This window comes from Phyllobates terribilis, unplaced genomic scaffold (assembly GCF_046119375.1).
Source record: "Phyllobates terribilis strain yellow unplaced genomic scaffold, ASM4611937v1 Scaffold_13__5_contigs__length_258822181, whole genome shotgun sequence".
In the NCBI taxonomy this organism is placed as follows: domain Eukaryota; kingdom Metazoa; phylum Chordata; class Amphibia; order Anura; family Dendrobatidae; genus Phyllobates; species Phyllobates terribilis.
The window spans coordinates 99528964-99817321 of record NW_027362773.1 but is presented as its reverse complement, the minus strand read 5'-3'; the positions used below and the strand labels follow the sequence as shown (position 1 = coordinate 99817321).

General features: G+C 45.6%; 1 protein-coding gene across 1 annotated transcript; it reads right to left on the bottom strand.

The window, feature by feature from the left end:
- Positions 1-48870: 48870 nt before the first annotated feature.
- GALNT18 (polypeptide N-acetylgalactosaminyltransferase 18) lies at positions 48871-239465 on the bottom strand. Its single transcript, XM_073658296.1, has 11 exons — positions 239061-239465; positions 126122-126314; positions 109564-109730; positions 92531-92714; positions 84866-85063; positions 83707-83821; positions 72760-72945; positions 69775-69912; positions 66750-66845; positions 60609-60773; positions 48871-49357 (listed from the first exon to the last, which is right to left on the bottom strand). The coding sequence occupies exons 1-11, from the start codon at positions 239302-239304 to the stop codon at positions 49211-49213; spliced, it is 1833 nt and encodes a 610-aa protein (XP_073514397.1). The 5' UTR covers positions 239305-239465; the 3' UTR covers positions 48871-49210.
- Positions 239466-288358: the final 48893 nt, after the last annotated feature.

Sequence of the window (288358 nt, the reverse complement as noted above, 5' to 3'; positions counted from 1 at the left end):
TTTGAGGGTAAGACGGTGTAAGGCTCAAACTCCCACTGGTCATCTAATTTGTGGACTCGTCTTTACCTCTTGAGTACCTGTTCTCCAGGTGACAAGGGAACTGCAGGTGCGTGCTGATTGTAAGTTTTCTCCTGCCTCTGTCTCGCTTGGGACAAACTTCTCTCAACACATTCTTGCACCTTGCGGTATTGTTGCTGCCGCTCGGTATCCCAATCTGCATCTGGTGATGTCGTCTCAGGTGTTAAGACTTCCATGTCTAAGTCAATGGTTAGCTTACCAGGTCTTGCTCTCATCAGGTAGGCGGGTGTACAGTTGGTGGAGTTCACTAGGATGTGGTTATTATTGGTCCACCAAATCTGGTAACGTCTCTGGCCACAGGCCACGTTCTTCAAGGGACAACGTCTTCAACAGGTCTATTACCACCTGGTTCATTTTCTCGCACAACCCGTTTGTCTGGGGATGATACGGAGTTGTCCTTATTTTATTGCAGCCGTACAAGTTACAGAATTCTTGAAACCCTTCTGCTTCAAAGCCAGGACCTTGGTCGGTGAGCACTCGTTCAGGGTAACCGTGCAGGCGACAAAAGTGTTGTTGAAACGCTTTGGCTGCCGTCTGATCTTTCACTGGCACTATTACCAAGAACCTGAAGTAGTGGTCTACTATGGTGAGAGCGTAGACATAGCCTGACTGGCTTGGGGCTAGCTTCACGTGGTCCAAGGCTACCAGTCGAAGTGGTTGTTTGGTGATTATGGGCTGCAGGGGAGCCCTCTGGCTACCACGGTCTTTCCTTCTCAGGTTGCATGGTCCACATTCTCGACACCATCTCTCGATTGCTTTTCTCATGCCAACCCAGTAGAATCGCTCACGTAGCAGGACTTCCAACTTCTTCCACCCGAAGTGTCCTCCATTGTGGTACGCTTCTAAGACCATTGGCGCATCCCGCCTCGGGACTATCACCTGCCAGACCAGTTTGTGTGTCCGGGAGTTGAATCTTCTTTGACATAGCTTTCCCTTGTAGATGAAGTTTGCCCTTCTCCTTCCACAACTGTTGGGTCTCCTGTGGAGCATCTGGATCAGGGTGCGAGTCAGCTTGTGTCAGCAAATCCTTTACCAGGTGGACAGCCGGGTCGCTATCCTGCGTCTCTGCCCATCCATGGTGGGGCAATGGGTTGAACGTGGCCTCTCTATTGGCGGAGCGCTTGTCCCTCACACAGTGGGAGCACTGGGTCACCCCGTGACGATGGAAAGCGGGTAGCTCTATCTCCTCCAGCTCTTCCGGGTTTTCTCCCCCATCTAGCAAGTTGGGCATCCTGGACAGCGCATCAGCATTTGTGTTTTTATGCCCCGCCCGATAATTGATGGTAAACTCGTAGTTAGACAGTCGGACATCCATCGCTGCTCTAGGGCACCAAGCTTCGCAGTCTCCGGGTGCATCAGCGGTTTGTTGTCTGTGAAAACTGTAAATCTGGAGGAGGCGAGGTAGTGTTTGAAGCGCTCTGTTACAGCCCAGACTATGGCTAAAAACTCAAACTTGAAGGAACTATAGTTGTCGGGGTTCCTTTCCGTAGGACAGAGCTTCCTGCTGGCGTAGGCAATCACTCTCTCTCTGCCCTGCTGTACCTGGGACAGCACTGCTCCCAATCCTACGTTGCTGGCATCCGTATGAAGTATAAAGGGTTGGCCCATAGTCGGGGTAGGCCAGGACTTCGTCTCCAGTAAGGGCCATTTTCAGTCAAGTGAAAGATTCGTCTTCTGGTTTACCCCATTTGAACGGAGGTTTCGGGTTCTTGGCCTTCTTGGACTGGCCCACTAAGAGGTCCTGCATGGGTGCCGCTATCTTGGTGAAACCCTTGATGAATCTCCTGTAGTAGCCTACCAGCCCGAGGAAGTGCCGCACTTCCTTGATAGTGGAGGGTCTTGGTCAGTCCTTGATCACGGTGACTTTTTCAGGGTCTGGTGCTACACCTTCTGTGCTTACCACATGACCTAGGTACTGCACCTTGGGCTTCAACAGGTGGCACTTGAATGGCTTTACTTTCAGGCCATAGCCAGATAGGGCTTCGAACACCTCGGCCAGGTGCTCCAGGTGGTCTTCATATGTCTTCGAGTAGACAATTACATCGTCTAGGTACAGCAGGACGGTTTCGAAGTTTTTGTGTCCTAGGCAACACTCCATTAACCGCTGGAAGGTTCCTGGGGCATTGCAGAGTCCGAATGGCATGCAGTTGAACTTGCTGAGGCCCATTGGTGTTGTAAACGCAGTCTTTTCTCTGTCCGCCTCTGCCACAAGAACCTGCCAGTTCCCACTGGTGAAATCCAAAGTGGAGAAATAGTTAGCTGATCTCAATGCTGCTAATGATTCCTCAATTCTGGGTAATGGGTAGGCGTCCTTATGTGTAATGCAGTTAATCTACCTGTAATCAACACACATCCTCATTGTACCATCCTTCTTTCTCACGAGAACTTATGGAGCTGTCCAGGGGCTACAACTATCTCTTATCACCCCAGCCTCCTTCATCTCCCGTAACATTCCTTTGGCACATTGATAGTGAGCTGGGGGTACAGGCCGGTACCTCTCTTTAATGGGCGGATGATCTCCTGTGGGGATATGATGTTGGACCCCTTTTACCTGCCCAAAGTCTAGTGGGTGTTTGCTGAAGAATCGCTCATATTCTTGGACCACCCGGTATACTCCATGCTTTTGGTGCAAAGGAGTGGAGTCAGTGCCCACTTGTAGCTTCTGACACCAACCCTCCATCTGCCCCTTGGGGCCATTATCCTCCGCCGGTTTGGATGGAGGCAAGGGTTCCACTGCCTTTATTGCGTTGTTACTGACAGTGAATAGCTTAGCAAGGGTAGCATACCAGGGTAAATGGACCTCTTTCTCCCCACAATTCAGGATGCGCATCGGTACCCTCCCCTTGCCGACATCGACTACCCCCCTGGCTGTCAAGATGGTGGGCCTACTATCAGAGTACATGGGTTCTACCAGGGCCTGATAATCTTGACCCCTGAGACCGATTGCTGCCCGACACCATATTAACATTTCACTCCCAGGGGGCATTGCACTGGAGAATGTATCACTCATTCTGACACTGCCAACTTCTCCACCAGACAGCTCTACCTGTTGTCTTTTCATCAGGGCTCTGATCTCCTTCTGCAGAACTCGCTGCTGACTGGAACTGGCAGTCTCTGCGACCAGTTGCAACAAAACAATAATTTCTCCAAGACAATTTTCTATCACATTGGTGCCTATAGTTATCATAGGATGACTTTCTCGGAGATCAATATCAACAATAATCATTCCTTGTGGTAGCAATTCTACTCGGCCAACTTTTATGGTCACCTCTTTATACCCCACCTGAGGCAAGGTCTGACCATTGCTAGCATAGATGTTAAGATGTTCATCTGGACGGCGGGTAATGTCTGAATCAGTCCAGTATTGTTTATAAAGGATATATGGTATCGTTGTCACCTGGGAACCAGTGTCCAGCAATGCTTTCATTGGGATGCCATCAAGCACGACAGGTAGGACTGGTCGTCCTCCCACGTACTTGCCTCGCCAGCTTTGTGGGCCCGGTTGTCTTACTCCTGGGGGGTTTACCCTCTGCCCCAGGGGTTGCTCGTTTAAATTGCAGAATCTTGCGTAGTGTCCTACCTTTTGACAGCGGCGGCAGATGGGTTGTCCGTTCTGGTCGTAGCGAGCGCAGTTTCTCCCTCTGGTCGGTGGAATCTTTCTCTGCCGTCGCCACGGGACATCATCTGGACTGGAAGCCAGCTGGATCCTTTCCTTTGGAGACTCTTGCATGGCCTGCACAGTGTTGGTTAGTGTAGCCATACTTTTGGTCAGCTCCTGGACCTGAAGGCGTAGGTCTGCAGACAGGTCATTATCTAGGGTCTGCGCGTCAGCCTCTACAGGTGCTGGAGAAAAGGAAGTCACCTCCTGGTGGTTTGTGATAGCTGGACGCCGGAGGGATGCAGTGGCATCTGAGGTTGGTTCTCGTAGCACCCGGATGGCTCTGTCTTTAAATTGCGCAAAGTCCAGATCAGGGTTTTGCAGAGCCATAATGCGCAGCTGTGTCCTGTGTGCGCCGGACAGGAGCCTCTCAATAAACTGCTCAGTTAGCAATCTGTCCTCGTCTCGCACACTGTCGGGGTCTACCTGTTTAATAGCCCGCTGTTCCTCCTGTAGATTTAGAGCATAGTCCCGTACACTGTCCTGCACCCTTTGTTTGCACCCGTAAAACTTCATTTTAATCTCTGCTGCTGTGCGGGTGTCAAAGGTATCCTTTAATCGGGCCAGTATTTCTTTTACAGTGCCTTTGTCTCTGCTCGGCCAGGACTTCACCTCTCTCTGGGCTGCACCGATTAGCTGTCCTATGAGGATGCTAACTTTTTGCTCCTCAGACAGGGGGTACACTTTAAACAAACTGCGCAGTCTCTCCTCAAAGTTGCTCAGGGTGTGCGACTCCCCTGAGTACTGGGGCAACCACGTCGCCCCTGGTATATATGGCATTGACAACGGCATCACAGTGGTGGCGGCCGCACCCGCAGCTAAATCCTCTCCCAGGTTGGGCATCTTCCTCCCCACTAGTGAACCTCAGTCAGGTCCTGGGTTTCTGCTGGCGTACCAGTCTGCTGCTCTGCAGGTCACTGTACAGCTGCACTCTTGCTGCACAGCTTCTCACACTTGTATTCACAGAGCTTCAGCAGCAGGGATGGATGGATGGGATCACACAGCCCTCTGCAGGGGGAGGCGACAATCTCACCCCTCAGTCTGATGCAAAGGGGAAGGCTGGCACCTTTCAGCCTGAGTGACAGACAACTCTGGTACAGTCTATGCAAGTGGGAGGGGCCTATTTTGGCGCCGATTCCGAGGCTCTGCCCACGATGGGACACCCCGCATATCACTAACTAGGCATGTGCTACAGTAATGGCTGCAGTTTATACACAGTCTTTGGCACACAGGACCCGGTTTTACCGGGCTTCGTGAATCCTGTTCGTGACGCCAAGTTGATGCGCCCCCTGGGCCGTGGGGTACTCGGTAGCTGGGCCGGTCGGTGCTGGGGGTGTCACGGTAGCAGTGACCCGGTCCGTGACCCAGGGCGGTCAATAAAAGGGGAAAAGTGAAAAGGGGATTATAGTTTTATATATATAATATTCGTGACGCCACCTGTGGTGTGTGGCTATATGAAGCCGCCGTTGTGGTGCTGATCCTCCGGAGCTGATGATGATGCAGCAGAGTTGGTTCAGCTCTCTACGGGCAGAGCTTAGCTCCAATGCAGGAAATGGTGATGTGATAGATGTTGCTGTGCAGTGTAGTGCAGGGGATGGCGCAGTTAATAATCAGTCCACAACTTAATGGCGGTTTCCTCTTATCTTTACTTGCGGTGGTTAGGCAGACCGGGGCACGGGTACTAGCTGGTAGTAGAGGTCCGGGCGGCCTGGAAGCCTCTTTGGCCCTGCTGCTTATAGCTGTGCTGCGGCCCTCGGCCCTGAGTAAAACGTCTTTGTGCTCACCCGTATGGCAGGCAGCTCGGGCCTTCCTGGAGTGTCGCTCCCACGTGGCGGTGCTGGGCCCTATGGTGCTGCTGAGCCTCCGGGTGTCTGGTGGGGCCGGGAGACCTGCAGTCTCCTGCCCTCCGGTTTCTGCTGCTGGGCCTTCAGTGCCCCACAACCTCGGACTCCCGTGTCCGGTTCTTCTCCGCTTCTCTCCTCTGGGGTGAACTGCCGCGCAGCTCCACTCCCCAGGTCTTTCCTCTTCGCTCTCCTGTATTCAACTCCTCTCACTAAGTCTAACCCCGCCTCCAGATCCCAGTTGCTAAGGGGAGGAGCTCCCCTTGCTGATCTGGAGCCAGGAAGTGTTGCATGCTAGTATACCTGATTAGGGGACCCCTCCTTGCTTCCAGGCATGGCATCACCCCTGTGAGGGAGGCAATGCCACTGTGGCAACCGAACTCCTGGGGTGCCACACAAGAGTAAAAGAATGTTATGCCTGTCTATTAATACAATATATATTTTTAGGGGTTTCCCTTCTCCGGTCACTACTCACGGAGGTTCTCTAATTAGTCCAGTACTTTAATTTCGTCTTTTCCTTCCCCGCACTTTTCTTCTTATGCACCTGAACTGAGGTTAAAACTGAGATGAAAGAATTCTTAATAACCCTTGGAAAGATGATTGTCAGTTACCATAACGACGGTCGCACATCTTCCAAAATACGAATCTAAAGTCTGTGTAATCTCCATTTGAGGGGAAAGTTCTTGAGATTGTATCAAAAAGAATTATCAGACTTTATTTTGTTTGTTTCCTTGTAAAATCAGATTTCTCGTCACTGAAGTATTTAATGGCGCCGCTGCTGCCGCGTTTCCTGGTCTCCGGTTTTCGGGAATGTAAAGGATGAAAAAGAATATCCAGAAATGAAAGGATGTGGATGGATTAATGTAGGGGGACGAGCGCACCGGTCTGATTCAGCAATCATAAAAATCCTATATTTGGAATTTTTTGATGTGGTATTCGCCACGGCTTCTGCACCAAAATATACAAAAAAAACCTCTTCAGATTTGCGTGCAACAAGCTTCACATTTTTTTTTACCAGGTAATGGTCCAATAGGGTACATGTCGCATCTTTTTTCAACATATTAGAAGAAACTTTATTTTTGCCTTGGTTTTTATCATGATTTTTGACTTATTTTTCAAGGTATGTTCAGTCGAAATGTTAGAAAATAAAAGCAAAAAACAAAAAAAACACTAATGCTATGATTGAAGATACATCAAATACCTCGGTGAAATGGAATCAGAATAAGGGTTTGTGCAGACCACCATATTTTTGGTCCAAGTGTAATCCGACAAAACATCAGATCACACTTGGATCAATGTAGAGTATGTCTAAGCAAAAAATCACAGCATGAATCATAGAATCATAGAATGGTAGAGTTGGAGGGGACCTCCTGGGTCATCTGGTCCAACCCCCTGCTCAAAGCAGGATTCACTAGATCATGTCAGACAGATGTCTGTCCAGCCTCTGTGTGAAGACGTCCATTGAAGGAGAACTCACCACCTCTCGTGGCAGCCTGTTCCACTCATTGATCACCCTAACTGTCAAAAAGTTTTTTCTCATATCTAATCTGTCTCCTCCCATTCAGTTTCATCCCATTGCTTCTAGTCTTTCCTTGTGCAAATGAGAATAAAGATGATCCTTCTACAATGTGACAGCCCTTGAGATATTTGTAGACAGCTATTAAGTCTCCTCTCAGTCTTCTTTTTTGCAAGCTAAACATTCCCAAATCCTGTAACCGTTCCTCATAGGACATGGTTTGCAGATCGGTCACCATTCTGGTCGCTCTTCTCTGAACTTGCTCCAGTTTGTCGATGTCTTTTTTTTAAAATGTGGCGCCCAAAACTGGACGCAGTATTCCAGATGAGGTCTGACCAAAGAGGAGTAAAGTGCGATAATGATTTCACGTGATATAGACTGTATGCTTCTGTTAATACATCCCAGAATTGTATTTGCCTTTTTTGCTGCTGCATCACACTGTTGACTGATGTTCAGTCTATGATCTATTAGTATACCTAAGTTTATTTCACATGTACTGTTGCTTAGCTCTATTCCTCCCATTTTGTACAGTGGTGGCGAAAAGTATTGGCACCCCTGTAATTCTGTCAGATAATACTCAGTTTCTTCCTGAAAATGATTGCAATCACAAATTCTTTGGTATTATTATCTTCATTTAATTTGTCTTCAATGAAAAAACACAAAAAGAATTGTCCTAAAGCCAAATTGGATACAATTCCTCACCAAACCTAAAAAAGGGGGTGGACAAAAGTATTGGCACTGTTTGAAAAATCATGTGATGCTTCTCTAATTCGTGTAATTAACAGCACCTGTAACTTACCTGTGGCACCTAACAGGTGTTGGCAATAACTATATCACACTTGCAGCCAGTTAACATGGATTAAAGTTGACTCAACCTCTGTCCTGTGTCCTTGTGTGTACCACATTGAGCATGGAGAAAAGAAAGAAGACCAAAGAACTGTCTGAGGACTTGAGAAACCAAATTGTGAGGAAGCATGAGCAATCTCAAGGCTACAAGTCCATCTCCAAAGACCTGAATGTTCCTGTGTCTTCCGTGCGCAGTGTCATCAAGAAGTTTAAAGCCCATGGCACTGTGGCTAACCTCCCTAGATGTGGACGGAAAAGAAAAATTGACGAGAGATTTCAACGCAAGATTGTGCGGATGGTGGATAAAGAACCTCGACTAACATCCAAACAAGTTCAAGCTGCCCTGCAGTCCGAGGGTACAACAGTGTCAACACGTACTATCCGTCGGCGTCTGAATGAAAAGGGACTGTATGGTAGGATACTCAGGAAGACCCCACTTCTTACCCCGAGACATAAAAAAGCCAGGCTGGAGTTTGCCAAAACTTACCTGAGAAAGCCTAAAACGTTTTGGAAGAATGTTCTCTGGTCAGATGAGACAAAAGTAGAGCTTTTTGGCAAAAAGCATCAACATAGAGTGTACAGGAAAAAAAAGAGGCATTCAAAGAAAAGAACACGGTCCCTACAGTCAAACATGGCGGAGGTTCCCTGATGTTTTGGGGTTGCTTTGCTGCCTCTGGCACTGGACTGCTTGACCGTATGCATGGCATTATGAAGTCTGAAGACTACCAACAAATTTTGCAGCATAATGTAGGGCCCAGTGTGAGAAAGCTGGGTCTCCCTCACAGGTCATGGGTCTTCCAGCAGGACAATGACCCAAAACACACTTCCAAAAGCACTATAAAATGGTTTGAGAGAAATCACTGGAGACTTCTAAGGTGGCCAGCAATGAGTCCAGACCTGAATCCCATAGAACACCTGTGGAGAGATCTCAAAATGGCAGTTTGGAGAAGGCACCCTTCAAATATCAGGGACCTGGAGCAGTTTGCTAAAGAAGAATGGTCTACAATTCCAGCAGAGCATTGTAAGAAACTTATTGATGGTTACCGGAAGCTGTTGTTCGCAGTTATTTTGGCTAAAGGTTGTGCAACCAAGTATTAGGCTGAGGGTGCTAATACTTTTGTCTGGCCCATTTTTGGAGTTTTGTGTGAAGTGATCAATGATTTGATTTTTGCTTCATTCTCTTTTGTGTTTTTTCCTTGCAAGCAAATTAAATGAAGATAATAATACCAAAGAATTTGTGATTGCAATCATTTTCAGGAAGAAACTGAGTGTTATCTGACAGAATTGCAGGGGTGCCAATACTTTTGGCCACCACTGTATATGCTTTTTTCATTTTTATTGCCCAGATGTAGTACTTTGCATTTTTCCCTGTTAAAAACCATTCTGTTAGTTACTGCCCACTGCTCCAGTTTATTTAGGTCTTTTTGAATCCTCTCTCTCTCTTCTCTAGTATTAGCTATCCCTCCTAGCTTTGTGTCATTAACAAATTTAATCGGTTTACCCTCAATTCCTTCATCTAAATCATTGATAAAGATGTTGAACAATACAGGTCCCAGGACAGAGCCCTGTGGTACCCCACTTGAGACATTCATCCAACTGGATGTGAAGCCATTTACGACCACTCTTTGAGTCCGATCACTAAGCCAGTTATGAATCCACCTAACAGTTGCCTTGTCCATTCCATACTTGGTAATTTTTTCTATAAGGATGGTGTGAGATACTTTGTCAAATGCTTTGCTGAAGTCAAGATATACTATATCTACAGCAATTCCCTGATCCACCCAGTCAGTGATTCTGTCATAGAAGGAAATTAAGTTAGTCTGACATGACTTGTTAGTTACAAACCCATGCTGACTCTGGTTAATCACTTCATTCTTATCCATGTACTTACATACATGTTGTTTAATAATTTGTTCAAAGATCTTTCCTGGTATAGAAGTCAGACTCACCGGCCTATAGTTCCCTGGGTCCACCTTCTTCCCCTTTTTGAAGATAGGAACAACATTTGCTCTTCTCCAGTCTTCTGGGACTTCTCCTGTTCTCCAAGAATTTTCAAAGATTATGGAGAGTGGTTCTAAAATTTGTTCTATGATCTCCTTCAGTACTCTGGGGTGTAATTCATCTGGACCTGGAGACTTGAACTCATTTATGTTAGCTAAATATTCCCTCACAATTTCTCTGTTTACAGATAACTTGGATTCTTCTATTCCTTTAATAGGACAGTGAAGATCAGTTGATGTTACATTTTCTTTCTGAGCGAAAACAGATGCAAAATAGGAATTAAAAAGTTCAGCCTTCTCATCATTCTTTCTTACCATTTCACCATTTTCATCCTGTAAAAATCCTATAGCATCTTTGACTTTTTTCTTTTACTTTTTACATACCCCCAAAATCCTTTTTTATTTCTTTTGACATCTCTTGCAAGCCTTAATTCATTGTCAGCTTTAGCTAACCTGATACGTGCCCTACAGGTTCTGCACACTGCTTTATAATCTTCTTTAGATATGCCTCCCTCTTTCCATTTGATAAACATTTCTTTATTTCTTTTTAGCATGTGTTTAAAGTTCTGTGTTCATCCATCCTGGTTTCCTTAAAGGCTTCCCATTCTTCCTACTTTTCGGGATTGTTAACGATTGTGCTTTGAGAATCTCATTTTTAAACATTTGCCATCCTTCCTGGACATTTTTGTCCTTAAGGACATCCAGCCATTGGATCCCTCCTATTCTCTTTCTGAGTCGCTTAAACTCTACCTTTCTGAAATCTAACCTTGCAGTTTGAGTCTTCAGATGTCTTCCTCCTCTAGTTATCCAAAATTCTATAATAGCATGATCGCTGCCTCCTAGGGTTCCAGCCACTTATACCTCCTCAACCATTTCCTCCCTGTTTATAAGGATTAGATCCAAAGTAGCAGATCCCATTGTTTTCTCCACTACTTTTTGGAAGATAAAGTTGTCAGCAAGAGAGGATAAGAATTTGCTTGACCTGTTAGCTTTACTTGAGAGAGATTCCCAACAAATGTCTGGATAGTTGAAATCTCCCATGACCACTACATCATATTTTTTAGAGAACTTGGTCATTTGATACATAAAGAGTTCATCCATATCTTCAGCTTGCCCAGGTGGCCTGTAGTAAATGCCTACAATGGTGTCCTTTCCGTTGTTCTCTCCTTTTATTCTTACCCAAACAGTTTCCACAGAACTCCCAGTCTCTGAAGCTTCAATCTCTGTGCAGATATACGCTTTTCTAACATACAATGCGACACCTCCTCCTCGTTTATCAAGTCTGTTTCTTGCAAATAAGTTATATCCTTTTAGCCTTGTATTCCAATCATGTGTATCGTCCCACCAAGTTTCAGTGATTCCAATGACATCATATTCCTTTTCCTGCATTAGTAGTTCCAATTCTCCTTGTTTGTTGCCCATGCTTTGTGCATTTGTATAAAAACATTTTAGTTTGTGATTGGTTTCTCTTCCTCCCATATTTTTATTATTTAAATTGTTTTGTCTTTGTTCTTACTTTCCACTTCCAGTAGCAGAGATCTCAATAGTATTTGTCAGCTGTATGGCTTTTTCTGGCCTTTTGCTTCCCTTCCCACATTGTTCTAGTTTAAAGCTCTCCTGATGAGTGTAGCAAGGCGACTTCCAAATACATGTTTTCCAGTCTTTGTAAGGTGCACCGCATCTCTAGCAAGTAGTCCATCATATAGGTAATTCATTCCGTGATCCAGAAATCCAAATCCTTGTTGACGGCACCATCGACGTAGCCAGTTGTTCACCTGTAGAATCTTATTCCACCTCATTGTTCCATGGCCATCCACTGGGAGGATGGATGAGAAGACCACCTGCGCTCCCAATTCTTTCACTTTCTTGCCTAAGGCTGCGTGCCCACATTGTGTATTACAAGCGTATATGCTGCGGAATTTCCGCAGCATAAACGCTTGTAAAACGCATGTATATCCGCACCCCATGGTCCCCAGTGGCATTCCGCAATGTCAATGCCCATGCTGCGGACTTTTCCACAGCGTATATGCTGCGGTCAAAAATCCGCAGCATGTTCATTAATTTTGCGTTTCCGCATGCGGAATCAATGTGCGGATGGTACCCAAGTCTGGAGGAGAAGAGACTCTCATCCAGACCTGGGTACCAAAGAACCTGTAAAAAAAAGAAAAAAGAAAGTTTATACTTATCTTCTGATGTTTTCCCTCCGTCGCGCTGTTGTCTGAAGGACCTGCCACGTCATTGAGTCATGTGACCCATCACATGACTCAATGACTTCACCGCAGGTCCTGCACACAACAGCGTGAGCCGTTCAAGACTCCGGATGTGGCAGAGAATGCATCGGAAAGTGAGTATAAACTTTATTTTTTTATTTTTTACCATTCTAATTCTTTTTTTTTAACTATTACTTGGTCACACTATATAAATCCATGCCGGTTGCATGGATTTATATAGTGTGAATAAGTTGTCAAGCACTTTTCCAAGTGATGCTTAAATCACTTGGAGAAGTGCTTGATAACCCGCATGCGGAAATGCATGCAAAGACGCCTCACAAACGCTTCTACCTGGCGGGAAAACCGCATGTAAAATCCGCATGCGATTTTCCCGCCAGGGAGAAGCGTAAAAAATATGCTTCAGTTCCGCAACGTGGGCACATAGCCTAAGTCTTCAAAGTCACTGCAGATGGTTTCCAGGTCCATTCTTGAGGTGTCATTTGTCCCCACATGTATTAGCAGGAATGGGTAGTGATCTGTAGGTCTGAAGAGTCTTGATATCCTGTCAGACACATCTTTAATTTTTTGCACCTGGAAAACAGCACATTTCTCTTGAGGTTATGTCTGGTCTGCAGATAGCGGCCTCTGTTCCTCTCAACAGGGAATCCCCCATGACCACCACTCTCCGTTTTTTCTTTCTCCATCCAGGAGGATTCTGAGGGCTTACAAGGTTATTCATTGTGGGTAAAGTCTTATCTTGCTGTATTTCTTCATGGTTCTCCTGCGAGAGAGCCTGGTACTGGTTCGTGAGCAGTATAGGTGCTGACTGCCTCTCGATCCTCCTGCTTCGGTGGGTCACATGCTTCCATTCCTCTGTTTCGTCAGGTGCAGTTCGAATTTCTTCTCCTTCTGTATCATGAAGAGATAATTCTGCTCTGTCTAAGAACTCTTCACCTTCCTTAATGATTTTCAAGGTAGTTAACCTCTCTTCTAGATTTCGCAACTTTTCCTCCAACAGGGACACAAGCTTGCATTTCTGACATGTGAAGTTTGGCTTTTCCACTGGCAAGTCTGAACATGTAGCAGGATATGCAGCTCACCAAATGGCTCCTGGACTCTTCCATGTTCTTATTGTTGATATGTTATGAAAAAAGTGAAAAACGCTCCAAAATTCACACGCCAGTAGGGGCGCGGTTCACCGATGTCCTCTTTTCAGCTCCAACGGCCAAATTCCAGTGTTCTTTGAGCTCGCAGAGACTCTTCACTTATCCCAAAATGCAGTGAGAATATGCAAATTGTCTCCTCAGGACTCCTCCCCTCTTTCAGATGCACGATTTGCATCTGATATTCGGATTGCACTCAGCTATGCAAGCCAATGAGTCTGTGTGAGAAATCGGACTGCACTTGGATGTCATGTGAGTGAATTTTCGCAGACTGACAGAATGGAGAAGATGGAGAATTTTTTTTTTTTTCTATCGTCTCATTCAATAAAATTGGGCCGGAGAGTGTGTGTGTGTGTGTGTGTGTGTGTGTGGCGAGAGTGTGCGTGGCCCTCTAGCATAAGACCTACTGAGTGACACAGATCTCAGCCTCGGCTGTGGGAATACATCCATTCTACCCTATGGGTCAGAGTGTTTTCCACTGAAAAATCGGACAGCACTCGCATATTTCACATGGCTGTGTGAATGCAGCCTAAGGGAAAGGGTAAAAAATCCCAACTCTCTATATGCCAAAAATGCATTTAGACGATATTAGTTTTTACAGTCTATAAAATGTTAGCTTGTCTCCAACGAGAGCGCCATTAAAAATACCTTCAAGTATAATGGTATACAGCACAACAAGCTAACGATGCACAAGACTGGAAAAAAAAACCCATCAAAATCGCCTAATAATAAAGCATCTATATACCAAAATAAAAACAGCATCACATTATGATAAAACACTTCATTATACATTTACTCCACTAAAATATTGCTCCTCCAGTTGGATGGTCATTAAATGGAGCAGCGATGTTATTTTAGTGCGAGTAGATGTAAGATGAACTGTTTTATTATATGTGCTGCTATTTTTATTGGAGTGTATGGGCGTTTTATGAGGTGACTTTGGTTTATTCGTATTGTGCATCATTAGTTTATTGTGCAGTATACAATTATCCTTTATGGTATTTTCATAGAAATCATCTCGGGGACAAACTCACATTTTACAGATATATTTAATATTTTTTAGCAGTAATACATGTGTTTGGATTCTAGACGGCCGGTGTTTATCACTGATTTTCTTATAGGAGAAAAAAATCTATTGAAGTTTGCAGGTACCTGCAGAATAGTGAGTGCAGCTCTGGGGTATAATACAGGATGTAACTCAGGATCAGTAATGTAATGTATGTACACAGTGACTACACCAGCAGAATAGTGAGTGCAGCTCTGGAGTAGAATGCAGGATGTAACTCAGGATCAGTACAGGATAAGTAATGTAATGTATGTACACAGTGACTGCACCAGCAGAATAGTGAGTGCAGCTCTGGAGTATAATACAGGATGTAACTCAGGATCAGTAATGTAATGTATGTACACCGTGACTGCACCAGCAGAATAGTGAGTGCAGCTCTGGAATATAATACAGGATGTAACTCAGGATCAGTAATGTAATGTATGTACACCGTGACTGCACCAGCAGAATAGTGAGTGCAGCTCTGGAGTATAATACAGGAGGTAACTCAGGATCAGTACAGGATAAGTAATGTAATACAGTCATATGAAAAAGTTTGGGCACCCCTATTAATCTTAAGCTTAGTGTTTTATAAAAATTGGTGTTTTTGCAACAGCTATTTCAGTTTGATATATGTAATAACTGTTGGACACAGTAATGTTTCTGCCTTGAAATGAGGTTTATTGTACTAACAGAAAATGTGCAATCTGCATTCAAACAAAATTTGACAGGTGCATAAGTATGGGCACCTCACCAGAAAAGTGACATTAATAGTTAGTAGATCCTCCTTTTGCAAAAATAACAGCCTCTAGTCGCTTCCTGTAGCTTTTAATGAGTTCCTGGATCCTGGATGAAGGTATTTTTGACCATTCCTCTTTACAAAACAATTCCAGTTCAGTTAAGTTTGATGGTCGCCGAGCATGGACAGCCCTCTTCAAATGATCCCACAGATGTTCAATGATATTCAGGTCTGGGGACTGGGAAGGCCATTCCAGAACATTGTAGTTGTTCCTCTGCATGAATGCCTGAGTAGATTTGGAGCAGTGTTTTGGATCATTGTCTTGCTGAAAGATCCATCCTCTGCATAACTTCATATTTATCACTGATTCTTGAACACTATTGTCAAGAATCTGCTGATACTGAGTGGAATCCATGCGTCCCTCAACTTTAACAAGATTCCCAGTGCCAGCATTGACCACACAGCCCCAAAGCATGATGGAACCTCCACCAAATTTTACTGTGGGTAGCAAGTGTTTTTCTTGGAATGCTGTGTTTTTTTGCCACCATGCATAACGCCTTTTTGTATGACCAAATAACTCAATCTTGATTTCATCAGTCCACAGGACCTTCTTCCAAAAAGAAATTGGCTTCTCCAAATGTGCTTTTGCATACCTCAGCCAACTCTGTTTGTGGCGTGCTTGCAGAAACGGCTTCTTTCGCATCACTCTCCCATACAGCTTCTCCTTGTGCAAAGTGCCTTGTATAGTTGACCGATGCACAGTGACACCATCTGCAGCAAGTTGATGCTGCAGCTCTCTGGAGGTGGTCTGAGGATTGTCCTTGACTGATCTCACCATTCTTCTTCTCTGCCTTTCTGATGTTTTTCTTGGCCTGCCACTTCTGGCCTTAACAAGAACTGTCCCTGTGTTCTTCCATTTCCTTACTATGTTCCTCACAGTGGAAACTGACATGTTAAATCTCTGAGACAGCTTTTTGTATCCTTCCCCTGAACAACTATGTTGAATAATCTTTGTTTTCAGATCATTTGACAGTTGTTTTGAGGAGCCCATGATGCCACTCTTCAGAGGAGATTCAAACAGGAGAACAACTTGCAAGTGGCCACTTTAAGTAGCTTTTCTCATGATTGCATACACCTGGCTATAAAGTTCAAAGCTCCATGAGGTTACAAAACCAAAAAAAGTGCTTTAGTAAGTCAGTAATAAGTAGGTAGGAGTATTTAAAACAAGAAAATGATAAGGGTGCCCATACTTATGCACCTTTCAAATTTTGTTTGAATGCAGATTGCACATTTTCTGTTAGTACAATAAACCTCATTTCAAGGCAGAAACATTACTGTGTCCAACAGTTATTACATATATCAAACTGAAATAGCTGTTGCAAAAACACCAATTTTTATAAAACATTAAGCTTAAGATTAATAGGGGTGCCCAAACTTTTTCATATGACTGTATATGTGCACAGTGACTGCACCAGCAGAATAGTGAGTGCAGCTCTGGAGTATAATACAGGATGTAACTCAGGATCAGTACAGGATAAGTAATGTATGTGCACAGTGACTACACCAGCAGAATAGTGAGTGCAGCTCTGGAGTAGAATACAGGATGTAACTCAGGATCAGTACAGGATAAGTAATGTAATGTATGTACACAGTGACTGCACCAGCAGAATAGTGAGTGCAGCTCTGGAATATAATACAGGATGTAACTCAGGATCAGTAATGTAATGTATGTACACAGTGACTGCACCAGCAGAATAGTGAGTGCAGCTCTGGGGTATAATACAGGATGTAACTCAGGATCAGTACAGGATAAGTAATGTAATGTATGTACACAGTGACTGCACCAGCAGAATAGTGAGTGCAGCTCTGGAGTAGAATACAGGATGTAACTCGGGATCAGTACAGGATAAGTAATGTAATGTATGTACACAGTGACTGCACCAGCAGAATAGTGAGTGCAGCTCTGGAGTAGAATACAGGATGTAACTCGGGATCAGTACAGGATAAGTAATGTAATGTATGTACACAGTGACTGCACCAGCAGAATAGTGAGTGCAGCTCTGGAATATAATACAGGATGTAACTCAGGATCAGTAATGTAATGTATGTACACAGTGACTGCACCAGCAGAATAGTGAGTGCAGCTCTGGGGTATAATACAGGATGTAACTCAGGATCAGTACAGGATAAGGAATGTATGTACACAGTGACTACACCAGCAGAATAGTGAGTGCAGCTCTGGAGTAGAATACAGGATGTAACTCAGGATCAGTACAGGATAAGTAATGTAATGTATGTACACAGTGACTGCACCAGCAGAATAGTGAGTGCAGCTCTGGAGTAGAATACAGGATGTAACTCGGGATCAGTACAGGATAAGTAATGTAATGTATGTACACAGTGACTGCACCAGCAGAATAGTGAGTGCAGCTCTGGGGTATAATACAGGATGTAACTCAGGATCAGTACAGGATAAGGAATGTATGTACACAGTGACTACACCAGCAGAATAGTGAGTGCAGCTCTGGAGTAGAATACAGGATGTAACTCAGGATCAGTACAGGATAAGTAATGTAATGTATGTACACAGTGACTGCACCAGCAGAATAGTGAGTGCAGCTCTGGAGTAGAATACAGGATGTAACTCGGGATCAGTACAGGATAAGTAATGTATGTAGTAGAAGATAAGTAATTTAGTGTATTCTATAGAATGACAATTATATTCTATTAAATTAGAGTACCTTATTGGTGTTTGTAAAATTTGACAATCAAGGGTGAGGCAGCCCCCTTTTTGATTTTGAGGCTCATGCAACAGTGATTTTGGTCAGTAATATATTTTTATGTACGGTTCGTGCCGGATCTCTAATGCGTCACAATCCTCCAAATAGATAAGAGATGAGAATAGTTTCCAGGATAACAATATTTAATCTGACACGTTGAAGCAGGAAGATTTCGGTTCAGGCAGCGGTGACACAAGGGGCCTGTCATATATCTAGGACTGTGGTGCTATAATCCTCCAAATGTACAGAAGCTTCTCTATCTCACTAAAAAGATGTAAAATTGCACTATTATTGCTAATATTTTGGATTAATTTAGGTTGTGTGGGGAATAGAGCAAATTATTTTCTTTTTCTTTTCTAAAGACATATGTAAACTGGTTTAGGTGGAAGCTGCTGATCGGTATAAAGGTGTGAGTGGGTCTATGTACTAATTATAGTAGTATGATCACCATACTAGTAGGTTATAGCATTGCCTACCTGCAGCCGCCTTTAGGGGGAGCGTGCTTTTATAGTGATTATACATTGATTTTAATAATAAATTAGTATACAATGGGCTCCCCCTAGTGGCGGCTGCAGATAATGGTACATTTTACTTTTGTCTATGAAGGGAATTTAGAGCTCTGTATTAATGTGAAGACATATTAGAAAATGTGATCAGAGCCGATTTGCACTGAAGACAAAATTGTCTATTTGTGGACATACCTGTTATGCTTTAGTCCAGAGATAATTGTTAGAATTAATTGAGAAAATATATTGTTGACTATATGTCTGGTCGCTAATGTTTGGGATATGGAGGTCATATCATTGCTGGTAGACATAGATGTATATTCTTCTTACTGTTTCTTAAATTGTTTTCCGGATGGTGCCAAGATCCATTCTTCTCCTCTACTTCACTTTCTTCTTGTCGTTCGGGTGATTATTTCAGATAACTGGAGTTCTCAACTAATTCATGTCCAATTCGAGTAGGTAATTTTGGATTTGACGTGTTCCCTGAGCCTGGTGTCACCAAGTCGCCGCGAGCCGCCAGGCACAACGACTTTTATTGATTGTTCTAAAATCTTTTTAGGAAATGTCTCTTCAAAAATGAATTTCGGGAGCTTTGTGGAGGTAATTGTCAGCCGCGCTCCAGCACTCTGGTACCTCTCGATGTTAACCTGTTCATTGCTGACTCTAAAAGTTCTTTATAGGTGGGTGAAAATGTCAAAAATTGTACTTAATAAAAACTTCATTCAAAGAATTCCTTTCACCAGGTCAATACTGGCTATTTATTTGCTCTTATTTTATTCCCACTGCTCCAATGGATATTTTGATTTTTCTAAAATATGTACCTTTTTTTATCTAGTGCTCATTTTTATGGTCTTCATCTCTTTACGCTGCTCTGCATATTTACCTTGTGAACTACTATCCTAGGTAAACAGCATACATTTTTATCTAGTGCTAATTTTTATCACAATTTCTGTGTTTTTGTTTGTCCTCCCACTTTTTGAGGACTTGCCACAGGTTCTCAACAGGATTAAGAACTGTGGGTGGGTTTCCTGGCCATGGACCTAAAATGTAAATGTTTTGTTTACAGAGCCACTTAGCTATCACCTTTGCCTTGTGTCATGGTCTCGATGTGCATCACCACATTGCTCCTGGATCATTGGGAGGCATAGCTGTTTGAGAATGTTTTCTGTTACACGCACGCCGCTAGGTTCAGATAGGGGCGAGACAGGTTACATGAATTCTTTGGAGTCCTGGGGGAACCGTTACTCAGGGCGACCATAGACCATGTGCCGCAGCTTCTCTCAGGCACACAGGGGTATTGACCCTCAGGCACAGACACGTAGGTTGTTTCAATAGCTGATCAGACACACTTGACAAGAGTCCTCATAAACGGTAGAACAGTAGCATTTAATAAGAAGCCGCACAGCCAGTGCAAGTTAAGTCTTATGAGCAACATGCTCCAGAGACAAACAGTACAGTTTCCTTAGCAGCAGTTCACAGTCTACCCAGTAGTACAGTACAGCACAGTTCTAATGCAAAGACACATTAATGAACACAGCATTCTTTACAGCACAGTGAGATGGAGGAGGGGGGAGGGTTTGCTGAGGGAGATAATCCCTGTGACACCATTTCTTCCAGTCCTTATCTTTCTGTCTGACAATACTCTGCACTGCTAGTTCAGGAACTCTACCTGACCTGTGCTTAGCTTCACTCCTGACTTGAATCCTTTTCACTTGGAGGTGCACTTCTGTGAGATACAGAACACACACACCACCTTTCTCTTTGGCTCCAGACAGACAGTAAACAACTTCCCCACAATCCTCCTGGGGCTCTGCTAAATCCCTCCCTGTCTCCTGTGACACTGTTAACCCCTCTAGTTGCTGGATACTTTTAAAGCAACAGTGCTACTTCTGCATGTCACATTTAGATCCCATTCTTTATTCATGGCAGTGTTCTTAGGTAAAATTATGAGTAAGCCACCACACATGAATGGTCTCAGGATGCTTTACTATTGGCAGACATAGGACTCATGGTAGCAAACACCATTTCTTCTCCAGACAATAATTCTTCCGGATGTCCCAAATGGTTTGGAGGGGGCTTCTTCAGAGAAAATAAGTTTACCCCAGTCATCTGCAGTCCAATCCCTGATTTCTGCAGAATGTCAGTCTGTTCTTGAGGGATTTCTTGGAGAGAAGTGTTTTCTTTGCTGCCATTCTTGACATCAGGCCAGCCAAAAGCTTTCGCCTCACTGTGCGTACAGATGCAGACATCTGCCTGCTGCCTTTTCTGAGCAAGTTCTGCACTGGTGTTGAGACTCTTGTAGCTGAATCATTTTTAGGAGACAGTCCTGGCAATTTCTGAACTTTCTTGGACACCCTGAAGCCTTCTTAACAGCAATTAAAGCTCTCTCTTTGAAGTTATTGATGATCTGATAAATAGTTGATATACGGGCGCTCATACAAGCAGCAATATCCTTGTCTGTAAAGCCCTCTTGATGCAAAACAATGACTGTACGTGTTTTCTTGGAGGTAACACTGAAGGTAATGATTTCAAGCACTATCCCCTTTTTAAAGCAACCAATCTGCTCTAATAATTAAAAAAACATTACATCTCTAATTATAACATGATATATCAAGAAAACAGAAAAATCATTCTTTACAGGTGGCTCCTGAGGACTCTAGTGATGATTACAATGCCTGGCATTATCAGAAAACAGCAGACAATGCTGGTGATGGATCTCCTAGTCACTCGCTGTCCATGGTCCTGAAGGCAGCCAGAGTTACTACAGGATCTTCATTTGAACCCTGCACCAGATGCATTGTATCTACAGAATACAACTACAGTTGTTTGTAAAACTTCCTTTTATGTGACAGTCTCAAGAATAATGTGCTAATATTGAATAGAAGATCTTTGCAGGAGCAGCTTACAGTCACATTTCTATTGCTGTGAAAGGTAAATCGTGTCACTCTCTCTTCCCAGACTTCTGAATGCTAGTCTATAATCGATATCTTGTTCTTGTATTGCTGCAAAGTTGTTGGTCAGGTTTTAAAGGGAAACTGCCTTCAGGATTGTGCTAAGTAAACTACATACACTGTCAGGTGGGCGCCGTTACACTGATTTAAAATGATACCTGGGTTGATGAAATCCATCCTGTGGTTCTTGTGTAATCTTTATTTGCAGCGTGGAGATAATGATATGCTCCTGCTCCAGGGCGGCCTGTGGGGGTGGGGGCGGTCTATCTGGTGATCTGTTATTATATTCATCATTGTGGCTTAAATGGCAGGTCACTGATCCTTCTGTAACCTGCCTCCTAGTTTAAATACTGCACTTATGGTCTTGTAAAAAAATGTTTTAACTCCAGCAAAATGGAGTAGTTATATGTACATGAATATAACTAGGGGACAGTATTATAGTAGTTATATTCTTGTACATAGGGGGCAGTATTATAGTAGTTATATTCTTGTACATGGGGACAGTATTATAGTAGTTATATTCTTGTACATAGGGGCAGTATTATAGTAGTTATATTCTTGTACATAGGGGCAGTATTATTGTAGTTATATTCTTGTACATAGGAGCAGTATTATAGTAGTTATATTCTTGTACATAGGGGCAGTATTATAGTAGTTATATTCTTGTACATAGGGAGCAGTATTATAGTAGTTATATTCTTGTACATAGGGGCAGTATTATTGTAGTCATATTCTTGTACATAGGGGGCAGTATTATTGTAGTTATTTTTCCAGTAGATTAGATTATTTTCGGTTTATTGTAGACTTTTGATGATGAATTTGCTCTTTTCTCGCTTTGAATAGTGTATACTATGGAGAGATCTTGAGCTGTGTTGTTTCAGTGTTTGAATCGTTCTTATTGTTTTATGATTTGCATTTTTTTAATGTGGGAATTCGTTTACCAGCAAGGAAAAAAGAACCTGCAACAGATGAGAATTAGGAGGGTAAATGTGTCTTAGACTTGTCCTTTCTGGGGTCATGTGTATGCAGCGGATCCAGAACAACGAGGATGTTATCGAGAATAGATGATCATCTAGAGTAGTATATGTGTATGATTTTATAAGTGGCGGACTCTGCTTCTTCACCGGTCTTTATAGTCGTAGTCTATAGGTTCTTGCAGATGGGGGTGAGGATTTGACCTCAGACTAAAATATCAGCAATGTGTAGAATAATGGATTTATTGACTGCAATACGCATCTTCTGTTCTTTGGGTTATTTTATGTCATAATGGTCTAGGCAGCTGTTATGAATCCACAGATGAAGCAGTGATCATTGCAGAGAACAGAACACTTTAGTAAAAATTTATGAATTGCAGGCCATATTTATTGTCATTTTACAAGATTTCTATAAGGTCATTAATGAGGGTCCAAATATTACGACAAAACTGTCATCAGTAGTACAAATCTTCCATTTTTACACTGGCTACTGAGGCTTTTTTTAGATTCATACTTCCCGTCCTTTCAGGAACAGTTTTCAGCAGTCTCGTTATCATGAGAGGCAGGATTACAATGACGGGTAACACCTCTATAGATGACTGATAACACAGGATCCACCAATCACAATAGGTGATGTCCCAGCTGACCTTCCTTTTAGTTTCATAGTTTATAAGAATAGTTTCATAGTTTATAAGGCCGAAAAAAGACAAGCGTCCATCCAGTTCAGCCTATTTCTTGTGCACTGCAGCTATTCCGCAGCGTTGATCCAGGGGAAGGCAACAAAAAACCATGCGGTATAGGCCAATTTACATCATTGAGGAAAAATTCACTTCCCGACACCAATCTGGCAGTCAGATTAAATCCCTGGATTAATTAACTAAGCATAAGATGTAATTTTATTGTTCTCAAGAAAGGCGTCCAGGCCTCTCTTGAACTCATTAAGTGAGTTGGACATCACCACTTCCTCTCCCAGAGAGTTGCAGAGTCTCACGGCTCTGACCGTAAAGAATCCCCTTCTATGCTGGTGCAGGAACCTCCTTTCCTCCAGACGCATAGTGTGCCCCCTCGTCTTTGTCACCATCCTTGGTATAAACAGGTCATGGGAGAGATCTCTGTACTGCCCCTGATGTATTTATACATGTTTATGAGGTCTCCCCTAAGCCTTCTCTTTTCCAACGTAAATAGGCCTAATTTTGACAACCTCTCTGGGTATTCTAGTCCCTCCATTCCCTTTATTACCTTAGTTGCCCTCCTTTGTACCCTCTCTAGCTCCAATATGTCTTTCCTGAGCACCGGAGCCCAGAACTGTGCACAATATTCTAAGTGCGGCCTTACCAGCGCTTTATACAGAGGAAGAACAATGTTCTCATCATATGCCCCTATTCCTCTTCTGATGCATGCCATGACTCTATTTGCCTTCGCAGCTGCTGCCTGACACTGGGCACTCCAATTTAATTTGCTATTAACCAAGACGCCCAGGTCCTTCTCCATGTCAGATTTCCCCAACGGTTTCCCATTTAATATGTATGGGTGACTGCTGTTTTTCTTTCCCATGTGCATGACCTTACATTTATCGGCATTGAACCCCATTTGCCATTTTTTGGCCCAACTCCCCAATTTATCTAAATCCTCCTGTAGCTGTGCCCTATCCTCATCTGTATTAACTACTTTACAAAGTTTAGTATCATCTGCAAATATTGCTATTTTACTATGCAACCCTTCCACTAGATCATTAATAAATATATTAAATAATATAGGGCCCAAGACAGACCCTTGAGGCACCCCGCTAATAACCCTGACACACCCTGAGCTTACTCCATTGATAACCACCCTCTGCTTTCTATCACTCAGCCAGCTATTTACCCACTTGCACACATTATCCCCCAGACCAAGCATTCTCATTTTATATACCAACCTTTTGTGTGGCACGGTATCAAACGCTTTGGAGAAGTCAAGGTATACAACATCCACTGACTCTCCCCGGTCCAGCTGTGAGCTAACCTCCTCGTAGAAGGCCATCAGGTTTGTTTGGCAGGAGCGATCCCTCATGAATCCATGTTGATATGGAGTTAGACAGTTATTATCATTAAGATATTCTACAATAGCATCTCTAAGAAATCCTTCAAACAATTTACCCACAACAGACGTTAAGCTGACTGGTCTATAGTTCCCAGGGTCACTTTTAGACCCCTTTTTGAATATTGGTACCACATTTGCTTGGCGCCAGTCTAGTGGGACAGTCCCTGTCCATAAAGAGTGCTTGAATATAAGATACAGCGGTCTGTCTATCACATTACTTAATTCTTTTAGTACCCGGGGGTGTATGTCATCTGGGCCTGGTGACTTGTCTATTTTGTTATTATTTAGGCGTTTCTGAACTTCCTCCTGGGTTAGGTGGGTGATATTTAGCGGAGGGTTTACTTTATCACTCTGCATTTCCTCCGATAAATTGTTTTCTTTTGTGAAAACAGTGGAGAAGAAGCTATTGAGTAGGTTTGCTTTACCCTCATCGCCCTCTATGATTTTACCCAGGTTATTTTTCAATGGGCCAACTCCATCAGTTTTAATCCTTTTACTGTTTATATAGTTAAAGAACAGTTTGGGATTCATTTTACTTTCCTTGGCAATTAGTCTCTCTGTCTCCTCTTTTGCTATTCTTATTTGTTTCTTACAGATTTTGTTTTTTTCCCTATAAGATATTAGCGCTTCCTTGCTGCCTTCTTGTTTAAGTTTACCGAAAGCCCTTTTTTTGTTTTCCATTGCCCTCTTGACTTCCTTATTTAGCCACATTGGATTCCTCCTATTCCTCGCCCTTTTATTCCCATAAGGTATGTACCTTCTACAGTGACTATGTAGGACTGTTTTGAAAATTTCCCATTTTCTATCCGTGCTCCTATTACTAAAGATACTCTCCCAGTCTATAAGGTGAAGGGCATCTCTTAGCTGAAGTTCAGTGTTTTTGTGACTCCCTTGCTGGGCACCCTACTGAAGCGCATGTGGAATTGTATAATGTTGTGGTCACTATTTCCCAGGTGCCCCCCGACCTGCACCTCAGTTATTCTGTCTGGCCTGTTAGTTAATATTAAGTCTAAAAGGGCCGTCCCTCTAGTTGGTTCCTGCACAAGTTGTGACAAATAATTGTCTTTGATAATTGACAGAAACCTGTTTCCTTTCTGAGATCTACAGCTTTCGGTTTCCCAGTCTATATCGGCGTAGTTGAAGTCCCCCATAATAATCACCTCGTTATTTTTTGCTACTTCGTCTATTTGTCTCATTAATAGACTTTCCGTGGCTTCTGCTATATTTGGTGGTTTATAACAGACTCCTATGATAATTTTATTATTGTTTTTTGCCCCATGTATCTCCACCCATAAGGACTCGACCTCCTCATTTCCCTCCCATACATCCTCCCGTATTGTAGGCTTTAGACACGTCTTTACATATAGACCGACTCCACCCCCTTTCCGATTTCTTCGATCCCTTCTAAACAGACTGTAACCCTGTAAGTTAACTGCCCAGTCATAGCTTTCATCTAACCATGTCTCGGTTATTCCCACTATGTCATAGTTACCTGTAGATATTTCTGCTTCCAGTTCATCCATCTTGTTTCTCAGGCTTCTGGCATTTGCTAGCACGCAGTTTACACGATTTTGTTTTGTTCCAATCTTCTCCCTGTGGATTGTATTAGAAATTTTCTTACCTCCCTTCCAAGTATCTTGTCTTGGACCTTCTTTGTCGCACTTCATATCTTTCATTAGTATGTTCTCTGGTTGCATGTTCGTGTCCGGCGTTTTTCTTCCCATCCCCTCTTCTTCTAGTTTAACGCCCTCCTGATGAGTGTTGCGAGTCTCCTGGCAAATGTGTGTTTCCCGGGTTTGTTGAGGTGTAGTCCGTCTCTGGCAAGGAGTCCGTCATAGAGGTAATTCACACCGTGGTCCAGGAATCCAAATCCTTGTTGTCTGCACCATCGTGTCAGCCAGTTGTTCACATCAAGGATCCTGTTCCATCTCTTGACGCCATGCCCATCTACTGGAAGGATAGAAGAAAAAACTACCTGCGCATCCAGTTCTTTTACTTTCTTCCTCAATGCTTCAAAGTCCTTGTAGATTGTCGGTAGGTCCTTCTTTGCCGTGTCATTGGTGCCAACATGTATCAAAAGAAATGGGTGGACATCCTTGGAACTGATGAGCTTCGGTATCCTATCGGTAACATCCTTGATCTTCGCCCCTGGGAGGCAGCATACTTCTCTTGCGGTTATGTCCGGTCTGCAGATAGCTGCTTCTGTTCCTCTCAGTAGTGAGTCTCCAACCACCACCACTCTTCTTCCCTTCTTGGCTGTCCTTTTTCTTGTCGCTTCTGGGTGTTTCTGGGTGCTCTTTTCTTTTTTGCTTGCTGGTAGTTCCTCATCCTTAGGTGTGCCATCTTCGTCCTCCACAAGTCCTTGGAATCTGTTTCTCAGTTGTGTGGTTGGTGGTGTCTCCATGGTCTTCTTGCTTCTTTTGGTCACAAATTTCCAAGCAGCTGGTCCCGGCTGTACCCAACGATCTTCTAGCTGAAGGAGACTCTTCGCTTTTCCCAGAAGGCACCTGGAATATGCAAATTGTCCTCTTCAAGCCTCAATCCCTGGTTTGGCGATGCTTTCCAAGCAGCTGGTCCCGGCTGTACCCAACGATCTTCTAGCTGAAGGAGACTCTTCGCTTTTCCCAGAAGGCACCTGGAATATGCAAATTGTCCTCTTCAAGCCTCAATCCCTGGTTTGGCGATGCTTTCCAAGCAGCTGGTCCCGGCTGTACCCAACGATCTTCTAGCTGAAGGAGACTCTTCGCTTTTCCCAGAAGGCACCTGGAATATGCAAATTGTCCTCTTCAAGCCTCAATCCCTGGTTTGGCGATGCTTTCCAAGCAGCTGGTCCCGGCTGTACCCAACGATCTTCTAGCTGAAGGAGACTCTTCGCTTTTCCCAGAAGGCACCTGGAATATGCAAATTGTCCTCTTCAAGCCTCAATCCCTGGTTTGGCGATGCTTTCCAAGCAGCTGGTCCCGGCTGTACCCAACGATCTTCTAGCTGAAGGAGACTCTTCGCTTTTCCCAGAAGGCACCTGGAATATGCAAATTGTCCTCTTCAAGCCTCAATCCCTGGTTTGGCGATGCTTTCCAAGCAGCTGGTCCCGGCTGTACCCAACGATCTTCTAGCTGAAGGAGACTCTTCGCTTTTCCCAGAAGGCACCTGGAATATGCAAATTGTCCTCTTCAAGCCTCAATCCCTGGTTTGGCGATGCTTTCCAAGCAGCTGGTCCCGGCTGTACCCAACGATCTTCTAGCTGAAGGAGACTCTTCGCTTTTCCCAGAAGGCACCTGGAATATGCAAATTGTCCTCTTCAAGCCTCAATCCCTGGTTTAACCTTTGCACTCGCTCATTAAAGGGGGTATTCCCATCTCCAAGATCCTATCCCAATATGTAGTAGGTGTAATAATAATAATAATAATAATAATAATATTATTATTATTATTAGCAAATACCTACAATTTAAAAATGTAGTATAGTTTTTCTGATTTGCTATGTCTCTTTCCTCATGTGCAGACATTGCAGGACCTTAGGTATCCATGGTTACGTCCATTGATATAGTGACAGTTAGCTAGTTGCTAGTGGTGGTAACCATGGATACCTAAAGGTCCTGCAATGCCTTCACATGAGGAAAAAGACATAGCGAATCAGAAAAACTCCTACTACATTTCTAATCGGAAGGATTTGCTAATATTATTATTATACCTACTACATATTGGGAGAGGATCTAAGAGATGGGAATACCCCTTTAAATGCTTCAATGCAAAAGATGGGGTCAGAGTCTGTTCATTGTAGTTAAATGTATTTTTTTTTTATTTTAGCAATGATATATTAACAGAACCAGATTTAAACAATAGATAATTTTCTGATGACAAATTCCCTTTAAGGGATAATTTACTGAAGCAATTGTTTCTTCTGGTTGAGTTTTGTTAGTGGTTGGTAGTGAAGGCTTTTGGAGAGGAAATGTGTCACGGGTGTATCAGAGGTGACGGACAGTCGCCCTGCAGTTGGTTGCAGATCTCTACGTTTGGCATTACAGGCATCTTCTTAGAGGCTGGCTGTCTAGGACCCAGCGGCTACCTCCCTCTGGTAATTAGCTCCCTGGCCTGGGTGTATAAATACCTGGTGTGTCTGAGAGGGAGGTGCCGGCGACATTCATTACTACTTGTGAAGGCTTAGCAGGAGCAGTACTTTGTCCTCTTTGGAGCTTGAGGCCGAGTTCGCATTTGTCTGGAGTCGTCTAAAGCTAAGTATTCTCCCCCTGTTTGTCCACCCCTGTTGTATATAATGTTTAGTGGAGATCGACTAGTGCTCATCTCCTCCCTTCCCTAGCCTAGGCCATGCGCCAGGGAAAGTCTGGGCGAGGCACGCGTGCGGCGACTGGTGAAAAGCCAATCTAGGGACTTTAGGGGAGACAAGGGGACGCTAGACCAAACTAGGAGGTCTCCACTTCCCCCTTCCCCTAGTGTCTGGGCTCCCTTTTCCTCTTCCCTCTGTGTTGCACTAAGTCTTTCCCACACCTGGCGTGACAAAATGTAATCTCTATTCCCCTCACCTTATACCAGCACTATATAACCCCCGATCTATCCTTATGTGTCTTAGCATGGAAGCTGAATGACAAAACATTCACTATTTTTCATGTTAATTCTGTAGCTGATCTAAAATAACTGCACTTTCCTTTTTTCCATCATTGCACTTTATTGTTACATACCATAAAATTTGTAACTCGTTTCATTAGGAAACTTTGTGCTGTGTGAATCCAGCCTGGAGTTGTGCGTGGGCGGTGTATTCACAGCAAGCGGGATTTCCAATACTCTGTTAGGGTATGTGCGCACGTTCAGGATTTGCTTGCAAAAATTTTGCAGCGTTTCTGCACCTCTTGGCAGCAAAAAAAAACGCTGTGGAAAATCCATGCATTTTTGATGCGTTTTTATGTGCATTTTTGCCTGCGGATTTTCCATGCAGTTTATCCAATGCATTGTATAAGAAAAACGCACAAAGAATGGACATGCTGCTTCTTTTTCCGCACATGAAATTCTGTAAGGAAAAATCCTGATCATGTGCACAGATCTTGCAAAAACTTGTAGGAAATGCTGGGATAAGGTTTGCAATGCGTTTTTGGGGCCAATTCAGTGCAGATTTACCACATCAAAAACGCACATAGCCTAAGGATGCATTTACTCTGGCCAATTGGCAGCCTGTTTAAACAGGTCGACTATTGGCCAGAGTAAATGCATCCTTATTGAGAGTCTTGGAAATCCCGCTTACAGTGAATACACATGTATAATAATTATTATTATGCGATTTATTCCATGGCGCTTTACATGTGAAAAAGGGGGTATATGTAGCAAAAACACAATAATCTTAACAGAACGAGTCAGCGACTGGTACAGGAGGAGAGAACCCGGCCCGTGGGAGCTCACAATCTACAAGGGATGGGTGAGAATACAGTAGGTGAGGGTAGAGCTGGTCGTGCAGCGGTATGGTGGAGAGGTGGTTACTGCAGGTTGTAGGCTTGTTGGAAGAGGTAGGTCTTCAGGTTCCTTTTGAAGGTTTCCACGGTCGGCGAGTGTCTGATGTGTTGGGGTAGAGAGTTCCAGAGTAGGGGGGATGCACGGGAGAAATCTTGTATGTGATTGTGGGAAGAGGAGATAAGAGGGGAGTAGAGAAGGAGATCTTGTGAGGATCGGAGGTTGCGTGCAGGTAAGTACCGGGAAACTAGGTCACAGATGTATGGAGGAGACAGGTTGTGGATGGCTTTGTATGCCAGGGTTAGGGTCTTGAATTAGTTCTATAGATTATATTTGTCAGGTGATTGGCAGCCTGTTTAAACTGGTTGACTAATCACCTGACGAATATAATATATAGAACTAATTATACATGTGTATTCACTTAAAGCGGGATTTCCAAGACTCTCAGTAAGGATGCATTTACTTCAGCTGATTGGCAGCCTGTTTAAACAGGTCGACTATCACCTGATGAATTTAATATATAGAACTAATTATACATGCAACAGGGGTGTCCCAGGGGGAAACTACATGTGGTATCTTTTTTTTTTGTCTGCTCTCTTATGTCTGAGGTGTAAAGGGTTTGTAGGATGAGCTGATTCCCAATTGAGCATCAAGGGTCCTCTAGGGGGGAGGAGACAGGAGGACGGGAGGTCTGCGGTCACTGCCTTGGCTTACATAGGCACTGAGCACTATACTCTCACTAAGAGTCTTGGGAACGCTCTTGCAGTAAACACGCTGCTCACGCTCAGCTCCAAGCCATCTTCCCACAGATTATGCTTCATTAGCCGATTTAACAATTTTCTGTGTGAAATTTAGCGAGTTGCAAATGTTTTCGCATTTAACGGTACAGTGCAATAGCGAAAAAGTAAATGTGAAAGAGCAGTTACTCTGCAGTCACAGGCCTTTAAAAACATGTGCAAATTTGTTTTTGCTGATTAATTTCCTAATATATCTATATGAGAAAAATAGAACTTTAACCAATCTAAAAATCTCCTAATCCACTGCATGAATATAAGATTAAAGGGAATCTGTCACCAGGTTTTTCCTTCATCTGAGAGCAGCATAATATAGAGAAAGTGACCCTGATTCCAGGGATGTATCACTTGGTTTACTAGGGTGCAGTAGTTGTCATACAATCTGAGTTTTTAGATTTTGCAGAGCTCAAAAGCTGCCCCTGCCCACACCACATCTTTCTGTGTACATTGTATATTGATAATAAACTGTTAATCAGTGCTGGGGTCAGGGTTTGACTAGGAGGCACAGGGCAGCTAGTCCAGGCAGTGATAATCTCCTGCTGATAAAAGGCTCATTATACTGAAAGAACAGCACACTGCCTAATAAATGACACATCGCTGAAATCAGTGTCTCAGCCCCTACATCATGCTGTCCTTGGATTACATGGCAAAAAACCTGGTGACATATTTCCATTAAAAGACATTTTCTGTCCTTGCAGTCACCACTAAGGGGAGCTTAGTGTATATGGTGCTATTATTAAGCTCTATAGTGCAGCTCACCATTATTGGCACCCTTTCATTTTTTCCATAGACTGTACAATATCTTCAGAAATAAATGGAAATGTACCAACATTATATCTTCAGGGTCTTTTAATTAGTAGTCCAAAGTAATAACAATAAAACATTGAAATTGCAACATGGAAGTAGAAAAACAAAGAAAAACTAGAATAACCAGCATGTGCAGCAATAAAGGCACCCCTAATTAATACTTGGTTGCACACCCTTTGACATTGCTGACAGCCTCCAAACGTTTCTTGTAGCCATCTATAAGCTTCTTACACTTCTCAGCTGGAATTTTCTCCCACTCTTCCTTTGCAGTTTGTTCGAGCTTTTGAATGTTTGCAGGGTTCTTTTTTCCCAATGGCAGATTTCAGCTCACCCCAAAGATTTTCAATGGGATTGAGGTCAGGACTCATTGCTGGCCATTCTAAAATAGTCCATTTTTTTCCAACCATTCCTGTGTACTTTTGGATGTGTGCTTAGAGTCACTGTCTTGCTGGAGGACCCATGATCTTTTACTCAAACCAAGTTTTCTTACGCTGGGTAGGACATTTCGCTCTAAAATCTCCTGATAATTCTCTGATTTCATAATACTGTGATACAGTCAAGGCCTTCAGTACCAGACGCAGCAAAGAAACCCCACAGCATTATGGATCCTCCACCACACTTAACTTTTGGTAAGGTGTTCTTGTCCTTATAAGCTTCATTGCGCTATCTGTAAACAAACTGTTGCTTTGCATTGCCAAAAAGCTCTATTTTTGTTTTATTTGTCCACAGAACATTTTCCCAGAAGGATTGTGGTTTGTCGAGGTACTCTTTGCCAAAAATCAGTCGTTCCTTTTTATTTCTTTTTTTCAGCAATGGTTTCATCCTTGGCTTTCGCCCCCATAAAGCTCTGCTTGGTTTAGTATGCAGCGTATGGTACTTGTTGAAATGATGACCCCAGACTGTTCTAGGTTGGCCTTCAGGTCTTTGGATGTTTGACATGGTGTTTTTTCCACCATTCGCACCAACCTTCGAAGACATCTCTTGTAAATTTTCCTCTTTCCCTCACGTCCATGGAGGTTCTTGACTGTTGCATGCTTGGCAAACTTCTTAATAACACTATGCACTGTTGAAACTGGGATACCAAGGTCTTTGGAGATGGCCTTATACCCTCTGGAAGTCTTGTGTTTGCTAATAATAGCTGTTCTGATGTCCTCAGACAGCTCCTTTGTCTTCACCATTGTGACAAAGGAACAGGGCCTACCATGTGGCTTTTTAAAACACTGAAGTCATCAATCACTGGCTAATTCATGTCACATGGGCACCGACAATTAATCACAGGAGAATCTCTTTTGTGATTTACCACAGGCGAATTAAAATGTGTTTCCATACTAAATTAATGTAAAGGGTGTCAATACCAGTGTCACAGCAAGCTTTAGATTTTTCCCCTTCTCCCATGACAGCACCACCTGAGAGAGGGTATCCGCCCACCAAGGACAGGAACCTACTGAATAAAAAGGCAGTACCTCTCATCCGCATCAGTTTTTGGTTCCTGTCCTTGATGGGAGCCTCTCTACGTGGTACCTCGTACCTCTCGTGGGATCTGGAGTGGATCCCGGGATCGATGCGGCCTGGAGGCCGTGAAGAGACAGCAGATGGCCTTCTGTTCCCAGCCCCATCTTGCTGTGCCTGGGTCTGCGTGCGGGGGGGCGCCTTCTGGGGTCCTTTCCCGCGTGCGCCGGGTCCTGCAGCCGGGTCTGCGCACGCACTATGGTTGTGGCTGGGCGTGCCGGCAGGCAGGCCTTCCGGGCTGCGCACATGCGGGGTCGTGTCGCGCCCTGTGACGTAGCGCACCGGAAGTCCGGGCTGCGCATGCGCAGGGTCGTGTCGCACCCTGGCGCGAGTGCGCCGGAAGGCCGGGTCTGCGCTTGCGCGGGGTACGATCTCCAGGTCATCCCCGTGCAAGCGCGCCGGGAGCCGCTGGGCTGCGCACGCGCAGGAGGGATCCTGCGGCATAGCGCGCCAGCCAGCAAAGAAAAAAAGAAAAGGAATAATATGCATTTTATTATGAATTAAAAAAAAAAAATGGGATGCTCCAGTGGCTTACTGGGTTAATGCGTTTCTCTTGTAAACAGGAGTTAAAAAAAATAAAATAATTAGAAAAGAGAGAGCACACCGCTGCCGGAAGGGGTGGAGCCCCGTATGCTTTTAAAGAGTGGGAAGCTGTCAAGATGGCAGTGTCTGCATCCCCGTCATCATGAGTGAGGAGCCGCAGTCACCTGGGCAGCAGCTGTCAGGAACAGCAGCAGCCACAAGCGCCTAAACAGCGTAAACAGGTCAAGCAAAATGTGAGACAACTGGACCAACGGGAGTCTTCCCATCACCAGAGCCACAGCAGTGGGGGTCGTACGAGTGACGGCAGAACTGGTCAGAAAAAATCTCATGAAACCACCTCCGCCAGATGGGAGCGTTCATGTGAACGGCTACCACCGCCTCCGGTACCCTAGTCTGAACGGCAGTGTGGTGAGTGATCTTCGTGAAAGTTCACCTTAGTAATGTGCTCTTCTCTGTTTTTTCTCTTTTCTCTCCTTTCATTTCCTTCTGGTTGTTAGGAACCTAAAATGAGTAGTTCCAAAAATAAATATAAGGAGGGTGCATTATGTAAAGATAGCCTTCCCAGCTCCTACACGAAGAACCTTTGCTCTGATTGTATACAGAAAACTATAGCAGAGGAGTCCCCTAGTTTTTCTATGGACTTAAAAACTTTAATTCAGACAGAGGTCAGGGATTCCTTAAAGAACTTAACCTCTCGTAAGAGGAAGAAGCAGAAACGGGTTTCCTCGGACTCAGAGGAATCAGTAGAGTCCCGTTTCACGAGGGAATATCTTTCCCCCTCTGACCTCTCTTCATAGTCTCCATCAGAATCTTCGGATGATGATGGAGGGGGTAGGTCTTGTTTTTCGGTGGACAATACGGAGAAATTGGTCAAGGTTATCAGAGTGACTATGGGTATTGCCGATGCCAAAACTCCCAGAACAGTTCAGGACTTCATGTTCAGGGGGCTTAGATCAGAAGAGGAGACGCACATTCCCAGTTAACGAGAGGATCAAGACTCTTATAGATAGATAGGGAATGGAAAAAAACAGAGCGGAAAGGCCAGCTGCCTTCTTCTTCTAAGCGGAGATACCCCTTTGAAGAGGACGCGGCTACGTGGGACAAAAACCCTAAAATTGATGTGGCCATCGCGAAGTCCTCAAAAAGATCCACACTACCCTTTGAGGATTTGGGAGCCCTAAAAGATCCGCTTGATAAAAAGGCGGAGTCTTTGTTTAAAGCAGGCCTGGGAGTCCTCAGCAGGGGCTCTGAAACCGGCAGTGGCAGCCACCTGCACCGCCAGGTCTATGATGATCTGGCTTCCACAGTTAGAGGACCAGATCAAAGGCAATGTCTCTAGAGAGAAAATTCTGTCGGGTCTTCCTTTTTTGCAGGGGACAGCTGCTTTCCTTGGAGATGAATCAGCTGATTCAGTTAGGCTGGCTGCCAGGTCAGCAAATATTTCTAATGCAGCCCTCAGGGCATTATGGCTCAAGAGCTGGCCAGGGGATGTGCAGTCAAAATCTAAACTCTGCTCAATCCCTTGCGAAGGGGACTTTCTTTTCGGGAAGGCCTTAGATGACATCCTGGATAAGGCCGCGGACAAGAAACATGGGTTTCCCACTGTGTCTGTTCCCCGTTATAAGAGCTCCTTTCAGAAAAGGAAATACAATCGGAGCAAGTTTCCTAGAGACCAAAGTGGTTGGAGAGACAGGAAGCCGAATAACAGAGGCTTCATGTTTGGGGGTCCATCCTCCGAGAGTAAGAAAACCCCTAAGTGACGGATCTCCCCAGGTGGGAGGAAGGTTGTCCCACTTCCTTCCCGCCTGGGAAAAAATATCGTCCAATGCTTGGATTCTAGGGATAATCAGGAGGGGGCTGAAGTTGGAGTTCAAAAACATTCCCAGGAACACCGTCAGGATTTCAGCCCCCAGTGGCCTAAGGGAGCAGATGACCCTGCAGCAGGAAGTACTCACTCTGGTTGTGAAGGGGGTTCTAGTAGAAACACCTGTACCCGAGCAGGGGAGAGCGTTTTACTCAACTCTCTTCCTAATAAAGAAACCGGATGGCTCCTTCAGAACCACTGTCAACTTGAAGAAGCTGAACGGCTATTTGATTTACAGGCCGTTCAAGATGGAATCAAAAAAATCGGCCATAAAAATGTTGTTTCCAGAATGCTATATGTGCGTCCTCGATTTGAAGGACGCCTACTACCACGTCCCAATCTTTCTTGCACACCAACAGTTTCTGAGGGTAGCTGTACGGTTCGGCAAGCACATAAGGCATTTTCAGTTTGCCGCTCTTCCCTTTGGCATCTCCATGGCCCCAAGGGTTTTCACAAAAATTATCCTGGAAGTCACAGCGCATCTAAGGGAGAAAGACATTCTAGACATCCCTTACCTGGACGATTTTTTTAGTGGTGGGCAGATCAAAACAGCTCTGCGCACTGGCTCTGGCAGAAGTCATGGCCAGTCTAAATGGCCTGGGGTGGATGTTAAACTTAGAAAAATCGAGACTAGAACCAAAAAAGGTTGTCATTCCTGGGTCTCATTTTGGACTCGGAAAACCAGACCTGTTTTCTGCCAGAGAAAAGAAACTGAAGATCAGCTCCCTCATATCATGCGTAAATCAATAATCCATCCATGACATTGAGGGATGCAATGTCTCTATTGGGTACAATGACATCTTGTATCCCAGCAGCTCAGTGGGCCCAGTTCCATTCCAGACATTTTCAGCAGGAGATCCTGACAGCAGACAGACAGCTCAGAGGTCGCCTGGATGTAAGAATATCCCTTTCGAGTTTAGTAATCAACTCGCTGGAGTGGTGGATGAATCCGGAAAATCTATCTCTGGGGGTTCCTTGGTCTTTCCAGGTGTCGGATACCATTACGACAGACGCAAGCGCAGATGGCTGGGGAGCTCACCTGAGAGATCATTCAATACAAGGCCTCTGGTCGGACAGCGAGACTGGTCTCTCCTCCAACATGAGGGAGCTGTTGGCAGTCAGAAATGCGCTAGTAGAGTTCAGTTCTCTTCTTCGGTTGTCCGACATTATTTGGATGTGATGACCCTGAACGACAGTCGCCTACATCAATCGCCAGGGGGGTACCAGAGCCCTCCCTCTGATGTTAGTAGCGGACCAGATCCTTCGCTTTGTGGAGAGTCATCTATTTACGCTCTCGGCGCTGCATATAAGAGGAGAACGTAAAAGCCGATTTTTCTAAGTCGACACATCTTGAGACAAGGAGAATGGGAATTGAATCCAGCGGTATTCCAGCAGATTGTCGGCAGATGGGGACAAACTCAGATAGATCTGTTTGCGAACAAACACAATCGGAAGACCAAAATCTTTTGCTCCCTGAATCCAAAGGAGATGCCGTTTGCGGTAGACGCGCTGCAAATTCCTTGGGACTTTAACCTGGCCTATGCCTTTCCACCTCTAATGCTGATCCATACTATCCTGAGGAAGATCCAAGAAGAACAGGCGAGGGTTATATTGATCGCCCTGTTTTGGCCCAAGAGACCATGGTTCACTTGGATGATGAGAATGTCCCAGGTGGATCCATGGGTTCTTCCGGACACCCCAGATCTCCTCAGGCAGGGCCCAGTCTTCCATCACCAAAGATCGGGCCTGCATTTGACGGCCTGGATTTTGAAAGGTCACTACTAACGCAGGAGGGGTTCTTTCCAGGTCTAGTTACTACTCTATTGGCGAGTAGGAAGCCGGTGACTACTAGGATCTATGGCAGAACCTGGGCTAAGTTTCTGTCTACCTCGGGTCAGTCCGCCAAAGGGAGGGTTCCTATTGGGGCCATCCTGGAATTCCTTCAGAAAGGCTTAAGCATGGGGTTAGCCACCAGTACCCTTAAGGTACAAGTATCAGCTCTGGGGGCACTATATAATTATGACTTAGCAGCGAATAGGTGGATCATTAGATTCATTAAAGCTTGCTGTAGATCTAGACCTATTCCTACTCCAAGGAGGCCTCCTTGGGACCTTAATCTGGTTCTAGAAGCACTAACCAAGCCCCCCTTTGAGCCCTTAGAGGAAGCTTCAGAGAAAATTCTCACCTTAAAAACAGCTGTGCTGGTAGCTCTAACGTCAGCTCGTAGGGTTAGTGATCTGCATGCGCTGTCAGTTAACCATCCGTTCACACAAGTGTGTATGGATTGAGTAATCTTAAGACCAGACCCGGCCTATCTTCCGAAAGTGGCCTCCAAATTCCATAGGACACAAGTAATTACTCTCTCTTCCTTCTAGAGATTCGGAGGAACAAAAGCTTCACACTTTAGATGTTAAGAGGGTATTAGTCCAGTATTTGGAGGTAACGAAGGGCTGGAGAAAAAGTGACGCCTTATTCATTTCATTTCAGGGGGCTAGGAAAGGGCTTAAGGTTACAAGGGGGACCATAGCTAGGTGGGTCAGGGACACCATTGGCTTAGCATACTCTTCTAGCAATCTGCCAGTTCCCGAGAACCTGAAGACCCACTCCACCAGAGCTGTGGCTGCTTCCTAGGTGGAGAAAGCGGATGTGCCCATCGGCATCATATGTAGGGTGGCAACTTGGTCATCCCCCGCTACATTTTACAAGCATTACCGTCTTGACCTTTCCTCTTCTACTGATCTGTCCTTTGGTAGGAAGGTGTTGCAAGCGGTGATCCCTCCCTCTGGTGTCTGATCTCTATAAATCTCTCAGGTGGTGCTGTCATGGGAGAAGGGTAAAAGATCCTAGTTACTTACCGGTAACGGGGTTTTACAGAGCCCATGACAGCACCCTATTAATTCCCTCCCCTTTATCACTTATGGTGTGCACTTCTTAAGGTGTTTTATTAAGAAATGTTTAGGTGGCAGTTATGTACTAACCTATTTTTTCGGAGGCCCTCTCATGCTCTGAAACAAAAACTTATGCGGAAGAGAGGTACCGGCTTTTTATTCAGTAGGTTCCTGTCCTTGGTGGGCGGATACCTTCTCTCAGGTGGTGCTGTCATGGGCTCTGTAAAATCCCATTACCGATAAGTAACTAGGATCTTTTCTATTTTTCCCTCCCATTGTTTTTTGTTTTAAATTATCATTTGCTCTTTTGTATTTAACACGAGTGCTCTATACAAAAAAAACTTTCACTTGATTCATTTTTTTCATGAGATATTCCGCATTAAGTACTTAAACGTCATGGGTGCCAATAACGATGAACAGGACTGTATGTATACATAGTATGCAGTGAGCTAATGAACTCCCTCTAGTGGTGGCTGCGGACAGCTAAAATATTATCACAAAAACTGTTACTATGTAAGTGATCTGGAGCTCTGGCAAAATTAAAGATCTAAGAAGAAATTTATAGACACATATTGTAATCTACTATTAAAATTTAACAAAAAAAAAGTAACTGGTGTTCACATCCGGACGCTCACTTTCAAGCCTTTTTATACAGCAATTTTTTTTATTGCTCCAGTTCATTTAGAAATAAAGTAACTTTCCAAATAGTCTTGATTCATACTTTCCCTCTTGTATAATTCTCTTATGCTGAACTATTCCTTTCCATGGTAACTGTCTATAAATCAACAAACCCTGCGTCGTTTGATCCTGCAGCCCTGCAAGACTATTTGCAAGAAAGGGCAGAAGGGAAAGACGTAGCTGCTGGATCTGACTACACAGGGTTTGTTTGTAGTCTGTAACCATGGAGACAAATCGATTTGTGTAGGAGCTGTATACACAAAATGGTAGAAAGTTTAAAACTGAGACTACTTGAAAAATTATTTTAGCATTTTCTTCTTGGCGGAATTTCCTTTTTGTTTTAGACTTCCTTCTGTTTGGCTCGAAGCCATAAAATGCTCCTGAGCTCAATCTCTAACGAAGAAGAATGGAAACTTCTAAACATTGATCATTTTGTAATTTATTTAGCCACTACAAGGAAATCCCCCGGAAACTTGACGGTTGTAAGGATCGCGGCTGCTGCGCCGGAACTCTGAGCCATTTATGAAATCATTCAGAAATGCATAAGTACAATACATCAAGGGAAGCTAAACACATCTGCTTTACAATTACTGCTGATTCGTACGCAGCGGGAGACGGCGCTGGCACACGCCCCAGTACATGCGCCTTTCATTTTAATTTTTTTTTTTTTAATGAGTCTCATCCATACATAATCAAAAAAGGCAAAAAAAATAATGATTTTGTAAGAAGTAAAAACGCTGAAGGGTTCACTTTGCTGCTAATGTCTGTTTTGTGTTAGGAAAGGAAAATATAAAGCGATTATCTGTAAGACGACAAGAAGGATCCCGTTAATGTGTCAATTAAATTTCCATTTTGATTCCTCAATTAAATTGCAGGGGTGTTAAGTGTAAACCTGCTGCACATCATTTCTATTTCATGGGGGAAGCGCCACAAACTTCTAATGAGATTTGTTTGGAAGTTGGTGGCAGTTTACGTAGGGGAGGAATAGCGATCGGAATGGAAAGAACCGGAGTTTACGCCGATCAGGGCGTCACAAGACAAAGACTGTACAACTTTCCGGCGAAACACATTGTATTATTCAATGCAAATAATAGGCTAGCAAAACGATCATTATTAGTTTTGTTCATGATAAAGTTGTAAAATTACATTTTACCTTCAGCCACCACTAGGGGGAGCTCACTGCATACACATGTATACAGCTCTCACTGAACTGCTTCATGAAGCCTTCTGCAGTGAGCTCCCTCTAGTGGCTACTGTAGAAAACAGATTTTTATTTCTGGCTGACCAGTCTCGCATAAAAACTTCTTTCAACAGCTCAGATACTTCCATTTTACCATTACCCACCAGGGCAGCAGTTTTACTGATGACACAGAGGTGTAGTGCTCATTTGGAGATGCCTATGCAGCTAGACATTACATTTTGTAGTATTTTTTGATCAGGCTGCCCATAAATCCCCGGGTATTGCTAAGTACAGATTCCAGCGAAGACTTCCATCATGGGGGGGTAAGGACAGGAGCTTGTGGGAACACGTAGTCTGGAGACTCTCGTAGTTCAGTGCAGTTGGAAACAAGGAATCAATGAGGAGGTGAATGAGAAGTGACGAAGCTGCCAGATGTCAATGGCTTAATCAGGCCAAGCGCTCGCCTTCCTCTGTAACCCTGCGACGCTCTCCCTGAACGCCACATGTTTGGACAGCAGCACATTAATGGTATTTGACGTGACGCCTACGATGTATCTGCCGCAATTGCGGAGACCGCTGCGATCAATGTCCCATTTTCCTGTTAATGAGATGCTCGCTCTTTGCAGACGAGATAATGAGTATTGATTCCAATTTCTCGTTAAGAGACGTCGACGACTTCTTTACTGCAAATAGGAAAACATACGACGTGTTCTGTTCAGGTGACAATTCCACCTCCCCCTCCACACACATACATACCACCCCCTGGACGTGAATACTGCAGGGTGTATAGACTGTTAGTCAGTAGTCAGGCATGGTCACATGCATAATAAATACATTTACTCTGAAAATTATATTATCAAGCATGAATGATAGGAATTGTGACCTACTTATACCAATAAATCTGTTATATATTCGACTGTGACTGCTATAGAAATTTGGCTAGGTTGTCCAGGATTATACAAAAGGTTGAGGCCCTCCTGGCCCCTCAAAAATTGACTAATTCTATATTTGCACCTGAAATTATAAGTAACTTAGCCCCATTCACTTGAATACCTTGCATAAACCTAGAGGTACTTGATTAAAGTCTATGTTCCTGCAGTCACCACTAGGGGGGGCTCGGCTGCAGTAAGCTCCCCCTAGTGGTGACGGCAGGCAGACATACAGTACAGACCAAAAGTTTGGACACAACTTCTCATTTAAAGATTATTCTGTATTTTCATGACTAGGAAAATTGTACATTCACACTGAAGGCATCAAAACTATGAATTAACACATGTGGAATTATATACTTAACAAAAAAGTGTGAAACAACTGAAAATATGTCTTATATTCTAGGTTCTTCAAAGTAGCCACCTTTTGCATTGATGACTGCTTTGCACACTCTTGGCATTCTCTTGATGAGCTTCAAGAGGTAGTCACCGGAAATGGTTTTCACTTCACAAGTGTGCCCTGTCAGGTTTAATAAGTGGGATTTCTTGCCTTATAAATGGGGTTGGGACCATCAGTTGTGTTGTGCAGAAGTCTGGTGGATACACAGCTGATAGTCCTACTGAATAGACTGTTAGAATTTGTATTATGGCAAGAAAAAAGCAGCTAAGTAAAGAAAAATGAGTGGCCATAATTACTTTAAGAAATGAAGGTCAGTCAGTCCGAAAAATTGGGCAAACTTTGAATGTGTCCCCAAGTGCAGTTGCAAAAACCATCAAGCGCTACAAAGAAACTTTCTCACATGAAGACCGCCCCAGGAAAGGAAGACCAAGAGTCACCTCTGCTTCTGAGGATAAGTTTATCCGAGTCACCAGCCTCAGAAATCGCAGGTTAACAGCAGCTCAGATTAGAGACCAGGTCAATGCCACACAGAGTTCTAGCAGTAGACACATCTCTACAACAACTGTTAAGAGGAGACTTTGTGCAGCTGGCCTTCATGGTAAAATAGCTGCTAGGAAACCACTGCTAAGGACAGGCAACAAGCAGAAGAGACTTGTTTGGGCTAAAGAACACAAGGAATGGACATTAGACCAGTGGAAATCTGTGCTTTGGTCTGATGAGTCCAAATTTGAGATCTTTGGTTCCAACCACCGTGTCTTAGTGCGACGCAGAGAAGGTGAACGGATGGACTCTACATGCCTGGTTCCCACCGTGAAGCATGGAGGAGGAGGTGTGATGGTGTGGGGGTGCTTTGCTGGTGACACTGTTTGGGATTTATTCAAAATTGAAGGCATACTGAACTAGCATGGCTACCACAGCATCTTGCAGCAGCATGCTATTCCATCTGGTTTGTGTTTAGTCGGACCATCATTTATTTTTCAACAGGACAGTGACCCCAAACACACCTCCAGGCTGTGTAAGGGCTATTTGACCAAGAAGGAGAGTGATGGGGTGCTACGCCAGATGACCTGGCCTCCACAGTCACCAGACCTGAACCCAATCGAGATGGTTTGGGGTGAGCTGGACCTCAGAGTGAAGGCAAAAGGGCCAACAAGTGCTAAGCATCTCTGGGAACTCCTTCAAGATTGTTGGAAGACCATTTCCGGTGACTACCTCTTGAACCTCATCAAGAGAATGCCAAGAGTGTGCAAAGCAGCCATCAAAGCAAAAGGTGGCTACTTTGAAGAACCTAGAATATAAGACATATTTTCCGTTGTTTCACACTTTTTTGTTAAGTATATAATTCCACATGTGTTAATTCATAGTTTTGATGCCTTCAGTGTGAATGTACAATTTTCATAGTCATGAAAATACAGAAATTTCTTTAAATGAGAAGGTGTGTCCAAACTTTTGGTCTGTACTGTAGTTCAGTAATTTAAAGAGGAACGGTCACCGGGTCAGGTTTTTGCTCTTATTTTATTACTACTCTTCTCCTTTTAGTATTCAGTTTTGCCATGTGGTTCTAGATATATTGGCCTTAGCGCAAATCTTTACGGCCTTTTTAAGAAGGTGTGGCCCACAGACTCCTCCTGGGGCGTGACTTCGGCAGCTTTGTATTATGTTGTTGAGCAACACCCCTTTGTAAAGACAATAAAAATCAACACTAAATATGGGTATTTTTTATCTCTGGAGCCAAATGGCAGATTGTTTTGTTTTTTTCAAACAGACACAGCAGGAATAAAATAAAAGCAAAAATTGAAAAATTAGCCACTTTTGACCTGGTGTTAGTTCCTATTAAATGTAGGACATAGTGTTAAAATGGTCTGTGAATGTCTAAAAAAAAAACCCCACAACAGATGTGGTTTTAAAATAATAAAATGAGACCTACCAGCACTAACCCCCCTGGATCTAGCACCGGCCACTCTTGTGGTCTCCACTTGGACAGGAAGTGATTGTCACTGGATGATGCGCTGTCCCTGTCCCCTGATCGCTGTGGCCAATCACAGGCATCATCGGTTGGTGATGTGAAATATGGAATGTCAGCACTTTCTGTCCTGGTGGAGACAACCGGAGCAGCCAGTGCTGCTGCCCAGAGGATTAGATACAGCCATAAATATACTTCATTTTTCATTTTTTTAAAACCATCTCTGCCATTTGTCAGATCTCTGCTTTAGGACTGATAATTCATAGGCCTTTTAAAAAAGGGCATTGTATTAAAGGACGCATCTGTTGTGAGTAGGTATAATAATTTGCCATTTTCAGGCTTTAGTATTAATCTGCCGCTTCCACTAAGTCATAACAGTTTTTCTTGCCACTTTTCAAAACTAGTAGGTTCCAAGAAATGCCAGTTCTTTCACAAAACTGAGATGGAGCGATACAATGTAACAACACAAATAATACAAAACACGTTCCAATTGTTACATTTCCCCAAGAGAGGCCTCTGCGCTGAACCAGTGATTGGGTGGAAATGTCCTGCTACATCGGTCACTTATTAATATTCTATCCACGGTTCTGCATGGATTGTTCCTTTATGAGAAATTACTGGGAGAACCTCTGGGTCCTGCTTCATGTCATACAACGTATCAGCACAGCCCCCACCCTTCCGCCTTCATAGAAGGACATGGGTAAAAAATTTAAAAAGCCCCTTCCCATCAATTTTATGAAGACTTTTTGGTCCATCCTAAGTGTCTGTTATCCGTCTGCTATGTACAGTTACCCAAATGTGACTGATCTGAATCCCTCTGGGTGACGGCTCTGCTCCTGTGATCCGTGGTCCAGTCTGCTGTGGACATTTTATACATCTCCACGCCGCACTGTCATTTCCTCTAACAATGAGGCTCAGACTGTAATAGATTTCCTCTTCTGATCTATGAAGCCACCAGGGGAACATAAAATCGTCTTCAAACATTTTATCTCCAATCATAAAGAATAATTATCTGCCGGATTATTGCTTCTGCCGTTTTCCGCCTCCGAATTGAAAAGTTCTCGCTGGAGATTTGCGGCGTGCGCAGTGTAACGGCTCCGGGTCCATCGCTGCGGCTGCTCCGTCCTCTGCAATCGCTTTGTTGGTTAATATTACAGGATGTCGCATGCAGATCGTGAACTCTTAAAACAGTTTTTACATTTAGAGAAAATAATGCACCAAATAATGCTGCGGCCTCAGAGCTGAAATCTCCCCAAACCTTCCAGAGCTTGATCTGCTGATTTGCAGTTTGGGAAATATTTAGTCGCCTGACTTTCATTCTAGTAGCTTCGATCAGCTGTTAGCAAGCATGTCAACAGGCACACAACTGACAGTTTCCAATGACAACTACACATTTAAATTTAAAGAGATATTCTTAGAATCAAAAGATTGGGGATAACTTACTGATCACTGGGGATCCAACCGCTGTGATCCTCAGCAATCCTGAGAACCTGGCTCTGCAGTACCCCATCTTGAATGGACCAGAAGTGTGCATGCTCAACCTCCGCTCCATTCATTGTCTATGGGACTGCCGGAAATGGGAGAATACAGTGCTCCACCATTCCCAGCAGTCCCATAGACAATGAATCAAGCATGCACACTTAATGTCACGCAAGAAAAGAAGATCTGTCCAGCAATGACATTGTTAATAAAAATCAATGTCTCTTTATTGAATAAAATTTAAAAGCTAATCCAGTGGATACAATCAAGAGCAACTACCATGCACCCTCCATGGGGATCCAGATCGACGCGGTTCAACTTGTTAGGTCATTATCATGACTAGAAACTAACGAGTCGAAAAGCTTCAATCTGGATCCCCATGGAGGGTGCATGGTAGTTGTTCTTGATTGTATCCACTGGATTATCTTTTAAATTTTATTAAATAAAGAGAAATGGATTTTTATTAACAATATAATCGCTGGACAGATCTTCTTTTCCTGCTGTGCATATGCTCGACCTGAACCAGGGCGGTTCCATGCGATAACTCCAAGGGAGATCTACTCACCGGTGAGCTGACTCTCCCTACCCCTATTTTTCCTTAAGGCCCTGTCACACTAAGCGATGCTACAGCGATCCCGACAACGATACGACCTGGCAGGGATCGTTGCTGTGTCGCTATGTGGTCGCTGGTGAGATGTCAAACAGTCAGATCTTCCCAACGACGCAGCAGCGATACGGCGACCCGTAGCGACCTGTATAACGATGCACGCCTATGTGTTTCTGTGTCTGAGTCGTCAACAAGGTAATTGGTAAGGTGTCAAACACAGCGATGCATGCTACCCAGCGGGGCCTCAACGATCAAAGAAATGTCCAGACCATTCCAACACGACCAGCGATCTCACAGCAGAGGCCTGGTCACTGCTAAGTATCAAACGTAGCGAGATCGCTACTGAGGTCGCTGTTGCGTCACAAAACTTGAGATCGCTGCTGAGTCACGCTTAGTGTGACGGGTGCTTTAGTCTTAGTCAACACGAAGGGAAGAGGGGGAGGAAGCCCAAACTCTAGGGAAAGGGGGAGTGGAGACCACTAGGCAGATGTAATATCACCCTGCCTACCCTACCGTCCCTATATAGGCTCCACACCTATCGCCGAGCAGGAACCTAAGCCCTGAATGTCCCTAGAGCTTGGCTCTAGATAGGGAGGGGACGGGGTGAGCACTAGTCGAGCCCCACTACAAACTAAAGACAACAAGGTAGACAAAGGGTTATACACTTAGCTGGAGCAGACACCAGAGAGATGACGTCAACTTTCCTCCAAGGGCACCAGGGAAGAAACTAGCAGACTGCTAGTGCTCCAAGCCTACACAGAGGTACATAGAACTATCACCGGTGACTCTCTGGAGAAACTGAGAGTATTTAACTACACAGCAAGGGAGTGTCAATCAGCAGCAGAAGGTGGAGGTCGCTGCTGGGTCCTAAAGGAATAAGGATATAACTATACTACAGAGATGAAGGAATCAATAAGGCATCTGCAATGCCAAGCGCAGTGACCTTCTACAGGCGTAGCCAGAGCAACTGTCTCACACCTGACATGCCTACTTTCCATTCAAGATGGGGTTGTTCAAATTCCAGTTCTCAGGATCCAGACCCCCTTTTCCGAGCAGTCTGATCCTTAGTGATCAGTAAGTTCTCTCTAGTCTATGGATAAGAGATGGCTTTTGATTCTCTGAACATCCCTTTAAGTTCTGAACTTCTTGCAACCTGTAAATTGATCTTTAAAGGGAATCTGTCATCATGCTTTTGCTGTGCCATCTGAGAGCAGCATAAACTAGGGCCACAGCAGATGCTGATTCCAGTATTGTCCCTTAATTGGCTTCTTGCTGTAGTTTTGATAAAATGACTGTTTATACTGCAGCTCTGCTAGTTCACGATATTCAAAAGCTCTGGCTATCTCCGCTCCCCACCTCTGACTGTCAGCTTTCTGAGGGTGCTGTTAGACAGAGCTCGTCATGGAGAGGACTAGCAGAGCTGCAACAGATAAAATAATTTATATCAAAACAACAGCAATAATCCACTGAGAGACCCAGCACTGGATTCAAGGGTTGCTATCCTGATTTTATGCTGCTCTCAGGTCGGGAAGCGCATACACTGGTGAGCGATTCCCAATAATTGCTTAGCCACTAAAGGCATCTCTTGTAAGGTCAATGTGAACAGACACCATTTTTTTATAAAGATAATGTAATCATTTCTATGAAGATTATCCCCCCATCCCCCAAACTAGTGTATAGGGGACACGTTCAGTGAAAGGAACAAACCCAATTCATTGCCTTTTGTACAGTTTATCTCCATGGAGGTTGTCAGTTCTTTCTTATCTATGTGAATGGCTAATAGCAGATGTTGTCGCTCCTTGGCCTGGCTTCTTGCTGGCGGACATAGCTTAGTTTATGGTCTTATCTGTTTTGCCAGTCTCTGGGACTTCTCCTGTGCTGCACCTTTTATCCTGGACATCTTTTACCCTTCCCGATCTAGATATATTCCCACGTTGCTCAGGGCTTGTTACAATGCTGCTGCTACTCTTCTACACTGGAAGACGCCCACAGTTCTGGGGTCTGGATGGCTTTTGTACTTTGGGTACTGATGACATTCATATCGGTGGTGGTGGTGGGCGTTTTGGTCTCTTGAACAAAGTGGCTGCGTTGCTAGGAAAGAGTTTGACTATAAAGTGGCGTCTGTGCAGCCGCAATGACCAAGTGGAGCGGACACAAGGCTTTCCTAGATACGTCAATGACTTCACAACTCCTGGAAGATTTGGTTTCCGGAGTCTTGTAACATCTCACTGTGAGACTTCTCATTGCTGCTCCAGATTTTCTGATTCCCCAGAGAAATTCTAGTTCAGTTTTATCCTCAGAGTCTGAGAACCTGACAGCAGCCACCGGGGGGTCGAGCTCCTCAGGGAATGGGGGAAGCGCTAAGGATTAGGTTTTACTGGTAAAATATGAAAACTATATAGAGAATGTTACATTGTATCTGCTGCGAGGAGCATCAATTACAGGAGAGATGGCGGAGATCACATGATCAATTAACCCCTAAATGTATCAGGCTACCACGCTGCACTAAGGTCACATGACTAATGGGAAAAATCTAATGTCACATGAATCAGGGGGAAATGTTACTTAGCTCATTATGGCAGCTGGATCGTGCTCTCCACCCACAGGACAGTGAGCTTGTATATCACACTGCATTGCATGGACGACAGTCTATATACCGGGTCTCGCCAACTTTTGCAAAACTACAACAGGATTTATTGACAGTCACTGAGCTCTACTCTACAGAAATATAACCCTTCTAATCCTAGCATCATCTAATGGCCACGCTCGATCTTCCCAATACATTCAGCATCCAATCATAACCCTCCCTTCTCCCGGCACACTCTACTTCCAATCATAACCCTCTCTTCTCCTGCTACACTTCACATCCAATCAAAACCTTCCCTTCTCCTCCCGCCACACTTCACATCCAATCACAATTCTTCCTTTTCCTCCTGCCACCTCCACATCCAATCACAACCCTTCCTTCTCCTCCCACTACACTGCACATCCAATCGCAACCCTTCCTTCTTCCCCCGCTGCACTGCACATCCAATCGCAACCCTTCCTTCTCCCCCGCTGCACTCCACATCCAATCGCATCCCTTCTTTCTCCCCCCCGCTGCACTCCACATCCAATCGCAACCCTTCCTTCTCCCCCCCCCCCGCTGCAATCCACATCCAATCGCAACCCTTCCTTCTCCCCCCGCTGCACTCCATATCCAATAGCAACCCCTCCTTCTCCCCCCGCTGCACTCCACATCCAATCGCAACCCTTTCTTCTCCTCCGCTGCACTCCACATCCAATCACAACCCTGCCTTCTCCTTCCAACACCCTACATAAAATCACAATCCTTCCTTCTGCTCCCTATCCAACCTAGTCACATAATGTAACACATAGAAAGTGATCTTTGTATCCATAAAATTTATTGTCCATTATAAATATTTAGAATTTTTTGTAACTTATTTACACTTGGATGTAAAATTTTCCCGCGTTCTCCGTCGTCCCCTCCACCATTCAGCAGCTTTCTAAAAACCATAAAAATATTCCTAAATAAAAAGCCTACATCCCAGTCCACATACTCACCCCATAAAAAAAAAACAAAATAACAACCAAAACAGCAGGCAAAGTTCTATCATTTGCTACACGGTAGCAAAGGAATCAAGTAGTGTAAGGAGAACCTGTGCTGAGATTCGCTGTGAAGCCCCCCATGCTGGACAAGGCAGGTTTACAGCATCCGCTTCTTGCATTAGGTTGAGATGTTCTTGTGAAAGTTTGTTATACTCCACTTCTGTCCGCTGCACTTCTGAAGCACCAGCTGATAGCCAAACTCATTGTCACTGTTTTCCTGCAGCTCCAGGCAGCGCTTGGATTTCTTGTTTTGTATTGCGCCTCCCTGCGAGAAAAGAAAAAGTCGGGTTAACGCACTTGAAGGAGGCAAAGATTAATCTAATTTACCCGAGGTCCAGACACAGACATAGGCCTCAATCAGAAGACCATATTTTTGATCTTTGTGCTATCCATGTGTGCCGACCAATATTTAACCTATGTGCAAATACATATGTGCAATTTTCCACATGAACTAGAATAATGCATGTACTGTCAACCAGCTCCTGCATCTGTACTTAATGAGGATCCATCAAAAAGGATTCCATATTAGGTTTCCCCAATTCTTCCTCTTCATGGGAGGTGTACATTACAAGGCTCTGCCCAGCACAAGCCCCATCTTCATCATGGGAGGTGTACATTACAAGGCTCTGCCCCCGCACAAGCCCCATCTTCATCATGGGAGGTGCACATTACAAGGCTCTGCCCCCGCACAAGCCCCATCTTCATCATGGGAGGTGTACATTACAAGGCTCTGCCCCCGCACAAGCCCCATCTTCATCATGGGAGGTGTACATTACAAGGTTCTGCCCCCGCACAAGCCCCATCTTCATCATGGGAGGTGCACATTACAAGGCTCTCCCCCAGCACAAGCCCCATCTTCCTCATGGGAGGTGCACATTACAAGGCTCTGCCCCCGCACAAGCCCCATCTTCCTCATGGGAGGTGTACATTACAAGGCTCTGCCCCCGCACAAGCCCCATCTTCATCATGGGAGGTGCACGTTACAAGGCTCTGCCCCCGCACAAGCCCCATCTTCCTCATGGGAGGTGTACATTACAAGGCTCTGCCCCCGCACAAGCCCCATCTTCCTCATGGGAGGTGCACGTTACAAGGCTTTGCCCCCGCACAAGCCCCATCTTCATCATGGGAGGTGTACGTTACAAGGCTTTGCCCCCGCACAAGCCCCATCTTCATCATGGGAGGTGCACGTTACAAGGCTCTGCCCCCGCACAAGCCCCATCTTCCTCATGGGAGGTGTACGCTACAAGGCTCTGCCCCCGCACAAGCCCCATCTTCCTCATGGGAGGTGCACGTTACAAGGCTTTGCCCCCGCACAAGCCCCATCTTCCTCATGGGAGGTGCACATTACAAGGCTTTGCCCCCGCACAAGCCCCATCTTCCTCATGGGAGGTGCACATTACAAGGCTTTGCCCCCGCACAAGCCCCATCTTCATCATGGGAGGTGTACATTACAAGGCTCTGCCCCCGCACAAGCCCCATCTTCCTCATGGGAGGTGTACGTTACAAGGCTCTGCCCCCGCACAAGCCCCATCTTCATCATGGGAGGTGCACGTTACAAGGCTCTGCCCCCGCACAAGCCCCATCTTCCTCATGGGAGGTGCACATTACAAGGCTCTGCCCCCGCACAAGCTCCATCTTCCTCATGGGAGGTGTACATTACAAGGCTTTGCCCCCGCACAAGCCCCATCTTCCTCATGGGAGGTGTACATTACAAGGCTTTGCCCCCGCACAAGCCCCATCTTCATCATGGGAGGTGTACATTACAAGGCTCTGCCCCCGCACAAGCCCCATCTACATCATGGGAGGTGTACATTACAAAGCTCTGCCCCAGCACAAGCCCCATCTTCATCATGGGAGGTGTACATTACAAGGCTCTGCCCCAGCACAAGCCCCATCTTCATCATGGGAGGTGTACATTACAAGGCTCTGCCCAGCACAAGCCCCATCTTCCTCATGGGAGGAGTACATTACAAGGCTCTGCCCAGCACAAGCCCCATCTTCCTCATGGGAGGTGTACATTACAAGGCTCTGCCCCCTCACAAGCCCCATCTTCATCATGGGAGGTGTACATTACAAGGCTCTGCCCAGCACAAGCCCCATCTTCCTCATGGGAGGAGTACATTACAAGGCTCTGCCCCCGCACAAGTCCCATCTTCATCATGGGAGGTGCACATTACAAAGCTCTGCCCCAGCACAAGCCCCATCTTCCTCATGGGAGGTGCACATTACAAGGCTCTGCCCCCGCACAAGCCCCATCTTCCTCATGGGAGGTGCACATTACAAGGCTTTGCCCCCGCACAAGCCCCATCTTCATCATGGGAGGTGCACATTACAAGGCTCTGCCCCCGCACAAGCCCCATCTACATCATGGGAGGTGTACATTACAAAGCTCTGCCCCAGCACAAGCCCCATCTTCATCATGGGAGGTGTACATTACAAGGCTCTGCCCCCTCACAAGCCCCATCTTCATCATGGGAGGTGTACATTACAAGGCTCTGCCCCCGCACAAGCCCCATCTTCATCATGGGAGGTGTACATTACAAGGCTCTGCCCAGCACAAGCCCCATCTTCCTCATGGGAGGAGTACATTACAAGGCTCTGCCCAGCACAAGCCCCATCTTCCTCATGGGAGGTGTACATTACAAGGCTCTGCCCCCTCACAAGCCCCATCTTCATCATGGGAGGTGTACATTACAAGGCTCTGCCCAGCACAAGCCCCATCTTCCTCATGGGAGGAGTACATTACAAGGCTCTGCCCCCGCACAAGTCCCATCTTCATCATGGGAGGTGCACATTACAAAGCTCTGCCCCAGCACAAGCCCCATCTTCCTCATGGGAGGTGCACATTACAAGGCTCTGCCCCCGCACAAGCCCCATCTTCTTCATGGGAGGTGCACATTACAAGGCTTTGCCCCCGCACAAGCCCCATCTTCATCATGGGAGGTGTACATTACAAGGCTCTGCCCCCGCACAAGCCCCATCTTCATCATGGGAGGTGCACATTACAAAGCTCTGCCCCAGCACAAGCCCCATCTTCATCATGGGAGGTGTACATTACAAGGCTCTGCCCAGCACAAGCCCCATCTTCCTTATGGGAGGTGTACATTACAAGGCTTTGCCCCCGCACAAGCCCCATCTTCCTCATGGGAGGTGTACATTACAAGGCTTTGCCCCCGCACAAGCCCCATCTTCATCATGGGAGGTGTACATTACAAGGCTCTGCCCCCGCACAAGCCCCATCTTCATCATGGGAGGTGCACATTACAAAGCTCTGCCCCAGCACAAGCCCCATCTTCATCATGGGAGGTGTACATTACAAGGCTCTGCCCAGCACAAGCCCCATCTTCCTTATGGGAGGTGTACATTACAAGGCTCTGCCCCCTCACAAGCCCCATCTTCATCATGGGAGGTGTACATTACAAGACTCTGCCCCTGCACAAGCCCCATCTTAATCATGGGAAGTGTACATTTGTCACGGGTGTGTCAGAGGTGACAGGCAGTCGCCCTGCAGTGGGTTGCAGGAGATCTCCACGTTTGGCATTGGAGACAGCTGCTTAGAGAGGAGGCTGTCTTTAGGACCGAGCGACTACCTCTCTCTTGCTAATTTGCTCTCTGGCTTGGGTGTATATATACCTGGTGTGTCTGAGAGGGAGTCGCTGGTTATTTTAATTTCTACTTGTGAAGCTTAGCAGGAGCTGTACCTCGTCCTCTCTGGAGCTTAAGGCCGTGTGCACATTTGGAGTTCATCTAAAGCAAAGTCATTTTCCCCTGTTTTGTCTACCCTTGTTGTCTTTAGAGTTTTAGTGGAGGTTGACTAGTGTTCATCTCCTTCCATTCCTAGCCGTAGCCTTACGCCAGAGAAAGTAGGGCACGCGATCGGCGATAGCTGAGGAGGCTATATAGGGACGTTAGTTGAGATTGGGTGATGCTAGACCAAACTGGGAGGTCTCCACTTCCCCCTTTCCCTAGTGTCTGGGCTCCCTTTCCATTTTCCCTCTGTGTTGCACTTACACCTGGCGTGACAACATTACAAGGCTCTGCCCCAGCACGAGACCCATCTTCCTCATGGGAGGTGTAACTTACAAGTTCTCCACCCCTGCACTTCTTTTTATACCTCACATGCCACCATTTGTCAGTGTCAGTCTTCACAGCAGTCCTGGCATTCTACTTATGCACCAAGAACTCATATCCTGATATGTGAATGGTTGTAGATTATGTATATAAATATGCCTAGTATAGATATACAGGCTGAAGGTTAAATAGTCTGTTACCAGGCAGATTAGAGCAGATTGAGCGCCCCTCCTCCAGGACTCTCTCGGGGCAGGGGTGTAAGAGTAGGTATGACTTCTAATCATCACCACTGGGCTGAACTATGTACATCATTTGCATATGTAACTGGGACAACATTTTGAGAACATGCGAAGTAGCAAGAAAAAACAACTCTCATCTTGTTTGATTCTTGAAGGGCTGTTCACACACAGCAGCAATATCCCCGAGATAGAACTGCTCATCCTAAGCTTCCTGGCTCATGAATACCATACCATGATACAGTGAAGACTGACACTGTCCGCAGGAGGCAGCAAGAATAGAAAAGATTATTAGGAGTCCAACCAAGAGGATGTGAGTTGTGTATCATAGCTGTGTTCAGTCACCCACAGAAGTTCACTACAGTTGGGGCCCCCGAGATCTCTGCTCACGGACTGAGCTAGAACATGGGGAATATTTATGCACTGGTTAGATAAAATAGCACTATCACAATGGTGCAGGCAGGAGATTACACACATCTCTTCCCTATGTCATCACACAGCCGGCGTACATTTACACCAAGATCGTGGGAATAAAAATGCTGCAGCTCGTTAATGGATTTGGCAAATTTTACATTAAGTCATAACTACATCTCATAAATCCTGTATTATACTCCAGAGCTGCACTCACTATTCTGCTGGTGCAGTCACGGTGTACATACATTACATTACTGATCTTGAGTTACATCCTGTATTATACTCCAGAGCTGCACTCACTATTCTGCTGGTGCAGTCACTATGTACATACATTACATTACTGATCTTGAGTTATATCCTGTATTATACTCCAGAGCTGCACTCACTATTCTGCTGGTGCAGTCACTGTGTACATACATTACATTACTGATCTTGAGTTACATCCTGTATTATACTCCAGAGCTGCACTCACTATTCTGCTGGTGCAGTCACTATGTACATACATTACATTACTGATCTTGAGTTATATCATCCTGTATTATACTCCAGAGCTGCACTCACTATTCTGCTGGTGCAGTCACTGTGTACATACATTACATTACTGATCCTGAGTTACATCCTGTATTATACTCCAGAGCTGCACTCACTATTCTGCTGGTGCAGTCACTGTGTACATACATTACATTACTGATCCTGAGTTACATCCTGTATTATACTCCAGAGCTGCACTCACTATTCTGCTGGTGCAGTCACTGTGTACATACATTACATTACTGATCCTGTACAGATCCTGAGTTACATCCTGTATTATACCCCAGAGCTGCACTCACTATTCTGCTAGATGCACCCAGGGCCCCTAGTGATTACCCTTCTCACTTAGATGTGTTCAGGGTTGTGTCACAATGGGGCCATCATTAGGATCAGTAGACGACACCCTGGTCCCATGTGGGAAGATCACTCTTTCCTAGGACCACTTTTTGGGTTATGTTGCATACAGCCTTCCATGGGGTCGGCTTACAATTAAAGGGGACACGCACGTGTTCTGTGCTGCTGGGGGATGGGCGCCAGGTTATGTATGATATGACAGTGGGGTATTCCTGGCCGCGGCAGAATATCTGACAGCGCAGATGATAAATAATGAGGCTGCGCTGCCAGGAATTACGCAGATGTCAGAGAAATGTCAATTATCAGCCGCATGTAACAGCAGAAACTGCAGTGCAGCTATAAGGGGTTAACACGTCATCTATTGTACAGTGCAGAATATGGGGACTGAACTGTCAGAACATAGATCCCAAGAAGGACCCCCCATAGCTGCATGTTCAGTGCCCACACACAGCAGACATGGCGGCCCTGGCGCTGCACTTCTTGCCTGCGCTCCTGTATCTATAATCCTACGAAGCTTCAAATAAAAAAACTAAATTCGGAAATGTGGAAAATTCCCATCCTGAATTAGAGGAGGGATCGGGGCTTTATAAAACTCTGCAGAAAAGTGAGGAAAGTCGCCCCAGATCCCAGCCGGTGTAATGCAGACGCTCACATCTTGTCCGCTCCGGGCAGAATTAGGCGGATTTCACACTGATAAATGATTAAAATTTCATTGTGCCAATCTGTACCGAAATTTCCAGCCTTTTAATGTCAGGAGTGGAGAGTAAAGCCACATAAAATATGTATGTGAGCCGTCTGCGGGGGAGAGCGCGGGCGGCATTCTCGTGGATCATGTGAGCAGATTGCTGGACGCTCGCTGTGACATTTTGTATCCTGGTGTATCGCGGTAGCAGTTGTATGAACCTGCAGTGCTGCGCTCCTGTGATCCAACAGATGCGTTATTCATAGATCTCATGCCGGAGTAACATGAATTCACCGGATAGACACTTGCTTGATGGTGGAGCGCGTGCACATTGACATTCACGCCGAACTTAGGATTAGTGGGGTCTTCAGCGTCTGGCTGTGATTCCTGCAGTCATCTCCATCCATCTTATCTCCGGTCGTCTTTTCCAAGCAAGAGCATCTCTGTTTGACAGTTATCGAATTCTTCATCATGGACGTTCCCAAAAACAGCGTCTCCCTTACCTATAAGGTGCGTCTGGTAGTGCAACGTATCCTCCTTTATTATCTGACGGCTCCTTTTAATGCAGCAGCTTGATACAGACAGGACAGGGGTCAGTTTATTGCTGGATGTAATATCCGAGGACTGAGCTCCAATCTGATGCGAGGAGATCGCGGTCTATAATGAGCTTCTAGCGCGCGTCGGTGGGCCGCAGTTTAATTAAGACAAGAAAGGTCAATGGATTCTTAATAGGGAACTTAGATTAAGCTGAAATGCTCATTATACAGCCAGTCATTGCTTTATAGCCGCAGAGCTAAGGCTGAGTGACAATTAGTATGGCCACCATTACCGCTCCAGCCACAGGGGTTTGTCACAATCTTGGTGACTTGTGCATTTCAGTGCGACCCCATTAATTTGCATTGTAGTAGCGGCATATAGCGATGTTTGTGTCTCACTAATGCAAATCTACCCTACCGGAGTTCTGCAATGGGGCACTGACCTATACCACCAGGACTTCTCCCTCCCATACCCAAGACTTCTCCTGTGCTGCACCTGTACTCTGGAATGGGCTCTCTACCGGAAAATAAAAATCCACAGATATTTAAATCCACCCAGCTTTCCCAGAAGCAGGTAAGATGTTCTTCATTACAGCAGCTATAGAAATTTTTCACCGTGCTTTCCAAACACCGTACGCCTGTATCTGCTTTATGCCCGCTGAGCTTATAGAGCAGCTTCACACATCCAGGAGTGGCACAGGCCCGGCTGCACAGCAGAGCTGGGTCAGTGGAGCCGCCTCGGTGCATAGCCTACCTTAATGGATGAATTAATTAGGAGCAGGTAATTACCAGCTCCAGAGTCCACAGCACAGGACCTGCTCACATGATGAACTTACCGAGTCATTAATCAAATTACACATATCTGAGAATTCTGCATAAAGAGCCGAGAGGCCATGACATCAGGGGATAATGGCAAGAGCAGGAAAATAAAGGAGCATTTACTAGCAATGAGGTTATCCAGAGATGGAAAAATATGGCTGATTTCTTGAAGAAACAGTGCCACACCAGCCATGGGTTGTATCTGGTATTGCAGCCCAGCTCTATAGCAATAGATGAGACAGATCTGCAATACCACATACATCCTGTGGATAGTAGTGGCGCTGTTCATGGTCAGCAAAGTTTGCTCCTTAGAACAGAAATTTTTATGAGCTGCACAGCAGATGAGCACAAGACACCGCTGAATTATACTATCACAGCCCTGCGACCAGCCGCCGGGCCACGGCCCTGCCGACCCTCCGCTGGCCGCCGGGCCACAGCCCCGCGAACCTCCTCTGATTCATAAGACTGGGGCTCTGATGTTAAAGTTAGAAACAAAAATTCCTATGAAGACTTCTTCCCCGATTATTGCCTCATCGAAATGGGCCATAAAGCAACATCCAGTCGGAAAAAAGAATAGCCACATAGGGGACGTGCTGGGTCATAAACAGAATATCTCCTCCTCTTCCTCCATGATGCAAAAAAACTTTATCCTGTTACTTAATTACATTTCACCAGCCCAGATACAAAGTATCAATTTGGTCTTTGGCTCTGTTCATACTACTATTGGGTTTTCATTTGGATGCCTAAAACCATAGCATAGCCTACCATGGAAAATGCGATCTGTCATAACAGAGATATTCAGCCCTCAGCCTCTGGTTGTAAACCGGATTCATTGACACCAAGCCGTGATCTTGAAAATGGTGCTGAATTGAGGCCAATTCTCGAGATTGACATTGGCGCTGGAGTAAAATATGCCGAATTAATCAAGGGGCGTGCAGCTCTCAATGAATTTGACACATCTTTCCCCTGCAAGAAATTGACTCCAGAGACTATAGTTCATTCCCATCATACGCTGCAGAATTACTGTGGCGTAAATTATGAATTTGTCGATCAGGCCCCTCCAGTTAAGCTGCGCCCGCTTAAAATATAAAATGGTCAGAACTGGCCAGTTAAGGTGAAAAGTTTTGCGCAAAAATGTTGTGACATTTCACACAATTTTACGGCACAAAACTATTTGCTGCATCGGGGGCCAAAGTGTATAAGAAAGTGTCAAAACTTCTCAAAACATTGTGATCAAAGGATACACACATCATTTAGGGGAAAAAAATTAAGGTTAATAACTTTTGCAATGTTTTTTTTTAAAAAAAATCTAGAACTGTTTGACTTCTACAGCCTTTGTGTATCATAGTACCCTGCAAAATGTAACCCATACGTTTCCTCGCAGCTGCTGAAAGACAGGCCGACTGCACTTCATGTGCACAGACCAAAAAGGTGATATGACTGTTCTGTGCACGTAGAATATCATTCTTCTCGGCAGCACATCTGTTCACACATGACCATGTGCTGCTGAGACTAATTTTTAAGCTCGCTCCAAAATCATTTCACCTGCCAGATGAGCGTTTTGCAACTACGTCGGGTGATCGTCCGTCTGTTTATAGATAGTCTGATAAATCAGGAAAATAATTCCTAGGAACGCTCGTTAACGATAATCAGCCGGTGTAAGTGTCGCCCTATTCTGAATGCACGGTGATGCATAAAGGCTGTAGAAACCAAATGATCGAACATTTTTAATGAAACCCTATAGGAAAAAATATAATTTTTTAGCTAAAAATAAAATGCTCAGAATGTGTCTAACTTTTTAACCTTGATTTACAGACCTTATAAGACCAGACTAGACCTTTTCAAGAAAACTTTATAGGACCGTGAATGATGTAAAGATGATCTGATGAGAGACGTGTATACATACCGTATAGGATAACATATTCGCGTGCTTATTGCTTTCCTGCGTGCTCCCAGGACTCCGCAGCATTACCCTACTCCATCTCGATTACATCATAACGTCAAATAAATGAGGTTATTTTATACAATATAAAACTCCCAAATCTTATAACGCCCCCCCCTCCCTGTGGCGATTTCCCCACGTCTTACATATGTATTTTCTGCCTAGAAGTCGAGATTTCTAAGTGCAAAATGATTCTGTTGAAGCAGAAAATGACAGCGGATAACAAGGCGCCAAGTGGTTTGTGGCTTCACAGTTGAAAGCCGATTGTTTCCCTGGATGCGGACAGAATAGAAAATCATCTGCCACAATTTCTCTCTTGTTTGGTCTCTTAAGCCGAGATATTGTGATGCGCTGACCTCCCGCAAACAGACGGTCCGGACCGCAGCCGCCAGATGAGCCCAGATCGGGCAATTTGTCACTTTCAATATCTCCAGTCAGACGACGATCCGCAAAGTACTCCGTCTGATGAGACTCGGGGAGATTTGTCCGCTTCTATTTTCAGGAGACAGGAAATGGCTTCCTGCATGTGACAAGCTGTGAAATATAGAGGAGTCTGTGGAGAGATGACCTGAAAACGCCAGCGAGGGGCCGACCGCCGCCACCCAGGCTCAATAACAGCACAGTTATCAGGATATTGCATCGGTTAGGTCAGATAATGCAATCGTCTGTCAGGCGGAAAATCAGGAGCCGCGCAAGAAAGGCACAAAAGAGGCAGGTAGATCATCAATGGACGGTGTGTATATAATGAATGAACATAAAAAGCAGAGTCACTGTGTACAAAAGCTGATCCTGACTTACATACCGTTATACTCCAGAGCTGCACTCACTATTCTGCTGGTGCAGTCACTGTGTACATAAATTACATTACTTATCCCGTACTGATCCTGAGTTACATCCTGTATTATACTCCAGAGCTGCACTCACTATTCTGCTGGTGCAGTCACTGTGTACATACATTACATTACGTATCCTGTACTGATCCTGAATTACATCCTGTATTATACTCCAGAGCAGCACTCACTATTCTGTTTATACTCCAGAGCTGCACTCACTATTCTGCCGGAGCAGTCACTGTGTACATGCGTTACATTACTGATCCTGAGTTACATCCTGCATTATACTCCAGAGCTGCACTCACTATTCTGTTTATACGCCAGAGCTGCAATCACTATTCTGTTTATACGTCAGAGCTGCAATCACTATTCTGTTTATACGTCAGAGCTGCACTCACTATTCTGCTGGCGCAGGCACTGTGTATATACAGAACGTAACTGAGGATCGTAATGTATGTACACAGTGACTGCACCAGCAGAATACTGATCCCGAGTTACATCCTGTATTATACTCCAGAGCTGCACTCACTAATGTAATGTATGTACACAGTGACTGCACCAGCAGAATAGTGAGTGCAGCTCTGGGGTATAATACAGAGAGTAAATCAGGATCAGTAATGTAATGTATGTACACAGTGACTGCACCAGCAGAATAGTGAGTGCAGCTCTGGAGTATAATACAGGATGTAACTCAGGACCAGTAATGTAATGTATGTACACAGTGACTGCACCAGCAGACTAGAGAGTGCAGCTCTGGAGTAAAATACAGGATGCAACTCAGGATCAGTACAGGATCAGTAATGTAATGTATGTACACAGTGACTGCACCAGCAGAATACTGATCCCGAGTTACATCCTGTATTATACTCCAGAGCTGCACTCACTAATGTAATGTATGTACACAGTGACTGCACCAGCAGAATAGTGATTGCAGCTCTGGGGTATAATACAGGGTGTAAATCAGGATCAGGACATAACTGTGCACATAGGACACACCGTTTTGTTTGAGTGACATGTGATGGTCAGACTTTAGGTGTTTAGATCTCTTCTGCCCTGAAGGCTGTTCTTTACATATTATAATGTATGATTGGCAATTACCTGATTAAATTGCCAGTACAGTTTCATCCTCTTGGCTCTGGCGTAGTTGCATTCGATCAGTCTCGGCCGGCTGTTCACATCCACCAGGCAGCGGTTGTCGTCGTCGTCCATTGTTGGGCTCAGGACGCCGACGTGCAGCTGCTGGGAGCTGGAGTAGTAAACGTTCTGCAGATGGGAGAAGAAGGATTTCAGTATCGCGAGGATCTAATGCTGATCACATTCTAATCACGTTTTGATCTTTTTGTAATCCACCGGGTCAGTCAATTCCTCGGTGTTTCTAAGATCTCTACTTGCCAGCAGTGAATTGGAGATTTCTCGATAACAGGCAGAGAGCTTGTCTTGTGTTGCTTACACATCTGAAGATCTGATAGAGAATCCTCTGGTTTAAATGGAGTCTGTCAGCACAAAATGACTGTTCAAACCAAGCACAGGAGCTCATGCACCCTTGGTGAGACAGAGCAGATTGGAGTCAGATAGGTGGGAATATGTACCAATCTCCTCTGGATTCTGTATAAATCAAGGAATAAGAGGGCAGAGATGGATGGAAAACAAGCAGGAGAGAAGATGCACTGAACTGTTTGGCCACACCAAGGGTGCACTGATTGCCTGTGCTTGGTTTGAACAGTCATTTTCATTTTCAGTCTCTGGATGTTTACATTCACTGACAGCAAGCAGATCTTGAAAATGTTCAGTAACTGAAACACGTGGTGTATTAAAAAGCTGCAGAATTCTTCACGGCACAATCTTTACATAACCCATAAAAGAGAGGAGAAGAAACTTTTTCATCAGTTTGAACTTTCTAGATAATCTCATTTTCTTGATTCTTCCGCTCATACCCAGTTTTTCCCTTCATGTCTCTCCTGATTTAAGTGATCTGACGCCCGGCACTTGTGTTATTCATATTTATCAGGCAGCGGATGTCGGGTTTGTCACCTAAACCGTGCGCCTGGCGCCCCGGCCCCCTCCGCGAACCTCCATCAACATAGTAACCGATAGAATACAATTTCCGAACAGTCACCTTTGATTCGCAGGGCTCATTAGGCAGGAGTCGGTGAGCGTCTGCACCGCGAATATTAATGATCGCTATGTGTTTGGTTATTGTTATCATTCTACAAAAAATGGAGGCTGATTACGGCACTCTATCACTGTCGGCGGGTTGTTTTTTTTTCTCTTAAAGGGTCCACGCAAGCTTTTAAGCACAGAAGCTTAGATTGCTCTTCTACATAGTCTCTGGGATTTCTGTCAGGGATTTGCTTACTGCAGCACCTTCCCCGGCTCCCAGCTGATCCTGAAGATGAATGTCCTCCTTTTGACACCTCCTGATTTAGATGCCTCTCGTCTGAGCCGTGTGACCCAATTAAAGCGACTTCTTTCCTGGCAAAGCTCTGGGGGATTTATATAGCAAGGCTTTTATGAACAACGGGGTCCCTTTAAGAGCGTGCATTGATCGCACTGACAGGTAGGTGCACAAATAGACATGCGATGTGCTGCCGTCTAGCTGCCTTGGCAAAAATTGTACCGGATTAAAAAGTGTTACATCCAATAGCTAATTAAGAAAAAAAAAAATAATCCTAATTAAAAAATAATAAAATTATTGCACATGAACGTTATGGACTTGCGCCAGTGTCTGACTGCAGGTCATCAGCGCTCATATGCACATACGACATTTCCGCAGCAGTAAATAAAGCTGCGGATTTCGCTGCCGGTACGTTGCGGTCCCGCTGCACATCTCACAGGGACTGAAATCTGCAATGACAACTGCAGCATAAATCGCCGCGCGGTAGATTTCTAATATTCCACACTGTCCGCAGTCTGCACAAGAGAGTTCTTAAAACCTCATACAAAGTGCTGCTAATGTTCTATCTAATAAATCAGGATGGAAAATCCGCTGTATATGCACTTTATATTAAATCCTGGGGGGGAAAAGCGACTCACAGCAGATTAGTTACAAGGATTGTTCCCGTCATCTGAGCAGGGCGCAAAAAAAAATCCATGCACTTACAGAAGAAACAGGGATAATGGTTTTTGTTCTTTTTTTATATTTAATAAACAAAACAAAATATAAACTTTTCTAGATTCATTTATGGTCCATAGAGATGAACGAACCCAAACTGTAAAGTTAAGGGTTCGTAAGGAGAATTAGAGCTGTTCACGCTGACAACATGGATGAATCCGTTCGGTGATTGGAAACCAGTCGGGGCCGAACCTGCTGGTGATTGCAGCTGACAGAGAAAAACGAGGGGAGTTTCCGGCACAAACGACCGGAGAAAAAATATATAAAAGTTTATTGAATCAAGTTAAAAGTCCATCAAAAGTTAAAAACCTCAACACGCGACACGTTTGTGGTGTCCGGTGCTGAACTTCTGAACTTCTCCTGGAAGTCCGTTTTACAGTTCGGGAGTCCTGAGAGAGCATTTCAGCTCCAAACTTCGGATCCTCATTTATTTCAATGTGGTTCGGGTAGAGTTCTGGTTCCCGAAAGGAACTTTAGTTCAAAGTTCAGTAGGGTACCAGTACCCGAACTTCCATGGGTCCGATCATCATGGAGAAAATCTGCAGCAGAAATTGAGTGGCGGTTCAGATACTTTATGCACGTGCTGTTAACCCATTATCTACCAATGTCCTTATTTTGGGACGCCTAATTTTTTGCTTCTAGCAACTAAGATTTTCTAATTAGGTCCAAAAAAAATGAAAATTGCTAATTTGGCAAGTAATGGGTTAAAAAGCAAAGAACCATTTTATCATGTAATGTAAACTTTGCATGATTTTTTTTTGTGCAGAAAATTTGCTGAATTTAACAGTTTAAGGAAAGTTCATGTGTTTTCAAGAAACTTGTGACCTCTGTGTGTTTTAAAGGGTGACCGTAATTCCAAGCAACTTTTTCAGAATGTTTACATGAGGAATAAGTCATTAGATGATTTGATTCCAGCATTTTCAGCAGTTTTCCCCTCAGTAGGTTCTCTTAATTTGCAACTGACTGAGCTGCTGGGAGGAGACAAGCTGCTATGATGTCTCCCATGCACAGGACGCAGAGACATGACGGATTCCTCCTCTTCATTCCATTGTCAGACAGAGAAACAGCAGCAATATGGAGGACATTATAAAGCAGTAGGGATCTGAGTAGATATGAATCCAGCTCTGGGGTGAGGTAAAAGACTTGTTTGAAAGCTCAGTATGCTCTTTGTTTCTCCCTCTGCCCGTTTCCTCCTGCGGCTCCTTTCTTCTCCATAAAGTATAATAAATACAAGGTGTGACCTGACCTGACAGTGTGCTGGCCATCCTTCTTGTCTCGGCCAGCACCGAGTTGAGCTGTTTTTTTGAGAGTGGATGGTGAGTGCAGGAGGCAGGGGGGAGAAAAAAAAGCATATTTTTCTGATAAAATGTATTAAAGTTTCTTATATTTGTTTTGACTTTACGCAAAGTTTGTTTAAAGACGCTGCTAAACTGTAGTGTTTGTTTTACCCTTCAGACTTCTTGGGGGGAGTCTGAAGAATGAAACATAAGTAAATTTAACTTTGAAGTGCATAAAAAAAGGAAAAAAAAGCCTAAAAAGCAACAACAATGCAAGATTGGGTGATAACATTTTATCCAGCCTCCTCTATTCCTGTAGGACTGCAGTTTTATAGGAGATGAAGCAATAATCCAGTCTTGATGTATATAGGAGGAAAATATTGGAGAAAGACGGCACAAGAGAATAAAACAAGAAATCCATATTCTCTACAACCCTCCGTGGCTATTATGTAACACTTCCCCCTTAAGACATTTTTTCCCCCTTTCCTATTTAGCAGATTCATTCTACATAACGAGAGCGGAGCGGATGTAGGAGCCAATCAAGTCGTCCTCGGCCCACATTACTGGGCTCTTTCACCTCGCCGGTGGCTGCTATCGATCGGCCCCTGTTTTATCACATCAGTTACATCTGTATTAAAAATTGATGGATGCTTCAAAGTAGAGGATGAGATGGCAGCGGGTGGGAGAGTCGCCTGCTATTTGTGTCTGCAGCCTGCAACATGTGCACATCACATAATGGTGTATTTAAAGGGACAGCGGCAACTGTATCCGATTGTGAATATACTCACAGACTGCAATCTCCGTGGGTATCAAACCCCAAAAAACAGTCATATAGGAATGGAAACTCCTCCTCTAATAAATGTGTATTATAAGGAAACCTTTGAAATAATTATTGCATTGTTGACTGCAGTACCGCTTTTCGCCACTGTGGCAGCGGTAAACCCTTTCTATAGAAACCAATGCAATAGCACCACCTGTGATGGAGAAACTTGCAATATTTGCAGTAGGGAGGTTCATCCAGTAATGGGACATGCCTTGCTTTAATTATGGAGAATAACTCTATAACATGGGTATAGTTTTAGGAGCTAAAATACTTTCCCTTTAAGAAGTATATTCTATGTATGGATTGTTATATAGGCAAAGTTGAATAAGTGTCAGTCTCCTCATTCCTGCGGGATTGAAATGTCGCCGGGAGTTTTTCGATACAAAGGCAACGTTAGGTTTTACCCCCCAATGACGGAGACTGAAAGGCTTCAAAGTCTGATTGTTCTCGATTGACTTTTCGCTCCGTATGACTAATCCCTATGAATGAAAAGCGCGGCTATTTTCGCTGGGCTGCAATTATTCAGTTACTTCCATCCTGCGTGCTCCTGGTCTTGAATGGCGTCTCAGCGGGGGCTGGGCTTTCACTCAATCTTCTGCTTAAAAGTTCATCAACCTTCTTAAGACTGTTATTGTTCAGAGGCCTTCACACGGAGACGCCGACCCTTGTCCATAAGGAGACCCAGCGGCAGAAGGAGAGTCTTAATAAATGCAAGGGAGGGGAGGATATTTGGTGGCAGGGGTATTACTTGGATAAGACCCTGTGTTATATGTGATGCTATACTGTACAATGCAATGATGGAAGTGACGAACCTGCAAGCCGATCGGCACTAATTGTGAAATTATAGAAAGAGGATATTCCCATCTCCAAGATCCTATCCCAATATGTAGTAGGTGTAATAATAATATGTAGTAGGTGTAATAATAATAATATTAACACATACCTCCAATAAGAAATGTAGCATAGTTCTTCTGATTCGCTATGTTGCTTACTCCATGGTTACGACCACTCATATAGTGAGTTAGTTGCTAGTGGTCGTAACTATGGATACCCAAGGTACTGCAATGCCCTGTACATGGGGTAAGCGACGTGGCTAATCAGAAGAACTATACTACATTTCTAATTGGAAGTATATTCTAATATTATTATTACACTTACTACATATTGGGATAGGAACTTGGAGATGGGAATACCCCCTTTAAGGCTAGGTTCACATGTCGAGTATTTGGTGCCTTTTAAGTGCACAGGATTTATGTACATAACATATTTTAGAGCTCACAAAGTGGAACAATTTAAATTTCATCTTTTTTGGGGGCACGGAGATCAGTTTTTTTGCAAATCCACAGTATGTCAATTCTTTGTGACAGCTCAAAATCCAAACGGATTCTGCACAAAGAAAAGGGTCAAATCTGCAGCAAAATCTGTCTGTGACAAGTGCAAAAATCAGCGCTAAATATGTCACGTGTGAACCCAGCCTTAAGGGGCTCTCCACAGCCTGCCTGAGGCCGGCAATGGCTGGAGGTAACTAGGGGATGCACTTAGCTTACATGTCCTTTCACAGAATGCAATCCCTGGACTGACCAAGGGTCTCCAGACCCCAACTAATAGCCATACTGGCTGACACAAGCCTGGCAGTTCGGGTCAGGAGACCAATGGTCATTGTGAGGTTCGTGGTCCTTTCATGAACCGTGAAAAACGGACTTGTGAATGAGGCCTCTGGAAACGTTCTCGTGTGCAAAAACACCTTTTTTTTTCCATCCCACATATCCTGTGTGCACAGAGCCTTACGCTGCTTTATTTCTATCCTGTAACTATGGGGACACGAGGGTCTGCAGCGGAGATCTTTAGGTGTCCCACCAGTCTGGATTGTGTGCATTGGCAGGACGGGCACGTGATGATGGCATCGATCTCGGCTACGTTCTATACCCTGGCCAGCTGTAAAAAGAAATGACAGAAGGACTACTGCCCCTGCAGGGCATCCAGCGGTATTACAAATTAACACTGCATTTACAAAAAGCCTAACAAACCTGTGGGGTGAGCCCATGGCAGATGTACAGGATGGGGATGTTGTCCGTGTCCGGCCCTTGGTCAAGGCACAGGTCTGTCTTCAGGGAGTTCTGAAGCTGGAAAAAAAACATGAGACAATAATGACGTTCCTAAAAACCAAACGCTGACCGCATCTACCGATCCATCCTGCCAAATGTCTCCACCATGGGGATAGGTAAATTACATAAAGTCCGACTTGTGGTTACAAGCGATTTCCCTCCATTGGTGTCAGAAAAAATGGTGCACAGATGGAGGCACATTAACGTTTTTACGCTTATGCAATAAAGCGCCAGCGGTGAGCGCGGCCTCCGTCTATCAGGCCGTCATTGGTGGAGCAATAGATGAGTACTCTGCACAATTTCCCTAGGGTCGGCCCAGATGGGTCTGCGCTGCACCATCAGCACCAGGGTCACGTAGACGCCGGATTACAGGGTCTGCCCGGCCACCGCCTTTCACATTGGTATGAAATGACATATTAATCAAAGACAAAGTGGACTGAGAAATTGGATCTGCTCCTTCAAGCAAAGAAAAGATATTTATTGTCCCATCTGATTAACAAACTCATTGTGACTTTAATGTGAAACACGATTGCCGCGCGCCCGGCGAGGAGGGAGATTTACCGGCTGCGGCCGGTCTGGAATGACATTGTAACCTTGTCCTGTGACTGTGGGCAAAGTGAATGAGGAGCAGAAACTGTGTGAAGATCATCTACGGGGCGGAAGGTCGGTCGCCTCCGTACTGTTTAGCTTTCATGCATAAATCCGCCATGTCCGGGGACTAATGAGCGACTGGATAATGGGGCATTCAGAGCGCCCCCATTTACCATTGTACAGGCTCAATTACATAAAGGACCAGTGGAGGTGATTCATTCTGAAAATGATGGGAACCTCGGAGCCGCAGCTAAAGGCGTCCGTACAAACTTCTATGTAATGCAAGGTCAGGAAAGCTTCGTAATCCGCCTGCGGGGGCCATAAGACAACATAAGATGACTTTAAAGACTCCTTCCATCTCAAGGATGTAACGTGTTGTAGGGAGAGTGCAGCATCATACAGCAGAATTCGCAGTATACAGATTGGGTGCTGGCTGTGTTCTACAGCCAGCACCTGTATCTAACAGAAGCGACCGGAACGAGCTCTGATCGCTGCTTATTAATCAGTCAGTCAATCTCTGACAGCGGCATTTAAGTTCAGTGACCCCAGTGGAGTTTCAGTGCCCATCGGCCTCAAAACAGTTGTCGAAGAGCCCTGCCGCTGCCATCTAGGGGTTCACCATAAAGCTCAGAGACACGTTGGGGTTCATAGGAGAGTGTTATTTCTACTATATACTGTAATAATAAAGTATTGCAGTATATAGAACAAGTGATCAAACGAGGAGGTTCAAGATCCAGAGGAGTGCTAAAAAAGACCGAGACAAGTAACAAAAGTAACGTTTCTTTTTGCTTTAATTTCCAATGGGGGAGAAGAGTGGAGTGATATATCATAAAAAGATTAGGTTTCAATCTCTACTCTTCTCCCCCATTGGAAAATAAACCAAAAGAAAAAACGACTCTTGGAATCAGGGGAGAGAAAAGAACGAAAAAGCGAAAACTGTGTGGGCCATTAAGGGGTTAAAAATGGCCCCCCAAGTAGATGCCCTTCTCTGGTATTTCCATGGTGATCCGGTGTATATCGGCTTGTTTAAAGTTCAGGTGACTTTAAAATATTGTGGTGTATTAATAGAAGTGAGGGCTGAACGCAGAGCATTAAAGCTGCCCCTCCGGCTGGGAGCGGATTACACAGAAACCTTCAGCTTGTCGGCCACGCGTTTCCAGCCACAGTCATGTGACCAGCCACATACGCACCTTCTCACATATCCACGCTATCGGGTCATGTGACCGATCATTAAAGGGGAATTGCACCTTATTTTCTGACACGTCCCAGGGTTAGAGGAGATGGCGTTGTTGTGGAGCAGCTTTGACATTTGTCATTATTCCACTTGTGCCCGGATTTTGTTGCGTTTTTAGTCTTTTGCGCCTGTCGTTTTTGATTATACAATATTTATATTTCCCTTTTGGCCTTTTTTTTAGTGCATTTTATGCGTCCCTGTGTTATGTTCGCCAATGTCAGCGGATTTTTAGGGTTTTTAGACGTTTTCGCCTGATTCATCATTTCATGATGAAAGTTGTAAAATTTGTTGCAAAGGAACAGCAGCCCCCCTCACCCTCCTCCAAAAGAGATTTCATGTATATCAAAATTTTTTTATATTTTTGCTACTTTTTAAAGCAAAAAGGCACAAAGATGGGTAAAATAAAGCGCTTTTGACTTTTGCGTCAAACCATGAACCGCAAGCGCCGTTGTGATGAATTTGATTGAAAAAAAACAAAAAAACAGCAAATACAAGAGAAAAGAAAAACTTTAATAAAGAAAATGATATATTGGGGTTTAAATAATTCACTGGTTTCAAGATCTCTGCTTGTGGTCAGTGAACTGGGAGAAAGGAAAAAAAAACCCATCTGTGGCTAGAAGTCTAACACTTCTCTCAGCTGGGGCTTTGTCACAACTGTGTGCAATCTCCACAATCCTTTATTACTGAGTTTGCAGACTGCGGTGGCATTCCCAGCATCGGACTGGCCCACTGGAGGACTGGAAGATCCTCTGGTGGGCCGTGGCAGGCAGTGCATTGCAGCAGTTCTCTTACTGTGTACACAAAACGATACGCTGCCGAGAATGATGATTTTAAAGCAAACTTAAAAATCATTGCACCCGACAAATTTGTCAAGGCATTACTGGATTTTTTGGACAAGTTGATAGTTGGGAACGATTATCTCTGGTGGGCCCAAACTGCTCCAGTCAGACGCTGGGCGTACGGGATGGCAAAAACTCACGTATTTTAACTTAATGCAAAGTTTTTACAGTCAAACATAATAAAATTTTTACTGTAAAAAAATAATAAAACAAAACGAGAGCGTGGAGAGGAGAGCGGTGTTCGATCTTCTACTGATAGTGGCAGGAGGAGGGCGCCACTCACCACGCCGTAGGCGATGTTGTCAGAGTAGGTTCTCATTTCCGGATACACTGTGACGAGGTACCACCGAAAGGTCTTACACTGCAGCCGCTTCCTCAGGGCTTTCCTCTCTGAAATGTCACCTATGTCAATGCCGGGGTCCTGCAGGAGAGAGAAAGCAGAGAAAGGAGTCAGTCCCTCGCTCGGCGGCTGTGATGGTCGTCAGCGAGGAGATGAATGGATGTGACAGCGACGCAATAAGCGCAAAGTCAGCAAGAGAGAAGCGGCAACCCACGGGGACTAACGCGCAGCGTTCTGCAGTCACCGGGGCGGCGGATTATTGTGCAGAACCGCAGCAAACCTTCCATCTGAACAAATATATATAACTTTTTTAAACCATCTTTGTAAAGAAATAGTCAGTCAGGACTCCACAAAAGCTGAATCGTGATCCCCTCTGGCCTGGAGGACCCCTCTCTCTGCTGGCTTGGTGGAACCCCCCCCCTCCCCTCAGCTGGCCTGGTGGAACCCCGCCCCCTCTCAGCTGGCCTGGTGTGGAACCCTCCCCGCTCCTCTCTCAGCTGGCCTGGTGGAACCCCCTCTCTCAGCTGGACTGGTGGAACCCCCACTCTCAGCTGGACTGGTGGAACCCCCACTCTCAGCTGGACTGGTGGAACCTCCACTCTCAGCTGGACTGGTGGAACCCCCCTCTCTCAGCTGGACTGGTGGAACCTCCACTCTCAGCTGGCCTGGTGGAACCCCCCTCTCTCAGCTGGCCTGGTGGAACCCCCACTCTCAGCTGGCCTGGTGGAACCCCCACTCTCAGCTGGACTGGTGGAACCCCCTCTCTCAGCTGGACTGGTGGAACCCCCTCTCTCAGCTGGACTGGTGGAACCCCCACTCTCAGCTGGACTGGTGGAACCCCCACTCTCAGCTGGACTGGTGGAACCCCCACTCTCAGCTGGACTGGTGGAACCCCCTCTCTCAGCTGGACTGGTGGAACCCCCACTCTCAGCTGGACTGGTGGAACCCCCACTCTCAGCTGGACTGGTGGAACCCCCACTCTCAGCTGGACTGGTGGAACCCCCACTCTCAGCTGGACTGGTGGAACCCCCACTCTCAGCTGGCCTGCTAAGCTGGCCAGGGGACCCCTCTGTCGTTACTCAAATTTGCTAAAAACTGACTATAATTTGATCAGTCATTTCTTTGCTATTCCAAAAAGGAGAAGTGTCGTCCTTCCACCGCTGAAGAAATTCCACCAGAAACCTTAAAAAATGCCATGAATGGGGAAGACCACTGGGGTCAGAGGAGCCCAATCACTTTTCACATCCTAAGGGTCTCACGTCTGTGATTTGAGCTTTCTTAGCGGCTGCTGCAGCCTCTCTCCTGCGGGTGACGCTGTCTGCGCCTGGTACTAAAGCTCAGCGCGCAGAGCCGCACAGTTCTGGTGGTCCTGCAGTGCATTGTGGGATGTTGTGCCGTTCACGCTGTATATGGCAAGCTGTGTGGAATTTGCTTCCCTTTCTAAGAACCCAAGTTTGGCAAATAACGACACTGTTCCTTTAAAAATTACCAAAACCATAAAGTGGGGAGGACGGCGTCCATTATACTCACCCCTCTGATGTGGCGCAGTTCATCTCCATTATTAGTCTTGTGGGGGAGGCAGACGCATGCTCCGGTGGGGGAAGGTGCAATATGTTGATGTCCTCATTAATGCACATTTGTTATATGTATTGGATACATAGGGAAGCACGAAATTCTTAAAGGGACCTGGCCATCTGACACCCTAATAACTGCAAAGGGAATGGCAAAACTGGAAAATGTCTCCCTTTCAGTCACCAGCACAGTCGTAGTGAAGGACATGATGTCTGCTCGCCTTTAAAGGATGTGAAATGCGTTGAATGGCACAAATCTGCTCGTTTTCTGCAGCCCCTCAATTCCCACTGGGGCCAAGTAATCAGCACCTCAGAGTGGAGAAAACTCCGGGTCGGACATCAGACACGGCTGCATCATCAGAAGTGACGCGTTTTGAGCCTGGCTGATCAGCTCTGTCTCATACAGCAATGAGAGATCACAAACTAAGAATCTTTCATAGACTCCTCCATCACTTTCCAGGTCTTTGGGACTGATGCCGGTTGATGTAGCAGTACCCGCCGCACCAACTGGACAGTCTCATCTCCAGACATTATATATTCATACAAGGGAGCAATGGCTGAGCCTTAAAGGGGAAGTCCGGGGAAAACGAGTCCTCACCAGTCCACACAGCAAAGGTGATAACTTGCTGATCGGTGGGGGTCCGACCTCTGTGAACTGCACCAATCTGCAGAACAGGGCACTTTTATCCCCATCAGAATGAAGCTGCAGTTTGCACGCCTGACCGACCGCCACTCCACTCATTCCCTATGAGGCTACCAAGCGCTGCACTTGGCTACTTCTGGCAGCCTCAAAGGAAATGAATGGAGCGGCGGTCAGGAATCTGCACAGCTGCTCCATTCTAACGGGGATCAAAGTTCCCCATTCTGCAGGGGGGGCAGGCCTAGCGGGATAATATAGGGGGGCAGGCTTAGCGGGATAATACAGGGGGGGCAGGCCTAGCGGGATAATATAGGGGGGCAGGCTTAGCGGGATAATACAGGGGGGGCAGGCCTAGCGGGATAATATAGGGGGGCAGGCCTAGCGGGATAATATAGGGGGGCAGGCTTAGCGGGATAATACAGGGGGGCAGGCTTAGCGGGATAATACAGGGGGGCAGGCTTACGGGAAGTGGGAAGGGTTTCCTCAGACCTATGAAATTTACACCACTAACCTGCCGCCGGGTACGCCCACACCATCATCACAGTCTTGCCACCCTCTTCTCTCTATGTAGAATTTGCAACAAGTCCCTGTCCAGGGTGGGGGCTTTCATGACCTGTGCCAGTGTACTTTTTGTATGGACCCCCCCCCCTGGACACCCCCCCTCCTCCCCCTGTACCTGCCTGGTAATAGTCTCCATTTTGGCTGGTGGGCACTTACCTCTTGCGGTATGTTCCAAGCCATGTACACGTGACTCTTAAACTCGTCCATCCAGACCTCCGCCACCCGCAGGGCGTTCCTCCGGACGTGGGCCGTCAGGTCCTCTGTGTACGGCTTGTGCGCCCTTTCTATGTGGGCTATCCTGGAGCATGGTAAGACCTCCACGCTGCCCCCACACTGCCAAACCTAGGAGGTGCACGAAATAGAACGGTCATCAGATTTGTCCAAAATCTACACCCAGTACCAAACTAATGGTACGGCAAGACCAGCAGAAAATCAGCCACTTATCCCGCCATTGTTATACAAATAAGTTTAATCTTCTATATTATTTGCGGAGCATATAGTGCACAAACCATAGTAATGTTATCAGCCACTACTTGATGGTTTCCAGGTAGCTCCAGACTTTCCTCTTGTTCTATCCCTGCTCGTTACTTTCATAGTTGACGCTAATTAGTTCAAATTCTGCAACTAACCTGGGACAAAAAAAAAATCCTCACAAGCAACAGCAGCTTACTGACTGTTTCCAGGTAATAACCACTTTGCCCAACTCATTAAGACATGCAAATCCAATGTAAGAGTGTGTGATCAACTTGGATACTGTCAGTTTCCCTCGTGCTTAGCTGCAGGGTGTCCCGAGCAGTAACAATCTGTTTGCAGCCGCTACCCTGCTTGTTGATGGTTTCCAGATTGTTAAATATTTTTTTTACATTGCAAAGTGACTTAAAAATCACTGAAATGTCAATAAAGCTATATTAGGTTTTCTGGCTACTGTGGACCCATGATTTTAAATAGCTGGAAAACCCAATCTATAGAGGAACGCAGATCGTCCTGATACAGGAAAACACAATCTGTCAGAAGAAATGGAACAATCTGTTTCTAGAAATAATGACATCCCGAGCCGGGAATTCATCTCTGTCTGTGCCGGATCCTCGCTGTGCGGACTCGGCTGGCAATAGTGCGCCTGTGCGGTCACCCCGGCGCGGCAGACGCGACTTATCCCAGAATTTAATGACAATATTGATCACTGGCAGAGATGGAAATCCTATTAATGCAGTCACCCGCGCGGCCGAATCCACATTACAATACAAAGAAAACAAATTATACCTTCATTACCATCTGTTACGTCAATTATTTACGCTCTACCCCAGCACTGGCGAGGGGGCGGCTCACAGACTGGCACACGCCATTGTGCCGGAACCGGTTATTACAGTGTTCAGAGCAAGTAATTGGGTATATTACAGCGGAAAATAAGGATCTATTCAAAGTATGTATAAAAGGGGTACAAATGGGTGCAGATTTAAAGGAGACAGACTCCAACAATGCAAAAGTGTCATGTCCTTTGCATAACTTCTCTTATGTTGATACATTCCAGTATTATACTCCAGAGCTGCACTCACTATTCTGCTGGTGGAGTCACTACGTACATACATTACTGATCCTGAGTTACATCCTGTATTATACTCCAGAGCTGCACTCACTATTCTGCTGGTGGAGTCACTACGTACATACATTACTGATCCCGAGTTACATACTGTATTATACTCCAGAGCTGCACTCACTATTCTGCTGGTGCAGTCACTGTGTACATACATTACTGATCCTGTACTGATCCTGAGTTACATCTTGTATTATACTCCAGAGCTGCAATCACTATTCTGCTGGTGTAGTCACTGTGTACATACATTACTGATCCTGTACTGATCCTGAGTTACATCCTGTATTATACTCCAGAGCTGCACTCACTATTCTGCTGGCGCAGTCACTGCGTACATACATTACATTACTTATCCTGTACTGATCCGGAGTTACATCCTGTATTATACTCCAGAGCTGCACTCACTATTCTGCTGGTACAGTCACTGCGTACATACATTACATTACTGATCCTGTACTGATCCCGAGTTACATCCTGTATTACACTCCAGAGCTGCATTCACTATTCTGCTGGTGCAGTCACTGTACATACATTACATTACTGATCCTGTACTGATCCTGAGTTACATCCTGTATTATACTCCAGAGCTGCAGTCACTATTCTGCTGGTGCAGTCACGGTGTACATACATTACATTACTGATCCGGAGCTACATCCTGTATTATACTCCAGAGCAGCACTCACTATTCTGCTGGTGCAGTCACTGTGTACATACATTATAGTACTGATCCTGAGCTACATCCTGTATTATACTCCAGAGCTGCACTCACTATTCTGCTGGTGGAGTCACTGTGTACCTACATTACATTACTGATCCTGTACTGATCCTGAGTTACATCCTGTATTATACTCCAGAGCTGCACTCACTATTCTGCTGATGCAGTCACTGTGTACATACATTATTGATCCTGTACTGATCCTGAGTTACATCCTGTATTATACTCCAGAGCTGCACTCACTATTCTGCTGGTGCAGTCACTGTGTACATACATTACTGATCCTGAGTTACATCCTGTAATATACTCCAGAGCTGCACTCACTATTCTGCTGGTGCAGTCACTGTGTACATACATTACATTACTGATCCTGAGTTACCTCCTGTATTATACTCCAGAGCTGCACTCACTATTCTGCTGGAGAAGTCACTGGGTACATACATTGCTTACGCTGTATTATACTTCAGGGCTGCACTCACTATTTTGCTGTACATTTATCTGTGCTATCTCCAGCTGTTCTACAACTACAACTCCCAGCAGGACATACACGCTGCATAGTATTCGTGCATGCAGAGAAGTTTTGCAGCAGCTGGAAAGTCACAGATCGGAGACCAGTGATGTAAATGTCGAGCAATCAATGGTTAATCTGTACATGGCAGATTAATAACGCTGAAGGGTGCACAGGACTGGGGGGGGGGGGGCTGCAGACGCTGAGTGTAAGACCCCCGCTCTTTTTTGCAAATGTAAGTGACGCAGTCCCATAAAGTGGCCAGCTGTGAGCTCCAGGCTGGAGCTGTGGGGTCAGTGTGGGATTTGGGTCCTTTCCAGGGTTCCCGATGTTCTGCAGCAGCTTACAGCGCAGTCATGGACACTTTACAAGCTGTCGAGCAGCCATTGGCCTCCAGTCTGAAGGGCTCCTGTTCCAGAACAAGCCGGGAGCCATCTGCACGGTGGGACGGCTGCCATGTCCATGGATAACACGGGGAGCGGGCAGAGCGTGGAGACGAGTACACATACTAATGTGGTCCGAGGAGACAGTCCCTTTAACATACTGCCAGCTACTGTGTTCTGCCCTCAAGAGCTGCGCTCTGCCCTCAAGAGCTGCGCTCTGCCCTCAAGAGCTGACGATCTAATAATCGGAAAACAGAATGTCGATCAGCTGTAACCTCTCCTGCGGAATACACTGACAAACCCATGTATCTAAGCTTATCATGGGTGATACAGGCACCTGAGCCACTGTATCTAATCTTATGTGATACTGTCAGCTTTTAGATGCACTGACTTGACACACATCTTACAGGAGAAGCTGACCGTATACGACAGGACTAGATACAGTGGCTCAGGAGACAACAACACATGATGGGTTTAGATACACTGACTTGTCACACGCCTTCATGTGAGATCTCTTCTGAGTATGCATCTAAGACAATCATGTGCGGTACTGACTGCTGCATCTAATCCTATATCACATGTAATAGTCTGAGTGACCATTTACAGTGAGTGCTACATGAACTGAGCCAGCAGGGGGCAGCAACTAACACGAGCGAACAGGAAAAGTGGCAGAATAGGGATTACAGCTCTTGCTGGACTGGAGTATAGGATTTGTAACATTCATTAGCCCTCATTCAGACGTCAGTGATTTTTGCAAAAAAAAGAGACTATTATTAATCAGTGATTTTGCACTGGTGGAGAAAAAAAAAAGTAAAGCTTCCATTTTTGATTAGTAAGGTTTCTCCTTGTGGAGAGTGACATGCCAGGTCTGGCATGCCAGTATGAGGAGACTTAAATGCCATGCATGCTCCTCTGGGAAATTAAATATGCAAATTGTCTCTTCAGAGAAGAAGCGGACTAGAACTCTAGTGCCACCTACAGGAAGCAGCGATCCTAAAAGTCAATATCGACACTTTAACAAGCCGTGTAATATGACTTCGGATAAAAACCAAGTCAGAATCTCAATTTGTAGACTTCTGACTTGTAAGATCGCTACTTCCTATAGGTGGCACTAGAGTTCAAGTCCTCTTCCCCTCTGAAAAGACAATTTGCATATTTAATTTCAAAGAGGAGCATGCAAGGCATTTAAGTCTCCTCATACTGGCATGTCACTCTCCATAGGGAGGAACCTTACCCCTTAGACCTCAGTCCAGAGCCTCTCACCTAGCCAAATCAATTCTCATACTTCGCACTGATGAGGGGCAGTACCCCGAAACACTGTCTACAAATTGAGATTCTGATTTGGCTTTTATCCCAAGTCATATTACAAGGCTCGTTAAAGGGTCGATAGGGACTTGTAATATTGCTATTTCCTACAGGTGACACTATAATGTTCAAGTCCTCGTCCTCTGACGAGACAATTTTGCATATAATCATTTTTGATAGGACACAGAGTCATATGAAAAGCCCCATTAGTGATAATGGGTACATGTGAAAAAAGTGGATAGAGTGTGTACATGAAAACTGGAGGTGTGAATGAGGCCTTAAGCTGCAGAACCAGTGAAGCTGAACGTTGTCGGTTACACAGTGAGAAGTATCGTATTTGGGCTCTCCACATTTCTGGTCCATTTCTGAAAATTTGCGTTTGTCTGTCCCCTGTACAATGAGTCTGTGTAATGCAATAAAAAAATAATAAAAAAGTGATAAAAATTCTCAGGACAAAGGCTGGCTGGTCATCTGCACAGAGCCTTGTTGTGGCAGCGCCGTCCAGGACTCTGCGTTCGTTGCGCTCGCTTGTGTTTTCTGGTTTTACAGCTCAATCATTACATGAGAAAACAAAGAGCATTTCCATTATGGCATAAAATGATAAACCCGTCCGGCAGAGCGAGGCAGATTAACAGCCACGACGTATACGGTATACGCCAGTAATTCCTCCTGTACGGTAACTGTTTCCAGCAGCATCTGCCAGACGCTCTGTTTCCTGGCAAAGTTCCCCCGAGGGGCAGCCATGTCTGTAAGGGGACAACTACATGGACAGAGGAGCGGGTACTTACAGTCGTGATTTGTAGCTGTGCAGCTGCTGTAATCCCGTGCACTTCAGCAGGTTACAACAGCTGGATGGATAACCCCTGCTAATCTTAATATTCCTGATTCTTGAATCGAATGCAAAATTGCAGCATACGATAATGCAATCTTTTCTGTTTAATACGATGTAGCAGCAGCTTTTTGTAAAAGTGCTGTACCCTCCATAACACAGGCCACTGTAGGGAGCGCCCCCCCAGTGTGTTGGATGTGAGGTTGCTGCACTTTGATGATTTGCTGAGGGATTCAGAAATGTGTCCAACACTGGGAAAGCCACGAAGGATGATTGATGGACGAGTCCCCCGGGCAGAGTGCACCGTACGTCCATCCAGACTGACCTTAAGCCTCACCACCGGGACCGGATGAAGGTAAAATCTGATCACAGGTGAAGACTCTCAACATCCTCAATTATTTATAGCCAGAAATCGGACGAATTTTACTGTAAAAAGTTGAATTTTTCTTTTAAAAAGTCATTGGTATTAAAAGGATTTTTTTTAAACTTTAATGCACGGTTTTTGGGGCTAAAAATCATTTTTGCAATTTTGTTTCATTAAAAATTCTGTACTTGTGTGTCAGGATGTGTTTTTTTTTACCCCCATCCAGATGATTTAGGCCAGGGGTCTCAAACATGCGGCCCCTCCGGCTGCTTCTTGCGGCCCACAGTCACAGACCCCGTAATGATCGCGGCTCTCTCCAGCAGCCGCCGACATCTGCACTGTAATGCAGTGTATTGCCGCGCAGAGACCGGCTCTCTGCACAGCAATACCAGTGTCAGCCGCCGGCCTATCAGAGGCCAGCAGCTGACATCTGCGTCCCAGCGCAGCGGCGTATGACATCACTGCCATGCGCAGATGTCAGCGGCTGGCCTCTGATAGGCCGGCGGCTGACACTGGTATTGCTGTGCAGAGAGCCGGTCTCTGCGCGGCAATACACTGCATTACAGCGCTGATGTCGGCGGCTGCTGGAGAGAGCCGCGATCGTTAAGGGGTCTGTGCCTGCGGGCCACAGGTGCAGAAAGGACGCCGAAGGAACGGAGGACAGGTGAGAATCTTTTTTTTCTTTCTGTCATGTGAAACACAGCACAGGGGACCCTGTGCGCAGTATGGGGGGACGGGGGACCCTGTGCGCAGTATGGGTGGGACGGGGGACCCTGTGCGCAGTATGGGTGGGACGGGGGACCCTGTGCGCAGTATGGGTGGGACGGGGGACACCCTGTGCGCAGTATGGGGGGGGGGACCCTATGCGCAGTATGGGGGGGGGGGGACGACCCTATGCGCAGTATGGGGGGGGGGGACCCTGTGCGCAGTATGGGGGGGGGACAGGGGACCCTGTGCGCAGTATGGGGGGGGGACAGGGGACCCTGTGCGCAGTATGGGGGGGACGGGGGACCCTGTGCGCAGTATGGTGGGGGGACGGGGGACCCTGTGCGCAGTATGGTGGGGGACGGGGGACCCTGTGCGCAGTATGGGGGGGGACCTGGATGGGGGACCATGTCTGCAATATGGGGGACCATGTCTGCAATATGGGGGACCTGGATGGGAGACCATGTCTGCAATATGGGGAACCTGGATGGGAGACCATGTCTGCAATATGGGGAACCTGGATGGGAGACCATGTCTGCAATATGGGGAACCTGGATGGGAGACCATGTCTGCAATATGGGGAACCTGGATGGGAGACCATGTCTGCAATATGGGGAACCTGGATGGGAGACCATGTCTGCAATATGGGGAACCTGGATGGGAGACCATGTCTGCAATATGGGGAACCTGGATGGGAGACCATGTCTGCAATATGGGGAACCTGGATGGGAGACCATGTCTGCAATATGGGGAACCTGGATGGGAGACCATGTCTGCAATATGGGGAACCTGGATGGGAGACCATGTCTGCAATATGGGGAACCTGGATGGGAGACCATGTCTGCAATATGGGGAACCTGGATGGGAGACCATGTCTGCAATATGGGGAACCTGGATGGGAGACCATGTCTGCAATATGGGGAACCTGGATGGGAGACCATGTCTGCAATATGGGGAACCTGGATGGGAGACCATGTCCGCAATATGGGGAACCTGGATGGGAGACCATGTCCGCAATATGGGGAACCTGGATGGGAGACCATGTCCGCAATATGGGGAACCTGGATGGGAGACCATGTCTCCAATATGGGGGACCTGGATGGGAGACCATGTCTGCAATATGAGGACCAGTTCAAAAGGTGTATAGAAAATAAAATGGTATCACTAAAAGTGTCACTTTGTCATGCAAATAATGCGGCCCCCCAAATTAAATGTTTTTCCGTGTGCGACCCATATGCCCAGCCCATATGCCTCTTCTGATTAATAGGCCCTACAGAATGTCATGCTGCAACAATGATCTTGAGCCTGACTAACTAATTCGAAGCGGCACCTGGGATCTCAACAGATCGGAGGAGGTTCACAGGGGTCAGATGCCGCAGCCATGGACTAACTATGTGGCTGCTAGACCGGACCGAGGTCCTGCAAATCAACCTATCCAGATCCATAACTGAAGGACAAGAAACTTGGGGCCCAGGGTTGATCATATACAGATGGAGCAGACCGTAGTGTCCTCTATGACAACGGCCCGGAGCGGTTACTGTTTGGAGCTTTTATACATTAAGTTGAGAAACTTTTCTGTTTGTTACTTTGTGTCATGTTCAGATTTGTGAATAATTTAAAAGGCTGTAACTTAACAGATGGTCCAATGCAAGACAAGCGGAGAGCCGCGCTCGCTGTGTGCACCGAATATTTAATCAACGCCAAAAGAAAGCAGTCGTGCGATCTAAATGTGAGAAGCCATGTTAACTAGCAGTAAATCAGCAGCACGGGCGAGGGCTGAGCAGGTGTTACTATCAGTAATCCCAACGCACGCGCCATCGCTGCCGACAGATAAGTACAATCCCGCCGCGTGACAGGCAAAGCGCGGCCGAGTCCCCGAACTGCAGCATATGTGCAGCTAAAAGATGACAGCTGCTGATAACGTCGTTAGAGGGCGAATGAATCAGACGCGGCTCCGGTAACCGCCGGATTTTAATTTTCTCTTACAAGTCCCGGGAGGACGATGGGGATTGTCATTAGGAACATGTAATCATACAGGGAAATCATACTGTGTGCTTAACGCTAAGTAACGGTTCCTATTGATCGGCGCTGTCAAGTTTTAAAACGCATCGTGGATTATGTCATAAAGTAATGAACGCCGGTGGTTGGAAAGGAACGGGCTGCCGGAAAATAGAGCATTTCTCTCTTAAAGGGAAAGGTGACTTTAGCGCTACTGCTATTCGAAAAGAGCGATCCAGCTCTGCTAACGGTAATTCCGAAAAAGCTCTGTCTATAGTGAATTATACACCCGTTAGTATCAAAGGTGTTGCCCACTACTCGGACGACCCTCTCTCAATCAGCATGAATCCCTCCAGTAAAACAATACCTATACTTGCTTCCGTTGCTGGCGATGTACCAGTGATGCCAGAACTAGTTCTCCTGGGGATAAGTCTTCAGTCAACATGCGAAATCGCATGCGCAAAACGCGTGACAAACGCTTGTCCCTGGCTGAAAAAACACATGTACAATCCGCATGCGTTTTTTCTGCCAGGGAGATGCAGAAACGCTCAGGAAAAAATCCGGAGCATTTCTGCATCGTGGGCACATAACATTGTTAGGCTATGTCATATAATCCCTGAGCCCAGTCAGCACTGGCTTCACTCTCCCTGCTGACAATATGACAGTGAGAGCTGCGGCTGCTCTTCACTTCCTCTCGATGTCTGATTCGTCCAAAGACGGGGGAGTGAAGTTAGTGCTGATTGGGCTCAGTGATTGCATGACATAATGTTACGCAATCCCCGGGAGAGCTAGTGCCGACATCACTGGAAAGACACTGGCAAAGGAGAGGAGTACAGGTATTATTTTATTGGAGGCAAACATGCTGATTGAGACGGAGGTGTCCGAGTAGTGGACCACCTCTTTAAGCAATTTAAAGTGGACAAGTTAGGCCAATGAATCTGCCCTGAAGAACTACACTATATGATTAAAAATGTATAGTTTATGGGACTGCCGGAGAAACCAAAGTACAGCACTCCGCTATTTCCAGCAGTCCCAGGGACAATGAATGAATGAATGAATGAATGAAGCGGAGGTCGAGCGTGCTCACTTTTCCGATCCACCCAAGATGGAGCTCTGCAGAGTGACGTTCCTGAGATCACTCCTAATAGTCAAACCTCCTGGGAAAATTTGTAATTGTGAAAAAGTAATCCCTTGCATAAGAGGCCAGTGGACAAGTGCTGACGATCCGGTGCCAATGTACCAAGTGCTGCCAAGTAAGCAACCACAAGAGGTCCTGCTGCCAGGGCTTGTTACAATTGTATCCAACCTGGACTGATACATTGTAACAAGCTATTAACAAACCATCAGGGCAGGAGGGTAACTTGTGCTGCTGATTTATTTACCTCACTGTAACAAACCTCCTGCTGTGAGAAGTATATGAAAAAAAAAAATCTTAAAATGGTAAAACCTTAGAAGGTGACTAATACTTGGGGTCACCCACGTCATGCCCCAGAATCTGACCTTGAGTCTTGGCTCTGCCTCCCGCACTCCAGCATCTTGTAGCAGTGATTTACATTCGCCGTCGCTCCAGAACGGTGATTATATCTGGTAATTAATAAGATAAGAGCAATGTGGGGCGAGCGAGATGATGCATGTGCGCTCCGCTCGTATATTATCAGACAAGCACCAGGGAATGCCGAAGACTGTTTTTAGATTTGTGGATGAAGCAGAACTTGTCCCTGAAGAATGAAGGAAGGGAACGTGCAATCGGTTTTAGATGTTAAAGATATTTCACGGCAGAGAGAAGATCCCAATTCACACATTGCAGCAGAGAACAGCACACCCCTGTCCCTGCAGTGCAGGGTGGTGTCCCAAGCTGCGGCCACAGGAGAAGTTAGCTACTCCCTCCCTCGCTCTTGCCACTTTTTACCTACATTCCCCATCAACATTGTAAAGAAAAGTACAAAAAACAGCCTTGTGCCCCCATGACTGGTAGGTGTGCGAGTGGTTATCAGTATTTTGCACCTGCGCTGCCTCCATCTTTATCATGGGGGCTCGCTGCAGCACACAGTGCATCAGTAACGTGACCAGGTACTGGGAAATATGGCGGCTTTTACTTCTGTGATGTTTATTGGGGGCGCAGCTCTATCTTGCACATCTCTGATGAGCACTGGGCAAAGAGACCCGGAGATACTAAAATCAACTTTAGCAACCAGTGCCAGGCAGCTGCTGCCAAGGCAAAATCACAGGATGCCTTTAAAAAAAAAAGGATTTTTTCATACCTGGGTCTGTATCTGACTAAAGAACATCCTCTACATCCAGAGGAGAAAAATTTCACCAATCATCAGACTGGATTCTTTTCTGTAAGAGCATTGAGACTATACAGCAGTTGTAATGGTTGGTCTATTGAGTGTAATGATACAAGTTCTAGGTACTAGATTTCTGGAGAAGACAGGTTTATTCAGGGATGTACATTTTTCCCCCGCCTCATAGTAATTTTTGCCTTCCCTGATTCAAAATGGTAAAGTATAGGTTGGACTTGACGGACCAAGGACTGACTGCCAGGAAGAGTTAATAGAGGGAGAATGAGGAGCCTATGGGTAACCACGTGACCGGGCAAAGCAAATATGGCTGCCACAACTAGATGTCAGATAGCTACTTCCTGAAGACAGAAGTCCGGAGCACCAGCACACGAGCGGTTACAATGGATCGGACGCGTTTCTTACCCGGACTCCCAGCTCCACGTTCTCCCCTCCGTAGACTTCCATCCCTTCATCCAGGAGACCAATCTCTTCAAAGTACAGTCTGTCTACGATGAAACAGCCAATCAGTGCGGGGCTTCTAAAGCAAACAGAACAATGGACACTTAACCTCGGGCAGCTCCATCGCCACGTCACGCTCTACATCTATACATATGAACACGACTTTCTCCCATTCAGAACATTTCAGTCTGCAGCCTCACACCCCCACTCTGCTGCGTTGCGGTTATGAACGTATTCACACTCACACGCCCTAGCTGCACAACAAAAAACACCACCTCGGATATGGCTCCCTAAAAGGCCGTTGAGGGGTTTCTCGTAACTCCTGAGGAACAGAGGGGAGACAGCAACACCATATCAACAAGGGGAAAGGAATAAGTGAGCAGAGATAGCAGAACCCAACGTGACAACTTAAGACACATTCAAATAAGGTGAAGGTTAAGAAGTACTAAAAATAAAAGGAACAAGTAAGACCTCCCATGAACCTAACAGTGATGAAAGGAAAAGGCGCTGGTAGGGAAAGCAAATCAACTCACTGCAAGAATACAACTTGAGTTCTCCCAGCAAGGTAAACCACTAAGATAAAAAGCTGGAACTCCTAAACGTAAATCCACTAGGAAATATAGCCAGCAAGGAAGTGCAGAGAAGGGTGAACATATAAAGCACCACCCAGGACGTGATGGGGAAAACCAAAATGGGAGAATGGAAAAGACCTGGAAAGAAGCAAACCAAGAATGGAGAATAAGGACAAAAGAACAATCAGCATTTGGAGAGTGAAGGAACAGAGTAATAGCTTAACAGGCAGAAAAACCGACAACGAAGCAGCAGGTCACCGGAACAAACCCCTAAACCGAGTCATGACTGTTGCATTTTCGGAGTGGTAGGGTTGTGGTCATTGAGAAAAAAATACATCTCTCACAATGCAACACAGCGAGTTACTGAATTTAAACCGGTAGGTCCCGCATCCTGAGAGCCAACAGAAAAACACCCGAATTCTAAATCTGATCTCGTTGCAAGAAGAGTAGAATATACAATGAAAGTTTGAGAAGCCCTGAGGTGCAGACCTATTGTACCCACTACCCACAGGAGCAGACAGACCGCACCCAGAGGAGCGGATATATCGTACCTGATGGGTGCAGTTGCATTCTCCATCTTCCACCAAGATTTTGGAGGGTTCAGATATCTGCACCATAATTCCCAGTCGAATCCCTGAGCGGACAGAGGATATTCTTCAATTTCAAAGTTGTCGTATTTGATGTTGTCAAAAGATGGAGATATAATGACCTTCCGGTTTTCCTGGATCCTGCTCAGCACCGGCTCCGCCCTGGAGGGGAAAGGAGGAGATTCAGGGTCCAAACTGGACACTACATGCCTCAAAATCACAAGAAGGCGGCTTCTACAGGAGAACACCTGGCTGCATGCTGATTCTGAGATACTTTGTACATTTTTACCTACTCACAACCAAAGCTGCATTCACATACCTGTTGGCTCCCACATGGTAATATTGCGCTTAGAGAAATACCTCCGGGTGGCCAAGATCTCATAGCACCCCACTTCCTGGTGCAGTGCATCATGGGAGTTTTATAAACTCCACTGCAAAACTACTGTGGATACACCACACCTTCTATAAGCCTGAGAGCTAACAGGAAAACAGCAGAATTATGAATGCAGCTCTGGGTGGAACTGGAGTTTACAATAAATGACTCACTATTGTAAAATAAAAATGAAACATAAAATAAACACAGGGAATATCTATTTTCATCTCTATCACAGCTTATCATGGGCTCCCGGGCCCCCAGAAAGGCAAGATGCCTACTGCGGAGACCTCTTATCAAGCATTAATAAAATATCCAGCTCTAAATGGGCATTCGATAAGACCGAGCCCCAGCCTCATGGGAGTGGAGAAGATGTTGCACTAAAGTTCTCCTCCAGCCTCTTTTTTGCTCCCTTTCGACTGCTGCCTCACGCTTCCCTCGAGGAGCTCCGCCGTTGTCTCATGGATATTTTGTTGCATTTTATACATCTTCGTTTTGTAAATTGGTTTAGAAAGGATTAAAAAGCAGAGGAATTCGTGGGAGCTCGTCCTCCGATCACCAGAATATTCACAGTAAACTCTGAGCGGAATCTGAGGCTTTAACAGAGTCGGACACAGTTTACACTGAACTATGTTGTCAGTGCAGTCCCGTGTAAAACAGTTTTAATAATATAATGAATAGTGTTGAGCGATACCTTCCGATATCAGGAAATATCAGATCGGATTGGATCGGGCCGATACTCAAAAAGTATCGGATATCGCTGATTCCGATACCGGAAACCAATGCAAGTCAATGGGACACAAATATCGGAATGAAAATAAACCCTTTCTTTCCTTGTAGGTTAATTCTACATGAAGGAAAACAACTAAGAATAATGTAGAATGTATTGGGGGAGGTGGGGGAGACAATAAAGGCATAGAGGTTTAGCCCAAATCGATGGGAACAGTGCTCACAGTGAAACATGAAAAGCCGGCAATTCAGCAGCGGCATACACCGGTACCGACAATTTATAACAGAAAGAATAGAGCATCACACATAGATTAGATAGATAAAAACATGTCAGTCACATATATAAGAAGTACAGTGGCATTGTTGGTTACTGTACTTGTCAATTAGTGTTAAAATAAAGGATTTATTAAAAAAAAAATTGGCGTGGGGTTCCCCATAATTTTAGTCTCTAGCGGAGGTTAAGCAGACGGCTGGGGCAGATGTTTGAAGCCTGGGAAGGGGGTAATACCCACGGAGCTTCCCAGGCTACTAATATCAGCCCCCAGCTGAATACCTAGCCTTTACTAGCTATTAAAATGGGGGACCCCCCAAAAAAATGACGTGGGGTCCCCCCTATTTTAATAGCTAGCAAAGGCTAGGCAGACAGCTGGGGGCTGATATTAATAGCCCAGGAAGGGTGCCATGAATATTGGCCCCCTCCCAGGCTAGAAACACCAGCCGTCAGCCGCCCCAGAAATGGCGCATCTATAGGATGCGCCAATTCTGGCACTTAGCCTCGCTCTTCCCACTGCCCTGTACCGGTGGCAGTGGGGTAATAGGGCTGGGGTTGATGTCAGCTTATAATGCCAGCTGACATGAAGCCCAGGTTAGTAATGGAGAGGCGTCTATAAGACACCCCCATTACTAACCCCATAGTGAAAGTTAAAAAAAACACAAACACCCAGAATAAAGTCCTTTAATTGAAATAAACACACAATTCTTTATTGTTCTAAATTAAACTATACTTACCATCACGCCCATTCCAGCTGAAGCCAACGATCTCCTGCAATAAAAATAAAATAATAAAGCAACATCATCCTTACCTTTCCATGGTTCCCAGGACAGCTCCAGCTCTGCTACATTCACATGACAGGCTGGACCGCAGCAGAACGCTGCCATCCAGCTTGCCATGCCGCAGACACTGAGAAGCGCAGGCATGCTTGCGCTCCTCAGTGTCTGGCTGTGACGGCATCCAGATGAGCCGACAATGAACTCAGCTCACCTCATGCACATCACTGACAGCGTGGGAGAATTCTCCTGCACATGCGGTGAGCGTGAGAGAATTGTCCTGCTGAAGCGCTGAGCGCAGGAGAATTTTCCCACGCTGTCAGTGATGTGCATGAGGTGAGCTGAGTTCATTGGACATGACCTCGGCTCATCTGCATGCCGTCACAGCCAGACACTGAGGAGCTCAAGCATGCCTGCGCTTCTCAGTCTCTGCGGCATGGCAAGCTGGATTTGTGCTTTCGGCTGCGATCCAGCCTGTCATCTCGATATAGCAGAGCTGGAGCTGTCCTAGGAACCATTGAAAGGTAAGGATGATGTTGCTTTTTTTATTTTTGTTTTATTGCAGGAGATCGTTGGCTTCAGCTGGAATGGGCGTGATGGTAAGTATGGTTTAATTTAGAACAATAAAGAATTGTGTGTTTATTTCAATTAAAGGACTTTTTTCTGGGTCTTGTGTTTTTTTTAAATACTTTACTAGAAATTCATGGCGGTCATGTCTAATATTGGCGTGACCCCATGAATTTCGGGCTTAGGGCCAGCTGATAATGCCAAGCTGGCCTTAACCCCTTTATTACCCAGTGAGCCACCGCACCAGGGCCCTGGATGAGTTGGGTACAGCGCCAGAAGATGGCGCTTCTATGAACGCGCTTATTTTAATAGCTAGCAAAGGCTAGGCAGACAGCTGGGGGCTGATATTAATAGCCCAGGAAGGGTGCCATGAATATTGGCCCCCTCCCAGGCTAGAATCACCAGCCGTTAGCCGCCCCAGAAATGGCGCATCCATAGGATGTGCCAATTCTGGCACTTAGCCTCGCTCTTCCACGCTGCCCTGTAGCGGTGGCAGTGGGGTAATAGGGCTGGGGTTGATGTCAGCTTATAATGCCAGCTGACATCAAGCCCAGGTTAGTAATGGAGAGGCGTCTATAAGACACCCCCATTACTAACCCCATAGTCAAAGTTAAAAAAAAAACACAAACACCCAGAATAAAGTCCTTTAATTGAAATAAAGACACAATTCTTTATTGTTCTAAATTAAACCATACTTACCATCACGCCCATTCCAGCTGAAGCCAACGATCTCCTGCAATAAAAGAAAAATAATAAAGCATCATCCTCATTACCTTTCCATGGTTCCCACGACAGCTTCAGCTCTGCTACATTCACATGACAGGCTGGACCGCAGCAGAACGCTGCCATCCAGCCTGTCATCCCGCGGACACTGAGAAGCGCAGGCATACTTGCGCTCCTCAGTGTCTGGCTGTGACGGCATCCAGATGAGCCGAGTTCATGTCCAATGAACTCAGCTCACCTCATGCACGTCACTGACAGCGTGGGAAAATTCTCCTGCGCATGCGGTGAGCGTGAGAGAATTCTCACGCTGAGCGCAGGAGAATTCTCCCACGCTGTCAGTGACGTGCATGAGGTGAGCTGAGTTCATTGGACATGACCTCGGCTCATCTGGATGCCGTCACAGAGAGACACTGAGGAGCGCAAGCAAGCCTGCTCTTCTCAGTGTCTGCGGGATGACAGGCTGGATGGCAGCGTTCTGCTGCGCTCCAGCCTGTCATGTGAATGTAGCAGAGCTGAAGCTGTCATGGGAACCATGGAAAGGTAAGGATGAGGTTGCTTTATTATTTTACTTTTATTGCAGGAGATCGTTGGCTTCAGCTGGAATGGGCGTGATGGTAAGTATGGTTTAATTTAGAACAATAAAGGATTGTGTGTTTATTTCAATTAAAGGACTTTTTTTCTGGGTGTTGTGTTTTTTTTTAAATACTTTACTAGAAATTCATGGCGGTCATGTCTAATATTGGCGTGACCCCATGAATTTCGGGCATAGGGCCAGCTGATAATGCCAAGCTGGCCCTAACCCTTTTATTACCCAGTGAGCCACCGCACCAGGGCCCTGGATGAGTTGGGTACAGCGCCAGAAGATGGCGCTTCTATGAACGCGCCATTTTCCGGGGTGGCTGCGGACTGCAATTTGCAGCGGGGGGGGGGGGGCCCAGAAAGCTTGGGCCTCCCTGCGCTGCGGATTCCAGCCCCCAGCTGCCTAGTTGTACCTGGCTGGACACAAAAATAGGGCGAAGCCCCACGTATTTTTTTTTTTTTTTTTTAATTATTTCATGACATTCATGAAATAATTAAGAATAAAAGGGCTTCCCTATATTGTTGTGTCCGGCCAGGTACAAATAGGCAGCTGGTGGTTGGGCGCAGCCCGTTCCTGCCTGCTGTACCTGGCTGGACACAAATATAGTGCGAAGCCCCACGTCAATTTTTTTTTTAATTATTTCATGAATTTCCTGAAATAATTAAAAAAAAAAAAACGTGGGGCTTCGCCCTATTTTTGTGTCCAGCCAGGTACAAACTAGGCAGCTGGGGGCTGGAATCCGCAGCGCAGGGAGGCCCAAGCTTTCTGGGCCCCCCACCCCCCGCTGCAAATTGCAGTCCGCAGCCGCCCCGGAAAATGGCGCGTTCATAGAAGCGCCATCTTCTGGCGCTGTACCCAACTCATCCAGGGCCCTGGTGCGGTGGCTCACTGGGTAATAAAGGGGTTAAGGCCAGCTTGGCATTATCAGCTGGCCCTAAGCCCGAAATTCATGGGGTCACGCCAATATTAGACATGACCGCCATGAATTTCTAGTAAAGTATTTAAAAAAAACACAAGACCCAGAAAAAAGTCCTTTAATTGAAATAAACACACAATTCTTTATTGTTCTAAATTAAACCATACTTACCATCACGCCCATTCCAGCTGAAGCCAACGATCTCCTGCAATAAAACAAAAATAAAAAAAGCAACATCATCCTTACCTTTCAATGGTTCCTAGGACAGCTCCAGCTCTGCTATATCGAGATGACAGGCTGGATCGCAGCCGAAAGCACAAATCCAGCTTGCCATGCCGCAGACACTGAGAAGCGCAGGCATGCTTGAGCTCCTCAGTGTCTGGCTGTGACGGCATGCAGATGAGCCGAGGTCATGTCCAATGAACTCAACTCACCTCATGCACGTCACTGACAGCGTGGGAAAATTCTCCTGCGCTCAGCGCTTCAGCAGGACAATTCTCTCACGCTCACCGCATGTGCAGGAGAATTCTCCCACGCTGTTAGTGATGTGCATGAGGTGAGCTGAGTTCATTGTCGGCTCATCTGGATGCCGTCACAGCCAGACACTGAGGAGCGCAAGCATGCCTGCGCTTCTCAGTGTCTGCGGCATGGCAAGCTGGATGGCAGCGTTCTGCTGCGGTCCAGCCTGTCATGTGAATGTAGCAGAGCTGGAGCCGTCGTTGGAACCATGGAAAGGTAAGGATGATGTTGCTTTATTATTTTATTTTTATTGCAGGAGATCGTTGGCTTCAGCTGGAATGGGCGTGATGGTAAGTATGGTTTAATTTAGAACAATAAAGAATTGTGTGTTTATTTCAATTAAAGGACTTTATTCTGGGTGTTTGTGTTTCTTTTAACTTTGACTATGGGGTTAGTAATGGGGGTGTCTTATAGACGCCTCTCCATTACTAACCTGGGCTTGATGTCAGCTGGCATTATAAGCGGACATCAACCCCAGCCCTATTACCCCACTGCCACCGCTACAGGGCAGTGGGAAGAGCGAGGCTAAGTGTCAGAATTGGCACATCCTATGGATGCGCCATTTCTGGGGCGGCTGACGGCTGGTGATTCTAGCCTGGGAGGGGGCCAATATTCATGGCACCCTTCCTGGGCTATTAATATCAGCCCCCAGCTGTCTGCCTAGCCTGTGCTAGCTATTAAATTAGGGGGGACCCCACGTCATTTTTTTGGGGGGTCCCCCATTTTAATAGCTAGTAAAGGCTAGGTATTCAGCTGGGGGCTGATACTAGTAGCCTGGGAAGCTCCGTGGGTATTACCCCCTTCCAAGGCTTCAAACATCTGCCCCAGCCGTCTGCTTAACCTCCGCTAGAGTCTAAAATTATGGGGAACCCCACGCCAATTTTTTTTTTTTTAATAAATCCTTTATTTTAACACTAAATGACAAGTACAGTAACCAACACTGTCACTGTACTTCATATATATGTGACTGACATGTTTCTATCTATCTAATCTATGTGTGATGCTCTATCTTTCTGTTCTAAATTGTCGGGTAACGCTGCTGAATTGCCGGCCGGCTTTTTTAAAGAGACGGTGCACGAAAACACTAATATTTTTTTAAATAAATCCTTTACACTAAATGACAAGTACAGTAAGCAACATTATCACTGTACTTATTATATATGTGACTGACATGTTTCTATCTATCTAATCTATGTGTAATGCTCTATTCTTTCTGTTCTAAATTGTCGGGTACCGGTGTATGCCGCTGCTGAATTGGCTTTTCATGTTTCACTGTGAGCACTGTTCCCATCGATTTGGGCAACCACTGTAATGCCACAACCACCATGGCTGTGTCATTAACGTCTTAAAAAATATTAATTCCTGCTATTCCATTTAATTGTAATGTAAGGGAGATAATGTAATGTCAGCGCTTGAGCAGGAGAATTCTCCCACGCTGGGATGGCATTCTGATGACAGGCTGGATCGCAGCTGAGCGCTGCCATCCAGTTTGTCATCCTTCAGAGACACTGCAGAGCGCAGGCATTATGTGAACTTCCGATTCCGGTATTCGATATTGTAAAAGTATCGTAACTCCGATACTGAAATATCGGGTATAGACCGATATTCGCTGTATCGGAATGCTCAACACTAATAATGAAATGTTATGTAATATTTTAATTCACTTGTGGCCTGATTCATTATCACATTTGCGCTTTTTTGAGCTTTTGGTGTTTTGCGCTTTTTCTTGGATGAAATTCATCTTTACATTTGAGCTTTTTTTATGTTTATTTTATATGATCGCCTGGTTTGTTTGTTTTTCTTTTAGCTCGCCACTGGGGGTGGGGGGTTTATGGTTTCCAAATGTTTCCGCCTCATTCATAATGTATTCCCACCCTTGACATCCCCGGAGTGATTTTGTGTACACCAGAAAGTTTTGAGAAACTTTTGCAACATGTGCAACTTTTTTACTCTAATAAGTTTAAAAAATGGTTAAAGACAGAAAAAAGGTCATTTCTGACTTTGCGAAAAATATACGCACCGTAGTAATGAATGTGGCCCAAAAAGATAAAAGAAAAGGGACTTAATACCCTGCAAACAATGAAGCCTGTCCTTTATCAGGATCTCTGCTGCCCATCAATGAATGCAAACTGGTGCCAATGACAGGTGATGGCGGGTGTGACATCCGGCACTCACCATCCCACGCTGAACTCAACATGAGCATCGAATAAAGCCACAACCGGAGCCGTCGCCGCTCGCCACCCGCTGACTCTCGACCGGATGAGCCCCTCCTGTTTGCTGTGGCGGACCACCTTAATAAATCCCGATTTGTGAGCGTTCACATCATCCACGTACTGAGCCAATTTCTCCTTCAGCTCCTCTGTAATAGAAACAGAAAGATGGTTACTCGATGGCTCATCCATCGCACTGACACACATCATCGCCTTCCCACGCCACAGCATATGTAGCCATCACAGAGCCCCATCTGCTGTTTATGTGGCACATCTATAAATAAGTTTTTCTCCGGCCGTTTATCAGTAAAAACCACAAACACCGCACGATATTTACACATTGGGATAAGCGCGGCCGAGGCGCGGGGTACACTCCTGAGCTGCGGACATCGATACAATGTCGCATCATCCTGGGGGAACACAACGGGACGAGATGCATCTTATACCATGAATGTGAATGTAATTGCTGCGCAAAATGTTCCTGACAGCGAGACGCCATTATCATGCAAGATCGTCTCAATGTGGAGCTTTTCCTGTTATGACTGAGATTCAGTACTGATCCGGAGTTACATCCTGTATTATACTCCAGAGCTGCACTCACTATTCTGCTGGTGCAGTCACTGTGTACATACATTACATTACTGATCCGGAGTTACATCCTGTATTATACTCCAGAGCTGCACTCACTATTCTGCTGGTGCAGTCACTGTGTACATACATTACATTACTGATCCCGAGTTACATCCTGTATTATACTCCAGAGCTGCACTCACTATTCTGCCCGTGCAGTCACTGTGTACATACATTACATTACTGATCCTGAGGTACATCCTGTATAATACCCCAGAGCTGCACTCACTATTCTGCTGGTGCAGTCACTGTGTACATACATTACTGATCCTGTACTGATCCTGAGTTACATCCTGTATTATACTCCAGAGCTGCACTCACTATTCTGCTGGTGCAGTCACTGTGTACATACATTACATTACTGATCCGGAGTTACATCCTGTATTATACTCCAGAGCTGCACTCACTATTCTGCTGGTGCAGTCACTGTGTACATACATTACATTACTGATCCCGAGTTACATCCTGTATTATACTCCAGAGCTGCACTCACTATTCTGCCCGTGCAGTCACTGTGTACATACATTACATTACTGATCCTGAGGTACATCCTGTATAATACCCCAGAGCTGCACTCACTATTCTGCTGGTGCAGTCACTGTGTACATACATTACATTACTGATCCTGTACCGATCCTGAGTTACATCCAGTATTATACTCCAGAGCTGCACTCACTATTCTGCTGGTGCAGTCACTGTGTACATACATTACATTACTGATCCGGAGTTACATCCTGTATTATACTCCAGAGCTGCACTCACTATTCTGCTGGTGCAGTCACTGTGTACATATATTACATTACTGATCCGGAGTTATATCCTGTGTTATACTCCAGACCTGCACTCACTATTCTGCTGGTGCAGGCACTGTATACATACATTACATTACTGATCCTGTACTGATCCCGAGTTACATCCTGTATTATACTCCAGAGCTGCACTCACTATTCTGCTGGTGCAGTCACTGTGTACATACATTACATTACTGATCCTGTACTGATCCTGAGTTACATCCTGTATTATACCCCAGAGCTGCACTCACTATTCTGCTGGTGCAGTCACTGTGTACATACATTACTGATCCTGTACTGATCCTGAGTTACATCCTGTATTATACTCCAGAGCTGCACTCACTATTCTGCTGGTGCAGTCACTGTGTACATACATTACATTACTGATCCTGTACTGATCCTGAGTTACATCCTGTATAACACTCCAGAGCTGCACTCACTATTCTGCTGGTGCAGTCACTGTGTACATACATTACTGATCCTGTACTGATCCTGAGTTACATCCAGTATTATACTGCAGAGCTGCACTCACTATTCTGCTGGTGCAGTCACTGTGTACATACATTACATTACGGATCCTGAGTTACATCCTCTATTATACCCCAGAGCTGCACTCACTATTCTGCTGGTGCAGTCACTGTGTACATACATTACATTACTGATCCTGTACTGATCCTGAGTTACATCCAGTATTATACTGCAGAGCTGCACTCACTATTCTGCTGGTGCAGTCACTGTGTACATACATTACATTACGGATCCTGAGTTACATCCTCTATTATACCCCAGAGCTGCACTCACTATTCTGCTGGCGCAGTCACTGTGTACATACATTACATTACTTATCCTGTACTGATCCTGAGTTACATCCTGTATTATACTCCAGAGCTGCACTCACTATTCTGCTGGTGCAGTCACTGTGTACATACATTACATTACTGATCCTGTACTGATCCTGAGTTACATCCAGTATTATACTGCAGAGCTGCACTCACTATTCTGCTGGTGCAGTCACTGTGTACATACATTACATTACTGATCCGGAGTTACATCCTGTATTATACCCCAGAGCTGCACTCACTATTCTGCTGGTTATTATTTGTAACAGCCAACACATTTGTGGACAGACACCCCCTATGGCTTAGTTGAGTGCATATAATGTAGGGGGTGGGAAGACCTTTCTTTCCCTGCTGTATACAGGACACTGCCCAGAATGCTAATGACTGAAGCACACTCTTTGCAGATGCCATACGAAAAAGGAATGCTGGGGGATTTCTGCTCTGAAGCCAGTATTATTGAGACTGCAGGTCTGGAATATAGACTATCAATTGGGATCAGAAAGATCACAATGGATCATATAAACAGGATACAATAGTAACCATATAAGTTTTCCAGACAAACTTTAGCACATCGCCAACAGCAACCAGTGAAATTCTGAATGCAGCTTTAGAGGTGACTAGAGTACAGGACATGATATAATGCAAGAGCAGTACACTACAGAACAGTGTATGTAGATTGAGACTATGGACTTAAGAATGTTGTTACAAGATGGCATCCCCCTTTGTTACGAGTGAAGTTCTGTGAGTCCGCGGCTTCCTATAATCTACGCTCGGCACATTAGTAATAATTTCCTTTCTGTGCCGTTTGCTCATTTACATAGAACAGAGACAATAACCCGGAAAAAGTCATCTAAATGCAAAGTTTCCGCCCGCCCGTGCAATCAGCGCATTCGCCGCAGTGAAAATAAAGTGTTTTATCTTCTAGATTTTTTGTTAGAAAGTAATAGAACGAAGTAGAAGACGCAGAAACCTCATCTGCGCTCGTCTCATTAACGGCTCCTGAGATCGCGGCTGCAAAATCCACAGAAAATGAACCTTTCCCCTGTGCAGATGATTTACGCCAGAGAATGTGATAATGACGCAGAAAATATTATATGGCTGATTCTGCTCCTCGCTGATGCGGGAAATTTCTCCCTGGTCTTCCGGGGCTCTGGTGCTATGACACATTTGTCTTTTCCTCCATAATTAGTAAAACTCGGATAATCCAGCATGGCGGAGGAGCGGACGTCCGGAGCATCAGACGCACACGTGGATTCCTCCTCGGGCAGATCACTCTGAAATACATGGAGGTCCCATCTTTTGGACATGTCAGTAAGAGTTTCTCCCTCCACCATGGACGTCCCAAGGATCTACTCGATAATGTAACGAGCTCTTAGATGTGCGATGTGTTAAATTTGTGCAGAATGGAAATTAGCAGAAAGCAGAGATCAGGAAAATCTTAGGGAAATGGAAGACAAAGGACTGTGATTGGCCGCACTATTGTACCGGCACCATTTATTATCCTGTAGAGCGCCACAGGTGGTAACTCTTGTACCAGCACCATGAGGAGCCTTCATTAGTTCTTTCCTTTTGTCATTCTGGTCGGTCTTGATGTTTTTTCCTTTTTATTCTACATTCTTCTCTCATCACTCTTTCTTTTCATTCCTCTGTCCTTCAATCTTGCTTCCTGCCATCCATCCATCCCCATTTTTATCCTTCATTGCTGCTATTTTCATTCATTCCTTACTTTGTTTCCTTGGTCTTCATTCTTTCAGTTCTTCGTTTATAATTCCTTGCTTTCTTTCATTCTAAAATCTTTTCTTCGTCCTTTTATCCTTCATTTTTTGTTTCCTTCCATTCTTTATTCTTTTCTATTTTCCATCTGTCCTTCCTTCATTCTTCCCCTATGCCATTCCTCCTTTCTTAATTAATTTCATTATTCTGTCCTTCCTTTCTCCATTCTTTCTTCCATCATCCATTCATGCCTTAGTTTCCTTTCTTTTGCATCTTTTCATTCATTACATGGTTTCCTTCCATACTTCATTCATTCATTGTTTCCTTTACATTCTGGTTCTTTCCTTTATCCATTCAATCTTTCCTTCATTCTTCATTGCTAAATTTGTCGTTATCGCTTCTTCTGTTCTTCATTCTTTCCCTCCATCCATCCTCATTTCTTACTTCATTTCATTATTCTGTATTTCCTTTCTCCATTCTTCCATCTTTCCTTCATCCATCCATCCTTAATTCAATACTTTCATGTGATTTTCATCCATTCTTCATTCATTTTTTCATCGTCCATTTATTCCTTCATAGTTTTCTTACATTCTCATTCTTTCCTTCCTCCAATCAACCTTTTTCTTCATTGTTCCATTAATCTTTATCATTCGATTCTGTTAATCATTCAATCTTTCATTCATTCTTTATTTCCTTCATAGTTTCATTCCAATCTTTATCCTTTCCTTGCCGCCTTTCTTCATTCCCTCCTTCCTTCCTTCCTTCCCCTACAATGCCTGTACGTCGTGGCAGCATTAATTCTGTGTACAGAACGTTCTGTGAGGAGAATACGGCGTCTGATTTATAATTGTTTTTGCTCCTAGAGAAGTTCCTTCATTCACTTTGAACAAAGCCGATCAGATACGAACCTGCAGCAATAAAAGCGGCCGCGATCCTCCGCGTTAATTAGGATGCAGAACTTGATTGTTCTCCTGTCACCGGCACAGAGAGGAGAACAAACTTCCAGGAGATGAAAGTTGTGCAGATCACTCCCTCCCCCCACCTGCAAATTAAAATCCTCATCAGAGACAAGTTCTAAAGTAAAATCTATACCTGGAAAAGCTGGATGACGGGCAACGTGGCCAGTGACAGCCATGATGAGCGCTGCCCCTCTGAATGATTAGTAGGATTTAACATTCAGGACTCTGGGTAAGCTGAGCCTGGGACATTCATCTAGATCCCCAACACATCTACCCCCTGCTGCAGCCCCGCGTTCCCAGCACCCCCCGCCCTCCGTGCCGCGGCAGCAGAGGGTATGACTGTCAGGTCTTCAGATTGTTCTGATCAAACGGTTTGAGGTTTCTTCTGCCAGGAGACGAGAAGACATCACAGCGATCGCCGGCTGCCTCTGACATCTGCTCCGGCTCTGCTCCCTCAGAGTATGTCCAGCTTTAATCAGGACGTCACGATTGGGACAGGGAGCAGCGGGAAGCAGATGGCGACACAAACGCAATTCACATAACAGCACTCGACGGAAACCATCACAAGAAGCCAAAGCTCCAGACCCTCAGCGAGACACAGACGTAAAGCAGCTGCAGGTGTCCAGGGTATATAAAGAAGCACTTCACTGCATAGAAACAATCAGATCTGACTAATGGGAAACTTATCTTGCATCTAATTATTGTCCCCTATGCGCAAGAATATAACTACTATAATACTGCTCCCTATGCGCAAGAATATAACTACTATAATACTGCCCCTAAGTACAAGAATATAACTACTATAATACTGCCCCTATATACAAAAATATAGGTACTATAATACTGCCCCTATGTACAAGAATATAACTACTATAATACTGCCCTCTACGTACAAGAATATAATTACTATAATACTGCCCCCTATGTACAAGAATATAACTACTATAATACTGCTCCCTATGCGCAAGAATATAACTACTATAATACTGCCCCTATGTACAAGAATATAACTACTATAATACTGCCACTATGTACAAGAATATAACTACTATAATACTGCTCCCTATGTACAAGAATATAACTACTATAATACTGCTCCCTATGTACAAGAATATAACTACTATAATACAGCCCCTTATGTATAAGAATATAACTACTATAATACTGCCCCTATGTACAAGAATATAACTACTATAATACTGCCCTCTACGTACAAGAATATAATTACTATAATACTGCCCCCTATGTACAAGAATATAACTACTATAATACTGCCCCTATGTACAAGAATATAATTACTATAATACTGCCCCTATGTACAAGAATATAATTACTATAATACTGCCCCCTATGTACAAGAATATATCTACTATAATACTGCTCCTATGTACAAGAATATAATTACTATAATACTGCCCCTATGTACAAGAATATATCTACTATAATACTGCTCCTATGTACAAGAATATAATTACTATAATACTGCCCCCTATGTACAAGAATATAATTACTATAATACTGCCCCCTATGTACAAGAATATAACTACTATAATACTGCCCCTATGTACAAGAATATAACTACTATAATACTGCCCTCTACGTACAAGAATATAATTACTATAATACTGCCCCCTATGTACAAGAATATATCTACTATAATACTGCTCCTATGTACAAGAATATAACTACTATAATACTGCCCCTATGTACAAGAATATAATTACTATAATACTGCCCCTATGTACAAGAATATAATTACTATAATACTGCCCCCTATGTACAAGAATATATCTACTATAATACTGCTCCTATGTACAAGAATATAATTACTATAATACTGCCCCCTATGTACAAGAATAAATCTACTATAATACTGCTCCTATGTACAAGAATATAATTACTATAATACTGCCCCTATGTACAAGAATATAACTACTATAATACTGCCCCTATGTAATATGGTAAAGAATTTTAATGCCTGAGAGAAGTAATTTCTCCTTATTGTGTCCATATTCTTAAAGGAGCGAAGGAAGGGTAGTAACAACTCTATTAGGACGTTTCTCTGTGTGAATACAGGCCTACATGCTACACTTATACCAACATATGCTCTGGCTCAATTTTTGGGGTTTTGGTTTAGTTTTTTGTACTAACATAACAATTTTCCCCTTTTTTGGGTGTTAATTTTGTCTAGCTTTTCACAGACAGGTGTCTGAACAGTCGGGACCCAGTTCCTACTCTACCCTTATCTATTGATACATCTGCTAACACATAGTGAGGTGAACTTCAAGAGTTAGGTACCGTCCTGAGTAGGGTCACCTTGTCGTGGTGGAGTGACTTACGTTGATCAAACCAAATGTTAACTAAGCTCCCTATGTTATTTACATGTACTATTACTATTTATTTATTTACTTACGAGGTATTTGCTCATTTTCTTTTTATCATCTGGGATGATGGATGGCGGTAACAGAAGAGGAGGGCCCTTTAATACCGTAGCACAGCCGCGCTGCAGTTTCTCACCGTAGTTGTAACATTTGGATGTGACGGTCGTTCGTCACGTACTTTCACCGCCACAATTTACAACCTCCTCACTTCATAGGAGTAGTCAGTGCTGTTAGTAGAGCGCACGGAGCGGTAATCTCCCCCAGCTCCGCCATCATCACAGAACACGGCGCTCTCCTCTTCAGCGCCGCGCTCGCTCTGACACTCGCAGACAGATCTGTGTTGGTTTTCTAAAGAAACAAACAATTTTACTCAGGAGCTGAAAATTCAATTTTCTGGCAGATTAGCTTGTCAATTTATTCCTGGTGTTTGGCGAGCGGCGCGCTGCCATGTTCATGCATCGTGTAAAAATGCCGCAAGGACGATCTACAGGGAAGACTTCATACATCGCTCCTGATGACGAGGAGGCGATGGGCCGTGAGAGCATCAAACCGCAGCCCCTGTAATCCTCCGTATGAGGCCTGCGAGTAGTGTAGCGGAATTATCTGCACCGCGGGCGGCACGACAGCCGGTGGCGGCATCTACGCGTCTTACAGGTGGCATTGTGCGCTGCCGCTTTATGAAAATAAAGAGTCTACAACTTTCCTAAATAATTATTTTGCCTTTTTTTGTCTAGTCTTTGGTGTTTTTTATCTGTCTTTTTTTTTTTTTTTAAGTCTATTTTAGTTGTGTTCACCTGTTTTTTTTAAGGTTTGTGATGGTGGGCATGGTTTGGGGGGGGGGGGGTGTTTCCAGATGTTTTTTTGGCAGATTCATCAATTGCAACATTTTAAAGAAGCCGTAAAGTTTTTGCACAAACATACTCCCAATTCCTCCCCACCCGTCACCATCCCCAGAGTGATATTATTTACGGCTGTAATTTTTGTACATATTTTGCAGCATTTTAAAAAGGAACACATGTAACTTTTTTTTGCAGTAAAAAGTCACACAAAAAAAAAAAGTTAAAAACGAGAAGCATTTTTTTGATTCTGTGAAAAATTCTTAAGAATTTGGCGCAAAAAGTCAACACATTCCTGAAAAAAAAAGAAAAAAGTGCCTTATATAAAAATGCAAATGATAAATCGGACCCTCTGTGCTCGCAGCTGAGGATTTGCTGCAATTGATCACAACCTAGAGCAGCCCTGTAAGGACTCATTCAGACATCCGTAATAGTCTTGAAATCGGTTCGAGATCGGACCTCAATAGATGTACATGAAGCGGTCACACTCGGGTCAGGAGAGCCGCGGACAGTCCGTGGATTAGCGGCCCGATCTCGGACCAATGTGCACATGTCTGAATGAAGCCTAATGCTGCAAGCTCCTTTCTCTGTCCAGATAATTTGTTACATTTTACCTACACTGACACATTGTATCAAGCTGCAGAAGACAGCAAACTGTATATAACTGCAGCAAACCCTCAGCTGTGAGAAGTATTGGCTGTTGGGATGGATTTTTTGGCCACTGTCCATTACAAGCGAGTGGCAAATGATCATCATCAGTCACTTTGTGTAAGCCCACTGGAATTGGTTGTTCTTGAAGGGACAAGGTTAAGTGGCCACCAAACAACTCTGATGCCGCTTGTTTCCATCTTCGGGAGCACTCAGCTTTCCCGGGCTCCTGAACTCAGACTACATAGTTTTATCTACTGGGAAACCTCATGTCAGCGAGGAGCCCGGCCGGACCAGACAGATCTGCTGCTCAGAAGTTTGGGAAAGTTGGGTGATCAGCTTCCTGCAAAGGGTTAATGTTTCCACTGTTCACATTCCAGACCTTGTGCCGCTCTTGCTCTTGTTTTAGCTCGTTATGTAAATCTGTCAGATGGCGGAAGACGAGAACTGGATTAATTTTAAGCCGTTACCTGGCAGAGACATCTCCTAAAATCTCTGTGCAGACGCCAGGGAAAGCTGGGTGGCGGATCTGGACTGAGATTAATTGATTAATTCACAGCATCTCCGAACGGTGAGAATTATCTACCCACTCCCCCGTTCGGACCGGACCCTCCGCGCGCTGTAATGATGGCGGCTCGGCTCGTTCCTGTCATTGTTGATTAGTCCGGATGAAGCCGCTTGTTCCCATCGGCGCGTCTGCCAGCAGCGGTTTATAATTAACGTAAAGACCTAGAACTATCTAGAAAGAAAACTGACCGGACGGTGGAATTTATTAGCGCTCGCGCCGTTTTATTTGCCGCAACGATTGGACTTTTTAATGGAATCTTGCATGAAAATGTGAAGATGAGATTCCGGTGCTTTTTCAGGACTCTCACGACAGATTGGTATTACTAATATAATAATTCCAATACTCCGGCACGCTTGGATGTTTTTGTATTTGAAGGAAGTTTTTGCATCAGGAACTTCATGATGATTTCAGACGCCTTCTCTTTCTACGGCATTCACAATCACAGCCCAGCGACACATTATCAAGATTTTTTGGATCCTAACATTCCAGATTAACGGACTGTAATATTTCACAAAGAGGAGGCCGGCGCCAGTAATTGGTCTGCAATAGATTGTTCTTCCGAGCTGCCCTCGCCGCGTCTGAGCCTTCTCTGTGCACATCTTATTCCAGAAGGTCCAGCGGAAAATAAAAGGCAATTTATCAATGACAAAGAATATTGTTATCATCAGCCATATTGTATCCACCGAGACGAGCGAAGACGACGGCGCGGCTGCAACCCGGCCAAGACTCCGCGCATGGAAGTAAACTTTCTCCTCTAGTTTGTATTCAATATTATTCATCACCTGTTTAGCTAGAAGAACAAACCTCCATGCTTTACACTGCATGCTGCAGATGGGGTGTATACAAGCTTCATTAATAAATCCAATAATCCGACTCATTTTCTAAGCAGCTGTTCTGGTAATCTGGGATATTGTCTCCGCCTATCTCCATTCTCTGCAGTAAATCCAGCTGCGCCCCCCGCTGCGGCTGCTGTGACTGGCATCACATAGGCGGACATTTAATTTACCCAGCAGTGAATGGGGACGGTAAATCCTACGCTTTCTCCCCCTCCTACAATGGGGAGGTAATGGCAGCAGCACAATAGTCCCAGCCCTGAGTGGAGGAAGATAGAAGACTGCAATTCTCCTCTTATCGGATAACGAGGTGTCGCTCTCCAGATATAAAGATGGAGGTTACAGCGGAATTACCAGGTGATTGTCACATCAGTCTCCAGATGGCACCACACTGACCCCAAACCGCGGACAAGGGTGTTCTGCGGTTACTACACCAGTAACATCGGTAATTACCACATCTATAACTACAGCAACAGGAGGAAGGAGGCACAAAGCTTAAAGGGAACAGAGGAAGGAGGAGGAGGAAGATGGGCACAAGAAGTTTAAAGGGAACAGAGGACGGAGGAGGAGGAAGGTGGGCACAAGAAGCTTAAAGGATGTAGGAGGACATGAGGGCACAAGAAGCTTAAAGGGCATAGGAGGAAGGAGGGCATAAGAAACTTAAAGGGCACACAGGACGGAGGAGGAAGGCGGCACGAAGCTTAAAGGACACAGGACGGAGGAGGTAGGAGGCACGAAGCTTTATAAGGCACAGAGGAGGAAGGAGGCACAAGAAGCTTAAAGGACACAGAGGACGGAGGAGGAAGGAGGCACAAGAAGCTTAAAAGGCACAGGACAGAGGAGGAAGGAGACACGAAGCTTAAAGGACACAGAGGACAGAGGAGGAAGGAGGCACGAAGCTTAAAGGACACAGAGGACGGAGGAGGAAGGAGACAAGAAGCTTAAAGGACACAGAGGACAGAGGAGGAAGGCGGGCACAAGAAGCTTAAAGGGGCGTAGGAGGAAGGAGGGCACAAGAAGCATAAAGGGCACAGAGGAAGGAGGCACAAAGCTTAAAGGACACAGAAGGAAGGTGGGCATAAGAAACTTAAAGGACACAGGAGGAAGGAGGCACGAAGCTTAAATGACACAGAGGACGGAGGAAGTAGGCACAAGAAGCTTAAAGGGCAAAGAGGATGGAGGAGGAAGGAGGCACAAAAAGCTTAAAGGGCAAAGAGGACGGAGGAGGAAGGAGAGCACAAGAAGCTTGAAGGGCACAGAAGGCGTAGGAGGGGACGAAGGAAGAAGGGAGGGCACAAGAAGCTCAGAGGGGATGGAGGAAGACAGAAGGCACAAGAAGCTCAGAGGGCACAGAGGGCTTAGGAGAAAGGAAGGCACACATTGCAGGAGGGAGCAAAAAGCACAGAAGGTGCAGGTGGAAGAATGGCACAAGACGCTTGTGAGGAAAGCACAGATGGTGTAGGAGGAAGGAAGGCACATAAGGCAGGAGAGAGCAAAAAGTACAGATTGTGCAGGTGGAAAAGCAGCACAAGAAGCACATAAGGTGCAAGAGAAAGGAGGGCACAGGAGGGAGCAAAAAGCACAGACTGCGCAGGAAGAAGCATGGCAACAAGCACGGAGGGCAGAGGAGGAAAGAGGCCACAGCAGGCATCAAGGAGCAAAGAGCAATGATGGTACAGGAGGAAGGACAGTACAGAGCAAACATTAGAAAGAAGAGCACAAGAAGCACAGAGGGTGCAGGAACGATGGTGCAAGGAGCACGTAGGTCACTGGAGAAAAGCGGGTACAAAATGCATGAAAGATGCAGAAGAATGGAGGGAGCTAAAAGCACAAAAGGCATAAAAAAGCACGGAGGGCACAGGGGAAAGGAGGGCACTGAGGCAGGACGTTCATTCATCTGACCGCAATCTCTCCTGACTTCCCCATACACATGCGCGTTCTGTTTTCAACAAGGAGAGATGAGAAAAAACCTCTCCCCCGAAAACAAAAGGATCAGTATTGAAATTCCTTCTGCCCAACCGGGTTCGGCCCCATCATCATCTAGAGCGAATAGCCAGCCCGGCGTGGATCTTTCTGCCCGGACCCTCTGCCATACGCGGATGAGATGCTGGCTCAGGTCAGGATCCTGCAGTCAGACTGGGATTTGTGGCTTTAGGACGGATTGTCGTGTGCAAAAGGCAATTTGTACGGAGTTTAGAACATCCAGACAGGATAATCAGATTCCTTAGAAACATGCTGAAATCCGTCCCCTATGAGCACCATTATTTAATATGCTTATTACTGGAAACAGTCAGCAAGTTATTGACAGACACAAATAACATTCATGTTTCATGGTCTGATGTCGGGTCCGTTCGTGGATCTCCAGCCCGTACATCAAGGTCTGTACTTGACGAATGTGTGAAAACCAGCAAGCTCTCTGCGAACACTGAAATTAAGGGTTAGTGTCCCTTTAAGGTGTATAAGATCTCAATGTGAAGTGATTGTGGAGCAGATCTGGCAATGGCGGGGTTAAACCTGGCTCCGGCGCTCTCACATAAGAGATGATCTGCCCCACCGCCGAGAACCCAATCATATAAATCCATCTCATTCAGCTTCACACGCGGCTCCGCACCTGCCGCTGCTCCCGGCCCTGATTGATAATCTAATTAACTTCTCAATCATGGCCCCAGATTGGAGAACAGAACCCCAGCGGGAAGGGGAGAAGGCGCGAGAGACAACGAGTGTGGCGGGCTGCCCCAAGAAGGGCACTTACCACAGGACCAGGAGTTTGTGATTAACCTTACAAGTGCAAAGCCTTAAAGACGCACCGTCATTGTATTATTTTATTTAATAAGTCAATAATACACAAGAAAAATAAGAAAATTTGTAATTTAATCAGAGAAGTCTTTGACCTCCTGGACTCATTCATTCTCAATTCATAGGTAAAATCTGTGTTCACATATTTCCCCTTTAGTGAGAGAGATGACAGTTTGTGCTTGTAAGATTCTATGGAGGAGAGAGGAGCCGGAGGCAGACAGTTGGTGCTTATATAATTCTATGGAGAAGGGAGGAACTGGACATATATAGTTGGTGCGCATAAGATTCTATGGAGGAGGGAGGAGCTGGAGACATACAGTTGGTGCGCATAAGATACTATGGAGAAGGGAGGAACTGGACATATATAGTTGCTGCGCATAAGATTCTATGGAGGAGGGAGGAGTTGGAGACATACAGTTGGTGCGCATAAGATTCTATGGAGGAGGGAGGAGCTGGAGACATACAGTTGGTGCGCATAAGATTCTATGGAGGAGGGAGGAGCTGGAGACATACAGTTGGTGCGCATAAGATTCTATGGAGGAGGGAGGAGCTGGACACAGACATTCTGCTGCAAGTTCTCCTGAAACTACAGGTGGTGCGCATAATATTCTATGGAGGAGGGAGGAGCAGGAGACATACAGTTGGTGCGCATAAGATTCTATGGAGGAGGGAGGAGTTGGAGACATACAGTTGGTGCACATAAGATTCTATGGAGGAGGGAGGAGCTGGACACAGACATTCTGCTGCAAGTTCTCCTGAAGCTACAGGTGGTGCACATAAAGTTCTATGGAGAACTGGAATTGTCATCTCCTATCTCAGTAATGAGAAAATCTGTGTTCACTGAAGCCCGATGTTACCCAAAAATTCAGAATTTTGACAAAGTTTAGAAAGTTTCTTTCCGTGTGTATTACGGAGTTATGAAAAAAAACAACATAAAATGACGGTGACTCTTTAAAGGGCTGAACCGATCTTGTATAAAGAGCAGAGTATTTTAATGTACTCAGCGTTTGCATTCAGCATTTTCTAGATCTCTGCTTGCTGTCAGTGCAGGAACATACACGGCTTACACGCAGTGATCTGTCCACACAGTATGGAGATCCACACTGCAGTAACAGAAGGTGCAGGTCAAAGAAAAAGACGAGAAAGGCAGGTGCTCGGCCTCTGCTTGCTGGGAGCGAGGTGAAACATTCACTGCTTACATCCAAAGTAATGCGTTATGTGACCAAAGACAGCAAAGACCTATAGCTGGTATGACTCACCCCAGACCTGGGCAAAGTGCGGCCCAAGGGCCACACCAAGGGACGCCCTCCCTGCCCCGATATGACAGCTATCTGTATCCTCAGGATAGTGGTGAATATAATGGGGGAGGAGGGGGCCGCCGGCTCCTTCTTCCACCATTCAGCGTGTGCGACTGAGACCGCAGACACAGACAACACTACATCACCTCTGCTGTGCGGAGCGTCTGTGCACAGCGCAGAAAGCAGAGCAGAGCGCCGGGGGAACGGGAGCAAGGGGAGTATTTATTTTTAACATGTGTGGGGCTGTGTGTGGGGGCTTATACTGTATATACACTGCTCAAAAATAATAAAGGGAACACAAACAACAGACTATAACTCCAAGTAAATCAAACTTCTGTGAAATCAAACTGTCCACTTAGGAAGCAACACTGATTGACAATCAATTTCACATGCTGTTGTGCAAATGGAATAGTCAATAGATGGAAATTATTGGCAATTATCAAGACACCCTCAATAAAAGGAGTGGTTCTGCAGGTGGGGACCACAGACCACATCTCAGTACCAATGCTTTCTGGCTGATGTTTTGGTCACTTTTGAATGTTGGTTGTGCTTTCACACTCGTGGTAGCATGAGACAGACTCTACAACCCACAGAAGTTGCTCAGGTAGTGCAGCTCATCCAGGATGGCACATCAATGCAAGCTGTGGCAAGAAGGTTTGCCGTGTCTGTCAGCGCAGTGTCCAGAGGCTGGAGGCGCTACCAGGAGACAGGCCAGTACACCAGGAGATGTGGAGAGGGCCGTAGGAGGGCAACAACCCAGCAGCAGGACCGCTACCTCCGCCTTTGTGCAAGGAGGAACAGGAGGAGCACTACCAGAGCCCTGCAAAATGACCTCCAGCAGGCCACAAGTGTGCATGTGTCTGCACAAACGGTTAGAAACAGACTCCATGAGGGTGGTATGAGGGCCCGACGTCCACAGATGAGGGTTGTGCTCACAGCCCAACATCGTGCAGGACGCTTGGCATTTGCTACCGAACACCAGGATTGGCAAAGTCGCCATTGGCGCCCTGTGCTCTTCACAGATGAAAGCAGGTTCACACTGAGAACATGTGACAGACGTGACAGAGTCTGGAGACGCCGTGGAGAGCGATCTGCTGCCTGCAACATCCTTCAGCATGACCGGTTTGGCAGTAGGTCAGTAATGGTGTGGGGTGGCATTTCTTTGGAGGACCGCATAGCCCTCCATGTGCTCGCCAGAGGTAGCCTGACTTCCATTAGGTACCGACATGAGATCCTCAGACCCCTTGTGAGACCATATGCTGGTGCGGTTGGCCCTGGGTTCCTCCTAATGCAGGACAATGCCAGACCTCATGTGGCTGGAGTGTGTCAGCAGTTCCTGTAAGATGAGGCATTGAGGCTATGGACTGGCCGCCCGTTCCCCAGACCTGAATCCGATTGAGCACATCTGGGACATCATGTCTCGCTCCATCCACCAACGTCACGTTGCACCACAGACTGTCCAGGAGTTGGCGGATGCTTTAGTTCTGGTCTGGGAGGAGATCCCACAGGAGACCATCCGCAACCTCATGAGGAGCATGCCCAGACGTTGTAGGGAGGTCACACAGGCACGTGGAGGCCACACACAATACCGAGCCTCATTTTGACTTGTTTTAAGGACATTACATCAAAGTTGGATCAGCCTGTAGTGTATTTTTCCACTTTAATTTTGGGGGGGACTCCAAATCCAGGCTTCCATTGGTTAATAAATTTGATTTGCATTGATGATTTTTATGTGATTTTGTTGTCAGCACATTCAACTTTGTACAGAACAAAGTATTCAATGAGAATATTTCATTCATTCAGATCTAGGATGTGTTATTTCAGTGTTCCCTTTATTTTCTTGAGCAGTGTAGTTACATAGGTTGTAAAAAGACCTAGGTCCATCAAGTTCAACCTTTCATGTTGTATATAGCGGCTGTGTGTTGGGGATCATACTCCATATGGGGGGCTGTGCGGTGGTTTATACTGTATATAGGGGTGCTCATGCTGCATATATGGAGTCTGTGTGTGGGCACGTACTGTATATAGGGGCCTGTGAGGGCTCTTACTGTATATATGGGCCTGTGTCGGGGGTCATACTGTATATGGGGGCTGTGTGGTGGCTCATACTGTATATAGAGTGTTGCTCATGCTGTATATAGGGACCTGTGTGTGGGCTCATGCTGTATATAGGGGGACTGTGTTTGGGCTCACACTGTGTTTATATACTTAATTCTGCTTAATATTAAGTGATAAAATATTAATTATAATTTATATTATTGTAACATTAACATTGAACAGAATTTATTTCAGCCTATTGGTTCGGCGGTCTCTCATGTGGCCCCTTGGGAAAACTGATTGCCCACCCCTGGTTTAACCAGTTTTCTATAATTTTAGGCTTGAGTATGAATTCAGACGTCTGTGAAACATAGTCTGATTATAGACTACGATGTCTGATCGGGCCTCAATGGCTTCATATAGGCCTCTGAGGCTGTCGAGTTTGGGTCAGGAGACCCCCGGCCAGTCATCAGGGTCCGTACTTGGATCATGTTTCCCAGATGTCTGAATTCAGCCTTAGAGTATGTAAAGTCAAGAGATTAGATTGTCAGCTCCTGAACGCTTACCTATAGACCCCGAGTGAGATCAGACCCCCAGTCCCACAATGCTTCCACCTCTGAAGACGTCATCATATGGACCCCAAAACTTCCAAGCCCCCCGATAACCCACCATTATTGCTGTTGTCGTCCACCAGGATGATCTCCTTCAGCAGTTTTGTGGGCGTCCTGTCGATGGCGGAATGGATGGAGCGCAGGATGACGGACAGAGCCTCATTCACAAAGATGAAGACGATGCTGACCTGGGGCAGATGTTCTGGATACGTCAGGTTCTTGCATCTAAGGAGGAAATAACACAGAACCGTAACGTTATCAATGATCTAATTGCTTCTTTCCAGGCAGTGTTGTCATGGGGTCTCCTCTCCAGACATATTACAAGTGACATTCCTATATCCAGAATTACAGAAGCCGGATATGAAATGTTTTGCAGCACAGAATGGTCATATAACTGTATATACAATGTAACGAAATTCTAGATTGTTACCTCTAAGCCAGGTTATCAAAATGGGCCTCCCAGCAGCACAGAGTATTTCAGGAACGGACTACAACACATGACACTCCAGTGATTATTAGGGTAGATTTACACAATGCATTTTTTTCTGCAGCAGTTTTGAGATGATTCCGGGAAAGAACAAGCACCAGGGTCGGTCACGACGATTGAACCCGACCCCAGGCAGTGTTCACATGCGGCAGATTTCTTGCAGAAACTTCTGGCCCTTTAAATCTGCCCCATCATGTGAATGCCGCTGTGTCTGCAGCAGATGCCTGGACTTCTGCAGTATATCTGCATGTGATTATACTCTCCAAGTTCTGCCCTTACCGTGGCATGCTGGTACTTGTAGTTCCTGGACAAGTTGCAGAATATAAGACCGGAAATCTGCATTAACTCCTTTGCTGCCAGAGTGAACGTGAGTGACCTCTATCGTTAGTTTTCATTGTGCCTCTTTGCTGGGACTGATGAATGATAATGGAGCAGGTGCCTCCACCTCCGCACGCTCCGGTGGCTCGCCATCACGTGCAGGTGCTCTGAAATAGGAATAATAGGAGCTGGGGGCTGTTTAAGTGACGGCGACGTGTGCGGCATTCAGACACCTGGACCACTACATTTTGGGTTTATCCAAAAGAAAATTTAATTCAAAGTACAAAGAAAAGCCTATACGGTAATCATCAAAATGCCCACAGCAGCACAGAGCATTTCAGGGGAGGAAAGTCTAGATCTTGAGTGAGGTTCCAGAAAAGAGTCGTCTCATGAAGAGAACCCCGATCTATGTGCCCTATTAGTGGAAGGAGAAGTATCTCTTAACAGCACAGAGTATTTCAGGAGAAGAGTTTTCTACTCTTGTGGTAGGTCGCAGTCTGGAAATTATATAGTGGATGCTGCAATTTAACCAGTAGCACAAAGTATTTAAGGAGAGGAGTGAGCTATAATACCATAAGGTCACAATATGGGAATTACATAGTGGGAAGGAGTAAGTGGTTATAGCAGCACAGAGCATTTCAGTAATGTACTTGACGCGCCCCCTGGGCCGTGGGGTACTCTGTGCCGGGCCGGTTGTTGCTAGGGGAGATGTCACAGTGGCGGTGACCCGGTCCCTGACCCAGGGCGGTCAGTAAAAAGGTGATATTTACAGGGGATTTATAGTTTTATATACAGTTCGTGACGCCACCTGTGGTATGTGGCTATATGGAGCCGCCGCTGCGGAGCAGGTCCCCTGGAGCTGGTGTAAATGCAGCAGAGTTGGTTTAGCTCTCCACAGGTAGAGCTTAGCTCTAGGGCAGTGTAGATGTTGTAGGTGTTGCTGGGCGTTGTAGTGCAGGGGGTGATGGCGCAGCAGTAATTCACAGAGACAGTGGGGTGCAGTCTTCAGAGTTTACTCACAGCTGTTCAGTTCCTCAGGTTGCACTGTACAGGTGACAGCCTCCCACGTCACGCTGCGTTCACCAGGCAGGGGCTCAGCAATCCCTCAGATAACTCAGGAGTACTTAACGAGACCCCTTTCTATGTGCCTTTCTCAGTCGTCTTCCTGCGCTGGTTCTCACCCTCCTGCCCTGCGCCTCACAATCAGTGTCCCAATCCGGTAGCCTCGGGTCTTGTCGGGCGACCTGCAGTCCCCTGGACCCTCTGTGGCCACCTTTTCGGCGATGCAATTGTGGCTGTGGCAACTGCACCCTAAAAGTACAGAAGCCTCCGGTTCCTAGCTGAGCCTTGTAGTTCTCCACTAGTTTAGGGGCCGGTCCCCTCTGCGGCTTGATCCTTCCACACCTGGTAGATTCGGGCGTACGGGTGGCCTCCAGCACTGCACGTACCCCTAGGATCCCCTCGTTCCTCCTGGAGCCTTCCTTCCTGCTCCTCTCCTTCTCAGTCTTGGGCCTCTCACTAGGCCCTCCTCCTGAGCAGAGCTCTTGCTGAGCTCCAGCTCCTCTCAGACTCCACTGACTGACCTGACTTTTCAAGATGGTTCCCTCTTTTATATCACTCCCTTTCCTGTGCCCCCCTGAACTACGTCCTCCACCCACACCCACTACATAGTTCCACCCTCCAGCTAGGGACCAGGGACTGTGCTCTCCCTCTGCCCTACTGAAGTGGATGTGTTGGATGCAGGTGTTAGGGTCCCGGGCAGCACTCTATCCTTAACTGAGAGTGAGATACCACACCTCTGGGTGAGATGCAGTACCCCTGTGGCGACTGAACTCGCAGGGACGCCACATACTGATCTTGTGGGAGGTTATAGACAGATTCATCATTTATGGAGTAGGGTCCCCAGTGACACAGAGTATTTAAGAAATACAGGAGCTCAGTAGCAAAGGGAGCACATATAGCCCCCGGACCTGCAGGAGACGGATCACTGATTATTCGGCAGCTGCTTGTCTCTCAGGACCCCTTCACATGTCCGTTTTTTAAGAACCGCAAATACGTATGTACGCACACCCACTGTATTCAATGGGTGTGCGCATGTCAGGTTTTTCACACTGACCATGTGTTGGTCAGCATGGACAAAATTGATGTCATCAGTGTGCAGCACGAATGTGTCATCAGCATGACCCGTACTGGTGCCTGGAGAAAGCAGTACAGTTCGTGCTGATCCCAGGCACTGGCTGCTGAAGGCAACTCTCATCATTGTTGCCCAGTCGCGTTGAGATTAGCGTGATCAGGAAACAATGATGAGAGGTGTATTCAGCACCCGCTGAGTACATCCTGTGTAAAATTAAGAATTAAATTTAAAAAATGGCGTAGGTTCTCGCCAATTATTCTTAACCAACAGAGGGAAAGAAGCCCGCTGGGGGCTGATATTACTAGCCAGGGAAAGGGGCCATTAGCCATGTTCACTGGCTATTAATAACAGCTCACAGCTGTTTGATTAGCGTTTACTGGCTAGATTACAGGGGAACCCAGAAAAAAATTGATGTAGGGTCCCCCTATAAATTCTTACCAACAAAGGGTAAACAGACAGCTGTGGGCTGATATTACTAGCCATGGAAGGGGCCATGTATATTGGCCCCCTCTGAGGCTAATAAGATCAGCCCTCAGCGGCCCCAGAAATGTCACATCAATAAGATGAACCAATTCTGGCGCTTAGCCTCCGCTCTTCACACTTGCCCTGGTGCAGTGCAAGTGGGGTAATAGGGTTGGGGTTGATATCAGTTTTGTATTGCCAGCTGGCATCAAGCCCAGGGGTTAGTAATGTAGAGGTTACTATAAGACACCCCCATTACTAACCCAATAGTAAGTTTTGAAATAAAAACACACAGCAACAGTAAAATCCTTTATTTGAAAGAAAAGTCCACAGAGTTTTACACATTTATTTAAAAATAAACATAGTTATACACCTTAACCATTGAAGTCATTGTCCCCTCTAAAAAAAAAACCACAAAAATAATAAACAACCATATCACAACCTGACAGATGTGGAAATCATCCATAACGCTCCACATTATAATCCAATCGGTGTGACATGTGGTTTTCAAAATGAACGGTGGCACAATGCAACCGTTCATGCTAAAAACCAGGGGAGAATGAGCAGCAATGGGCGCGCCTATGAACTGAGGTGACCTCAGTGCGGCCACCGTAGTTCACCGTGAGAAATTTCTCACGGTGCTTGCACTGAGCTCAGTAAGATTACCGCTAGCACTGTGACAATTTTTCTCACGGTGCTAGCGGTGATCTCATTGAAGTCACCGCAGTTTATAGGCGCGCCCATTGCAGCTCATTCTCACCTGGTTTTCAGAATAAATGGTCACATCATGCCAGTATTCATCTACGTCACACAGATGGATTACGGCGTGGGACAGTATGGATTATGGCGTGGGACAGTATGGATTATCTTCACTTCGGACAGATGAGGGATATGGTTGTTTATTATTTTTGCTTTTTTACAGGGGACATTGGCTTCAATGGATTAGGTGTTAAGGTAAGTATAACTATGTTTTTTAATAAATGTGTAAAACAGGGATTTGACTTTTCTTTCAAATGAAGGATTTTATTCTTGCCGTGTGTTTATTTCAAAACTTTCTATGGGGTTAGTAATGGGGATGTGTTATAGACGCCTCTCCATTACTAACCCCTGGGCTTGATGTCAGCTGGTATTACAAAGCTTACAACCCCAACCTTATTACCCCACTTGCCACCACACTACGGCAAGTGGGATAAGCCAAGGCCAAGTGCCAGATTTGGAGCATCTTATTGATGCGCCATTTCTGGGGCCGCTGAGGGCTCATCTTATTAGCCTTGGAGGGGGGCCAATATCTCTGGCCCCTTTTCTGGCTATTAATATCCGCAAATGACTGTCTGTTTAGCATTTGCTGGTCAGAATTTATAGGTGGACCCTACATCAATTTTTTTCTGGGGCCCCCCAGTAATCTAGCCGGTAAACGCTAATCAAACAGCTGTGAGCTGTTATTAATAGCCAGGTAACATTTGTGGCTAATGGCCCCTTTCCCTGGCTAGTAACATCAGCCCCCAGTGGGTGGCTTTCCCTCTGCTAGTTACGAATAATCAGCAGGAGCCCACACTTTTTTTTAATTTAATTCTTCATTTTACATAGGATGTACACAGCAGGAGCTGAATGCAACTCCCATCATTGTCTCCGGGTTGCGCTGATCTTAATGCAACCAGGCGACAATGGTGAGAGATGCCTTCAACAACCGGCACCTGGGATCAGCGAGAATTGTACTGCTTTTTCCAGGCGGCAGTACGTTTCACACGGACGGCACACTGATGTGTTTCCTGTTAGCTCTCAGGATCTGCACATATAGTCAATGTGTTCTTCTGAGCGCAGACATCGGTCAGCGACTAATGCAGCTTTTATAGGTAACACGTTGGCGCTCACTTCACAATTTTCTCACCCCCATTAGCGATTCAGCACCACAATGGTGATGCGGGGACAGACGACGTCTCCGGCGGTCCCTGCCCCCAGGCGCTGGTTTCCGTACGTGACGTGTAACTTGCGGGTACAACAGCTGGATGTTTGGAACATTGTGTGCGCGGCTTTGTTCTCCAGCTCGTACAGTAAATCTGCAGATGTATTTACCACAAATATTTCCGCTGGCAGAGTAATGGCGGAACGTCACCCCCGGGGCCAGGAGTGACAGGCGCTAATGTACGACGTCCCCGGCAGCCGCTACATTGTGTGACTATAACACCGAGCGGCCGCATTGTTCGCTTTAGAAAATGAAAAACAACCTTGAGAAGACGAACGTCTGCGCAAAAGTGCTGGTAACCATGGCGACGGACACCGCCGCTCCATTAGTCCTAAGTGTTCGCGGGAAAGTGCTCGTGTGAGGTTCAAGGAACAGAGGGCGCAGTCACCATTACAGGTCGCATTAAAGGGGCAGCGCGGCCGGTGGGGGTCCCCATGTCAGACACAGGAAGAGGAAAGTTCTGCAAAATCATCAGCCAAGAGCTGTGTATCTAATCTTATGTGTGTTACTGTCTGCTAAGCAGGTGTATCTAATCTCATGTGCAATACAGTGAGGTGAGCTGTGTATCTAATCTTAGGTGTGATACACTGTGCTGAGCTGTGTAACTAATCGTATGTGCGATACCGTCTGCCGTGCTGTATCTAATTTCTGGTATGATACTGTATGTTGAGCGGGTGTATCTAATCTTATGTGATACAATGTGCTGAGAGTGTGTATCTAATCTGTGTGATACTGTCTGCTAAACTCTGTATCTAATCTTATACACACGTGGTCAAAATTGTTGGTGCCCCTCGTTTAATGAAAGAAGAACCCACAATGGTCACAGAAATAACTTGAATCTGACAAAAGTAATAATAAATTAAAAATCTGTGAAAATGAACAAATGAAAGTCAGACATTGCTTTTCTGCTTCCACAAAATTTAAAAAAAATTAAACTCATGAGATAGGCCTGGACAGAAATGATGGTACGTGTTAAATCAAGTTGTGTCCGCTAATTAGCATCACAGGTGTGTGCAATCTTGTAATCAGTCAGTGGGCCTGTATATAGGGCTAAAGATACTCACTGTGCTGTTTGGTGACATGGTGTGTACCACACTCAACATGGACCAGAGGAAGCAAAGGAAAGAGGTGTCTCAGGAGATTAGAGAGAAAATTATAGACAAGCATGTTAAAGGTAAAGGTTATAAGACCATCTCCAGGCAGCTTGATGTTCCTGTGACTACAGTTGCACATATTATTCAGAAATGTAAGATCCATGGGACTGTAGCCAACCTCCCTGGACGTGGCCACAGGAGGAAAACTGATGACAAATCAAAGAGACGGATAATACGAATGGTAACAAAAGAGCCCAGGAAAACTTCTAAAGAGATTAAAGGTGAACTTCAAGCTCAAGGAACATCAGTGTCAGATCGCACCATCCGTCGTTGTTTGATCCAAAGTGGACTTCATGGGAGACAACCAAGGAGAACACCATTGTTGAAAAAAAAATCATAAAAAAGCTAGACTGGAATTTGCCAAACTACATGTTGACAAGCCACAAAGCTTCTGGGAGAATGTCCTACGGACAGATGAGACAGAAATGGAAGTTTTTGGCAAGGCACATCAGATCTATGTTCACAGACGGAAAAATGAAGCATATCAAGAAAAGAACACTGTCCCTACTGTGAAACATGGGGGAGGCTCTGTTATGTTCTGGGGCTGCTTTGCTGCATCTGGCACAGGGTGTCTTGAATCTGTGCAGGGTACAATGAAATCTCAACACTATCAAGGGATTCTAGAGAGAACTGTACTGCCCAGTGTCAGAAAGCTTGGTCTCAGTCGCAGGTCATGGGTCTTACAACAGAATAATGACCCAAAACACACAGCTAAAAACACCCAAGAATGGCTAAGAGGAAAACATTGGACTATTCTGAAGTGGCCTTCTATGAGCCCTGACCTAAATCCTATTGAGCATCTTTGGAAAGAGCTGAAACATGGCGTCTGGAAAAGGCAACTTCAAACACGAGACAACTGGAACAGGTTCCTCATGAGGAGTCGGCCAAAATACCTGTCGAGAGGTGCAGAAGTCTCATTGACAGTTACAGGAATCGTTTGATTGCAATGATTGCCTCAAAAGGTTGTTCAACAAAATATTAAGTTAAGAAGAACCATCATTTCTGTCCAGGCCGATTTCATGAGGTTAATTTTTTTTTAATTCTGTGGAAGCAGAAAAGCAATGTCTGACTTTCATTTGTTCATTTTCATAGATTTTTAATTTATTATTACTTTTGTCAGATTCAAGTCATTTCTGTGACCATTGTGGGTTTTTCTTTCATTAAACGAGGGGTACCAACAATTTTGACCACGTGTGTATATGATAGTGTGATGAGCTGTGTATCTAATTTTATGTGCAATACAATGTGCTGAGAGAGTATCTATCTAATCTGTGTGATACAGTCTGTTAAGTGGGTCTATTTAATCTCATGTATAATGCTATCTGCCAAGCTGTGTATCTAATTTGTGTGATACTGTCTGCTGAGTGAGTGTATCTAATCTTATGTGTGGACAGTGTGCCGAGTTGTGCATCTAATCCCATTATATGTGATACTGTCTGTGGAGGTTCTGCATCAAATCTTATGCAGGGTGATACGGTCTGCTGAGCTGCTGCATCTAATCTTATGCAGGGTGATACGGTCTGCTGAGCTGCTGCATCTAATCTTATGCAGGGTGATACGGTCTGCTGAGCTGCTGCATCTAATCTTATGCTGGGTGATACGGTCTGCTAAGCTGCTGCATCTAATCTTATGCTGGGTGCTACGGTCTGCTGAGCTGCTGCATCTAATCTTATGCTGGGTGCTACGGTCTGCTGAGCTGCTGCATCTAATCTTATGCAGGGTGATAATGTCTGCTGAGCTGCTGCATCTAATCTTATGCTGGGTGCTACGGTCTGCTGAGCTGCTGCATCTAATCTTATGTTGGGTGATACGGTCTGCTGAGCTGCTGCATCTAATCTTATGCAGGGTGATACGGTCTGCTGAGCTGCTGCATCTAATTTTATGCAGGGTGATACGGTCTGCTGAGCTGCTGTATCTAATCTTATGCAGGGTGATACGGTCTGCTGAGCTGCTGCATCTAATCTTATGTTGGGTGATACGGTCTGCTGAGCTGCTGCATCTAATATTATACTGGGTGATACGGTCTGCTGAGCTGCTGCATCTAATCTTATGCAGGGTGATACGGTCTGCTGAGCTGCTGCATCTAATCTTATGCTGGGTGATACGGTCTGCTGAGCTGCTGCATCTAATCTTATATTGGGTGATACGGTCTGCTGAGCTGCTGCATCTAATCTTATGCTGGGTGATAGGGTCTGCTGAGCTGCTGCATCTAATCTTATGCTGGGTGATAGGGTCTGCTGAGCTGCTGCATCTAATCTTATGCTGGGTGATACGGTCTGCTGAGCTGCTGCATCTAATCTTATGTTGGGTGATACGGTCTGCTGAGCTGCTGCATCTAATCTTATGCTGGGTGATAGGGTCTGCTGAGCTGCTGCATCTAATCTTATGCTGGGTGATACGGTCTGCTGAGCTGCTGCATCTAATCTTATGTTGGGTGATACGGTCTGCTGAGCTGCTGCATCTAATCTTATGCTGGGTGCTACGGTCTGCTGAGCTGCTGCATCTAATCTTATGCTGGGTGCTACGGTCTGCTGAGCTGCTGCATCTAATCTTATGCTGGGTGCTACGGTCTGCTGAGCTGCTGCATCTAATCTTATGCTGGGTGCTACGGTCTGCTGAGCTGCTGCATCTAATCTTATGCTGGGTGCTACGGTCTGCTGAGCTGCTGCATCTAATCTTATGCTGGGTGCTACGGTCTGCTGAGCTGCTGCATCTAATCTTATGCAGGGTGATAATGTCTGCTGAGCTGCTGCATCTAATCTTATGCTGGGTGCTACGGTCTGCTGAGCTGCTGCATCTAATCTTATGTTGGGTGATACGGTCTGCTGAGCTGCTGCATCTAATCTTATGCAGGGTGATACGGTCTGCTGAGCTGCTGCATCTAATTTTATGCAGGGTGATACGGTCTGCTGAGCTGCTGTATCTAATCTTATGCAGGGTGATACGGTCTGCTGAGCTGCTGCATCTAATCTTATGTTGGGTGATACGGTCTGCTGAGCTGCTGCATCTAATATTATACTGGGTGATACGGTCTGCTGAGCTGCTGCATCTAATCTTATGCAGGGTGATACGGTCTGCTGAGCTGCTGCATCTAATCTTATGCTGGGTGATACGGTCTGCTGAGCTGCTGCATCTAATCTTATATTGGGTGATACGGTCTGCTGAGCTGCTGCATCTAATCTTATGCTGGGTGATAGGGTCTGCTGAGCTGCTGCATCTAATCTTATGCTGGGTGATAGGGTCTGCTGAGCTGCTGCATCTAATCTTATGCTGGGTGATAGGGTCTGCTGAGCTGCTGCATCTAATCTTATGTTGGGTGATACGGTCTGCTGAGCTGCTGCATCTAATCTTATGCTGGGTGATACGGTCTGCTGAGCTGCTGCATCTAATCTTATGTTGGGTGATACGGTCTGCTGAGCTGCTGTATCTAATCTTATGCTGGGTGCTACGGTCTGCTGAGCTGCTGCATCTAATCTTATGTTGGGTGATACGGTCTGCTGAGCTGCTGCATCTAATCTTATGCTGGGTGATAGGGTCTGCTGAGCTGCTGCATCTAATCTTATGCTGGGTGATACGGTCTGCTGAGCTGCTGCATCTAATCTTATGTTGGGTGATACGGTCTGCTGAGCTGCTGCATCTAATCTTATGCTGGGTGCTACGGTCTGCTGAGCTGCTGCATCTAATCTTATGTTGGGTGATACGGTCTGCTGAGCTGCTGCATCTAATCTTATGTTGGGTGATACGGTCTGCTGAGCTGCTGCATCTAATCTTATGTTGGGTGATACGGTCTGCTGAGCTGCTGCATTTAATCTTATGCTTCTGAATCTCCTTGTGGAGACTTACAGGCCATGCAATGCTCCTTGAAGGGGAATGATTGCAAATTTAAATTCCCAGAGAGGAAGCGGACAGGACCTCTAGTGCCACCATATGGAGCTAGCAATTCCTAAAAGTCAATTAAAAGATGGCCTGACCGTGACTTTGCAAATGGAGTGTCTGGTTCGGCTTCTTACCCAGACACGTGTTTCAGGCTGTTTGCCCCTCATCAGAGCAAAGCAGGAGATCTGGCTGGGTGAGAAGCCTCTGACAGGGGGTACAGTTTCTTCTTGTGGAGGGTGCTATCCTGGTCTAGGTTGATTTATAGGTTCTGAATGTCGCCTCCAGCTCATAATATCAGTATTTCAGCGCACCTGCACGCCTCACCGAGCCGCCAGAGCGTGCGGAAGTGGAAACACCTGCTCGATTTATTACTGGCAAGCATAACACATTCAGCGGCAAAGACGGTACAACTCAGACCTGGCAATCCAGGAGTTAATGCAGATTTCCCATAACACTCTTGTACAATTTGTATTATTAATTTCTTCTTTATATTTTTCATATTTAACGATAATCACAAAAAATGTAACCCCATCCCCCATGCTTTACACTGCAGCTCTGCTTTTTCAAATTGCTGTAAGTGTATGGAGAGTGGACTGATGTGATCACTACACCTCCCGCAATGCAAAACAGCAGCACGCTCATCACAGAATGAACCAGTAGGGGGCAGAAGTAACACATCAGGTTTTACAGCTGTCCAGCAGAACTATGAATGCAGCTCTGGATGTGATTGTAGCAGAAGACATGATACCATTCCAGAAGAACGGATAAAGCAGAGGAGGTGTATAAAGCACCCAGTGATGGAGAGAGCACCGCAGCTCCCAGCAGAGAGGGAGGGAAGGAGATGAGCGTCGCCCCGCATTAAATCCTATTTCTCCTTTCTAAGCATTTCTCTGCCATAAACCTAAATCAAAGTGAGTGAGCGCGGCAGAGTGACAGGCGGCCATCATGTAGGGACGTGCTGCGCACAGCGCGGAGAGAGCGGCCGGCAGCTAAATGGGGATAATGAGGACATTTCCTCTAAGAGGTAATTAAAGCGACAACATTTCCTCAAGAAAGAAGAGAAGGATCCAAATGTGGAAAGTTCTGAGACTTCCTATAATTAATCTGATGTGGAAACATCAACATCGATGTGTAGCCGCAGGGATCCTGGTGCTGGGCGCAAAGGGGAGGCATCCTGGGGCCGGGCGCCGAGGGGAGGGAGCCGGGCGCAGGAGGAGGAGAGGGAGCCGGGCGCAGGAGGAGGAGGAGGAGGAGAGGGAGCCGGGAGGAGGAGGAGAGGGAGCCGGGCGCAGGAGGAGGAGGAGGAGAGGGAGCCGGGCGCAGGAGGAGGAGGAGGAGGAGAGGGAGCCGGGCGCAGGAGGAGGAGGAGGAGGAGGAGAGGGAGCCGGGCGCAGGAGGAGGAGGAGGAGGAGGAGAGGGAGCCGGGCGCAGGAGGAGGAGGAGGAGGAGGAGAGGGAGCCGGGCGCAGGAGGAGGAGAGGGAGCCGGGCGCAGGAGGAGGAGAGGGAGCCGGGCGCAGGAGGAGGAGGAGGAGAGGGAGCCGGGCGCAGGAGGAGGAGGAGGAGAGGGAGCCGGGCGCAGGAGGAGGAGGAGGAGGAGGAGGAGAGGGAGCCGGGCGCAGGAGGAGGAGGAGGAGGAGAGGGAGCCGGGCGCAGGAGGAGGAGGAGGAGGAGGAGGAGGAGGAGGAGGAGGAGGAGGAGGAGAGGGAGCCGGGCGCAGGAGGAGGAGGAGGAGGAGGAGGAGGAGGAGGAGGAGGAGGAGGAGGAGAGGGAGCCGGGCGCAGGAGGAGGAGGAGGAGGAGGAGGAGGAGGAGGAGGAGAGGGAGCCGGGCGCAGGAGGAGGAGGAGGAGGAGGAGGAGGAGAGGGAGCCGGGCGCAGGAGGAGGAGGAGGAGGAGAGGGAGCCGGGCGCAGGAGGAGGAGGAGAGGGAGCCGGGCGCAGGAGGAGGAGGAGGAGGAGGAGGAGAGGGAGCCGGGCGCAGGAGGAGGAGGAGGAGGAGAGGGAGCCGGGCGCAGGAGGAGGAGGAGAGGGAGCCGGGCGCAGGAGGAGGAGGAGGAGGAGGAGAGGGAGCCGGGCGCAGGAGGAGGAGGAGGAGGAGGAGGAGGAGAGGGAGCCGGGCGCAGGAGGAGGAGGAGGAGGAGGAGGAGGAGAGGGAGCCGGGACGCAGGAGGAGGAGGAGGAGGAGGAGAGGGAGCCGGGACGCAGGAGGAGGAGGAGGAGGAGGAGGAGGAGGAGGAGGAGGAGGAGAGGGAGCCGGGACGCAGGAGGAGGAGGAGGAGGAGGAGGAGGAGGAGGAGGAGAGGGAGCCGGGACGCAGGAGGAGGAGGAGGAGGAGAGGGAGCCGGGCGCAGGAGGAGGAGGAGGAGGAGGAGGAGGAGAGGGAGCCAGGACGCAGGAGGAGGAGGAGGAGAGGGAGCCGGGACGCAGGAGGAGGAGGAGGAGGAGGAGAGGGAGCCGGGCGCAGGAGGAGGAGGAGGAGGAGAGGGAGCCGGGCGCAGGAGGAGGAGGAGAGGGAGCCGGGCGCAGGAGGAGGAGGAGAGGGAGCCGGGCGCAGGAGGAGGAGGAGGAGGAGGAGAGGGAGCCGGGCGCAGGAGGAGGAGGAGGAGGAGGAGGAGGAGAGGGAGCCGGGCGCAGGAGGAGGAGGAGGAGGAGGAGGAGGAGAGGGAGCCGGGACGCAGGAGGAGGAGGAGGAGGAGGAGGAGAGGGAGCCGGGACGCAGGAGGAGGAGGAGGAGGAGGAGGAGAGGGAGCCGGGACGCAGGAGGAGGAGGAGGAGGAGGAGGAGGAGGAGGAGGAGAGGGAGCCGGGACGCAGGAGGAGGAGGAGGAGGAGAGGGAGCCGGGACGCAGGAGGAGGAGGAGGAGGAGGAGGAGGAGGAGAGGGAGCCGGGACGCAGGAGGAGGAGGAGGAGGAGGAGGAGAGGGAGCCGGGACGCAGGAGGAGGAGGAGGAGGAGAGGGAGCCGGGACGCAGGAGGAGGAGGAGGAGGAGGAGGAGAGGGAGCCGGGACGCAGGAGGAGGAGGAGGAGGAGAGGGAGCCGGGACGCAGGAGGAGGAGGAGGAGGAGAGGGAGCCGGGACGCAGGAGGAGGAGGAGGAGGAGGAGAGGGAGCCGGGACGCAGGAGGAGGAGGAGGAGAGGGAGCCGGGACGCAGGAGGAGGAGGAGGAGGAGGAGGAGGAGGAGGAGAGGGAGCCGGGCGCAGGAGGAGGAGGAGGAGGAGGAGGAGAGGGAGCCGGGCGCAGGAGGAGGAGGAGGAGAGGGAGCCAGGACGCAGGAGGAGGAGGAGGAGGAGGAGGAGAGGGAGCCGGGACGCAGGAGGAGGAGGAGGAGAGGGAGCCGGGCGCAGGAGGAGGAGAGGGAGCCGGGCGCAGGAGGAGAGGGAGCCGAGCGCAGGAGGAGGAGGAGGAGGAGGAGGAGAGGGAGCCGGGCGCAGGAGGAGGAGGAGGAGGAGGAGGAGAGGGAGCCGGGCGCAGGAGGAGGAGGAGGAGGAGAGGGAGCCGGGCGCAGGAGGAGGAGGAGGAGGAGGAGAGGGAGCCGGGCGCAGGAGGAGGAGGAGGAGGAGGAGGAGGAGAGGGAGCCGGGCGCAGGAGGAGGAGGAGGAGGAGGAGGAGGAGAGGGAGCCGGGCGCAGGAGGAGGAGGAGGAGGAGAGGGAGCCGGGCGCAGGAGGAGGAGGAGAGGGAGCCGGGCGCAGGAGGAGGAGGAGGAGGAGGAGAGGGAGCCGGGCGCAGGAGGAGGAGGAGGAGGAGAGGGAGCCGGGCGCAGGAGGAGGAGGAGAGGGAGCCGGGCGCAGGAGGAGGAGGAGGAGGAGGAGAGGGAGCCGGGCGCAGGAGGAGGAGGAGGAGGAGGAGGAGGAGGAGGAGAGGGAGCCGGGCGCAGGAGGAGGAGGAGGAGGAGGAGGAGGAGGAGAGGGAGCCGGGACGCAGGAGGAGGAGGAGGAGGAGGAGGAGAGGGAGCCGGGACGCAGGAGGAGGAGGAGGAGGAGGAGGAGGAGGAGGAGGAGGAGGAGGAGGAGGAGGAGGAGAGGGAGCCGGGACGCAGGAGGAGGAGGAGGAGGAGGAGGAGGAGGAGGAGGAGAGGGAGCCGGGACGCAGGAGGAGGAGGAGGAGGAGAGGGAGCCGGGCGCAGGAGGAGGAGGAGGAGGAGGAGGAGGAGAGGGAGCCAGGACGCAGGAGGAGGAGGAGGAGAGGGAGCCGGGACGCAGGAGGAGGAGGAGGAGGAGGAGAGGGAGCCGGGCGCAGGAGGAGGAGGAGGAGGAGGAGAGGGAGCCGGGCGCAGGAGGAGGAGGAGAGGGAGCCGGGCGCAGGAGGAGGAGGAGAGGGAGCCGGGCGCAGGAGGAGGAGGAGGAGGAGGAGAGGGAGCCGGGCGCAGGAGGAGGAGGAGGAGGAGGAGGAGGAGAGGGAGCCGGGCGCAGGAGGAGGAGGAGGAGGAGGAGGAGGAGAGGGAGCCGGGCGCAGGAGGAGGAGGAGGAGGAGGAGGAGGAGAGGGAGCCGGGCGCAGGAGGAGGAGGAGGAGGAGGAGGAGGAGAGGGAGCCGGGACGCAGGAGGAGGAGGAGGAGGAGGAGGAGGAGAGGGAGCCGGGACGCAGGAGGAGGAGGAGGAGGAGGAGGAGAGGGAGCCGGGACGCAGGAGGAGGAGGAGGAGGAGGAGGAGGAGGAGGAGGAGGAGGAGGAGGAGGAGGAGGAGAGGGAGCCGGGACGCAGGAGGAGGAGGAGGAGGAGAGGGAGCCGGGACGCAGGAGGAGGAGGAGGAGGAGGAGGAGGAGGAGGAGAGGGAGCCGGGACGCAGGAGGAGGAGGAGGAGGAGGAGGAGAGGGAGCCGGGACGCAGGAGGAGGAGGAGGAGGAGGAGGAGAGGGAGCCGGGACGCAGGAGGAGGAGGAGGAGAGGGAGCCGGGACGCAGGAGGAGGAGGAGGAGGAGAGGGAGCCGGGACGCAGGAGGAGGAGGAGGAGGAGGAGAGGGAGCCGGGACGCAGGAGGAGGAGGAGGAGAGGGAGCCGGGACGCAGGAGGAGGAGGAGGAGGAGGAGGAGAGGGAGCCGGGCGCAGGAGGAGGAGGAGAGGGAGCCAGGACGCAGGAGGAGGAGGAGGAGGAGAGGGAGCCGGGACGCAGGAGGAGGAGGAGGAGGAGAGGGAGCCGGGACGCAGGAGGAGGAGGAGGAGGAGGAGGAGAGGGAGCCGGGCGCAGGAGGAGGAGGAGGAGGAGGAGGAGAGGGAGCCAGGACGCAGGAGGAGGAGGAGGAGAGGGAGCCGGGACGCAGGAGGAGGAGGAGGAGAGGGAGCCGGGCGCAGGAGGAGGAGGAGGAGGAGGAGGAGAGGGAGCCGGGCGCAGGAGGAGGAGGAGGAGGAGAGGGAGCCGAGCGCAGGAGGGAAGGGAGCCGAGCGCAGGAGGGAAGGGAGCCGAGCGCAGGAGGATGAGGAGAGGGAGCCGGGCGCAGGAGGAGGAGGAGAGGGAGCCGGGCGCAGGAGGAGGAGGAGAGGGAGCCGGGCGCAGGAGGAGGAGGAGAGGGAGCCGGGCGCAGGAGGAGGAGGAGAGGGAGCCGGGAGGAGGAGGAGAGGGAGCCGGGAGGAGGAGGAGAGGGAGCCGGGAGGAGGAGGAGAGGGAGCCGGGCGCAGGAGGAGAGGGAGAAGGGCGCAGGAGGAGAGGGAGAAGGGCGCAGGAGGAGAGGGAGAAGGGCGCAGGAGGAGAGGGAGAAGGGCGCAGGAGGAGAGGGAGCCGGGCGCAGGAGGAGGGGGAGAAGGGCGCAGGAGGAGGAGGAGAGGGAGCCGGGCGCAGGAGGAGGAGGAGAGGGAGCCGGGCGCAGGAGGAGGAGGAGGAGGAGGAGAGGGAGCCGGGCGCAGGAGGAGGAGGAGGAGGAGGAGGAGAGGGAGCCGGGCGCAGGAGGAGGAGGAGGAGAGGGAGCCGGGCGCAGGAGGAGGAGAGGGAGCCGGGCGCAGGAGGAGAGGGAGCCGAGCGCAGGAGGAGAGGGAGCCGGGCGCAGGAGGAGAGGGAGCCGGGCGCAGGAGGGAAGGGAGCCAGGCGCAGGAGGGAAGGGAGCCAGGCGCAGGAGGGAAGGGAGCCAGGCGCAGGAAGGAAGGGAGCTGGGCGCAGGAGGGAAGGGAGCTGGGCGCAGGAAGCAGTGTAAAGAATTGAGATTTTTATATTGGTGTCCATGGCTTTATGGGACTGTATATACACATCGGTGAGTTGGGTTTACAAGGGAATGAAGACTTGTATGCAGCTACTCACCCGGCGGGTCTCAGGTCCGGCAGGTGTCTGTCCAGTGGTAATCGGTCACTCAGATAAGCGTTATAGCCGTAATATTGGAACTGCTTCAGGGCGACCCTCCTGTGCTCCGGGCTGAGGTCCTGACCCCAATGTGTGAACAGGGACGAGTCCGTGAACGGCTCCACTGCAGCCTCCTCGGCCTTCTGCGGAGTCTCTGCAAGAAAGAGGACAGAATGACATAGTGACCCTGATGACTCGCTGCGTTACTACCTCTGATAGCAGTGGAGGAGATGCTGACATATACCGCAGCGCTGTACACAGCATGCACTAATTCACATCTTGCCCTCTCCTCAATGCAAACAATGGATCACCTTAATTAACATTTTATCCCATTTACTTTGGTTGAACTGACTCTGCTATCAGCTCTCTCTTAAAGGTACGGCGCCTACAATATAATGAATATTGGATAAAGGGAGGCAGCGCTATAGTTTTAGCTCCTCGGTAAGAACCCTTTAATTATGTAGCAGCTCGTGCACGTGCTTTGTGCTGATTCTTCAAGAATCTGGACTCGAACTTTAGAAAAAATAACTTATGTGAAGTGCTTCCAGAAAATCACATGCTGCAAATCCTGCACTCCCGGAGTTCTGCTTTTCTGCTAAGGTCTGGGAGCTACGAACTGCATCAATTATTAACCAGACTGGAAGAGAAACTATGAACACCATTTTATAGGTTAAAACTATGTATTATGGTGAATAGATTTGCTGGTCTCCACTTGAACTAACACTACAGTCACATCCAGAGCTGCATTCATAATTCTGCTGGCAAAACTGTGCTGACACAGTCCTAACATATCATGCACTGCACAATGCCATGTTGTTAGTGCATTCATGGTCATCCTAAGCATACAAGGAAAACTCCTCACATTCAGCCAAACAACTGGACAGCAGAGCTCTTCTTTAGAGCACATATTGTTAAAAAGGAACCCAACTTTTTTTTTTTTAAATTATTGATCAGCCTTTGCAAAGCTATTAATCTTCGTAATATACTCCATTACCTTACTTTGCTTCCATCTCTGTCAAATACCAGGCTGAAAGAGCTTTTGTAACTGCATAGTTCATGCTCTTTTAGATTCTGCTTTGATCCGCTGCTCTAGCAAAAATCTCCTCCAAGTGCCATTTACGCTCCTTTCACTGTCTGAGGGTGGGGGAAGGGAGCAGAGAAGCTCAAACAGAAAGAGAGAGTGTGCAAAAAGTGTTTGAGGACAGATCTTTTCAAGAGCAGCAGTTCAAAGCAGCTTCTAAAAGGATCAGGAACTAAACCATGAAGACAGCACTTTCATGGCCTTTTGTGGAGAGAATCAAAACGTTTGGTTACTCTTTAAAAGGATATAGACATCTCTGGGGTGGAATGGAAAAAAAAAATGATATACATAATTTTTATTTATTTAAAAAAAAAAAAAAAAAAAAAAATTAATTATATCTATATCTATATCTATATCTATATCTATATATATATATCTCTATCTATCTATCTATCTATCTATATATATATATATATATATATATATATTTTTATTTCTATTTGCCTTCTACAACATGAGTTCCCAACCAAAGAATGAGGTAACCGAGAATCCATCAGTGAGTTAGTACTGAGAGAATTGAATCCCTTATTTTCCTTGCTTATGACCACATCAAAGTAGTGATTAGCTTTGAGATCATAAATCAGCTGAGAGAGGGTCAGAAGAATGAAGATAAGTTAGAAATGCCAGCCAAAACAGGCTCACTGACAGATTCTCAGTTAACTCTGAGCCTACAGAAGGCAAACTGTGCAAAATTTTTAAAGAAACCCAAATTGCCAAAAATATAGATGATTTAAGTGTCCATATCCTTATAGCTATTGTATTTGCCTTTCCTTGGGGCTCGCACGTATGTCCAGTTATCTGGTGCCTGATGGAAACGCTGCGCTCACATGATGTAACACAGCAGAGCGGGCTCTGAAGCAGCAGGGGCCCATCTTGCAGAATGAAAAAGCGGAAAACAAAAATTGTGAATGCAGCTTTGGCTGTGACTACAGTAAACACCGTGATATGATTGACACATTTCATAGCGGCATAGCTGGGTTCAGGCAGACACTGATGTCCCCGGACTTTTGCAAACGTGTTAAAGGGGCACTGAATTATTAAAGGAATGTTATAAATAGCGGCCACGTCGGACTATTATATGGCTGAACGCCTCCTGCCTATTGCCCCAGCACTAACGGCTTGTTCTTAAATAGGGCTACACCTTTAAAACTCATCGGCAGCAATTACCAAGCAGCAGCAAACATCTAAAAGTGATTACCCTTTTACTGAAATTGCATATTTGCATTATACAGCTGAACTGGTATCAATTCCCTGATGTGATTAGAGCCGAAGCAAGGGCAGATTAGCAGAGGTAATTTTCTGGGAGGAAAATGAGAGCAAAAAATGGGTAAACACATCGGCTCCCGGACCGGAGTCCATAGAAAAGAGCAGGAAAACATACAGCACATCAAGGGGGCTTCTGATCCTGGCGGGGGGCACTAGCGGGATTCATCAGGAGATGGTAGAAGTGTGACCACTGCCAGTGCTGCGCCCTCTGCTGTGTACAGTGCTAGGCAGCTCACTGTGGGCAGCGCTGTATGATGATTGACAGCTCTGTTCTTAAAGTGGTACACCAGTCCAAATTTTTTTTTTTTTTTCATTTCTTTACAAATTCACTTGAAAGGTGAAAAATGCTAGATTAGTAGGTGGAGGCGGGAGTAGGTGATATCCAGAATGAAAACATGGCCGACATTATACCAAACCAACGCCGCATCGGTCCAAAGGTTGGGTGTGGTACCGTAGCTCAGCTCCATTTGCTTTAAGAAAGCAGAGCTTTAACACCAAGATACAAACCCCAGGAAGATTAAAGCAACGCTTTCCAAATCTGTACAATCCCTTTAAATCTGCATTCACTGGATATTTAACACCCATCTCCCTCCCCACTATGCCGAGGAATGTCCGAAAATGCCCACTTGGAGGATTGTGGACAATCTACATAAACGCTGCCCCCTCCAACAAGTGCACTTGGGTACAATACAAAACAAAAATTGCTTAAAAAGCAATTCCATTAAAAAAAAATTGCGTTATCTGCAGGAGCTCTGAAGGGGTTAATCATCCATCCGAGCGATGATCCCATAATGTAAACCGCACGGCAGCGTCACGTGACATAACACGAGAGTATTGCTCAGATATCAACTACGTAAAAATAACCTTCAAAAATCAAATTACTTGTAAAGGAGCCTCAGTGTTCAGATACAAAGCTCCATCACCATCTGCAGCCACTAGAGGGAGCTCACTGCAGACTGTGCGGTCATAGAATTTAATGCAGGAACTGTATGCAGTGAGCTCCCTCTAGTGGTGGCTGCAGGTGGACAGAATTTGGTCATCTAACCATCTCTGTGCGGGGGATCTAGAGCTTTGTATCAGATATATATAAAGATACAATGGTAAATGAACCGGCGCAGAATTCGGGGACAAGGTGTTAAAGGAAGACAATCACTTTAAGCTGAATATAAAGAGTCCGGGGAGGAGGAGAAGAGTTACTGAGCATAATTCACACTCAGGCCGGTCACTGACGATGCGATGGGAGCCGGGAGGACCATGAAATTGAATTAGGAATTGGTGTTACGATCCATAATCTCCTCTAGTCCAGCGCGGCTCAGATATGCGAGGTGACCCCATTTATAGTGATGGGGTCACCGTCTCTCCTCGCAATCCCCAACCTCATTCAGATGTGTAAATTAATGTCCGACACAAGGGAAAAGCACCCGGTGTGCTGAGCACGGAGGGAGGAGAACGGAGCGCCATTGTCAGAGGTAAACGCTGCCTAATTCCTGCACGTTGCCGTATATAAAGCGAGAATTGTGCTAATTTCCCCACAGTCCTCGGCGTACGGAGCGCAGTCCCCGGCCGAGCAAAGCAAGAAATACAGATTGTACAAGGAGGTGATGGATGTCGATATTACGCTCCATCAGCTTTTCATTAGCAGACATCTCTGGGCTGCAGATTTTATAGACGATTCTGACAAATGTGAAGCCGCGGTCAGCAGGGGACGGCAAAGTCAATGTTTGGGAACGTCAGGAAGAATCTGTATTTATATAGCAGGGAGGACAAGTAACAGTTTAATCTGCGGCTGCGGCCCGGAGCGTCAGAGTCTGCGGTGATTACTACAAAGCTGTCAGTGCCGACCGGAGGCGCGGACCGTCACATTACCACCAGAAATATGCTCCACACCAGCAGCACATACATCCGCTCCAATACACGGGACACTGCCAAAATAACAATGCCGCAATATAAGGTGCAGTAGTTATATTCTTGTACATAGGGGGCAGTATTATAGTAGTTATATTCTTGTACATAGGGGCAGTATTATAGTAGTTATATTCTTGTACATAGGAGCAGTATTATAGTAGTTATATTCTTGTACATAGGGGGCAGTATTATAGTAGTTATATTCTTGTACATAGGGGGCAGTATTATAGTAGTTATATTCTTGTACATAGGGGGCAGTATTATAGTAGTTATATTCTTGTACATAGGAGTAGTATTATAGTAGTTATATTCTTGTACATAGGGAGCAGTATAATAATAGTTATAATCTTGTACATAGGAGGCAGTATTATAGCAGTTATATTCTTGTACATAGGGGCAGTATTATAGAAACTTGTACATAGGGAGCAGTATTATAGTAGTTATATTCTTGTACATAGGGGAAGTATTATACTAGTTATATTCTTGTACATAGGGGAAGTATTATACTAGTTATATTCTTGTACATAGGGAGCAGTATTATAGTAGTTATATTCTTATACATAGGGGGCAGTATTATAGTAGTTATATTCTTATACATAGGGGGCAGTATTATAGTAGTTATATTCTTGTACATAGGGGGCAGTATTATAGTAGTTATATTCTTGTACATAGGGGGCAGTATTATAGTAGTTATATTCTTGTACATAGGGGGCAGTATTATAGTAGTTATATTCTTGTACATAGGAGTAGTATTATAGTAGTTATATTCTTGTACATAGGAGGCAGTATTATAGTAGTTATATTCTTGTACATAGGAGGCAGTATTATAGTAGTTATATTCTTATACATAGGGGGCAGTATTATAGTAGTTATATTCTTATACATAGGAGGCAGTATTATAATAGTTATATTCTTGTACATAGGGGGCAGTATTATAATAGTTATATTCTTGTACATAGGGAGCAGTATTATAGTAGTTATATTCTTGTACATAGGGGGCAGTATTATAGTAGTTATATTCTTGTACATAGGGGGCAGTATTATAGTAGTTATATTCTTGTACATAGGGGGCAGTATTATAGTAGTTATATTCTTGTACATAGGAGTAGTATTATAGTAGTTATATTCTTGTACATAGGAGTAGTATTATAGTAGTTATATTCTTGTACATAGGGGGCAGTATTATAGTAGTTATATTCTTGTACATAGGAGTAGTATTATAGTAGTTATATTCTTGTACATAGGGAGTAGTATTATAGTAGTTATATTCTTGTACATAGGGGGCAGTATTATAGTAGTTATATTCTTGTACATAGGGGGCAGTATTATAGTAGTTATATTCTTGTACATAGGAGTAGTATTATAGTAGTTATATTGTTGTACATAGGGAGTAGTATTATAGTAGTTATATTCTTGTACATAGGGGGCAGTATTATAGTAGTTATATTCTTGTACATAGGGGGCAGTATTATAGTAGTTATATTCTTGTACATAGGGGGCAGTATTATAGTAGTTATATTCTTGTACATAGGGGGCAGTATTATAGTAGTTATATTCTTGTACATAGGGGGCAGTATTATAGTAGTTATATTCTTGTACATAGGGAGTAGTATTATAGTAGTTATATTCTTGTACATAGGAGCAGTATTATAATAGTTATATTCTTGTACATAGGGGGCAGTATTATAATAGTTATATTCTTGTACATAGGGAGCAGTATTATAGTAGTTATATTCTTGTACATAGGCAGCAGTATTATAGTAGTTATATTCTTGTACATAGGCAGCAGTATTATAGTAGTTATATTCTTGTACATAGGAGCAGTATTATAGTACTTATATTCTTGTACATAGGAGCAGTATTATAGTACTTATATTCTTGTACATAGGAGCAGTATTATAGTAGTTATATTCTTGTACATAGGGGCAGTATTATAGTAGTTATATTCTTGTACATAGAGGCAGTATTATAGTAGTTATATTCCTGTACATAGGGGCAGTATTATAGTAGTTATATTCTTGTACATAGGAGGCAGTATTATAGCAGTTATATTCTTGTACATAGAGGCAGTATTATAGTAGTTATATTCCTGTACATAGAGGCAGTATTATAGTAGTTATATTTTTGTACATAGGGGGCAGTATTATAGTAGTTATATTCTTGTACATAGAAGCAGTATTATAGTAGTTATATTCTTGTACATAGGGGGCAGTATTATAGCAGTTATATTCTTGTACATAGGAGCAGTATTATAGTAGTTATATTCTTGTACATAGGGGGCAGTATTATAGCAGTTATATTACAGTACTATTCCAGTATAGTAGGTATTTGCAGTTAATTCTTGTAGACATATGTTCTGCACTATGAAACGTTATTTATGACTGGTTTTGCCCTTTATAAAAACCTTCTTCTAAAAGAATCCAACAATAACTAAATTTATTCCCTGCAATAAAAGAAACGACTCACCCAAAGACTAAAATATCCAAGTCGCTGCCCAAACCTTCCAGACCGCAAATGTCAGGCAGGAGACGCAATGGTTGGAACCTTCAGAGACGGGATGGACGTATGAAACATTGGCTCGGTTACACATCAGCCCGGTCTGATCTTAAATAGACGGTTTATTTAGTGACATTTAGGTAAAGTGTTTATCGACTGTTTGCCGCTGTCAGGTGACTCCACGGAGCATCTCCGAGCAGAGACAGGCAGTCAATGAGGGGTCTGCTCTGTTCGTGTAGCAACCCAACTATCTGACTAGCATGGCAGTCGTTATGCCCCCTATGGTACTAAAGCCCATGTGAGATCTTATTATTGCAATTTTACAAAAAAAAATAAAATTTGTAATTTGTGAAATTAACAAAATTACGGAAAAAAAAAAATGTAATTTTTGCGCAACGCACAGTTGTGACTTTGCATTGTTACGAGAGTTTGAATCAATTGTATATGGCTGGGTAGGGGCAGGGTATTTTGCATGGCAGAAATGCTACTCCAGTCCTTGACAGAAGCTGAGGCCACTCCGAAGAAGTGAAATTTCGCAAAGTGGCGAGAATTTGGAGCACCAAATCAAAATTGTGGTAGCGTGAGCATGCACAACGCCAGTCTTGAGGAATCGGCCCATTCGTCTTCGCTGTCAAATAAACCCCATAAATGAAAAGGACTTAAAAAAAACATAAGTATAAAAATGGCATCAAAAGTTATAATGAATTTGGTGCAAAAACAAAATTGCCTAAAATGAAATTTTTTAATGAAAAAAAAAAAGCATAAAAAGAAATATGAATCGGGATATTCCTTACTAATAGGTGCAGCATTTTGATACAATATACAGGTGCATCTCACTAAATTAGAATATCATCAAAAAGTTAATTTATTTCAGTTCTTCAATACAAAAAGTGAAACTCATATATTATATAGAGTCATTACACACAGAGTGATCTATTTCAGGTGTTTATTTCTGTTAATGTTGATGATTATGGCTTACAGCCAATAAAAACACAAAAGTCATTATCTCAGTAAATTAAAATAATTAACAAAAAACACCGGCAAAGGCTTCCTAAGCTTTTAAAAAGGTCCCTTAGTCTGTTTCAGTAGGCTCCACAATCATGGGGAAGACTGCTGACTTGACAGATGTCCAGAAGGCAGTCATTGACACATTCCAGAGTCTGGAGGAAGAGTGGAGAGGCCACAATCCAAGCTGCTGGAGGTCTAGTGTGAAGTTTCCACAATCTGTGATGTTTTGGGGAGCCAGGACATTTTACAGCACTTCATGCTTCCCTCTGCTTTTTGGAGATGGAAATGTCATTCTCCAGCAGGACTTGGCCCCTGTCCACACTGCCAAAAGTACCAATACCTGGTTTACACACAACAGTATCACTGTGCTTGATTGGCAGCAAACTCACATGACCTTAACCCCATAGAGAATCTATTATAGAGAATCTATGGGGTATTGTCAAGAGGAAGATGAGAGACACCAGACCCAACAATGCAGACGAGCTGAAGGCTGCTATCAAAGGAACCTGGGCTTCCATAACCCCTCAGCAGTGCCACAGGCTGATCGCCTCCATGCCATGCCACGCCACATTGATGCAGTAATTGATGCAAAAGGAGCCCGGCCAAGTATTGAGGGCATTTACTGAACATACATTTCAGATTTTAAAATCATTTTTCAAGCCGTTGTTATAAAGTATTCTAATTTACTGAGATAATGACTTTTGTGTTTTCATTGGCTGTAAGCCATATTCAGCAGCATTAACAGAAATAAACACGTGAAATAGATAACTCTGTGTGTAATGACTCTATATAATATAGGAGTTTCACTTTTTGTATTGAAGATCTGAAGTAAATTAACTTTTTGATGATATTCTAATTTAGTGAGATGCACTTGTATCTGTGTTTACACCCAGCCAAAATGTCGCAAATGTTTTATTCCATTTAATCTTTTTTTTTTGTTTTTATGCAAAAACTTAAAGATTCTGAGAAAATGAGGCATGGCATTGGTGCAAAGTGTGACTTTTACAAATATAGGTCTATAAAAAAAGTTTCAAAAAAGTTGAGGGGTCGTCACAACTAAACCTTTTTTTTTTAAAACAAAAGTCAGCACTGACGTTTGACGTTGTTCTCCTGCTCTTCTCTAACTTTTGAATGTGCAGTAAAAATGCCTAGAAGATGCTTAAAATTTTGCATAAATTGCGCCAAATCCATTGTAAAGTGGCAGAGTTGACAGATTCGGGGCACGCTGCGCCATCTTTGATACATGTGGCCTCCGTTGCCTCCTCGGAGCCGCGGATCCTCGTCGGTCCCCATGCAGTAATGTCTCCTGACGTCCGCCGGTGACAGCACATTCTCCGCTATAACAGACACCTATTATTAGGCCCCGTACACTGTGCCCCCGGGAGCCATTATGTCCCATTCAGGGGTTTTATTACAGAATTTAACTTTTAATGTGATCCTTTCCACAAGGTAACGGAGCGGGACGGCAGCGCAACGTTATCACTGAACAAAGGTAAACAGATTCTGCGGGAGCTAATGGCCGCCATTATCATTTCTAATTACAATAAGTGCATTAAGTAATTAACTGTCAAACGGTAAAGTAAAGAAGCGCTCACAGAGTAATTACCCGAGCTGCGGCCCCCCGAGCCATGCATCTAGTGGGATCGTAATAGGGCCCGAGAACTGGATTATGTAGGATTTCCGTCCACATGTGAAGATCCAGGTGCTCAGTCACAAGACCCCAATTTCCAGTCCATACTATGACCCTAATTCTTGACCAGAACTCACATATATAACACTTAGTTCGACAGGAGACCCCCATGTGACCTTAACAATGAGTGGAGAAAACGGCGTTATATGGTCGTGTGAATAAGCCCTAAGCGCTATGGCCGCCCTGTAAAGAGGAGGAGTCGTTAAGCATCAGAATTTATCTTAATCTAGATATTGAATACAGCAGCACAGAGTATTTCAGGTGCAGGGTGCTGATGTTTTCGGAGGTTTCAGACTTCAATTTTATAATGTAACCAGTAGGGACGAGCCATACACTTTAGGAAAGTGTTGGCCAAGTGACTCCCCCATACAAAATGATGCTTGCCCGTGTTGTGAATAGGGAGAGAGTGGTAAACTGCGGTCAGACACTTATCTACCCTAAGAACAGATGGATCAAACATATGGAAATCCCTCTGCCCAATCCTACTTTCCCCAAAAATCTGCCGGCCCTTATAGACATTAGACGATCGGCCGCTCCTGCCAAAATCAGGAGGTTTAGCCAATCATCATCTAATGGGTACAGACACCCTTACATCTTGTCTGGTGGGCAAAATAACAGAATCTCAGCAGCACAGAGTATTTTAGCAAGGTTATGAGAAGATATGGCTGAGTTCACAAGTGTCCGATTTATAATCTTAAGTCGACATGGTGGTCTCTGCCCCGGACGCGCAGTTCGCAGCCCCATCGTCACTCCATAGGACGGATCCTCGGCTTTTCTGCGCACAAACCGCAGCGATTCTCTGTTGCACCAAACTGCAAATTGTGCTATAGAACGTGAAACTTACTGAGGAATCCTGGCAGAAATCCTTCCTATAAACAGGGCCTGAGGGCACCACAGATCCCAGCAACACCTTACAATTTACCAAACCTTGCTTTGTATAATGTACCACAGTACAGCCGTCCGTTCAGCCTGCACCGGTGCCCGCGTCTATGGCCGAAATGCAACAAAGCAGACAGCAGCGCAGGAACAGATCGCCCGAAACAGCTGCCTGCAAATGGCTAATTGCACATTTTATTTCCCAGGGAGCATTGCACCGCCTGTAAGTCTCTCTATGCCGACTTGGTGGTCTTTACCCCCTAGACCAGAGCTGGGCAAACTGCTGCCCGCGGGCCACATCCGGCCCTCTGGCTGTTCCAGTCAGGCCCTCGGACCAAGACAGCCGAAGGGCTGAACAGCGGCCCATGGGCCGCACCGTGCCCTCCCCCGCCCACCATCCATCTGCCGCCACTCGCTGTCACCGCTAGAAAGCGGTGAATACATTGGTTGAGGATGGGGCCGCCGGATCCATCTTCCACCAATTGGCGTGTGCTACAGACAGCAGTCTCGAAGACGTAATTTCATTGTGCTGCTGCTGAGAGATTCAGTAGTGTACAAGAGTCAGGAGCAGAGCGCCGAGGGAATGAGAGCGAGGTGAGTGTTTTTTCTTGTATATGGAATATTTGTATGTATACATGGTGGCTATGAGGGGCCCACACTGTTTATTGGAGATTATGTAGTGTCCACTCTGTATAGATGGGGGCTATGTGGTGCTCACACTGTACATATGGAGGCTATGTGGTGCTCAAACTGTATAGATGGGGGCTATGTGGTTCTTACACTGTATATATGGAGGCTATGTGGGGCTCACACTGTGTATATGGAGGCTATGTGGGGCTCACACTGTGTATATGGAGGCTATGTGGGGCTCACACTGTGTATATGGAGGCTATGTGGGGCTCACACTGTGCATATGATGGCTATGTGGGGCTCATACTGTGTATATGGAGGCTATGTGGGGCTCACACTGTATATATGGAGACTATGTGGGGCACACACTGTATATATGGAGACTATGTGGGGCTCACACTGTATATATGGAGACTATGTGGGGGTCACACTGTATATATGGAGACTATGTGGGGGTCACACTGTATATATGGAGACTATGTGGGGGTCACACTGTATATATGGAGACTATGTGGGGGTCACACTGTATATATGGAGACTATGTGGGGCTCACACTGTATATATGGAGACTATGTGGGGCTCACACTGTATATATGGAGACTATGTGGGGCTCACACTGTATATATGAAGGCTATGTGGGGCTCACACTGTATATATATGGAGACTATGTGGGAGCGCACGCTGTATATAGGGAGGCTATGTGGGGGCTCACACTGTATATAGGAGGCTATGTGGGGCTCAGTGTGTATATGGAGGCTATGTGGGGGCTCACACTGTATATATGGAGACTATGTGGGGCTCACACTGTATATATGAAGGCTATGTGGGGCTCACACTGTATATATATGGAGACTATGTGGGAGCGCACGCTGTATATAGGGAGGCTATCATAGAATCATAGAATGGTAGAGTTGAAAGGGACCTCCTGGGTCATCTGGTCCAACCCCCTGCTCAAAGCAGGATTCACTAGATCATCTCAGACAGATGTCTGTCCAGCCTCTGTTTGAAGACGTCCATTGAAGGGGAACTCACCACCTCTCGTGGCAGCCTGTTCCACTCATTAATCACCCTAACTGTCAAAAAGTTTTTTCTAATATCTAATCTGTGTCTCCTCCCATTTAGTTTCATCCCATTGCTTCTAGTCTTTCCTTGTGCAAATGAGAATAAAGATGATCCTTCTACAATGTGACAGCCCTTGACATATTTGTAGACAGCTATTAAGTCTCCTCTCAGTCTTCTTTTTTGCAAGCTAAACATTCCCAAATCCTGTAACCGTTCCTCATAGGACATGGTTTGCAGACCAGTCACCATTCTGGTCGCTCTTCTATGTGGGGGCTCACACAGTATATTGGAGGCTATGTAGGTGGCTCACACGGTATATAGGGAGGCTATGTGGGGCACATGCTGTATATAAGAGGCTGTGTGGGGAAAATACTGTATATCAAAGGCTATGCGGGGCACATGCTGTATGTTGGGAGGCTATGTGGGGGCTCACACTGTATGTAGGGAGGCTATTTGGGGCTCACGTATATTTGGAGGCTATGTGGTGACTCACGCTGTATATTTGGAGGATATGTGGGGGCTCACTCTGTATATAGGAGGCTATGTGGGGGCTCATGTTGTATATAGGAGGCTATGTGGGGGTTCATACTCTATATAAGGGGATGTCAGCATACTTAATTCAATTAATACAATTAATATTAATATAAATAACTATAATTAATATGTTAATAATATTGAGCAAAATTCATTTCAGCCTATTGGTTCGGCCACAGCAGTCACAGTCTCTAATGTGGCCCCTCAGGAAAATTAATTGCCCACCCCTGCCCTAGACTCTCTATTGAAGGCCTCTCACCTGTCCTCTACTTTGCATTAATGATGGGAAGGAGCAAGCATTCAGTTTTGGCTTTATACCCCATGTGATGTGGGGTCAGAATTGGACTACTACTTCCAGTAGGGGGCACTAGAGACTGTTTCCTTTTTTCTCTCTAAAGAGCCTATTTGCCGACTTTTGTCTTCCTATCCCAGCATGGCGGCCTCCTTAAATAGAGACTATACTCCTTAGATATGGAATAGAAGGCCAGAACCAAAGTGAAGACTGACACAGATAAAAGCGATCGGAGAGGAGGAGGGATATTACAGGACGATTCTGACTTCTCAGCCCTCGGGGCGCTGGTAATAGCCGCCATCAGCCCTTAGATAGCTCCGAGTTGATTACTTTTCTTATTTTTCCCGCACACTGGAGGAATTTCCCCAGCGGTTATCGATTCCTGGGACTTTCCACTTCCCCGTCATCTATTAGCGGAGTCTCTGGGCCGTGACCGCCCGGCTATAGGTTACTCCGTGTGATCGGACCGGTGAGGCGCCAGTCGTCATCTCCAAGGCCGCTGAGCCAGAAATGGTTTTCTGATGAGAAGGATCGGACGGGGGATTATGTTCAGGAATTGACTTATCAGGATGGCGACGGCTGATGGCACCGGGGTCCTTTCATCTCCCCGGCTGTCAATCATCGGACACCTCCGGACCCCGGATTACCAGGCTGTAAGGGTCCCGGAGAGATTTATAGAAAAGCAAAAAGTAATTCGGAGGTGAGACAGATCTGTGAATAATCTCTGGCTGCAGATGTAGGATTGCGGACCCCGCGACGGAGACCCCAGATGTGACGAACACTAGAAAGACGACCAGAAGAAATAAGTGACCCTCCACATTACCAGGTCGTTGCAGATTACTCCTAGTCCGAGCCATCAGTGCCCGACGTTTCCAGCTGCTGCCATGATCTCATGACAACCCTTCCTGCCTAGTCGTTCAGTGTTGTCACAGGGACAAATGCAAATCACCGATCACATCAGTATTTCGGCAGCTCTTATTTTCTATGGATCTGGACGGTGACATTGATCCTCCCAAAAGAAAAACTTTTCCAAAGTGACCAATCAGGATCCAGAGCTCATTTTTCAGCAGCGATTAATTGCTCATTCATAATAAAAGTCAGGAGGTACCTGCACTGACACATTGTAACGATTCATCAGCATTTACATCCCTCTGCCACAGCTGCAGGGCTCAGAGAGGGCTCTGCTACACGGTAACAAGCTGCCGCAGCAGGACTAGGTACCAATAGGTAATGGCTATGGCAAAGAATAAAAGTTTCCATTTATTCACAGAAAGCAGAGCACTTAAAGGGACCGGGCGCGTTGTACATTCAGTCTGATCTGAGGACAGCACGGAATAGAGGAGGAGACGCTGAGCAGAATGATATATAGGAAAGTGGAAAAAGGTTCAGTAGAACACTGAAATCCCTGTTATTTGTAGGAGTCCTGTGGGCGGTCCTAACAGTGATTGACAGCTATCTCTGTAGGCACAATCATACAGAAAACGCTGATTCCAGTGGGCTTTCCTAACAGTGATTGACAGCTGTCTCTACAAGCACAGTCATACAGAAAAGGCTGTCAATCACTGTTAGGACCGCCCACTGGACTCGGCCTTTTCTGCATGACTGCCTGTGGAGACAGCTGTCAATCACTGTTAGGCCCGCCCACTTAACTAAACCTTTTCTGTATGACTGTGCTTGTAGAGACAGCTAAGTTAAGTGGGCGGGCCTAAGTGATTGACAGCTATCTACACAGGCAGTCATGCAGAAAAGGCTAAGTCCAGTGGGCGGGCCTAACAGTGATTGACAGCTGTCTCTACAGGCAGTCATACAGAAAAGGCTGAGTCCAGTGGGCGGGCCTAACAGTGATTGACAGCAGTCTCTACAGGAAGTCATACAGAAAAGGCCGAGTCCAGTGGGCGGGCCTAACAGTGATTGACAGCTGTCTCTACAGGCAGTCATACAGAAAAGGCCGAGTCCAGTGGGCGGTCCTAACCGTGATTGACAGCTGTCTCTACAGGAAGTCATACAGAAAAGGCCGAGTCCAGTGGGCGGGCCTAACAGTGATTGACAGCTGTCTCTACAGGCAGTCATACAGAAAAGGCCGAGTCCAGTGGGCGGTCCTAACCGTGATTGACAGCTGTCTCTACAGGCAGTCATACAGAAAAGGCTGAGTCCAGTGGGCTGGCCTAACAGTGATTGACAGCTATCTCTGTAGGCACAGTCATACAGAAATGGCCGAGTCCAGTGGGCGGGACTGAGTAGTCCCACCCATTGGACTTCTATAAATACCAGGGATTTCAATGAATAAAATGCAAGTGCCAGTGAAGCTTTTCCCATAAAGACATCCGTCAGTCAGGTCGGCTCCTCCTGTCGTAGATCAGATACCATCACCAACATGACGGGATCCCTTTAATAACAGTAATGAATTGAGACGAAGTCTATTAGAAAGCTGTCGACCTTTTCATTAGATCGTTCTTCAGCTTCGCAGAGATAAAAGCAGAAGCCCTCCTAATAAGTAGTCCGCGGCGGCGCCCCCCTGATCCGGACCCTGGACGTGCACTTATTTTTCTGATTAGGAATGCTGCCAAAAGAAGAAGACGTGAGAAGTGTCGGTGCGAGGAGGACGCAGGAGCTCGGCTTGTGTCATTGACGATACGGATAACACACAAGGACGACTCCTGAAATAACAGGAACGTGGAGCGATCGATACGCAGAGCGGCAGCGGCCCGCGACACCTCCGTGACTGGCGGCAGAGTACACCGCTCATCTAGGACAAAGGGTCAAATGCCCAACCTGAGGGCTCTGATTTCAGCAGGACGCGCCATCATTGTCTGATCGGCCGGGGTCTCACCTCCAGACCAGTCTTTTCACCATGTCCAGCGTGGCCCCTGTGCTTGGAGCCACTGTAAAGTCAAGGGGCCAAAAAACTGGGAAGAACTAATGCAGAAAGTAACTTTTCATTATACAAAGACTAGTCTTCATCTTCTGGAACCTGGTATCTGTGTATTAAGACCCCATAAAGACCTCCAAGCCACAGATATGGGCCCGCAATCTAATGTGTAAGGGCCTTAAAGGGTATCTGCCACCAAGTTGTCCCTACAACACGCTGCTCTTAGATGGGGGAAGAACAGAGACCCTGATTCCAGCGATGTGTCACTTACTGGGCTGCTTGCTGTAGTTTTGATAAAAATCACAGTTTTCTCTCCCGCAGATCAAGCAGTTCTCTGAAAGCGGAGCTCTGTATAACTCCGTCCACACCACTGATTGGCTGCTTTCTGTGTACACTGTGCATAGGCAGAAAGCTGCCAATCAGTGGTAAATATGGAGGATTTACTAGTCCTGTAGTGATCATCTCCTCCTGTAAAACAGTGATTTTATATAAAAAAAAAAAAAAAAAAAAACAACTACAGCAAGCAGCCCAATAAGCGACACATCGCTGGAACCAAAGTCTCTAATTGCCCTAATTATTCATATTTAGAGCATAAACTATGCACTTTTATTAACACAAATTTCAGAAAGAAAAACAAAAGACACCGTGCGATTGAATCGTGGTAATATATTCTACAACTGGTAATCCATAAAAATCTGGTATTTAGGAGCCGGAGCAAAACAAGATGTGAGCTAGTATAGAAATATTCCTAAAAACGACTGATAATCCAGAAAAATGAATGATCCCCAATACCTGATAATCCGCTATAACATCCCACTGATTGGAATTCTGCTGGACCTCCACTGAATAATCCCATTGCCTGACAAGGAGGCTAATCCTTCTGGGATTACAGACGAGCCAAAAGAAATGGGGAACGGGGCAGAAAGCGGATCTGCAGAGAACAGCACAGCATTCAGCTCCTCAGCTGGACCTGCACATTGCTATACACTTTGCACACCAGGTGGCGCCATACTAAGTGAGAAGACGTCCTTGCTCTTCACTGGATCGCTCTACATTATCCAACCATCCAAACTGCAAATAGTATTCATGTTTAGGATCTATACGGTGCATGTGATATGTAATCAGTCTCTGATTTCAAAATAAATACTGAATAGATCAAACGGATCATTTAGACCTGACAAGGCTGGTGTATTTATTCTGATAATCCATATATCAATATGGCGGTATAATCCTCAGATTAAAAAGAGCACCGAGCCACACCAAAACGCTCATTTTAATAATAGGCAAGGAAACTGATTGTACAGTCAGTCATTCTTATATGGATTTCAAAGTAAGTACACCAGCCTCATCAGGTCTATGATTTATGCAATAATGTAAATAGTTTGTATAGTTCAGTCTGGTGACAGATGATATCGGTACGAAGATGTCATCCCCTGTCCAAGCGACAGCAGATGCAGTCTAGATCAGGGATCACCAGAAGGGGGCAGTCTTCCTGTAAGTATGAAGGGAGGTGCGCATATACTCATTTCATATGGGACAGAGCTCCGACAGTCCCATAAAGGATGAACGGACGTCTGTTAAGCTCACGCATCATCATCAGCCATGACATCAGAGGGCAGTGTCATCCTCGGCAGAACTGGGGCTAGGAGTAGAGACCACCATGACACAGACCCTCACCCACCGCCAGCGAGGAGCCGCTCATTACATAGAAGAGGGATATTTTCAATTAATGCGTCAATTACTTGTAAACATTTCACACTTGAGAAATTGAATTTGTCTCATTAAATCACCTTTATAAAAAGCAATTTAAAATTACAGTCGCTCCACGGCTCTGGGAACGAAACGACAGCGCTCCGCCACGTCCCGACCAATCCCACGAGACCGCCAGGATAAAAGGTAAGAGCGCGTACAAGGCAGGAGTGGTACTGTGCAGTGTATAGATACAGGACAGGAGGAGTGGTACTGTGCAGTGTATATATACAGGACAGGAGAAGTGGTACTGTGCAGTGTATAGATACAGGACAGGAGGAGTGGTACTGTGCAGTGTATATATACAGGACAGGAGGAGTGGTACTGTGCAGTGTATATATACAGGACAGGAGGAGTGGTACTGTGCAGTGTATATATACAGGACAGGAGGAGTGGTACTGTGCAGTGTATATATACAGGACAGGAGGAGTGGTACTGTGCAGTGTATATATACAGGACAGGAGGAGTGGTACTGTGCAGTGTATAGATACAGGACAGGAGAAGTGGTACTGTGCAGTGTATATATACAGGACAGGAGAAGTGGTACTGTGCAGTGTATAGATACAGGACAGGAGGAGTGGTACTGTGCAGTGTATATATACAGGGTAGGAGGAGTGGTACTGTGCAGTGTATATATACAGGACAGGAGGAGTGGTAATGTGCAGTGTATAGATACAGGACAGGAGGAGTGGTACTGTGCAGTGTATATATACAGGACAGGAGAAGTGGTACTGTGCAGTGTATAGATACAGGACAGGAGGAGTGGTACTGTGCAGTGTATATATACAGGACAGGAGGAGTGGTACTGTGCAGTGTATATATACAGGACAGGAGGAGTGGTACTGTGCAGTGTATATATACAGGACAGGAGGAGTGGTACTGTGCAGTGTATATATACAGGACAGGAGGAGTGGTACTGTGCAGTGTATATATACAGGACAGGAGGAGTGGTACTGTGCAGTGTATAGATACAGGACAGGAGAAGTGGTACTGTGCAGTGTATATATACAGGACAGGAGAAGTGGTACTGTGCAGTGTATAGATACAGGACAGGAGGAGTGGTACTGTGCAGTGTATATATACAGGGTAGGAGGAGTGGTACTGTGCAGTGTATATATACAGGACAGGAGGAGTGGTAATGTGCAGTGTATAGATACAGGACAGGAGGAGTGGTACTGTGCAGTGTATATATACAGGACAGAAGGAGTGGTAATGTGCAGTGTATATATACAGGACAGGAGGAGTGGTAATGTGCAGTGTATATATACAGGACAGGAGGAGTGGTACTGTGCAGTGTATATATACAGGACAGGAGGAGTGGTACTGTGCAGTGTATATATACAGGACAGGAGAAGTGGTACTGTGTAGTATATATACAGGACAGGAGGAGTGGTAATGTGCAGTGTATATATACAGGACAGGAGGAGTGGTACTGTGCAGTGTATATATACAGGACAGAAGGAGTGGTAATGTGCAGTGTATATATACAGGACAGGAGGAGTGGTACTGTGCAGTGTATATATACAGGACAGGAGGAGTGGTACTGTGCAGTGTATATATACAGGACAGGAGAAGTGGTACTGTGCAGTGTATAGATACAGGACAGAAGGAGTGGTACTGTGCAGTGTATATATACAGGACAGAAGGAGTGGTACTGTGCAGTGTATAGATACAGGACAGAAGGAGTGGTAATGTGCAGTGTATAGATACAGGACAGAAGGAGTGGTAATGTGCAGTGTATATATACAGGACAGGAGGAGTGGTACTGTGCAGTGTATATACACAGGACAGGAGGAGTGGTACTGTGCAGTGTATATATACAGGACAGGAGGAGTGGTACTGTGCAGTGTATATATACAGGACAGGAGGAGTGGTACTGTGCAGTGTATATATACAGGACAGGAGGAGTGGTACTGTGCAGTGTATAGATACAGGACAGAAGGAGTGGTAATGTGCAGTGTATATATACAGGACAGGAGGAGTGGTACTGTGCAGTGTATAGATACAGGACAGAAGGAGTGGTAATGTGCAGTGTATATATACAGGACAGGAGAAGTGGTAATGTGCAGTGTATATATACAGGACAGGAGGAGTGGTACTGTGCAGTGTATATATACAGGACAGGAGAAGTGGTACTGTGCAGTGTATATATACAGGACAGGAGGAGTGGTACTGTGCAGTGTATATATACAGGACAGGAGAAGTGGTACTGTGCAGTGTATAGATACAGGACAGAAGGAGTGGTAATGTGCAGTGTATATATACAGGACAGGAGGAGTGGTACTGTGCAGTGTATATACACAGGACAGGAGGAGTGGTACTGTGCAGTGTATATATACAGGACAGGAGGAGTGGTACTGTGCAGTGTATAGATACAGGACAGGAGGAGTGGTACTGTGCAGTGTATAGATACAGGACAGGAGAAGTGGTACTGTGCAGTGTATAGATACAGGACAGAAGGAGTGGTAATGTGCAGTGTATAGATACAGGACAGAAGGAGTGGTAATGTGCAGTGTATAGATACAGGACAGGAGGAGTGGTACTGTGCAGTGTATAGATACAGGACAGAAGGAGTGGTACTGTGCAGTGTATATATACAGGACAGGAGGAGTGGTACTGTGCAGTGTATAGATACAGGACAGGAGAAGTGGTAATGTGCAGTGTATATATACAGGACAGGAGGAGTGGTACTGTGCAGTGTATATATACAGGACAGGAGAAGTGGTAATGTGCAGTGTATATATACAGGACAGGAGAAGCGGTACTGTGCAGTGTGTATATACAGGACAGGAGGAGCGGTACTGTGCAGTGTATATATACAGGACAGGAGGAGCGGTACTGTGCAGTGTATATATACAGGACAGGAGGAGTGGTACTGCGCAGTGTATATATACAGGACAGGAGGAGTGGTACTGTGCAGTGTATATATACAGGGTAGGAGGAGTGGTACTGTGCAGTGTATATATACAGGACAGGAGGAGTGGTACTGTGCAGTGTATATATACAGGGTAGGAGGAGTGGTACTGTGCAGTGTATATATACAGGACAGGAGGAGTGGTACTGTGCAGTGTATATATACAGGGTAGGAGGAGTGGTACTGTGCAGTGTATATATACAGGACAGGAGGAGTGGTACTGTGCAGTGTATATATACAGGACAGGAGAAGTGGTACTGTGCAGTGTATATATACAGGACAGGAGGAGTGGTACTGTGCAGTGTATATATACAGGACAGGAGAAGTGGTACTGTGCAGTGTATAGATACAGGACAGAAGGAGTGGTAATGTGCAGTGTATATATACAGGACAGGAGGAGTGGTACTGTGCAGTGTATATACACAGGACAGGAGGAGTGGTACTGTGCAGTGTATATATACAGGACAGGAGGAGTGGTACTGTGCAGTGTATAGATACAGGACAGGAGGAGTGGTACTGTGCAGTGTATAGATACAGGACAGGAGAAGTGGTACTGTGCAGTGTATAGATACAGGACAGAAGGAGTGGTAATGTGCAGTGTATAGATACAGGACAGAAGGAGTGGTAATGTGCAGTGTATAGATACAGGACAGGAGGAGTGGTACTGTGCAGTGTATAGATACAGGACAGAAGGAGTGGTACTGTGCAGTGTATATATACAGGACAGGAGGAGTGGTACTGTGCAGTGTATAGATACAGGACAGGAGAAGTGGTAATGTGCAGTGTATATATACAGGACAGGAGGAGTGGTACTGTGCAGTGTATATATACAGGACAGGAGAAGTGGTAATGTGCAGTGTATATATACAGGACAGGAGAAGCGGTACTGTGCAGTGTGTATATACAGGACAGGAGGAGCGGTACTGTGCAGTGTATATATACAGGACAGGAGGAGCGGTACTGTGCAGTGTATATATACAGGACAGGAGGAGTGGTACTGCGCAGTGTATATATACAGGACAGGAGGAGTGGTACTGTGCAGTGTATATATACAGGGTAGGAGGAGTGGTACTGTGCAGTGTATATATACAGGACAGGAGGAGTGGTACTGTGCAGTGTATATATACAGGGTAGGAGGAGTGGTACTGTGCAGTGTATATATACAGGACAGGAGGAGTGGTACTGTGCAGTGTATACACACAGGACAGGAGGAGTGGTGCCGAGAGTAGCACCTGCCTCCTGAGCCCAAGCACTTCCAGGAGGAGGGTCGTCGTCTGCCTCTCTTCTCCCCAGGGAGAGGCAGGCCTACTGGGAGGCCGGCATGGCTTCCCAGCCTCCTATCCCCCGGTCTATCCCGGCTGGGGAGAAGGAGCCTCAACAACCGGCCCAGGAGGGAGTGAGGAGATCGGAAAGGGTGAGGAAGAGCAAATCCACCTGCTCCAACCCAGAGACTGTTCACCGCCAGCCCAGAGAGGGAGACCGGGGCACCCCAGGCCCCAGGAACAAGAGCCCAGCAAGATCCTGGGGGGAGATGAGCTCCAGCGAGTCCACAAGTTCCTTCTCCTCCCGAGTGGTCGCCACATTGCGAGAGTACGAGGACGCTGGCAAAGCACTAACCCAGTTGAAAGAGGAGCTGAGGGAGGCTCGGGTCCTGAACACCCGGGCGTCCAACAAGGAAAGTCCCGCGACCTCCCAGAGGTTTAAAGCCATCAGAGACTAGGGGGTCAGGTTAGTGCTCCTCCGGGAGGGGATTGAGAAAAGCGCAGGTCCCTTCCTGGAGAGGTTTAAGAACCAGCGGCGGTTCTCAGAAATGAAGGGGTTAAACACCTCAGGAGAACCGCCAGCCGGCGTCCTTAGTGAAGAGGAGGAGGAGGATGAAGAGGTGACTGGAGTCTCAGTTGCTGGAGCCAGTGAGGGGCAGAGCCGGAGCTCAAGCGGTCTCCCTGCAGGGCAGAGGACTCCCACAGCAGAGGCTGGAGTGTCGGGGGAGGAGGAGGAAGGAGGACTGCTGAGGGAGATCCTACTGCTGGAGTCTCCAGTGGACCTGACGCGGTTTTCCTTCGGTGAGGACAAACCAGTGGAGGAGACCAAGAGGAGGAAGAGGAAGACCGGAGGAGCTGCACAGGAGGTGGCGAGTTACAAGTATGTACCAATGTCTGATGTTGCGCCTGCCACCTTCTGTTTAAACCCCTCCAAACCTAAAGGCACGGGCTCTGCAGTGGGCTCGAGGCAGAGGCAAGGTGGGGAGAGGAGGACGACGTCCGGCGATGCTGCCATCTGTGCGGGGAACAGTGCAGGGGGCGAGGCTGTGGAGGTACTCACAGCGCCGGACATAGGAAGTTCTGTGGAGTTTCCCACCCTGCCCTCTGCGGCTAAGCCGGTTATCACCGGGGCTGGGGGGGCAGGGAAGGATGTGAAAAACACATCTGCAAAGAACACTGGGCACACTGCTGCGACAGGGGGGGCAGTGTGCCCCAGCGCCCAAAAAGGACACTAAGACCCCAAAGTCTGTGGGTGCAGGGCGGGCAGAGGTGCCGAGAAAACAGTCTGCCCAGAACAAGGACCAAAATGCTGCAGTAGGGGGGCGGGGCGCTCCAGCAGACGACCTGCAGAAAGCCAGCAGCAACCAAAAGAAAACGGGTGTGGTGCTGAAGGGAAAGGAGTCTCTGGGAGTGCTCCCCTCCCCTGGCCCAGCAGGTGTGAGTGCAGACACCAGACACAAGGGAGGAAGGAATGGAGGTGACTGTGGAAGGTGCAGAGAACAGCAGAGGTAATGGGGTTACAAGTAAAGGGAATGGAAATAGTGGTGCAGTGAATGATGGGAGTAATGGTGGAGCAGATGGTGAGAGTAATGGTGGAGCAGATGATGAGAGTAGTAGGAATGGTGGAATTAGTGGTACAGTGAATGATGATGCAGCAAATGGTGGGGGTAGTGGTGCAGTGAATGATGATGTAGCAAATGGTGGGGGTAGTGGTGCAGTGAATGATGATGGAGCAAATGGTGGGGGTAGTGGTGGAATGAATGCTGGGAGTTGTGGGAATGGTGGGAGTTGTGGTGTAGCAAATGTTGGGGGTAGTGGTGTAATGAATGGTGGGAGTAATGGTCCTGCGAATGGTGTGAATAGTACTGGAGTGAATGGTGGGAGCAGCACTGGTGTTGGTGGGGGGGAAGTAGGCGCTGGTCCCGCTGCCCCCCCAGCATTGGCGGGGGCTTCAGCCCAAAGCTATTCAGGAGCTGTCAGTGCTGGGGGTAGTAGTGCGCCCTCGTCTGGTGGCCCTGGGGATGGTGACTTGCAACAGCAGCTCCTGGACGCCCTGAGGAGAGGGGAGAGCTCCATCACTGTAGAGGGGAGGGAGGTTGATCTGTCTTTCTGGATAGAGAGACATGGTCTTTCAGCCTTCCGAGATAGAGGGGTAGAGACTGTCTGGTCTCTGCCGACAACGGGGCAGAGGAGTAACCATAGGAACGTGGTCCGTCTCCAGTGGGTAAGCAAGGATGCCTGTCCTGATAGGTCGAAGGTGGTTGAGCTCCTGCTGGGGATGGGCTTTGCGGCATATGACATCTTTGCCTTGATCCATCCCTACGGGACCTCCTACTTCGATGTCAGCTTCGTGAGACCGGAGGGCCTTGAGCTTTTCTGGTCTCGCCATGAGCTGGCTCGGAGTCGCCCCGAATGGCATGGTCTCTTTCCCCTGGCAATAACCCGCCAAGATTCAGTCAGGAAAGTGACCGTTTTGACTAGTAACGAGTCGCTTTCCTGTATGGACATTACCACCTGGGTGAGTCGATACGGAGAGGTCACCAATATTCCCGAAAAGAATCTGGATGACCATGTTATCTGGTCAGGGGCCTGGACCTTCATGGTGAGATTGAAGGTTTCGGGAAACACTGTTACCCATATCCCCTCCTCAACCTTTTTGGGGAGGGATAGGATCTTGATTTTCTACCGGGGGCAGCCTAAGGTCTGTCACAGGTGTGGTAGTCCCACACACTTCAGTGCGCAGTGTACCACCCAGAAATGCGCACTGTGTGGGGACCTCGGTCATCTTGCTGCTGCCTGTCGCAGGATTAGGTGTAACTTGTGTGGTGACCTCGGTCACCCGTTCAGTCGCTGTCCGCGTTCCTTCACCAATGCGGTCCTGAAAGCGGCGAGTGCAGGACAGGCGAAAGCTGGAACTAATCTTGCCGGTGAAGGGACCAGTAGGGGCGGGGGAGGCAGGGAACCGGTGAGGAGCAAGCTGCCGCCATCCACCATCAGGCGGCAGGAGAAGCGCCGTGGGGACAGGGGGCAGGGAGTAATGTCCCTAAACTCTGACCCAGGTACTTCACTTGCAGCTGAGGATCCTAAAGACAGTGAATTGAGCGAGGAAGTCAAGAGACTTGAAAGGGAAGAGCGAGAGGACGCCACGTCTTCCCAGGAACCCTCTTCTGGTGACAGTCTAGATGAGGGAGAGGGGGAGTGGTCACAGAAAAAGAAAAAGGGTAACAGAAAAACGGCCAGAGGTAGGAGGGGGACCAGGTCTCGAGCTGCCTCTTTAGAGTGCGACCCCTCTGACTCTCTGGCCGTGATCCAAGCGCCATTGGAGGGTTCAGCCGCCCCCCCTCTGGTGGATCTCTCCAACCGGTTCGGGGCTCTCCAGGACCTCCCTCTGGAGGGGGGAAGTGGGGACCCGGGGCCGGAGGTTGCGGACAAGGTGGTTGGGGCTCAGGAGATGGCTGGGTCTTCCTCTTGGGGGGCAAATACAAAGCCCTCTGGGGGGGGGGGGGGACTAACCCAGGACCACCAGACGAGGGCAAGAATGTATGTAAGGAGAGAATGGACGAGTCTGTTTGTCTTAAGCGCACAAAAAACCCGTCATTATCGGAGGAAGAGGTTGGGACTGTCAGTGGTGGGAAGAAAAAGGCTATCTAATTCAATCAATCATGATGGCGGCACCCACCCCATTGACACTGGCAACTATTAATGTTTGCAGCATAAAGTCAGATGCGGCAAGGTACACGGCCTTTCATTTTCTCGGCCAACTTGACGCCGACATTTTGTTTTTGCAGGAGACCAGGTTGACCGATATATCAACCTTGCATAAAGCAAGGCGGGAGTGGAGGCATGGGCCCTCCTACTGGTCTCTTGCGGCCGAGCCGTATAGCGGGGTGGCGGTCCTTTTTAAGACCGCAGCGGTTGAATGCAGACGAGTGATCGAATTAGAAATGGGGAGATGCTTGATCCTAGATGTCTCCATGGGGGGACAAGAGCTTCGGCTCATTAACATCTATGGTTCCCAGTCCAAGTGGGACCGCAAATGTCTCTTCCTGAAGATCAAACCTTTTTTATTTTCGAGTCGGCAGGTGGTCTTCGGAGGGGATTTCAACAATGTCACGAGATCCTGTGATAGAGGAGGTTCCGGAGACCGGCTGGCTTATGACTGCGTCGCGTTAAACAGGATAGTGAGTGAGGCTCGCCTGGTGGATGTCCACATCAGGCACAACCTGGGCGACACGGGATTCACCTTTTTTAGAGGTAGTCAGTGCAGGTCTAGGCTAGACAGGTTTTATTTGAAGGAGGAGGCCGTCTCTTCACCGTTGTCTGTTGTGGAGGTGGAGTTCTCCGATCACTGTTTGATTATGTTTTCTCTGAACGTTACAGAGACTCCTCGGATGGGAAGAGGCTATTGGAAGCTGAATTCGTCACTCCTTGAGGAAGAAGCTGTGAGACGGTCTTTTGAGGAATTCTTTCAGAGCCAGGTACCATTGCTGGGCCTAAGTAACACTAAGTCAGAGTGGTGGGAGATGTTCAAACATCGGGTGGCGAGATTCTTCCGGCAGCTCTCGAACCTCAGAAGCCTGAACAGGGATCGCCTGTATCAGAGCCTGAAGAGGAAACTCGAGCATCTTGTCTCGACTGGAGGTAGCCGCGAGGAGATCTCCAGAGTGAAGTCCTTGCTGAAGAGGTGTCAGTACGATAGGCACGCATCTTTGGTTTTCGAGAGGGACTACGGGAAGTACTGCTCGCCCGACCCTTACAGAAATTGTAAGATGTCAGTAAATAGTAAGATAGTGACGGGGCTGGTGGACTGTACGGGGTCCCTGAGAAGGTCCAGATCAGGGATCTTGGAGGTCGTCAGTTCCTACTACTCGCACCTCTTGGGAAGGAGGGAGCTTGATCGTGACGGGATGTCGGCTTTCCTGGCTGAATCCGTTCCTGAGCCAGGGGCTGACCTCTCGCTGGGCGATTTGGCAGAAGCGATCAAAGAAGAGGAAGTGAGACTGGCGATCGATGGGCTTAGGCCCAAAAAGTCGCCAGGTCCGGATGGCTTAACATCCGAGTTCTTTAGGACCTTTAGGGACTCTTTGGTCCCCCTCTTGACTCAGGTGTTTAACGAGTGTCTCTCCTCGGGCACTCTGCCGAGATCATTAAGGAGGTCAGCTTTGATCACTTTGTCAAAGGGTAAGGATCCGTCACGCATTGAGAACTGGCGTCCCATAGCACTTCTCAATGTGGACAGGAAGATTTTGGCTAAGATACTTTTCAACAGGCTGGTGAAGTTTGCACCCCGGCTCCTTTCGGAGGTTCAGCACTGTTGCGTTCCTGGCCGTAGCACTTTTAGTGCTGTTCTAGGTGTCCGAGAGGCCGTGGAGCAAGGCAGGGCGGGCCTCTGGAAGGGGTTCTTGCTGACCCTGGATCAGGCAAAAGCCTTTGATCGGGTTAACCACGAGTACCTCTGGTCCACTCTTTTGAGGTATGGTCTGCCTGGAGGGTTTGTGGACTGGCTTAAGACCTTGTATGCAGGGGCTGAGACTTTCCCTCTGGTGAATGGGTGGATTGGACGACCTTTCGGGGTAGGATCCGGTGTCCGTCAGGGCTGTCCTCTTAGCCCTTTGCTTTACGCGTTTGCGATCGATCCCTTCCTCAGAAGGATCGATTGTGGACCGTTGGCGGGGGTGCGGATGGGCGGGGCGGCGCCGGAGGCTATCCTGAGGGTGGTGGCCTACGCAGACGATGTCACCGTCTTTGTTTCTTCGCAAGAGGAGGCAGTGGTGGTGATGTCAGAAGTGGAATGCTACTCGGAGGCATCCGGGTCCAAGGTCAACCAGGATAAGTGTGAGAGTCTCTGTCTGGGAGGCGGAGATCCCGGGTTTGATCTTCCTGACACCCTCCCTGAACCCCAAGAACATGCCAAAGTCCTGGGCATCGAATTCGGCCAGGGTGATTACCCCACGAAAAACTGGGAAGGCAGAACCAAAGGTGTCACCCAAAGAGTGGACCAATGGAGGGGTTGGTCTTTGACCCTGAGGGAAAGGGTTGGCCTGTGCAAAGCTTTCCTGCTCCCCTTGCTAATCTACCTGGGCAGCATCTGTGTCTTGCCAGAGCCTCTCTGGACACGGGTCTACAGTCTGTTCTTCCAGATGTTATGGGGGAACAGACTGAACCTAGTCAAGCGGGAGGTCACTTACCGCACGAGGAGACTAGGGGGTTTGAATATGGTGAACCCCGTGGTGTTCCTAGTGAACACCTTCTTGAAAGTGAACGTGGCAAACCTCTGGAAAGAGAGGGCTCCTCCGTGGGTATTCTCCTGCAAGGGATGGTTTCAGCCTTTCTTCCAGGAATGGGAGACAGGGGGAAGATTGAAGGATCTTCGCACACCACACGGGCATCTCCCGGCTTATGTTACCCCGGTTCTGAAAATGATCTGCCGGTGGGGTCTGGGAATGTGGGAGGTGAGGTCCCTCCCGAGGAAACTCCTCGATATGAGGGTCTTGCTTTCTCATTTTCAGAGTCCATTGGCCCTCAAAGACTGCCCAAGTCGGGATCTGGAGGTTGGGTTGAGTTTGTTAAATTCTAGCAGGATCCCAGAGAAGTACTGGGACTTGACTTGGCGCTGCTTCCATGGTAAGCTGTATGTGAGGGACAATTTGAAGTTCAGGAGCTCCGAGGACAGGAATTGCCCCCGTGAGGCTTGTGCTAACGTGCTGGAAAGCATGGAGCACTTCCTGCTTCATTGTCCCTTTAATACAGAGGTGTACAACAGGGTGGGGGCTTCCATTGGTTGGCCGCGGCTGGCTACTCTGTCCTACGCCGGGTGGGCCTATGGAGCGTTCGGAGACCTTGGGAGAAGGGACCGAGACACTTTATTCATAGTCAGCGCAGTGGTGAGGTATTCTTCATCAGCGGTGATAAGAGGACTGATCTGGCCTGGTCCAGGCCCCGCCTGGGGAAAAACTTTGGGGCCTGATCCTAGCTCGGAGCAATCCTGAACTTTGTGGCCAGAGCTGGATCAGGGGTGGCGGGATAGTTAGTGTAGGTCTGTGTTTTATATATATACAAAAAAAAAAAAAAAAAAAGGTTTAAAATTGTTCATGTCACTATTGTATATATTGTTATTTTTGGTTTTCTGTGGTGTGAATGAGGTGCGGTAAGGGTGTGACTGTAAGGTCAGGCAGTGGGACCAGTAGGTTAGTGTTAGTTTCCGGTTGTATATACGTTATATTAGGTTTAGTGTTTTATTGTATATAATCTTGTATATAGGACGGTGTTTTATGTGTATATAGGACGGTGCGAGCGTTGTTTGGGATTGTATATAGTAGTATGAATGAAGCTGGGCCGGGGGTTTTATAGGTTTTATAATAGTTATTTCTTGTATATGTATATATTCCTGCGGTGATTTATTTTGTTTCTATTTTCTGTGATTTGTCGTCTTGTTTTGTTCTTATGTTTGGTGTCCTGTAATGTATTATTGTTCTGTCATGTATTGTACTTATTCTATCAATAAAAAAAAAAGACCTGCAGTGTATATATACAGGACAGGAGGAGTGGTGCTGTGCAGTGTATATATACAGGACAGGAGGAGTGGTGCTGTGCAGTGTATATATACAGGACAGGAGGAGTGGTACTGTGCAGTGTATATATACAGGACAGGAGGAGTGGTTGTGCAGTGTATATATACAGGACAGGAGGAGGGGTACTGTGCAGTGTATATACAGGACAGGAGGAGTGGTACTGTGCAGTGTATATATACAGGACAGGAGGAGTGGTACTGTGCAGTGTATATACAGGACAGGAGGAGTGGTACTGTGCAGTGTATATATACACAGGACAGGAGGAGCGGTACTGTGCAGTGTATATATACACAGGACAGGAGGAGTGGTACTGTGCAGTGTATATATACAAGACAGGAGGAGTGGTACTGTGCAGTGTATATATACAGGACAGGAGGAGTGGTACTGTGCAGTGTATAAATACAGGACAGGAGGAGTGGTACTGTGCAGTGTATATATACAGAACAACACAGATACTGAGGATTACACTCAGTATATAGGACAGAAGTGGCACTGTGCAATGGGCCAAAAGACCCCAGAGATATACTTCTCTCAAGGACCCTCATCCTGCGCTCACATGAGGGGAAATCGGCCTCCTCCACTGGTAAATAAACCACTCAGACGTCATTACAAACTTCAGTTTCCCGGCAGCCGTCTCCCCGCAGTATAAATAGCGCCTTTCTAGGACCCTCCACTCCCAAGTGTTCCAAGAGGAAATCACGAATGAAAAGTGGACATTATGAGACACATGGAAAAATACATTCGATGCAGCTCACTGACCTCTAATGCAGAGCGGCCTGTGTATTTTATGTCTGCAGCTGAAGATTAACTTTATACTCTCCAGTCACAGCCAAAGCTGCACTCACAATTCTGAAGCTTTTGTTACCAGAATACAGAACTTCGTCCATGATCACTGGCTTAAAAAGTGTAAAATTAACATGTTTGAACAGGCAGCAAAGAAAAACACCTCTCAGCATTCCCTGCTTAATCAGCAACTGCACAGAGCCTGAGATTATCATTCTGGGAAGGGTCAGTGTACAGCTGTACAGTCATCTGCCCTGCACCCCCTTCATTACAGGAGCTCAGATAAGCTAAATAGTGAGCGCAGCTCTGGAGTATAATACAGGATGTAACTCAGGATCAGTAATGTAATGTATGTACACAGTGACTGTACCAGCAGAATAGTGAGTGCAGCTCTGGAGTATAATACAGGATGTAACTCAGGATCAGTACAGGATCAGTAATGTAATGTATGTACACTGTGACTGCACCAGCAGAATAGTGAGTGCAGCTCTGGAGTATAATACAGGATGTAACTCCGGATCAGTAATGTAATGTATGTACACGGTGACTGCACCAGCAGAATAGTGAGTGCAGCTCTGGAGTATAATACAGGATGTAACTCCGGATCAGTAATGTAATGTATGTACACAGTGACTGTACCAGCAGAATAGTGAGTGCAGCTCTAGGGTATAATACAGGATGTAACGCAGTATCAGTACAGGATCAGTAATGTAATGTATGTACACTGTGACTGCACCAGCAGAATAGTGAGTGCAGCTCTGGAGTATAATACAGGATGTAACTCCGGATCAGTAATGTAATGTATGTACACGGTGACTGCACCAGCAGAATAGTGAGTGCAGCTCTGGAGTATAATACAGGATGTAACTCCGGATCAGTAATGTAATGTATGTACACAGTGACTGTACCAGCAGAATAGTGAGTGCAGCTCTAGGGTATAATACAGGATGTAACGCAGTATCAGTACAGGATCAGTAATGTAATGTATGTACACAGTGACTGCACCAGCAGAATAGGGAGTGCAGCTCTGGAGTATAATACAGGATGTAACTCAGGATCAGTACAGGATCAGTAATGTAATGTATGTACACAGTGACTGCACCAGCAGAATAGTGAGTGCAGCTCTGGAGTATAATACAGGATGTAACTCAGGATCAGTACAGGATCAGTAATGTAATGTATGTACACAGTGACTGCACCAACAGAATAGGGAGTGCAGCTCTGGAGTATAATACAGGATGTAACTCAGGATCAGTACAGGATCAGTAATGTAATGTATGTACACAGTGACTGCACCAACAGAATAGGGAGTGCAGCTCTGGAGTATAATACAGGATGTAACTCAGGATCAGTACAGGATCAGTAATGTAATGTATGTACACAGTGACTGCACCAACAGAATAGGGAGTGCAGCTCTGGAGTATGTATACGCACTATGATTTCTCGGATTATGCAGATTGTACACATATAATTACTGTATGTAATCTGTGAATTCGACCTTCACATAAAGTTCTAGAGCAGTCGGGTCTGGAAATCAACTAAAACCATGATTAGAATAGATCAGCGCTGTGCTTTTCTGGTTGCTTTCTTCCCTGGGTCATCACATACGTTGTGTCGTCTGCAGCATCGATCTCCGTCTCCTCGCGGATCTCACGAGCTGATGCTTTTGATTGACAACAAGTAAATTTTTAGCCAATTCAGTGCGGCCGGGTGAGAGGACAGGAGCAGAGGGAGATCTCGTCTTGTGAGGGACAGCATTTTATTTTCTGCTTTTCCAGATATGTCATTATCTTCAATCGATCACATAATATTTCCTTTAATGTTGTTGGAAAGTTCCCCCTTAAATAAGATGATCATAAGTGTCGCGCTATAGAAACTGTTACTGCCCCAGGATGGAAAAAAGCAGCGTCAAATGTGAACAGGGCTGTATTCAAGTTTTGGATTTATTCCATTCTTCTCATAAAACTCTTCCAATCAGGGTATATGACACTCCGTCCATAAATGCGGGCTGCGCCTCGACCGTTACCGAGAAGCTAATCGCCTGGTCACCGGGTATATGGACTGGATCAATAGCAATTATACGGCAATGATAAAATTAAGGGCAGGTAACGCAGTAAAGCCGCGCCATATTTCATCTGTCTAACAAGGAAGTCAAAAAGCGAAAATCAGCAGCAGACGTCAGGATTATCATTCGAGGACGCCCCAAGATCAGAGAGGCAGCAATATCTCTGCCGTCCATTCATGACCAGCAGCAGAGGCGCTGAGTAATCAAAAGAGCGCCCCCCGGCCTCCGAACACCGGCGACTCTGTGCTAAACATGGAGGAGATTATAAAGAGCGTCCACAAGGGTCTTTCTGTGCAGGGTTGTTGACACCTTTTAGGTCCGAGAGGCCGAGGCCTGAAAACGGAGAAATTGAATCGGAAATTAATTTGATGGCAAAGCATTAAACTCTTTAGAAAAAAAATTACATAAAAAGGGAGAATATCTCTGCTTGATGTCAGGGACAGGAAAAAAAATCTTCTCAACTTTCAGAAGCCGATTACATTTTTCCCTCCAAGTTACAACAGAGAATCCATCTGTGAGATAAATCCATCAGCAGGAAAGATGAGCGAACCCAAACTTAAAAGTAAGTGGTTCGTACCAGACATTTAATGTCAGGCGCTAAACGACAGAGAGAGAAAAAAAAAGAAAAAGAGAAAAAAAAAAAGAGCGAAAGAGAAAATAAGAAAAAGAGAAAGTGAGAATGAAAGTGTGAAAAAAGTGAGAGAGAGAGAGAGAGAGAGAGAGAGAGAGAGAGAGAGAGAGAGAGAGAGAGAGAGAGAGAGAGAGAGAGAGAGAGAGAGAGAGAGAGAGAGAGAGAGAAAGAGAGAGAGAGAGAAAGAGGGAGAAATTGAGAAAGAAAGAGAAAAAGTGAGAAAGAAAAAGGAGAGAGAAAGTGTAAAAAGAGTGAGAGAGAAAAGGAGAGAGAGAGAGAGAAAAAGAGAAAAGAAAAATTTCCAGAGCCAAAAGTCTGGGTCTCCATTGTTTTCAATGGGGTTCAGGTACAGTTCTGGTACTCGAACCTAACTTTGGACTAAAGTTCGGGTCGGGTACCAAAACCCGAACTTCCACAGGTCCGCTCATCCCTAATCAGCAGCACAGATCCCATCTCATCCTGATAATGATACAATTTATCAGTGCGAGTAAAATGCATCAAGGCTGTTTACAAAACACAGGATTCTTTACACTGATACAGTAACAACATTTTCAGTCAGTCTAGACCTTTTCCAGTCTGAACCCAAGGGCTCTATTCATCACTTGGGGTGTAATTTTTTTAAGTCCCTTTTCTTTTTTAATCTTGTGGTTTGTTTTTTGTTTTTTTAAAAAATGTTTTTGTTCCAAATCCTTTCAGTGACACACGAGTTTCAGGAATTTTGTGCAATATTAAAAATGTTCTTTATATTTTTCATCTTTTCTTGTGACGCTTTAGTGCTTAAAAGTTGCATGTTCTAAAACAATTCAGACGTACATAAAATTCCTCCGGTTGGGACCAGAGTAAAATTTGCTCAAAAATTTTGCAACTTTTTAAAAAGACGCAACTGATCAATCATCCGAAAATGTCTGGACAACTAAAAACCCTGTTCTCAATTTTTTTTTCCCCCAGCGTTTTTTTTTTCATTGCGAATTTTCGAGATACAATGCGAAACCCACAACAGAACCCGGACAGCGTTAGATCACAGTAATGTCAGAGGCGTCTCCTCGTTCCGCCACCTGCTATGAGCCGGCGCTGAGTAAACAGAAAGGATACCCACAGCGCAACACAACTGTAGAAAACCCATGTACCCCGGGGAGCGCGCCGTGCGTCCTGGCATACAAATGCTCTGCTCAGGATGCAGATTTTTCTCACTCAGACACTTAAAAATAAACCTAAAAAGTGCAACAAATACCCTTCAAGAAATAAATCCGCATGCAGCGGCACGGCTGACAACATCTATTTCACACGCACCAAGCGTCCCCTGAGGCCATTGTTACCTGCACGCAAATTAATTAATAGCTTTACTGTCAGATAAGTATGATAACATGCAAACGAGAACAAATATAGATGCTCCTCTAACATACACAAAGAATAATTAATTGAGCAAATTAGATTTTCCTATGAACTCATCCTAATGACATATAAGAGTCACAAACTGGGCACTTTATATTACGATATATTCTACCCATATAACTGCAGGACTGCGCAAGATAACCATTATAATGACATTTCGGATTGAAAAAAACCCAATCTAAAATACACTCAGGAATGAAAAGAAATACAAAGGAAATTACAGATTATGTACTATATTCTTGTACATAGGAGCAGTATTATAGTAGTTATATTCTTGTACATGGGAGCAGTATTATAGTAGTTATATTCTTGTACATAGAGGGCAGTATTATAGTAGTTATATTCTTGTACATGGGAACAGTATTATAGTAGTTATATTCTTGTACATAGAGGGCAGTATTATAGTAGTTATATTCTTGTACATAGGGGGCAGTATTATAGTAGTTATATTCTTGTACATAGGGGCAGTATTATAGTAGTTATATTCTTGTACATCGGAGCAGTATTATAGTAGTTATATTCTTGTACATAGGGGCAGTATTATAGTAGTTATATTCTTGTACATAGGAGCAGTATTATAGTAGTTATATTCTTGTACATAGGGGCAGTATTATAGTAGTTATATTCTTATACATAGGGGGCAGTATTATAGTAGTTATATTCTTGTACATAGGGGCAGTATTATAGTAGTTATATTCTTATACATAGGGGGCAGTATTATAGTAGTTATATTCTTGTACATAGGAGCAGTATTATAGTGGTTATATTCTTGTACATAGGAGCAGTATTATAGTAGTTATATTCTTGTACATAGGAGGCAGTATTATAGTAATTATATTATTGTAAGTAGGGGCAGTATTATAGTAATTATATTCTTGTACGTAGGGGCAGTATTATCATAGTTATATTCTTGTACGTAGGGGCAGTATTATCATAGTTATATTCTTGTACATAGGAGGCAGTATTATAGTAATTATATTATTGTAAGTAGGGGCAGTATTATAGTAATTATATTCTTGTACGTAGGGGCAGTATTATCATAGTTATATTCTTGTACGTAGGGGCAGTATTATCATAGTTATATTCTTGTACGTAGGGGCAGTATTATCATAGTTATATTCTTGTACATAGGGGGCAGTATTATAGTAGTTATATTCTTGTACATAGAGGGCAGTATTATAGTAGTTATATTCTTGTACATAGGGGCAGTATTATAGTAGTTATATTCTTGTACATAGGGGCAGTATTATAGTAGTTATATTCTTGTACATAGGAGCAGTATTATAGTAGTTATATTCTTGTACATAGGAGGCAGTATTATAGTAATTATATTATTGTAAGTAGGGGCAGTATTATAGTAATTATATTCTTGTACGTAGGGGCAGTATTATCATAGTTATATTCTTGTACGTAGGGGCAGTATTATCATAGTTATATTCTTGTACATAGGGGCAGTATTATAGTAATTATATTCTTGTACGTAGGGGCAGTATTATAGTAGTTATATTCTTGCATATAGGGTGCAGTATTATAGAAGCTACTAGATGGTGGCCCGATTCTAACGCATCGGGTATTCTAGAATATGTATGCGGCCGACCGGGCACGACTAATCAGCGAAGCAGTGTTTAAATGGGTTGTGCACTACTTTAAATTACCCCCCCAATGTATCCCCCCGGGGGCAGTATTATAGTAATTATATTCTTGTACATAGGAGCAGTATTATAGTAGTTATATTCTTGTACATAGGGGCAGTATTATAGTAGTTATATTCTTGTACATAGGGGCAGTATTATAGTAGTTATATTCTTGTACATAGGGGCAGTATTATAGTAGTTATATTCTTGTATATAGGAACAGTATTATAGTAGTTATATTCTTGTATATAGGAACAATATTATAGTAGTTATATTCTTGTACATGGGAGCAGTATTATAGTAGTTATATTCTTGTACATAGGGGCAGTATTATAGTAGTTATATTCTTGTACATAGGGGGCAGTATTATAGTAGTTATATTCTTGTACATAGGGGCAGTATTATAGTAGTTATATTCCTGTACATGGGAGCAGTATTATAGTAGTTATATTCTTGTACATAGGGGCAGTATTATAGTAGTTATATTCTTGTACATAGGGGCAGTATTATAGTAGTTATATTCTTGTACATAGGGGCAGTATTATAGTAGTTATATTCTTGTATATAGGAACAGTATTATAGTAGTTATATTCTTGTACATGGGAGCAGTATTATAGTAGTTATATTCTTGTACATAGGGGCAGTATTATAGTAGTTATATTCTTGTACATAGGGGCAGTATTATAGTAGTTATATTCTTGTACATAGGGGCAGTATTATAGTAGTTATATTCTTGTATATAGGAACAGTATTATAGTAGTTATATTCTTGTATATAGGAACAGTATTATAGTAGTTATATTCTTGTACATGGGAGCAGTATTATAGTAGTTATATTCTTGTACATAGGGGCAGTATTATAGTAGTTATATTCCTGTACATAGGGGCAGTATTATAGTAGTTATATTCTTGTACATAGGGGCAGTATTATAGTAGTTATATTCTTGTACATAGGGGGCAGTATTATAGTAGTTATATTCTTGTACATAGGGGGCAGTATTATAGTCGTTATATTCTTGTACATAGGGGGCAGTATTATAGTCGTTATATTCTTGTACATAGGGGCAGTATTATAGTAGTTATATTCTTGTATATAGGAGCAGTATTATAGTAGTTATATTCTTGTATATAGGAACAGTATTATAGTAGTTATATTCTTGTACATGGGAGCAGTATTATAGTAGTTATATTCTTGTACATAGGGGCAGTATATAGTGGTTATACACCTGGTTATGGGGGTTATGGGCCCCGTCAGCACCATAGGCATGTTCATATCTATTTTCCATTAGACACATGTAATCCAGGTATGAGGATGATCAGTGTCCCCTCAGCGCCTTCCCCAGTCCCGGGGGACATTGTGTATTTTCTTCTATCACCTCTTACTGATCTTTTATCGGCAGAACATTTTAGCAGAAATTGCAGCACAGATCAATATTAATGTGAACATGAAGATAAGAGCACAGGATTATACAGTAATGTGCTCGGCGTCCACATGTTGTGCTGATATTAGCAGTAAAGTAGTAAATGTAATTGCGAGAACTTCTCCGGTGGAGACGCGAGGTCTCTCCATGGTCCTGATGTATTACACATTAATGCTCCATTAAGCTGCGGTTCTCATGGGATTTGTTGGGATGAGATAACACAGAAGCTTTTGTGACCCAACATTAGTGGAGCTCGCTGTTTGTGGATTGTGGTACTGCCATATTATGACGAGATTTCACTACCGCCTTAACCTAATGTGGGGGTAGTGACCGGTTGGATATCAGGCCAGTTACTACTACCACAACGGGACTGTGCTCATGGGCTTTGGGTAATACTCTAATATACGGACCCATTTTGTCATGCTGAAAAATAATATCCTCAGGGGCAAAAACCACTGCAGATTTTCTTGTGCAAATGCTGTGGATTGGCGGCAGGTTTCATCCTTTGCACTGTGAAAAGTTAATCCACAGAAAAAAAATGAGATGGGCTGCCCATCAGTCCCATGGGTTGTGCATCAGTCCCATGGGCTGCGATAAAAGTCCCATGGGCTGCGCAACAATCCCATGGGCTGCGCAACAATCCCATGGGCTGCGCAACAATCCCATGGGCTGCGCAACAATCCCATGGGCTGCGCTACAATCCCATGGGCTGCGCTACAATCCCATGGGCTGCGCTACAATCCCATGGGCTGCGCTACAATCCCATGGGCTGCGCTACAATCCCATATAGACCTACCCCATACAGAAAGTCAGAGATAAAACCAGTGTTGTGTTCTCACCTCCCAGATCTGCTGACCATATCATAAGGGATAATTTAATGATCCCAAAAATTAAGCTCTGGAACCTGGGGCTGTAGAGCACAGTCTTACATGGAGCAGAGGTGCATAATTGTTCATGAGGTCTCTCAACCTCCATGTCCCTGCTAGTTTCATGGTGCAAGAAGTGAGAGGAGCAGCAGAAAGTTATCTTACTTTTCAGAGTAAACAGAGGCTTCCCTCCCCCAGAGTAAGTCCAGAGGCAGCCTCTTTGGTATCTACAAGCAACAGTTCAGCTGAAACGTGCAGGATGTTTCCAGCTCAAAGCGAGCAAACAATGTAAGAAAAAGAAGATCTCACTGCTGGCACAATGGAAACAATGTAACAAGTTAGAAAACCCAGAGGTTTTGGTCCCTCTGACCTGGGGGCACTGGATGCCCAATGGCACAACATGAATGGCAAGGACACGATAACATGAGCTGGCGGAATAGAGAAGAGAACAGGACCGGTGACAGATAAGGAATGAAAAGCCGACTGCTCCGCGCTCTGCTCGCCTGATATCTTCAATTAAGCTTGAAAGAATCTCAGCTTTTCCACGTTTTTATAAAGTCGTCTGTAGATGCAATGACTGAAGCCAGGAAACCACCGCAGAGTCGTATGCGTCTCTGGGAAAGCTGGGTGATGACTATGACCGACAATACAGCTACAGTATAACCAAAATAATCCAGCATTAGAAGAAAACTTGTTGTGCTTCTTTATCTCTGCACCCCCTCCCTCATTCTTATATACAGTGCACTTATTTCCATGTACTTCAGACTCCAATCTTGATTACCATCTTTCATCCTGCATGTTATTCCTCCATGCTCTGCTATCCTTCCCTGCTGCATCAGCACATCACCACATGGGCAGCTACGATCAGTACCATCTCTGCCTGCTATGGTACCAGTGTGACTATCCCCCTAAATAAGCTAATATATTATATATATACAGTACAGACACACCTTCTCATTTAAAGATTTTTCTGCATTTTCATGACTATGAAAATTGTACATTCACACTGAAGGCATCAAAACTATGAATTAACACATGTGGAATTATATACTTAACAAAAAAGTGTAAAACAACTGAAAATATGTCTTATATTCTAGGTTCTTCAAAGTAGATACCTTTTGCTTTGATGACTGCTTTGCACACTCTTGGCATTCTCTTGATGAGCTTCAAGAGGTAGTCACCGGAAATGGTTTTCACTTTACATGTGTGCCCTGTCAGGTCTAGTAAGTGGGATTTCTTGCCTTATAAATGGGGTTGGGACCATCAGTTGTGTTGTGCAGAAGTCAGGTGGATACACAGCTGATAGTCCTACTGAATAGACTGTTCGAATTTGTATTATGGCAAGAAAAAAGCAGCTAAGTAAAGAAAAACAAGTGGCCATCATTAATTTAAGAAATGAAGGTCAGTCAGTCTGAAAAATTGGGAAAACATTGAAAGTGTCCCCAAGTGCAGTTGCAAAAACCATCAAGCGCTACAAAGAAACTGGCTCACATGAGGACCGCCCCAGGAAAGGAAGACCAAGAGTCACCTCTGCTTCTGAGGATAAGTTTATCCGAGTCACCAGCCTCAGAAATCGCAGGTTAACAGCAGCTCAGATTAGAGACCAGGTCAATGCCACACAGAGTTCTAGCAGCAGACACATCTCTTCAACAACTGTTAAGAGGAGACTTTGTGCAGCAGGCCTTCATGGTAAAATAGCTGCTAGGAAACCACTGCTAAGGACAGGCAACAAGCAGAAGAGACTTGTTTGGGCTAAAGAACACAAGGAATGGACATTTGACCAGTGGAAATCTGTGCTTTGGTCTGAGGAGTCCAAATTTGAGATTTTTGGTTCCAACCACCGTGTCTTTGTGCGACGCAGAAAAGGTGAACGGATGGACTCTACATGCCTGGTTCCCACCGTGAAGCATGGAGGAGGAGGTGTGATGGTGTGGGGGTGCTTTGCTGGTGACACTGTTGGGGATTTATTCAAAACTGAAGGCATACTGAACCAGCATGGCTACCACAGCATCTTGCAGCGGCATGCTATTCCATCCGGTTTGCATTTAGTTGCAAAAATCTTTAAATGAGAAGGTGTGTCCAAACTTTTAGTCTGTACTGTATATATATATATATATATATATATATATATATATATATATATATATATATATATATATATATATATATATATATATATATATATACACATATATACATACATACACACACACTGCTCAAAAAAATAAAGGGAGCACTTAAACAACAGAATAAAACTTCTGTGACATCAAACTGTCCACTTAGGAAGCAACACTGATTGACAATCAATGTCACATGCTGTTGTGCAAATGGAATAGACAATAGCTGGAAATTATTGGCAATTATCAAGACACCCTCAATAAAGGAGTGGTTCTGCAGGTGGGGACCACAGACCACATCTCAGTACCGATGCTTTCTGGCTGATGTTTTGGTCACTTTAGAATGTTGGTTGTGCTTTCACACTCGTGGTAGCATGAGACGGACTCTACAACCCACAGAAGTTGCTCAGGTAGTGCAGCTCATCCAGGATGGCACATCAATGCCAGCTGTCGCAAGAAGGTTTGCTGTGTCTGTCAGCGTAGTGTCCAGAGTCTGGAGGTGCTACCAGGAGACAGGCCAGTACACCAGGAAACGTGGAGGGGGCCGTAGAAGGGCAACAACCCAGCAGCAGGACCGTTGCCTCTGCCTTTGTGCAAGGAGGAACAGGAGGAACAGGAGGAGCACTGCCAGAGCCCTTCAAAATGACCTCCAGCAGGCCACAAATGTGCATGTGTCTGCACAAACGGTTAGAAAAAGACTCCATGAGGGTGGTATGAGGGCCTGATGTCCACAGATGGGGGTTGTGCTCACAGCCCAACACCGTGCAGGACGCTTGGCATTTGCCACAGAACACCAGGATTGGTAAAGTTGCCACTGGCACCCTGTGCTCTTCACAGATGAAAGCAGGTTCACACTGAGCACATGTGACAGACGTGACAGAGTCTGGAGACGCCGTGGAGAGCGATCTGCTGCCTGCAACATCCTTCAGCATGACCGGTTCGGCAGTGGGTCAGTAATGGTGTGGGGTGGCATTTCTTTGGAGGGCCGCACAGCCCTCCATGTGCTCGCCAGAGGTAGCCTGACTGCCATTAGGTACCGACATGAGATCCTCAGACCCCTTGTGAGACCATATGCTGGTGCGGTTGGCCCTGGGTTCCTCCTAATGCAGGACAATGCCAGACCTCATGTGGCTGGAGTGTGTCAGCAGTTCCTGGAAGGTGAAGGCATTGAAGCTATGGACTGGCCCGCCCGTTCCCCAGACCTGAATCCGATTGAGCACATCTGGAACATCATGTCTCGCTCCATCCACCAACGTCACGTTGCACCCCAGACTGTCCAGGAGTTGGCGGATGCTTTAGTCCAGGTCTGGGAGGAGATCCCACAGGAGACCATCCGCAACCTCATCAGGAGCATGCCCAGGCGTTGTAGGGAGGTCATACAGGCACGTGGAGGCCACACACAATACTGAGCCTCATTTTGACTTATTTTAAGGACATTACATGAAAGTTGGATCAGCCTGTAGTGTGTTTTTCCACTTTAATTTTGGGGGTGACTCCAAATCCAGGCCCCCATTGGTTAATAAATGTGATTTCCATTGATGATTTTTGTGTGATTTTGTTGTCAGCACATTCAACTTTGTACAGAACAAAGTATTCAATGAGAATATTTCATTCATTCAGATCTAGGATGTGTTATTTCAGTGTTCCCTTTATTTTTTTGAGCAGTGTATATACATGAAACAAGGATAGAGGAACGCCGCATCCAGCCAGCTCAGTACGGTGAGAAATGATTGATCGTCTGTCGCCGGCTTTTCCTGGCGTTGTCATATAGCGGAGGGGCACGTCCAACCTGACTGCAGCTTCCAACCAATCGCTGTTGTCACACGTGCACTTACATCCCTCGCTATCAGCCATGTTGGCAGATGACAATGTCTGGTATCAGGTTTATTGCTGATAAAATCCATCACCCCGGGCAGATAGGATTGTGTGGCTTCTGCCAAGAGAGAGACAAGAGGAGAAAGTCACCTGTATCCAGTTACTGATCCTACAACCTGCTCAGAATCTGCGGCAGACACACAGGACTTTCTCCATGCTTTACCGTCTCTCGGTGCTGTAATCCGAATTCTGCTTTACAGCATCTGAATATATCGGTTCCAATACACTTACAGCAAGCAGAGATCTTGGAAAAGGAGAGGAATGTGGTTATAGGTATGAATATACTCTGACTGCCGTCATGCAGCCACATGTGCCCACCTGCAGCCCCCTTCACATACTAATCTCTAAAACTCCCATTAAAGTCAATACATAATTTGTCTTCGGAGAGCTCCCTCCAGTGGTGGCCGGAGGTAGCGTTTTACCATATAACTTTTTATCTGAGTTAATGACGGAGGATTTGGAGTTCTGGATCAGAAAAACTAGAAACTATAAAGTTATATTAAATTTAAGTGCAAAGATGGAAGTTTACATTAAAAAAAGATCAACAATATCTACATTTATTCTGCCACCACCCAAACAGAATCGCTCACCCGCCGTCCCCTTTGACGCTCGTCCTCATGTGTCCACAGCCAAAGCAGCACCGATCAATACAACAATCTAACCAAGAAAACAGAAGATGAATATTCCACGGTACAAGCAGCTAATGACTGGCAGATATTGGCTCGGACCCCCATGACATCGAGCACAGAGAACCATAAATAATTAAGTTGGAGAGTCGCTCCTCAGATACAACGGAGAAGGCTGGAAGCCATCAATATATTTACTGGAGACCGGAGTCAGAACCGCAAAAATGCAATTAGAATGGAGAGAGCGACGCTCGGGCTAATTAGCCATTCCTCAAGGATCACCGCGTCCGAGCGGCCATATTCCCACTACATAAATTCATAACCGGCCTGGAAAAAAGTTCTGTGATGTGTCTGTCAGAAAGGTTTACTGTCAAGTGTGTTTACAGGCAGAAAAAGGGAAAAATCAATACGAGCAGAGGAGGAAAATCTGCAGAATTCAACAAGATAAACTGAGCAAAAATCAACCACATTGTAAATATGACAACTCCAGATTATACAGGGAGCAAAACAACAGGGCTAATAATATACACGTTATATACTTGTATGTAAGGGCAGTATTATAATAGTTATATACTTGTATGTAAGGGCAGTATTATAGTAGTTATATTCTTGTATATAGGGGCAGTATTATAGCAGTTATATTCTTGTACATAGAGGCAGTATTATAGTAGTTATATTCTTGTACATAGGGGGCAGTATTATAGTAGTTATATTCTTGTACATAGGAGCAGTATTATAGTAGTTATATTCTTGCACATAGGGGGCAGTATTATAGTAGTTATATTGTTGTACATAGGAGCAGTATTATAGCAGTTATATTCTTGTACATAGGAGCAGTATTATAGTAGTTATATACTTGTATGTAAGGGCAGTATTATAGTAGTTATATTCTTGTATATAGGGGCAGTATTATAGCAGTTATATTCTTGCACATAGGAGCAGTATTATAGTAGTTATATTCTTGTACATAGGAGCAGTATTATAGTAGTTATATTCTTGTATATAGGGGCTGTATTATAGTAGTTATATTCTTGTACATAGGGGGCAGTATTATAGTAGTTATATTCTTGTACATAGGGGGCAGTATTATAGTAGTTATATTCTTGTACATAGGGGGCAGTATTATAGTAGTTATATTCCTGTACATAGGAGCAGTATTATAGTAGTTATATCCTTGTACATAGGAGCAGTATTATAGTAGTTATATTCTTGTACATAGGAGCAGTATTATAGTAGTTATATTCTTGTATATAGAGGCAGTATTATAGTAGTTATATTCTTGATCAAAGGGCAGTATTATAATAGTTATATTCTTGTACACAGAGGGCGGTATTATAGTAGTTATATTCTTGTACATAGGAGCAGTATTATAGTAGTTATGTTCTTGTACATAGGAGACAGTATTATAGTAGTTATATTCTTGTACATAGGGGCAGTATTATAGTAGTTATATTCTTGTATATAGGGGCTGTATTATAGTAGTTATATTCTTGTACATAGGGGGCAGTATTATAGTAGTTATATTCTTGTACATAGGGGGCAGTATTATAGTAGTTATATTCTTGTACATAGGGGGCAGTATTATAGTAGTTATATTCTTGTACATAGAGGCAGTATTATAATAGTTATAGTCTTGTACATAGAGGCAGTATTATAGTAGTTATATTCTTGTACACAGAGGCAGTATTATAGTAGTTATATTCTTGTACATAGGTGCTGTATTATAGTAGTTATATTCTTGTACATAGGGGGCAGTATTATAGTAGTTATATTCTTGTACATCGAGGCAGTATTATAGTAGTTATATTCTTGTACATAGAGGCAGTATTATAGTAGTTATATTCTTGTACATAGAGGCAGTATTATAGTAGTTATATTCTTGTACATAGAGGCAGTATTATAGTAGTTATATTCTTATACATAGGCGCAGTATTATAGTAGTTATATTCTTGTACATAGGCGCAGTATTATAGTAGTTATATTCTTTTACATAGGAGCAGTATTATAGTAGTTATATCCTTGTACATAGGGGGCAGTATTATAGTAGTTATATTCCTGTACATAGGAGCAGTATTATAGTAGTTATATCCTTGTACATAGGAGCAGTATTATAGTAGTTATATTCTTGTACATAGGAGCAGTATTATAGTAGTTATATTCTTGTATATAGGGGCAGTATTATAGTAGTTATATTCTTGATCAAAGGGCAGTATTATAATAGTTATATTCTTGTACACAGAGGGCGGTATTATAGTAGTTATATTCTTGTACATAGGAGCAGTATTATAGTAGTTATGTTCTTGTACATAGGAGACAGTATTATAGTAGTTATATTCTTGTACATAGGGGCAGTATTATAGTAGTTATATTCTTGTATATAGGGGCAGTATTACAGTAGTTATATTCTTGTACATAGGAGCAGTATTATAGTAGTTATATTCCTGTACATAGGGGGCAGTATTATAGTAATTTTCTTGTACATAGCAGTATTATAGTAGTTATATTCTTGTACATAGGGGCAGTATTATAAGTTATATGTATATAGGGGCAGTATTATAAGTTATATGCATATAGGGGCAGTATTATAAGTTATATGTATATAGGGGCAGTATTATAAGTTATATGCATATAGGGGCAGTATTACAGTAGTTATACTCTGTAAATCTCTTTTTTAGAATTTACATTATATCAGGAATGAATTTTTTCTGCAGCAGATTCTGCTCCAGAGATTAATGAATTTTTAACTGTGTTGGTAAAGCTCTTCAGCTAATGATGCATTGTTCACAATTATAATTCATGGCGCAGTTTGGGGATTTTATTCATATTCTTGTAAATGTAAGGGAGATATTTTTGTTTTTGCCATGAGCCAGAATGAGAGGAGGACGGGTGAATTACGACGCACAGACAGGTTATCATAAGCCTGAAACAGGAGGAGATGGGAGAAGAAAGGTCAGGAGAAGGGAAATGACTGGTTTACACCGCGCACCCCGGGAGGAGATCTCGGTCCCGTTATCCATCACGTTCTCGAGCCGCCGCCCGCTGCCAAATATTTACGGTCCCGACTGACATACGAGAGACGTATTAGCGGAGCCGTACGCGGCATTATAAGGCGGTTATATAAAAAGTGACAAAAAGTATCGATATACTACAAAGCACCGTAATTCTCTGCTCCGGTTACAGGCGAGTCCTGTGCAGGGGTCAAGTCATGTTGGGGGTTGTAGTTTTGTATGTGTGGACTAAAATAAAACAGTATGACGATCAAGTCCAAGGGTTGGATTCCACTGGGGGTTGTTGTCCATGTCTAGAGAATAAAGAATTGTATTATTGCCGTGTTCTACGTATATTGTATAATATGACTTCATGATGGTTGTTTCCAATGGTCAGATCATGTTGGGGGTTGTAGTTGTTTTTGTACGAAGAGTAATTTAAGTGTATATTGGCCATGACTCATGGTTGGATCATATTGGGGGTTGTAGTGTTCTATGTAAAGAGATTTACAGTATTGTACTATGGTCATATTGAGAGTTGTAGTAGAACAGAACTGTTTATGATCGCCATGTTGGGAGTTGTATAATAGTATATTATAATAGAATTGTATCAAGGTCAAGTCCAGTCGTTCTGGTTCGGTCATGTTGGGAGTTGTAGTCTTCTATGCTCATAGTTTAACAGCGTGTTTTAAATGTTATGTCCAGTCATCAGGTCACGTTGGGAGTTGTAGTTCTTTTACATATGTAATATAATAGGATTGTATGAAGGTCAAGTCCAGTCGTTAGAACACTACAACCCCCAACATGACCACCATATAATATCATACTGTTATACTAAGGTCATGTTGTGAGTTGTAGTGTTTGGAATATGATAGGATTATAGGATGGTCGTGTCCAGTCACTGAGTCATGTTGGGGGTTGTAGTCTTCTCACTATGATCGTACTATAGCATGGTCGTGTCCAGTCATTGAGTCATGTTGGGGGTTGTAGTGTTCTCAGTATGGTCGTACTATAGGATGGTCGTGTCCAGTCATTGAGTCATGTTGGGGGTTGTAGTGTTCTCAGTATGATCGTACTATAGGATGGCAGTGTCCAGTCATTGAATCATGTTGGGGGTTGTAGTGTTCTTACGACGGTACTTGACTTTCATACAGTCCTATTATACTACATATGTAAAAACTACAACTCCCAACCTGATCAGACCACTTGATATGACCATCATACAATGCCATTATATATAGAAGACTACAACCCCTAACATGACCCCTGTAGATTGAGTAGTAGGATTGGATCCTGGGTGCCGCCCGGTGCGTTCCCCTCCTGATTCGGGCTCGGCAGCCGCTCCTGGTGATGGACTATGAATAATTTAGCTCCTTCTCTGTCTTTACACCCGCAGGTTTCCTCTGAAGAATCGCTGCAGTTTTCTGCTGATTACTTAAGTAAATCAGAAATTCTGTTTCTCCATTTATGGTTCTGATGGGAAGCGTTTAGTGGCATCGGCCGCCTGCGACTCGCAAACTCATTTTAATGGGGAGAGCCCTTTGATCAATGCTCCAACCTAGACGTCCCGGTTACTCGCGTTTTGCTTTCTCGGCACAGATGAAGTAGTGGCTCCTTTCTTCTTCTCTTCAAAGTAAAAAAAAAAGAAAAAAAAAGAAAATAAATGGCGTGTGGGAAGAAAGTAAGTGGTGTAAGTATTCACAAAGGAGACGGGAGATCAAAACGCGTTTAGGAAGCATACGGACGCTTCAAGGGGGATCACGGGCCGTATACATGTGCTGGTTACCGAGACTGGGAAAAGTATTAAGTCGGCACAACTTTCACAATGCATCGGTCTGCCATATCCGGGATCATCGACATCTCTGCACCGCCGGTAGGTTCTGTAACAAAGCGCCGGACTATCAGATCCAGAAATGAGCGGATCGATTCGCCGGACTCCGTCCAGGTCAGTGGCACCTGGCGGATAGACGAGAGGCCTGCGAATCTTCCGGCGTCCCTGGCATTTGATTTGTCTGGGCTGGCTTTGCCGGAAGGCAAGAGATCAACGAGCCTCCTGTCGATCCGCCAGGTACCACCGACCTCAACTGAAGTCCCGCGAATCGATCCGCTCATCTTTAATCAAAACCTTTCAAAGATTTATTCCCAACATTGCTTATCCAATGGATGAGAGGGGACCCTGCCGATCGGACCCTCGCTGATCCAGAGAACTGGGCTCTGCCATCAAAACGGAGCGGTGGCCCCATCATACCCTACGGGACTGCCGGAAGGGGCCAGAGTACAGCGCTAGGCTTATTCTTGCAGCCCCATCGAAAATTATTAGAGTGGTGGCTGAGACGTTTTAAAGTCCTGTTCTCAGGATTGTTGAGGGTCTCAGCAATCAGATACCCCCCAGCAATCAAAGTCATCACCTATCCTTTCAATGTCAGGAATAACCCTTTATCTTCAGCTTCCATAAACGAAGAATCTTCTCATTTCCGTCCTTTAGGGCTACATCTTGGGGGTTAGAAGCCAGCTGTACAGGACACTGCCTCTCCTCGCTTCACAGACTTTTTTAAAGGTGGATCCTACTTAGCATGCAGCATGAGACGATTGCAGAAAACAATTCACGCTGCCTAAGGATATAAAGGTGAGACAGCGCAGCAAACAGGACCGCAGCTCCATTATCTTCATTTTTCCCCTAGAAAGTTGCCGGCAGACTTTTCAGGTCAGGACAAGTTGTCTAATTGACAGAGTAGTCACTGGAGACCCCCACCGAACATCGAGCCCCCTGCACAGATTACTGGCGGACACGTTTTCGGCAGCGGTGAGCGGCTGCACATCCATCTCTGGGTATTGGATGTCTGACAAATATCGGTGTCACAGGGAAAATTAAAATTGCATCTTATGGATGTTTGGATTTGCCAACTTGATTAAAAGTAGGATGATATTAAAGAAAGCCAAAAATGAGCAAAATCGCCTACAAGCCGCCACAGGGAGAGATCCTGGGTGACGTCTAAAACCGTAGAAGAAGAATTATAGGGCCATTTTACACAGAGCTCAACGGGCCGACAAATCCTCAAATATACCGCAACTGATTGTCGGCGGCGTCAACATCACGTCGGCGCCGCTAGCCGCCGATGTCAGGTAAATTGCAGAGTGTCTTATCATCTCTGTTCCATTTTTTTTTTTTTTTAAATTTCAAAAGAAAGAAATAAAACAAAGAACGCTAATCTCTGCAGCTCAGATGCATGCGGACGTCCATCATCTCCGCGCAGATAAAACTACAATCTGAAACTTTCACTTTATTCCGCAAGAGAAAAAATAAAAACTACTATTCCAAAAAGGGTCAGGAGTCCCCACATAAGGAGAGACTCAATTGAGGGGTTTTTGCACCTCAACAGAATTGTCTTAATTGTTAAAAAGAGCTCTCCACTATGGGAGTGTCCTGTCAATCATCTGCAGCGGTGCTGTGAATAGCCGGCCAAGGGGCTGAGGTGGACTAGTCCAGTTTGCTCTCCGGCCGGCCGTACCTTCTAACTAGATTTTCTCTGAAACACCAGACATTCCAGGCTGCAGTTGTGCAGCCCGTGATCTGGTCATGATGACCCATCGGAGTTTTCCTACGTAAGGAAAAAAAGACAGTGCTTTTTTCTTTTTTTTTACCCTGAAGCGGTTTTGTTGGCGGCTTTTTTTCTGCAGTTTAAGCTACAACTAGAGAGTGTCCTCCAAGCAGGAGCCATCTGAAGAATGAACAAGCTGCTTCTCATAACAGACATGATGTTGTCTCTACATGGATGCATATTACGATCACTTTTTGTGGCATTTTTTTTGTTTAAAAAAGGTGGATTCCAGGCGAAATCTCTCGGAAAAAGCCGCCATGTGCACATCCAGTGATCTGACGGGAGGAGGATCTGACCCATGATCGCACAATGCCGGCTTCAGAGTATTTGCTTCTGGCAAAAGTCAGAGCGTCCTCTAATCCTGGAAACGTCCTCCTGTCTGTTTGCTGTCACACAATGACACGAGAGCACAGAGCGCCCTCCGGCCCCGACTGTATGAACACAACTGGTCGCCTGGAGCGGCTTGTGTGGCAAAAGTGCAAGTCTGTCTCGTAGCAGAAGAGATGAGGCCCGAGGCACCATCCCGACAGAAACAAGTTCAAGAGGAGGAGTCACCCCGTGCCTCAAACGGGGCAGGAGATAAATGCTCCAAAATGTGAGGTTTCCGTTCTTTCCAAATGCAAATGTTCCAAGAACCATTACAATGAGGGAAATGAATCGCACGTAGGAGAGGAGAGGGCGCTACGTTCCCCCAGAAGAGGCGAGGGCGCTACACCAGGAGAGGATGCTACATTGCTTGAGGAGAGGGCGCTACATTGCTCCAGGAGAGGACAGGGAACTACACCAGGAGAGGAGAGGGCGCCAAGTTTCCCCCAGAAGAGGCGAGGGCGCCAAGTTTCCCCCAGAAGAGGCGAGGGCGCCAAGTTTCCCCCAGAAGAGGCGAGGGCGCCAAGTTTCCCCCAGAAGAGGCGAGGGCGCCAAGTTTCCCCCAGAAGAGGCGAGGGCGCCAAGTTTCCCCCAGAAGAGGCGAGGGCGCCAAGTTTCCCCCAGAAGAGGCGAGGGCGCCAAGTTTCCCCCAGAAGAGGCGAGGGCGCCAAGTTTCCCCCAGAAGAGGCGAGGGCGCCAAGTTTCCCCCAGAAGAGGCGAGGGCGCCAAGTTTCCCCCAGAAGAGGCGAGGGCGCCAAGTTTCCCTCAGAAGAGGCGAGGGCGCTACGTTCCCCCAGAAGAGGCGAGGGCGCTACGTTCCCCCAGAAGAGGCGAGGGCGCTACATTGCTCCAGGAGAGGAGAGGACGTTACTCCAGGAGAGAACTTGCAAAGTTGGACATTTTTGCAGCCACTTTCTTGCTCTAATCATTGTCAATAAATCTGCAAGTCCTTTCATGTGGTTTCTTCAACAATCTTTTGGCAGATTCTTTGTTAGGGCGGTGATGGACAGCTGCAGGATTCCTGACTGTTTCCAAGTCTCCATGTTAACTATTTATATGCCATGCCCAGACAAGTGACGTTACAGTGATGTGAGCCGCCACAGAATAAATATTGGAGACATTAAACACATTTTCCTTTACTTACTTTTTTTTTTTTATTATTATTAAAAGTGGATTTCATCTAAGATCCTGATGAGCCATAAATCAGCGGAGCTGAGTAGTCAGGGACCCTCCAGGCGCTGCGCAGTTTCCAGCCCGCTCAGTCCACCTCCATCTCAGTAAAAACTGTTCAAACGGCTCCGGCACCGCCAACTCCTCATACATATGAAAATATGGAAACGCGGACCAAGGGGGTTAAACGCTGAGCGCGGCACAGAGCTTCTCTGATGATAGGAATGGGCTGTACCCGCGTCTCTGTGCAGCGCCGCGCATAGTGGGACGCTTGTATCTCTAATAAATCTGGACGGGGGATGGGAGGATGTAAAAGATGTAGAGCGATCGCTATAGAACAAGCACAAGACGTTTACAAGGAAAAGCGGAGAAGAGGCGGGAGTCCTGCTCTGTGCACCCCCCTGAGAACAGACAACCAAAGTCTGATGCACGGAAAAGTACATGCAGAAAACACCTCTGTCATACTGTAGAAAACCCTGCAGCTACTTAAGTCTATAATGTACAGTGTTATAGCAGAAGATGGAGTCGCTCAAGTTTAAGGGCCTCATCTATGCTATATAAGTCTGACAGTTATTTTAGGTGAAAACAACAGCTATGAATGTTCCTTCTTGTATCAATAGCGTGTCCTTGGGAGAAGATAAAGTGATTCTCCCTGGCCAGATGTTTCTTCTTGTAGCAATAATGTGTTCTTGCAGAAAGATGAAATGACCTTGCTAACTAGATAAGTCTAATTAAATATTTTAAAGAATACAGAAACTAGCTTTTTTCGCTTGTTCAGCTAAACTGTATAATCGAACCATATATGGCAAATCCGTTTCCTGCCTTTAGGGTGTATATTAGCCCTGTGTTTTGTAATAAAGTTTTTAGAGTATGTTTAGACACAAACATCCTGTCCTGTGTCTTCATTCTCTCCGAGCTCGTAATCCAAAGGATAGAAGACCCAAAATTCAGAGACGACAACAGCAAGGCCTATATCATCTATGAGCGCAGCTCTGGAGTGAAATACATACATAGAAACACCACCTGTAGAATAATGAGTGCAGGTCTGGAGTATACAGGATGTAACTCAGGATCAGTAATGTATGTACATACTGACTGCACCAGCAGAATAGTGAGTGCAGCTCTGGAGTATAATACAGGATGTAACTCAGGAGCATTACAGGATAAGTAATGTAATATATGTACACAGTGACTGCACCAGCAGAATAGTGAGTGCAGCTCTGGAGTATAATACAAGATAAGCACAACGACTTCACTTTACATGAGGAGTAATTCTACAAATAAGAATGCAATATTCTGATCATTACCCAAACTAAATTTAGACTGAAAAGAAAAATGTGCACAATAAAAAAGTTCATCATCCATTAAATCTTAATATTGCAGGTAACGTTGTGCTCTCCTCCATTGCTGGCGTCTCCCACCCTGCAGGGTGGGAGACGCCGGCCCCTCACTTGTGTATTCGCCGATCTCTAATGAAGTGGTGGGAAGCTTGTGCGCTTCGCTCGGTGGTGAAGGATGAAATGAGCCGTGATTGTTTATCGGCGCCTGCGTTCTACAGGCGGCTGCACCGGGTTTCCCGTCTCCTCACTACAGATTTGGAGCTAATGACTCAGAAAACACAATGTTTTAATTGGTAAATGTTCCAAGTCCAGATCAGTGTGTCCGGAACGTTATCTGCGGGGACGGCGGCCGCACCAGACACCGCGCTGGGCAGCGGCCACGAATTATCGCTGATACTCCGCCATGTCTACTGGTGGGCTCCAGCGGGCAAAACCCCCAGAAAGAAGCCACATTGGGCATCTCATTTTTGCAATTTTTCAGCCATTTCAATGCAGCGTCTGGGAAAGCTGTGTGACGACCGTCATTGGAGGTGGGGTGCAAGCGACCCAGCTTTCCTAGCACTGAATTCAGTCATTTTAGCTTCCACCAATATGGCGAGTATTCCAGCTCCCAAAAGGGCGAATGAACAGCTTTTCACAACCCCAAAAAGGGTCTTCTACCTAATCCCATAAATCAGGTCGATTTGGCTTTTGGATTCCACATTGGCCGTCACCCAACTTTCCCAGAAACAGATAAAACTAATTATGTTTACTGAAGGTTTTACAGTTTTCTCACATCTTCAAGGCTAAATGTGATTTTGCAGGAATCCTCAAAAATCCAGCTCCCAGTAATTGACGTCTTCTTTCATCCCACCACTTTAGAGAGATTTCATCTCTTTTAAATGCAAATTGAAGAAAGAGAAAATGCGTCTTTAATGTGTAAATATGTCACGGCATCAGAGGGCGGCCGCAGCCGAGAATCGCCAGAGGCCGAGGAGGAGAAGAAGCAAATGATAAACTAAAATTAAAATTAAAGGGTAACTCCACCTAACAGAAAAGGGAGGAATCAATAAGATTGGTGAAGTCCTTACAAGTCAGGACTCCTATGTCCTCCTGTGTACAGCTGCTGCCTTCCTCAAAACACAAGGAAACTACTCTAATGTGTATGGGGATCTCCCGACTCCCCCCTGATAGATGAGGGGGGGGAAGAGACGGACCCTTCTGCAGGCAGATAAGCGGTTGCCAGAGGAGCGTCTCCTAGAGAGAAGCTGGAGGAGGTCACCGATCTAATGTGGCAGAAAATGTGTCACAAGGGTCTGAATACACTTCACATTGTTCTTCTGATCAGCAGAATAAAGTGTAAGGAAATAATATTTTCTATTCAAAGTCAATTATTTTAATGTGAACTTGTCCTTTAAATGTCACTATTCCCACTCGAGCAATGATCTCCAAAAGATAAAACCAGGTGCAGGATCCTGAGTTACATCCTGTATTATACTCCAGAGCTGCACTCACTATTCTGCTGGTGCAGTCACTGTGTACATACATTACATTGCTGATCCTGTACTGATCCGGAGTTACATCCTGTATTATACTCCAGAGCTGCACTCACTATTCTGCTGGTGCAGTCACTGTGTACATACATTACATTACTGATCCTGTACTGATCCTGAGTTACATCCTGTATTATACTCCAGAGCTGCACTCACTATTCTGCTGGTGCAGTCCTTTTCTAACCCTCCTGACTGTTATAAGCCTCGGTACTTTGCCTCATTATTAGCAGACGTTTCTATATCTTTAGTCACCGGTGGTCTTCGGTTACAAGCTGCGGCGCTCACAGTTGGGGGTCTTGGGTATCAGAGTGCAGCCCCTGACGAAGGCCTGCCGAAACGCGCGTAGGGGTGACACCACTAGGCCCCCCTTCCCTTTCTTTCCCCCATTTGATGCACCATTGGTATTTGCAATTTGGGTAATTATTGGCTATTTATTTTTTGATATTTTGTCTTCTACTTTTCATATGCTCTATTTGCCCTTCTCCTGCATACTTTCAGGTATTTGGGAATTGTCCCTTATCGGTGCTATTACCAATATATGTCTTTGTGGTGTTATTAATATACACCTCTAATTGTTGTCTATATTGGGGTATTGTGTGCGGGGGGGGGGGGGTCTTTTGGTGTCCTTGTTTTTTTATTACATATGTGGCACCCTGTGCCTTTAAGCTCTTTCATGTATTACCTTTTTGACTTGTGTATTTAATAAAATTATATATTTTTTCTTTGCTTATTTGGGGCTTTGTTGTCGCCTTTCTTTTTTCTTTCATTTTTTCTGTGGTCCAGTCTGTCTGGCAGCGCTCCGGCGCGGGGGGCCGCATTGTTTTCACAGCTCAGCCAACAGATTGCTGCTTTCATGAAGCACTAAGGATCAGCTCCTGCCATTGGCTTTCCCTGCAGTGAATGCCCCAGTGTGCGGCCGCCGGCTCCGGTGCTGACCTGGTAGATGGGAGGATAGTGTAGGGTGACGGTCACACACGGCTGCGCTATCTATGAGAGATGGCAGATATTACGGTAATATAATTCGCCGCTCTGCGCGGGGTCTGGCGTTCATCTCGTCATCAGAGATTAAATTCCTCTCCTCTAAATTCAGTGGAACAAGGCGGCGGCCGAGAGGACGGCTAAAAATACCGCAACATGAGGAGAGGATGGCGGTGACCCCGCAGACGAGCGCCGCTCCGATTACACCGAATCATTTAGTAAAGGACAGTGTGACCCTCACAGGAGCCAAAATTATACAGAAGACGCTGTATCCAAGCCTAACGTGTGTGACACTGTCCGCTGAGCCACTGTATCCATTCACTGCAATCTGGAAATAATGTGGCCCCCGGTCCGAGGTTCCCAGCAGCCAACTGGCCGAGGAGGGGGATAGTTCATAGGAGGCAGCGGGCGGCTCAACACTTCCCACTCGCTGCCACCATGACATTTTATTTGGTGTATAGCTGGACCCTGTGCGCCTGCAGTACCCGACCTCCCACAGCAATTCCCCTGTGCCCCCTCCCTCAGAAATGGACCCCTGGCCCCAGAATATAAAAAAAGCGATCAAATAAAATTCTGCTCCTGGTGCGATGCAGCAAATTCTCTGAAAGCCGCACGTATGAAAGACGACAACTCCATCATCTACAAGGAAATCCGCTGAGCAATGCAACAAAGACAAAGTAACAATGTGAGAAATAACAAAAGTAACAATAACGTGATAAACAGTAAACAAAGAAACAATAAGAATAAACAGTAACATAATCCAGAGGGCTCTTTTGAGGTCAGGTTTTGAGGTATTCCCATCCATATTTGATATTTGTCAATCAATTTAAGCAAAAAAAAAAAATGCCCCATACACAAAAACTATGCACATTTTTTCCGCTGATTTTTCAGCCTGAAAATCCACCTAAAAATTCCATCTGAACACAGCCTTATGATACATTCACACAATGCTTTTGATTTGGATTTTTGAAGCAGATCCGCTTCAAAATCCACCTTAAAAAAAAAAAAAAAAAAAAAAAAAAGGAGTGTGAACCTAGTTTTAGATGGTTACACCGCTTTTGATGTGGCGGTTTCTACTTCAAACTCCTCTTCTTGTCCTTCCCATAGATTACAAGTCAAGTCTGTCGTGCACATGGTGCGGTTTTTATCAACGGTGGAAGAAAACAAAAAGCTAAAAAAAAAAAAAAAAACTTCTGCATTTGACTACTGAAGAACTAAAAAACAAAAGCCCCATAAACAAAAAAAGGTTTGAAAAGCTACATCTGAAACCCTTGTGTGAACATTCCCATAAAACCCCCCAGCACTCAGTACATTACACAAGTGTAGCGTTTCATCCTTCGGGGGGTTCATCAGACCATCTCTCTCCAATCTATATCGATTTAACATCTGGTTGAGCTGCTGACTTCACGCGACTTGGGAAAGATTTTTCATTTCTGGGAGTAATCAATGAAGGATCCCATCAAATGACAGTAAGCAGAGAACTTAAAAACTGTGGGGGGTTGTAGCAGGTAACAGTTGTACTCAGCCCCTGGTGCTGGAGGCCCCTCAGCTACATTACAGACCCCAGTTTTACAAATGACAGGTTAGGTGGGGGAGCACCGGTATAGATTCTGCTCTGGCGCCCCGGAGTGGCCGTTTTGCAGACTGATCTTTCCTAAGGGGCTTTATATCCAGGTCTCAGTTAAATCATTAATCAACACATGGGACAATTCCCTGCCCAATTTTTTTTTTTATTTAAATGCATTAATTTTTGACTATGAATCATTTTCACAATAGGTTTAAGTTACAAATGTTGTGCGGTTTGGCTTCTACATCCTCTATGTATCACAGTACATAGCAGACTGCAGAACGAGCTACCAGTGAATCTATTAGCAAGCTCGTTCTGACCGCAGGGACTGTAAATCTCATCACCCTTCTCCTGAGCAAAAAGATTCCACTTTCCTTTGATAATAAATCAGCTTCAAGAAGTGAGGAGAAGAGAGATAAGTGTTACAGACCCTGCTGTCAGAGGAGCTCGCTGATCCACTGATGACTCATTCTGCAGTCTATGCGCTGTGATAGAGGATGTAGAAGACAAATGTTTTAATTAAAAATTCTACCTCAAAAATGCTTTTTTGGATTAAAAATATTCAGGAAAACAAAAATACTCCCCCCCCCCCCCCCCCCACCACCAAGGTGAATATTCCTTAAAGAGGGTGTCCAGGACAAGAATATTAATAAGTCAGAATGGGGAGGGTCTAACAACCCCCACCAACCAGCTAATTGTGTACATCCGGCCGTCGTGGGTCTTGCAGCATATGGAGTAGGTACCCCGTAGAATTTATAGTGGCCATTCTTGGATACTTCAATAGAAGCAGAGCTGCAAGAACGGTTGTCGGACCCCCACCGATCAGATATTGAGATAGGTCTCCAATATTTGTGGACAACCTCTTTAGAATAAGCCCTGAACAGATGACATATAATTTGCATCGGAGGCCGTGAGTGATTGACCCCACGTCATTCTATTGATGGAAGTTTCCGGCGAGGGTCCGCAAGTGACAGCGACTGTCAGTGGGCGACCAGAGAGCCTGGCTTTATTGATCACTCAAGGTACAGAATAGTCGAGCTGACTGGTTGCCAAGAGAATAAGTGCACTCCGCTCCGGAGAAGAGGCGGCGAGGGATGCAGAGGTGGACGACGGAAGGGAATAAACGGTAGGGCATAAACAGTGCAGGTCACAGCAACATTCAGCCCCTGCCATAAATCAAAGCCTAATTTCTCCCACGGCAGATCCTGGGAAAGCTGGGTGACAGCAACCCATGCTACCTTCTGCAAATCCTTTAGGGCAGCAGTAGATGCCGCACTCATGTCACTACACAACCAGTGCAACCTGCTGGGCAAAACTTTAGGAAACCCCAAGTGACAACCACAGGGAAAGTTGTGATTGCAGCAGACAGATTGTCAGTCAGCTCTCCCAGACATGCAGCTGTCAAGCAGATGGACACCCAGCTTTCCCAGGCTCCTGAATGTCAAATTGGAGATATGCAACTGCTGAACAAAACTTGCTGTCCAGGAGTCCTGAAAAGCTAGGGGGTATCTCAGTGAAGGTTAAGAGGTTTGTCAACCATTTGTCTACCTATGAAGACACAATCATTCATCTGATTACAGCGCTACAGACTATGGTGACGCTATAATAAAAAGATCACCCCCATCCAATCGGAATGACGCCATTATGCCTCCACACTTGACATCCATGACATCCGAGAGCGAATATCCGAGAAGATGCCAAGGGCCACAAAGATCTCAAAATTGATGTAATGGTAACAATGGGACAGCGCCGCCCAGAGGAGGAAGGAAGTGTCAATAACAGGGCCCGGGGGCTCTGACACTTTGTATCACAGATGCAGCAGTTTGCTTTTATGCCCAATGCAAAATCCTTACCAGGACCCCCTTTGCCACTTCTGTTTTCCTATGTGGGTTATGGTGGCCCCCAGTGCTCATTACTGGGGGTCCGACCTATTCTAGAAATCGTTTGCAGCCTCCATTGTTATTTTCGTGGCTTCTCCGCACTTTCTGCACGACTCTGCAGACAATTAAAGATAAAACATCAGCAATCAATACAAGAACTTGTCCGGCACAGACGCCGGTGGCAAAAAACACAGCGGAAAAGATCCCACCGGGAAAGACAATAAGGTCCAGAAATGAGAATGTATAGAGAATTGTTGTGTCGGCTATTAAGGATCTCAGGCCCCCCTCGACCCTGTGCTTAGCCCCTGCGGAAATATTAAAGGGATTGTCCGTTACTATATTTTATGTTAGGGAGATCCTAAAATAAAAACCGCTCTCTACGAGACCCCCCGCTGTTCCTACGCTCCACTGCCAGTGTTCCCTGCCCGGTCTCCTGGGCTTCCTCTTCTGCATTACATGAATGATGCAGGAAATCAGCAGATACTGATTGGCTGCAGGAGTGATATTACAATCTGAGCCATCTCCTACCTTTCTCTTCTGGTTCGGACGGAACGTCTCTACTGCAGCCAATCAGTGGTCCCCGATTTTGTGTCTGATGCATCCAGTCAAGGAACACTGATTGGTTGCAGTGGAGACGTTCCGTCCGAGCCAGATGAGAAAGGTAGAAGATGGCTATGACAATAAAGTCCCCGATGCAGCCAATCAGTGGTCCTTGACTGGATGCATAAGTCACAAAATCAGGGACCATCGATTGGCTGCAGTGGAGAAGTTCCATCCGAGCCAGAAGGAAAAAAAAAGGCAGGAGACAGCTCAGAGAGTAAAGTCACCCCTGCAGCCAATCAGTGGTCCTTGACAGGATGCATCAATCAGTGGTCCTTTTCTGGATGCATCAGTCACAAAATCAGGGACCACCGATTCCCTGCAGTAGAGACGTTCCATCTGAGCCAGAAGGAAAAAAGAGGCAGGAGACAGCTCAGAGAGCAAAGTCACCACTGCAGACAATCAGTGGTCCTTGACTGGATTCATCAGTCACAAAAAGTCCCCATGTGAAGGAAAAAGGAAATCAGGAGACTGGAGGATGAAACGGAAAGTGGGAGACCGGAAGGAGAGCATTAGTTTTTTTTATTCTAGGACCCTTTATAAAATATAGTAGAGAACCCCTATAATATCCTCTTATATTCATATAAAACATGTCTAAAAAGTATTTGCCCCACACCCCTACTTTCTAATCAGTAGATTCGGTCACATCTAGATTAATGCCCATGGTTTGGGCACATATTGATGTGATGTCAGGGGTGCATAGATTTTTGGTAATGGGCAGAATGGATCAGAAAAGGAAGTAGTGTCCCATAATTTGTGACAGCAGGGGTTGAGGATGTCCCGCCGTCACGCCTCGTCCCCGGAGGTGCTAGAAACTTCCCGTCAGGTACAAACAAGGTTGGGATTTGTCCTGACACACAGAGCAATCAGTGCCGGATATTTATGGAGCAGTTGAGCCGCCAGTACAGCTCGTCTCCGCTGACGGGGGGGGGGCGACGCACCACAGGAGCCATCTGTCCGCCGTCTCATCCCAAAGCACAAGCATCCGAGCGATGACGGAGCGACTCAGCGCAGCAGAAAAATCATACAAAACTGCGCCAAAATCACCAGCAGCCACAGCGGAGGAAGGAGAGGCAGGGGCACCCTGCCGGTGATTTATAGCATCAATAGAAAACGCTGCCAGTGCTCTCCAGTCACATCCAGAGCTGCTGGTGCACCAGGAAACACGTAGACCAATTCCATTCTTGCAATCAAGCTGTCAAATACTCGGGTATAAATGAATAACTTCCACAATGCACTGCTCTATGGTTAAAGGACACGTCCATAATTGTAAGTGCAGCTCTCGTCCTGACTAAAGCATAAGACATGGAGCTTTATTATGTCTGCCCCATTACAACTGGGAGAGGACGAGTGATGCACTGTCGCTTAGATGCACTGTCCATTGGAGTCTGAAGTAGTCGGAAATCCACTCCATGTGCTCCCTTGCTTTACACTGCAGCTCTGCTCCTTTATAGCCATCATCAGTGACTGCAGTTTAGCTCCAGTGTCAATAATAATGTGAGGCAATTCATCTCCTATATCCTTAAAGGCCAAGAATTGGGTGCTTTAAACTGCAGCTCTGCTCCTTCACATTGGTTGTTGTGTATAGATCAGGGAATCAAGTGAGGAAAGAATCATTATAATCTGCAGGTAACTAAACCTTGTAATAAAATGAATATCAGGAGGCTGGCACACAGAGTGAGATGGCGGGGCGTAAATAAAGGGGAGATCTCACTTGGAGGGAACTTGTCCTTGTGTTTTTACGTACGGCAGTAATGTCATGGCTGTGTAGGCGCTTCTCTCCCGGTAAAAATGACACCTTTATAGTAGAGATCCGATGTACCTATCATGAGAAATCTAGTGTTGAAGCTGTATGTAAATCAGTGGAAGTGCACAGGGGTGTGTCAATGTGATTAGATGGGTTCTTCTAAGTGCAGCGACACACCCCTGTGCACTTCCACTGATTTACATACAGCTTCAACACTAGATTTCTCATGACTGGCACTTCAGATCTGTACAATAAAGGTGTCCTTTTTATCGGGAGAAGAGTACCTATACAGCCGTGACATTACTGCCATAAGTAAAAATCTGCTGAATAATTCCCTTTATGTCTCGCAGCACAAAGGTCTTCTTTTGCACAGCGCAGGTGGTCGGTGACAATGCACGTATATTTGCATTAATACAGATTACATTAAGGATCCTGTGTCGGCGGTGGACGGGGAGACTCCGCTTTCCCTTTGTGACCACACACCTGGCCGGCACGGAGGGCTCTGCGGTTACAGGTGCCACCCGAAGAGCATCAATTAGACGCCATTGTGCTTCTCACATCTCCATTCATCATCTGTATAAGCAGAAAATAAAGGAGCGAGGCTCCGTGCACGCTCACCACCAATACACAAGGTATAAGGGCATGATCAGCGGCTCCAGCTCCGCTGCATCGTCTGTAGGAATCTGAGGTGGTCTCGTATCCACCCTCCACCATGCTTTACACTGCGGCATGTGGCAGAATAGCACAGCTTTTACAAAGGACTGCAGTTTAGCTGTATGGTCTGTTGGAATCTGGGGAAGTATGAAGCACTTAAAGGGGACATAGACAGGAGGGGGACAGGTAGAGAGGAGTTTGGCACGAGGTGGAGACTAATCTGGAAGACGAGCAGTGATGAGACGTTCGGCCCACGTTCTCCAGCAGGTCTGGAGGATTTAACTCTTTGAACACGATCCAAACACCTAATGTTCTACTAGGACACAACGCTTAGCGCTCGCTGGTTCTGCCACCGTTGGACTCGCTGTCGGTACAGGTCTAATTATGAGCTTGTCAGTCGGCCTCCTCTCCACTACTGGAGGTCTCGCGGGCCTCGCCGGACTATTGTCTCCTGCCTCCGCTTCCTCGGAATAGAACGGCAATTAACCCTTCATGAACATACCAAGAAAAATTGACTCATAATCCGAATCCAGGGGCTGAAAACCCTTCCTGACCCGTCATGCAGATGAAGGTTTGTTACAATGTATCAGTATAAACAATCCTCTATGGGCAAAAGTGAACAGCAACAGATCTGATCTCCTGTCCTTTAGGGTTTAATACAATGGATCAGGGCAGGATAGTGCACCCCATCCTCAAGATGAGTCCTGAGGGGTCACTGATGACCACATGGGATCACGATGGAGAATAACAATCACATAGGCTGCGGCGTTGGTGAGGAGTATGTGCTGTTTTGTGGAGCTCAGAGTATTGTCTCTAGACTAACACATTGTAACAAACCCTCAGAAATGAGAATTATTAGGTTTGCTCATAGTTGCAGTTCAGTGACAGCAAGCACAGATACTTTATACAATGATTAAAGGGGTATTCCCACCTGTAACGAAAAGATTTACCATAAATCTATGAGACTGTAGAGTCTCTGCTCCATCATCCATCTGGAAATGGAGAGTTTAAAAGTTTTGGGAACAGAATATGTATCGAGACGAGCGACCCCCCCATCTGCTATGGCCCCCGTACATCTATCGTACATTAATAGAATATCCTGTCCTGATAGGAATACTCCAGTTTTATTAGCAAAAAAAACGACTTTCATTTGTCCGATAATGCAGGAAATCTGATTGCCAGAAGTGAGAAGTAACCCAGGAGGATTCCAGGGACGAGCTAACAAGCGTCGCTCTCCCCCCGGCCGCAGTGTTCCCATTGTGGGGCCGTATCAATGATGGCGGCATGTGAGCGGCGAGCCGCGGGCTGATCCTGAGAGAGAACAGAAGAAAAGATCTCGCCAGCTGATGCGCTGACACGAGGCGGCTCCTGATCAATAATACAGAGGAGAAGAAAAAACTGATTGAGTTTTCAGCATCAGAAATAAAAGAAAATCCTGCGTCTTCCAATATGTCCATTATAACCTAGAAATCCCGGAGATTTACACTTCACCACTATAAATTGTGCAGCTTTGCAAACCATCAAGCAAATATTGTCCACATATATTCCATTCGCATCCGAAGCTGCATTCACAATTCTGCTGATTGTCAAACATGAGACCTCATCATTCATCTTCATCTATGCAACAGTCGCAAGTGTCATCAAGTCTCCTGGAAGATCATCTGGCGACTTCTTTGGTTTCAGAAGCCGATGAAATCGGTCAATAGTCAGATCTTGATTTGTGCATTGAGGTAGAGCCGCTTTAACGTAAAGCAGAAAGAGTCCACAGAGACGGATTCCTCCTAAGGGGTTATTTCCATCTTCAGAGAAGATATTTTCTGATAGCAAAAGTGCTTGATTTTACAAGCTCTATTTATCGCTTGTTAAAATTTGCAGCCGTTCTTGAGACATTAACACTTGTTTATAGCTCGTTGCCTAGGAGACCGACCACTGCTGCTGGCTACCTTTTAAGCACTGCGCTGCAGCTGTCCGGGATTTGGAGGTAACAGCACGCTACAGTAATGTTGGCCAGGTTCAAAAACAGTGCTTACAAGCTCAATAAAAAATAAAAAAAAAAGAGCCTGAAAGCTCTGCACATGTTCTGCTCTTTAGCAGCGGTGGTCGGTCTCCAAAGCAACGAGCTGTAAAGAAAAATGTTAATATCTCAAAAACAGCTGAAAATTTTACCAAGCAGTAAATTGCAAAAATTGCTTGTATTTACAAGCTCTATCCGAAAACACTCACTTATGAAGATGGAAATAACCCCTTTAACAATACTCCTGTGGTTTCTATCTCCTGTGACAGCCAATTTGATCTTGATCGCCTTTAGTTCGTCTTCCAATGTGTTGTGCGCATCTTTAAGAGAGTTGGGAGCTGTTACAATTCTTTTGCTCAACATGGTCCACCTGTTCTTCAAGGGAATCAATAGCAGCCGTGACATTATTAATGGCTTTTGTTACGTCCTTTTGGAACTCTGTAGGGGAAGCTTCACTTCTTTCAGAGAGGATTCGGAAGCTGCTCGATTCTTTTTAGGTATAAAGTTAAAAAAAAAAAAAAAATCTACCCCACTGTTGTGTTCAGAGTTGTCTGGCTTTCCAATATTGGTCTCAAAATCTAGTGTCGTGTCCGGTCTCATGTGTCGTTTCGCTGGGCTGAGAGAGGGGGAGGTGATCCTTAAAGGTGGGGGATCCAAGTGGCCGCTTCCGTCAAGGTTTGATGTGGCGCGGTTTGGGGCGAGTCCCCTCTATGGTTGCAGCTCTGAGGATAAACAATGGGATGGTGCCAGTTGGGAGGTCTTGGGGTTGTCTGATACACCGGTTCCACACATCCGACTTTCATGGTTCAAATAAGGACCTCAATGTCGCGAACAGCAGCGGCAAAACTCAACTTCGGCCTATATGAGGCGGTTGAGCTCAGGACAGACCTGCAGCCAGTCCGTACTCCGACAGTGAATGTCAGCAGCTGCAGTAAGAGCCATCTGATCAGGCTCGGACTGGCCCACAGGAGGGAAGGAGAGTCCTCTGGTAGGCCGCCCCTGTGAAGGAGTGCTAATGGGCTATTACACTTGATTCATAATTTGCAGAAAAAGGTATCATCTAATAATTCAGTAAACAAGCTAGCCAAATTAATATTACATAGAAGCATAGCATATTTGTGTACAAGGGTCAGCTTATTGAACAGTGGGCCCCAAGAATCAAAATTACTGGTGGGACTTGGCCAACCCAGCCCGACACTCCACCTGATCATCCAAACTCTGGATCGTTTCCAGCTCAGGGAACACCATAGATAACAGTCCGATAATATTTATCCATTAATCACCAGGTCCCATTAGTGGAGGAATAATGGAATTTTACCGTCACCATCATCCTCCTGTGATTCTCATGCGAAGAAATAACCGTGAGCTACACGATGCCGGGTGAGAGCAGCATCTATACAATGGATCTGACGACGCGGAGAAGCCTGCCCGTATGTTTGTGTGACGTCAGCCGGATTGTGCCGGATCTGCGGCCGCCGGCTGTTTCCCCTCGGTGGAGTTTGCAGGTTTAACCGTGGTAAAGTCAAAGTAATTAACCACGCGGGACATGGAGGAATCAGCTCGCTGAGCCGGTTACCATCTAATGCTCTGCAAAAAAAAATATTGGAAAAGGCCCAAGAAGGGGATGATGATCGCAATGTCCGATATGGAAGCAGCACCATGCAGCTCAACATTTATTTCTGCGAGCCACATTCAGATTAAAGGGGTATGACCCTAAGGGAGACCGGTGCCGCTCATGGCTTCAAAAAGATGGTATTCATGCAACGTAACCTCAATGCACCCCTAATGCAGTCTACATACATTTGAGCGTCTTTAGGAAAATTTTCTTGTCTTGTCCTTTCCCCGAGTCCCCATGACTTATACTCCAGTCACAACAAGAGCTGCAATCACAAACCTACTAGATGCAAGAACAGACATGGACTCGCCATCCTACGTGGATTACCCCGGCGGAGGGAATCTTACACCGCGATCCAATGCCAATCCCAACCGGATTGATAGAAAACAATTACATGAGACTGGGAGATAAATGGCCGCCTCCTCGATGTTGGTTTGTTTCTTCAAGGACTTCGGCTTCTGGGGATTTATTTTCTGCTCCTCGACATTGTGTAACCTTACCGCGAGTAGCGAGGAGGTGCGGAGCCGCGTCTTTGCTTCATGCCGCTTGTCAGAGATGTCAATATTCTGATGGATCTCGCGCTGCCCCCATGCCGGGCGCCATGCTGTGCGTGACTGTGTTTGGGACGCAAGATCAGAGAACGCCTCGGAGAAGTTGTCATCTTCCCCGACGCGCTGCCAATCTAAACCCCGGGAAAACCCTGACACTTTGCGCTCATCAAACAAGGCAAAAATTGCTCCAAGAGTGGAGGAAAAAGAGCAAAATAAGAATAAATGGAACGTGGCAAGAGGCTCTATTCTATATACATGTATACGGTGCAGCCGGGGACAAACCTCTCACATCTGTATCTAGATGGCCAAGGATGCAAGCATGCTGGGACCTGTAGTCCTCCTGACATTTTGCTGGCTTCTAGTACCTCAAGGTCATTTTATGTAGCACCATCATTGTCTGTGGTGTTGTGCAAAGCGGTGAAAAAAATGCAGGACGTCACGCACATCATGTGTAGGTTTCTGGACAAAGTGTGTGTGGCACATCATCAATCATTGTGCCGGGTACTAATCTGCGCTTGTGCAATAGACACTCTGATTAAACTGCACCCGGATTCTGCTTGCGGCATTTTTATATTTGTTACTTCCAGCAGATCAATGAAACTACGAACCCAGTCCGCTCTTGGAAATCATCACCCAGTGTAGGGGGAAAAATAAACCCACCCATCTTACACCGCATTGGCAGTTAGATTTTTTTTGGTCGATGATGCAGCCAGTGCCACTCATCAGGCAAAAATAAAAATCCAACACGCCCGATCGCGTTTTTGACCGGGCAAGCCTCTCGCCTCCGCCCAGGCGGCCACCGCACCGCCCCCACCAAACTGGCAAAACGTCTTCGCACAGGCCGGCACCGAGCCAGTTCCCCTCGCCACCGCACGGGTGGCTGCCGAGCCGGCCCCCTCCGCACGGGCGGCCACCGAGCCGGCAAATTGCCTTCGCACAAGCCGCCACTGAGCCAGCCCCCCCGCTTCCACACAGGCTGCCACCGAGCCTGCCCCCCGCTTCCACAAGGGCCGCCACAGAGCCGGCTCCCCGCCTCCACACGGGCCGCCACAGAGCCGGCTCCCCGCCTCCACACGGGCCGCCACAGAGTCGGCAGCCCATCGCCTCCACACAGGCGCCTACGTTTACGCTCTGCAGCTGCAGGGATTGGGTATTCCTGATAACTGCACGACAATTACTAATCCTGATACAATATGAGCGATTTCTATATTGGGCGATTGTCTTATGTGCAGTTCCTCCTCCTCCTCCGATTCCATCACCCTCGGGTATAAGCTCCACATGCAGCGCACATCACTCCCCAGGAGCGTTTCATCTCTCAGTCAAGTGGATTTCATTATGGCCGGACTGATGCGTTTCTGTAACTACACAGGTTTTATATCTTTCCTGCCAAACATCAGACCCATTAAAACATCTTTTGACGCCGCCGCGGCTCCTCCATCCACCCTAATTCTTTGTAGATTTCCTAAACTCCTGTGCAACCAAGGTGAGGGGTTCATCGGTAATGGGGGGGAGGGTCAGCGGTGACGTCTCCGCAGCTGGAGCAGGATTGTGTGTCAGGGAACGCCACCAATTTCATTCCCTTTGAAATAAGAGATCAGGAACAGTTTGTCGCTTTGTTCGTCTCTAATAATGAGCTCCCCGGGGCGACGAGTATCTCCAGGGAGACTTGGGATAAAACGACTCTATCTTGGATGTCAAACTTTTCCCAAACTTTTCTTTTTTTTTATTTTATTTTATAAAGCTTCATCCATTCAAACTGATAATGAAATATTTGGATCCAAAAATCTAAATGTCTGCAAATGTGCAAGAATTGTCTTTTACTCCAGTCACATCCAGAGCTGCAGATACAAGACTGCTGGATTCTAGTTAACAAAAATCTATACCTGGCTCTTCTGTTACTGAGAGGTCCAGTTTCTGTGCAGGTTCTATAGGCACCGTCTATACAGCACCACCCATAACGCTTACAATATTAAATGATCTATCCTTAGGAAAGACCATAAATAATAAATTGGTAGGGGTCCAACACCCAGCACACCACCGATCAGCGTTTTACTGTTCCCAAGACATCCAGATGCACACAGAGTACAGACCCGAGCACGACAGCGCCATACACTGTGTAGTGGCAGTTCTCTGGTACTGCAGTTCAGCTCTGTTTTCCTTCAATAGGATCTGAGCTTAAGTATCTGAGAGCAACATAATATAGGGGCAGAGAGCCTGATTCCAGGGATGTGTCACTTTTTAGGCTGTGTGTTGAAGTTTCAGTACAACCAGTGTTTTATCAGCAGGAGATTATCACTGCAGGACTAGGTCTCAAGTGTAAACCAGTCCAGCTAATCTGTGTAACCCCGCCCCTACCACTGATTTGCAGCTTACTGCCAATTTACAGCGTAATCTGCCAATCAGAAGTGTGGGCGGGGTTATACACAGCTCAGCATTCTGACAAGTGCTACATTAGGGATTCTATCAAAAACTGCTCCAAGCAGCCCAGTAAGTGACACATCGCTGGAATCAGTGTCTCTACCCCTACATCATGCTGCTGCCAGATTACATTGCAAAACCCAATGACATTACATTTAAAAGGGAACCTGTCACTGCTTTTAATAAATGTTAAAATGCCTTTGGATTTATTATTTTCAACAATCAGTGTTCCATACGGGTCAGTGTCAAAGCCGGGGGTCTCAGGATTACGGAGTAGAAGAGGTTATAACTTTTTGTTTTTTCGGAGAGGAGTCCAAGACCCTCCAGTGGCATCAGGGTGCGCAAAGTAAAGTTAGTTTCACCAAGAACCCGCACTCCACCTCCAAAAAGGGGTCCTCCGACCAAGTTATTTGGCAGCTATGAGGGGAGAGGCTGATGGGATTACAGAAAAAGCCAATACTATTCTTTGGATAGGTCATCAATATCTGATCCGTGGGGTCCTGACACGCAAATTCTCCACCGATCAGGGGATACCAGGCCCTGCAGCAACTGAAGCTGCACAGTGTACAGAGCAGGCAGAGCACAGCGCCAAACATGCAGTGGCCGCTGTCAGGTACTGCAGGTCAGCTCCAATTGAAGTGAATGTAAACTAAGCAGCAGTATCCAAGAGCCTGATGATCTTCTCTGTGGTGATGATGAACATCCACAGCCTGGAGTCCCCCGATCACTGAAGACCCCAGCAAAGGGACACATTGTGATCAACAATCAAAAGATCCTTCTAAGGTGTATCCACATGTCCATCTGTGACAGATCCAGTAGTTAAAAAAAAAAAAAAAATGGATCCCTTACAAACGGAGCAAAACAGCATGCAAAGAGGAACCAAAACGTCGGCTTTTAAACAGTCGGCAAAAAATAAATAAAATGCGGACACTATGGTTTAAATTTTGCATCCATTTTTTGCGCTGTTATACAGGATCTCACAAAAGTGAGTACACCCCTAACATTTTTGTAAATATTTTATTATATATTTTCACTGAAGATATGACACTTTGATACAATGTGAAGTAGTCAGTGTACAGCTTGTATGACAGTGTAAATTTGGTGCCCTCTAAATAACTCAACATACAGCCATTAATGTCTAAATCACTGGCAACAAAAGTGAGAACACCCCTATGTGAAAATGGCTACATTGCACCCAATTAGCCATTTTTCCTCTCTGGTGTCATGTGACTCATTAGTGTTACAAGGTCTCAGGTGTGAATGGGGAGCAGGTGTGTTAAATTTGGTGTTATCCCTGTCATACTGGTCACTGGAAGTTCAACATGGCATATCATGGTAAAAAAACGTCTGAGGATCTGAAAAAAAAAAAAAAGAACCCTCTGAGGATCTGGAAAAAAAAAAGAACCCTCTGAGGATCTGGGAAAAAAAGAACCCTCTGAGGATCTGGGAAAAAAAGAACCCTCTGAGGATCTGGGAAAAAAAGAACCCTCTGAGGATCTGGGGAAAAAAGAACCCTCTGAGGATTTGGAAAAAAAAAAGAACCCTCTGAGGATCTGGGAAAAAAAGAACCCTCTGAGGATCTGGGAAAAAAAGAACCCTCTGAGGATCTGGGAAAAAAAGAACCCTCTGAGGATCTGGGAAAAAAAGAACCCTCTGAGGATCTGAAAAAAAAAATTGTTGCGCTATGTAAAGATGGCTTAGGCTATAAGAAGATTGCCAAACCCTGAAACTGAGCTGCCGGACTGTGGGCAAGACTACAGTGATTTAACAAGACAGGCTCCGCTCAGAACTGGCCTCGCCATGGTCGGCCAAAGGAGTTGAGTGCACGTGCTCCGCGTCATCCAGAGGTTATCTTTTCAAAATAGATGAATGAGTGCTGCCAGCATTACTGCAGAGGTTAAAGGTGTGGGGTAAGCCTGTAAGTACTCAGACCATAAGCCGCACACTGCATCAAATTTGGGCTTCATGGCTGTCTTCCCAAAAAGAAGCCTCTTCTAAGGATGATGCACAAGAAAGCCCACAAGAAGACTAAGGACATGGATTACTGGAGCCATGTCCTGTGGTCTGATGAGACCAAGAAAAACTTATTTGGTTCAGATGGTGTCAAGTGTGTGTGGCGGCAACCAGGTGAGGAGTACAAAGACGTGTCTTGCCTACAGTCAGGCGTGGTAGGGGGGATTGTCATGGTTTGTGGGGAGCTACAATTCATTGCGGGAACCATAAATGCCAACATGTACAATGACATCCAGACGCAGAACCTGATCCGCTCACTTTGGAAACTGGGCCGCAGTGCAATATTCCAATATAACGACCCCAAACACCACCAAGACAATGCACTGCCTTGCTAAAGAAACTGAGGGTAAAGGTGCTGGACTGGCCAAGCATGCCTCCAGACCTAAACCCTATTGGGCATCTGTGGGGCATCCTCAAATGAAAGGTGGAGGAGCGCAAGGACTCCCAACATCCACCAGCTCTGTGATGTCATAGAGGAGTGGAAGAGGATTACAGTGGCAACCTGTGAAGCTCTAGTGAACGCCATGGCCAAGAGAGTTAAGACCATGCTTGAAAATAATGGTGGTCACGCAAAATAGTGACACTCTGGGCTCAATTTAGCCATTTTCACTTAGGGATGATGTGCTCATTTTTGTTGCCAGCGGTTTAGACATTAATTGCTGTGTGAGTTACCGTATTTTTCGGACCATAAGACACTTTTTTCCCCCAATAATTGGGAGGAAAATGGGGGGTGAGTCTTATGGTCCGAGCGTTACCTGCGGTGGTGGTAAAGTGGAATTGCAGGGCCCTCCAGGAATGCAGCGGTGGTAGCGGAGGCGTCAGCAGAGGTGAGCGGCTGGGACCGGTACCTGTGCCTGGCCAGTACAGTGGCTGGGGCCGGTGTCGGGCTGTGAGCGGCGTGCGGCCTGCGCAGGTTTCTGGTGTGCACGGCCATCTTCCTAGAGCTGTGATCTACAGGAAAATGGCCGTCCGAGCTGGAGCATGCGCGGACCGGTAGCTCCGACGGCCATTTTCCTGTAGATCACAGCTCTGGGAAGATGGCCGTGCACACCAGAAACCTGCGCAGGCAACACTGTTTCACCGCTTACAACCCGGCACAGACCGCAGCCCGGTACATCCCCCGGCCCCAGCCCAGCCAGAGGCCTCTGCACAGGAACCGGCCAGGCTAAGTTCCTCAGCCAGACACAGGCCCCGGCACAGGCTCCACAGCATTTGACCTCTTCTGCTGCAGCTGCCGACTTCCTGAGGGACCCTGCCTCTTGTGACCCTCGCTTTACTGCCCCCCAGGTAAGATACTGTACCTAGTCAGAGTAGATGGACCCCCATCTTATAAAAAAAAATGTTTTTCTATTTTCCACCCCAAAATTTGGGGTGCGTCTTATGGTCCGATGCGTCTTATAGTCTGAAAAATACGGTATTTAGAGAGCACATCAAATTTACACTTATACAAGCTGTATACGGACTCATCTACAGATTATCAAAATGTCATATCCTCAGTGTTGTCCCATGAAAAGATGCAATAAAATATTTACAAAAAAATGTGAGGGGTGTACACACTTTTATGATATACTGTATTTGAACAAGACCATTTGTTATGATCCATTTCTCACAGACTTCACTGGTAAAGAAACAAAATATATTTTTTATATATAAATTATGATTCCAAAACAAATACCAAAAAAAAAAGGAAATAACCATTGGACATGTGAACAGAGCCCAACAAGTAGGGCTTGTCCAAGGCAGAGAATCCTTTTCAGGGTCTTTTTCAGGTTGTTGCATGAACATTGGGTGTTGTGTGTGGGATCTTGCGGAGGCCGTGTGCGGGATCTTACGGTGACTCTATGCGAAATCTTGCAGCTGTGTGGGATCTGGCGGTGGCGGTGCGTGGGATCTTGTGGCGGCTGTGTGTGGGATCTGGCGGTGGAAGTGTGCGGGATCTTGTGGCGGCTGTGTGTGGGATGTGGCGGTGTGCGGGATCTTGCGGCAAAAGAGATCTTGCAGCTGTGTGGGATATGGCGGTGGCGGTGTGCGGGATCTTGTGGCGGCTGTGTGTGGGATCTGGCGGTGGAAGTGTGCGGGATCTTGTGGCGGCTGTGTGTGGGATGTGGCGGTGTGCGGGATCTTGCGGCAAAAGAGATCTTGCAGCTGTGTGGGATATGGCGGTGGCGGTGTGCGGGATCTTGTGGCGGCTGTGTGCGGGATCTTGTGGCGGCTGTGTGTGGGATCTTGTGGCGGTGGCAGTGTGCGGGATCTTGTGGCGGTGGCAGTGTGCGGGATCTGGCGGTGTGCGGGATCTTGTGGCGGCTGTGTGTGGGATCTGGCGGTGTGCGGGATCTTGTGGCGGCTGTGTGTGGGATCTGGCGGTGGCGGTGTGCGGGATCTTGTGGCGGTGTGCGGGATCTTGTGGCGGCTGTGTGTGGGATCTTGTGGCGGCTGTGTGTGGGATCTTGCGGTGGCGGTGTGCATGCAGCTCCTCTGTACACAGGTATCAGGAACATACTGCTCTCTCTTTAGAATATAAAGGGCTGCTCTGTCCCTTCATCAAAAATGTATGAAATCCTAATGACTTTCAGCTCCCGGCACCCGGCCGCTCGCACGCTGCGCCTCACTGTGGCCTTTCCGCTGACGCTGTATAATTACACACAAAAGCCGGCGCCGCATTATTCCTGTACGACACAGAATCCTTCACCTTTTCAGACCCATTCACTTCAAAAAGGGGCAGAGCAGCAATAGCAGGCACAATGATTCTGGAAGAATACAGATAGGATTGTATTTGTTGTACGCAGCTCTTGATGTAACTGGAGCACAGATCTACTTCACAGCACGATGCAATTTTGCAGGACAATCTTCATCACCGGTATACGGCCAAGTAAAACATGAGGCTGACGAGGATGCAGCCCGGCTGCTAAAAGGAAACCGGGTAATTATGCAGTGCGGGACACAGACCCCGCCCCCAGAGTGGACAGACCCCGCCCCCAGAGGATCTGGTGGGCCGCGCCCTCTTGAAAAGACCTAAAATGTTGGCACTAAATAAAAGGCCCATATCTCTGGAACTCTATGGCGGAAAAAAAAACCACAGGAATACTCAGGGGAGCAGTGGGAATAAAGAAAGAGCAAAACCTGGACACTAATAAAAAAAATTGGAAATTTTGCAAGATTTTCCATACGAGCAAAACGATTTGCACAAAACAAACCTTATTATCAGGGGTGAATCATGATCTATTTGATCTCCTAGATCCGAGCGCCGAAGCTCTTGCAGCCTTTCCGCAACAAAATGGATCTGATCTACAGTTCGCGGAAGAAAAGTTTAATTTCTTGGAAACATGGAAGAGTCGTTTGGAAATTTTGGGGGGCATTTTTTATTTATTTATTTTAATTATCAAACAGAGGGGACGCCGCACCTAGGACATGTCGGTCATTGCGAGCCCACCAAGTTCCCCCATGTTCTAGCAGGTAATGACCCTGAGCTACCGGCTGATGAAAGACAAGGAGCCAGGAAACGTCTCAGCAGCGTCTGTGATTAGAATCATCCGTCATATAGAGAAAGAATTAACAATCGGGAGCGGGCGCAGGGGGCAGGAGGGCACGGTAATCAGCAGCCGGCACAGCGCACAGGAAGGATGGGATCGCTTTACACGGCGTGTCAGGTGCAGCACAGAACATAACAGCATTTGGCCGCCCTTCGACCATGTCGGTTGACCCAGTATTGGCCGCTATGGGCAGATCTCAGTGCGGCTGATAATGACTGCGCTTCCTAACACGGCCTCCACCTGTTGTATATCGGATGTAGACTTTGACTTGTGGGTGTCACTTCTATTAGAATCAACTTCAAGGGACAGTCAAGGACTAGAAAAATAAAGCTGCTTTAAGATGAGCAAACCCTTGACCATAGATCGTGACTGGTATTGCAACCCAGCCCCATTGAAGTGAATGGAGACGAGCTCTAAAACAAAAAAATGCAGCCGTCACGTCGTTGCGTGAGGTCTAGTGACGCAACATCACAAGAGGCGCCCAAGATGCCGGCAGAGAAAGATTGCCCTGTCCTGGTTGGCCACAGCAGAGGACCGCCGAGGACCCCAAACGGGGGAATATGAATAATTTTGCTGATTTATAAACACAGATTTAGCCATTTTTGAAATGTTAACCTTGAATGTTTAAAGTCACTGAAAAAAAAACAGATTATTTTACTTCTGGGGCTTTTAAAGTTCTGTAAGGGCTGTGGTCACCATCCCCCGATCACACCAGGTCCTGCAGCGGTAATGGCAGAGCTGTATCTCGTCCCAGTGATGACATCTCAGTTATGAGGACATTTCCTCAGCTGTATCCTATAAATAAAGGTTATAACCCCCATCGGAGCCACCTTAGATGCTTCCTGTCCTCATGCCAGGATACAACACAGGAGAAATGACAGCGACAGTCCAGCTACATAATATTACAGCCGTCTCTATAATATATCCGATCAGCGGATCAGGAAACTAAGTGTCCGATGACAGCAGCTGAAAATGTCTCCACCAACATCATCCATAACAGCTTCATCTCCTGCCCATAATTACTGAAAGATATGGTAAAATCAATCTGCAAAATAACTTCATTAACACAGATATACTGGTCTGAAAAATCTCATCACAACCATCAATAATAGAAATGCTTCCCGTCACCGTATAAAAGAAAATATTTACCATAATACTGCTCCTATGTGCAAGAATAACTACTATAATACTGCCCCCTATGTACAAGAATATAACTATTATAATACTGCCCCTATGTACAAGAATATAACTACTATAATACTGCCCCTATGTACAAGAATATAACTACTATAATACTGCTCCTATGTACAAGAATATAACTACTATAATACTGCTCCTATGTGCAAGAATATAACTACTTTAATACTGCTCCTATGTACAAGAATATAACTACTATAATACTGCGCCTATGTACAAGAATATAACTACTATAATATTGCTCCTATGTGCAAGAATATAACTTTAATACTGCTCCTATGTGCAAGAATAACTACTATAATACTGCCCCCTATGTACAAGAATATAACTATTAGAATACTGCTCCTATGTACAAGAATATAACTACTATAATACTGCCCCCTATGTACAAGAATATAACTACTATAATACTGCCCCTATGTACAAGAATATAACTACTATAATACTGCCCCCTATGTACAAGAATATAACTACTATAATACTGCCCCTATGTACAAGAATATAACTACTATAATACTGCTCCTATGTACAAGAATATAACTACTATAATACTGCCCTCTATGTACAAGAATATAACTACTATAATACTGCCCTCTATGCACAAGAATATAACTACTATAATACTGCCTCAATATACAAGAATATAACTACTATAATACTGCCCCTATGTACAAGAATATAACTACTATAATACTGCCGCCTATGTACAAGAATATAACTACTATAATACTGCTCCCTATGTACAAGAATATAACTACTATAATACTGCTCCTATGTACAAGAATATATCTACTATAACACTGCCCCTATGTACAAGAACATATCTACTATAATACTGCCTCAATATACAAGAATATAACTACTATAATACTGCCCCTATGTACAAGAATATAACTACTATAATACTGCCGCCTATGTACAAGAATATAACTACTATAATACTGCTCCCTATGTACAAGAATATAACTACTATAATACTGCTCCTATGTACAAGAATATATCTACTATAACACTGCCCCTATGTACAAGAATATAACTACTATAATACTGCCTCAATATACAAGAATATAACTACTATAATACTGCCCCTATGTACAAGAATATAACTACTATAATACTGCTCCTATGTACAAGAATATAACTACTATAATACTGCTCCTATGTACAAGAATATAACTACTATAATACTGCCCCTATGTACAAGAATATAACTACTATAATACTGCTCCTATGTACAAGAATATAACTACTATAATACTGCCCCTATGTACAAGAATATAACTACTATAATACTGCACCTATGTACAAGAATATAACTACTATACTACTGCCCCCTATGTACAGGAATATACCTACTATAATACTGCTCCTATGTACAAGAATATAACTACTATAATACTGCCCCTATGTACAAGAATATAACTACTATAATACTGCCCCTATGTGCAAGAATATAACTACTATAATACTGCCCCTATGTACAAGAATATAACTACTATAATACTGCTCCTATGTACAAAAATAAAACTTAAGAACCTACTCCTGATTTATCTAACTTTTTTACCAGAATTCTATTGGCATTTTTGGTACTTTTACGCTGGTTCGGTCCAACTCCACCATGTTTTTGAAAAGTGAGTGCACAACGCCAGTCTTAATGAATGCGGGCCTTAAACCTTATTGTCCTCTGGGTTTAATACATTGATGTAATAAGTTTCCTTCCAGAAAAGTCTCAGAAGTCACCGCTGTCGGAGCGTGACGCTGTTGTGTAAAGTGCCATAAAGCAAACAGAACTGCATTAATCATCTCCCTGGTTTCCGTTACTTTCCCCAGGTCTCACAATGTAATCTATGGTGTTTCAGAGTTTGCTAAAGGTAATTTTGAGCCTAATCCATTTGCTCGATGACAGAATATATTTTCTTTGCTGTAAAACTTCATTTCATAAAACAAACAGACAATATAATAAGCGGTAACTTTATTAGTTTTAAACTAAATTTATTTTTTCTTTATTAGAGAAGTTATTTAAGGTTAATATAAAGTCAGAGTTTTTATTAATGGCTTCACTACGGTCGTAGAATGTTAAGTGTTCATAGCCGTCGGTGTCGGCCATATGCTGGGAATTTAACAATGTAGCCGGTAATCAGGAGGGGGTGGGGGGCTGTCGCCCACTCTTATAATAAAGCCATATATTTTTATTATCTGTAGTGTAAGCCAACAACTTTAATGAACTGTGGAAAAAACAGGAGGTTAATAAAAGGAGCCTCATTAAATCCACGACAAGAAAGATCCGTCTGGACATTATTTATACAGAGGAGGCTCCGGGGTCACACTTGTGTCTTTATTACAGTCTCACTTAATTTACGGGATTTATACATTGTATCAGCACATCAATCACATGAGACAAGTGGTACTGTGCAGTGTATATACAGAATAATACAGACACTGAGGATTGCACCCAGTATACAGGACAGGAGGAGTGGTACTGTGCAGTGTATATATACAGGAGGAGTGGTACTGTGCAGTGTATATATACAGGAGGAGTGGTACTGTGCAGTGTATATATACAGGAGGAGTGGTACTGTGCAGTGTATATACAGAATAATACAGACACTGAGGATTGCACCCAGTATACAGGACAGGAGGAGTGGTACTGTGCAGTGTATATATACAGGAGGAGTGGTACTGTGCAGTGTATATATACAGGAGGAGTGGTACTGTGCAGTGTATATACACAGGAGGAGTGGTACTGTGCAGTGTATATACAGAATAATACAGATACTGAGGATTACACCCAGTATATAGGGCAGGAGGAGCGGTACTGTGCAGTGTATATATACAGGACAGGAGAAGTGGTACTGTGCAGTGTGTATATACAGGACAGGAGGAGTGGTACTGTGCAGTGTATATATACAGGACAGGAGGAGCGGTACTGTACAGTGTATACATACAGGACAGGAGGAGAGGTACTGTGCAGTGTATATATACAGGACAGGAGGAGTGGTACTGTGCAGTGTATATATACAGGACAGGAGGAGTGGTTCTGTGCAGTGTATATATACAGGAGGAGTGGTACTGTGCAGTGTATATACAGAATAATACAGATACTGAGGATTACACCCAGTATATAGGGCAGGAGGAGTGGTACTGTGCAGTGTATATATACAGGACAGGAGAAGTGGTACTGTGCAGTGTATATATACAGGACAGGAGAAGTGGTACTGTGCAGTGTGTATATACAGGACAGGAGGAGTGGTACTGTGCAGTGTAGATACAGAATAGTACAGATACTGAGGATTACTCCCAGTATACAGGACAGGAGTAGTGGTACTGTGCAGTGTATATATACAGGACAGGAGTAGTGGTACTGTGCAGTGTATATATACAGGACAGGAGAAGTGGTACTGTGCAGTGTATATATATATATATATACAGGACAGGAGAAGTGGTACTGTGCAGTGTATATATATATACAGGACAGGAGAAGTGGTACTGTGCAGTGTATATATACAGGACAGGAGGAGTGGTACTGTGCAGTGTATATATACAGGACAGGAGGAGTGGTACTGTGCAGTGTATATATACAGGACAGGAGGAGTGGTACTGTGCAGTGTATATATACAGGACAGGAGGAGTGGTACTGTGCAGTGTATATATACAGGACAGGAGGAGTGGTACTGTGCAGTGTATATATACAGGACAGGAGGAGCGGTACTGTGCAGTGTACATATACAGGGTAGGAGGAGTGGTACTGTGCAGTGTATATATACAGGACAGGAGAAGCAATATTGTGCAGTGTATATACAGAATAATACAGATACTGAGGATTACACCCAGTATACAGGACAGGAGGAGTGGTACTGTGCAATGTACATATACAGGACAGGAGTGGTGGTACTGTGCAGTGTACATACGCAGGACAGGAGGAGCGGTACTGTGTAGTGTATATATACAGGACAGGAGGAGTGGTACTGTGCAGTGTATATACACAGGACAGGAGGAGCGGTACTGTGCAGTGTATATACACAGGACAGGAGGAGCGGTACTGTGCAGTGTATATACACAGGACAGGAGGAGCGGTACTGTGCAGTGTATATATACAGGACAGGAGGAGCGGTACTGTGCAGTGTATATACACAGGACAGGAGGAGTGGTACTGTGCAGTGTATATATACAGGGTGGGAGGAGTGGTACTGTGCAGTGTATATACACAGGACAGGAGGAGTGGTACTGTGCAGTGTATATATACAGGACAGGAGGAGCGGTACTGTGCAGTGTATATATACAGGACAGGAGGAGCGGTACTGTGCAGTGTATATATACAGGACAGGAGGAGCGGTACTGTGCAGTGTATATATACACAGGAGGAGCGGTAGTGTGCAGTGTATATATACACAGGAGGAGCGGTAGTGTGCAGTGTATATATACACAGGAGGAGCGGTACTGTGCAGTGTATATATACAGGACAGGAGGAGTGGTACTGTGCAGTGTATATACACAGGAGGAGTGGTACTGTGCAGTGTATATACACAGGAGGAGTGGTACTGTGCAGTGTATATACACAGGAGGAGTGGTACTGTGCAGTGTATATACACAGGAGGAGTGGTACTGTGCAGTGTATATACACAGGAGGAGTGGTACTGTGCAGTGTATATACACAGGAGGAGTGGTACTGTGCAGTGTATATACACAGGAGGAGTGGTACTGTGCAGTGTATATACACAGGAGGAGTGGTACTGTGCAGTGTCCCATACCCTTTCTTGCTCACACAAGATGGATGAGAAGATTTCCGTTCTCAGTAATGTACAGGGTATCGCTGTAGAACATTTGGTCAGTTTTAGACACATTAATATTTTGAAGGTCACATTTTTCCCAGAAGAAACAAATATTCAAAAACTGGCAGATTTTGTACAAGCGGCGGCCGATCTCCGCACAGGAAGTTATGTGACATGGATTTAAATACTAACTCTGCTTCCAGCGTCCAGGGATTACAGGGACAGCCACCACTTACACCACCCCCACAAGTGCACCAACTGGCAAAAGAGACACTTTCTACCCATCAGTGGGGGGGTTTAACCCCCCAGGGTCATACAGATATGCAGTTAGACAGGGCTCAGCAGGCAAACGATGCATTTACCATCCAATCTTGTAGTAGAGCGCGAGGCCTCATGTTGTGAACCTGACGCCCGTCACAATGACAGCAGTGGTCTATAAAAAGAGATCAATATTTCGGTCCTGCGTCCCCTCCCACCAGTTTACAACCAAGTCAGACCGCTACATATGAAGGAATTGTCTCTTACAGCAGATTGATGACTCTCACCGGGAAGTGCAGACTCCGGCTCTCGGCTCTTCCATCAGTGCAGAGGAGACTACAGCTGCTAACCTCTCACTCCTTCTGTACAGTTCAATGATCACAACTTTTATACTTTGGATTAATTTAGATGAAAACAAGAAACAATGTTCAAAGCTTCTTAAATCGCATCTGTCAACAGGATTGTGCTCAGTAAACTACATATACTGTCAGGTGGGCGACATTGCACTGATTAAAATGATACCTTGGTTGATGAAATCCGTCCTGTGGTTCTTGTGTAATCTTTACTTTCAGTTTGGAGATAATGATATGCTCGTGTTGCCTGTGGGGGGCGCTCTATCTGATGCTTTGCTTACATATTCATCTGTATGCTCTTATGACAGCTCACTGTGCCGTCACTGACCTGCCTTCTATTTTACATAATGCATCTAGTAGTGCAGGGCTAGGTAAAATAAGAGGCAGGTCAGTGAAGGCACAGTGAGCTGTAATAAGAGCATACAGATGAATATGTAAGCAGAGCACCAGATAGAGTGCCCCCCACAGGCCGCCCGGAGCACGAGCATATCATTATCTCCAAACTGAAAGTAAAGATTACACTAGAACCACAGGATGGATTTCATCAACCCAGGTATCACATTAATCAGTGTCATGTCGCCCACCTGACAGTGTATGTAGTTTACTGAGCACAATCCTGCTGACAGGTGCACTTTAAAAGGGCTTGTTCACCTTGGATGCAAACATATCTGCAATTTGGTTACATAAAAAATTTTGCACTATTTACAGTCAACAGTGTCACAATGCTTAAACCTGGCTGCAGAATGGTGGCTATTTAAATCTGAGTACAAGGCGCTCCCCCTAGTGGCTGCTATATAAATCTGGGTACAAGGAGCTCCGGCTAGTGGCGGCTTTATAAATCTTGTTACAAGGAACTCCCCCCTAGTGGCGGCTATATAAATCTGGGTACAAGGCGCTCCCTCTAATGGCGGCTATATAAATATGAGTACAAGGAACTCCCCCTAGTAGTGGCTGTATAAATCTGGGTAAAAGGAGCTCCACCTAGTGGCGGCTTTATAAATCTGGGTACAAGTAACTCCCCCTAGTGGCGGCTATATATATCTACATGAGGAGCTTCCCCTAGTAGTGGCTGTATAAATCTGGGTACAAGGAGCTCCCCCTAGTGGCTGGTATATAAATCTGGGTACAAGGAGCTGCTATATAAATCTGGGTACAAGGAGCTCCCCCTAGTGGCTGCTATATAAATCTGGGTACAAGGAGCTGCTATATAAATCTGGGTACAAGGAGCTCCCCTAGTGGCGGCTATATAAAAATGGGTACAAGGAACTCCCCCCCCTAGTGGCTGCTATATAAATCTGGGTACAAGGAGCTCCCCCTAGTGGCTGCTATATAAATCTGGGTACAAGGAGCTCCCCCTAGTGGCTGCTATATAAATCTGGGTACAAGGGGCTCCCCCTAGTGGCGGCTATATAAATCTAGGTACAAGGAACTCCCCCTAGTGGCTGCTATATAAATCTGGGTACAAGGAACTCCACCTAGTGGCTGCTATATAAATCTGGGTACAAGGAGCTGCTATATAAATCTGGGTACAAGGAGCTCCCCCTAGTGGCGGCTATACAAATCTGGGTACAAGGAACTCCCCCTAGTGGTGGCTATATAAATCTGGGTACAAGGAGCTCCCCCTAGTGGCTGCTATATAAATCTGGGTACAAGGGGCTCCCCCTAGTGGCTGCTATATAAATCTGGGTACAAGGAACTCCCCCTAGTGGTGGCTATATAAATCTGTACACAAGGAGCTCCCTCTAATGGCAGCTATATAAATCTACATAAGGAGCTCCCCCTAGTGGTGGCTGTATAAATTTGTATATAAAACAGCTCCTCCTAGTGGTCGCCACTGAACAGTATTTCTTAATGTTAAGGGTTATTTTGAACAGGACAGGTAATATCTTTCTGATGGGGGTTAGACCACTGCGACCTCCAGCGATCCCAAGAATGGGGCTCTGAAATGCACTTGCCCCACGGCTCTATTTTTACTGGGACTGTCTTGTGACTAGAGAATACAGAAATCAGCTCTAGATATGTCTAAAGACGGCAAATATCATCACCCAAGTGTGAAAACTGGCTTTAAAAACAAATTTGCCCTTCCCCTCTTAGATTTCTGTTACCCGCGCTTTCCTCTGTCCTGGAGTCTCGTTCCTCCTCTCATCCTAACATCCACGCTGCTCGGTCCTGTTATGGTTTAATCAGAGAAGTTCTCAGACTCAGTAGGGTAGAAAGGAAAACTGCAGCGTGTGAGTAAAGAGACGCAGCGCTTCCACCGAGACTCTGCAGATTCAACTCCTTTTAGTTGTCACAATTAGCAGCCTGGACTCTGGGGGTATGGGGGGACAGGGACCAGCCTGGTCTCCTACCAATACTGCAATCATCAAATAGCAAAATGTCGGGGGTCTTCCTGCCGCGCTCTTCCCATCCTCCTTTGATGCAGTCACTAGAAAAGGAGATTTTTTTCTGTGATCTTCAGAGGCAAAGCCAAGTCTGAGATTTACAGAGTTACATATTTTGCATAAAATTTTAATCCCTTGGGTCAAAAGAGAAGGAATCTAATGCTCCTGCGCCCGATGCAATATCCGTGCCGTAACCAAGTGTCCAAGTCTGACGCCTGGATAGTCATTGAAAGAAAAAGAAAAAAAAAAAAGACAGAAGAGAGAGAGAGGAGAAGACAGAAGAGAGAGAGAGGAGAAGACAGAAGAGAGAGAGAGGAGAAGACAGAAGAGAGAGAGAGGAGAAGACAGAAGAGAGAGAGAGGAGAAGACAGAAGAGAGAGAGAGGAGAAGACAGAAGAGAGAGAGAGGAGAAGACAGAAGAGAGAGAGAGGAGAAGACAGAAGAGAGAGAGAGGAGAAGACAGAAGAGAGAGAGAGGAGAAGACAGAAGAGAGAGAGAGGAGAAGACAGAAGAGAGAGAGAAGAGAAGACAGAAGAGAGAGAGAGGAGAAGACAGAAGAGAGAGAGAGGAGAAGACAGAAGAGAAGACAGAGGAGAAGACAGAAGAGAAGACAGAAGAGACAGAAGAGAAGACAGAAGAGAGAGGAGAAGACAGAAGAGAGAGGAGAAGACAGAAGAGAGAGGAGAAGACAGAAGAGAGAGGAGAAGACAGAAGAGAGAGGAGAAGACAGAAGAGAGAGGAGAAGACAGAAGAGAGAGGAGAAGACAGAAGAGAGAGGAGAAGACAGGAGAGAGAGGAGAAGACAGGAGAGAGAGGAGAAGACAGGAGAGAGAGGAGAAGACAGGAGAGAGAGGAGAAGACAGAAGAGAGAGGAGAAGACAGAAGAGAGAGGAGAAGACAGAAGAGAGAGGAGAAGACAGAAGAGAGAGGAGAAGACAGAAGAGAGAGGAGAAGACAGAAGAGAGAGGAGAAGACAGAAGAGAGAGGAGAAGACAGAAGAGAGAGGAGAAGACAGAAGAGAGAGGAGACAAAGAAAGTGCAAGAGAGAGAGATATCTAACTACGGTACATCTATCTATAGCTTGTCCTGTAAGTACATGTCATCTGTTCGCAGGATAAGTGACAAATGTACGATTACTGAGGATCTGACTGCTTGGATCTCTGTGTGACTAGAGTGGTACTGAGCACGTGCGACCACTGTTCCATTCACTGCCTACAGGGGCGGTGGTCGCACATGCTCATTGTGGCCCCACTCAGATCTTTGGGACTCTCATACCAGTGATCAGAGCCCAGTAATCACATCGAGAGGATACATGTCGTTTACAAAATGACCTTAATAAAAAGAAAACATTTATATTTTCATCTCCATGCGCCACAATGTCACCCACTGACCCCGTACAATGTCCACTGCTACTCACAGGACACAAATGACTGTGTATGTGACGCGCCCCTGGGCCTGTGTCGCGCAGCGTTGCGCACGCGGGAGCTTACCCGGAGCCGGATCTGTTGAGGGTTGTAGTCTCGTGGCGGTGATCCGGTCCGTGCCCAGGGAGTCAGACTAAGTGGCGCTGTATCAGCGGTAGATGTTGGACGACTACGCCACCCGTTGAGTACAGCTAAGGAGCTGTTGCTGCAGGGCAGACCGCTGAGGCCGGTGGTAGGATTGTGCAGCGTGATAGTATAACCCCCAACGGGAGGGGTATGGCCTCAGGGCAGCCGACGTGGATGATGGGGGTAGCAGGAACCACTCGGAGACGGTACGGTGTAGTTCAGGGTCTTTACTGGTGACAAAGATAGACCCTCCCGGAGTACTGGCTAGCGATTGGGGCCTGGTCAGTCCTTGAGCAGATGGGATCTCCCCTGGCCAGGCGGAGTTGTAGGCCTCCCAAACTAACGATACTCTTCTGGCTACCTTGCTAGAGGCGGGTATAAGTAGCCCACGTCCCTGAGTGTACCGTGTGGTGCTCACCCGTATGGCCGGTGACTCGGGGCCTTCTAGTAGCTTTCACTCCACGACGGCGGTGCTGGTCCCACGCGTGTGACCGTGCCTTCGGGTTTCTGGGCCAGAGGACCTGCAATCCCCTGCCGGTCGGTTTCTGCTGCTGGATAGGAGTTAGTCCCCACAGCCTCGGACTCCGGGTCCAGTGATAACTTCTCAGTCAGGGCGAGCTCTGCAGCTGCCAGCCCCTGACTCCTTGTAGCACTGCTCCCACAGAGCTCCTGTTGTTTCTTCCTATGCTGCTTCTCTTCTCTACTTCTTCTCTACTCACTAACCCTGCCTCAGCCCCAGGTTTATATAGGGGAAGTTCTTCCCCTCCCAGGACTGGGCAGGAGGTGTGGCATGCATAGGATCCCTGACCAAGAGACCTCCCACCTGCTCTCAGACGTAATATCTCTATCACTGTGGCAACCAGACCCCTGGGGTGTCACATATGTACTTTTTACACATATTCCAATGGCCGCAAACGCTGAGCTCATAATTAATTCCCATGAGGACGATCGACCAATGGGCAAACGAGAGGAGCGATAATCCGCTGTCATCAGCAGCTCTACCTCCTACTTCAAGACCCTGAGCACAAGTGACCACATCGGCGCTGACATGAACGTCCCCCGGGGGACTTTACTGGCTCAAAATGTCAGCGGGAAGAGACCACACCGCCATCTCCTGAGACATCCCGTCAAGTAACCTGTCACCTGCGAGTTTAAGGGTAATTGCACTGGAAACCAATTCTTGTTTTATCCCCCAGAAAAGGTCGAGACTCTCTATAAACGAGGTAACATTGTAAGATAAACCTTGTTCTTACCACGCTTTGTTCTCCCAGTGCAGCCTGCAGTGTAAAGAATGGAGTTTTATTGTGTTGCGTTGGCCAAGTATAGCTTCCTATCATAAGTAAAGGCAATTATTTTGCAAGGCAAGACTTATTCCAGCATTTGCTCCTTAATTTTTTGTCAAATTTTTGGTATTTTTCATTTACATTTTACATTTCCAATTTGCTCCTTATTAAATGTCTATTTTATGTATGTGCGCCTGTTAGTGTTTTTTTTAATTACTTTCACCATTGTGGTTCGGCATTTCCATACATTTTCAGCTGATTCATCAATTTTGACTTTTTAAAAAGCCGCATTTTTGGCGGAAGTCTATTCTAGCCTTCCCATGGAGCGATTTTATATAAGCCTGGAGATTATTTTTTTGATTATATTTTATCAAATGTACCATTTTTTTATATTTTTTTTTTTTTTAAAGTGGAACTTGCAACTTTTTGCTGTAAAAAGTCACATAGGTTAAAAAGGCAAAAATAAAAAATTTGGAGCAAAATTAGTACGCCATTTTGAAGAAATTGGCTCAAGTCAACAAATACAAAATAAAAGTGGTTTAAGATTTATCAGTTGCAGATTTTTTTTTTTTTTTTTTTTTTAAACGGTTCATGCATGTGATTACATTAAAGATCACCGCCATTCTTTACACTGCAGGTTACAATACGAAAACTGTTCAACGCTGCAAAATAATGTTGTTTTTTTTTTACTAAGTTAGACATGTTAAAATTCTGCCTTTGATTACTGGCATGCATGACATTTATTGTGCATTTTCTTACCTGGCTTATTGAGAGGGTTTAAAACGCGCCGACCTGCACAAAATAAATCCAAAATAATGGCTAAAAAAAAAAAAAAAAAAAAAAAAAAAAAAAAAAAAAAAAATAGCAAGAAAATGGCCTAATCAGTGGTAATGTTCGGTGGCCAGGACATGGCACTGGTGGGTTCTCTATATTTCTGTACAAGTCTTTCCACCACGTTTCTCAGATGTGATCATATAAAAAGGCGGCCTGACAATTTCGCGATATCGGCATCTCCATGGTAATGGCTTCCACCATGTGAAGGCGCCAGGAAGGAAATTGTTAAGAAGCTCGTTAGGATCGGACAATTAAATCTGGAGGGTTTGTCGCTCCGTACAGGGGAGACCCTGGGTCCACGCGTTTTGAACATTGCGCCCAATGCATTTTACTTAATAGGGATAAAATTGCCCCCGCTGCCACTAATAGGTCATTAAAAATGGAGAATCTGCTTGTTATAAGGTGATCTGTGCTTCACGCTGCGACACGAAACAGCCCGTCCATCAGGAGACTGGGAAAGCTGAGTGACACCTCAAGGACTTTACAGGTTGTAGAGGGAAATGCTCATTAGAGCCGTCATCCTGCTGTGTACATAGCACTAAACATCGGAGCGGCCGTGTCACCACAAGAGAAAACCGTCAAATGCAACACGAGGACGTCAAACGGCACCGCAAACTGCGGGAATATCATTGAAAACGGAGAGACCCCCGGGAAACACGTGGAGAAGATCCGCAGCAGCAGTCTGCTCCTGTGCAGCTTTGATCCCCGTCCAAACAAACAATGAAAGAGACCTCAGCGCTTTATTTAATGCCAGCAGTAATGTGCCCATAAAGCGGCAGAGAGCGCGGCCGTTCACCGGCACACTGCGTATGAACCCGCGGATCTTCATCGCATTTAATGATCTCTCTGCCAAGCACAGACCGTAAACCTTATAGAAGAGCAAGCAGATTGCCACAAATAACCTATTCTGCAAGAACATGGAGCAGTTTATAAAAGGATTTGGGTAAGTATTGTACACAAGCCAAGAAGTGTCCAACAGGAATAACCCTGCCCTCCATATACACATTATATCACAGGAATACAATACTGCCCCCCATGTACAAGAATATAACTACTATAAAACTGCCCCTGTGTACAAGAATATAACTACTATAATACAGCCCCTATGTACAAGAATATAACTACTATAATACTGCCCCCTATGTACAAGAATATAACTACTATAATACTGCCCCTATGTACAAGAATATAACTACTATAAAACTGCCCCTATGTACAAGAATATAACTACTATAATACTGCTCCTATGTACAAGAATAACTACGATAATACTGCCCCCTATGTACAAGAATATAACTACTATAATCCTGCCCCCTATGTACAAGAATATAACTACTATAATACTTCCCCCTATGTACAAGAATATAACTACAATAGTACCCCTGTGTACAAGAATATAACTACTATAATACTGCTCCAATGTACAAGAATATAACTACTATAATAATGTCCCCTATGTACAAGAATATAACTACTATAATACTGTCCCCTATGTACAAGAATATAACTACTATAATACTGTCCCCTATGTACAAGTATATAGCTACTATAATACTGCCCATATGTACAAGTATATAGCTACTATAATACTGCCCCCTATGTACAAGTATATAGCTACTATAATACTGCCCCCTATGTACAAGAATATAACTACTATAATACTGCCCCCTATGTACAAGAATATAACTACTATAATACTGCCCCCTATGTACAAGAATATAACTACTATAATACTGCCCCTATGTACAAGAATATAACTACTATAATACTGCTCCTATGTACAAGAATAACTACGATAATACTGCCCCCTATGTACAAGAATATAACTACTATAATCCTGCCCCCTATGTACAAGAATATAACTACTATAATACTTCCCCCTATGTACAAGAATATAACTACAATAGTACCCCTGTGTACAAGAATATAACTACTATAATACTGCTCCAATGTACAAGAATATAACTACTATAATAATGTCCCCTATGTACAAGAATATAACTACTATAATACTGTCCCCTATGTACAAGAATATAACTACTATAATACTGTCCCCTATGTACAAGAATATAACTACTATAATACTGCCCATATGTACAAGTATATAGCTACTATAATACTGCCCATATGTACAAGTATATAGCTACTATAATACTGCCCCCTATGTACAAGAATATAACTACTATAATACTGCCCCCTATGTACAAGAATATAACTACTATAATACTGCCCCCTATGTACAAGAATATAACTACTATAATACTGCCCCCTATGTACAAGAATATAACTACTATAATACTGCCCCTATGTACAAGAATATAACTACTATAATACTGCTCCTATGTACAAGAATATAACTACTATAATACTGCCCCTATGTACAAGAATATAACTACTATAATACTGCCCCTATGTACAAGAATATAACTACTATAATACTGCTCCTATGTCCAAGAATATAACTACTCTAATACTGCCCCTATGTCCAAGAATATAACTACTCTAATACTGCCCCTATGTCCAAGAATATAACTACTCTAATACTGCCCCTATGTCCAAGAATATAACTACTCTAATACTGCCCCTATGTCCAAGAATATAACTACTCTAATACTGCCCCTATGTACAAGAATATAACTACTATAATACTGCCCCTATGTAGAAGAATATAACAACTATAATACTGCCCCTATGTACAAGAATATAACTACTATAATACTGCCCCCTATGTACAAGAATATAACTACTATAATACTGCCCCCTATGTACAAGAATATAACTACTATAATACTGCTCCTATGTACAAGAATATAGCTACTATAATACTGCCCCTATGTACAAGAATATAACTACTATAATACTGCCGCTATGTACAAGAATATAACTACTATAATACTGCCTCCTATGTACAAGAATATAACTACTATAATACTGCCCCCTATGCATAAGAATATAACTACTATAATACTGCCTCCTATGTACAGGAATATAACTACTATAATACTACTCCCTATGTACAGGAATATAACTACTATAATACTGCCCCTATGTACAAGAATATAACTACTATAATACTGCCTCCTATGTACAAGAATATAACTACTTTAATACTGCCTCTATGTACAAGAATATAACTACTATAATACTGCTCCTATGTACAAGAATATAACTACTATAATACTGCTCCTATGTACAAGAATATAACTACTATAATACTGCTCCTATGTACAAGAATATAACTACTATAATACTACTCCTATGTACAAGAATATAACTACTATAATACTGCTCCTATGTACAAGAATATAACTACTATAATACTGCCCCCTATGTACAAGAATATAACTACTATAATACTGCCCCCTATGTACAAGAATATAACTACTATAATACTGCTCCTATGTACAAGAATATAACTACTATAATACTGCTCCTATGTACAAGAATATAACTACTATAATACTGCCCCCTATGTACAAGAATATAACTACTATAATACTGCTCCTATGTACAAGAATATAACTACTATAATACTGATCCTATGTACAAGAATATAACTACTATAATACTGCTCCTATGTACAAGAATATAGCTACTATAATACTGCCCCTATGTACAAGAATATAACTACTATAATACTGCTCCTATGTACAAGAATATAACTACTATAATACTGCTCCTATGTACAAGAATATAACTACTATAATACTGCCCCTATGGACAAGAATATAACTACTATAATACTGCTCCTATGTATAAGAATATAACTACTATAATACTGCCTCCTATGTACAGGAATATAACTACTATAATACTGCCCCTATGTACAAGAATATAACTACTATAATACTGCTCCTATGTACAAGAATATAACTACTATAATACTGCTCCTATGTATAAGAATATAACTACTATAATACTGCTCCTATGTATAAGAATATAACTACTATAATACTGATCCTATGTACAAGAATATAACTACTATAATACTGCCCCTATGGACAAGAATATAACTACTATAATACTGCTCCTATGTATAAGAATATAACTACTATAATACTGCCTCCTATGTACAGGAATATAACTACTATAATACTGCTCCTATATATAAGAATATAACTACTATAATACAGCAATCCATCCTGTATATTTTGCAGGGATGGGTATAGAGGATTTGTATGTCGGCCTCATTAACCTTATCACAGTGTGACCTTTTGCAGGCGCTGTGCTGTTCTGTAAGGTAAAGGAGTCACAGAGGGCGCGGTACAAGGAAAAGAAGAAAAAGGCTTCTAACATTTCCAGCAAGGACTAAATAGAATTCCTGCCTGTGTTCACATGCCTCACATATCCCGGCTGGCAGCGGCTCCGGAGCCTTGTAAACAAGCAGGCCTGTGTTATGGCAAAGCCGCTCCTCACACTCCAACAAGCTCTTTCCTTCCAGTAGGACCTGGAGTCGCTCATCTCCGCACCAGGTTGATCACAAAACCAGAGTCACACAGGGAAACATTGGAGTCTTACAGAACAAGGATTTCAGCCAAGAAATACAGAAGGAAGAAAAATAAAGAAAAACTCCCCGAGGGAAAGTTTAAGAAATAAAAATAGGATTTTACAATTTCTAGGGAGAGACACAGGTGAGAGCGGCCAGATCCCGAGAACCACAGGCCGTGATGTGGATCCCATGACGTTCCCATGTAGATCACTTCTCATGCTCGATTCCTCATCATTTCTGCTTGCTGTCAGTGAATGGGACGGTTTACATCCACACTAAGAACCTGCTCTGATGCCAGGTACAATTTATTTAACAAAAAAAAGGCAACACAAATCTCCACGCAAGGACTTAAAGTATTAAAGGGGGTTTTTCTCAATATAATAAATTGATAAAATTGCAAAAACTTCTTAATAAAAATTATCTCCGTTATCATAAACTGATTACTTGTTTTTAAACTTTATTGATCATTACTCATTGCCACGGTGACCAGCCACCTCTGCAAGGAACATTGTAAGTTCTTTGCTATACAGTTGCACTGTCTTTGGCTGAATAGTTGGATCCTGTGCTCCTCCGAGGCTGCGGAGAGAGAAGTTGCCTCTGCTCAGCGCACAGTTTGGACCAGTGGCTCAATCTACTGTTGGTCTCCATCAGGATCGCACCTCACCGCCCCCCTACCGGCAAAAGGGAAGCAGCACAATCAATGCTGGGCACAACAAGCCTTTAAGGCGGATTGCTAATTATACGTTTGTTACAATGTAACAGTTCGAGCAGAACTAGTCCAGGGGAGAGCACCCATCAAAGCAGGGGAAGCGCACGCGTCGCAGAGGGGGAAGCGCACGCGTCCCAGAGGGGGAAGCGCACGCGTCCCAGAGGGGGAAGCGCACGCGTCCCAGAGGGGGAAGCGCACGCGTCCCAGAGGGGGAAGCGCACGCGTCCCAGAGGGGGAAGCGCACCCGTCCCAGAGGGGGAAGCGCACCCGTCCCAGAGGGGGAAGCGCACCCGTCCCAGAGGGGGAAGCGCACCCGTCCCAGAGGGGGAAGCGCACCCGTCCCAGAGGGGGAAGCGCACCCGTCACAGAGGGGGAAGCGCACCCGTCACAGAGGGGGAAGCGCACGCGTCACAGAGGGGGAAGCGCACGCGTCACAGAGGGGGAAGCGCACGCGTCACAGAGGGGTACACACATGAACATCCAGTGGTCCAAACAGGGCATTGCAGAACCCAATTTCGGGCTCGGATTGGGTTCTAGCAGGGAGTTATCAGAAATCAGCAAGTTACCGCTATTCCTATGGTTCGGCAATAAATTGTCCAATTGGGAATGACCCTTTAAGAACATTTTTCGATTCATCTTCATCCATTAAGTCGTCGCCTCTCCAGTTATATCGGATTCTGGAAAAGTTGGGTGACGGCCATCGTGGCGCTATCGTAGTCCTCAGCTTTCCTGGACTCGAATGGTTAAACAGCAGCACTAGCAAATATATTCCAGTATAAAGGCAGATCTGCTTATCAGGGTTTTGGAAAAGCTGCACGACCACAATTATCAGTCAAGGTGTCGCTCGGCTTTTGCAGCATCAGAGAAATACTCGTCAGTAGATGAGGGGCAGCCTCAGAGACTGGTATAGAGATGGGCAAATATTCGCTTGTCGCATGTAGCAGAGCGATACTTGTCACATTACAAAAGGTTCATTCAGTCTCCGCCGCTGCGGCACCATCACACTTTCCACAGGCAGCCTCACATTTTCCAGATTCCTTCCGGGAGACGACATGTTCACACAAGCTGCTGGCAGCCGCGTCCTCGTCTCCCACTCTGCAGGTGTGGAGCGACTGTCAAAGAGTGGAGGGAACGCTAAAAACCAAGTAAAAGACGACACCAGCAATGTCAGATGCAGAGGAGCAACATAGGACCCCCAAGATTCACTTCTGGAGGGTCCTAGGTTATCCTGTTCTCCTACACAGTGTGGGTAAAAAAACATGAATCCTGCCATCACAGCGCCCCCAGAGGCAGTCACCAAACACTACATACACTCTGAATACACTGTGTTCCAAATTATTATGCAAATAATATTTTCTCAGATTTTCCCAAATTACCTATATGAATTGCAGTCATTGTAATTTTCCAGTCAAATAACTATTAGAGTACAATTGAAAGGTTTTTGTACAAACTGCCTATGATAACAGTATATTTAGAAAAAAAATAAAAAACTCAAACTGCACTCAAAATGCATGTTCCAAATTATTATGCACAGCAGAGTTTTCAACCTTTTCATTTTAATAAAGAACAAAAAAATGGTCATTTTTGAAATTATAAACATTAGCAGCTTATTACAAACTGAAATCAAACAGTTTTCAACTCAAGACTTTATTCTAGGTGATGTTACATTTGCACATAGGACCCCTTGTTCGAAAGGAGCTTCTGAACTCTCTCGTCCATTGAATTTGTCAGGTTTTGGATGGTTTCTGCTTTAATTGTTTTGCATGAGGACAGAATACCCTCCCAGAGCTGTTGCTTAGATGTGAACTGCCTCCCGCCATCATAGACACTCCTTTTGATGATGCTCCAGAGATTCTCAATGGGGTTGAGGTCAGGGGAGCATGGGGGCCACACCATAAGTTTGTCCCCTTTTATGCCCATAGCAGCCAGAGATGCAGATGTTTTATGTGCAGCATGAGACGGGGCATTATCATGCATGAAAATGATCTTGCTGCGGAATACACGGTTCTTCTTCTTGAACCATGGCAGGAAGTGCTGTTTGAGAAACTCAACATACATTATGGAGTTCATCTTTACCCCTTCAGGGATCCTAAAAGGGCCGACAATCTCTCTCCCCATGATTCCAGCCCAAAACATTACTCCACCTCCTCCTTGTTAGCGCCGTAGCAGTGTTTGCATGGGGTGTCCATCAACCAGCCATCCTCCACTCCATCCATCTGGACCATCGAGATCATTTCATGCATGATAATGCCCCGTCTCATGCTGCACATAACACATCTGCGTCTCTGGCTGCTATGGGCATAAAAGGGGTTAAACTTATGGTGTGACCCCCATGCTCCCCTGACCTCAACCCCATTGAGAACCTCTAGAGCATCATCAAAAGGAGTTTTTAAAAAAAAAGATATACTGTTATCATAGGCAGTTTGTACAAAAACCTTTCAATTGTACTCTAATAGTTATTTGACTGGAAAATTACAATGACTGCAATTCATATAGGTAATTTGGGAAAATCTGAGAAAATATTATTTGCATAATAATTTGGAACACAGTGTACAATGCAGGAGAGGCCAACTGTAGCGTTCATGGATGTGTAATACAATGCTGCTATTACTATAATAAAAGGTCACTGATATCAGCCGCTCCTCCTATATCACTGCTGTACTGTAATAAGAGGTCACTGATATCAGTCGCTCCTCCTATATCACTGCTGTAGTGTAATAAGAGGTCACTGATATCAGCCGCTCCTCTTATATCACTGCTGTACTGTAATAAGATGTCACTTATCAGCCGCTCCTCTTATATCACTGCTGTACTGTAATAAGAGGTCACTGATATCAGTCGCTCCTCCTATATCACTGCTGTAGTGTAATAAGAGGTCACTGATATCAGCCGCTCCTCTTATATCACTGCTGTACTGTAATAAGATGTCACTTATCAGCCGCTCCTCTTATATCACTGCTGTACTGTAATAAGAGGTCACTGATATCAGCCACTCCTCCTATATCACTGCTGTACTGTAATAAGAGGTCACTGATATCAGCCACTCCTCCTATATCACTGCTGTACTGTAATAAGAAGTCACTGATATCAGCCGCTCCTCCTATATCACTGCTGTACTGTAATAAGAGGTCACTGATATCAGCCACTCCTCCTATATCACTGCTGTACTGTAATAAGAGGTCACTGATATCAGCCGCTCCTCCTATATCACTGCTGTACTGTAATAAGAGGTCACTGATACCAGCGGCTCCTCCTATATCACTGCTGTACTGTAATAAGAGGTCACTGATATCAGCCACTCCTCCTATATCACTGCTGTACTGTAATAAGAGGTCACTGATATCAGCCGCTCCTCCTATATCACTGCTGTACTGTAATAAGAGGTCACTGATATCAGCCGCTCCTCCTATATCACTGCTGTACTGTAATAAGAAGTCACTGATATCAGCCGCTCCTCCTATATCACTGCTGTACTGTAATAAGAGGTCACTGATATCAGCTGCTCCTCCTATATCACTGCTGTACTGTAATAAGAGGTCACTTTCAGCATTATTTCACCCATAGGAAGGAATGGGTGGTGAAAAAAATGCTGAAAAAAAAGCACCAAAAAACGCAGATAACTTTTTTCAAAGTTTTTGATGGCAAAATAGAATGGGGTACTTTTTTCACAGAACTTTATGTACATGCATAGAGACTGAAGGACAGTGAAAAAAACAAAAAAACATCGCCTTATACCTTCATGAGGAATCTACAAGCTCACATTAATTGAGGGGGAGGTTGTGGTTTCCTGGGCCCTGAAGACCCTAAAAATCCCAGCAGCATCTTCTGTTCCTCTATAGCCACCTCTAGCGAGTCAAGATGTGATCAAAAGGAACAAACATCCCAGGAATGACAAGGAGTCTCAAGAGCTACTCTCGCCGCCTCTCCACGCTCAGCACAAAGTGACATAAGTGCGGCCATGACCGGGGCGAGGGGGTAGACAAAACGCAACAGATAGGATAGAGAAGGGTAAACTCCAAAATGAATCTATGAAGCCTTTTTGCTTTATAGCAGAGTTCTCCAGTTCTGAGTGCAGCCTGCAGGGTAAAGTATGGAGGGTTTCAGCTAAAGTTGCTCCTTGATCCCCAGTTTTGCGTATTTTTCATCCTCAGTCACAAATTATTCCTCTATAAGGATTTCAATTTCCAGCAGACAGAATTAGACCGGTATTGAATGTCTCTGGCGCTCAATCAGCTATGATCACCGCTATCTCACATTGATTAAAAACACGTCACTCATTTAATCCGGTGTCAGCCATAACGATGGCGAGGAGGCACTGACCGTTCTGGGCCACCGGCGGCGGCCATGCTGGATGGGATTAATCCGCTGACGAGTCGAGTGAAGATGCGGCACGAGATCAGATCTTAGATCCTAATTGCCGCCGACGTCTTGTGAGATCAGATCCTGCCGCCGAATTTCTGGTCATTAGTGCAAAGTGGGGAAAAAAAATCATCTTTATCTTTTCTTGGCTGCAGTTTTGCAGCAGATCACAGAGAAATCTCAGCTCCGGGATCGTGAAATCTTTTATTAATCCATTCAGTAGTTTCTGATTGATCCCGGCCGACAACCAACCAGATTAGCTGACCACCAACTTTCCCCAGACCCCAAGTACCATATAACCCAGGGGCTCCTGGGATAGAGCGATGCCTGCATCCCGTACTCAGTCCTGCCAGGGCCACACTACGGCGGCTCCCTGCACCCCGTACACTCTGCATCGCAGTCCCATGTAAAAGCTCAGGCCGTAAATTGAATTTAAAAGGTTTAATGCAGAGGAGCGGCCGAACGTCTGGGCCAAAACGATGATGTAAAATGCTCGGGCCAAGGAGCTTTATAGCATCGGTACGTCAGCGCTGTAAATCAGGGCGCGGCTGGAGCTGGACGCGGCTTCCCCTAGAATGGCCAGGAAATCCTGTGTGTGACTGCCAGTAAATCCAGAGGGAAGCGAGGATGGCAAGTGGACCGGGCATCCTCTAACTTGTATGGCCCAGAAATCATTTTACTGCATTCAAAACAAATATGATTTCTTCCTAAAACAGTGCCACCCCTGTCTACAGGTAGCGTCTGGTATTACAGCAAAAAACAAACAAACAGATTTACTTCCCCTACCCCAGGTCTCCGCCACTACCGTGGCCTGTGTGGCAGCAGTGTTGTCAAAATAAAATCACCGCTGCAGCCAATTACCTAACATAGCCAACAAGTACTTGTACTGACAGCCCAGGAGGCTTAAAGGGTTGTTCACTTTTGGGGAAATATTTTTTTTTTTTTTACTTCTTACATAAATGAATGTAATTGGAGCTTAAAATCATTTTTGCACCGTTTGCCTTCTATAGCCTAAGTGTTGCACTGTATATTGCTGGCTGCAGAATGATTTAACTGAGAATCCATCAGTGAGCTCGCAACGATGGTCTGACAAGGAGTTTGTAACTCAAATCTGTCTTTTTCTGGCCTGATTTATGATCACAGACCACAGCAAATGAAACTGACAGAAGCAGCAATATATTGTTTCCCAGGGTCCTCGGCTATGTCTGACAGCTGGACGCTGGACCTGTTCCTGCTAAGTTGCTAGCGGTTAAAGCACAGGACCCAACCCTTATAACTTTATGGTGCCTGATAATTATCACATTTAACAAGTTTCTACCATTTTGCTCCAGCAATGTCCAAGTCCTTTATCTAACCAAGTGATCTGCAAAATGTTACAAATCCACCACAGCTCCTGCTCCTCATGGCCGTCTCTGCTTTTTCCCCTTGGTTCTCTCAGTGTTAGAGATAACAGCAGATCTCCACAATGTAGAAAGAGGGTAAAGTATCTACAGTCTCATGGAGGGCAGAGAAAAACAAATTGTAGATAAAAAAAAGGAAAGCATTTGAAGAGAAATTAAAGTATAGCACCTTGAATACACACAGGCCTCACATCCAGCCTGCACATGCACGCTCCCTCTGTCCCCATGCAGATCCCCCTCAGTTGCCCTGCCGACCCCTCTTACATCCCTCAAAAACAAAGGGCATCTTGAGATTCGCTGCAGAGGATAAGTCCCATGTCGATAAGGGTGGTATTCTTGATTTTTCTGGATAAACTGTGACCAGACGAGGGAGTAGAGTGCTACCTATGAAGATGTCGACCCCATCATACAATGACCCCATGGGCCCAATCCCTTGTCAGCAGTGCATTAAGGAAATCGAAAAATTGAAGGGACCTAATCTGTCCATAATGTATCACATTTTGCCCGTTTCCTGCCGCATTAGCATTCGTATTATTGTGTGCATTTCAATGAGGCGTCCTCACGCCCTCACACAGAGCGCTGCTGGCTCGCACAATGCAATCTCTGTCACAGCCTTACAATAATTCAGTAGGTAGATAGTCAATCAAAGAGATAATTAGCAGGTTAAATACTCTGCCCTAAGCAAGCGGTTCTACCACGAACGGAAGCCGCGATTGCTTCTCTTTTTTTTTTTTTTTTTAAGCTGATGTATTATTTTCTGCAAGTTCATTCCAGCGGCATTTACGTGAGAAGTCATCGCTCAGCACAGACAGGACTCTGGAGGAACGCAGTCACTTGGCACTGGACAGCTTGGAAAAAATGGCTTCAATGCAAATTGTGGATGTTGCTTTGGTTAGAGGCAGCTAAAAGTGCTAATTTTTTGGCTCATTCTGACCTTGGCTTGCTCATACAACTCATGGGCTCGCTACATTGTTGCAACAAAGACGAGCAGTGGCAGCGCAAATTCTAACTTCAATCTGGAACCTGATAGTGCTGACCTGCATCGATACATTGTAACGGAGGGCACCTGTATAAACTGAGCTAAAAAACAAATCAGAAGCTCAATTTGCAGACAAGTGTTTCAGGTTGTTGCCCCTCCTCAGTGAAAAGCAAGAGGTCTGATTTGAGTTCAAGTCCTCTCTGAAAACATTTTATTTCCCAGAGTAGCATAGCATGGCCTATAAGTCTCCTTACACTGGTCACTCTCCACAAGGAGAAACGTTACCCCTTATACCACATTCACAGGCATCTCATACAGTCAAATCAGATCTCTTGCTTTGCATTGAAGAGGGGCAACATCTCCGAAACATGGATCTGCAAATTCAGATTCTCGTTTGATTTTTAGCCCAAGTTATCTGGTAAGGCTTGTTAAAGGGCGCCATTAAGTTTTAGGATTTCTACTTCCAGTAGGTGGCACTGGATTTCAAATCCTCTATGAAGGAATAGCCAATCTGCATATTTGATTTCCTATATGAGTATTGCATGGCCTACAAGTCTCCTTACACTGGCATGTCAGTTATGTCATTCTCAACAAAGAGAAACATTACCCCTTAGACCTAAAGCATACCTGTAATTCCAGACTGATCTGTCATCTGAGTACATGAGGAATAACACTATTTCTGGCCATTATATATCCTGAATTCTTCACCAGTTCTCCCTTGTTCTGGCTCGAATATTCAGTTGTCTCTGAGCTAGTGGGTACAGACTATCTGCTATGATGTCTTTTATATATTTACGGTTCCTACTCGCCTGCCTCTATGTAGCACACGTTCAGAAGCCACCGGTATAGGAGGACTTTATACGTGGGTATTGAGCAGTGTAGATGTGAATCCAGCACCAGGGGAGAAATAAGCACTTAATGGAAAGCAGCATCACCAGTCTGTATCTGGAGCAAGGCAGATTTTTCAGCATTAATGAGGTCAAAAGAGGGAACAAACCATAATTCTCACCCCAAAAATTATTACAAAGTTTTGTACATTTGTTTGTAATATTTATTTATGCAGATTATTGAAACGGCAAAAATGTAGGCCTTTTTTTTTTCTTTATTAAACATAAAAAACGACCAACCCTTTATAGGATTGTCATCGACCAGCTGCACAGGGCACAGACGCTCCACAGGCGCAGGGTCAGAAGAGCGCTGCGCTGACTTCAGGCTGATCTCTCAATTAAAAATCCCAAATAATTATCTTAAATGAGCAAACATTCCCGAGAAGACGAGCTCATCATCAATTATATGGAGTAAACTAATTAACCGTTCGTTCCATTTAGTCAACCCGGTACAGGGATAGAGGCGGCCTCGTCTCCCGGACACCATATGTTTTTGCAGACTGGAGAGTTTTGGAGCATGTGCGGAGGAGATAATGAGGGTCCAGCAGCGCCGGCAGCTTAAAGGGTCATCACATGAGCGCGAACCCTTTACATGATGAAAAGAGAGCGGAAAAGTGTGCACTGAACGCAGCCGCACCGCTCCAGTCATATCAGATCAGACGCCGACTGCTGCCGAGATACAGAAAATATCAATCCCGAGCGAAAACTAGAGGCAAGAACGGGCGTCAAAGATTCTGTGCAGCTACTGCCACATATGAGTCCGAGACCTCTAGTCTGGAGAGTCCTTCCATCAAGTCACGTCATTCCGGAAAAACGTACGGATCCTCTGTATTATAGGAAATTGGTTGTATGGGTCACCGTTGTCTACATGCTTGCTGATTGGTTCTAATAACCAACAGAATAGTGAGTGCAGCTCTGGAGTATAATACAGGATGTAACTCAGGATCAGTAATGTAATGTATGTACACAGTGACTGCACCAACAGAATAGTGAGTGCAGCTCTGGAGTATAATACAGGATGTAACTCAGGATCAGTACAGCATCAGTAATGTAATGTATGTACACAGTGACTGCACCAGCAGAATAGTGAGTGCAGCTCTGGGGTATAATACAGGAGGTAACTGAGGATCAGTAATGTAATGTTACCCCCTAACACTTCATTATGCCAACACCACTCATTAGTATTAGTTGCCCTTATATAATGGGATTGTCTTGGTGTTGGATTCCCTTTAAAAACAACATGTAACAACCACAACATCAGTCTACACAAGAGCAGCTCCATAAAAAAAAAAAAACATATTTCCCATAATATTTACATAATTTACATATTTTTGCATATTTCTAGTTACTTTGGCGAGGAGATGCCCGATGAGTCTTATACAAGTGGGGGATGGGGGATCATGTCTTAGACTTATACCCCCCGCAGGATTTTCTTTAATTAAAGACCATGCAGTATTCCACCCGATATCTGCTGATCCGGGGGTGGATCACCGCCATCGCTGCACCAGAGTTACACTGTACAGGAATGAGGCACGACAGCTTCAATGTCCCGGGGACAAGAACCGAGACAGACATATATTATTCAGAGCTCAATATAAGAGCAGCGACCCTGGGGAGACGCCACTCACAGCTAATTATTCAGAAAAAATCCCCAGTAAGACCTTGAGACTCCGTCATCTTGTCAAATTCATAAAAATTGGATTTAACAGTTTCTTCAGTCTTCTCTGCTTCCAGAAAAGCTGGGTGACTATAACTATGGCGGCCATGTGCAGCGATGCCGGGATTTATCTCTATGAAACACATCAGATCAGGGGTCTCAGTGGGCGAGCTAGAGAGGGAGAAAGGGCGGGCGCGCGAGCTAGAGAGGGAGAAAGGGCGGGCGCGCGAGCTAGAGAGGGAGAAAGGGCGGGCGCGCGAGCTAGAGAGGGAGAAAGGGCGGGCGCGCGAGCTAGAGAGGGAGAAAGGGCGGGCGCGCGAGCTAGAGAGGGAGAAAGGGCGGGCGCGCGAGCTAGAGAGGGAGAAAGGGCGCGAGCTAGAGAGGGAGAAAGGGCGCGAGCTAGAGAGGGAGAAAGGGCGCGAGCTAGAGAGGGCGCGAGCTAGAGAGATAGAAAGGGCGCGAGCTAGAAAGAGAAAGGGCGCGAGCGGGCAATGAATGTATTTGGGGCTAAAAATAATTTTTTGCAATTGTGTTTCATTAAAAATGTTGCACCATTTGGCTTTTAGAGGCTTTGATTTTCTGCACATTCAACTTTGATGTGGTCTATGGTCATAAAACAGGGAGAGGAGCTCAGAAAAAGACAGATAAAAGCATCAGACCATCACAGTGAGCTCACTGATGGCGTCTCAGTTAACTCATTCTGCAGCCAGCAATAGACAGAATAACAGAGAGGTTATAAGGCAAACTGTACCAAATTTTTAATGAAACCCAATTGCATAAATGTATGTATTTGGGCCTAAAAATCATTTTAAAGAGGGGAAAAAATGCCCTCAAAAGGAGACTACCTCTTTAATGATCACATCCTTTGTGTTATTGTAATGTATTACACAGATCAAATTTTTCCTGAAACCTATTGTTCTATTTTCTTTCGGTGTGAAGAATGGTGTAGTTTGCTGTCGAATATGTCGGACGAGCCCCGTTGAGAGTAAATGGGATCAGCCAGGATCCAAAACTGACGAAAACATCCATCATGACCGTCATGGACAGGATTTGTTTTAGAAACTTGAGTAGCAGCCAACGTGTCCACCATTAAAGCTACATCACATTCCCCAAACTTTTCCTTTTCCTACATCTACCTCATTACACAGTGACGAATCCTCTGCTCCCATATAGAAGCGCCTGGTCATTCAGAGAAGATAACGGATTACAACTCCTAGTCGTGACTTATCACTCAGCTTCTCAGATACAAAGAAAAAAAACAACTGAATTTTGAGTGTGGACTGCAATGAGTTGTAATACCAGTTGCAACCATGGAGAAGAGGGGGCGCCACTTCTAGAAAAATAACATCAGACACATTATTTTAGTTATAGACAATCCCTTTAAGAGGAAAGGATGATGCAAGGACTTTTTTTTAGTCCTATAACATTTTGAGGGGTGATGGGACGTTGCCCCCAGATGAGTTTCTTCCGCTGCAGGATGTTCTAAAACTTCAGCCCAGACATTACTTTCCTACAACGAGGCCTTAAGCCAAAGCAGAAAATGAGATCCGAGCGCCGTCCATCACTTTCCGCTGAACTCAGTTCCTCCGAGACGATGCAGTTTGGCAGAAGAGAAAACGCAGGTTGATGTCTCTTCATCCAAAAACTGCGGAGCTCGGCAGAGCAAGACAAATGACACAAGTCAAAAAATTATTCAATATGGCGCACTCAATTCATTCATTTTGCGCAAAATCAAAAATGGCGTTTTTGTACATTTTTAATGATTTGTTAAATTTTTTTTTTTTATTTTTTTTTTTAGGGGGGGGGGGGCACCTGTTAAGGGAATAGTGCTCCAATTCTAAAAAAAAAAAATTAAAAAAAATTAGAGCGCTCCTTGGCTCCCAGTATTTGTGACTGAACTTCACGAAATTGAGACTAAAAACATGCGGATCGTCCGGGCGCTGCCTGTGGATATAGGCGATCCAGAGACAAGTGGAAACTTTATTAAACCTATGCGTTTCGCAGTTAATCAAACTCCTTCATTGGGTATTGAATCAACTCTGAAACGCGGCGTTTTAATAAAGCCCCCACTTCTACAAAATATATATTATATATATATATATATATATATATATATATATATATATATATATATATATATATATACACACATATAGATATATATCGCTGTCAGTTTTACAATTTTAAAGTGAAGCCTTCAGATTTCACATTACAAACTGCATGAAATGTAAAAGTGATCCCTTATACCTGATGTGGCAGGTGTACTTTGTTTGAAAATCCCTATCAGAATGGCAGTATAATGCTTTTTCAAAGTTTAGACTGATTCTGCGTCAATCTAGCCTGACAGCTCCTCACTGTCCCGCCTCCCTGCTGCTGAGATCTCACACTGCTCAGTACAAGCTGCAGCTGTCAGTCAGGCCGGGTGGGTGCGAGGGAGACGGAATATCGAACTCCTGAGCTTCATTACTCTTTATTTGGATTCATAAAATGGTCATTTCAACATCAGGATTTTACAGCCGTTCTGACATGGATTTTCACAGTAAGTACACCAGCCTCATAAGGCCTAAGAGATCTATTCCATAATGTATGCACTCTGTATAATATGTGATGACAGATCCGCTTCCATAAACTGTGTTCAATAATAGTAAATAAATAGGAGAAACTTTTCTAACCGTTCCCGGCCCTCTGTGCCCCGATCATCGCCTCTGCCCCCCTCGGAGGTGACATATGCGGTTTACACGAACAGTAGACTTTGAAGCCCAGAGCGGTACGACAAGCCCTTTAATTCCCGATAACGGCGTCTTATTAGGAGGTGACATTTCACACTGGAATAATGCAATTCACGGAGATTTGGCCGCAGTTCAGATTTTTTTTCGGAGTATTTAGCAGCGTTCATTATCAGGGGCCTCGGCGCTCCGTATTCTGGACATTTCTGGAGTGAAGAGCCACAAAGTAAATTATTTAAGGCGATTAATTGCATAATTGCGGTCAGGATGTTTACCAGACAATTTAACTATTAACGACCTCGGTCTTAAAGCTACGGCACCAATTACTAGGAATGGGGGAGGGTGGGGGTCCAATCGGCAGCACGGACGTCATGGACTTTAATGCCTCAACAATAATTTCCCTGCTTATTACTATAAATGGGATCCTTTAATGAAACGCCATCATCTAAAATAGATTCAGTCTCCTGGGAGTTTTTGAGGTTTTGCAGGGTTAACTCCTCAAAATCTGTTTTCTAAGGAACTAGTACTTAAAAGACACAAAATCTAAGACCACCCAAAGCTGATCCTCCGTCCACCACAATGGGAGCACAATTTGGTTTCCCCATCGTGTGACCATTGACCCGACCACATGGTCATTGTCAATATATAGCGGCATCGCTAAAATCTCGGTATCAAACTCAAGCTCCTATGGCTTCTTTAAACTTTCTCCCTATGACAGCACTTCCTGATACCAAGGTATACGGGGCTTCACTATAGGTAAATGGACACAAAATAAGAGACCAAATTGGCTGCTGTGAAGTCCTTTGACAAAACTGAGTAGACTGAGACAGGAAGTGTTGTCATAGGGACACAAAGTTGGTGTAAAAACATCACAAGTTGCTAAATTTTAGGTGTGCACAAAATTAAGGTTTTTTTTCCCCCACTTTAATTGAAGGGGAGGATTCATTTAACCATTTTGCACGAGAACACTATTTTCATAAAAGAAGTTGTTATTCAGAGATCCAGTTCATTCTTCTTTCACAAAGATCAACCAAATAACAACGACTCTATTAAAGGGCTGATCCTGATGGGTTTATTGCATTGATGGGTTCTTTTCCTATCACAGGTGATATCACAGCTCACCTCCTCCCCCTCCCTTCACAATGACCTTTGCACACACTCATTAGATGCTTCAATACATAAGATAAGACTGGGCTCTGTTCGTTGTGGCTAATGTACATGTACATTTCCTGAAACAATTGGAAGTTAAGAGTCTAAAAAAGCCCCAGTGGCCGGTATGAAAATGTAACAATTTCTGATTTTTAATTTGAAAAGAAAAAAAAAAAATATTATAGTATAATAATTAAAAGTATATATTTTATATATTAAATTATATTTATTTATTTTTTCAAATTTAGGCAACATAAAATCGGATTTAAACAACAGGTAATTTTCGGGTGACCTTCCCTGTAAGGATCTTGAACAGGAGACCCCCCCCCCCCCCAAAGCACTTTTTAATAAGAGTATCGGATAATGACGGCCCCTTTGGTCACATATTAGCAGAATGGATAGAATCGAATACAAAGTATTGATCTTCCTCCCACCCTGTAATGCTGTGAGTGCCCCCAAGTGTCAGTGCACTTTTCTTCTGCCTCCCCCTTCCCCAATGTGATTATTGCATTAGTCCTGGATAGAATCAGACTTGATACATTGTAACAGACACAAAAAAAATAAAAATAAATAAAAGAAATAAATTGATGGCTTTTGCAGAAAACGTATAAGCAGAGCGGTCCTGCCCCGAGTAATAAACGAGATGCTGACGAGCGGAGAAAAATACATTCTGCTAAATGAAAGTCCTCGGAGCGCGATGGGAAATTACGCGTCAATAAATATGCATTTACTTGCTGGAAATAAGAACAAGCACTCTCTGACATTAAAAGTATTCCTGCATTAATCAGCGGCGTGTTTGGCGCTTGTCATGGTGGGAGACATCGCTCGTACATCACGGCGACGATAAATGGCGAGGAGAGGTGAGATAAGTACTGGAGATTAATGGACGCTAATGAGAAAGAAAAATTATTTTGCCGGGCGCTCGCATTCTCAAAAAAACAAGAACATCTTTCTTATGTGCGACTCGTCCGCTCCGCTGGTCACAATACATATTTGTTTGGCAGCGGAGACGCGAAGAGGAGGGGAGATTACATTATGGCCGTCATCTCTTTATACAGCGAGGACGTCCCCACGCACGGCGGTAAAGAGGCGGCCGCTGACGGGAAATCTTATATGGGACCTCCCTCTTTCCATCCTGGAAGCCATCCTACATAATGCTGGGAGCTGTAGTTATGCCACAGCTGGAGAGATACAAGACCAAAGCTTTATAGTAGCTTTGCTAATCTAATAGACCTTGTGTATCAAGTCCTCAGCATTTATAAAAGCTCTGATTGCGGTCAGCAATGCAAAGCCGAAACTCAGACAGATATTCCTCACTTTTTTTTTTCCCCATGGATTTTGAAACAGATCCGCTCCAAAATCCACATGTAAAACCCCTTCAAAATACTCTGATGTGGATTTTGTAGGAGAAAAGCTTGAAAAATCTTCACAAAAAAAAAAAAATAAATAAGTGCTTGAAGGGTTTCTTCTTCTTTTACAGTTTTTGATGCAGATTCCCAGCAAAAATCCAGATCAAATCCTTTTCCAACAAGCTTCCCAAGACTTTAAATGAGAAAAAGTTAGTCCTCCCCCCAACCCAAAGTCTATACGCCTCAATCATCTGCAGCAGAAATCCCTTCTGTGTCCTGTTTGATAATTTTATCTGCACTGATACATTGTAATAGCTGAGACCCCAGAGTGTTACCACTGTTCACACAGTTTGAGGATTTTTTTAGGAGTAGATTTTCCCTAAATAACTTCTTCAAAACTGTTTGGAAAACTCTTCCTATTCATTTCTTTGGGGGAAAAAAAAAAACACTTAGCCGTTCTCACATGTGTTATATGCACATAACATCTTTTAAACTTGAACCCAAAAAATTTTTCAACCAGAAGACTCTTCAGGTAACGCTGAAGTTTTTCCTGAAACATCTTATATGTTGTTTTGTTTGTTTTTTGAACGTTTTCTTTTTTCACTCCATTGAATAATGAAGAAACCACTAGCAACTATGGTAAAACGCTCCAAAAAACGTCCAAGCGTCTTTTGAGCTTTCCCGTTGAATTGTAAAGTACGGAGCATCTTCCAAGCAAAAAACGTGGCGCAGTTTTTCACTGTAATCACAGTAAAGCTGCAACGTTTTTGCAAAAGTTTAAAAAACTAGGAGAAATCAGTGAGTTTTGGTTGCAGCAATTAAATTAAAAAAAAATCTATCTACCAACAGTCAGAGCTCTTCTCCACGGCCGGGAAAGATCTCAGGTCTACATCCATATATTTATCTTCGCTGTTGCAGATCGATCAGGTTTCCGCCATTTATCCGAGCAGCTTTTCACTCCACACAACAAAGACTTGACAAATGTCATTACAGCGATGGTGGCGCGCGGCCCGGATCCCCTGTCACTGCTTTACAAGCTACACGTTTCTCTGTCATTTGCATAGGTTATAACCAATGAATATTCAGATTTTCGACGGAGCAGAACACGTCGCCAGGAAAACCCGTCCGGATTCATCACTGCTGGGGTTATATCATCGATACACGGCTGCGCTTCTCCGATATCACTGGTGGAGGCGCCGCTCAAGATGGCGGCCTGACGATTATTACTCCTTCATAGAAGATCTCAATGTGAAGAAGATAACAATAAACTAGTCAGCAGTAACTAGAGTTATGTTTCTGCATCATGGTGGATCCTGCGTTATCTACTGTATATAGAGGTGTTATCAGTCATTGTACAGGAGGAGGAGGAGGTGAGCTGTGACATCACCTATTGTGAATGGTGGATCCTGTGTTATCTACTGTATATAGAGGTGTTATCAGTCATTGTACAGGAGGAGGAGGAGGAGGTGGGCTGTGACATCACCTATTGTGAATGGTGGATATTGTGTTATTTACTGTAAACAGAGGTGTTATCAGCCACTGTACAGGAGGGGGAGGAGGTGAGCTGTGACTGAAAAGTGTAATTATATATATATATATATATATATATATTTGGTACAGACCAAAAGTTTGGACACACCTCATTTAAAGATTTCTCTGTATTTTCATGACTATGAAAATTGTACATTCACATTGAAGGCATTAAAACTATGAATTAACACATGTGGAATTATATACTTATCAAAAAAGTGTGAAACAACTGAACATATGTCTTATATTCTAGGTTCTTCAAAGTAGCCACCTTTTGCTTTGATGACTGCTTTGCACATTCTTGGCATTCTCTTGATGAGCTTCAAGAAGTAGTCACCGGAAACTGTTTTCACTTCACAGGTGTGCCCTGTCAGGTTTAATAAGTGGGATTTCTTGCCTTATAAATGGGCTTGGGACCATCAGTTGTGTTGTGCAGAAGTCTGGTGGATACACAGCTGATAGTCCTACTGAATAGACTGTTAGAATTTGTATTATGGAAAGAAAAAAGCAGCTAAGTAAAGAAAAACGAGTGGCCATCATTGCTTTAAGAAATGAAGGTCAGTCAGTCCGAAAAATTGGGAAAACTTTGAAAGTGTCCCCAAGTGCAGTTGCAAAAACCACCAAGCTCTAAAAAAGAAACTGGCTCACATGAGGACCGCCCCAGGAAAGGAAGACCAAGAGTCACCTCTGCTTCTGAGGATAAGTTTATCCGAGTCACCAGCCTCAGAAATCGCAGGTTAACAGCAGCTCAGATTAGAGACCAGGTCAATGCCACACAGAGTTCTAGCAGCAGACACATCTCTACAACAACTGTTAAGAGGAGACTTTGTGCAGCAGGCCTTCATGGTAAAATAAATGCTAGGAAACCACTGCTAAGGACAGGCAACAAGCAGAAGAGACTTGTTTGGGCTAAAGAACACAAGGAATGGACATTAGACCAGTGGAAATCTGTGCTTTGGTCTGATGAGTCCAAATTTGAGATCTTTGGTTCCAACCACAGTGTCTTTGTGTGACGCAGAAAAGGTGAACGGATGGACTCTACATGCCTGGTTCCCACCGTGAAGTATGGCGGAGGAGGTGTGATGGTGTGGGGGTGCTTTGCTGGTGACACTGTTGGGGATTTATTCAAAATTGAAGGCATACTGAACCAGCATGGCTACCACAGCATCTTCCAGCGGCATGCTATTCCATCCGGTTTGCGTTTAGTTGGACCATCATTTATTTTTCAACAGGACAATGACTCCAAACACACCTCCAGGCTGTGTAAGGGCTATTTGACCAAGAGGGAGAGTGATGGGGTGCTACGCCAGAGGACCTGGCCTCCACAGTCACCAGACCTGAACCCAATCAAGATGGTTTGGGGTGAGCTGGACCGCAGAGTGAAGGCAAAAGGGCCAACAAGTGCTAAGCATCTCTGGGAACTCCTTCAAGATTGTTGGAAGACCATTTCCGGTGACTACCTCTTGAAGCTCATCAAGAGAATGCCAAGAGTGTGCAAAGCAGTCATCAAAGCAAAAGGTGGCTACTTTGAAGAACCTAGAATAGAAGACATATTTTCAGTTGTTTCACACTTTTTTGTTAAGTATATAATTCCACATGTGTTAATTCATAGTTTTGATGCCTTCAGTGTGAATGGACAATTTTCATAGTCATGAAAATACAGAAAAATCTTTAAATGAGAAGGTGTGTCCAAACTTTTGGTCTGTACTGTATATATATTATGATCTGTAAATCAATTTAGTTAGGAGTTTACCAAATACATCAGAATCGGATTTTAGCCACTTTTATCTCAGTTTATATTATACTTTATGACACATTCGCGTTTTAGGACTGGAGGCGCCAGGAGAAGCAATTTCTATTTAATTCTCATTTTACAAAGAGCAAAAGAAGAGAAATTTATACAAAAATGTACAAACTTTAAAAACTTCACGTCCTGTTGGGACAGGTGGATAATTTTACCTGACAAAGAATGTGAAACAAAAAAAAAAAAAAAACTCTCCCCGGAGGCCTCGGTGACAGGTCGTCAAGAATAATGCAATAAGTAATGAAGAAAAGACTAAAAGCATCAAGGTGAGGAGTGAACTTATCATCATAGCAAACTAATGGGAATAGGAGGAACGTACAGGATAATATTCCCAATCACTGACAGCAAGCAGAGCTGGAACACAGAATATCAGAAAGGTGCAGAATTTATTACACAACCATTTACTTACTGAACTCTGGAAGAACAATGTAACCCCCGCACCGCCACCCCCAGGTTTTTATTCTTGTCCTGACCTTTAGCCAATTATCATCTGCCCCATTCAGACACATTGGGGTTCGTTATCCCAGAAGACAGCGCAGATATCCCCCCCACGATAACAGCGCGGCTGTTTCTTTGGTAACGACTCTGTAGATAATTAGTATTCTCTCCGAGCAGTAAAACAAATATCACGGCGTCAAATAACCCAGAAATAAAGGAAAAATCATCATCTCCTCGATGTCCGGTGCTCGGCCCATAAATACCAGCTGTGGAAATATCAGCACGCCCCGCGCACGTCCTCAAATATTTACTCGTCTTCGGAGACTGGAGATAGCGCAGCAGAGCGGAGAGAACCGGCGCCGACCCAAAGTAACAACACGGATCATCTGTGCTCAATACGGAGGGGGTGCGACAGTCAGCGCTCCGGCTGCAAGGAAACTACAACTCCCAGCAGCTTTAATTTTTTGTGTCAAATTAATTAGGGCTTTTGCGCCATTTTCCGTTCGCTCGATGTGGACGCGGTTTGCGTTACCCAAATGTTTTCAGCTAATTTGTCATTTGAGGTTTTTTTCTAAATCCGTCAGTTTTTTTATTATATTTTTGAGTGTAGCTGAAGAAAAACGAGCGACAAGCAGAGACCCCGAAAATAATACAAAGTCTGTTAAAAAGTTGAAGAACTTTTCGTTCTACAATTAGCAGGACCTCAATAAATGTATCACTACTAACACGTGAGCAGATGACCCCCGGGGAGTATTAGAGGGGAGCGGGGGTCAGAAATACAGAGGTACAAGGTGTATGTGCTGCAGAGGGATGAGCGCGGGTCACGGCCGCTGCCGGCTAGAACGTACGAGTCTCAGATGTGATAACAGCCCGGGCATTATATACAGAAGACCTGGCACCAGGTGACAGATACAGCAGTAATACAGAGAGAAGGGGCTATAGACAACAATGTGCAGAAGACAGGAAATGCCGGTATACGGCCTGTGCACTACAGACTATATACAGATAAACCCTACACGTTATATACAGGTAATAAGCAGTATATGGGCTCCGCTGCTCTGCGCCTACAATGTGCTGCTCAAAAGTCGTATACAGGAATCAGTGCGATCTGGAGAGCGGCCGCTCAGCTGTACTAGGAAAGAACAGCGTATGGGGCTATATACAAGGAGGTGGTGGTATATACAGGTAGGGGACAGCACACAGCATAGAGGACATACATTCGTGTCTGTACCAAGGATGTGCTGATGGATGCGATATACAGTATATAATGTATTATATAGCCCGGTCTGTACCTTGGATGTGCTGGTAGGTGAAGGTATATACAGGGAGGTGCAGTATATACAGGTAGATGATAGCATATACACAAGTCTGTACCTTGGATGTGCTGGCTGATGACGTTATATACAGGTAGGTGACAGTATATAAAAGTAGTAGGCAGTATATACAGAGGTCTGCACCTTGGATGTGTTGGCTGATGATGGTGTATATATAGGCAGGTGCACTATAAACAGTATATAGCTGGGTCTGTACCTTGGATGTGCTGGCTGGTGACAGTATATACAGGTAGGTGCAGTATATATATAGTATATAGCTGGCTCTGTACCGGATGTGCTGGTTGATGGTATATACAGGTAGGTGACAGTATACAGTATATACCCCAGTGTCTGTACCTTGGATGTGCTGGCTGGTGACAGTATATACAGGTAGGTGCAGTATATATATATAGTATATAGCTGGCTCTGTACCGGATGTGCTAGTTGATGGTATATACAGGTAGGTGACAGTATACAGTATATACCCCAGTGTCTGTACCTTAGATGTGCTGGTTGGTGACAGTATATACAGGCAGGTGACGGTATATAGTATATAACCCAGTGTCTGTACCTTGGGTGTGCTGGTTGATGACAGTATATACAGGTAGGTGACAGTATATAGTATATACCCCAGTGTCTGTACCTTGGATGTGCTGGTTGATGACAGTATATACAGGTAGGTGACAGTATATAGTATATACCCCAGTGTCTGTACCTTGGATGTGCTGGTTGATGACAGTATATACAGGTAGGTGCAGTATATAGTATATACTCCAGTGTCTGTACCTTGGATGTGCTGGTTGATGACAGTATATACAGGTAGGTGCAGTATATAGTATATACTCCAGTGTCTGTACCTTGGGTGTGCTGGTTGATGACAGTATATACAGGTAGGTGACAGTATATAGTATATGCCCCAGTGTCTGTACCTTGGATGTGCTGGTTGATGACAGTATATACAGGCAGGTGCAGTATATACAGGTAGGTGACAGTATATAGTATATACCCCAGTGTCTGTACCTTGGATGTGCTGGTTGATGACAGTATATACAGGTAGGTGACAGTATATAGTATATGCCCCAGTGTCTGTACCTTGGATGTGCTGGTTGATGACAGTATATACAGGCAGGTGACAGTATATAGTATATACCCCAGTGTCTGTACCCTGGATGTGCTGGTTGATGACAGTATATACAGGCAGGTGCAGTATATACAGGTAGGTGACAGTATATACAGGTAGGTGACAGTATATAGTATATACCCCAGTGTCTGTACCTTGGATGTGCTGGTTGATGACAGTATATACAGGTAGGTGACAGTATATACCCCAGTGTCTGTACCTTGGATGTGCTGGTTGATGACAGTATATACAGGTAGGTGACAGTATATAGTATATACCCCAGTGTCTGTACCTTGGATGTGCTGGTTGATGACAGTATATACAGGCAGGTGCAGTATATACAGGTAGGTGACAGTATATAGTATATACCCCAGTGTCTGTACCTTGGATGTGCTGGTTGATGACAGTATATACAGGTAGGTGACGGTATATAGTATATACCCCAGTGTCTGTACCTTGGATGTGCTGGTTGATGACAGTATATACAGGTAGGTGACAGTATATAGTATATACCCCAGTGTCTGTACCTTGGATGTGCTGGTTGATGACAGTATATACAGGTAGGTGACAGTATATAGTATATACCCCAGTGTCTGTACCTTGGATGTGCTGGTTGATGACAGTATATACAGGTAGGTGACAGTATATAGTATATACCCCAGTGTCTGTACCTTGGATGTGCTGGTTGATGACAGTATATACAGGTAGGTGACAGTATATAGTATATACCCCAGTGTCTGTACCTTGGATGTGCTGGTTGATGACAGTATATACAGGTAGGTGACAGTATATAGTATATACCCCAGTGTCTGTACCTTGGATGTGCTGGTTGATGACAGTATATACAGGTAGGTGACAGTATATAGTATATACCCCAGTGTCTGTACCTTGGATGTGCTGGTTGATGACAGTATATACAGGTAGGTGACAGTATATAGTATATACCCCAGTGTCTGTACCTTGGATGTGCTGGTTGATGACAGTATATACAGGTAGGTGACAGTATATACCCCAGTGTCTGTACCTTGGATGTGCTGGTTGATGACAGTATATACAGGTAGGTGACAGTATATAGTAAATACCCCAGTGTCTGTACCTTGGATGTGCTGGTTAATGACAGTATATACAGGTTGATGACAGTATATACAGGTAGGTGACAGTATATAGTATATACCCCAGTGTCTGTACCTTGGATGTGCTGGTTGATGACGCTCTCCAGCCGCTCCAGGCGTTCGATGATCCTCAAGGTGTCCCCGGCTTTGTCCTCGGGGGGCTCCATCTTCGGGCGCTCCGGGGGCTCCTGTACCCGCACGTAGAGGCCGGCCATGTAGTTGGTGACCCAGCCCACATAGAGCAGGCACAGCAGGTTACTCATGCCGCTCAGGATCACGCAGGTGGACACGAGCGGTTTGGTTTTCCGTGTACACAGCATCCTCGGTTGCCTCCATAGAGCAGGGCTGGGGGTCCCGGCGACCACAGGGTACGGGCGGCGGTCAGGGCAGCGGAGGTCCCGGGAGCTGAGCGAACTCTCCGCCGCTTCTCATCGCACTGAGCGGGCAGCAGCCTCCAAGAGAGGAGTCCGGGCACAGCGGGCACCATGTGACAGCTCGCCCAGCCAATCACTGCTTCAGCGTCCAGATACCTGCCCAATCAAAAATGGGAGGGGCGGAGCCAAAATCGGAGATAAAACCTGCTCCTCTCTTCGCACATTCCTGCGCTCAGCGCTGCGCGGAGACAATACGGGAGTGTGAGAGAGAGGAGTGTGTGAGAGAGAGGAGTGTGTGAGAGAGAGGAGTGTGTGAGAGAGAGGAGTGTGTGAGAGAGAGGAGTGTGTGAGAGAGAGGAGTGTGTGAGAGAGAGGAGTGTGTGAGAGAGAGGAGTGTGTGAGAGAGAGGAGTGTGTGAGAGAGAGGAGTGTGTGAGAGAGAGGAGTGTGTGAGAGAGAGGAGTGTGAGAGAGAGGAGTGTGAGAGAGAGGAGTGTGAGAGAGAGGAGTGTGATGATGTGTGTGAAGACGGTATGGGAGTGTGAGGAGAGTGTGGCGATATGTGTGAGGAGACGGCATGGGAGTGTGGTGATATGTGTGAGGAGACGGCATGGGAGTGTGGTGATATGTGTGAGGGTATATTCCCGTAATCAGGAACCGCTTTGCAGCGTCTAACCCGCAGTGTCAAGATGTTGCAGCATAGTGGAAGGGATTTCTAGACATCCCATGTCCACTATGTGTCTCCGAGCTCCTGCAGATCACCCACGGACATGGACATGGACATGTGGCGCGTCTTTCCAGACCGCAGCATGTCCATTTAGCTTGTGGAGTCACCAGTCTCCGCAACAGAAATTTGACCACTACAATGTATTGAATGAGGTGAATCCTCATGGTTCAATGAACACATGTAGATTCACCTGCTTTCAATAGAACGCAATGCTTTGGACACCGCATAAAGTATACTACATCCAAAGCACTGCCTGTCCGGATCGTGTGCACATACCCTGAGGAGCCGGCACGGGAGCGTGAGGAGCCGGCACGGGAGCGTGAGGAGCCGGCACGGGAGCGTGAGGTGTTATGTGTGAGGAGGCGGCACGGGAGCGTGAGGTGTTATGTGTGAGGAGACGGCACGGGAGCGTGAGGTGTTATGTGTGAGGAGGCGGCACGGGAGCGTGAGGTGTTATGTGTGAGGAGACGGCACGGGAGCGTGAGGTGTTATGTGTGAGGAGGCGGCACGGGAGCGTGAGGTGTTATGTGTGAGGAGTCGGCACGGGAGCGTGAGGTGTTATGTGTGAGGAGACGGCACGGGAGTGTGAGGTGTTATGTGTGAGGAGACGGCACGGGAGTGTGAGGTGTTATGTGTGAGGAGACAGCACGGGAGTGTGAGGTGTTGTGTGTGAGGAGTCGGCACGCGAGTGTGAGGTGTTGTGTGTGAGGAGTCGGCACGGGAGTGTGAGGTGTTATGTGTGAGGAGAGTGTTATATACTTTGTATTGTGTGATGTCACACATAGCTGAACTGTGAATTTGTAACACCAAGAAGGAAAAGTGAAATGTTGGATCACCGACCGCTGACGTCCCCCGATTTGCTTGAGGGGAAACAAGTCCAGAGACTCTGCAGCCATGCGAGCAGGTTTAGGCACAAAGGTTGCTCACAGTAGCACCAGCAACATGCAGCCTGGGGGGGAGTTGTGCTGAAAAAATGGCTCCTGCTACACTTTCAAGCTACCTGTGAGGGCCCCATCATGGCGTAGCCGATGTGGTCTCCAGGCCAGTCCCTGGATATCGTTGTGTATGTGACAAAAATCGACACTCGTCGCTGAAGAGGACAGACCTCCGTTCTAGCCTCCATTGCTGTCTTACCAACCCCCCTCTTTGATTGGCAGCTTTAGCTTCCTAGAACCAGAGGAAGGCGGAGTATGGGAGCAATGTATTGTAAAATGAAACTCCGTAACAGGCTGGGATTCATCTATATACAAATATGGCAGCCCTCACTAGACCTCTTGCTACCATGATCACACCATCAGCTGGTCTCCGATCTTCTGTTCTCGAAATGCTCCTTTCTGCCAAAATGTAGAGAGTCAAGTGATGAAAGAACAGAAAACTGGGGAGCGGGGGGGGGGACAGGTGAGTAATGGGGAGTATGAAAGTTTTTTTTTTAATTCTTTAACCCCTTCTCTCACAACAATTTGGGCTGGTTACAGTCGGAAAGAGTGGAATCTGCCGGCCAAATTTGGACAAATCAGCCCCAATCAAATTTCAGGAAATTGGCTCATCTCTACTTCTGTGTGAGATTACATCATATGCTACTTCTGCTACCTTGTTCCACTCATGTGAAATATACCGTATATCGGACAGTGCACAGATTTTGTTTCAACGCACAAAGAGCCCAAACAAACCAATCAGATCACTGCTTTCTGCTCAGATTTACACCCAAAAGCAATAACAGCCAGAATATTGATTGGGTGCCACAGAAAGAATGCAAGTAGGTGTGTGTGTTGTTTGCCTTCTGATACATGTTTATATATTACAGTGCATTATATCCCCAGTGTGATGCTAATCCACCTAGTGACTGGATAATGGTCGCTACTTGTGGCACATGAAGGGTTAATGAGCTGCGTTGAGCAGGTTCGCAGTCTCAGAGTTTGCTTGCAGATCTTCCCTCAGAGCATCGATTAGTCCAGAAAATCTTGCAAGAAATAAATGCTGCGTTGGAAACAGGACAGAGAAGAAAAGCGAACAAAATTTTTCATCCTGCAGATAAATCCCTTCCTATCATCTCCAGTATAATGCCCGTCCTCCAACAAAGCGCCATGACACCGAAGAGTTAAATCCTATGTTTACATCTGATGCCCATTATACAGATTACATGTAAAGTAAATGCCTTTGTGAATTCACTCACTGCACTATTCTGCTGGTGGAGTCACTGTGTACATACATTACATTACTGATCCTGTACTGATCCTGAGTTACCTCCTGTATTATACTCCAGAGCTGCACTCACTATTCTGCTGGTGGAGTCACTGTGTACATACATTACATTACTGATCCTGTACTGATCCTGAGTTACATCCTGTATTATACCCCAGAGCTGCACTCACTATTCTGCTGGTGGAGTCACTGTGTACATACATTACATTACTGATCCTGTACTGATCCTGAGTTACCTCCTGTATTATACCCCAGAGCTGCACTCGCTATTCTGCTGGTGGAGTCACTATGTACATACATTACATTACTGATCCTGTACTGATCCGGAGTTACATCCTGTATTATACTCCAGAGCTGCACTCACTATTCTGCTGGTGGAGTCACTGTGTACATACATTACATTACTGATCCTGTACTGATCCTGAGTTACATCCTATATTATACCCCAGAGCTGCACTCACTATTCTGCTGGTGCAGCCACTGTGTACATACATTACATTACTGATCCTGTACTGATCCTGAGTTACCTCCTGTATTATACTCCAGAGCTGCACTCACTATTCTGCTGGTGCAGTCACTCTGTACATACATTACATTACTGATCCTGTACTGATCCTGAGTTACATCCTGTATTATACCCCAGAGCAGCACTCGCTATTCTGCCGGTGGAGTCACTGTGTACATACATTACATTACTGATCCTGTACTGATCATGAGTTACATCCTGTATTATACTCCAGAGCTGCACTCACTATTCGGCTGGTGCAGTCACTATGTACATACATTACATTACTGATCCTGTACTGATCCTTAGTTACATCCTGTATTATACTCCAGAGCTGCACTCACTATTCTGCTGGTGCAGTCACTGTGGACATACATTCCATTACTTATCCTGTACTGATCCTGAGTTACATCCTGTATTATACTCCAGAGCTGCACTCACTATTCTGCAGATGTAGTCACTGTGTACATACATTACATTGCTGATCCTGTACTGATCCTGAGTTACCTCCTGTATTATACTCCAGAGCTGCACTCACTATTCTGCTGGTGCAGTCACTGTGGACATACATTACATTACTTATCCTGTAGTGATCCTGAGTTACATCCTGTATTATACTCCAGAGCTGCACTCACTATTCTGCAGATGTAGTCACTGTGTACATACATTACATTACTGATCCTGTACTGATCCTGAGCTACCTCCTGTATTATACTCCACAGCTGCACTCACTATTCTGCTGGTGCAGTCACTGTGTACATACATTACATTACTGATCCTGTACTGATCCTGAGTTACATCCTGTATTATACGCAAGAGCTGCACTCACTATTCTGCTGGTGCAGTCACTGTGTACATACATTACTGATCCTGTACTGATCCTGAGTTACATCCTGTATTATACGCAAGAGCTGCACTCACTATTCTGCTGGTCTGGTGCAGTCACTGTGTACATACATTACTGATCATGAGTTACATCCTGTATTATACTCCAGAGTTGCACTCACTATTCTGCAGATGTAGTCACTGTGTACATACATTACATTACTGATCCTGTACTGATCCTGAGTTACCTCCTGTATTATACTCCAGAGCTGCACTCACTATTCTGCTGGTGCAGTCACTGTGTACATACATTCCATTACTTATCCTGTACTGATCCTGAGTTACCTCCTGTATTATACTCCAGAGCTGCTCTCACTATTCTGCTGGTGGAGTCACTGTGTACATACATTGCATTACTGATCCTGAGTTACATCCTGTATTATACTCCAGAGCTGCACTCACTATTCTGCTGGTGCAGTCACTGTGTACATACATTACATTACTGATCCTGAGTTACATCCTGTATTATACGCAAGAGCTGCACTCACTATTCTGCTGGTCCAGTCACTGCGTACATACGTTACTTTACTGATCCTGTACTGATCCTGAGTTACATCCTGTATTATACTCCAGAGCTGCACTCACTATTCGGCTGGTGCAGTTACTGTGTACATAGGTTACTTTACTGATCCTGTACTGATCCTGAGTTACATCCTGTATTATACTCCAGAGCTGCACTCACTATTCTGCTGGTGCAATCACTGTGTACATACATTACATTACTGATCCTGAGTTACATCCTGTATTATACTCCAGAGCTGCACTCACTATTCTGCTGGTGCAGTTACTGTGTACACACATTACATTACTGATCCTGTACTGATCCGGAGTTACATCCTGTATTATACTCCAGAGCTGCACTCACTATTCTGCTGGTGGAGTCACTGTGTACATACATTACATTACTGATCCTGTACTGATCCTGAGTTACATCCTATATTATACCCCAGAGCTGCACTCACTATTCTGCTGGTGCAGCCACTGTGTACATACATTACATTACTGATCCTGTACTGATCCTGAGTTACCTCCTGTATTATACTCCAGAGCTGCACTCACTATTCTGCTGGTGCAGTCACTCTGTACATACATTACATTACTGATCCTGTACTGATCCTGAGTTACATCCTGTATTATACCCCAGAGCAGCACTCGCTATTCTGCCGGTGGAGTCACTGTGTACATACATTACATTACTGATCCTGTACTGATCATGAGTTACATCCTGTATTATACTCCAGAGCTGCACTCACTATTCGGATGGTGCAGTCACTATGTACATACATTACATTACTGATCCTGTACTGATCATGAGTTACATCCTGTATTATACTCCAGAGCTGCACTCACTATTCTGCTGGTGCAGTCACTGTGGACATACATTCCATTACTTATCCTGTACTGATCCTGAGTTACATCCTGTATTATACTCCAGAGCTGCACTCACTATTCTGCAGATGTAGTCACTGTGTACATACATTACATTACTGATCCTGTACTGATCCTGAGTTACCTCCTGTATTATACTCCAGAGCTGCACTCACTATTCTGCTGGTGCAGTCACTGTGGACATACATTACATTACTTATCCTGTAGTGATCCTGAGTTACATCCTGTATTATACTCCAGAGCTGCACTCACTATTCTGCAGATGTAGTCACTGTGTACATACATTACATTACTGATCCTGTACTGATCCTGAGCTACCTCCTGTATTATACTCCACAGCTGCACTCACTATTCTGCTGGTGCAGTCACTGTGTACATACATTACATTACTGATCCTGTACTGATCCTGAGTTACATCCTGTATTATACTCCAGAGCTGCACTCACTATTCTGCAGATGTAGTCACTGTGTACATACATTACATTACTGATCCTGTACTGATCCTGAGTTACATCCTGTATTATACGCAAGAGCTGCACTCACTATTCTGCTGGTCCAGTCACTGCGTACATACGTTACTTTACTGATCCTGTACTGATCCTGAGTTACATCCTGTATTATACTCCAGAGCTGCACTCACTATTCGGCTGGTGCAGTTACTGTGTACATACGTTACTTTACTGATCCTGTACTGATCCTGAGTTACATCCTGTATTATACTCCAGAGCTGCACTCACTATTCTGCTGGTGCAATCACTGTGTACATACATTACATTACTGATCCTGAGTTACATCCTGTATTATACTCCAGAGCTGCACTCACTATTCTGCTGGTACAGTTACTGTGTACACACATTACATTACTGATCCTGTACTGATCCTGAGTTACATCCTGTATTATACTCCAGAGCTGCACTCACTATTCTGCTGGTGCAGTTACTGTGTACATACATTACATTACTGATCCAGTACTGATCCTGAGTTACATCCTGTATTATACTCCAGAGCTGCACTCACTATTCTGCTGGTGCAGTTACTGTGTACATACATTACATTACTGATCCTGTACTGATCCTGAGTTACATCCTGTATTATACTCCAGAGCTGCACTCACTATTCTGCTGGTGCAGTTACTGTGTACATACGTTACTTTACTGATCCTGTACTCATCAGATACTTCCTAAGTAATGTAATGTTTGCACACAGTGACTGCACTGTTTAAAGAAATTTTGTCTTGACCCTGTGAATATTCTAGTCACTTCCAGTGTTGGAAGTGAGCAGAATTTTAAATACAGCTCTGGAAGTTAGTAAAAGTCATGGTGTTACTTTTGATCAGATCAGTATAAGATATGTAAGCAAAAGTATTTGCAAAGTTACTTTAACACTTCATTGCCACAGTGACACTATACTGGACATGGAAGGATGGGATTTTTCTGCAGCTCTCCTTTCACCTGTCTCCAGCACAGTGTTCATCTCTTGCATGAATTTCTGGAACAATTGATGCTCCAGAGCTGTGATCCTGCTCCACGCAGCATCTTAACCTGTTCCTGTGCCCAGAGCCTTACTAGTCACCCAGCATTATGTGTTATAATGTTCAGAATCATTTTTGGGCCATTTAACCCTTGACTACCTGTCATCAGCTCACCACTGATTACTCCTCACGTCTACACCTTCCATGGGACAGATGCATTTATAGAATACAATCCAGTACACACAGACATACCCCACTATGTTACCCAGAAATTAGCAGCGTGTTTTAACGTATATTGTATGAATCCAGTATCACTGCAGCAATTGAAGTATGCTCCTAATGCAAGAACAGACAATAACAACCGTAAGGGTCCAGTCTCCGTATTTATATAGATAAAATCTCAATTTTCAGAGTCTTTGGAGCAGATCTGCTGGTGCTATTATTAACCGAAATTCTGTCCCTGGGTGACTCCGCTGCCGACTCCGCTGCCAACGCTAAACCCTGAACTGTAGGGCAGCAGTGCCCCTTGTGGTCATCCGCATCACTGCAGAAAAAATGGTCTACCTAGCAGTGGAGGTTACTCTTCTAAGGTGCTACGACACGTCATCATTGCGGTCTGTCAGATAAGACCCCCACCAATTGCTAGAATAAAGGGTCCACTCATCTGAGCACAATGTCAATTTATGGCAGAAGGTTAAAGGTGTTTTGAGGATTCTTTTATATTACACAGAGGCAATCCACAAAAACACAGGTAGAAGATATAATGTCAGTGTTAATTTTATCCTATGTTGAATTTAAATCCAGGACCCCATAACTACTCAGCCACCAGGAATATAGACTGGTCATCTAATAGTTCCTGGATGAAACATTAAAGGGGATTTCCAGGCTTAAAGGGGTTGTACCAAGTGACGTCACCAATTAGCACGCAAACGTCAGCTGTCTGCCTCTGATTGGCCGGTGTGGTGGATTGCAGTGCAGGGAGCCGTCGGGTCTCTGCCCCACAATACATTTCAGCTGAATGACCCACATCCAGCTTTAATAGCCACTTATGGCGAGGGTTCGGTTGCACTCACAGAGTGACCGCTATTGGTACACCACTGTCGATGGGGCTCCTACAGTAGTTGTCAGACCCCCTTATGGCTAGGGGATAACTTCTAAACTTGGTACAACCCCTACAAGATCTTGATAACCTACCTTTGGGATTGGTCAGGGAGTGACACCCTTCTGCGGATACCAAATGTAATCAGTGAATGGAGTCGGAACAGTGCAGCTCCATACACTGTGTAGTGGCCGTTTTCTGGTACTGCAGCTCAGCTTTTATGGAAGCAAACAGGAGCTAAGCTGAAATACACGATAACTTTACACACGGCCACCACCTGAGCTGAAAACTGATGATAAATGGGGGTGTCAGGTATTGGAGCCGCACCAATCTGATATTGATGAACTATCCAAAGGCGTCTAGGAAGCCCAGAGGTCCCTTTGACCCATCTGAGAGCAATACTATTAAAGGCTGAATAAGTAGGGGTCCTTTAAGAGTAAGACACTATATTATTGAACATACAGCACAGCTTCATTATAGTAAAGGTCCTCATAGAAAAGAGATGCAAATTGGTTGAACTCCTCCATTTCTGCATTATTGACAAACTGTCTCAATTATATGAGGCTATCCTTAGCAAATGTTGGGGGAGAGAAGGATCGGGCATGCTGGATTTTGAACCTGCTGAATCTTATGTACCCATGGAACATGGTTTATTGCCTTCTGGCCTCTATGGAAGCATGTAAAGGACACGCTGTCAGCTGACTGTTGATTGTGATGTGTATGGCCACATTGATTCATCAGCTCGCCTCCATCAGACCAGAATAGCTACAGAGAGTGCAGAAGTAGCAATCACACCTACACAAGCGAACACCTGAAACAGAAGGGGGTGATATGACCGCACAATCACCTATTACATAAAATGCATTAATTATACATTTATAGTTTATATAGCTCATATTCTTTATGGTGATTATTGAAAGTTAAAAAAATTACTCCTTTTCCCAGCACAACGAAGCAGAGAAAGCCATATCATGCCTGCAGCCGCCACTAGGTGGAGCTCCTTATATACAAGTTCAGTGTTCAAGGGCCCCCCCTAGTGGTGGCCGCAGGCAGACAGAACTGGAACTGGCAGAATTTAGAGCTTTGTATTAGATTAAAAAGAACAGCAGCTCATATTAGGATATTATATGAAATTAATAGAATTCTGGATTTATTTTCATTAAATGGGATGAAATAATATGTAAACTTCGGCCATTTACTGACCGATCATTAGCCCCTTCATGATTCTCCTCTAACATATAAACCACCCTATGCAAAAACACGTGAAATAATGAATGTAAAAAGTTGAGAAAGTAAGCCTAGAGGGGGCCTTTGAAAAACCATTCACCATTGCTTACAGCTTGATGTCACATTTGACCGAACAGAATGTGATCTGTTGGGTGGGGGCTCCGATGTATCGGGGGCTCACACAGCAGATTACAGGTGTCCCTGTGGGCTGCCACCTGTAGATTGGTTTATTTATTGCTGTCCTGGAAGGGGGATCCCTTTTATGCCTTTGCATTCTCCTCAGAAGCTGCACAGACGCCTGCGCTTTGTCTATGGACGGATCACTTCTCACCTGCTCACGCTTTGATTTGGCTCCATTATATGCAGATTACAGTTTAGGGGATATTGGTCGGTTCTGAATCACTTCACACACCTGACATCCTCCAAGCCTGGCATAACATGGCGACATACATTCTAACATGCATGAAAAAATGTAACAAGTGTGATCTTATGTTGTTTCTATCTATTTTATTTATTTATTATGCTTTGCTTATATAGCACCATTAATTCCACCATGCTTTACATACATAATCATCACTGTCCCCATTGGGGCTCACAATCTACATTCCCTATCAGTTTGTCTTTGGAGTATGAGAAGAAACCGATGCAAACACATGGAGGGCATACAACCCCCTTGTCGATGTTGTCCTTGGTGGGATTGAACCCAGGACTCCAGCGCTGCAACACTGTACTCCATCCATCCATCCATCGCTTAATACATCCATAGCTCCATCTATCGCTCCATCCATTCATTGCTCCATCCATCCATTGCTCCATCCATCTCTCATTCATCGCTCCATCCATCCATCGCTCCATCCATCCATCGCTCCATCCATCCATCGCTCCATCCATCGCTCCATCCATCGCTCCATCCATCGCTCCATCCATCGCTCCATCCATCCATTGCTCCATCCATCTCTCATCCATCGCTCCATCCATCCATCGCTCCATCCATCACTCCATCCATCGCTCCATCCATCCATCGCTCCATCTATCCATCGCTCAATACATCCATAGCTCCATCTATCGCTCCATCCATTCATTGCTCCATCCATCCATTGCTCCATCCATCTCTCATCCATCGCTCCATCCATTGCTCCATCCATCCATCCATCGCTCCATCCATCCATCGCTCCATCCATCGCTCCATCCATCGCTCCATCCATCCATCGCTCCATCCATCACTCCATCCATCGCTCCATCCATCGCTCGCTCCATCCATCACTCCATCCATCCATCGCTCCATCCATCGCTCCATCCATCGCTCCATCCATCGCTCCATCCATCACTCCATCCATCGCTCCATCACTCTATCGCTTCATCCATCGCTCCATCCATCAGTCCTTCCATCCATCTCTCTATCCATCGCTCCATCACTCTATCGCTCCATCCATCGCTCCATCCATCCATTGCTACATCCATCTATCACTCCATCCATCTAACGCTCCATCCATCAATCGCTCCATCAATGCATCGTTCCATCCATCGCTCCATCCATCTATCGCTCCATCCATCACTCCATCCATCCATCGCTCAATCCATCCATCCCTCAATCCATCTATCGCTCAATTCATCCATCGCTCCATCCATCCATCGCTCCATCCATCTATCGCTCCATCCATCCATCACTCCATCCATCCATCACTCCATCCATCGCGAATCAATTTCCAGGACTCTAATACATCAACCATATCAATATTCTGTGGCTGCTGGACAGGAGCCCTGAGAACCAACTATTACCTACCATCCATCGCTCCATCCATCCATCGCTCCATCCATCGCTTCATCCATCCATCGCTCCATCCATCTATCGCTCCATCCATCACTCCATCCATCGCTCCATCCATCCATGGCTCCATCCATGGCTCCATCCATCCATCGCTCCATCCATCACTCCATCCATCCATTGCTCCATCCATCCATTCATTGCTCCATCCATCCATCGCTCCATCCATCGCTCCATCCATCACTCCATCCATCGCTCCATCCATCCATCGCTCCATCCATCCATCGCTCCATCCATGTATCGCTCCATCCATCGCTCCATCCATCGCTCCATCCATTGCTCCATCCATCGCTCCATCCATCACTCCATCCATCGCTCCATCCATCCATCGCTCCATCCATGTATCGCTCCATCCATCGCTCCATCCATCCATCGCTCCATCCATCACTCGATCCATCCATCGCTCCATCCATCCATCGCTCCATCACTCTATCGCTTCATCCATCGCTCCATCCATCCATCGCTCCATCCATCCATCGCTCAATCCATCCATCGCTCAATCCATCTATTGCTCAATTCATCCATTACTCCATCCATCCATCGCTCCATCCATCCATCGCTCCATCCATCCATCCATCACTCCTTCCATCTATCACTCCATCCATCCATCACTCCATCCATCGCGAATCAATTTGCAGGACTCTAATACAGCAACCATATCAATATTCTGTGGCTGCTGGACAGGAACCCTGAGAACCAACTATTACCTACCAGCATCCGTGGCTCCTCTTTATATTAGCTGGACTGGTGAGACATCATCTTTGAGTCACACTGCAACGGTGCCAATCTGGATAATCAAAAGAGGAGCTAGGGTTCCAGTACGAAATACTGGCGTAGCCGTGGACCAGGACCCTGTGAATCGATTCACTCATCTATCTATTGATCGATCGATCTATCTCTCTGTCTATCTCTGCCTGTCTGTCCCTCTCTCTCACACATATATTCAGCCTCTGTAATCTACATATTCTCGCCGCAGCCTTATATCGCAGTATGTGCCCCCTCGCTATGTGCAGTCCTGTGTAACGTGCCGGCTACCTGACTTTCTTCTAATGTTCCCTTTCATCCTTAATTTGAAGACATTGGGTGCTGGTAATGAGTAATGTGGGCGCACGCAGCCATTGTTCTCTTACATCATCTGAAGTGAGATCATTGATTTTTATCTCTGAGACGATATTGTAAGAACAATGCCGTTAAGTGACTGCTCAATCATCAAACCCAGAAGAAACCTTTACGACGAGATCACTGTAATAACGGAAAGAAATCTTGGAAGCGAAGAAGAACTGGGAGCCGTACATTGTTGAATGGAGTGGAACTTCTCAGAGAGAAATCTGATCTCATGCAGATGGAGCAGAACTCATTGCAGCAGGAGATGCACAATAAACTGAGCTCTAAAGGGCCATTCCAACAATTTAAAGGCAACATTGTCGCTGATGAGAATGTAACAATTTTAACCTGTGTCTTCCCACAATTGTAGACATTGTAGCACAAGTTCATATTCTCTTCTTTCATCTTTAGTTTCCTGTTTTTTTCTGATTATGCAAGTAGCCTCTTCAGAATGAAAGAGGACAGGAGCGCTAGTGACACAAATTAGAAGTAGTAATCCTAAAAGTCATTATCAACCGTGGAGTTTCTGGTATGGCTTTTTATCCTAAGTCATGAGGCACGGCACTCTAAAGGGTTGAGTCCCTGTTCTCTTCCATTCTGAAGAGGCAATTGGCATAATTAAATGCACTGGGGAGCATTGCATGGACTATAAGCCTCCTTAGTCAGACTTGGTGCTCACCACAAGGAGAAACTTTGCTCCTTAGACCAGATGGATCATCTGAAGAATTAACTCACATGGGAAAAAAGCGAGAGTAATGCAGACATACACTATACAGACAAAAGTACCGGGACATCTCCACATCCTCCCTAGAGGAGCGTTTCTGACCTCCCTTTCTACATCCATAGACATCAATATGGAGTCGCCCCTCTGCAGATATAATGGCTTACACTCTTCTGGGAAGGATTTCTACAAGACTTTGGAGGTGTCTATTGGTGGTTTTGCCCCTTCATCCAGAAAAACATTTTTGAGGTCAGACCTAGATGTTGGAGGAGGCACCAGACTCACAATCTCCGCTCTAGTTTATCCCAATGATTTTTGATAGAGTTGAGGTCTGGGCTCTGTGCGGCCGGTCATATTCTACCACTAACCCCCCCCCCTCCCCTTGATGTCTTTTTGGACCTTGTGCATTGGGCACACTCATGGGGGACAGAAAAGGGTCTTCCCCAAACTGTTCACACGTAGCTGGAAGCTACAATTGTCCAAAATGTCTTGTGCCGAAGCATTAAGTTTCCCTTCACTGGAACTAAGGGATCGAGGCCGCCCCCTGATAACTGCCCATAGTGTTATCCTCCTCCACCATCTGTACAGCGGCACAATGCAGTCAGGAGGTAACGTCCTCCTGGAATCACCAAACCCAGACTCCTCCATCAGACGCAGATAGAGAAGTGTGATCCGTCACTGCCCAGAAAGCTTGTCCAGTGGTGGCGGCTTTACACCACTCCATCCGACGCTCGGTATTGTGCTTGGTGATATATGGCTGCATGCAGCTGCTCGTCCATGAAGCTCCTGGAGGGGGCGCACTGTTTGTGCTGATGTTATACCAGAGGAGGTCTGGACTCTGCAGTTATGGAGTCAGCAGAGCGATGGTGACTTTTCTGTCTTCTGCTCCTCAGCACTTGGCCCCCTGCTCTGTAACGTTAAGGGGTCTCCACTTTGTGCCTGATTTGCTGCGGTTCCTTCCACTTCTCAATAATATCACTCACAGGAGATGGGGGGAAATGTCATGAACGGACTTGTTACACCGATGACTCCTATTACAGGAGCAGTGTGTGCTCTTTACCACTAGCCATTGTGTCACGTTAGTAAAGGTAGACAGCACGGAGGGGAGCCAGATGTTATATATTTGGGGATGAGAGGCCGGATGTTATTCACCGAGGGACAGATGTAATACACCGGGGGAAAGCAATGGGCAGGATATTATACACCTGGGCGAGCAACGGGCCAGATGTTATACACCGGAGGCGAACAACAGGCTAGATGTTATACACCGGGGGCGAGTGACAGGCCAGATGTTATACACCGGGGGCGAGTGACAGGCCAGATGTTATACACCTAGGCGAGCGACGGGCTGGATGTTATACACCGGGGCGAGTGACAGGCCGGATGTTATACACCAGGGAGAGCGACGGGCTGGATGTTATACACCGGGGCGAGCGACGGGCCGGATGTTATACACCTAGGCGAGCGACGAGCCGGATGTTATACACCAGGGCGAGCGACGGGCCGGATGTTATACACCTAGGCGAGTGACGGGCCGGATGTTATACACCAGGGCGAGCGACGGGCCGGATGTTATACACCTAGGCGAGCGACGAGCCGGATGTTATACACCAGGGCGAGCGACGGGCCGGATGTTATACACCTAGGCGAGCGACTAGCCGGATGTTATACACCAGGGCGAGCGACGGGCCGGATGTTATGCACCAGGGCGAGCGACAGGCTGGATGTTATACACCGGAGCGAGCGACGGGCCGGATGTTATACACCTAGGCGAGCGACTAGCCAGATGTTATACACTAGGGCGAGTGACAGGCCAGATGTTATACACCGGGGTGAGTGACGGACCAGATGTTATACACTAGGGCGAGCGACGGGCCGGATGTTATACACCAGGGCGAGCGACGGGCCAGATGTTTTACGCGGGGCGAGCGGCGGGCCGGATGTTATCCACCGGGGACGAGCAGCGGGCTGGATGTTATCCACCGGGGACGAGCGGCGGGCCGGATGTCATCCACCGGGGACGAGCGACATTCCGGATGTTATCCACCGGGGACGAGCGGCGGTCTGGATGTTATAGACCGGGGGCGAGAGACGGGCCAGATGTCATACACCAGGGCGAGCGACTCTCTCTGTTTTACCATATAGTCACCATTTCTTTATTAAGTAGATCCAAGTGAAGCTTTACAATGGGACAGACACCTCTCAGTATCTGCTGAAGTCCTGTAGCTTAGCTGTCGGGGGGGCAGAGGGGGTGGTGGACCAGGGCCCTGTGCTCTGAGGGGCCGACCCGGAGCTACGCTAGTGCAACTGTATGAGCACGACGATACAGTTACACTCTGGGGCAGAGCAGGGAGAGTTGATGCCCCTGCACTGCCATACGGTCGCTGTGGGGCCCTTGAGCAGGAGTACGGGGGGGGCCAGTGCCAGCATCAGGCCCCCATCCATCACCGCAAATTGAATGATGAAAGAGGGAGTGTGACGCTCCCTCTCTCATCAGTCCCCCTCTGCATCTGACATCACTAACGCGGGACACTGACCGGATGTGATGGCGTCATCATTTCAGGCCCGCTGTTTTGAGATGTGCGGGCTCTCGGAGCAGCAGGGGAACAAGGATGAGAGGTGAGCATTGTATTTATTTATTTTATTTTTTATGGGGAGTGCATTATACTATAGAGGCCTATGGGGGTGCATTATACTATATAGAGTCTGCCTATGGGGGTGCATTGTACTATATAGATTCTGCCTATGGGGAGAGCATTATACTATATAAAGGCATATGAGGAGTGCATTATACTATATGGAGACCTATGGGGAGTGCATTATACTATATTCAGGACTATCTGGTGCATTATATTATATGGAGGCTATTTAGGGGGCCACCATACAGTGTGAGGATTACAGTGGGGATCATCATACAGTGTGGGAGATAATGTGGGGTCTTTGCACAGTGTGGGGGCCATCATACAGTGTGGGAAATAATGTTGGGTCTTTGTACAGTGTGGGGGCCATCATACAGTGTGGAAGATAATGTGGGGTCTTTGCACAGTGTGGGGGCCATCATACAGTGTGGGAGATAATGTGGGGTCTTTGTATAGTGTCGGGGCCATCATACAGTATTGGAGACATCAGTTTGGAGGCTACTAAGGGGTCAGTATACTGTGTGGGGTACTATACAGTGAGGGGGAATTATACTGTGTATAGAAGAGCATCATACTGTGTAGAGAGGGGCTGTACATGGGGGGGGGATTCAGCACATTATTAAATGTTAAGTGGGTACTTATCGTTATAGGGGAACTCAGGTTATTGTGACTGTCAGAGGGGCACACAGAGGGCATTATTACTTTATATGGCGCACAATGTGGGCACTGTTTTTTAGGGCACTTGCACACGGCATTGCTATATTCTAGAGGGTTGTTTTACCATCTAGGGGGCGCACAGCAGGTGCCGGAATAGGGACATGGCAGCAGCTGCTCAGTATTGTGGTATCAGCAGGATGAGGGGTTTGTGCAGGTTGGGAATAGATGGGGATGTGCCTGAAATGTAAGGAGTCAAATGTGTCTTTGTTGTGATCTCTGCAGGCCTGAGACTCTGAGTCCTGGATGGAGAAGTCGTCGTGTCGGTCTGGGCCAGATGGGAAAAGCGGACGATTTCATCAGAAAGAACGTCAGCTGTAAGGTACTATATATAACCGTGCTGTGATCTCTTATATGTTCTGCAGGTCCGGTATCTATCAATATATGTCACCATATGGCGGTAATATCAGTGCTGGTCTTTGTATAGAGATTATTTTCAGTAACAGCGCGGTCATCTGCTGAGGTTTTCCTATATCCACTATCTGGGTGCGCCACCATAATTGTAATCAGGGTTACCAGGTTAGGGGCCCACTCAGAAGTTTTGCCCCCCCTGAACCAAAGTCCCTAGCTACGCCTCTGCGCTGGACTCGGCTTTATCTTTGGGGTACACTGTGTTGGTTGAGGTTTTGCTTTCTAGAAATAACGTTGGTGATGTATCATTGGTGAAGGCGTCTCATTACCCCCCAACGCTCCTCTCGGCAGTCTGTCAGTCTCGCTGCCCACTCACCAGAACAATGACTCCGATAATGAGGGTCTTCTGTTCCGTTGTGTGCTACCATCATTAATAGGCGTTCCTGCTGACGGATCGTTATTTATAGGGGGCATCACTCAGGATTTAACCTCATTATGTTATTCCACAACTGCTCAATTATAAACACAGTAATTACTCCCTGGATGTATGATAATTCTGACCAGAAAAGGTAATCGGTAATGATAATCGCTTTCTGTCTGTTACTTTAGGATTGATGGAAATTTTGTTTAGGTAATTGGATTGTATTCATTTTCTTTTGCAAGATATGAAAATGATATATTCAACAGTTGGAACGATTTTCTGTATAAAAAAATATTGCCATTTTTGCAATCCAGTGTATTCCTCTTTAACAATCCATTCTAGTTCCCAGTCATAGGACTTACGGATAATGCTTTAATTTTTTTTTTACTTTTAATCTGAATTGACCCTAAATTTTGTGCTGATTAATTTAATGTTACAATTTTATAATGGTCAGAGCTCAGGTTTTTTTGATACAAATCTCCAAATCTACTGCAACATTCAGTTTATCTTCAGTCACCACTAGAGGGAGCTCACTGCATACTGTTTATAATTTAAACTGAGTAACATCATATTCAGTGAGCTCCCTCTAGTGGTGATTATTATGTAACTTTATTGGAGCGCTGTATCAGAAAAACAAGGATCTGACTGCTGTATTGATACATTAATAAATTAATCAGCTCGGATTGTTGAACTTCAAACAGATCTGTCACTAGTAGAGTTGGTGCGAATCGATTTGTAGGTCCCATTATATCAACCACGACAGTGTGCTATGGCCGCTGGCCATGAGAGGTAGTACCGCCACTTAGCTGCCGGCGTCATCAGCTCTTCTTTTGATTAGCCGGCCTGGCATGACGTCATCATGTGACATTCTGCCAGGCTTGCTAATCAAAAGAAAAGCCACAGATGCGGCAGGTAAGAGGCGATACTCCCTCTCCCATCCATAGGCGTGGCAGGAGTAATGGGACATGAGAATAAATTCCCATCAACTCTAGGCACCAAATTCCAACTGCATACATTATTAAAAAGATCTCTTCTACCTGATGAGGCTGCAGTACTTACTTTGAAAATCCATGTTTGAATGGCTGTATAATTCTTTATCAAAGTTTTCCTGTGTGGTATTAAAATGAGTCTAGCTATGTATAGACATTTTAACATGTATTTTCATAGGAAATATACCAGCCTCATCAGGTCCAAAAGATCTATTTAATAATGGATGCAGCTGGCTTCGTGAAATCTGGTGATATATCTGCCTTAAAGGGAACTTGACAGCTGATACATGCTGCCCGAATCATGGACAACTGGTATCCTGATACTGACTGCATGATTTCAGCCAGGTATGTTAGACTCTATACACATGTGCAGGGAGAGATCTGTCACTCAAGGAGAGCAGGTCGATAAAGCCACCGGGGATCCACCTGTCTGACTGGTTCTGAGCGGCTTTTCAAATATATTTTTCTCAGAGTCAAACATACATGGCTGAAATCATGCAGCTAGTGCCTGAGACATGCTGCCCGAGGATCAGATGTCAGGTTCCCTTTAAATACTACATACAGATGAAAGGAGGGGCGCCACTTTAATGTATTTTCTATTACAATATATCCATTTTCATACTTTTAGAGGGCAATAGGATCACTTGTTTTATATAAACAGTCTTAGGACTGGGGCTTGATGACAAATTAGGCCATAGCACCTGTCCCATGGCCAAAGATAGCTAAGTGATACATTGCAGCATGACGCAGATGGATGGGGTCATACTGCGACCTCTAGGGTAATGAAAGGGCTACAAGCAAGTTGTAAAAAAATCTGAACCAGTTGGATTATTTGTGACCCTATTCAGCTGTATTACATTGCGATGTAGCAGCGGGAAAGAGCAATCTGTGATCTGTGTCGCAGACAAAGTCACCGCCTACCCCAGCCTATTTATAACACTAAAATTCTGCAACTTACCGCACTAACAGACTTTGTTTTTCCAAATACTTGAACTTTTCAAGCTGCTTCTATTAAATGAAATCATGATTTTTCCAAGTATTGAAAATGGCATAAATACAAGTTGTGACTGTGATCATAGAAACAGCTGATAATGCTCAGATCCTATTGCTTAGTTTGATTCTCTGATTCCTCCTCATGGGAACCTACTCTTGGTTCCTCATCTTCATGGGGATCACAGCTTCAACAAATGAGGAAGAAAGCAACTGGACAAGATCAAAAGAGTTGAGCAGAGAAGGGGATGAACCAAGCCAAGGGTGCTTCCACTTGATGAAAACGAGGATCCAGAGGTGTAAAACTATTTCTTTTATTGTAAAAACTCTGGCATCGAGTATGTCACATTGAGACATAAAAAAAGCATAAAAACCGTGAGAAACACAACGTGTTTTGGCTATCTAACCTTCATCAGGTATATGTCTGATATAGGAAATTATTTATACCCTTCATTATACATGAAATATTCTATACCACCAGAAAAAAACATTAACTTTTTTTTTGGTGGTATAGAATATTTCATGTATAATTATTGTTCAGCTGGTGCCTGCGGACATTCCACAGCGCCTTTGTTGTGTTTTGGGTTGGTTAGCTCATTGCCTCCGAGACAGGTTTATAGGGGATGGGGAGGAGAAAGTGTATTGGCAAATCTGGTAATCCACCAGCCACCTTTTAACATTAGTGAAGGGTATGAATAATATCCTTCAGACTGTCCCATAAGGGTTACCGTGACGTGGTGGGATGGCTTTTACATTATTTTGATCAAAATTATGTTAACTAAATACCCTTTATTATTTATCATTATTTTTGCACTGTGCAATTTACCCATTTACTTCCAGATATTTGGGTATTTTGCTTGTCTTTGGTTTTTCTATATCAGACATAAACTTGATGAAGGCTGGATAGCCGAAACGCATTGTGTTTCTCACGGTTTTTAAAACATTTGTATGTTTTTTTATGTGTTAATGTGACACACTCTATGCCAGAGTTCTTCCAATAAAATAAATAGTTTTACACTTCTAGATCTTTGTTTTCATGAAGTGGAAGCACCCTTGGCTTGGTTCATCTCCTTCTCTGCTCCACTCCTTGCACATTGGAACTGTCCACAGAATTGACCACGGCAACCACGCCAGCAGCAAGCCACCATCTGTTACAATACTGGTGTAGTGCTGCTCTAAACCAGTGGCCGAAGGAGCACAAGCAGGAACAACAAGCGGTAGTAGAAGTTCTTGGAGATAACAAGGAGTTGTAGGAAACAGTCCGTAGATAAATTAGAACAGACTGGGTAAGAATGTTCAGGAGCTGGAGCCTAAAGCTAAGCTAACAGCTAGACACAATACTCAAGCAATGAGTGAGAGATCCATGCGGCTTTAAGTAGGCCCAAACAGGAAACAATATGGATTCCATAAATTCAGAATCCGCCATCTTGGAAAAGGACAATTTTAGAACACAACAGCAGCTTCCAGTGGTAAGGAGTGAAACTGCAGCACAATTATTAAAGTGAACAATTGCGGCCACTAGTGGTCAAACTGTAGAAGACAACAAAATACCTGACACCATCGAAGATCTATATTGGTGATTATTTTTTTTCCAGAGTTGTGCCTGCCTGCACAACTCTCACCTTATTCTGATCTTTGACTTTTAATACTACACTTAGATAGTGCTCACGCATTCTCCTCTTTCTCCTAGGTCATATCCTATCATTAAGATCAAAAGAGTGGAAAGGGTGTAGCTTCAAGTGGGGGATTCCTTTTTTGTGCCATATTGGCTTTACCATGACTCTGTGAATAAGGATCAGACCCTCAGGGTGTGATTCGATTTCTTCTGAGCTGGAGAATTAAAAAAAAAAAAACCATCTTCTCTATTCAGTGTGTCCGTGAAAATCCTATTGATGAAGTCAAAAATAAGTTTTTAATAATAATTTAGTCTGCAAAGAAAGAGATATTAACGTTCAAATAGAACAATAGAAAAATATATAATATAATTATTATGACATCATGTAAGATCAACAAAAAAATTCTTTTATTGACACTTTCAATTGCTCAATGAATAAAAGAACAAAATACCTTATTTATCTCCCCACAGAAACCCGAGTTGGAATCCAACATTTTTAATGCAAACATTGAAACTTTTTTTTACTAAAAATAAATATATTTTTACGTTTTAAACATTGTTTGATGATATAGGTATTCCAACCCTTATATTTTATACATACGTTTTTTCATATATTTATGGGATGTAATATTTTATTAGTGTTACTTGATTTTATCATGTGCCGACCATATGAACTTTCACACAGCACACGCTGTCATGTCTTGGCGCTCTTATTTGAAAATCAACCCATTAAAAACTGCCCTGTATATCTGATTTTGGTCATTTCCTGAAGAAGTGCTTGACACTTTGAAACGCGTTGAATAAAAATCGCATGTTTGAATAAACTCCTGGATATTGAAGTCTTCCATATACAGCAGCGCGGGAGTAATCCACATCCGCAAAGTGTGGTCCGATGTTTTCCATGGACCCTTAGACCAGAATGGGCGAGTGTCATCCGATTATCACACACAACTTGTGCAAGCTGTGATTTTATTCCTTGGACCGACTCGGTCCGAGAAAATAATTGGACATGTGCACGGCCCCATAAAATAACATGGGAACGAGTGCTGTCCATCAAAACAACGGATAACACTGGTCTGCTTCATACCGTCGTCTGCACGAGTCCTAACAGTGTGTTTGAGAATTGCTTGAAGGGGTGTTCCCTTCTCAAAATTGATGAATAATCCTGCCCCAAATGCATAGAAGATGCTGGTCCCACCAACTAGACCCCCAATTAACACAGACCACTGTCAGTGGAGAGGTGGTCGTAATTCCCTTTGGTTTGTAAAGGAATGCTTACCCTCTCCCCATTCATGCTCGTGAGCGCTGAGGTCCTATTATTAACGCGTTTCGAAGAAGTTGGTCCGACTTCGAAACGCATTGGTCTAATTTCTATCTCGTCCTCTGGATTTCTTGAATATAGCACAGCAGCACAGACTACTACTCCTATCCTCCCACCAATTGCTCTATACGGCGGAATTTCCTGACATGAGGGTACTGCAGCAGCTGTCATACCTTGATTCCTCAGTTGTGGGATAAACAACCCCAAATGTTAAGCAATTCCTATATCTCTCACCTAAACCAGTTTCTCCACCAGATAAGACCCTATTGCGCTTGATGACTCCCCCCTTTTTCGAGGTCCTATTCTTGACACAGATGTTGGACTTGCATCTGCTAAACATTTCAGACGTATCCTGTGGATGCACGAGATAGGAAGACCCCTTTAACTTTAATTTCACACTATAAATTGAATACATTATCCAACAGATCTCTTAGACCTGATGAGGCCAGTGAACTTACTTTGAAAGTCCATTTCAGAATCCCTATATAGTCCTCCAAAAAGAGCGAGCATTTTATGAGTCCAGTGACATTGATACGTTTATTATTTAGAGCAGAAAAAAAAAGAATTAAAATTTTCCAAATTTCACTTTGTCTCCGGTCTGAGATGTCAGCTCCCGTCTGCGGCTCCTTACCTACTCACCTGTCAGGGATAATAATCACAGAGGATCCCGGACTCTCTACAGATTATCTCTGATTCTGTCTCCCATCATGTCCCGTCTTCAGCTGACACACACATTGTCATTTGTCATGTTTGCCGCAAGGTCCCTCATGGAAATGTACAGTAATCAAAAGAGCCATAATACGGCACTCTGACAATGTAACTCCTGTTTCTGCACTGTTAGCCTTGTTAATGGCTCGTGGAGGGTTTGTTACAATGTATCCAGCCCTGACAATCCTCTGTAAAAATAAACACATCAGTAGCACAAATCTCATGTCCTATTAGTTGGTTAGTATGTATAAATGTAGGTAAAATGTATCAGCCTGGAGTCCTTTATGTTTGTATTCAGAATTCCTAGACTGGAAACAATTGTAACAATTGTGAGAAGTATTTATAACACATAGTAGGATTTTCTACTGGACTATGTAGTAATTATGTGTTGCTGTTGCAGAAAATGCAAAAATAAAATGTTGCAGATTTGCAAAATTGTCTGAGCCATGTGAATCTAGTCCATCACCTTTGTGGGTGGAATATGGCAAAATATATTGTTTGCTCTCTATTTCTGCAGAATTTCTTAGTCCGACCTGCACAAAAATTCTCTGTGGCAGATCAATGAGGTTGTGGATAATTTGTTTGCATGTATAGGAGTTTATGCAAATTTCTATGTCATAGCCTCAGGTGTGAATGGGTCCTCTTATCTGTGAAAGATTTCAATTAGTGCAGCCTGGTGGCTCAGTGGTTAGCAAGGTTATTTGTAGCACTGTGGTACTGGGTTCAAAGACAACCTATGCAAAGATTTTGGATGTTCTCTGTGTTTCCTCCTACATTTCAAAGACATACTGATAGGGAATGTGAGCCCCAATGGGGACAGCAATGATTATGTCTGTAGAGTGTGATGGATGGCAGTAAATAAACTTCAAAAATGTTTCCGTTCACTAACAGCAACCAGAGATCTTATAGAGAAGTTTTCATTGGTATTTTATCCATTTAAATGTGGACAATTCTTCATCGAAAACTGGGATGTCAAACTCAAACACACAGAGGGCCAAAATGAAAAACTTGAACAAAGTTGCGGGCCAACCAGTATACAGTATAATGGGCCCCAAATATTCCTCCATAAAGTATAATGGGCCTTACATAGTCCTCCATACAGAATAATGGGCCCCACATAGTCCTCCATACAGAATAATGGGCTCCACATAGTCCTCCATACAGAATAATGGCCCCACATAGTCCTCCATACAGAATAATGGCCCCACATAGTCCTCCATACAGAATAATGGCCCCACATAGTCTTCCATACAGAATAATGGGCCCCACATAGTCTTCCATACAGTACAATGGGCTCCACATAGTCCTCCATACAGTATAATGGGCCCCACATAGTCCTCCATACAGAATACTGGGCCTCACATAGTCCTCCATACAGAATAATGGGCTCCACATAGTCCTCCAAACTGTATAATGGGTCCCCACATAGTCCTCCAAACAATATAATGGATCCCACATAGCCCTCCATACAGAATAATGGACCCCACATAGTCCTCCATACAGTATAATGGCCCCACATAGTCCTCTGTACAGAATAATGGCCCTACATAGTCCTCCATACAGAATAATGGCCCCACATAGGAGTGGTGGTTCTGGTGTCACAGGCCAAATAAAACCACCCTGCGGGCCAGATTTGGCATTTATGCTCTAAAACATCTACATCCCAGGGCTGAGTCTCCATGTGCTGCCTATGGAAGATATTGTAAAGTGACTACCAAGGGGGCAACAAAGTGCGTCTGCTCCGCTGGGTTATTACTGCAGTTTCAGCACCCACCAAGTGATTCCGCTGCGTATTAGGGAATTGCCATGTGTGCGATTGCCTAGTACATTAGCACAGAGAACTATTTTTAGATGTATTTTTCTTCCTGACCATCCACATTTCCAGCGCTCACCACGTATCTTCCATCTTGATGAACACAACAGAATGATTATTATTGATGAAAGGATATTGTAATCAGGACGAGCGGACGGCATCAGGCCGGAATCGGCAATGATTGCACGCTATTGTAGCAAAAGCTCTGCCATTAATAGGATTTACAAATGGGGGAAGGGAACTAGTGAATAAAGACACAAGGGGCAATAAGGATTTTTGCATGTATAATTGAATTTTTTTTGTCAACTGCTGCTTTATATTTTTGCAGCAAAGTGACATTTTACACCTTCTCTCTATATAATTACTACAATGAATCACAAGCTTTATTCCTGCAGCACGAATGACAGATCCAGAGCTGCAAGAATAACTAAGAAGCCATAATGTCCGCTGTTAGATGTCACTGATACAGGTAATATCCCTGAAATTCATCCCATTTATGGCAGGAACTGTTTTATAGTGAAATCTACTGGAACCTAATGCCTGAAGGAAATATAGTGTGGATATGGATGTGACAAGAGTCTAAAACAAGAGTTAACTCCCGATCAGCACAGTAGAGGCACACACACCATTGGCGAAACCTGTGCAGCCTCAGGGGCCCAAGAGGTAAAGGGGCCACTACCACCTCCAGAGCAGGTGGAATTGTGCATTATGATGAGATATTGGACTACAAAGGGCCCATATATTGTTCGTGAACAGAGGTCTCTTTTAAGAAAAGGTGGGCAAAGATAGGGCCACAAGGGAACCATTATGCTCCAGCCCGAGCCACAGTTGTGTGAGGTTTGTCCCAGGTAGAGGAGAAACCACCTGTGCAGGAGGAGGCCACCATTAGAGGGGCAAGGACTGCCACAGCAGAGGGGAACAGCAGTAAGTGATGAGTGCACGTGCCAAATAGGGTGAGGAGATAACTACTAGAGAGGGATATGACCACACCAGAGGAGTCTAAAAGCTGACCACACCAGTGAGAGCTGGAGACTGACGCCTGTGAGGGACTGTGACACTATGACTTTCAAGAAAAGGTGCAAGTGTGCAAAGTGACCAGCACGCTATTGTAGGTTATTAATGGTATTGATTAATGACTAACACTGAGCAGCTAGGATAGTAACAAAGAGATGGTTGCAAAGTAATGGAAGTGCTGCTGAGGAAAGTGCCAGCAGATTGCCAAAAGCATCAGTGTATGGTCACAAGTTCTAGCAAATTGCCTAAGTGTGTTTAAGTCATCCAGCTGCCTCGTGTAACATTGCAACAAGCTCTTGGCCTCTGTTTGAGTAAAGGTCTGCAATCGATGTCTGTGTATGTCTGCATCCTCTCACCATATGTGAGCCGGAAACCACTCTATGATCATCGCCCCAACATCGTAATTGTATTTAAAGGGGTATATCATACTATATTTCTATCTTCACAAAATTCCAATCCCTTTTCACAAGCTTTTACAGAAACAATTGTTAGGCTCACCTGGTGAGGTGGATTCACAAATCCGCAGGTCAAGATGTTCCAAGGGCGTTGGTACAGGAGGCTGGAAGTCACATGGAATAGTAGGACCCAGACAATTCGCTATGCTGGACAGTAGACAAAGAGGCGAGGCAGGACACGCTGGAAGCCACAGAACCAGGAGGGCAGATGACGAGATTAATGGCAGGTCTGAAGCAGCACACAGATGTAGGTGGCAGAATCGCTTAATGTGAGCCATCTCTAATGACAGTCCATGAAGTTTAAAGCAAACAATGATTATCAAAAAACTGACCAGCACCTCCATTAAAGCAAACGATGAGTTAACCTGCAGAGAGCAAGCAGAGGGTTAACCAGCAGGTCCGAGGGTTTGTAGAAATCACAGGAGTTGGCAAAGATACATGCGGTGTAATCTCTAAATGTCAGATCATAGTGCTGATGAGCTAACTGACTGGTCTTGTGGAGCCATATGTGACAGATGCAGATTCACAGAAATCTGAGAAGATAGGAGCAAGAGAAGAAGCTAGATATGGACAGAGTCCAAACAAACGGCAGCTGAACACAGTGCTATCTTAATACTTAGACACATAAGTGTGTACAACCGGGCCTTAAATGACCTAGGGAGATGATGTCACCGAGACATGCTGAGACCTGACGTGGGGCACAGCAAAGTGCAGCAGCCACAGGGGAAGGGAGCGGAGCTCGGCTCAGCTGAGACAGGTAACAACAGTTATAAGTCTGATATTTCATCAATGGAGACTTTTTGAGAATTTTTAAGGATGAAATGCAGAACTGAATGTGGGAAGGCAGCCGCCATCTTGCTCCCACTCTGGATTGGGCACGCTGGTGCTGAGCATCAGTACCTCCACGGTTTTCTCATTGTTTCTTCCTATCATATAGAAAGAAACGATTATAATAACTACCATATGGTACAGTAGGCAGGGTGATTACATATTTTGGATTGGGGTTGCAGAGCTCTAAGTGACACCTCTGTGTTTGGGGTACCTGGTAGATTAGTGGATTTCCAGACCACCAGATGATATTATAATTAGTCCTTCTCCTGTCCAGACGGGCGTCACGTCGCTGATGGAAAATGTGATTGACAACGCGGCTCCAGTCTCTTGTTACAGGAATAAATGTTCTCTGAACCTTCAGAAAAGATGAAGCGTCTGTCAGTCACGGGTCCCTGCGGTGGCGGCGGCGGTGCGGCTGGTGAGAGAATTCATGCCTCAGTGTCTGAACTCAGGAGCTCCTCTGGTGATAGCAATGTCTTCTGCTCCACAAACATTATATTAGGAAGAAAAACAATTGTCTAAACACAGGGTCGATTCTGGGATTATATGGACCCTTGGGAGATAGAACAACAGGAGCCCCCTTATGTCTAAACTTTTTTGTCCACCCGGTAAACTTTACACCAAGAACGCATTGTGTTCAATTCTGCAGCATTTTCATATGTATATTTGCAAGCTCCACCTCTTCTAATTTTACCCATCTATTGATGAAAATTGATGATGGTTGATGATGGTTGCTGTACTTGCTGAGATGGTTGGAATTATTTTTTATGTTTACCTTCCCATGTTCCTAGCCATAGCAGCCATAAAAACTTTTTCTATAGACTTGGTTGTGTCTAGTTTATTCTGAGATGAATTGTAATTTTCAGGCATAGTCTATATACAATGGGGAAAATAAGTATTTGATACACTGCCGATTTTGCAAGTTTTTCCACTTACAAAGAATGGAGAGGTCTGTAATTTTTATCGAAGGTACACTTCAACTGTGAGAGACAGAATCTAAAAATAAAATCCAGAAAATCACATTGTATGATTCTTACATATTTCATGCAATAAAATGCAAATTAATTATTTGATACAATAGAAAAACAGAACTTAATATTTGGTCCAGAAACCTTTGTTTGCAATTACAGAGGTCAGACGTTTCCTGTAGTTCTTGACCTGGTTTGCACACTTCAGCAAGGATTGTGGCCCCCTCCTCCATACAGATCTTCTCCAGATCTTTCAGGTTTCGGGGCTGTCGCTGGACAACATTGAGTTTTATCTTCCTCCAAAGATTTTCTATTGGGTTCAGGTCTGGAGACTGGCTAGGCCACTCCAGGACCTTGAAATGCCTCTTACGGAGCCACTTCTTAGCTGTCATGGCTTTGTGTTTCAGGTCATTCTCATGCCAGAAGACCCAGCCACAACTCATCTTCAATGCTCTTACTGATGGAAGGAGGTTGTTGGCCAAACTCTCGTGTTACATGACCCATCCATCTTCCCTTCAACAATGTGCAGTCATCCTGTCCCCTTTGCAGAAAAGCACCTCCAAAGTATGATGTTTTTCCCACCATGCTTCATGGTTAGGACGGTGTTCTTGGGGTTGTACTCATCCTTCTTTTTCCTCCAAACATGGCAAGTGGAGCTGATACCAAAAAGTTCTATTTTGGTATCATCTGACCACATGACCTTCTCCCATGCCTCCTCTGGATCATTTAGATGGTCATTGGCGAACTTCAAACTGGACATGTGCTGGCGTGAGCAGGGGGATCTTGCGTGTCCTGCAGGATTTTAATCCATGACGGCGTAGCGTGTTACTAACGGTAATGTTTGAGACTGTAGTCCCAGATCTCTTTAGGTCATTGATCAGGTCCTCCTGTGTAGTTCTGGGCTGATTTCTGACCTTTCTCAGAATCATCCCACGAGGCAAGATCTTGCATGGAGCCCCAGACTGAGAAAGACTGACGGTCATCTTGTGTTTCTTCCATTTTCTAATAATTGTGCCAACAGTTGTTGCCTTCTCACCAAGCTGCTTGCCTATTGTCCTGTAGCCCATCCCAGCCTTGTGCAGGTCTACAATTTTGTCCCTGATGTCCTTAGACAGCTCTTTGGTCTTGGCGATGGTGGAGAGGTTGGAGTGTGATTGATTGAGTGTGTGGACAGATGTCTTTTATACAGGTAATGAGTTCAAACAGGTGCAATTAATACAGGTAATGAGTGCTGAGTAGGAGGGCTTCTTAAAGAAAAACTAACAGGTCTGTGAGAGTTAGAATTCTTGCTGGTTGGTAGGTGATCAAATACTTATTTCATGCAATAAAATGCAATTTAAATATGTAAAAATCATATAATGTGATCTTCTGATTTTTATTTTTAGATTCTGTCTCTCACAGGTGAAGTGTAACTACTAGTGTTGAGCGAGCATGCTCGACACTGCTCGGTACTCGCCCGAGCATCTCACTACTCGGGATGTTCGGATAGCACCGAGCATTTTCGGGTTACTCGGGCGGGAGCTCGGGTCTCCGCCCTGCATGTTTGGCGCTCTTTACAGAGCCAATGGACATGCAGGGATTGACAGCCAGTCACTGTAATGCCGCAGCCATGTTGGTTGTGGGCGTTACAGTGATTGGCTGGCCGCACAGCGTCACCTCGAGTATTTGAAACCGGGCGCCACCATCTTGGACACAGTTGCTCCAGATCACACAGTGTAGAGAGAGTGCTGAGCTAGGGAGAGATTTATACTGCGAAATAGGTAGTGTAGGGTCTCTAAAGCCAGCAAAATCAAACAAACAGTCCTTCTCAGGACTAATATCCATCCCAGATATCAGGCAGGCAGGCTGTATAGGAGACACAGTGGTTATACCAACAAACACTGCATTACAGTCCTGTGTGCTGCTGCTGCTCAAATTGCTAGACTTAGCCCCAGGTCTCAGGGGCCAGGAAAAATCCTTTTTTTTTTTCATCTAAATCCTCTTTTTTTTTTTTCCTCTGTCAGACTGTACAAATACCCGTCTTATTAACCTTTTGGAATTTTTTCTCCCAAAAAAAAAAAAATTTAGTGTGTCCTGAGTGTTCAGACTCAAATATATCTGTTTAAAAGAGTCTGGTTTCGGCCCGATAGCTAGAACTGTGGTTTTGCAGTTCCACAGTTCAAATCTCTGTATTATCCACTTTTTTGCCTTTTTTCCATAAAAAAAAACAGTTTCAATGTCTCGCTGACTGTTCAGCCCCAAATATATCTATTTAAAAGATTCTGGTGTAGGACAGAGAAATAGAACTGTGGTTTTCCTCTTCCACGGTTCAAATCTGGGTGTAATCCACCTTTTTGCCTTTTTTCCATAAAAAAAAAACAGTTTGAGTGTCTCGCTGACTGTTCGGACACAAATATATCTGTTTAAAAGATTCTGGTGTAGGCCAGAAAACTAGAACTGTGGTTTTCCTCTTCCATGATTCAAATCTGGGTGTAATCCACCTTTTTGCCTTTTTTCCATAAAAAAAAAACAGTTTGAGTGTCTTGTTGACTGTTCAGACACAAATATATCTGTTAAAAAGATTCTGGTGTAGGCCAGAAAACTAGAACAATGGTTTTCCTCTTCCATGGTTAAAATCTGGGTGTTATCCACCTTTTTGCCTTTTTTCCATAAAAAAAACAGTTTGAGTGTCTTGGTGACTGTTCAAACATAAATATATCTATTTAAAAAAAAGTCTGGCATATGCCAGGAAATTAGAACTGTGATTTTCCTCTTCCACGGTTCAAATCTGGGTGTAATCCACCTTTTTGCCTTTTTTACATAAAAAAAAAACAGTTTGAGTGTCTCACTGACTGTTCAGACACAAATATATCTGTTTAAAAGAGTCTGGTGTAGGCCAGAGAAATAGAACTGTGGTTTTCCTCTTCCACGGTTCAAATCTGGGTGTAATCCACCTTTTTGCCTTTTTTACATTAAAAAAAAACAGTTTGAGTGTCTCGCTGACTGTTCAGACACAAATATATCTATTTAAAAAAGTCTGGTATATGCCAGGAAATTAGAACTGTGGTTTTCCTCTTCCACGGTTCAAATCTGGGTGTAATCCACCTTTTTGCCTTTTTTCCATAAAAAAAAACAGTTTGAGGGTCTCGGTGACTGTTCAGACACAAATATATCTATTTAAAAAAGTCTGGTGTAGGCCAGAGAAATAGAACTGTGGTTTTCCTCTTCCACGGTTCAAATCTGGGTGTAATCCACCTTTTTGCCTTTCTTACATTAAAAAAAACAGTTTGAGTGTCTCGCTGACTGTTCAGACACAAATATATCTGTTTAAAAGATTCTGGTGTAGGCCAGAGAAATAGAACTGTGGTTTTCCTCTTCCACGGTTCAAATCTGGGTGTAATCCACCTTTTTGCCTTTTTTACATAAAAAAAAAAACAGTTTGAGTGTCTTGCTGACTATTCAGACACAAATATATCTGTTTAAAAGATTCTCGTGTAGGCCAGAGAAATAGAACTGTGGTTTTCCTCTTCCACGGTTCAAATCTGGGTGTTATCCACCTTTTTGCCTTTTTTACCATAAAAAAAACAGTTTGAGGGTCTCGGTGACTGTTCAGACACAAATATATCTATTTAAAAAAGTCTGGTATATGCCAGGAAATTAGAACTGTGGTTTTCCTCTTCCACTGTTTAAATCTGGGTGTAATCCACCTTTTTGCCTTTTTACATAAAAAAAAACAGTTTGAGTGTCTGGCTGACTGTTCAGACACAAATATATCTGTTTAAAAGAGTCTGGTGTAGGCCAGAGAAATAGAACTGTGGTTTTCCTCTTCCACGGTTCAAATCTGGGTGTAATCCACCTTTTTGCCTTTTTTACATTAAAAAAAACAGTTTGAGTGTCTTGTTGACTGTTAAGACACAAATATATCTGTTTAAAAGATTCTGGTGTAGGCCAGAAAACTAGAACTGTGGTTTTCCTCTTCCACGATTCAAATCTGGGTGTAATCCACCTTTTTGCCTTTTTTACATTAAAAAAAAAACAGTTTGAGGGTCTCGGTGACTGTTCAGACACAAATATATCTATTTAAAAAAGTCTGGTATACGCCAGGAAATTAGAACTGTGGTTTTCCTCTTCCACGATTCAAATCTGGGTGTAATCCACCTTTTTGCCTTTTTTCCATAAAAAAAAACAGTTTGAGGGTCTCGGTGACTGTTCAGACACAAATATATCTATTTAAAAAAGTCTGGTATACGCCAGGAAATTACAACTGTGGTTTTCCTCTTCCACGGTTCAAATCTGGGTGTAATCCACCTTTTTGCTTTTTTTCCATTAAAAAAAACAGTTTGAGTGTCTCGCTGACTGTTCAGACACAAATATATTTGTTTAAAAGATTCTGGTGTAGGCCAGAGAAATAGAACTGTGGTTTTCCTCTTCCACGGTTCAAATCTGGGTGTAATCCACCTTTTTGCCTTTTTTACATTAAAAAAAACAGTTTGAGTGTCTCGCTGACTGTTCAGACACAAATATATCTGTTTAAAAGATTCTGGTGTAGGCCAGAGAAATAGAACTGTGGTTTTCCTCTTCCACGGTTCAAATCTGGGTGTAATCCACCTTTTTGCCTTTTTTACATAAAAAAAAAACAGTTTGAGTGTCTTGCTGACTATTCAGACACAAATATATCTGTTTAAAAGATTCTCGTGTAGGCCAGAGAAATAGAACTGTGGTTTTCCTCTTCCACGGTTCAAATCTGGGTGTTATCCACCTTTTTGCCTTTTTTACCATAAAAAAAACAGTTTGAGGGTCTCGGTGACTGTTCAGACACAAATATATCTATTTAAAAAAGTCTGGTATATGCCAGGAAATTAGAACTGTGGTTTTCCTCTTCCACGGTTCAAATCTGGGTGTAATCCACCTTTTTGCCTTTTTTACTTTTAAAAAAAAACAGTTTGAGTGTCTCGCTGACTGTTCAGACACAAATATATCTGTTTAAAAGATTCTGATGTAGGCCAGAGAAATAGAACTGTGGTTTTCCTCTTCCATGGTTCAAATCTGCGTGCTATCCACCTTTTTGCCTTTTTCCATAAAAAAAACAGTTTGAGTGTCTCGGTGACTGTTCAGACACAAATATATCTATTTAAAAAAGTCTGGTGTACGCCAGGAAATTAGAACTGTGGTTTTCCTCTTCTACGGTTCAAATCTGGGTGTAATCCACCTTTTTGCTTTTTTTACATAAAAAAAAACAGTTTGAGTGTCTCGCTGACTGTTCAGACACAAATATATCTGTTTAAAAGATTCTGGTGTAGGCCAGAGAAGTAGAACTGTGGTTTTCCTCTTCCATGGTTCAAATCTGGATGTTATCCACCTTTTTGCTTTTTTTCCATAAAAAAACAGTTTGAGGGTCTTGGTGACTGTTCAGACACAAATATATCTATTTAAAAAAGTCTGGTATATGCCAGGAAATTAGAACTGTGGTTTTCCTCTTCCACGGTTCAAATCTGGGTGTAATCCACCTTTTTGCCTTTTTTACATTAAAAAAAAACAGTTTGAGTGTCTCGCTGACTGTTTAGACACAAATATATCTGTTTAAAAGATTCTGGTGTAGGCCAGAGAAATAGAACTGTGGTTTTCCTCTTCCACGGTTCAAATCTGGGTGTAATCCACCTTTTTGCCTTTTTTCCATTAAAAAAAACCAGTTTGAGTGTCTCGCTGACTGTTCAGACACAAATATATCTGTTTAAAAGATTCTGGTGTAGGCCAGAGAAATAGAACTGTGGTTTTCCTCTTCCATGGTTCAAATCTAAATCTATGTGTTATCCACCTTTTTGCCTTTTTTCCATAAAAAAAAAACAGTTTGCGTGTCTCGCTGACTGTTCAGACACAAATATATCTGTTTAAAAGAGTCTGGTGTAGGCCAGAGAAATAGAACTGTGGTTTTCCTCTTCCACGGTTCTAATCTCCTTTTTATTACCCTTGTGCCATTGATAATGCGAGTGTAAGCTATTTTACTCCATTTACAATGGGCAAGGCGCGTGGCAAGGGACGTGAAACTGGACGTTCTGGTGATGGTGCATGCAGAGGACGGGGCCGTGGCCAAGTTGAAAATGTGCCACAACCAACAGCCACATCTTCTCGCTCCCAGTTCTTGACCGAATTACTAGGGAAGCACACAACAACACCACTATTGCGAACTGATCAGTGTGAACAGGTTATTAATTGGATAGCAGATAATACTTCCAGTCACCTGGGCACCACCACCTCCGGTGTGTCTTCCACACGGTCAAGTGTTAGTAGCTGTGAGTCTCGACCGCATATTCCTCCTCACCCTGATGCTCCTTCCTCCCACCATGCCGAGTGTCGTCAGACAGCGACTGATCCCACAGTTGGACACTCTTAAGAGCTGTTCACTGGTCCATTTCCATATTTGGGCCCCTCGCCTGCTCCGCTTGAAGTGGTGATAGAGGAGATCCCATGTAGCGATGGCCAAATATTTGAACAGCCACGGCCACAGGAAGGCGACGCTGGCAATTTGTCACAAGAGGTGGACGATGACGAGACACAATTACCATGAAGTGAGGAGGAGGATCGTGGTGCGCAAGTGGAAGAGGAGGAGGTGGTGGATGATCTAGTAACTGACCCAACGTGGCAGGAGGACACGCAGAGCGAGGCCAGCAGCACACAGGGGGAGGGAGGCAGAGTACCCCAACAGGCAGGTAGAAGCAGTGTGGTGGCCGTAGACAGAAGGCGGGCAACCGTTCCCCGTAACACCAACATGAGGGACGTTGCCAGTACAACCGGTAGGTCTTCCAGAGTCTGGAATTTTTTTAAAGACTCTGCTGATAACCCCAAAAAGGCCATTTGTACCACCTGCCAGGCCAGCATCAGCAGGGGTGACCAAACTACCAGCCTGACCACCACCAGCATGATCAGGCACATGACAGCAAAGCACCCGACTTTGTGGGGCAAACCCCAGGGTCCACGACCAGTGTCAGCGGGTGTCACCACTGCTTCTTCCCCTGTTGTGCGTGTAAGAGAACCCCCTGTTGTGCGTGCAAGGCAATCCCCTGTCCATACTGCATGCAAAGATGCCCCCTCCTCTCAGTCTTCACTTGTTATGGCAGTATCTCAAGAAACAGCATCAACGCCCACGTCCACGTCCTACCGCAGCGTTCAATTGTCCATATCCCAGAGCTTTGAACAAAAGCGCAAATTCACAGCCAACGCCCCACAGGCCACAGTCCTAAATTCGCACATTTCACGACAGCTTGCGTTGGAAATGCTGCCTTTTAGGCTGGTGGAGACGGAATCCTTCCGCAACCTTATGGCGATGGCGGTCCCTCGGTACTCGGTCCCCAGTCGACACTATTTTGCCCGGTGTGCCATCCCCGCACTACACAAGCACGTGTCCCAAAACATCTGCCGTGCCCTCAACAACGCAGTAACTGGGAGAGTCCACCTGACAACGGACACGTGGACAAGTGCTTGTGGCCAGGGACGGTACATCTCCCTGACGGTACACTGGGTAAACATAGTGGAAGCCGGGACCCAGTCGGACCTTGGGACGGAACATATCCTCCCCACACCGAGGATTGCGAGCCCTATGTCAGTCAGAGTTGCCCCCACAGTGTACAGCTCCTGCGCATCATCCTCCTCCTCCTCCTCATGTTCAGCCTCCATCTCAGATATCACCACATCAGTTACAAGCTGGAAGCACTGCAGTACTGCCTCCGCCAAGCGGCAACAGGCTGTGCTGAAACTCATAAGCTTAGGTGAGAAACCTCACACTGCTTGTGAGTTGTGGACAGCTGTGAAAGAGCAGGCAGATCTGTGGCTGAGACCGCTGAACCTACATCCAGGCATGGTCGTGTGTGACAATGGCCGTAACCTGGTGGTGGCTCTGAGGCGAGGCGAGATCACACACGTACCATGCTTGGCTCACGTGCTTAACCTCATGGTTCAGCGGTTTCTTAAATCGTACCCCGAGTTGCCAGATCTGCTCGTCAAAGTATGCCGCCCGTCAGCTCATTTTCGGAAGTCGGCTACAGCTTCCGCCGCCCTTGCTGTGTTGCAGCAGCGTTTGCAGCTTCCGGCACACTGACTGGTGTGTGATGTCCCCACACATTGGAACTCTACCCTCCACATGTTGCAAAGGATTTGTGAGCAGAAGAGAGCAGTTGTGGAGTACCAACTGCAACAAGGCCGTCGATATTCAGGTCAGACTCCACACATAAGACCTCAGGAGTGGACCTGGATGTCTGACATGTGTACCATCCTGACAAACTTTGAGGAGTCCACCAAGATGGTGAGAGGCGATGACGCCATCATTAGCGTCAGCATCCCACTTCTCTGTCTTTTGCAACACTCTCTGCAGAGAATTAAAGAGGAGGCATTGCAGCCAGAATATGATGAGATGGATCAAGAAGCCGTATCGGGCGATTACACACAGCCCAGCCTCATCTCATCCCAACGTGCATTGGGGGACAATGAGGGAGAGGAGGAGGAGGAGGAGGAAGAACAGGAGCTGGTATCATGCGCTGTAGACAGTAGTACCTGTACAACTGTCATACCGTTGGTTCAGCGTGGGTGGCCTGAGGACAGGAGGAAGGAGGAGGAGAGCATGGTCAGTCGTCATCTTGGTGAGGACATGGAAGTCTTGCCCGTTACCAGTCTGGCACGCATGGCTGACTTTATGTTACACTGCCTTAACCGTGACCCTCGCGTTGTCAAAATGTTGGGTGACAGACAGTCATTACTGGTTGGTGACACTTTTAGACCCCCGCTACAAGGAGCACTTTCACTCTCTTATTCCTGAGGTGGAGAGGTCTACAAAGTACCAGAAGGCCCTTGCTGCAGAACTGTTAAAAAAATTCCCATCTGAACACGCTAGCGGAAGAGGTCACAGTTCGTTGTCCAACCAAGGCGGACACGCGAGAGAGACACAACTCCAATCCAGCAGAGGCAGGGGAACACTGTTCTGGGACAGTTTTCTGAGACCTGCCCAGCTTACAGGCCCTGAGGCGCGGATACTCTCACAAGGAGTGGAAAGTTTCAAAAGATGGTGAGGGAGTACCAGCGTCCTCCGTGATTCCTCTGTGCCTTTTAATTATTGGGTATCCAAGCTGCACACTTGGAATGAACTCGCTCTGTACGCCTTGGAGGTCCTGGCCTGCCCTGCTGCTAGCGTGTTATCGGATCGTATTTTTAGTGCCGCTGGGGGGGAATTATAACTGATAAGCGCACTCGCCTGTCAACTGACAATGCTGACAAGCTGACCCTTATAAAAATGAACAAGGGCTGGATTGGGCCAGACTTCTCATCACCACCAAATGACAGCAGAGTAACATAAAGTCAAATCCACTGTGTTATTTCGGGAGGTGTATTCCCATGCACTGCTTCACACCCACACATGGGTATACGCTTCCTCATTTCGGCTGTTTTTGCTCTTTTCCTTATCCTCAGCCTCCACCACCACTATACCACCAGGGTGACAGTGGTCCGTGTTGCCAGCATTGCAAGTTCCCCCGTCCTAATTTTTGGCAGCTTTTGCTTGGAAGGCATAGTCAAAGACTATGGGAGACCCACTCCCCAATAATGGGAATAATGTTTTTAATATGCTGTACTGCATGGCTCTTGTAAGGGGCATTGCAAGTTCCTCCCTCCTAATTTTTGGCAGCTTTTGCTTCGAATGCATAGGCAAAAACTATGGGAGACCCACTCCCCAATAATGGGAATGTTATGCACACGCCCGGGCTAAGCGGCGTGTGCGTGTGATTGGTAGTGATTCCACTGGACCGTGCTGGAGAGTGAATGCCTGGAGGGGCGTGACTAAGTATTCACCCGATCCGACCAGGGTCGCACGACGGCATACGACGCCAGTGCACCAAGGAGGAACCGAGCAGAGGGACCAGGTGCTACTCCAGGACAGACCCCGGACACGGCTGTTGACCCACACAGGGAAATACAGGAACAGGCTGGTAGGCTGGCACACAGACTGGAGGGTATAGGCAGGCACGACTGGAATGCAGGCAGGCGGGTATGCAGGCAGGGGGGTAAAGGCAAGCACAGCTAGAGTGCAGACAGGGAGGCACTAGCAGGTAGGAACACAGGCGGAATAGGACCCAGTACACACCGGGACTCAGGAACAATACAGGCAGAGGGTTACAGGCAAGCACAGCTAGAGTGCAGACAGGGAGGCACTAGCAGGTAGGAACACAGGCGGGATAGGACCCAGTACACACCGGGACTCAGGAACAATACAGGCAGAGGGTTACAGGCAAGCACAGCTAGAGTGCAGACAGGGAGGCACTAGCAGGTAGGAACACAGGCGGGATAGGACCCAGTACACACCGGGACTCAGGAACAATACAGGCAGAGGGTTACAGGCAAGCACAGCTAGAGTGCAGACAAGGCTGAGCAGGGAGGACAGGGCTCTGTTCACACGGAACAGACAGGAAGGGAAAGACAGAGCCAGATACTCACACAGTACTTGCAGAGACAACAAGCAGGAGTTAGGTACGAGTTCAGACTCTGCAGAAAAAGGAAGGGAACGGACATAGAGGCAAAACAGGTAAAGGACAGGAGAGAGTTCAGACTGGAACTGAGTGTACGGAGAATACCGACACTGCAGAGGGATACAGGAGCGGGTCTGGGAATACGGCCCCCAGAGAGGCGGAACGAACAGGCAAGGAGCGTGTTCAGACAGGACAGACCAGACACAGGAGCGGGTCTTAGGAAATCGGCCACTAGAAGGCGGAACGAACAGGCAAGGAGCGTGTTCAGACAGGACAGACCAGACACAGGAGCGGGTCTAGGAAATCGGCCACTAGAAGGCGAGAGGAACAGGCTAGGAGCGAGTTCAGACAGGTCAGACAAGATACAGGAACGGGTCTAGGTAATCGGCCCCTAGAAGGCAGGAGGAACAGGCTAGGAGCGTGTTCAGACAGGACAGACAAGAGAACACAGAAAGGACTCAGTTCAGACACGGGAGCTGATACCGCAAAGCAGGAGACATACAGGACTCAGTTCAGACACGGGAACTGATACAAAAAGCAGGAGACAAGAGACGGGACCTGGCACCTTCAGAGTGCAAGCACACACTGAAGGAAACACTATGCTCAGGCAGGGATAGAAGGGAGCTGCTGAGCTATATACCAAGTGACAGACAGCAATAGGCTGAGGACGCACAAGGGGTGTGACCCACAGCAGGTACAAAAGGCAGGAAGTGATCGGGCGCCGCCCTTAAGCAGCAGAAACAGACACAAACAGACAGCATGGAGGGAAGCCAGAGAGACATTCTGGACAGGAGACCAAGTGCGCCCCCTTGCACAGTGGGAGATGGACCACCATGCAAGGACGCCGCCAGGTATGTTACAGTACCTCCCCCCTTACGCCCCCTCTTCTTCAGGCCTGCCAGAATCTTCCGCAGGGAATTCGAGGGCCAGTCGTTCACTGGGTTGGAGGGGGACAGAGACTTAAGGGTAATCTCTGCTTCGAGGTACATCTTGTCAAGCTCACAGGAAGAAATAGACGGGTTATCACGTACATAATGAGGAAAAGTCACTGTCTCTTTGTTATCTGGTGGTATCCCGGAGGATTCAGGAAACAACTGGAGGTCCTCCGCCGGGTCAGAAGAGTGCAGAGGCTCAGAGAAAACAACTGCTTCAGAGTACACTAGGTCGGACTCACTGGAGGAAGCAGGCGAGGTATCGGGTACCGAGTATAGGAAAGTCTCTGTCCATTCACCACCAGGTGGCACCCCGAAGGGTTCTGGAGACAGCTGGCGGTCCTCCGCCTGGTCAGAGGGGTGTAGAGACTCACGGGTAACCTCTGCTTCAGAGTACACTAGGTCGGACTCACTGGAGGAAGCAGGCGAGGTATCGGGTACCGAGTATAGGAAAGTCTCTGTCCATTCACCACCAGGTGGCACCCCGAAGGGTTCTGGAGACAGCTGGCGGTCCTCCGCCTGGTCAGAGGGGTGTAGAGACTCACGGGTAACCTCTGCTTCAGAGTACACTAGGTCGGACTCACTGGACGAAGCAAGCGAGGTATCAGATCCAGGATATAGGAAAGTCTCTGTCCATTCACCACCAGGTGGCACCCCGAAGGATTCTGAACACAACTGGAGGTCCTCCGCCTGGTCGGAGGGGTGTAGAGACTCAGGAGTAACCTCTGCTTCGGAGTACACTAAGTTGGACTCACTGGACGAAGCGAGCGAGGTATCAGGTACAGAGTATAGGAGAGTCTCTGTCCTTTCGCTACCAGGTAGCACCCCGAAGGGTTCAGGAGACAACTGGAGATCCTCCGCCTGGTCGGAGGGGTGTAGAGACTCGGAGGTAACTACCACTTTGGGGTACCCATTGTCAGGCTCACAGGACGAAGCGGACAAAGTATTGAGTACCGGGTGTAGAGAAGTCTCTCTCCATTTGTCATCGAGTGGTATCCCGGAGGGTTCAGGAGGCAACAGGGGATCCTCCGCCAGGTAGTAGAGGTGCACAGACTCTGAGGTAACCACAGCTTTGGAGCATCCTTGGACATGCACACCGGTTAAAGAGAAAGAAGCATCTGATGCCGGGTGCAGGAAGTTCTCCTGTGTGGAGTCTGGATGGGCAGAAGTCTCTTCGGCCAGGAGAACTGGTGCACTACCCACGCACATTACCCATTGGGGTTTCTCCGGGATACAGGGAGATGAAGCTTCAGTAGGGACTCCAAGGCTGGGGTCAGGAGGTCTCAGGGAGGACAGACCCTGGCGTGACGGCTTGCCTCTAAGTCTAGCACGTCTGGACTGCCTCTTGAGGTTGAGAGAAGTATTCCGGAAAGCGTAGTCACCCTGTGAGGATTCTGGGTGGGCAGTAGTCTCATTGGGCTGGAGGACTATTGCGCTACCCACACACATTACCCGTCGGGGCTGCTCCGGGATATTGGGAAGTGAAGCTTCAGCAGGGGCTTCAGAGTTAGGGTCCTCGAAGACCATACGAAAGGCCACCAGGAAGGCCTGCAGGTCAAGGATGACAGGATCCCATGCTTCCCATAGGGGGGTGACCCATTTCAAGGCATCACCCGCTAGGTAGTCAATCATAAAGGCCACTTTAGCCCAATCGGAAGGAAAATAGAGAGGGTAGGCCTTAAAGTGTAGCATGCATTGCTCCACAAATGCACGACACTGTCTTGGATCCCCATAGTAACGTGGCGGATCCGCAGGAACGAGGGCTGATAGATCCATCTGGACGGGTGCGTAATTCGCCTGGAACTCAGCTAAAGGGGGAAAAAAATTTATTTATTTTATTTTAATGCATGTATTCGCTGGAAAAACTTCTCAAAGAGCGAAGGCCGTGGGGCTCAACGGGAACCATGGCCTGAGCATGCTGTTATGCACACGCCCGGGCTAAGCGGCGTGTGCGTGTGATTGGTAGTGATTCCACTGGACCGTGCCGGAGAGTGAATGCCTGGAGGGGCGTGACTAAGTATTCACTCGATCCGACCAGGGTCGCACGACGGCATACGACGCCAGTGCACCAAGGAGGAACCGAGCAGAGGGACCAGGTGCTACTCCAGGACAGACCCCGGACACGGCTGTTGACCCACACAGGGAAATACAGGAACAGGCTGGTAGGCTGGCACACAGACTGGAGGGTATAGGCAGGCACGACTGGAATGCAGGCAGGCGGGTATGCAGGCAGGGGGGTAAAGGCAAGCACAGCTAGAGTGCAGACAGGGAGGCACTAGCAGGTAGGAACACAGGCGGAATAGGACCCAGTACACACCGGGACTCAGGAACAATACAGGCAGAGGGTTACAGGCAAGCACAGCTAGAGTGCAGACAGGGAGGCACTAGCAGGTAGGAACACAGGCGGGATAGGACCCAGTACACACCGGGACTCAGGAACAATACAGGCAGAGGGTTACAGGCAAGCACAGCTAGAGTGCAGACAGGGAGGCACTAGCAGGTAGGAACACAGGCGGGATAGGACCCAGTACACACCGGGACTCAGGAACAATACAGGCAGAGGGTTACAGGCAAGCACAGCTAGAGTGCAGACAAGGCTGAGCAGGGAGGACAGGGCTCTGTTCACACGGAACAGACAGGAAGGGAAAGACAGAGCCAGATACTCACACAGTACTTGCAGAGACAACAAGCAGGAGTTAGGTACGAGTTCAGACTCTGCAGAAAAAGGAAGGGAACGGACATAGAGGCAAAACAGGTAAAGGACAGGAGAGAGTTCAGACTGGAACTGAGTGTACGGAGAAGACCGACACTGCAGAGGGATACAGGAGCGGGTCTGGGAATACGGCCCCCAGAGAGGCGGAACGAACAGGCAAGGAGCGTGTTCAGACAGGACAGACCAGACACAGGAGCGGGTCTTAGGAAATCGGCCACTAGAAGGCGGAACGAACAGGCAAGGAGCGTGTTCAGACAGGACAGACCAGACACAGGAGCGGGTCTAGGAAATCGGCCACTAGAAGGCGAGAGGAACAGGCTAGGAGCGAGTTCAGACAGGTCAGACAAGATACAGGAACGGGTCTAGGTAATCGGCCCCTAGAAGGCAGGAGGAACAGGCTAGGAGCGTGTTCAGACAGGACAGACAAGAGAACACAGAAAGGACTCAGTTCAGACACGGGAGCTGATACCGCAAAGCAGGAGACATACAGGACTCAGTTCAGACACGGGAACTGATACAAAAAGCAGGAGACAAGAGACGGGACCTGGCACCTTCAGAGTGCAAGCACACACTGAAGGAAACACTATGCTCAGGCAGGGATAGAAGGGAGCTGCTGAGCTATATACCAAGTGACAGACAGCAATAGGCTGAGGACGCACAAGGGGTGTGACCCACAGCAGGTACAAAAGGCAGGAAGTGATCGGGCGCCGCCCTTAAGCAGCAGAAACAGACACAAACAGACAGCATGGAGGGAAGCCAGAGAGACATTCTGGACAGGAGACCAAGTGCGCCCCCTTGCACAGTGGGAGATGGACCACCATGCAAGGACGCCGCCAGGTATGTTACAGGGAATAATGTTTTTAATATGCTGTACTGCATGGCTCTTGTAAGGGGCATTAAAATCGTCTTTTTATTCCACTGGGACCTCCACGTCTCTTCCAAGGGGCATTGATATTGTCTTTTTATTCCACTGTGACCTCCACGTCTCTTCCAAGGGGCATTAAAACAGTCTTGTTAAGCTACTGTGACCTCCACGTCTCTTCCAAGGGGCATTAAAACCGTCTTGTTAAACCACTCTGAACTCCACGTCTCTTCCAAGGGGCATTAAAATCGTCTTGTTAAGCTACTGTGACCTCCACGTCTCTTCCAAGGGTCATTGATATTGTCTTTTTATTCCACTGGGACCTCCACCACTCTTCTAAGGGGCATTGATATTGTCTTTTTATTCCACTGCGACCTCCACCACTCTTCCAAGGGACATTGATATTGTCTTTTTATTCCACTGTAACCTCCACCACTCTTCCAAGGGGCATTGATATTGTCTTTTTATTCCACTGGGACCTCCAGGTCTCTTCCAAGGGGCATTAAAACAGTCTTGTTAAACCACTCTGAACTCCACAACTCTTCCAAGGGGCATTGAAATGTTGTTTTTAATTACCTCTAACCTCCACGACTCTTCCAACGGGCATTGCATTTCCTCCTAATTTTAGTCAGCTTTTGCTTTTCAATGCATAGGCGAACACTAAGGGAGACCCACTCCCCAATAATGGGTAGAAGGTTTTTAGTACGTTGTAATCCACGTCTGTTTCAAGGGGCATTGCAGTTCCTCATAATCTTTGGAAAGCCTTCCATTCACTGCTTAGGCCAACAGTGTACAGGAGACCCAGTTGCTATAAAAGGAAAAAACGGTTTAGTTAAGGCCCTCTGACCTCCATGTCATTTCCAAGGGGCATTGGAGTGCCTCGAAATTTTTGTTAGGCATTGCACTCACTGTATGCCCTATAACTGTGTAGCCGAACCGCTCCTTTTGGTACAGAAACATATCCTACAAGACATGTGTGGTTGACTGGCCTGATATTGATGTGAATGGTCCCTGTTCCTCCTGCTCTTTCTCCTTTGCCACCACCCCATCCATCATTCATCACCTGAAGCTTTGTTTTAACAGGAGTCATAGAACTGGGATAGTAGCAGGAAAACATCCAGCAATCCTTGGAGGAGGTAGGATATGCGCCAAAACGCTGACCACCTCAGGCCTAGCCGCTACTACATACCTGCGCTTGCATTCCAAGGAACAGAAAGCTAAGGAGATGGATGGCCTCATGATCATGAATAATTTACTCGTTGTGTAGGAGGCCGACCACTGCTGCTGTCTACCTTCTGAACTTTGTGTTGAAGCCTGATTGACCAAGGACCCGCAATCCTCTATGTCTGGAGGACGTGTTGCATCCCAGTGTCCAACTGTGTCCCGGCTTCCACAATATTAACCCAGTGTGAAGGCGTCAGTGAGATGGACCATCCCTGGCCACATTCACTTGTCCATGTGTTTGTGGTTAGGCTGTCCTTCCCACTAAATGCACTGGGGAGGGCACAGGTAATGTTTTGGTATGAGCGCTTGTGTATAAGGCGCATCGGGACAAATAGGGGCGGCTGGGGACCGTTTATGGACACCCGGCTGCCCCCAGGTGGCTGGGGACTGTGTATGGGCACACGGCCGCGGGGAGGCTGGGGACCGAGTGTGGACACCCGGCCGCCCCCTGGCGGCTGGGGACCAAGCGTGGACACCCAGCTACTGGGCGGCTGGGGACTGAGTATGGATACCAGGCCGCCGACGCAGCTATGACGTGGTGGCCAGATTCTGCCTCCACATGCCTACAGGGCCCAATTTCAAGTGCAAGCAAGCTGTATGGTATTGCAGCCTGGGGGTGGGTGGGTGGCAGGCTGCATACTTGCACTTGCATTGCAAGGAATGGGGGAGGAACAATTGAACACTGCCCTGGGACAAGGACTTGAACGGGGATAGTTGCAAGTCTGCAACAACAGGTGCAGGGCGGGAGGCATCTTCGCATGTGCCATGAACAGGGGGTTGGCGTGCACACACTACAGCGGAATAGGCTGTCCTTCCCACTAAATGCACTGGGGAGGGCACAGGTAATGTTTTGGTATGCGCGCTTGTGTATAAGGCGCACTGGGAAAAATAGGGGCGGCTGGGGACTGAGTATGGACATACTGCTATGGACAGCCGCCCGGCGGCCGGGTGTCCACACTCGGTCCGAGTGTGGACACCCGGCCGCCGGGCAGCTGGGGACTGAGCATGGATACCAGGCTGCCGACGCAGCCATGACATGGTGGCCGGTGTCTGCCTCCACAAGCCTAAAAGGCCCCATTTCAAGTGCAAGCAAGCTAGCAGTATGGTATTGCAGCCTGGGGGTGGGTGGTTGGCAGGCTATACACTTACGCTTGCATTCCAAGAAAACAAAGCAGATGCTAACTTCTATCATCATCATGCTCCTCACCTTGACACTCTCAACTCCCCTGATGGAGAAGTCAGGCCCCACCGGAGGAGTCTGGTTGTCTGGTGGGCTCGTCCAATGCTGCCCTAAAGCAGGCCAGGCTAAGAAAAGTGTGGGGAAGGTTACCGGGACAAATAGGGGCGGCTGGGGACTGAGTATGGAGACCTCGCCGCCGACGCAGCCATGAGATAGTGGCCAGCTTCGGCCTCCTCCAAACTAAAAGGCCCCATTTCAAGTGCAAGCTAGCAGTATAGTATTGCAGCCTGGGGGTGGGTGGGTGGTTGGCTGCATATTTGCGCTTGCATTGCAAGGAATGGGGGAGGTACAATTGAACACTGCCCTGGGACAAGGACTGGGATAGTTGCAAGTCTGCATCTTCTGATGTGGCAAGGTTCACTTCTGATGGGCACACTTTTAGGCAGTGACCTGGGTGTCAGCGATGCTTCCAGGGGTCTTCCCCATGCTGTTCCCATGTCTTTTCAGCACTGTATGCATGTGTCACACAGCACATGGCCAGATAAGGTTGTAAAATGTTAAAATGACATTTCCCTGTGAATGCATTTGTCAGGGTTGAAAGCAATACAAAAGTGCAAAAAAGCATAAAAAATGCTACTTGTGAACATAGCCCAAGGTGTGGAGGAGTATTTTTGTTTTTGGCTATTTATTTTACCTTATACACAAGTCTTTACCCTGGAAAGGAACTTCCTTAACATATTTCACAGGAAAACCGTTTCAGTTTCGTTTTTGAACGTTTTATTGTGAGCCCGTAAAAGTGGCTTAATACCTCTGACCACGTTGTTGACAGCAGTGACCTGGGGGTCAGAAATGCTTCCTGGGGCGATCCCCATGCTGTCCCCATGTCTTTTGAGCACTGTCTCTATCGTTTTGGGTACTTTTTAGGCTTTCTACAGACTGCCGGGGGTGCGGCTGCAAAAATGCTCGGGTCTCCCATAGACTAACATTGGGCTCGTTGCTCGGGTCGAGCACCCGAGTATCACGGCGAGCTCGGTCCGAGCTTCGAGCACCTGAGCATTTTAGTGCTCGCTCAACACTAGCAACTACGATAAAAATTACAGACTTCTGCATTCTTTGTAGGTGGGAAAACTTGCAAAATCGGCAGTGTATCAAATACTTATTTTCCCCACTGTAACTCAGACAGTCCATATTTAAAGGGGTTTTCAGGTAACTGATGTCAGGTGTAAATTGTGCCTTATTCTACAAAGTATTATTTGACTATTTGCATACATTATAGTAAATGACCCCCCCTTAGTGACAAGCATGATGCCGGTTTTAATGAAGCTTCAATTTCTGTATGTGTTTTTTTTTGAGCAATTAAACTCCAGACAGTAATGCAGAATGAAAGCGGCAGAAATAATCTCCCAGCGGCTAATGAAAATAATTACAGGAGGCGATAACCTGCACACAGCAACCGAGCACACAACCCGCATGATACGTTATAAGAATGAGCGCAAATCCCATAATTGCTGGTTATATGATGATTACATATGACAAGGAGAAAAATAAAGACCCCCCTCCCCAATCGAATAACTTGAAAACATATGTCTGGGCCACATGATATGATTTAATCTCTTTTCTGCCTTTTTCTTCCTTGGTTTCATCATCGTTCCTGGTGGGGGGCTCGCACGTACTGTATCTGTGAATATACCGTACATATATCTTATATATAAAAATATCTTGAAAGAAAGTTCTGGCTTCGTGTCTTGCTTGAGCAATCGGTTTCTGTAAATGGTATCTTGCGACCTGCGCTCAGCAGTGGGTGCAGAACATACGGTATCAGCAAAGCGGCGCATACTCGGTAACCTCAGTAAGGATGACGGATGGCACAGCATGTGCCGGGTACAGAAGGATCACCGCCGCCTATATAATGAATTGAAAGGTTTGGTAAACATGACCCTGTCCCCCCCCCTCCACTCATAAAGCGTCAGACTCATTACACCTCGCCTGCAGCTCCACATCCTGGCTCCATGTAATCAGAAGGACCAGAGAAGCTTTTCCAAGCACAGATAAAATAAATTGGAATTTAAAGGGCAACTCCGACCGGAGACGATATTAACATCTAATATACCGGAATCATCCTTCAATCACATTGTAGCATAGTTTTATAAATTGGTCTTACTAAAAATCATTTGATTTATCCTTAATGTCCCTCTCATCATGCTCAGGATAAAGCACAGATTTTGTGTTCTCTTTGCTGCTAAGAGGAGCTGGTCAAAGGAAGTGCAAAACCTCCGACTATTACTTGTTTTTAACAGTTTTGCTCTTCTCATATGAGCTAAAAGGACTTTTGGTGCCCCCTAGACACCAGGGCTGCAACCCCTGCACCCATTATTGTTACTCCTCTGGTTCTGGGTTCATTACTGAATTACAAATGTCACTTTTTAAACCCAAAGATCCCATTAACTTCAATCCCCCATTGTCTCTTCCAATGGGATAAGCAACAATCCGTAGAAGAGAAGCATGCAGAGGAGGTTATACCACCCATTGGGGGTATAGTAAGAACATAAAGGGAAAAAAATCAGAATAGGGACCCCCGCTAGTGCTGATTGATACCATCTCCTATACTGAGGCAGGTGGGAGCAGCACTTGTTGCCCCCTTTCCTTCTTCCTTCCCTAGGTAGTGACTCCCACTTATTTGGTAAGATTCCTTTTTTTTTTACTTGTTATGTCGTATCAGGACGGAGCACCTGGACTTTTAACGGTGCCTGTTTTACTATCTTGGTATAACCTTATAATACTGGGGTCCTTTTCCCTCACGGACCCCACAGTCTTAATATAGGTACAAATATCTGGCCAATGTCTGTCCAACCTGATCAAGATCAATCTAAACTGGTGAGTGTAAGTGAAGGCTTTTATTTTAGGAACAATTGAAATTAGAATCGGTTTTATCATACCAAAATCTGTGTGAACTGCTGATTTATAATCTGGAAGATCATCTGGTCAGTCAGAAATCTGCGTGTGTAAACCCAGGTTAAAGAATACGGACACCTTTGGGTGAAAAATAATTTTTGCAATTGGAATTCATTAACAATTTTGCCTATTTTTACTTTTACAGCCTCTGTGTTGCACTGGCTGCAGATTGAGTTAACAAAGATCTGTCAGTGAGCTGTTCAAATGTTGAGTTTGTAACTCTTTTATCAGTGTTTGGGCAACGTCAGACTGCCGTATAAATCGGTCCGAAATCGGATAGCAATGCTCATGCTGGCCGCGGCTCTCCCAACCCGAGCGTGACAGCTGCATAGAAATGTATGAAGCCGTCATGCTCGCCAGCAAGTCCGTGCATTGCAGTCTGATCTTGGACCGATTTATACTGATGTCTGAATGCAACCTTTTACTGAACTCCTTACGAGCATAGACCATAGACCTCATCTAAGTGGAGCTGAACTTTTAAGTGATCATAAATCATTTAAAAGACTATCAGGCAAAAAAAAAAACAAATGAAAGAGTTACAAACTCTCTATTATAACCAGCTTACTGACAGATTCTCAGATAACTCATTCTGCAACAAGCAGTAGGCACTACACCGAGGCTATAGAAGAAAAACGATGTAACATTTTTAACAAAACCCAATTGCAAAAATT

Bases quoted from the DNA above. Each gene is read 5' to 3' on its own strand.
- GALNT18 (XM_073658296.1), bottom strand. From the start codon at position 239,304: ATGCTGTGTACACGGAAAACCAAACCGCTCGTGTCCACCTGCGTGATC. The intron at 92,715-109,563 runs GTGGGTTATCGG...TTTCTATTACAG, and splicing joins GGACGACAACAGCAATAATG to AGGAGCTGAAGGAGAAATTG. The intron at 60,774-66,749 runs GTTTGTTAGGCT...TCCCATCTGCAG, and splicing joins GCCATGGGCTCACCCCACAG to AACGTTTACTACTCCAGCTC.